Genomic DNA, 211,611 nt, shown 5'->3' with positions numbered 1-211,611 from the left:
TCACTAGCAATGGGCAGAGAATGAAAATCAGCCCTGTTGATGTGAAAAGTCCTTAATCCATCTTTGCAGAATCAGTTACCCATTTTCAGCCAGTTCTGTCTAATACAGTTTGTAGCCTGGGAGTAAGTTCAAAGGTTACAGTAGAGGGAAAATCCCAATACATGCACAATTTGATCTTCATTTATTAACAAAAATTAATGAAGAGAAAACTTGGTACACAGTTTATTGCCTGTAATATATTTCTTAAGGAATGTGCATTCTTTTCTTGCAGAAGTACAGACTTGAGGATCTGCAGAAACCTAGTTTTACATTGCTAGAACAATTCTAAACAAAGTATAGATTTAACTTGTTTGAATGGCACCTTTCATACAAACCCAACAGTCCAAGCTCAATTGAGATTGCAGAGTGCTAACTTTCTGATCAAACCATCAGTGAAGTATACTACTTTCCTATTTTCCCTAAATATCATCACTGGGGCAAGGAAGTTTTCCTGTTTACAGTAGTAAATGATAAAATTTTCTTCTTATCTGACTCATGTGCCCTAGAACAGTGCTATTATTGCATTTTGCCATGCTTGACCCCTTTATTCTGATTATTCTTCCTGGTTTGAGTGAATGATGTAGCTGTTTTCAGTCAGCAACTAATCTAGAAATTCAGATATTAGAAGCTTGGGACTGTTCTTCTTTTTGCATGTCAAGGTATTCAATGGTGGTGAATTGGGCATAATTTCATGACAAGAATAGTAAAAGGCATTTGTCAGCTTTTAAATATGTAAAAGTTGCAATCTTTTCAATAAAACTCTAAGATGGATTTTTTAAATCCCAGAATATAGAAGAATAATTTTGTGATAAAGACACTTTCTTCTTATTGTAAGTCCTCTCATGAACAAAGATCATTGAAATTAATTCATAATACTTCATTGAAGTTTTGGGAGACACATCAAATGCTTGATAGGATTACATGTGCCTCACTCCTGTAACAACAGAGTAGAACTCTGAGGAACAAATACCAAACCCTAATTAACCTTCTGATTCAGAAAGTCCTAACACAGTGTGTGCCATTAAAACAGTCAGAAGTCCTGTGATCTGAGTCACTGATCTTTGCTTGCACTTGTCTTGGCTCAGGATTTATTGCTGCTGCCCGTGGTGTAGTGGACAGGGTAGAGCTAGCAGCCTGAAACAGAGAACTCTTGCCCAAGTTCTGTCTCGCTTTCCCCTTGGCAGATGGAGGCAGAAGGGACACGAGAAAGGATAGCCTAATTTCTATTTTCTGTTCAAACTAGTGATATAACTGAAGCTAAACTGAGGCAGAAACTGGTTAACTGATACAAAGCTTACTCACTTCTCACTCTTCAGCCTGGAACATCAAGAAAGTAAATTTGAAATGAAAAGCATTCCACAAAAAAAAAAAAAACAAAAAACCAAAAAACAACCAAACAAAAAACCCCCACCAAAACAAAAAAACAAACAAACAAACAAAAACCCTCAAAAAAACAAAAACCCACCAAAAACAAAAACAAAAGCTCCACATAAGTGAGTTTACTTAGGAAAAAGCACTTTAATGCATATGATTTTGAGCAATCGTTTCAGAAAGAAGAAAAGGTAGTTTCAGAGTAGAGGCAGATTTCTGAAAAACACGCTCTTCTGCAGCCGGCTCTGAGGGCAGCTGGGCGAGGAAGCGGCTTCCAGGAAGCTGCGCTGTGCTGAGGAGGAGCCCACGGGCCGAGCGGTGACTCAGCCCGCAGCTCAGTAAACACCAGCGTGTCCCTCGCACACTCACCACGTCCGCGTCACCGTGCGCTCACCGCACCGACGCGCAGCGGCCGGAGCTGGCCTGCCGGGGAGGAAACCTCTCAGCCAGCTCCTGCTGCGGGCTGCGTCAGAGCCACCCCGCAAACACTGCCCGCAAACACAGCCCGCAAACACACCCCGCAAACACAGCCCGCAAACACAGCCCGCAAACACAGCCTGCAAACACAGCCTGCAAACACACCTCACAAACACAGCCCGCAAACACACCTCACAAACACACCTCACAAACACACCCTGCAAACACACCTCGCAAACACACCCCACAAACACACCCTGCAAACACACCTCACAAACACACCTCACAAACACACCTCACAAACACACCCCACAAACACACCTCGCAAACACAGCCCACAAACACACCTCACAAACACACCTCACAAACACACCCCGCAAACACAGCCTGCAAACACAGCCTGCAAACACAGCCTACAAACACACCTCACAAACACACCTCACAAACACAGCCTGCAAACACAGCCTGCAAACACACCTCACAAACACATCCCGCAAACACACCTCACAAACACAGCCCACAAACACACCTCACAAACACACCTCACAAACACACACCTCACAAACACAGCCCACAAACACACCTCACAAACACACCTCACAAACACTCCTCTCGCTGGGCAGCAGCACGGGATTGCTCGCCAAGTGCCAGGGCTGCAAAGGCTGGCACACACTTCTGGAAAGTCAAGACGCTGACACCGTGTTTGTGCTCCCCAGGCTTGTGCAATAGTGGAGTGGCTAAGAAAAGACTGTGGTAATGTAGGAGGATTTAAATCCAAAAAGCTTTTCACAACTGCTTTTTGTTTATTAAAAAAAATCTGTAAGAAAATCTTAACAATGTACTTAAATAGCCACATTCTATAAAACTAAAACTTACTTGATATAGCAAGAAAGCTTCTGTAATATGTGACCTTATTGCTTTGAAATGTGTAGTAAACATTTAGTCACTTTTTCTTTGGAACTATAATATTCATCCAAAAAATGAAATGTATGGAATTATTAAACTTTTGGATTTGGAGGAGTAGGTACTTTCAGTGTTTTCAACTATGTTATGGTGTGGATGGCAGAGAAAAGAGTGTTAAAGCAAAACAATAAATAATCCATAAATAACCTAACAGTTTTATTTCACTGGGCACAGCCCTGGTCTTCAGCATAAACTACTCCCTTAAATTGATGGAGGTGTTCAGGGTGTCTGCTTATATCACCTTCTGATTTATTTACTACAGAGGAGTGATATTTTTGGAAACATCAGCTTGGCATGTACACTGAAGTAGGCAGAGAGCTAACAAAAACATCAGTTATCCTGGCTTCTAGTTGCTGTATCAATTAAAAAAAAAAAGAGGGAATCTGAGTCTTCTTGTTTTGTTTGAATTGTAGGTGTATTTCAGCTTGATTACAGGTCAGTTTTATATTTTCTGTAACAAGAGCCTAATCATTCCAGTCTGAAGCATTCACTCCTTACTATCACATAGTAACATTAAAAGTGCCCAGGACATTCCTTCTGCTACCAGCTAAAACCATATAGAAAACACCAGCCTTAATATGATATAAAACCAGTAATAAATGTTATTCTTCTTGGAGCTATAAGTGAAAAATCACTTTGGTTTTTTCTCATCATGAGATTTTGCAGAATCCTAGCCAGAAGTGACTTATTTTCAAGGAGAATGAAATCCTTTTGAGAACACCTGCAATGTTGAGAAGCTGTTTCAAGTGGGGTGTCCTTTACAACATGTCTCAGAATCTCTTGTGTCTGGAACCCCATCCTTGATCCTTGCTACTTGCCCTCATGGCATATTTTACTGTTCATGTGTCCCTGACATTATTCTTGTAATTGTGCTGACATTTTCTCTTTTAAAGCCAGGTTTTAATTTTCAGGTAAATACTCAGCAAAAATGACGGTAATTGCTCAATATAACACTCTACAAAGATCAATCTATGTTGACCCTATGTGGCCTAATTTCCAAAGGCATTGTCAGTCACACGTGTGGTCTGCTCAAGTGTAGTCATAAATATATGGCATTGTTTAAGGCTTAATATAGTAACATGCCTCAGCAACTCACAGTTCCATAAGTGCTAAGACATTTCTGACTCCAGCATTACTATCTCCTTATTTTGTAAAGGAGGAGACAGAGACACACAGTGATTAAGGGATTAGGCCAAGGTCATACACCAAGTGCGTGCCAGCTGGAGTTAGCATTTGGGTCATACTCTGACTGAATAAAAACTACGTACCTTGCACAAGCATGGGGAATGGGAGTTGTTTTTGCAAGATTCACACAATGCTCAGTGTGTGAAAGCAATTTCTTCAAGCAGCTACCACAGTCAAGCTCCATTACTTGTCACTTCAATATATTCCATCACTTGTCTTCCCCCTCTGGCTGCACTAATCCACAGAAAGTTCTCCTCCTTCAGAAGGCCTAGGCCTGGCATTAATGGAGTGATGGACATGGGCTGGAAACTTGGGGGTCTGAACAAACCTTGCTGTGTGAAAACACAAATGAATGTGAGTAATTCCACACAAATGCGATTCTGATGTCTTTCTTATGTGCTAAGTGCACCCCTACTTGGCAGTGATTTCCTTCTTAGTAAGTATTAAAGAACAGCCACTTTTGAAGAGGCAGCTCTAGTCTGGATCAGTGCTGCACACAGAGGGAGTCTGAAACAGTAACTTCAGGGGTACCACTTGCTGTGTTGTATTTCAGTGGAGTACTCCCTGACAAAGAGAATGTCAAAAAAAAAGCGAATGCCCATCAGCACAGGAAGTGGAAAGAAGTATTAATCAGTCAATGAACATACAGATATTGTAAGCAGAAATTATCTAGTCAGCATTATTTTTCAGATTTGTTCTGGTGAGAAGAAATCACATAATGAGGAACAAAAATCACTAGCAAACTCCTAAATATTGTATCAGATTGAAAAAAGATCCCGATTCCTGATTGAAGCTCTAATACATTACTCAAAGTACTTCTTTGAGTGAAAAAAAAATAAATTGATATTTGTAATTGCGCAATTCATGCAACAGGACATAGGAGTATTTATGTTTCTCCTTTCAGAAATAACTATGTATCTGAAAGATATATCCGGTATTTAAGGTTTTTACTCCTGCTTAATAGTACTTTAAATCCATGATTCATATTCAAGTACAATTTTAAAAATTTTGATTTTGTTCTAAATTTATCTGTATTTTTATATCCTCATATTGTCCACAAATAACTATGTATCTGTCCAGACACCTGAACCAGAAACTGCATTCCGTGTAAAAAGAGTGAAATGTTTGTTTGATTTCAGTTTTCGGTCTTCAGAATAAAATAATAATATTTATCTGAAACTTTTCTTCATGAAAAAAAGTAAAGGCAACTGTTCTAGCCTCATGCAACAGGAGCAAGGTCACTTAGCAGATGCAGGTCTCACAGGCCTGGCCTAATTCTGCTGCTTCTGCTCTGGTGAAGAGTTAAAGAAGACCAAGTTTCTAAATTAAAAACTGTACACTCAGTCCTTCTACTGCCTTGTGTCTGATCTTTAAGCATATCAGAATCTTCCTGACCTCTGAAGGACAAGCACAGGCTAAGGATAAACATGTAAGTCTCATCTGAGCTGGAACAAGTCGCAGCACCAGAGATGTAATATGGTAAGACAGAAAGGCCCTTAGAGATCAGAAACAGAGACAAAAGAACTATTCTTGTGTTCTGAATAAAACCTGCACCAATAAAGATAACGCTTTCTAGATGTGTTACTACAACATTGACCAATAAAAATGTCAGCATTCAGCAAATTTTAACCAAGCATGACTGCTATTGCCTTTTTGTTCAGTGTGTAGTTTTAGTCTCCTAATTACAGGAAATATCGATGATGCAGGTAGGAGTAACATTCAAATGTACAATAATCTTATTTACTGTACTTATATTAATAGGCTTAAATTCCTTTGCAAAACATGTCATACTACAGAGAATGAAATTATTTTGAAAGTCCCTCATTTAAAATTTTTAGCAGTTTACTTCCTTTGTCTTTTAATCATGTGCAAAGTGGTTGCACAGCATTTTGCAGCACGTATGGCAGCGGACCACTCTACTGGCAAAGGTGTCTCAAGCTACAGGGCGTAATTGCAGCACTTCAAACTCACTGCTCGGTAAGAGCAAACTAAAACCTTCGCTCTCTAAGACCCAGCCCTGCGACGCTCAAATCCGCTCACCAGATCCATTTTAATGGAGGTTCGGGAGGGGGATCAAAGTATTTTCTAGAGCGGCCCCTGAAAGTATAAGCCCCGCCGTAAATGTACAGAATATTATATCGAAGTAAATAACCAGAATACGGGAAGAAATAAAATGACCTGTAAAGGATAAAAAAAAAGAAAAATCCCCACGCAGTCATGTGAAGGCCACCCGGGCCGGGGAGGGCCCTTGGCCGGGCAGGCCGCGCCTGGGGCAGCCCGGGCCCCGGCTCTCAGTTCCGCAGGGCGGCGCGGGGCGGAGCGGGCCCGCGGGAGCGGCCCCTTCTCCGCCGAGGCTCCGCCAGCGCCCCCAGCGGCCGCTCGGCCGCCTCAGCTCCTCCCCGAGCGCGGCTCCTGCCGCGCCCGCCCACCCCGCAGCGGGCGGAGCGCCATGGATGCCGCTGGCCGCCGCCTGCCGCGGGGCTCGGGCTGCCGCCGCCGCCGCGCCGCCGCTCCCGTCTCGGCGTGGCGCTGAGGAGGGCTCGGCTCCGGCGAGGAGGCTGCGGGAGGCTGAGGTGAGCGGCGGGGGTGGCGCGGGGCCTCTCCGGCCTGCGCTGGGGGACGGCGCCTTTCCCGAGCAGCCAGGCCGGGTCACCCTGCGCGGCCTGCGGCTCGCCGGGAACTCGAGCGTCGCTGCCCGGGCCTGTCGGGCCGGGAGGGAGCGGGCCGGAGCTGCGGGCGGGGAGAGGCGGCGGCTGCCGGAAAGTCTGTGCGAGGGGCCGGGGGCAGAGCGGGGCGGCGCTGCCGGGGAGCCCCTCACGCCGCCGGGTGCCCCGTGCGGGGGCGGCGAGGAGGCGGAGGCGGTGCCTGCCGTGCCCCGGGCGGCGCCGTGTGGGGAAGGGGCCCAAAGCCCCGAGCGCCGCGCGGGCCCGGGGCCCGCCTGGCTGGTGCGAGCAGGCCCGGGCGGCGCGGGGGGAGCTGCGCTGCGGCCTGGCCCCTGCTCCGGGCTCAGCCCGGCCGCTCCGCGCTCCGGGTCTGCGCGCTGCCTCCTGTACGGCCCGGCTGGGCTGCGAGAACAGCAGGTGCCTGGGCTGAACTTACCCCACTTTCGCCGTCTCTTAATTTTCTTGTTTCTCTCGCTATCACTCATCTCTCCGCTCCCGGAAATAACGATTTAGTGGTGTTAAGGCGAGGTAGAACACTTATAATGCGATCCCACTTTTTTTGTCTGAAAGTAGTTTTATGTAGGATTCGAGCCGGAAATGCAGTCTGTAAACATCTTGGAGAATCATAGGCAGTGTTTAAAACACAGAAAACCAGTTTACTAATATTAAATTAGTTTTTAGAGTAAGATAATATCAAATATATAACTGGTAAGCAATAGCTGAGGGGCCTGTAATGTTATGGTCCTAAATTTTAGAAAAATCCTATCTGTTGTGCTTCTGTAACATCTCTGAGTTTTAAGCTGTTGTGAAAGAGCTGATTCAGTGTGTGTTTCTTCATGTAATACTAATTTCTGATTCCCTTTTGTATACATGCCCTTGATGGGGTTATTTTTTAACTATTAACTCATTAGCAGCAAGTAAACAAGTAGGCAGACTTTGTCCAGATCAAGCTTCTTCCTCCCACATCACCTCCCCCCTGTTTGTGGTGATACTGTCCGGCATTTCATATTTACCTAGGAGTTTGATGAACTACTTCTTCTTCTCTAAGATGTGTTTTGAAAGAGTATTATTTTTCTTGTGTGTCTAATTTGGAGAGATTGGTTTGTAACTCATTAGGTTTTATATGAAAATAGTCATGTGTGCTGTGTTTTTAGGCAAGGGAGGTGAATTTGACTGTTTGTTAAACACAAAGTTTAGGCAAGGGGACTTTTTTGGTCTTCAGCTTGCATGTACAGCTCTGGCACTGGGCCAGCAAATAATGTTGTTTTCCTTATATGTATGTGAATTATTTGAATCATTCACTGGATTTTTTGAAAGGTGTGAATTAAATATTTTTTTCAAAAAAGTCTCCCAATAACCGAACAAACCCCTAACTCTTGAAAACTGAAGTGATTTTTAAGTTGTCTTTTTATATCCTTTGACATAAAAAGCCTCTTTTCCTTATGTTTGAATGTTGTTTTAAAAGATGAAGGATTTGAACTTTTAAAAGGTTTCTGAAGATTTTGAAAGTCTGGAATTATACATTTTGGTTTTTTATTTTATGGATTTCTGTTTGAAATGTGAAATTCATTATCTTTCTACATTTGAATATTTTCATGAGGAGGTAATGCATCTCATAAAGCTGACCACTTTCTAATAAAGTGATATTAAAGGAGAGGATGGTCAGGACATCACTTTCTCTTAGCTTTAAGAATACACAAAAGGGTTGAGCACAATTTTTCTAGCTGTAATTTTGAGTTCTCCTCAAAACAGAGCAAACTCTTTAGTATTTACCTGCTTAGAAAAAACCCCATTTGCTGGTAAAATATGTGGAAACTTCCTTAATTTCATCCCAAACAGATGCTATACATTTTAGAGAGAAGCAGATACAGAAAATTCAACGACAAGGTTGTGGTGATGATTACTTTTTTTACTTTTTCTTGCCAGGTGAAAACTGCAAAAGCGCGAGGCTGACTGAAGAAAGAAAATAATTGTGCTGAAGTTAGTCTGGCTTCTACAATTAAAGGATATTTTTGGTACTTTTTAATTGAAGTGGAGGCGGCTTTTTTTTTTGTAAAAAACCATGGCAGATGTGGATCCAGACACGTTGCTGGAATGGCTGCAGATGGGGCAGGGGGATGAGAGGGATATGCAGCTGATAGCACTGGAACAGCTCTGCATGCTGCTTCTGATGTCAGACAACGTGGATCGCTGCTTTGAAACGTAAGTGCATCTGCCTTTCCTTTTTGGAATGCTATTTTCCCCTTTCTGTGGCTGAATGTCATATTTAACATTCCTAGAAACTTTCAGCCTCAAAAATGTTTTTGCAAACTGAACTTCAGTTTAGATCACTGAAATCAAGAGTTTCCGTTAATGTCACGTTAAGTACTGTTGTCTGATTAAAAATGTAGTGTTTTTTGGGTGATACACAGTGCCTGTTCTGACCCAGGAGCTGGTTGCAACTCTGAATACATTTCTTTCAATTAAATAATGTGCATTTGTATGTGTATATGTGTGGGATGTTGGTTTTTCTTTTGTTTCTTTGTTTCTTTTTTACTTTTGGAGGTGGTTGTATTTTTGGTTTTTTGTGTGTGTTTTGGTTTGGTTTTGCTTTGTTTTGTTAGAGAAAAACTTTTTTTGCACTAGGATTATGATCACCTAGATATATTTAAGCATCCATACTCTCACAGTACTTTTAGCAAGGGATATAGTAGCTTTTTTTTTTTGAGTTGTGCAAGTCCAAGCAAAAATCACAACAACCACAAATATTTTGCCCCTTGTTTGGGGCACGTTGCTGTTCATGCCACCCTCCTTCTCAGCTGCATTTGTACACTTTATATAGCACAGTCCCTGCACTCAATCCTTTTTACATTTCTCACAGCACAAAATGCTGATTTAATCACTGCTGTTACTGGAGTGTTTCTGGGCTTGTGTTACGCTACTTCCTATGAGAGCCCACCACTAGTCTGGAAAAGGTGGCAAAAGTGTAAGCAATCACAACTTTGACTTTTTTGGTTGGTTTCTTCAGTTCTGATTTTCATGCTCTTCCCTCTCTTCCTTCCCATGGTTTTGTTCATTGCTCTCACTTTCTTTTCATAATAAAATATGGCCAGTGTTTTTGAGATACCTGCTGCTTTTTAGGAGTGTGGGTTTAGAAGCACTTGAGAAGGTAGCTGTCTGTTACACTGTTCAGTTTTGTAGCTCTGATGGAAACAGTTTTCAGACTTACCTCTTAGAAGTTCTTCTCATGACTGTATTTATTACAGGAAATGTAAAATTCATACACCTCTAATATTTGGATTTGTAGTAGTTGCAGAGCACTGAGCACAATTTTGTACAGTGCTTTAGAAATTGAAGCTGCCTGTTCTTTGCCTTGGTGAGCTTATGGGTAAAATTTTGACTTGAAGAGCCTTACTGTAGTGAGATCCATTCAACTTCCCTGTCTATCCTCATACTGCTGATGGAGGGGAGCCTGAGAATTCACCATTGTAGAACAACACTTGGTAGTTAAGAATGAATTTTTCTGATTAATCTGGGTGAACTGCCTGCTTCAGGATATTCTGTTCTGTACTGGTGCAGAACTAGGCATAAGCATTTTGAAGGTTATCTCCTGGGTATTTGAGAGTCAGGAATGAAATATCCAGTTTAAAAAACCAGTTGTGGGTTTTATGCATCTTGTTTAGAACAGGCTTTTATTTCAATAAAAGTGAATTAAGTAGTCCAAGTGCTTCTTTTTTTCTTAAAGTGTATATAATGAATGCTCTGTTATTGCACTGTTGTGGTTTTAAAATTATTTATGTCTGAAAGAAGAAATATTTAAAATGCCATTTGGCATTTTAATTTTTCTTTTGAGCATTGGTATAGTGTAATTTTACTGGTCTTCTAAGTTCTCTGTTTCTTTTGTCTTGTAAGTTTTCCCTAAAAAGAAGAGAGTGAAATGTAGGTAGGGGAAGAAGTTACCAAAGTTCTCTGCCTGTTGAAGTGATTTTGCAATAATGTTGAAACTGCTACTGCTACTTTTTATTGGCTCTGTGACCATACTGAAGTATGTGCTCTGGTACCATGGCATCTGGTGAGCTGACATGGTGCATCATTGCCTTCTTCCCATTTCTCACCCACCCTTTTTATTCCTCCCAACCATACTGTTCTTCCTGCCACTCTCAGGGCTTACTGGACTCCTAATTCTTGCATGTGCGAGCTGCTCATTGAACCTACTGAAGGAGGCTGTAAGTTTTCTGCTGTTACAGTGAGTTACAGCATACAGGGAGGTGTCAGATGAGCACTGGGGATGGAACTGCACAACTGGAGGTATGGGAGAAGCAGAGAAGGGTGTGCAGTCTTCAGTGGAGAGCTCAATGATTGTCTCGTGTGCTTATGTGTGCCTGCATTTCAAAGTGACTTTATTTTGGAACTTTGTAAGGAGCAGATATCTTGGAAAGTGTATTTAAAATCTTTCCAAATGACAGTTAAAGTATTGTCATGTGCTGAGAGGGTATAAATAAAATAATAATGGATAGTATTTTACAGTTCCTTTTCAGCTTGTTTTTTAAAGGAATTGCTGCTTGCTGAAACAGGAGATTTACTGTGTGACAGAGGGGCTGCTAAACTCTTTTTTCAGGAACTAATCTTGAAAATATTTTCAGCATGCCTGATCTAGAATATGGATGTATTTTTCTGTTGGTTAGAAAACTAGTCTCTAGACTTCACAAATTTTTTTCTTCTACTAAATAAGAACAGCATTTCCAAGTTTTTGGATGCTGTGCACATGTTATTTGAAGATCCTGGAATTGTTCATTTGTATTAGTTGTACGTAGAGAAAACATTAAAGAAAATTTTTAATCTCAGCAACTTTGAGATGGACTTTTAAAACAATTTCTTGGAGAATTAAATGGGATGTTTTTCACATCTTATTTAGAGTAACTTTAAATATTAAGTATTACTCCACTTTTACGTAAGATATTATTTGCTTTTGTGGTGTAAGCTAAGAAAAAGCCCATCATTTTAGTGAAGTACATCTGGTGATTGAAGCTGGGTATGCTGAGGACTGGCAAAAGTGAAACAAGACCACATCAGAGTATTGACATGAATGCTATACATCTCTAAAACCACAACACAGTTTCCATACTGCTTTCTTAAGGAGCTTAGCATAATACACAATCTCACTAAGCCAAGAAAGCACAAAGTTGAATAAAAAAAAGGTATTGAAATGTTGGATTCAGAATCTTGCGCTTCATTTTTGCAAGAGTTACTTGCAGACATGTTCTGAAGGAAATGATATAGCTAATAACAAAAGTAATAATTTGCTTTTGTACAAAAGTAATGGATAGTGAAACTAGTGTTTCAGGTCAGCTCCAAACTGGAAGCAGGCACACGTGCAGGATGGTGTATTTATTTCATAATGTTCTTGCAGAGTTCTAGCAGCATCACAGCAGATTTCAGGGTATGCAGCTGATGAACAGGTAGTGCTGCCAAATAATTGATGTTTCTTTTCTCCTTCCCAGATTTACATATTACATCCAATTAAAAGATTTTGGAAGTTACTCATATGTTAACATTACAAAAATCAGTGGCATATTCATCTTCTGGTGATAATGAGTCACAGACTCTGCTAGTCAATTGTCATGAAGAATGGCTAACATTTTACCAGCAACAAAAGCCACTAACTTGAACTACAGAAACTTAATGAATGAGGAGAAATGCTTTTGTTAAGTAGTTTAGTTGGAGTAAAACAGCATAACTGTTGTGATTATAAGTGTTAGTCCCAAATTGTAGTTAAACTATGTGCTATTAAATCCACTTGAATAGGAGTTTAAGGAATGCATTTAATATGAACTTAATTGAAATTTTGGGGTTTTTTTTGTCTTTTAAATTACCTGTAACAGTTTAAATGTATGTAGAGGGTCTTAGTTGCAATTTCACATTATTAATGTAGCTTTTTTCTGAGTAGGTGTTTCAATTTATTCTTTTTTCACCTCGTGCAATTGTTTCACTTTTTTGGTGAAATAAAATTAGAGCTCTTCTGGATGGGCTTTCTGTTGCTGTCAAAGTACCTAGCAATTAATTACAATGAAAATTTGTAGATTAAGGCACTGCTATAACAAAGTAAGACCTGCTCAAAACCTTTTTACAGCAGATGAAATAGGCCTTATTAATGCTCAGAAGGAGAAAACATCTTCCTGTTTGGCTGTTCTGTAAGTTACCTCTGTATATTTGGCACTAACAGATTGTAAGCAATAAATTATCAGGAGTTATCAGCTCATTTGACAAATACAAACAAATTGTACAAAGGGTCATATGTTAGGGTTCTAATGTGTAAAATAGAAATCCTTTCAGTTTATTTTTTAGATCAAATATGTTTACTTTATTCACACTGAACTTTTTTCTTTTCAGAGTATCTGTTCACTAGGGAAGAAGTGCATATCTTTATATTGTATTTGCTAGCAATTATAAGAAGAAATTCTAGTGGACCAAAAACTGTTCTTGTGAGCCAGTGAGACTGTTAGAGTAATGTGGAACAGTTTAGCTTTACTTCCACCTGCTTAAAACTACATTCTCCTGTCTTTATCAGGATTGCAAAACTCCAGTAAATCAAAATTAGATACATGGACAAAAAAAAAAATCCTTTAGAGATAGGGATAGAAATCCAAAGTGCTGGTTTTCAGGAATATATTTACAATCTGGGCTGCCTTTACAAAACATCTTTGTAACTCAGACAGTAAAGTGCCCTTTAATAGGTCTGATAATTATGGAAAAACTAACAGGCTGAGAGAGCAGCTCTGTTGGTATCAAGGTGCTTTCATGCTTTGTGTCTTATAGATTTGCTTGTTTTCTTATTCTAAGGAAAAAATAAAATCAGATCATTGTTACACTTTTGTGCTGGAGTGCAGCAGTGAGTAAATTAGATTAAGTATTGCTGTCAAAAATAGACTACAGTTTTCATTATTTTTAACCATGCAAAGCACATGTTCTTAGTGAATTATTGGCTTTTGTTGCTGGTTTGCACTAATGCAGACATCTCTCCCAAATGAAATTTTGTAACCTTTGCAGTGGCAAGTCTCATGTGATTCCTACTAAGCTTTTTTTCTTTTAATGAAGGCAGAGGGTATGGCAGCAGTGGAATACCAGTAATTTACTGTGTGGCCTCCAATATAGGGGGATCTTCATCATCCTATAGAGTGGTTTTCTGAGATGGAAGTAGGGGTGTGCTGTGTATTTTTCCAGTCTTGTTACAACCTAATGTTTAGAATCATTGCTGATTTTAGGGCTGTTTTTTTGTTGTTGTTTTTGGTTTTCTCTCTCTTTCAGTTACAAGAATTTTAAAATACTTATGTCTTTCTGGTTGCTCTTTGTAAAATGGGAATTGTGGCCTCATTGTCACTGGTATTGTGGAGATTAATTAACCTTGTCTAGTTATTTTGAGAATCTTAATGGTTGCAAAGGTCAGAAGGGAAGATTAAGTCTAAATTGACACCTTCTTTTCTGTCATGGCCATTATATTTTATATGGTTATTACTGGATTGAGCATCTTGTTTGATACAAGCATAGTGTGTAGCTAATGCTTTTGAGAGGGCATCCTACCTAATTTTACCCTCTCTTTTGCTATTAAATCTGCAGCCTAAGTTGTCCTTGTTGAAATTGACTTGCTCTTTTCCATAAGAATTGGCCAGTCTGATGAATTCTGTAGACAGCAGTCAGTTCACCTTGTCCTGTGCAGATTAAAAGCCTGCTCTTACTGTAAATGTACCTGCACACAAAGGCTTCATCAGCTCTTGATCTTCCTCCCCTTCTCTAGTTCTTCAGTTTACAAGTTCTTCAGAAATGATTTCCAGTGTTGCCTTCATCCATGCTGTTTATAGTAGTGCCTCTGACTTGCTGTTACCAGTTAAACATGCCAAGTTGTGTTAGATGTTTCCAAAACTTTGTACAGGAAGTGTGGTTTTAGTTATCTGTCTTCAGAATTGCTTTCAAGGATATGAGTGCTTGCTGCTTAGGTATGGCTTGATGTATTACCTAGACTAAAATCTGTAACTTGGCATTTGTGTGTGTCAAAACACATTTTGTTTAAATGAGCCCATGCCTCTGGATGTTCCAGACAAATCATCACATTGTCACTATTTACTAGTCTGGCATTTAAATTTCTTTTTCTAGTGATATCTTCAAATATTATTTGTTTTGCTCAGAATTTTGTGTGTGAAATTAAGCTGAAGTGATTCCTGCGAGTACTGTGCAAAAGTTGGGTGCAGGATGTTAAGGCATCAGGTTAATGACTTTTGAAAGTGTCAGCTCCTAAGAGATTGGAGACCAATAAAAGATGTTACAGGAATTTCAAATTGCAGGGTTCCTTTCTTGCATGACTAGTGGTCAAGTGATTTTTAATATTGGCCCTTAAGAAGAGGTGTAGATAGCACAGATGTTAACTAGATTGCTAATAGGGAAGTGGAAGTTTTCTTGTGTAAGTCAGTTATTTTTTTGAGCACCTGGGAATCCAAAAGTAGCTAGTGGTTATATGTGCATATTTAGGCATGCACAAAAAATGATACTTTTTGTTTAAATTGCTTATTTCCTTTTGAAATGTTGACAGATGCAATCTGTACGCAAAGCATTCTCCGTTTGCACAATTGAGGTTGCTACTAGTGGAAGTCATAGGCAGAAAGACCTGTAGTTTCACATTCTTTAATTTATTCAGCTATTGTGGACTAAGAGTCTGTAAAATATTTACAAAATGCTGGAGATTGGAGAACAAACATGTGGAGTTATTACCCTGAGGTATGGCATAGCTTTTATGAGATGCTGAAAAATGATAAAGGCAGCCTAACATGTCCTTTATAAATTCAGGAATAAGGCAAATGGTAATTTATTTAGAAATTCAGAAATTACCTATCCTGTGGAAACTGTTTCCTCATATGGATTTTTCTTATGTTTCATTTTACACAGCTGATATTTATTGAATGTGTAGTCGAATACTAAATGTCCAATACTAATTGTCTTCCTGCCTAGTAATGAACTCTCAGAAGAGGGTTCAGCTCCATTATTTATTTAGCTAAAAGAAAGTTTGAAAGTTTTTTTTAAATGTCAAATTCTAATTCTAAATTAATTTCTTCTAATTTTTAATAAAGTGGAGCCTGTACTGGAATGAATACAGGATGGAATTGTTAATTCTTCAGTTTAATTTTATTGGCCTGGGCTGTGGTGGCAATTAAGAGTAGGGATTCAGAGTTGTGCAAGTTTTAATGTTTTGTAATTCTGGAAAAAGTTCCTAAATTGTCAGTTAATTTTTTGCCTTTTCTGTGCACATTTAAAATACAGTATGGTGTGTCTGATGTCTTATACATAGTGGTGTTTTCTGGACTTAATTTGTATTGTAACAGTGTTATATGGAAACAGTGCAAAACATGTTTTGGTAATGGATCCAGAAGAATACATACAGGCAGTGCAGGTGCGTGGGCTCTCTTGTGGATGGTCTGGATTACTCTGCTGTTGGTTTTGGTTCATATGTGAAAACAAAACAGTCTTCCAGTGAAAGAACAGTGAAGGCAAAGGCTGAGATCTCTTCCCATAGAAAGAATTACACATAGGAAAAACAAATTAATCAAAAATGAGTTGAAATGACTTTTGCTTTAAGAAAAATCAGTTGTGCAGGATGTTCTTAAAAGTTTCAGAGTTGTGTGACGTGTTGCTGTAAAAGCTTATCTGATAAATTTTTCTTCAAAAACTGTTACTAAAGGGAGTTAACTTCAGTATTTTAGTTTTTATTTAAAATTAATATATACTAAGTAGTGTAGACATATAATTCCTTGTTTTCCCACTTCTAACTGGTTTCAGCAGATGGTATGCATTAAAGATCCAGCTATTGCTGGCAGGCAGCTGAGCTTGGTTTTCTGCCAGAAGTCACATGTCTTGGACCAGGCAGCTTTGCTGAAGGCTTCGTCACATGCCAGGGGCTCCACATCGACTGAATCCAGCGGTTACTTTGGAATTGAGTAACACACCCTAATGCTAGCAGCACTTGTTAACTGTTTTGGGGATGAACTGAACTGGTCTTTTTTCCTTCCTCAAGTTCCTGAAGTTGATTTTTTTTCAAGCATGGCAGTAGTGTAGTCTTCACTATTACCGTTTCTGTTTTAGCTAAGGATTTAAAGTGCATTAAAATATGAAATGTAATTACAGAAATGAGTTTACAGTGCCTATTTTTACTTCCTTGGTATCTTTTTACATTGGCAAGCTGTAAAATCAGCTGAGTCACTTCATTAGAGTTTAAGGGATTAGCACTGGCAGGAGCTTACTGCTGTAGCTATTTAAGAACTTTGTATCCGTATGGATATTTCTGTTCCTAAAGAGGTGGGTGTGTGTGTAAATGTTCAGAAGTGTGTCAGCATATGGAGTTATGCTGATTATAGTGCTGTAAATTCTGTAGTAATTTAATTATTCTGACAAATTTTCTTAGTCTTTCTTGACATCAAGATGATTATGATATTTGAAAAATATTTTTAGGTCATGTATATTTTTCGCAGAGAAAGAGTGCATATTAAAGGATTAGTGTTTTATGGTTTTTACAACCTAATAACTCACTTTAACAGTGAAAGTATGACTATATTTGTTTAAATATAAATTATACTGAATCAGCACTTTTCAATGTGGTTTACTTCTTGATGTCAGTACAGAATGCTCTAGTACCCTAATCTTAATGGATCATAATATAGATGGGAAATATTGATGAGGAATATTACCTATTTTGGACAAACCTATCTTTCAGCAAGATCTTTGAAACATGGTGGGTGGAAAACTTGGAAGACAGTAACTAACAGCAGCTCTTCTCCTGGAAGTACAGGAATAGAGTTGAGTGGACATTGAGAGCTGCAAGACTTAAAGTAATTAGCAAGAGCTCTAGTGTGGGTTGTAGAGTAACCTCATTAACTTGAAGTCGGTCTTTCACTAAGGAGTAACACTGAGTGACCTCATTAATTCACTAAGTAGTCCCTAATCACTCTTCTAAAATACACATTTGAAGCACTTTAGGAAGTGCCTAATGTGGTATTAATACAGCCCCCTAGAAATAAAAATCTAAAAATATTTTCCTTTCATTTTCATGTTTATTAAAAGAAGGGCCTAAATAGAAACCTGAACTTCAGAGGTACCTTTTTGCCATTATTTTCTGATTTGAAAGAATAAATACAAATAAAGAATTTTTCTGTAGTAAAGAAAACTCATAATCTTTTTGCTAGTTTCACTGCAAATAGGTAATTGTGAACAGTGATTCTTCGCCTACAGCTTTAGGAATTTTTCTGTCATAGTTTCATTTTTTTCTGAGATACTACTTTTAGTTAATATGTGGTCTGGATAAAAGCAGCATGTGAACCCAGTTTTGATACTGGAATGGTTTAGAAATTATGCACTTAGCCTTTTTTTTTCCTTGGTGGGTGTTGATCCTTGCAGTAATGGCAGGTTTATTGGTGTATTTTTCTCTTGGAAATCACAAGCATCATTTGTCCGTAGATGGAAGTGTACTAAAAGCTGACCATTGGTTTCTATCCTGTCACATCAGTTCATTCAGTGCTGTAGCTTTGATCTCAGTTTCCCTTATGTCCCAGGAAGTTTTGACAGTCTTGTTTTTCTCATGTAGACTGTTTTCTAAAGGTGAGTCCAATGTTCAGCCTGTGTCTGTGTTATGGACACTCCTGGAATGTTTTGTTTTACTGCCTGTCAAAATACATTTTAGTTCTGAGCATAGCCTTAGTTAGAACAGAAATAAGGTCTATATTACTATAGGGTCCTAGTATTCCTCAGCCAATATTTGAAGCAGTTTTAGGTCCTTTTGATTTGTTTTGGACTACCTAAGAAAGCCAGTAAGGATTTACCTTGGAATTGTGGTGTAATAGTGATGCATACATAACATGATTTGTCTGATTCACCCTTTGGCTCCTGCTGATGTTGACGGTATTTGCTTACTTGGTGCTTCATTAAAAAGAGGGGCTGGTCCTGAGAAGGTGCTTGGCCTGTTTGCTAGTATTGCTTCCAGGTAAGCTGGAGATTTCTCTTCCCTCTGCTGCCTTTACTTATGCTTTAGTGCCTTTGCTTGGGATTGGATTGAGTGAAGTCTTAAGGGCTACTCTGAAAACCCATTTTCACAGTTTTGAGGTATGAAGACCATCCACTGAATAAAAGCAGCACTTTCCCTCTCTTTTTATTGGTTAAATGCCTGCACAGATAAAAACCCAGTGGAGCTGCCTCAACAGTAGGGAGTGGCATACTTTGGGCATTTCCTATGCGGCTCTGATGATGTTGTACCTCATCTGTCATTGTGGGGCTGGTGTTCCCACCTAGCCCTGTTAGTTCTTTCTCTGGCACTACTCACACAGGCACCTTCTTCTCCCTGAGACAATGCAGAGCTGATGCTTATGGTTTCAGCCACAGGAGACCCATGTCATCACTTAGAGCAGATTTGGGGATTAAAGGGGGATCACTGTAAAGCTGACCCGTGTGCTTTTGTTTGTATGCAGTTATTGATAGAGAAGTTAACTACAGCATCAAGATTGAAGTCCCTCAAAATGGCAGCTAGGCAATTTTATACTGTAATTTTTTAGCCACCTGTTTGAGAAGATCATGGCTGGAGCACCAGGGATGTGTTCATATATCCTTCTTGCCTGCTATTACAGGCTGAACCATGGATCAATGTGCGAATGACACAACTGGTACTTGTAGTCTCTTGTTTTCAGGAACTTTACACCCTGGTAAGGCCTGAGGGAACTTCAGCAGGCCAAAAGAATCTGAACTTATCTTTATGGGCTGTGTGTGCTTATGAGTGTAATCTGTAAATCTCCAGAGGAGACTCCACAACCTTTCTGTTTGTAATTGCCAAGTCACTCTCCAGGAGGAGTCATTGCAGTTCCAAGTTACTAGAAAAAGAAAATTTTGTAAATGAAATATTGTACCTATTTGTAAAGGTGGAAAGGAGGACCCTGGGAAGTACTGCCCAGTCAGCCTCACCTCTGTGCCTGGGGAGGTCATTGAACAGATCCTCCTAGAAGCTGTGCTAAGGCACATGGAGGATAGGGAGGTGGTTTGGGACAGCCAGCATGGCTTCAGCCAGGGCAAGCCCTGCCTGACCAACCCTGTGGCCTTCTGTGATGGGGTGACAGTGGACAGGAGAAAAGCAACAGATATCATTTATCTGGACTTCTGTAAAGCCTCTGACAGGCTTCCTCCTAACAACATTCTTTCTAAATTGGAGAGAGAAGGGTTTGCTGTGTGGACTGTTAGATAGATTAGAAATTGGTTGAATGGTCACATCCAGAAGGTAGAGGTCAATAGCTCAGAGTCCTGACGGACATCAGTGACAAGTGGTGTCCCTCAGTGATCTGTTTTGGGACCAGTGTTATTTAATATCTCTGTTAATGCCATGGACAAAGAGATTGAGTGCAGCCTCAGCAGGTTTGCAGATGACACCAAGCTGACTGGTGTGGATGACAAACCTGAGGGGTTGGATACCCTTCAGGGGAATGAACAAAGTTGAGATGTGTGCACATGGGATTCTCAGGAGTTTTAACAAGAGCAGGTGCTGGTGCTGCTCCTGGGTTGGGGCACGGCCCAGTCTCAGCACAGGCTGGGCATGAGCAGCCCCAGGGCAGCCCTGCCCAGAGGGACTTGGGGGTGCTGCTGGCTGAGAGGCTGCACATGAGGCACCATGGGCACTGCCAGCCCAGAGAGCCAAACGTGTCCTGGGCTGCAGCCAGAGCAGCGTGGGCAGCAGGGCCAGGGAGGGGATTCTGCCCCTCTGCTCTGCTCTGCTGAGAGCCACTGCAGGGCTGCACCAGCTCTGCGTGCCAGCACAGGAGGGACAGGGAGTGAGTCCAAAGGAGGGCTATGAATGGAGGGATGGAGCATCTCTCCTATGAGGAGAGGCTGAGAAAATTGAGATTGTTCAGCATGGAGAAGAGAAGGCTCTGGGCTGACCTAATTATGGCCTTCCAGTAGCTGAATTGAGCCTACAAGAAAGCTGGAGAAGGAACTCTTACAAGAGCATGTGGTGACAGGACAAGGTTACTGCCAGGCACCGATCAAAGCCACTCTTGTTCCCCCCTGCAGTTGGACAGGAGATAGAGAATATGATGAAGGGTTCATGGTTGAGATAAGGTGTGGGAGAGAGATCACTCAGTAAATACTGTCATAGGAAAACCAAAGTTTAATTTGGGATATTAACTGAATTTATTGCTAACAAAATCAAAGTAGAATAATGAGATGTAAAGTAAATCTTAAAAACACCTTCTCCCCTACCCTTTATTCCTTCCCAATCTCTACTTCATCCCCCACCAGCAGTGAAGGGAGATGGGGAATGGGGGTTACAGTCAGTTTATCACTGATTGTTCCTGCTGCTGCTCAGGAAGAGGAGTCCTTCCCCTGCTCCAGTGTGGGGTTCCTCTCTGGAACATTCCTCCAGGAACTTCTCCATCCTATGGGCAACAGTTCCCCCCAAACTGCCATGTGGGTCACTCTTCCATGGGGTGCAGTCCTTCAGGCACAGCTTGCTTGAGTGTGAGTCTCCTGGATTGACAACCATCAACCCAGGGGATGGGCTGGGCATCCATCTGCTCCAGTTTGGGTCTCCTCCGTGGGCTGCAGGTGGATCTCTGTGTCCCTGTGGTTCTCCATGGGCTGCAGGGGAATCTCAGCTCCAGCACTTCCTGCCCCTTCTCCACCTTGGTGTCTGCAGAGCTGTTCCTCTCACGTATTCTCACCCTGTTCTCCTCTGGCCACAATTACATCTGTGCAATGACTTTTTTTTTTTCTTAAATATGTTATCACAGAGGTGTTGCCACCATTCCGGATTAACTCAGGCTTGGTGAGCAGCAGGTCCATCCTGGAGCCTCCTGGCACTGGCTCTCCAGGACATGGGGGAAGCTTCTGGCAGCTTCTCACAGAAGTCACCCTTGTAGCTCCCTCTGCTACCAAAAGCTGGTCACACAAACCCAATATAGTGTTCCAGAGAAGCTGTGGATGCCCCATGCTTGGAAGTGTTCAAGGCAAGTTTGGGTGGAGCTCTGAGCAACCTGGTCCAGTGAGAGGTGCCCCTGCCCATGAGGTCCCTCTCAACTCAGGCCATTCTATGATTCTGTGACGAAGCCTGGTTTTCTTATGGGGAGGCTGGAAATCATTCCTCTAAGTCAGAAAACAAAGGTACTGACAGCTAGTGGAGATTGTTCTGTACCCACTGATTGAAAAAGTGGTCTCTGATTAGTGTAGCTAGAGGTTCTGGCAAAAGGATCATTTTAAAACACCCTTAATCCTTAAATTTGTGCTAGAGAGCTGTGCTTTTATATGGACAGCACTGCTGATAGAGTGCACTGGCATCTGTGTGCTGACAAAGAATTCAGTATAAGGGATATGCTCTTAGTAACTTAGTATTTTACTGTGTCTGCTGGGTAATTAGTGGATAGGTGATGGAATTTTAATTCTTTAATTTTATTTAAAAAATACAGCTGAGTTTCTTTTGTGTTGTGCTTTGTAAGCTGTTAAATCATAGGAAAAATGTAGGTTTTAGATTTGCTAAGTATGGCTTTTAACTTTCTGCAACTGTGTGGCCATCTAAGAAAAATGCTCTTACTAGTATTAAAATAGACAGTGGAGCTCACTGCCTTCCACTTGGTAATATATCTGTGGGTTTGGTTTGTTTGGGACTTTTTAAGATTTGTGTTTATTGGATTTTTTTTCTTGTAATATAGTTTGAAGAACCTTGTTCAATAGCAATGTTTTAGTGATCTGCCTGGTGTTGCATAAAATTCAGTGTAAAAGATCCAACACCAAAACCCTTGAATACATTGTCCACTTGTAATTTTATGTACTGAAATGCTTCTTGTGTCATCATATGGTGGTCATCTAATAAGGAGTACAAATTCAGAATTGCAAAGTTACTGTTTAAACCCTCCTTAAAGATGTAGAGTTAAATAACAAATTTCTTAAGAACAACAGACAGTATAGGCTGGATAGGCCAATATAAGTTTTACATTTGTGTATGGGCTGTGTTGAAGCTTCACTTATTGATTTGTCATTAAATATTGTTGGGTAATGTATTTAATTGTCAGACAGCATTATTAGTTACTTCACAAAGCATGGTAAGATCTTGAAGGAAACTATTAGCATTTTGCTGTCCCAGGATTTGGTGTCTTTGTGTGAGTCACTGCATACCAGATGGGATACTGAATGACCTCTGAGTCTTCAGAATGATTCATCAACAAGTACTTCACCTGTCTTCCAGACTAAAAAATATGTTGTTATTCTTTATTTTTTGGATTTAGATAGGTTTTAGGGCATCTTTTTCAAAACCAAAGCCCTACTTGAAGGAAAAGTTCAATATTTGCTTCCTGTGGATTTAGTCTGTTCTCCTTCCTACATCTAGGGTTGAGGTATCCAGCTATTTTGACTACTGTTACAGCATCTATCCCCTTCACTTAATTCCCCATCACCTTGGAAGTGCTTTACCACTGTGGTGAACCATCATAATGCTAAGTTTTGCTAAATATGCTACTGGAAGATAAATTGATGTGAAATATAGCTCAATGACTTAGAACTTCTGATCCAAATCAGTCTTAGCCACAGTAGTTCTAATAATGAAAAGTATTATTTCAGTTTATAATCTGTAATGTTAAGAGGAATAGAAGGAGGACCATTACAGCTTGCTTTTTTTGTATTGAAGTTTTGGGGATATTCTTCACCATTCTTGCATATGGAAATGAGGCTAACAATAAAAAGGAGAGCCAGAGACTACTGAGACATGGATATGGAGAGAAAATGCAGTGGATGCAAGCTACATTAATTAAATACGTTTGCAGTGTGATTAAGGGGAAATAATGAGGCAGGGGAGGAGACTGAGATAGGATAAAAAGACAAGGGAAATAACATAGGGAAGAAGGACCACTCAAAATCAAATTATGTATTAAACCCAAAACCTTTGTATATAAAATTTCATTATTAAGTAGCTATTAATCATCATGAACCTTGAAGCACTTTTAAAGAAACATGCATTCTGTTTGGTGACATGAGGTTAATTCCCAGAAAAAAATCCCAACAGGATAAATTTTTCCCCTGTATGACTGTAAAATTTCAAGAGTATCTTTTTCTTCTGGATTCTTAAAGCAACATCTTTTCAGATTACCTATTTGAATTTTCATGTGTGTATGAGATGTAGGGTTCTAAATGAATGTTTTGAACCAACTCTCAACTAGTTGAGCAGATTGTGTATGTGGAAAGTGTTAATGTGGGAGTGTATTAAATTGCTTAATGTAGAGAAGTGTGCACAACATAGTAATAATGTCTTGTGTTTTTTTTCCTGCAGATGCCCTCCTCGAACTTTTTTGCCAGCACTGTGCAAAATTTTTCTTGATGAAAGTGCTCCAGACAATGTACTGGAAGTAACAGCTCGTGCCATAACTTATTACCTGGATGTGTCGGCTGAGTGCACCCGTAGGATTGTGGGAGTGGATGGAGCTATCAAAGCACTTTGTAATCGTTTAGTAGTTGTTGAACTTAACAACAGAACCAGCAGAGATTTGGCTGAGCAATGTGTGAAAGTAAGTATACTTAAGAACCTCTTGTTTTTAAGGAGATGGATAATTTGCTATTTCCAAAGAGCATCCTCTTATTCCAATCCTTTTTTTTTATTAAAATGTGATAAAAAAATATGGACTATGACAAAAGTGTACATGCTGATACTGCTGCTTATGCTTACTGTCAGTCTGGTGCTCTTCACAGCTCAATTTTTTTTCAAGAAATGTATAGAAAAGGAAACAAAAAATATTAGAAGGAATTTCTTGTTTGTCTTCTGTGACTAGAATGCTAATGGAATGCCAAGGGCTATTTTTATGCTACCAAAGAAATGAAGAATTGCACCAGATACTGATAGATTATCTGGTGTAAAATAATTGTCTGCTACCTCTTCAATAGCACTAGATACAGCTCCCCAGCACCCTTGTGAAGTTTTTAGAGAAATTTAGAAGACCTTAAATCTCTCATTTAAAGCATAACTCATGGCCATGTGGTAGCATATAGTTGGAGTTCTTGATTACCATGGCATCAGAATTTATGCAAGTATTTCCTATTTACTGTATCCAGTCAACTCAGAAATGCATCACTGGGGTAATGGTGCTCTTAAAAGTTTCAAAACTTTCAGTTGTGTGTTTCTCCCAGGATGAGAATTTATTATCTACTTTCATGAACACTTGTTATGACCATCCCTTTGGGGAATGTTCTTGTATTGGCTCCCATATTTTTGAAGAAAGCTGTAACTACTAACTACTAGAGTAGTTTTGCCTCTTTTGGATGTTGAGGAAGAGAGTTGTGATTTTTTTTTTCCTTATTGTTTAATTTTCTTAACCAGTTCTGTAGATGGGTATAAGTATCTGACTATGGATATAAATAACTGACTTTTTGTGTGTAGTTTATTAAAATTAAATTTCTTTTTGGCATAGGTGTTAGAATTAATCTGTACCCGCGAGTCAGGAGCTGTGTTTGAAGCTGGAGGGCTGAACTGTGTTCTGACATTCATTCGTGACAGTGGACACCTGGTTCATAAAGATACTTTGCATTCAGCTATGGCTGTAGTATCCAGACTCTGTGGCAAAATGGAGCCTCAGGATTCTTCATTAGAGATCTGTGTGGAATCACTGTCTAGTTTATTAAAACATGAAGACCATCAGGTAATGTAATAGCTTGCTCAATGTGCTGTGAATTTAGCTTTCGGTATGTTTAATAAAGGAATGACTAGGTAACTTTATACAGCTTCCCTAATGGTGTGTTTACATAGGAGTTGTTATATTTGGGTATTATGGGTAGTTTCCTTTATAGTTGTAATCATAAGAGAATAAAAAGCACGCCTTAGTGTTTGGCTCCAAGTGCTGATGTTTGAATATAATCTTATTTAACCTCTGAAAACTGTATTGAAAAATATCTTGTAACTTTTTTTCAATTCATTTGAGACAGTTTCTGAACTAATTATTGTTCTTTGACTGTACCTCAGTCATTATGAAATTGAGCATAAGTAAGAGGCAATAATTAATTTAGTTTGTGTTTCTTTTGCCAAACTAAGAGAAGCAATAAGAACATCCATGGTCAGTGCTGGAAGCCAGCTTAAATGATAGGAGTAGAAATACTGGTCCACTTCGGTATTACAGTTATAACTTATTTCATCTCAAGCTTCTAACTTGAGCTGAAGTAGTCCTTGTAAAAATCTAGAAAATGAATCCCAGAGGAATTATCTTTCTACTGGTAGAATCCTTTTGTGTATGTCATATTATTGCTCTGGAATAGCCATTTAGCCAAATTCTTGCTGTAGCCTGGCCAGGCTTCTTGTCCAGACTCAGAACTGAGTCCCCATTTTACTCTGACCTCTGTCCTCATTCCTTTCTCTACATGCACAGATCCAGCCTCCAGTCTGGCTTATTAAGCACAGCATATTTGGGAAACTAAATCTCTCTGCCTGTGAGATAATTTTTTAAAATATATTTTTAGATCTTGAAAATTTTCAGGGGGCTGTCATACACTAGACATTTCAGAACAAGCTATGATGTTTTTAGCCATTAAATAATTTTATTAGTACTCTAATCATCTGAGGCAAGCTAAGCTTGAAATTCAGACCATTAAGTCTGTACTATCTTAACTGTTCCCCAATTTATAAGGTGTTAGAGAAAAGCACTTGCTGGGGCTGTTGGAGATCTGAATGAGAGTTCAAATTAACTTAATTGTTCAGCAGTTAAGCTTAGAGATAAGCATGCTTATGATGGGACCCAGATGATAGAAAATATATCTGTACTGGTATCCTTGAGAAATAGGTTACTCATGGAACAAGCCTCAGGATTACAGTGGATATTGGATGTGTATTATGGATTTGTCCAGTAATGTCCCTATTCAAGTTTGTTGCTCCCTACCTTGTCCTTTTACACTGCTGGGTTTGGTCACTTTTTGTGCAGGCTGCCAGTTAGTAACACCACTTGATGGATAAGTTCAGGCCAGATGAATGTAGCCCCAAGAGCAGCTTATCTATAATTTTGGGTTTTTAGACTTTGTGTTACACTTGCAGTTTGGGAGAAGAAATGTAAATACTTTCCAAGTACTCATTTGCTTTGTAAGTACATTCCAAGTACTCTTTTACTAATGCCACTAATGCAGTGTGTTAAATAAGTGATCTTTTTTGTGTATTTCTGGCAGCTGTTAAGATACAGATCTATTGAGTACTTGCAATTTACATTAAGATTGGCAGAGTTGTTTATCTGTGTTGTCAAAGAACTGGAGCAAGATGCCAGAGGACGACAGCAGTGGCCGTTGCACATGAAAGAAAAAATGCAGTGCAAAAAAGTACTGATAATGCAGAATGTTTGGCATGTACAGACCATACCAGAAGTCAAGAAACTTAATGGAGAGTTAAGATTTTTGTCTTCCTGAAGTCTGGCTAATACTCTAATCTTGTTCTGTGTATCGATGAGTAACTGCCTTGAAGTCCTTGGTCTGTGATAGCAGACAGTTGTTTTGAAAATGGACTATGAGTTGACATTTTGGGGAGTAAGAACTGTAGTGATTCAGAGTTGGGTTTGAGAATAGGTATTGTGGGGCTTTTTCTACTATTTCTTGACATCAGTCTGGTTTGCTACTGCACATCTTTAAAGCCAAATGTGCCTGAAGCAAGTTATCTCGATAGGCCGGTGCAAACCTCTTGATCTGAAACACTGAGACACTTCTAGTGTATAGATAGATGTTGAAGGCAAAACCTTCCTTTATTTTTAGTATTGACATGAAAAGATGTTGGGTCCTTTCCTGGGCAGTTGGCCAGCAGTATTTTTTGCTGAATTGTTAAGAGGATCACCAGTAAGCCGTGTTTCCACAGTGTCACTGGAGTTTTTAGTGTGCAGTTGGTTGGTTGGTATTTTTTTCGTTCCTTTAGTAACATTCCTAAATTTGGAAGTTTGTATTTTATTATCACAAAAATTCTTGCATGTCCCTGTGTCAGGTGCACAGTGGATAATCTGCCTTATCCAAGAGCAAAATTTCCTTTTCCCACTTTGTCCTATTTTTAGGCTTGTTCCAATTGAAAACTTTATTGTGCTTAAGAGAAATATGTAGACCTTTAAATATAACTTGAATGATCAAGCTTCATGGTAAAATCAAGTTCCTGTATGTGGTCTGTATTCTTGTGGATATCCTCTTAGCACCTTCTCACCTTAAGTAAAAGATATTTCATTGGTTTTTCTTGCACATCTTTCTTAGGTTTCAGATGGAGCTTTGAGATGCTTTGCTTCATTAGCTGACAGATTCACAAGGCGTGGAGTTGACCCAGCCCCATTAGCTAAACATGGATTAACTGAGGAGTTGTTATCTCGCATGGCAGCTGCTGGTGGGACAGCCTCAGGACCATCTTCAGCTTGCAAACCTGGACGGAGTAGCACTGGAGCACCATCTACAGCTGCAGACTCTAAATTAAGTAATCAGGTGTCAACTATTGTAAGCCTGTTGTCAACCCTGTGTAGAGGCTCTCCAGTAGTAACACATGTAAGAAATCCTTTTATGCTACAGCTTTTTGTTTTCATGGGGCTTTTCCCTTTGTATACTTCAATATATGCAAGATCTATGTTGCTATTTTATAGATAGATATACACATAAATATTTATAGATCATATTTTTTAATAGATATACATATATTTATACATACACACACATGTGTACACATATGTACATGTAAGTTGCTTTTAAAGAGGGGTAAAAAGGAAACATTTCATATGGAAATGAAACCCAATTCTGATAGTATTTTCTAAAGCCCTGTATATTTTTTATTGTTCAGACTTTTAATTATTTCCAGGATCTCCTAAGATCTGAACTTCCAGATTCTATAGAAAGCGCGTTGCAGGGTGACGAGCGATGTGTGCTGGATACCATGCGGTTAGTAGATCTTCTTTTGGTGCTACTGTTCGAAGGCAGAAAAGCCCTGCCAAAATCCAGTGCTGGATCTACAGGCAGAATCCCAGGATTGAGGAGACTTGATAGTTCTGGGGAACGTTCTCATCGGCAACTGATAGATTGCATCCGCAGTAAGGATACTGATGCACTGATAGATGCAATTGACACAGGAGGTAAGCAAAAATACTCCAAAAAAGAAATTATATGCTTGCTTTAGCTTTAATTTTTGTAGTCTGAGTTGTCAGAACAAATGCTGAGGTAGTTAATTGAAAATCATTATATACAAGTTGGCTTACTTTGTTAAATACTCAACAATGTTGTTAGTAATCACACCTATGCCACCTTTTTATTGCAATTCAGAGCATAAATGCTTCTCCAGAATTACTGAGGATGCTTAATTTTTTAAGACCTTCTTTTTATTTAAAGAATACTGTTGAACTTTGTGGTTGTGGGAACTTTAACTATTTCATTTAATTTTATCTTTCAGCTTTTGAAGTAAATTTTATGGATGATGTAGGACAAACTCTTTTAAACTGGGCCTCAGCTTTTGGAACTCAGGAAATGGTAAATTAGATTTATAGACCCTTAAGAAGTTGCATTATTTATGTAAAGGAAGATAAAAAAGACTGGTTTCCTTTTTCTGATCTAACAGGTAGAATTCCTCTGTGAAAGGGGTGCTGATGTTAACAGAGGTCAGAGGTCATCCTCATTACATTATGCAGCATGTTTTGGAAGACCTCAGGTAGCAAAGGTATGATTTAAGCTGACTCTTATAAACCATTACCTGCTAACTTTTCATCTTGCTCTATTCAAAGTGTCTTCAATGCAATATGCTGGACACATGGACTATTAAATATTTATGTGTTCTTTATAGTATTTATCAAAACACAGATTTGTCATTATAGGGCAGTAGGGCAGTAATGAATAAAAGTAGTTTATATTAGCTCTACAGATATAAAAAGCACAGAATACTTACAAACATGAGAACACTGTAGGAGTGATGTATGAAAAGCCCATTTGCTACTTTGGAAGAAGAAATGCAATTTTTTTTCATACATAAAAATATTTATTCTTAGACTCTCTTACGACATGGTGCAAATCCTGATTTGAGAGATGAAGATGGGAAAACTCCTCTGGACAAAGCTCGGGAAAGGGGGCATAGTGAAGTAGTAGCTATTCTTCAGTCTCCAGGTGAGTGCAATATTTAAGTCTGTAACACTTGCTATAGTAGAAATGCTGATATGTGTTAAGTTATGCAATTATGATAATTTTGCTCTATTAAGGTTATTTAAAGAAAATAAATTGTGACTTACCTTCCTTAACCCATAAAGTATGCACAAAAACATTAGTATTTTAAGATGATGTTAAGTGAGGAGAATTACCAAAGAAATAACTGAGCAGGCATGAACAGTGCCTGCTCTTCAGCTGTGGGATCAGGCTAGGCTGGGATTTTGTTGTGGATTCAGAGCTTGTCAGCCTTGGTAGCTTCTCTGGTATCCTTTCTGTGTGGGAACTGCACTTTCCCTGTTCCTGAGAATTCTGGTGCCACAGGTGATACTTGCTATTAAATACTTTTATTCAAGAAGTTATGCACATGTGAATTTTATATTTTTAGGAATGCATGTTCATGTTCAGGTACTTGAATATTAGTAAAGAAAACTCGGATGTTTACATGGTGGTTTTGTTTGGTTTGTTGACTTTTGCAATTGAATGTGTTGGGGAAAAAATTTTTCCAGGGGATTGGATGTGTCCTGTCAACAAAGGGGATGAGAAGAAAAAGAAAGATGCAAACAAGGACGAGGAAGAATGCAATGAACCCAAAGGAGATCCAGAAATGGCACCCATATACTTGAAAAGACTATTGCCTGTGTTTGCACAAACATTTCAACAAACTATGTTGCCTTCAATAAGGTAATATTATCATGAGGGACAGTTTGTTAATATGTGCTTAGAAAAGCCAAAGTAAATCTAAAAGTTCAAGTAATGCTGGTGACAATATGTATTTGAATAGAAGTGATTGTTTGGGAAGTGTTGCAAAAGTGATTTTTACTTAGCACTTTAAGCAAAATTTTTTCCTTTCTGGTGAAGTGATGTGTTGGAAAGAGCCTGGTTAGTCATGGGAGAGCAGAGCATACTCTTGACTGTAGCATCAGGATGGAAGGATGCTATGTTCATACAGTATGCTGTATACACTGTGCATCAGGATTTGGTTACAGTTGTTTGTAGCCACTGTAACGAAAGCTGTAATTTAGTAGAGGAAAATTAATAAAATCATGTCAAGATGCATTAATTGGAAAATCAGCAAGACTAGAAAAAGCTATTTTAGAAGGTTTTAGGAGCCTTAACAGTGTATTAACTGGACAAGATGCTGCTTCTAATTCTGTTGAATTGCAGAAATGTAATCTAATTTATTACTTAAAAGGGAATACTGTGCATGGCATAATGCTTGTGATAAGTTGCATCTGATCATAACCATTTAGCCTTTTATATTACAATATGACATTTATTCCAATCTCTTATGTTCCCAGTGTTTACAGGTACTTTGAGTGAAAATGCAAGATAAATAGGCCTCTAGTAGAGACAGACTCCACTTGAGCTGATGATAGAAAGCTTAAACTAGGTGATTTTAAATAAAAGAAATAAGAAACTATATTAACAATCTCTGTGTGATTAATTGTTGTTGCAGATTGTGCAAAGTAGTTGGCTCTCTACTTGAAAGTTATATTAATGAATCAGACTTTTGGAACTTGGTCAAATAAATTCATCTTTAACCCTACAGGAGTGATTTCCTTTCATATTAGTTATAGTTCTTAGTGGGGAAAACTGCCTAATCTAATAGCATGTTTAGAGTTAAAAGATAAAGGGATCTCAAAATATGGGAAATACACGAAAGGCTGAATACTCTGAGGGTGACAAAGTGTGCAGAAGTGAATTGCCAGCACTAAAAGTGGGTAAAGACAGGACGTAGAGTAGGTTTACTTAATAAAACGTTGAGGAGAAAAGTGTATGTCAGACTGATAGTGCTATAAAATCAAAAAATACCAGAGGTGCATTATTCTTGAAGATAATCCAGAACTTAGTAAGAGTAATACAAGAACTGAAACAGGTTAAATTTTTTGTGTTTTGAAAACATGCATAAATAGTGTACAAAAGAAGTCTTATCTTGAACCTTTTTGCTTGCTTTATCACTGTAAGAACCTTTTTTTTCTATGATCTTTTACAGGAAAGCAAGTCTTGCACTCATTAGAAAAATGATACATTTTTGTTCTGAGGCGCTCCTGAAAGAGGTTTGTGACTCTGATGCTGGCCACAACCTGCCCACAATACTGGTTGAGATAACAGCTACAGTGCTTGATCAAGAGGTAGGAAGAATGAAGATGTTATCCTTTGTGAAACTAGTACAGAAAAAGGATTTACACTAATTGATTCCAAGTATTTGTTAATAACTAACCCTAAAAACTTTACAGTGTTCATCTGTGACCACATGTGCAGTTCAGTGTGTAAAGTAACAAGATCTCCTTTCTTATTTTCTTTTCATCCCAATGTTTTGTAGGATGATGATGATGGCCATTTGTTAGCCTTGCAGATCATAAGGGATTTAGTGGATAAAGGTGGTGATCTTTTTCTAGACCAACTGGCTAGACTTGGCGTAATAAGTAAAGTGTCAACTTTGGCGGGGCCATCATCTGATGATGAAAATGAAGAGGAGTCCAAACCTGAGAAGGTAAGTGTGTGGAATTGATTTATTTGCTTTATTTGTTACTGTAAAACTGACACTTCTAGTGAAATGTTTATTGTTACAAAAATGGCCAGGGCTAGGGAATTAGGATATTAAATTAATGCTTATTTTACACCACTTGTTTTAATAATTTTATTCTCTACCTTCATTTTCTGTTAGCATATTATTATCTGCTGAGTTTTCCTATTCATACTTCCCTGTGATTGTTATTTGGTGCTTGATTTTACCTAGTGTTTGGAAAGTGACTGGTAAACAAAATGCCGACTTCCTAAAGTACTTATGTCAGAAGTGTATCTCTGTTGATGTCCATGCATTAAATAGTTTGAGATGTTTTAAATGGTGTTATCAAATATGTTAAAAATATAAAAAAGAAAATAATTTTCTGCTTAATGAAAGCCGGGTGTATTGAAGTTATTTATCAGTTTCCAAGTCTTATTACCAGTCAGATGAACTGAATGGATAACAGACTTTTTCTGTTACCACTTCAATTAAATTTATAGCTAAATCTTAAGTGCGTAGTTCAACTTTTTTACTGTGGGGTTTGGGTTCTCTGGGGTTTCTTGGGGGGGTGCTGGTTTTGTATTTTAGTGGTTAGATATTAAAAGTCATATGGACATGGTCCTAGATAACCAGTCATATGTGGCCCTGCCTGAGCAGGGGTTTGGACTAGATGGCCTCAAGAGATTTCTTCCAACCACAATCATTTTGTGCTTCTTTTCTCACAATTCAAGTTTTGAACAGAGGCGGATATTGCAGGCAGTAGGCCATTGCTATTGTTGAGTAGATAAAGCTGTGTGTGAAAGGAAACTTCTAAGAAGTATCTTATTCTATTAAAGAATACTTTTAAGGATATGTTTTATGGGCAGAAGTAGTATAGTTCCTACACTTTTGGTTTGAGTAAGTCTTCTCTCCTAAAGAGAGAGAATCTCCTCCTTTAAAAATGTCTGTGGTGGTTTTTTATGTTTGTTTGGGGTTTTTTTGGTTTTTTTTTTGTTTGTTTGTTTTGGGGGTTTTTTTTGGGTTTTTTTGGGTTTTTTTTGTTTTTTTTTTTTTTGTTTTTTTGGGGGGTTTTTTTTTTCCTCTTCTTTAAATGGATTGGAGATTTTTTTGGTTCTTGTTATTGCTTAATACAATGTTATTGCAGGAGGATGAGCCACAGGAGGATGCTAAAGAACTGCAGCAGGGTAAACCATACCACTGGAGAGACTGGTCAATCATTAGGGGAAGGGACTGCCTGTATATCTGGAGTGATGCTGCAGCCCTGGAGCTATCTAATGGTAGTAATGGATGGTTCAGATTTATCTTGGATGGAAAGCTGGCCACAATGTATTCCAGTGGGAGCCCTGAAGGAGGATCTGACAGCTCAGGTAGACTTTTTGTAATTCAAGTCCAGGTTAAGTTTTGAGACTGTTACATTTGTTTATATAATTTGATTTGAGCTATTTTGTTTTGCAGGAATTGGCTTACTAAATAGTAAAGGATGTAAACAGGTGGAAGGTGGTCAGTTAATTGTGATGCATTTTATCAGATAGCATGTGTCCATAACTTGACTTTCTTGGTGAATTGTGTTAAGTAAACATCTTGCCAGCAAAAGCGTATTAACTTTTTGTTTTGATTCTTCTTCACGCATACTTAATTTTTTCACCCCAGTCATTAAAAGCACTTTGTAGTGGCCATCCCAGGAAAAGCAGGTTGAAATGGTGATTTGTTGTTTGCTTCTAGCTAGCAGAATGAATTTGCATGTGTTTGAAGACAAAGTAATGGAAAGTTTCTCATCGAGATTGGGAAACAAATTACAGTGTCTTAATTGTTTGTTGGAGAGAGGATAAGGGAACAGACCTTATGCACTGGCAATGCACAGCTAGTTCTGATTTTCTGTACAGAATACACAACTTGTTCTGGATGCAGAAACAACCCTCCTTTTATTGTTTCATCTTTTTTTTGCAGCAGTTCATGCATTTATGAACCTGCAGGCATAAAATGCTTTGCAATATTATGATGTTTTCAATGAGCCATTGACTGAAATAACAGAACATATTATGATTCAGGATGGAAATGAAGTGCTAATGACTTCATGCATCAAGTTTGGGGCAAGAAGACAAAATGCAATATGTTTCTGATCATAATGCAGCTGGAAACCACTTATAGATTTATTGGGTTTTTTGGTCAGAACATGTGACTTTGCATTCTTTTTAATAAGGTTAATGCCTTTAAAGGTAAATAAGTCCTGTATTGCGATACTTGTTTATCATACAGTACAGCTTTAAGAAAATTAATGAAGACAATTTCTTAAATTCTCATACAATTCTTAAAGTCTCATTTGGCATTCCCTGGATGCTGAATTTTTTGGTTTTCACTTCCCAATGGTCAAGGCAAGGGGATGAGACTATTTCTGTATAAGATGAGTGGAATGGTGACAGCTCAGATGAATTTGGAGTGAAGAGAACTTAGAGGAAGTCAGTTTGAGCATTTAAGATGTTACTTCAAATCAGTCTTTCAAAACAGATTGCATAAATCCAAAGTTTTTTAACGAGATACCTAGTCTGAATATAATGAGGGAAAGGAGCTAAATGTAGGATTAAATGAGGCTTCTTAAAATATGTACTCAAATAGACATCTACTAAGATTGCTGATGTTGCAGTGTAATTTGCCTGAACTTTAACCATGAGCTCTAAGCATGTGCAGCAGCCTTTTTTACTTAAAAAATTAATACTTGTTAACTAAAATGACTACAGTACAGTATAGGCTAGAATGGTATCAAGTCCTGAACTGTACTATATGTTCTGCTGTCCTAAATCATTAATGATCAATCTTGTGGTATACTTTTTAGTAACTTCACAACTGGCAAAAGTATAGAGGGTTGAGTAGTGACATCTGTTAGTGTGTATTGCATGATGACAGTTGGGGTGGATGGTCAAATATATATACTGTGAACATTTTGGAAGGTCTGTACTCACCCCTCTCCACATTAACTCTGTACTTGTTTTGTTTGAATTTGTAGAAAAAAAAATTCAATGCAAAAATTGAAATTTAATGGTAATTCTGAAGCTTTTAGTAAGTCTCAAAATTTTGTCCAAGGGAACCTGAATTTATTCCCAACCACGCAGAAATACAGTACTTTCAGTGCAATGTGCTATATAAATGTATTAAAATGTAATTATGGAAATCTGAAAACAATTAACAGAATTTTCATCTTGCGTATCATATCTCAAATATTTTTATAAGCCTTTTCTGTATATGCTATGAAATTTAAACAGTAAGGAATGTTGTGCCTCGAGGGCATATTTATTTTTGCATAATTTTGTGTTATAACAAAAGGGCATATTAAAAAAGCCTAGAGCTTGTCATTGCAGCAAAAGGCAAACAGAAATAATCTTTAATGAGGAGCTTCCGTTTTTACTTTAAATGGAAATTTTGAAGTTATGTACTTAGCATTTAAATGATTAAAATACAAATATATAATTTAATGAAAATTTTCATTAATGATATTATGATATTTTAAAAATTTCTTATTTCTGAAAACCCACTTTTGAGAATAGTTTGTGCTCACCATTCTGAGACCCATATTTCAAGGACTAAAAATTTATTCTGAATTTCTTTGATCTTCCTATTATAATTGTAACAATGAATTAATACATCTCAATTGCATCTCTCAGAAAGAGTTGCATTGTTGCATTGCAGCTTTGATGTGATCGTAGAATAAATCACTGTTGAAGTACAGAAACATACTACACAGAAATTTAGGACACTTTAAGACCCTTAATTTCAAAGTTAATTTTGCATTGAATGTACTCAGTTGTTTTACTCTTGAAAAAAATCTGCATAATGATGGGAGCAATTGTTGGAAAAAACCAAATTTGTTTCTTTTTAAATAGAAAGTAGGAGTGAGTTCCTTGAGAAGTTGCAGAGGGCTCGAAGCCAAGTAAAACCATCTACCACAAGCCAGCCAATTTTATCAACACCAGGGCCAACTAAACTTACTGTAGGAAACTGGTCACTGACCTGTTTAAAAGAAGGAGAAATTGCTATTCACAATTCTGATGGTCAGCAAGCTACAATACTGAAAGAAGACCTGCCAGGCTTTGTGTTTGAATCCAACAGAGGAACAAAACATTCGTTTACAGCTGAAACTTCCTTGGGTAAGTATGTAGGTATGTGTTATGTGCAGGTAGGAACAAGTGTATGTGAGAGTTTTATTTGTTGCTTTTCATAGCTATAAGAAAATGCAACTTTTCTAAAATATATGTTGCAGGGTCAGAATTTGTGACTGGCTGGACAGGTAAAAGAGGAAGAAAACTGAAATCTAAACTGGAGAAGACAAAACAAAAGGTTGGTGATCTGTAAATTTTATATTTAGAATTTAATTGAGCTTGTTTTATATTATAATATTCTTAGGGAGGTTTAGTTTCCTCTTAGAAGATTAAAATCTCTGATTTCAATGAGATACAATTTTATGTGAGACTTGAAGGGGAAAACATCAACAAGAACAAAACACTTCTTTGGGTGATTTTATCCAAAAGTCTTGGTAAACTATGTGCTCCTTTAGAGGAAAATGAATTTTTAAAAAATGTAGGAAAATCCAGGCTTCCTGACTTGCATTAATTCTTTAGGTTTTGTGGTTTGCTTTTTATGTCCTTATGCTACAAGAAAAGATGTTAAAATCGATAATACGGTTGTGCCAGAGGCATATAATACTTCTCTTCATCTAGGTACTAATTTTAGACTGGATTCAGTGACAGGCTGCTGGAAGTAACAGTCTACATTGTTAAAGTCTACATTGTTAAGAGTTTGGTAGTGAAGCAAAATGAGTAAACGCCCTCATTTTAGTTATCTTTGAAATTCTTCTTTCCTCTCAAAATGAAGGGGGAAAAGGAGGAACTAAGAAATCAAGTATTAAGCTCTTTACAAAAAAACCATAAAATAACAGTGCATTTTGTGATCTGCTTATGCCAAGGGCTCAGGCTGATCTTTAGTCTTTATCTGTCTTACAGTGCAGCCAATATATCCTGTGCCTTATATCTGCAGCATTTTAGGACATATATCTTAGGAAATGTGGCACTAAATTGAAAGCTGAAGTACTGTGTGTGAATGATAATATGTGGGATGATAAAAGAAAGACAGTGCTCTCTTATGCCTGAAATTGTACCGTGCAGTTCTAAAGCTTATGTAATGTATTATTGTAGCACATAGAATGGTAATAAAAAGGAAAGATTTTGGGGGAAATTTCTTACAAAAGAAAGATGTTGTTTAATCAGAACTTACTTAATCTGTATCTTGTGTGAGCCAGACTTTGTAGAAAGAGTAATTCTTACTAAAAGAGGTTGTATAGGGACTTAGTGTGAATTGGTTTAAGGAATGTTGATAGAGCATTCAGAAACTGTATTAAAGGTGCTTACGTGTACATTTAAAAATATTACCTGAGCCATGATACAGTTCTAAAAGAAAGATTGACAGACTGAGAATCATACCTTTTCATACTACCCTTTATGCTGTAATCTAATACATGATGGTAAGTTCCATTTCTGTCAATAAGATTTTGTGTATTTCCATTTATTTCTCCTGTACCTTTTTCTTTTCACAACCTTAGCATTTTGTGATGCACATGGGTTTTTATGCTTCCCTATTTGTCTGCCTGTTGGGACATAAAAATAATGACCAAGGTTGTGGTATCTGGGAGTGTAGTAATGATCTCATGACAGTAAGGTCTGACTTCTGATTATCAAAATCCATTTGTAGGTGCGCACTATGGCAAGAGATTTGTATGATGATCATTTTAAAGCTGTTGAAAGTATGCCTCGAGGAGTAGTTGTAACACTGAGGAACATAGCAACACAGTTAGAGTCTGCATGGGAACTTCATGCAAACAGGCAGGTAAGCGTATCTCCTTTATTTTTAATGGGTGACATCAGTGGAAATCAGATGATGTTCAGACTCGTCTGTCATGATGTGATGCAGAGTCATGAAGCAGAGGTAGCATGTCTGAGATGTGGGGAGTTTTAATGCATGTATTAGCTAGTTAGGTACTTTCCTGGGTAAGGAATGATTTTTCAACTGAAGCTAGTGGACAGATTACTTTGTTTCATTATAATGATCTTTTTGTCTTTCAGTGCATTGAGGGAGAAAATACATGGAGAGATTTAATGAAGACTGCTCTGGAAAACTTAATTGTACTGTTGAAGGATGAGAATACTATTTCTCCATATGAAATGTGCAGTAGTGGCTTAGTTCAATCGCTTCTGACAGTTTTAAACAACGTAAGTTTATAGACATAAATGTTTAAAGGAAAACTTCCTAACAAAATGAAGTTAAGATGTGCACAGTGTAAAAGATCTGTTATAAATTTGTCTTTTTCTGGTCTTGGTGAAAATTTGGCAGACTTGCTCCAGTTACTGGTCTACCTATTGAAAATAAGATATTAGAGTAGATGACTAGTTTGAGTGAAAATAAATCAGCTCTGTTCAGGTCTAATGGCTGATGATTAGCTTTGGGATTGGGATTTCAGTGAGACTACATAGATGTCTTTGCCTGTCTGTAACTTGGTTTTTTTCCTCCTAGAATGTTGATTTGGATGTGAAACAAGACTGTAGTCAACTGGTAGAGAGGATAAATGTTTTCAAAACAGCATTCAGTGAAAATGAGGATGATGAAAGGTAAAAATAATACCAAACCAGGAAAATCCTCTTTGAAATTTTGAAGCAGTATGGTATGTTTAAAATAATTTAAAGAAAAAGTATCTGTTCTTTCCATTTCAATGGAATAGAAAATTGATCTTGAAAGACAGCATCTAATATTGAAGTAGCAATTGAAAGTTTTTATCTCTAAGAGTTAACGTATAGAACATCTATTGACAAAATAAAGGTGACTTGTTCATCGCTGTGCAGATTAGTATCTTTCTTACTGTGCTGTAACCATGTGACTAGAACAGATACCATCAGTATAAATAGCATGCTGAGATAGTTTCCTCAGGTGGATCCTGTTTTCTGAGATACTGTAACATTTTTTCTTTGTTTTGTGGTAACATAGTACCTGTTCTCTTCCACAGTCGTCCAGCAGTTGCATTAATTCGGAAATTGATAGCAGTGTTAGAATCCATTGAACGGCTACCTCTCCACTTGTATGATACACCAGGATCTACATACAATCTTCAGGTAAATGCACAGTGATAACAGCATATCACACTCAGTGGTGCTCAGCTGAAGGTTATGTGTTGCACACCTTGTCTGCAAGAATCACATTCTTGTAGAAGTGGGTAGAATTAGGTAAACACCAAGCAAATTTTGGCATCTGTTTCCTCTAGTGCTGAAATGCATGGCTGTTCCTCTACTGTCATTTAAACACTGTGAGGTAAATTTTGATTGAAGAGATAATGTGTTCTTTGTTTTGTCTTCAAGTATTGTCTTTATAAAGGAACATGCCCTCTAGTTAAAGGGCATGTTACTGAGATTACGAGACAATTAGTAAGAACGGGGATAGGCTTTAGAGGGTCATGTCTATGGCTCTGTGTTCAGTTGGTAATGCAAGATGCCTCCAGGCTCAGCAGCTTGTTCTACAGGAAACTTGGCAGTTTGGCTAAAAATATTACTTTTTTTTTCCCAGTTTGTGTGGAGTCTTATTTTTTTCTGTTTGAAAGCACAGTTCAGAGTTTTGCAACATGGGTAGGGAAGTATAAATATTTCTGGTTTGATATTAAATGTCTAGGAAATAGTTGAAAAAAGTTGCGAAACCACTCTTGCTGTTCAGTATTTTTGAAAATAGTTTTCAGTTTCTATATTATTGTATTTGCTAGTCAACAAATAAAAGCTATGAAGACATAGGAAAAGTGAGAAAATGTTACTTGAGTGTGTAATTGACTTGCACATTGTCATAGTAAAGAATTGTTTGGATAATTGAAGAGAGGTAGTACTAGGAGATGACTTTTTAAAGCATTTCATTAGAATATAGTGCTGAAGTAAAAGCAACAATGATACATGATAGGCCATTAAACAGTTGTAGTGAGGTACACTGTTTTTATTAAAATCCCAAACCTAAACAGGAAAGCCTAGATGAATGTTTAGCTGTTCTTTCAGATCCTGACAAGGCGCTTGAGGTTTCGTTTGGAACGTGCCTCGGGGGAGACGTCTTTGATAGATCGAACTGGTAGAATGCTCAAGATGGAGCCACTGGCAACTGTTGAATCTCTAGAACAGTATCTGCTGAAAATGGTGAGCTGCGTAGCACACACAGAGTTCACAGGGAATACTTATATTCTGCTTCTTTAATATTTGACTTTTTTTCTTTCATATGTAGGTAGCAAAGCAGTGGTACGACTTTGATAGGGCTTCATTTGTTTTTGTACGAAAACTACGAGAAGGTCAGACATTTGTGTTCAGGCATCAACATGATTTTGATGAAAATGGAATTATTTACTGGATTGGAACAAATGCAAAGTGAGTTTTTCAAAGCTAGATGTTTTAAAGCCAGACACAAGAAACTCTAATCCATGAGGCAGGGTGGGGACAAGGAATTCATAATGAAATGAAATCTGTTATTTCTTAGAAGTGGAAGATATATTTTAATCAATAGAATTAAATTTCTTTTGGATCTGCTTAAATAATAGAAAACTATTAATCACTTGTGTTCAGAATTTGTTTTATGCTTCTGTAAGAAGATGGAGTGGGGAAGTTTGGGTCTTTGTTTTTGGTTGCCATGGTTCTATTTGATTTTGTTGGTTTGGTTTTTTTTTTTCCTTTGCTACAGTGTTTTAAAAAACACAAAGTGATGTTTGAAACAAATCTAAAATTATATTGATAATTTTGGTGTGAGAAACTCAGCTGTTATATGCAATTTACAGTAAATGTCAAATATCGCTCAAACTAGGTTTTTTTTTATTTAAGTAATAATTGAACAATATATTTCTCTTTTTAAATACAGAACTGCATATGAATGGGTAAATCCAGCAGCCTATGGATTAGTAGTGGTTACATCCTCAGAAGGAAGAAATCTGCCTTATGGTCGTTTAGAAGACATCCTGAGCCGTGACAGTTCAGCTCTCAATTGTCACACAAATGATGATAAGAATGCCTGGTTTGCCATAGACCTTGGCCTTTGGGTCATTCCATCAGCCTACACATTACGCCATGCTCGAGGTTACGGACGATCTGCTCTCAGAAATTGGGTTTTCCAGGTATCTAAGGATGGACAGAACTGGACTACTTTGTATACTCATGTTGATGACTGTAGTCTCAATGAACCAGGGTATGTCAGTGTATTTTATTACTTTTCATAAGACTGAATGCTGTTAAAAATGTACTTGACTGTAGACTAATTTAGTGTGTACTGTGTTTGTAATAATGTATCTATCTAAAGAAGTGGTAAGTGATACATATTATCAAGGATGGGCTGGAGATTAAGTGATTCACAGGTTTTCTGTGTGGTTCACATAATGATGTTTGTGCTTTTTCATCACTGTAAATTTTGCATTTTGTTTTTTAACAAAATCATAATGCCTACACTCATCTGAAGTTTGCCCTGGTGTTAATAGGTTTATATATCTTGTAGTGTGCATACTTGATCTGTGTTAGGGTTTTGTTTGCTTGGGTATTAAGGTTTTTTGGTTTTGCTTTTTTCTTTATTCCTGTTACCTACCAACACCCCTTTCTAATAAACTTAAAGGTCTACAGCAACATGGCCTTTAGATCCTCCAAAAGATGAGAAACAAGGTTGGAGACATGTTAGAATAAAACAGATGGGAAAGAATGCCAGTGGGCAAACACACTATCTCTCCCTGTCTGGATTTGAACTTTATGGCACTGTGAATGGAGTATGTGAAGATCAGCTGGGTAAGAAAAAGAAATATATCTCCTACTTGCTCTTTTAAAATGCTAATGAGCATACCATATAAAAAAAGCAGTGTGAAAAAGGAAGTTAACTTTTGCAGTTGAACTTGCTTAGAAATAAGCTCAAAATTATTCCCTGTCCAATACTTCCAAGTGTTTTCAATTTACATGTCTTGTAGGAAAAGCTGCCAAAGAAGCTGAAGCAAATCTGAGAAGGCAGCGACGTCTGGTCCGTTCTCAGGTGTTAAAATACATGGTTCCAGGAGCTCGTGTAATCAGAGGAATTGATTGGAAATGGAGAGATCAGGATGGAAGCCCACAGGGGGAAGGCACTGTTACAGGAGAACTGCATAATGGTGAGCATGAATTGCTTGAATTTATGTTGTTGAATCACATCTGTCACATGATTACATCATGCAGAATGGGTAGCATTAAAGTACTTCCTTTGTAATGCCTTGATAAAGTTGATAAAAGTTCAAATACTTTGGAGGGAAGAAGCTTAAAATACTACAGCTGTTGGGGTCCATTTGTGAAATTCCATTTAAGTGCATGAAAAAAATTTTTGCTGTAAATGAAACTTTTATACAGTTTTGTTTAATAAAATATTAAACTGTTATTCAAATATAAAACTGTTATTTAGACATCTATTACAAACTATATGAAGGTGAGTGATGCAAAGTGATAAGTTAAGCTTTGGGCCTGCAAAATCTATAATTACCTTCTTCATTTCTTCTAGCTGAGCATTTGCAATATTTTTCTTGACTTTTGTTATATCCTGTACCTTTCCTACCTTGCAAGCTTCTTTGGGATCAAGTTTTTGTTTTTGAGTTAAAGCATGAAAATTTATTAACTTAAGGAGCAAAATAAAAACCTGCAACAGCCAGGGAAGTCAGTACTGAGAAAGTTATTCAGGAGGCTCCAGGAGAGGTGGTGATCTTGTCAGCTGAACATGCTTTCCACCATTTCCCTGCTCTTCCCTCTATTTTGAGGTATATAAGGCTTGTCTTATTTCTGAAGCACCTTCAGCTACTTTTAGGTTAATTTTTAGCTAGACTTGAGAGTTTCTTCTAGTTAGTTGAGTTGTCAGCTCTCAAACATGGAAAAATATCCCAAGTACAAATCCTTAAAATTATTTGAAACTGAACTTTATTTAAGCTGTTCAGTACAGCTTGTGGGGAAGTTTTCCATCATCCATATATTTTTCTTATCAGATGCAACAGTACCCTTAGCTACATGATAACTTTGAAGACTTTAGGTATTATTGGGAAGTAGTATTCTACCAAAGCAGTGATTTTATTACTGTGTTCCAGTAAAACTTCCCCATTTAACCATAGGTAAAATTGAGGTTCGTTTATCAAATGGTGATGCCAAACTCATCTCATTCCTGTGACAGCTTTTTTTCATGTAGAATTTTGAAAATAGGGTCTAATTTACTTTCTTGGTTGTTGTTCACAAGTATAGACAAATGTTGCTTTATGGCTGTAATAGTGGAGCAGTACAACTTTGAGTACATAATATGTACTGAAAACTTGTTCAGATTTAAAACTGCTTGTAATTAATATTTTAGGGAAATAAACTATACAGAACAGAACCAGTTATTTAGTAATGCTTTGAAAAAAATACCTAGTTCAGATATTCACAAAGGGGAAAAATTATACTGTTGAGCTCCAGTATTGAGCTTTTTGTGTTTGATAAAAAAGGCAAATCATGGAAGAAAAAAAATTCAGATTAGCTTCACAAGTTTACCCTTCAAAGGTTTAGTGGCATGAAGCTACTCAACTATAGCTTGTGAAGAAGGAATAAAATCATACAAGAATAACGTGATCTAAACCTGCTCATTTGGGGATGAGATGTCTACTTACCATATCTGAAAACTTTATCCTTTTTTAGCTACTTTTCCTCCAGAGTGATATTTGTAAATAGCAAATTGCCTGTGATCATCTGTTTCAGTCTAGGACTGGTGATTTTTGAATAGTTAAAAGCTGAAGGTGTACGTGACAGTAATAAAAATAATATTTTACTTGATATTAGCTCTTTCCTGTTTTAATAAAGAAAAATATGTGTTTATCTGGACCTGATATTTGTTTTGACTTTGTCTGAGATTGGAGAAGATAACTAAGCTTTAGAAGTTTCATTTTTGGATGAAATGGGTTTCAAATAAAGTAGTTACACCAATATGTGCTGCAGTTAAGATACAGTGAGAAATATTAGAAGGAATTTTATAGGTGACTCATAGATTGTGGTACATATTTAGACAAGTAAAAATTAAAACTTTTTGTCCCCATTTTTGTCCTAGTTAGCTAAATTTTGTATGTTACCCTCATTATTGCAGATTTATTATAGTTAGCTGTGAAAAAATTTTGCTACTCAAAATAATAATTTAATAAAGGAACTTAAGAGTAGCATCTCTTTGGAGTGTTGTTCTCGTCCCAGGATAGTTTTTTTTTGTGAAACATATTCTCTTTGCAACCCTTGCAAAGAGTTTATGTAGCCCTTACCTGATTGTCATAAGATTTTTTTATGATTAAGGAATGTTTGAGTATTTGGAACATACTGTGAACTAAAAAGCTGGGTATCTATAAATTAGTTCTTTCAATCTAAGAATAAGAAATCTCAAACTAAGCAGTTTCATGACATGTCATCTGTTGGGTAAATATGCTTATCCACAAGCATCCAACAAAGAAAAATATTATTGAATGTCCATGTAATAATTATAGCTTCTTGACAGATGCTAGTAAAGTTATGATACGTTTTAATGTACATTTTTGTTACTAGAGATTTCAATTTTGATAGATATGAATAAAATTTTGAGAGATTCTAGTACATCAGGTCCCTTCCTGAAGGAAACTTTATTTTTGGCTGGATTCTGTGGCCCTGAAGATTAAGGTGGCAAGAATGAGCAGCCTCTAAATTGACGACATTACAAAATCCTAAATTGTTTAGATTTAAGCACTTCCTTTTTAATTGGCGTTAAGGGTTACTTAGTGGTTTCATTGATTCAGACATACAGCCCTTATGAGAAGCTGATCCCACATTGTGGAGCTGCTGTCTGACACGCCTCCTGTCTGCTTTCTGCTGGATCTCACAAACTCCTGTCCCTTTCCAGGCTGGATTGATGTCACCTGGGATGCTGGTGGCTCTAACTCTTACCGTATGGGCGCAGAAGGAAAGTTTGACCTCAAGCTTGCACCAGGGTACGACCCTGATTCAGCGGCATCACCCAAACCTGTTTCATCCACTGTTTCAGGCACAACGCAGTCATGGAGCAGCTTGGTGAAAAACAACTGTCCAGACAAGACGACTGCTGCTGCAGGCTCCTCAAGTAGAAAAGGAAGCAGCAGTTCTGTGTGTAGCGTGGCAAGTAGCAGCGACATCAGCTTGGGTTCGACCAAAATGGAGCGGAGATCAGAAAGTGTATTGGAACAAAATATAGTTTCAGGCCCTGACGTCCATGAACCAATTGTTGTTCTGTCTTCTGCTGACAGTGTGCCTCAGGCTGACATAGGGTCATCTTCCAGTGCGAGCACCAGCACCTTAACAGCGGACATGGGAAACGAAAATGCAGAGAGGAAGTTAGGTCCTGATAACTCAATACGTGCTCCTGGGGAGTCCAGTGCTATATCCATGGGAATTGTTAGTGTAAGCTCTCCTGATGTGAGTTCAGTCTCTGAACTGACTAATAAAGAAGCAGCTTCCCAACGACCCCTGAGCTCTTCAGCGAGTAACAGACTCTCAGTCAGTTCTTTGTTGGCTGCTGGGGCACCCATGAGCTCCAGTGCAAGTGTTCCGAACTTATCATCTCGAGAAACTTCCAGCCTGGAGTCCTTTGTACGCAGAGTGGCAAACATAGCACGTACCAATGCCACAAACAACATGAACTTAAGCCGGAGTAGCAGTGATAACAATACTAATACTTTGGGAAGAAATGTTGTGAGTACTGCAAGTAAGTAAGCTGTTTTTATTTTTAGGTGATGATTTTGTTGTCTCTTTGGCTTTTGTTACAATTGAGTTTGGATTATGTTGGCTTAATTGAGAAATGTACTTAGAGCCAGCCTTGACCTTGTGTAGGCCTGTAGAACTTATGAAGGACTCAGAGTTCCTGTCAGCTGAAAAGTGGTACATTGCCCTGTAATGTCAGATCACAGGTACCCATCAAACAGAAGGGAATTTGAAATTGATGATTGAAATTGATGTTGATTATATGTTTAAGGAGAGAGTATGGATTAGACCAAGCGATGGAAGTCTAGCCACAGTAGCTAATGTCAGGTACTTAGGCTTTCTGACCTGTGTAGATTTTGCATATTTCTGTTATTTTTCCATTTTCTCAGGAAGGGCAGTTTGTGCATATTGTGAAGTGTCTGAGCATATGAGCTAAGAACAAAGCACAAAGGAAAAAGAATGGCAGTATAATGAAATGTTAGCAGATTGCTGATTTTGTCAAACTGTATAACATAATGTACTCTAATACTGAGTGTGTTTTCTAGAGATTGTTATTAAGGCTTAGATTTGGTGAACTGTTCAGGAATATTAAATGTAGGGAAGTTTGTAGTTAACAGTGTTTTAAATGACATTATATACATCCTTTAAGCATTTGAATGCTCTTAGATTATATGTAGGAGCAAGGTATTAGCAAGATAAGTTGTAAACCTGCTTGTTGTGAGTTCACGCTTTTTTTGAGCATGCTCCCATCAAAGTTGTTGCTTGTTGGGTATTTTGTTCTCTGATGGTGGTAGTACTTTAAACAGAGAACTGCATTTCATGGGCTAGGCAAGTTAGAAAAAGTGAAATTACCCAAGCTAGAAAAAAGCATAAATTTCTTGTAAAGGTTTCATTCTTGTAATGATTGTCAGTGAAGCTGGTGAAGGGTCTGGAGCAGCTATGGGGTGTTTAGTCTGGAGAAAAGGAGCCTCAGGAGAGATGCAGTTGCTCTCTGCAGCTACCTGAAAGGCGATGTAGTGTGGTGGGGGCAGCCTCTTTTCACAGGTAGGGAGTTACAGGGCAGGTTTAGATTAGATAATAGGGAGAATTTCTTCATTGAAAGGGTGGTCAGTCACTGGAATGGGTGGCTCAGGGAAGTTGATTTGCCATCCCTCAAAGTGTTCAGAGGTTGTGTGGAAGTGGCACCTGGGAACATGGTTTAGCAGTGAACATGGCAGTGCTGGCCTAACATCTGGACTCAGTCTTTGAGGTCTCTTCCAAACTTAACAATTCTATGACTCTGTGCTTCCTTATTTAGAAATGTGGTGCTTGCTTTTAGTATTTTAAAAGATTTTTAAATACTGAATGTTTTCTTTTTTGATGGGGAGATTTTTTTTAATGTATCCTTATATTTATGTTGTGATACTGGGGATGGGGCCGAAGTCTAACTTGCAATAAAAATGTAAGTAAGATACTCAAAGAAAGCTTTCCAGGAATTGATCCTCTTATAGACAGATAGTGGCTCTGGTTCTGAACTAGTTTTATATTGAGAGGAGAAAAAAAGAGACCACCTTTAAAAAACATGGTAAAATACTTCAACAGCTTATTTAAAATTTCATGAATGTTTGATACTATACACTGCAAAAGTTAAAAATAAGAATGAGGCATCTTAAAAATTTAATTCTGTGATGAAAATAGTCATACTTTATATTATCTGTTGTGTAGGAGTTATTTTGGTTTATGCTTTTTATATGATTAGAAACTGTAAATGGTAACTCACATTCCTAAAAGAGATCAGAGATTAAATTTGAGCAATCTCACCACTTAGAGCTCAATTAGAGCATTGTAAAACATTTGATTTATTAAAAAAAATATTTTTTAAAATTTTTTGGGTTTTTTAGCCAGTTCAGGTTAAAAAAACCCAACCAACCAAACTAAAGACCAACCAAACCAAACAAAAACCCCCATCACCAAACAAACCCACAGCAACCCAACACCCCAAAAGTCAAGACTGAAATCATGGTTAGTGAGATAAGTCTCTCTGGACTTTCTGTACTGGTTGCATTGAAAACATCAGTATTTGCCAGAAGCTAAGTGGTGTCTAGAGTAGCCAATTTCCATTTGCTCTTGAATTCAGACCAAACATAATGCTGATGCTTAATGGCTTTTGTTTACTGTAACAGCAAAGAGTTTGCTGTTATTAATTAGCAGAAGGTAAAAGATGTGAATACTGAGCAACTTATTTTCAAGCTCTTGAGCAACAAAAGAAAAACTCTTTGGTTTTTCACTTCCATGCTTTCATAAGGAAGAACATAAGTTTATTAACAACCCTAAATTTAAAATTTGCACTTTCCCTCATCATTATGCTATGATTTCACACCCCCCTGCATTGTTATATTTTTATTTGCAATATGTTAGCTATGTTCCTAAGGGGCAGGGATGTATGTAGTAACTGTATGTAACGGAGGAGGAAAGCAGAGATAGTAACTTCCCCCCCCCCCCCCCCCAATAATGAAACTTCTTCTTTTAAAACTGAAAAACTTGCATTTGATTAAGTTCAGAAAAAGTAGATTGAAAAGCCTAAGACTTAAATTCTTAGTATAGATGGCCCTTCAACTTTTTTTCTCCAAACAGTGAATTTAGGGTTTTGACTGAATTTAGTGAGTCTAGGTTTTTTATTGAATTTAGTGAGTCTACAGTGAATTCAGGTTTTTTTCAGTTGTTCACTAAATGCATTTGATGTTTTATTTGAATGTACATTAAGGTAACTTTTTAGTTGTTACTGGCTTATTCTAAAAATTATAAATCATCTAACAAATGATTTATGTTTCACAGTAGTGTCAGTTCAGGCGTGTTGACTGTGATGAACATATATCTTAGTACTTGTTTGAAAAATAACTAGTTAGAGCTAATTTAAGAACCTTAGAAAAATGCACAGAAATCACAAGTTTCACATTTGTTTTAATATGTTCTGTTCCCAATTCCCTTATATAAAATTGTTTGCACTATATAATATTGTTATTTAGATGTTAAATTTCATTTTAGGCTTAAAGACAGATCACAATGTTGGAGTAACAGATTTCAGAAATTCTTTATATATATTGAAAATGAAATTAAGTCATTTCAGGTTTATAGGGGGATTTTGGGGATTTATTTGATAAAATTATTTATTTTAAATGTTTGCAAGGGAATAAGCTCAGAAGTGGGTGTACATGTTGTAAAGTGCACTTTTGCATTGGGAAACCCTTCCCCTTTATAGTCTGTTGTTCTTTATTATAAAATAACACACTGATAATTTTTCAACCCCAAATATATTTTTCAACACAGGAGTCATGCATGTAAGTTGTACTCTTCAAGTCATCAAATCATTTATTTTATCTTACCATATCTTTATCTATAGCTTCTCCTCTTATGGGTGCCCAAAGTTTTCCTAATCTGACTACAACTGGTACCACATCAACAGTGACCATGTCTACATCCAGTGTTACTAGCAGCAGCAATGTAGCTACAGCAACTACAGTTTTATCTGTTGGTCAGTCGCTTAGTAATACTCTAACTACTAGCCTAACATCAACATCTAGTGAGAGCGATACAGGGCAGGAGGCAGAATATTCTTTATATGGTAAGTTTCATTTTTAAATGAACATAAGCATTAGACTTCCCATTAATGACTTTCCCTTTGATCCCCTTGTTATGATTTTCTCATATAGTAGCTTATTTACTGAAAAGCATTTGAAAGTTGAGCTGTTTGTATGTTACTTGTTCTGTAAGGCAGTAAGTAAAATAATGTTAATGTAGTAGTATTTCCTTGTGTTTTCAAATCTTTATTTTCAGCACTTTCTATCCCATATTACTATTATTTATGGTATAATTTGTCTAAGCACTTGAATATTTTCCCTCATCAAGTTTAGTTCCTAATGTAGTTTGCATATGTACTTCTAATTACAATCAAAATGTTTGGGTTTTTTTGTTGTGTGGTATAGGCATGCTACATGCAAAGTCTCATGTACCTTGTACTACTCTGATTGAAAAGCATCTACCATTAGGCACATTGTACCCTTAAAACAGCTTCCAGGTATCTCAATACCATAATAGTAATTTCAAAAAATTGGAAAAAACACAAAAATTGTCAGGAGGAAAGAAATTACGTGATTTGACAAACAGATCCAGAGTTGTGTGCACACTATAACCTAGAAACAGACTTAGGACAGAGGGTACTTGAGACATATGAATACAGGGAAAGAAGATTTAGATCATTCGGTCAGTAATACACAGGAATCAAGCTGATAAAATGAAGTCAAGAAAAACCTGGGTTGTATATTGGAAAATACTTCCTAATGTAAAGTTTATTCATTTGTGAGATATTCTTGGAAGATACTTGATTTATTTAATTATTGTTACATTAAGATTGTGTTATATTTTGTTGCCTATTGAAATTGCTTGAAAAATTTCTGGTCATTTCAATGGGTATTGGAATTGAACTGCTTGGAGGCAGTTGATTAATATATCTGCATATACCATTTCTCTTTACTCTTTATTTAAGTCTAATTTGATACTTTGATTGAGTGACATGTTTAAGATATATCACCAACAACTGAGCAAGTAGAGTGCATTCTCGTATCACTAGGGGTGATAGCAACAATAGGAAAGGTGTTTGGGCAGTACAGATGGTTTCCATGTGCATAGAAAAATGTAAAAGTTCAAAGCTTCATCCCAGTCCACTTAGATTGCTGTGAACTTCGTTTCTGGTTTTGGGAGGTTGTTTTTTAAATCTTAGTGCTAAGTGAGTAAAATGGAACTTTGCCTTCAACTTCTTATTACAGTAATTAATTAGCAATTGAATCTTTAAGATATTACTCTTAAATTTTTATCTTATATGTCCTTTACATTGTAAGTTAAGGTCTAAACTACATGTTTTTAGTGGAAATTACATCACTCACCTGTTTTTAAATTATTGAGACACAGAAACACACATGCATTTGTACACCCTTTTCTGGTGATCTTTTGTAATCTCCAGTAAGTATAATTATAAAATTTTATAATCAAATGAGGAGCAGATCACTCTTGCTGATCACTATCAATTGTACCAATAGTAAGTGCTTCTGTAGTTAGGCTGTTGACTAGATCCATGGACTTTTTACCAGGTGTATACTTTTGTCACAGATTTTATTTCTGTTCTGCAGTAAGTAATGTTTTCTTTTTCTGGTTTAAGTTTGAGATTTGTTTTTGCACTCTTCCCAGTGCTTCTGTTCTCTATTTAAAAAATTCTGCTTTAAAAGTTACTCTTGTTGTTTGTTCTGTATGTAAATATATATATGTGTGTTATAGATTTTCTTGATAGCTGCCGAGCTAGTACTCTGTTGGCAGAGTTAGATGATGATGAGGATCTACCTGAGCCAGACGAAGAAGATGATGAAAATGAAGATGATAACCAAGAAGATCAAGAATATGAAGAAGTTATGGTATGATATAGTTAGCATTGATGGTATCTTAATTGACTAGCAGGTGCTTTAAAAGTCCACAGATTTTATTTGGCAATAGGAAGTCCTAGCTACAATATTTCCATTAGTTAAAACAAGTTTATTTAGATTCATTTAGTTTCTTGCATATGGTCAAAACCACAAGTGTTTTTATACACTAGCATACCCAAGAAACTTACAGGTCAGAGTTCATGTCTTAAACCAGGCTAGGAACAAGTTGACAGATGTTAGAAATGATGGATCACTAGTTCACAGGCTGATGAAATGGTATAACTGTGGATATATAATGCATGCTGCTGCATTTGTAGTTGATTCAGTTTGGGGTGTGTTTAACTGTAGGCCTGTGTGAAGCGAAAGTTTGCCAGAGGAAATATCTCTCTTCTAAAAAATACTCCAGCAGAAAAATCAATGGGGTGGGGGTGGGGGGGAGGTGCTGGACAAACCCAGCATGGTAGTTCACATGGTTCTTGCTTAGACTATCAGGAGTTCTGGCTTTTCATTTGGTTGTTGTTAACTGGTATGAATAGTGCTTGGTCTTATACTATCACTGAAGTGATCAGAATGAATATTGCAAAACCTAAGAGGAAAAATAGAAGGCTTCACTAATGCTAATTTAATATTTTCCAGAATAAATAGAATATTGTTTTATGGAATTATAGAAGCTTTGTCTTGTAATTAATATGCAAATATTTTTTTCATTTGAACCAATATATATAGCATTTTAACTTACTGTGTTTATGGTTTTAATAGAAACTCAGGCACATGACTAAACGTCTTGTTGTTTCACCTTCTGCACAAAGATACAAAGTTGGGAAAAAATCAAGCCAGTACAACTTAAGTGGATCTACAATGCAGACAGTAACTTTAGTTTGTAGAATGTTGATCCGTTTAAAAAAATGGTTTAATGGCATTACTATTATTTAAAAGTATAATATATTATATTTATAAATTCATAAATTATATTTATAAAAATATAATAATATTATTTTAAAATTATTAAATGGAGTTACCACAGTGTGTCATATGGTCCAGCCTCCTTGTTCAATTGGGGTCATCCTGGAGCACATGGCACAGGATTGTGTCTTGATGGTTCTTGAATATCTTCAGATTGGCACACAACCTGTCTCAGTGTGTGTTTGCTCACACAGCAAAGTTCTTCCTCGTGTTCAGGTGGAACTTGTGTGTGTCAGATTCTGTTTCTTGTCCTGTTGCTTGGCACCACTGAGAAGAGCCAGGATCCATCTTTTTGACACTGTGTCATCAGATACTGGCAGACATTGATGAGGTCCCTTCTCATTTTTCTCATTTGCCTCTTCAGGAGGCCTCTCCAGGAGCTTCACATCTTCCTGACTGAGGAGCCCCAAACTAGATATAGCACTCCAGATGCAGCCTTACCAGAGCTAAGTAGAGTTGCAGTTTAGTGTGTGGCTGTTGTATTCATGAACTCTCAATTTTTTAATCAAATTATTCTCTTTAGCAGAATCAGAAAAACAGCTAGGATTTGTGTTTTTTTTTTTTTTTATTTGCCTTTTTTTTTTTTTTTTTATTAGGAGGAAGAGGAGTATGAAACCAAAGGAGGCCGTAGGAGAACATGGGATGATGATTATGTGTTGAAACGACAGTTTTCTGCATTGGTTCCTGCTTTTGACCCAAGACCTGGTCGTACTAATGTGCAACAGACAACTGACCTAGAAATCCCTCCCCCAGGTATGCTGACAAAGTATGTGATGCTTAATCTGGCTTTAGGATGGAGATTTACTGTTAAGTGCCCACTGGATCTGGGGATGCTGTCACTATTAATCAGTACAACATGCTCTTGTGGCTGTGTGGCTTTTCTCTGTTTGAATGAGAGTTTCATCTACCCCTGCAGATCTAAGCATTATTGAGGGAAGAGTAAATTAAGTGCTGTGTAAAATGAGCATATTTAGGAATTTAACTAGGATCGTCTCTTACCATGATAAATAATAAAATTTCTTGATACATTAAAGATGTGCTAAAGATGCCTGGTTTGACCTGCAGGGACTTAACTGTGTTAATGCTACCCAGAATAGTTTTGATTGGAGAGACTGTGCTGAAACAGTGCAAAGCTGAGGCAGGAACGAGGTAATGCAGTGATGGAGAAGTGTGTACAGTCAACAGCACAGCACCTGATCTTGCTCCTTAGTTCATTCTTGTTCAAGCACGGTGGATGTACTCAAGAGTTCATTGCAGAGAGGAATAAATAGGTTTTAGCATAGATGGAAATAAGCCACTGCTTATTCTGAAGAACTGAAAGGCAGGTACTGTGTAGGAAAAGAATGCATGTGCTGTGATAATATATAAGATGTTACCAAGATACAGGCATCAGAAGGGATTTCAGAAATTTCTGTTAGTTTTGTTCCCATAAAGAAATACTTCAGTCATAATTTAGTTGATAGTTAGAACTCTGTCTCATCTCTGGCATGTGTGCAGTAAGTCATTACACTTCCTTCTTGAACCATGTTATTGACATTTAGGCCACCTTGTCATGCATTATGAATTTTTTGGTAAGGGTTCTCAAATGATTTTTGCAGGTACACCTCATTCAGAACTCTTGGAAGAGGTGGAGTGCATGCCTTCACCACGTTTAGCGCTTACCTTGAAAGTTTCGGGTCTTGGAACAACTCGAGAAGTAGAACTGCCCCTAACGAACTTTCGATCCACCATCTTTTACTATGTACAGAAATTGTTACAGCTTTCCTGTAATGGCAGTGTGAAATCAGACAAACTTAGACGGATTTGGGAGCCAACATACACGTAAGCTCACCACTTCATTATTCTGTGTAGAGACTGCTGTGGCTGATTAGCAAATGGATGTTAATTCTTTAACTCCTCCTCTGTAATAAGCAATGCTAGAATTAGATTTTTTTTTGTATTTATGTCAGGATGTTATTACTGGTTTTCAAACTACTGCTGTGCCTGCAAAACCAGGGGGAAAAATCATAACCTTTAGGGATCTGCTTGGGAAAATCCCATGACGTTATAGTCCTAGCAAAAAATCAGCCAGGAGAGTTGGTTGATTTTTTTTCCAGGATCACTTTCTCCAGACTTAAGAATAAGTCTATCCCAATATGTAGGAAGTCAGAGTCAGTAGGAGACCTCCATGGATTAACAAAAAAGCATGAAAGGGAAGCATGCAAGGAGTGGAAGAAGGGTCAGGTGATCTAGGAGGAATCCTAGTTGTCCCAGCTTGAATACAGAGCATTAGGAAAGCCAGAGCACATCTGGAATTGAATCTGGTGATATGTGAATGGCAAAAGATTAGTGAACACTTTTATACAAGTCCATGGGACCCAATGGAATGTACCCATAGGAGCTGGCCATTCTCTGTTATCTTTGGAAGGTCATGAGGGTTGGGAGATACTTCTGAGGACCGGAGAAAAGGAAGTGTCATTCCTGCCTCCCTCAAAGACAGGAAAGATCTAGGGAACTACAAACTGGTCAGTCTTTCATCCCTGGAAAGGTGATGGAGATAGTCCTGGAAACCATTTTCAAATGATGAAGGATAAGGAGGTGATTGGAAGTAGGTGGAATGGATTTATGAAGAGAAAATCATGCTTAACCAGCCTTATAGCCTTCTACTATATGCCTAGCTCAGTGGATGAGAAGAAAGCAGCAGATATTATTTTTCTCAACTTTGGGAAGGCCTTTATTGCTTTCTCTCTCAGTGACAAACTTAGAAAGTATGGACTAGATAGTGTCTCAGAAATGTCTGAACTGTTGGGCTCAGATGGTTGTGTCCTTGGTGTAAAGGCCAGCTGGTGTACCCCAAGGGTTGATGTGAGTCCAGGACCTTTTAAACATCTACATTAGTGGACTGTATGATGGGACAGAGCAGACCCTTAGCTTCCAGACAAAACAAAACTGGGGAGGAGTCACTGTTGGACCAGATGGTTGTGCTGCCATTCTAAGAGACTTCATCATGATGGAGAAATGGGGAGACAGGAGCTTTGTGACATTCCACAAAGGGAGATGTAAAGTTTGTCAGCTGGGGAAAACAGCTCTGTGTGTTACCGCTCAGGCTGGGAGACAGCCTGGAAAGGAGGTTGGTGAAAAAGGCCTTGTGGATCCAGGTGGGCATAAAGTTAAACATGAGCTAGCAGTGGAGCCCAGTAGCAAGGAAGATCAGCAGCACCCTGGGCTGCATGAGGAAAGTTGAGTGAGGTGATCATCCCCATCTGCTCAGCATTGGTGAGTTACACCTGCAGTGCTCTGTCACAGTTCAGGGCTCCTCAGTACCAGAGGGACAGGAACACTGGGGTGAGTCTAGCAAGGGGCTGCTAGGATGATTAAAAGGCGCATTGCTTCTGTCATACAAAGAGTCTGAGAGATCTGTATCTGTCTAGCCTGGAGGAAAAAGGACTTGTGGGCTCTTACTGATGTGTATCAATACCTGGTGGAGGACATAGGGAAGCCAGACTGTGGACTTTTCTTTGTTGTGACATTTGAGAGGGCAAGAGTTAAAAAGGGCTCAAACTGAAATACAGGAAATTCTATTTACATGTGATATTTGAGGGCCCTTCCTGCCTCAGTTATTTTTTCAGTGTTAATTTGACCTTAATAGCTTTATAGTAATAGACAGAAATTGTATGGCTTGTGGTGGGGATTAGGGTAGTAAATGGGCTCCATTTACTACCCTAATCAATGTAACTTCTGTCATATTAGAAGAGTGATGTATATAGGAGTGACAACTGCAGTAAGGAGGGGTACAGTATTTTTAACTGTAGTTCAGATTTTGTCGGTGCTTTTCTGTGTGCCTATTTTCTGAGTTGTCTTCTGTCAAAAATTGCATGCTGTAACAAACTGGTTTTTTGTTAGAAATAGTTGAGAAACATGAGAAATAGTTGTAAATGTGCATGTCTTCTAAGTTAATGCACAGCAAGCTTCTCTAGGACTTCAAAATTTTAAAGAGTTGGTGCATGTGTAGTGAAAAATCTAAAGTTGATTTGGCAAATTGGCACAATGAAGGTTGTTTGATTACTCCAGTCTCACTTAAAGAAACATGAATACTTTGCATGATTTATCATGAAAATAGAGCTTGAGAAATTTGCTACTTCAGGGTATCTCAGACGTTTAGTGCAACAAAGAACAGCTGCTGTTGCTGTTTTACATCACAGTATCTAAATGTCACTGATACCTAACAAGTTGATGTATAACCTCAGAATTTAGAGGATGTGCTATGAGTATGAAATATTAATTTATTGTTTTGATGTCTAGAATCATGTACAGAGAAATGAAGGATTCTGATAAAGAGAAAGAAAGTGGGAAAATGGTAAGATCTACTTGTGTCTTTGTTTTATGGCTGTTTAATAAAAGCAAAAGAATATTGTTGCAGTTTTTGAAATGCTACATTAAAAAAAACTAACAGTTTTCAATTACTTAAAGAATATTAGTGAGTGTATTTGTAAATGCATGCTCACTTAAAAAAAGACATTACATGTTGCATGTGAAATCTTAAAGACTTTACAATCAGGAAAAACCAACATTTGGTGGTTCCTGTTGTAGGGTTGCTGGTCAGTAGAGCATGTGGAGCAGTACCTTGGCACTGATGAATTACCAAAGAATGACTTGATAACCTACCTGCAGAAGAATGCAGACTCAGCTTTCCTGCGCCACTGGAAATTAACCGGCACTAATAAAAGTATTAGGAAAAACAGAAATTGTTCCCAGCTCATAGCTGCATACAAGGTATATGTCTGCATCCAAACTTTTTTTATTATGAATGGCTATGTGCTTTGTTTTGCAGCTTTAAAGATTCTTGTTGAGGGAGAGCCATGATATTTATAGGGAAGTTGAATGTTCAAAAGCCAGTTTCAAGTTTAGGTTTTGCTGCTCTTGCCTTTTCATTTTAATGTCTTCTGTTAAACATAGTTGTGTTAAAATGCATTTGGATCATGATTTGCACCATGCACAGTTTGATTAAGTGTTAAGTTTGAACACAGTAACTGTTTTGATTTTTTTTCAAATCAGTTTGGAGTACAGTCCTAGAGACAGCAACACACAGAGTTTTCATTCTTAACCATTCTCTTTTTACAGGACTTTTGTGAACATGGATCAAAATCTGGATTGAGTCAAGGGGCCATTTCTACTCTTCAAAATTCTGATATCCTTAGTTTGGCCAAGGAGCAACCCCAGGCCAAAGCTGGCAGTGGACAGAACTCCTGTGGAGTAGAAGATGTTCTGCAGTTACTTAGAATTTTGTATATAGTTGCCAGTGACCCTTACACAACACGGACTTCTCAAGAAGGTAACTTAGTTAATTGGCAGAGCTTCTGAAATACTTTAATGAAAAGAAATAAAGGAAAACTTTTCTCTTGATTATTTTCAGAAGGAGATGAGCATCCTCAGTTTAACTTTCCACCAGATGAATTCACAAGTAAAAAAATTACTACAAAGATTCTGCAACAGATTGAGGTATTACACTAATAAATTATATGCAGTGTATATCTGTAGTATTGTTTTATGACCCTGTTATTGTCTTCCTTACCTTGACTGTTGGAAATTATTGGGGTTTTTGCCATTTTTGATTTTTGAATTGTTTCATAAATGTTTTATTCCTTGCATTAAACTACAGGAACCATTGGCACTAGCAAGTGGAGCTTTGCCAGACTGGTGTGAGCAACTAACAAGCAAGTGTCCTTTCTTAATTCCATTTGAAACGAGACAGTTGTACTTCACATGTACAGCATTTGGAGCATCAAGGTAAAAAAAAATAAAATACAAGAAGTATGATTGCTTCCTTTTTATTTTTTATGTATGACAGTTTGTAAATGCTGATTTCCAGAAGGACCTTAATCCTAATGAGACAAATTTTTCTTGCCAAATGTGAATAATTTTGGGTGATGGAAGCAAGAAGATGGAAAAACTCAGAATGACAAGGAATTTAATTTTTTAACTTCAGCTGAAGACTTGCTTGTGTACTTATATAAGCCAGGTTTTCTTATTGGCCAATTTGTCTGAGTTACAGTTCATTGCATAAAGAACTACAAAATATAAAACATTTGGAGAATCATATGAACTGGAAGTTTTTTGGAAACATGTACATTTTTATTGTTCCAGCAACTTGTGATTGTTTTGGTTCATTTATTTTTAATTCATTAATGTTTTAACAAAACAGAAAAAAACTAAGAAGAATAGGCTATTTTGAAAGTTACTATAAGTTGCATAATGAAATTGGAACAAAATCAGACTTTAAAACATACAAGGGTATTCTCTATAGTTCTTTGTTACCTCAGAATCATTAATATCTTTATTGCAGCAGTCATAAATTTTAGAGTATGTAGACAGTGTACACCTTTTTGCTGGTATACTTTTTTTTGTAACAAGAAGGAAGAAGTAGGTTTTCTTGACTGTTGCTACACTTGATTTTCCAAATCAGAGGGTAGAGAGAGAGTTGCCAAAATGACAGTTTTGTCTTACATGCAGTAGAGGTGCATTATGAGGAATGTAAAATGAGGTATTTAGAAAGAAAGAAAAAGGAAGAGAAGAAAAGGTATTAACTTGCAAGACATCAGTTTAAATCTTTTTATTGTGTAAAAATTTTAACTTCTGCAGAAGGATGGTCCATATGTTGTGATCTTTTTTGTTTTGTAAGAAGGTTGTTTTTAGAGAAGCTGCATTTTTAAGAGATGCCTCAGGAAAGATTGCATGTTAGTTACTTCATAAGTAAAAAGCTTTCTTAAGCTCTTAAAATACTGAAGTAGTTCTTGAAACTCATATATTCTGTATGAACTCTGTGTACACTCTCTGTGTCTGTCATGACATTTGACTATTTTTTCAAAACAATCAGCAGATGGTAGCTTGGAAGGTAGCTTATTGCTGCATAAATGATAATACATACAAAAATTTGGAAATTTGACTTTGTGTAAGTACTGCTATTAAATGTAGCTGTTCTTCACTGATATGGGTCAGTTTGTCTATGATTGCACTTGAACTTTGGTTCTGTGTTGCTCTAAGGAGTGTGTAAGTAAATAACTGCAAGACTTGGTCAGTATCAAGGGGGTGATGTGCAACTGCCTTACTGTATATAATGAAAAGTGTCATATGTGTCTATAACAGTTTTGAGCATCTGTGATTAAAAGCTCAACAGTAAATGCTACCTTTTGTTCTTTCCACTGTAGTGTAAAAGCTACAGAAATTCAGATCAAGAATTGTATGTTTTCATTGGTGCCATCATCAGAATCTGGCACTTAGAAATTATTTTGTTTTCTGACTTCATAAAATATGAAGCAGCCCGTATTTTGGGGCATTTCTGGCTGATAAATAGTTTAGTTTGGTTTATACCTAAAAGAAGTTGGGAGGCAATTAGTACTTAAACAAGTCACTTTTTATTGGTGACTACTTTCAAGTTTTCATGCATGGAAGACATGGAAGTTTTAAACGGCTGGTGTTTGGTTTTTCTCCAGAGCAATTGTGTGGCTGCAGAACAGACGTGAAGCCACTGTGGAACGGACAAGGACCACGAGCACAGTGCGCCGGGATGATCCGGGGGAATTCAGAGTTGGACGCCTCAAACATGAAAGAGTGAAAGTTCCGCGAGGTGAATCCTTGATGGAGTGGGCAGAAAATGTCATGCAGATTCATGCAGACAGAAAATCTGTTCTAGAGGTAAAGCATATCTGCCTAGCAGAGCGAGGTTAGATAGCTGTTTCCAATGTACTGGACAGGATATTGAATATCCTGCTCCATTACCAACACCGAACATTTCACTAGGATTTTCATTTACTATTAACTTTCCTTATGTTTTTCTAGGTTGAGTTTTTAGGGGAGGAAGGAACAGGCCTGGGTCCTACCTTGGAATTTTATGCATTGGTGGCAGCAGAATTTCAGAGGACAGATTTGGGAGCTTGGCTTTGTGATGATGATTTTCCAGATGATGAGTCCAGACAGGTACATTTTAATTTGTATTTTAAACTGAGTACTTGTGTAAAAAAAATGGAAAATGAGCTAGACATCCAGGTAGGAAGAATACATGTTCATACAGCAGCTAATAATCATGGTCAAGAATGATCACTGGTCCGCAGCTTGTTTTTTTAATTCTTCCCTTTTTAACAGAGCAGTAGGGTATAAGAAGTTAGTGCAGCTATCTAATGAAATCCACCTTTAATCATGTCTGCTTTTTTTGTCTCTCTCTTAAATCAGGTTGATATCGGTGGTGGACTGAAACCACCTGGCTACTATGTACAGAGATCATGTGGACTGTTTACAGCACCATTCCCACAAGATAGTGATGAACTTGAAAGAATAACCAAACTCTTTCATTTCCTTGGAATTTTCTTGGCTAAATGCATTCAGGACAATAGACTTGTGGATTTACCCATTTCTAAGCCTTTTTTTAAACTCATGTGTATGGGGGACATTAAAAGTAACATGAGTAAGTTGATATATGAATCACGGGGTGACAGAGACTTGCACTGTACTGAGAGTCAGTCAGAGGCTTCCACAGAAGAAGGACATGATTCCTTGTCAGTAGGAAGTCTGGAGGAAGACTCCAAATCAGAATTTATTCTTGATCCACCAAAACCTAAGCCTCCTGCCTGGTTTAATGGAATTTTGACATGGGAAGACTTTGAATTAGTAAACCCACATAGAGCTAGGTTTCTAAAAGAAATTAAGGACCTTGCAATTAAAAGACGTCAAATTCTAAGCAACAAAAATCTGTCAGAAGATGAAAAGAACACAAAACTACAGGAATTAATGCTGAAGAATCCATCAGGTTCAGGGCCTCCTCTTAGCATAGAGGACTTGGGGTAAGTTTTCATATTTATTTATACATAGGCAAATAATCTTGTGTTAGAGAAAGAAGCCAACACATAATTACAAATGAATTAGTAATAAAGCTTAGTTTTTAAATAGCATCTTTGCAAGGGGGAATCCATGGAGATGCAGCCATATTCTATTTCTTTGGTTTGAGGATTTTTTCTTCTCACTTGCTCAGTTTCCTAATCTTAAATTTGGCTATGTTGCAATGATGTATGACTCTGGAGACATAAATACTTGTAAAAACAACTGCTTGTAAAATTACAGCTTTAAAAAAAGGGTGATTCAGTAATTTCTTTGCTCTGATAACTTGAAATGTATCAAGTGTTTTGGAGAGCTTTTAAAGAGGACAGATTGACATCTCTGTTTGTGTTCCTAGTACAATGTATAAATCCATGTTAAACAGAGCATGTATTGAGTTCTAGCAACTGTAAAAGACAAACTACTCATACCTGTGTAAACCCATGTTAGGATGTCATCTTCCCTAGTTTTAAATACTTCCTGTGAAACAATAATTTTTCTACCATTATATTTTAATCATATTGTGCCACAAAAATTATGTAGTGTCAGAATTCAGTAATTACTTAAGGCTTTGGAATCATAGACTGTCCTGAGCTGGAAGGAACCTCCAAAGATCAACCTGCACAGCACCATCCCCAAGGGTCACACCCTGTGCCTGAGAGCATTGTCCAAACACTTCTTGAACTCCCCCAGGCCGATGCTGTGATCCCTTCCCTGAGGAGCCTGTTCCAGTGCCCAACCCCCTCTGGGGGAAGAACATTTTTCTAATACTCAGCCTAAACCAACCCTGACACAGCTTGAGGCCATTCCCTCATGTCCTGTCACTGTCACCACAGAGAAGAGATCAGTGCCTGCCTCTCCTCTTCACTGTAACTGCAGTGAGGTCTCTCCTCAGTCTCTTCTCCAGGCTGAATAGACCAAGTGACCTCAGCCACTTGTATGCCTTCCTCTCTGGACCCTTCCCCATCTTTTTAGCCCTTCTGTCAGCGATCTCTAATAGAGATCACTAATCTCTAATTATATCCTCAAAGAGCTTGTGGAATTTAGCCTGCCTTGTTATAGAGAGAAGGCAAGTAGCACTGTTGAAGAGCCTAAATGCCTTATAGTTCAAATGGCTCTGTAATTGTTATTGCTGGAATTTAATGGAAATAGTTTTTCTGAATTTATGAACTAAATTAAATTATTTGAGTAGTTTTGAAGCTGATAGCTCTAAAATTTCAATTTATGATATTTTCAGTGCGTATCAAATCCAGGTAAATAGAGAGTAAGAATGTGTTTGCATACCATATGTTTGAAACACATATTATCTGTGCAGTCCATTAATGTTTGTAGTTCTGTACTTTTGTATATACATGAACAGTGGTTCAAAGTGATCCACTCACAATGATTTGAAATCCAGTGAGGTGCTTTTGGGTGTGACAGGTTGTAAATCTGGTGTCTTTACAAAAGCAGTAGCAGACTTGTTTTCAGTTATTAACTACTTTGTATTTTGAAGTTTAAATTTTCAGTTTTGCCCTTCGTCCAAAGTATATGGGTTTACAGCTGTGGATCTCAAACCAGGTGGTGAAGATGAGGTGAGAAAAGAACCTACCTTTACAATTTAACCATCAGTTCAATTTTTATGGTCTCAATAATAATTTTAATGAACAGTGAATTCTTAGAGTATCTATCTACTGTCTTTGCAGACTGTAACAATGGATAATGCAGAGGAGTATGTAGATCTCATGTTTGACTTCTGCATGCATACTGGTATACAGAAACAAATGGAGGCCTTCAGAGGTAATTGTAAATATAACAATGTATATGAAGTTAGGTGGAATAATGGGTGTTTAGGGGATGCTGGTTGAAAGTGGTGGCATAGAATGGCTTTCAAAAATAAACTTTTTACTTACGAATGCAATAGGTAAGATACTAATTTCAGAATACCTTTGCATTAGTTATGCTGTTTTTAATTGTGAAGATGTTCCACTTACCTTAATTAAGAAACTATTGATTGATTCTGGTTTGACTAAAATACAACTTAAATGCTGAGATTATTTTATAAACATTATTTGGACTCATGTTTATGACTGTGTCTTGTGTAAATTAAAGATGGCTTCAATAGAGTCTTTCCAATGGAGAAGCTGAGTTCCTTCAGCCATGAAGAGGTTCAGATGATTCTGTGTGGAAATCAGTCACCTTCTTGGGCAGCTGAGGATATCATCAATTACACCGAACCCAAACTGGGATATACAAGAGATAGGTACTTTTATTCTGAGTGATTTTTAAATAGTAACTAAAGGAAAGTGTTAAGTGATAGAATGTCCGGGATGTTCATTAGATGAAGTTGCCAAATTAGATTAAACCGGTGGTTACTGAGGAGCAGGTGATTGTCTAAAATTGCATGAAACAATGTGTTACAACAGATAGGTTAGAAAGTACTTGGTAGTTTTTTGATGAGGGAAGATTAAAAAATTATTCAAAGACAAGTAACTAATGAAAACATAATGGCAGCTAATGCAGATTACTAAAATTAGATTTTAGAGTTTTTATTCTCATATTTGAGAGTAGTTATACTTTTTTATGATCGTGCACATTTGTTACTTTGCTCATATTTCTTATTCCTTTCTCTTGAGGTGTAGTTAAAAAAAGAAAGTGTACTATGTAGGGGACAAATATACTTACTGGTGGTTGGTTATCAGAAGGTGGTCTTGATGTTTTTGGGTTTGTTGGGTTTGGGTTTCACTGCTTGTCATGTTTGGTAGTAATAACATAAAAATCACTTCTGGAGCTGTGTTAGAATAAGCCTGCTGAAATGTTTGAGCTCTACTTCTCTACCCAGTAATATGCATTCAAATGCAAGATACCCAAATAACACCCCAAGATAAGTATGTACCTATAGATTTTGTCTAAGGAGATTAAAGACTATTTTTTTTTATTTAAGGATGTTTTATTCTTAATACTCAACAGGCCCTAGAATCTTACAATGTCTGCTTAAACATGACTAAAGATTTTAACTCTACTGTGTCAAGTTAAGAGAAATTTTAAAACTCCCCACGCTCTCTTCTAGTGTTATCAGAACTAATTGCTTTACTTTATTTTCAGCCCTGGATTCCTTCGATTTGTGAGAGTCTTGTGTGGAATGTCCTCAGATGAGAGGAAGGCGTTCCTGCAGTTCACCACGGGTTGTTCGACGCTCCCACCTGGGGGGCTGGCAAACCTCCACCCCCGGCTCACTGTTGTGCGCAAGGTACGGCTCTCACCCTTGGAGCTGCTTGGGCTGGCACTGCAGGGCTTTCTAATTAACAGTGATGGCGTTTGTTTTGGTTATTCAATTTATGGCAGTATGCTATGGTTTTAGTGCTAACCTCTTGTTTCAGGTCTGCTCTCTGATACCATATATATATTTTTCACGTATAATTAATATATTTAAATATCAAAGTATTAGTCTACATGTAAAGCAAGTATATTTATAAATTGGCCTGTAGCTTTGCTGATGCTATTGTTTCTTGACAACTGGTGTTAGCTACGCAGCAAGTGCCATGACTTAGAGGCACTTTTAAATTCCATACTGAGTGCTGTTAACAACTGCTGTAAAATTCTCTTTTTTCCTCAGGTTGATGCTACAGATGCAAGTTACCCATCTGTGAATACATGTGTGCATTACCTAAAGTTGCCTGAGTATTCTTCTGAGGAGATTATGAGGGAGCGTCTGCTAGCTGCTACCATGGAGAAAGGCTTCCATCTCAACTGAGCCGCTGAGCGCAGCCCGCGACATGGAAGTGTTTTTGATCCTAGCGAAGCCTCTTGTGTTTGTGTGCAAAAATACGATCTCCACGCTGTGCTCTGACGAGACTTGCCTTTTTTCACCTGTGAGGCTTTAGGAAAATGTGGAATGTTTGTTAGCTGCTAATGACAAAATAAATCCTTGTAACTACACAGCCAGCAAGAAATTGGCACAGAACACTGTGTGATGCTTCAAGGGCTTGCACAACTGGAAATTAAGGTGTTTCTGTTTGACTGTTCCAAAGAACAGATCATCAGATTTTCAGTGTTCACTGATACAAATTTCTAACAGTGTATTGTGTAAAGTTTGTCTTTTAATACCCTGTACACTACGGTTGCCATCACTGATCCCTGTTTTGCTGGCTTTAAGCTAACTGGTCAGAAACTTGCTTCCTTTAAAATTTAGACTTAATGGGCATCTCCAGCCTTTTCTTTTTTAATGGTGCCTGCACTATTGGAGTATTTTAGTGGGTTTTTGCGTATAATCATGCACAACAATTTTTTTTCTTCTTTTTCTTTCAAGTGGGAATATATTTTGATTTCTCAAATGCCCTGCTATAAAGATCAAATCCTTAAGTGTGTTTGTGCAGCTCAACAATAAAGCTAATAAAAAACACTGGTTCCTAGTGCAAGGCACACTTAAAGCAAGTTTTACTTTCGGTTGTATTTTCTTTGTATATTATAAACATTTATTTAACTTGTTGCAGTTTGAAGTTTAAAAAAAAAGCACCCAATGTGTAAGCTCAAAAGTAATCATTAAAATGTTTGCAACATATAAAAATGTCTCTTCTGAATACTTCATTAGTACTTGCTAAATCTCCGGACACGTTCTGAACAATGTGCCATGCTTTTTTAAAGGTTTCAAAGAACTACATAAGAGAACTACTGATCTCACAAATTCATCTCCGTGTTCAAATCTTTTCAGAGTAAGTGGAAATTCTTAAGAGTGATCTGGCAGTGATCACCTGCATGTGGTAGGTTTTGGTGCTCTTCAGTGAGCCCATGTGATTTGAGACTATAGTTCTTTATTGCACTGGAATAAAATCTGGGTCAGATGATACAGCTGATTCAGCTTTACTTGAGCTGGACTGGCTTTCTTGGTGTTAGCACGTGATGTTTATTGAAAGAAGAGTAGCTTACAGTAAGATAAAGCAATATATGGTTTTGAAGATTTTAAAGTAGTTGATACAAAAAAAAAAAATAATCTATTGTGGTTGAATCTATGTAATAAGTTTTGCTTTGTTGTCTTTGGTAACAACTTCTTCTCAGGCCACTGCTGAGAGGTGCTTGCCGAAAGATTCTGCCTTGCCCACACGCATCAGGCTGGTGCCAGATTTCTTTCCATGGCATTGTTTGTAGGACTTTACAGCATTGTTTTTTAGATTTTCCCTAATGCAGAATTGGAGGGGGAATATCCACCGTCCTGCCCACTCCTGTGCCTGACGTGCTTCAGACAAACACCTGTGTCTAGGTTCATGCAACTCTGCTCCAGTCCCAACATCATGTTGTTTTCATAAACATGTTGCTGTGTGAAAGCCCTGTGGATTATTCTCAGACACAACACTCTTTGCTCCTTAGACCCTGGTTTCTGAGTGGTGTTTATGTGACCAGTGTGTGCTTTCACACAGAATACGCTTGTTCTGTACCAGGCTGTATGTAGGGTTGGGCTGGAGGTTAAGAAGGAGGAGGCAGATAACAGTTCTACAAAGGTAAGTGTGGAAGTAAGCTGAGATTGCCAACTGCCCCCAACTGACGGAGTAGTGTGCAGTGTGAATCAGCATGCTGGATGCCTGGGAATGCAACTGAGCGTGGCTGCAGCTTCCTGCTCAAGAAAGGAGACTTCATTTGGTACCTACCTGGTCCTGAGAACTTACATGTCTTGTATTACTCATCTTCTGTAAGAGTTTTAATCTTGATGCATGGATAGCATATACAAGAGGAAAAAAAAAGTACACTGGTGTGCCAAAATGGACAAGATTTTGTGTAATTTATGAAGCCAACATGACAGAAGAGCATTAAACTTCTGATTTTAATTCTCTTTTATTAATATTATAATATTTAAGTGCTAAATAAGTTACAACTTGCAGAGTATGCAGAAATACTTAATACATCTGTACTTTTCTTTCTGTGTCCATGACTTGAATGGCAAAGGGAGGGAAACCAGCTTTTTGATGAAGGATGGATATAGTCCAAAAGTAGGCATAAAAGTCACAGAACTATTATTAACAGTAAATTTGTATGAAAATAAATCAAGTTGGTGATTAGGGAAGGACTGAAGCTCAGTGTGAGTTTGTATTTCTATGTATTTTGTCTTCTAGGTCTGGCATGATACTACATAATTCAAAGGGATACCTAGTCAGTCATGGTAAGTTGCCATTTTTTCATCCTCAAAATGTTTAATAATTACTGACCATTCTAGGAAGATTTCTGCTGGGTCAGTGAAGCTGCATCTCAATGCATCCACGTGTTTAGCTGTATCTTTCCCATAGGGTACACAGAGTATAAAAGAAATGGAAAATATTTTCCAATTAATTTCAATGTTGCATGAGTCAGTCTTGCAACAGCAGAAAACTGCTGTGGGCACATTCTTGATGCTTTTGCCATCTTTTGTAAAACTGAGTCACTGTTGCATCTTCCTACCCTTCTGCCACTTTGTCAAGCACAAACAGAGGGGCGAGAATTCTGTTCCGGTTTGTTTCCACAATGCAACCATTTAGCACCATTTCATCCAAAATGATGTGCACTCTGTCCAAATTGAACATGATCTGGAAACATTTCAAGTTAAGTGTATTTTGAACAACGTGAAGATAATTCAGAAAAAAATCTCAGGCTCCTAAGTCTTCAATGAAAATTAACAAAAATCAGTATTTCTTAATTTATTCTAGTTTATTTAACATTATTTTAATAAAGCTAAGGAAACAGTTCAACTGATGCTTTTTTCTGATCACAGAGTGGTCAGAATCAGAGAAGTTGAAGCCCCAGCAGTATCCTGTCCTGGAATATAGCACTAATACATAGTGGCAAAAACCAGGTCAACTTACACTTAGATGTAGGTGGTTAATTTTACTGTCTGCCTGACACGTGTTGTCTAGATATGAAATGTTATCAAGGGGTCACAACCTTCTACGTGAAGATGCAAAAATTCTACATTCCTCCAAGGAAGGTAATTAGCAAGTTCTTAAGCACTAGATTCTCAAAATTTCCTTGCCCTGAATAACTAACAGTATTTGATCTGCTTGGACATAGCTTAATAGGAGTATGCTGATTCATAAAGTTGACTCATTGATCTAGCAGTAAATCTCATAAAGAAGAGGAAAAGTAAATAAATAAGCACATCGGTCCATAAGCACATCTGCCTTTCCCTAACTTTATCTAACAGCATCTGTGTCAAAAAAAACCAAACTATGACAGGCCTTCCAGGGGTATGAAGTGGGCAGTCATGACACATGAGTGTCCAGCACATCCACTGAACAACTGCCAAGGGTTATGCTGTGAAAAAAATATTGGGATGTTGCCATTTATCACCAGAACCTGAAATGGAAATGGGCACAGCAAAGCAGCCTGCTGGCTGCATCTGTTATGCCTCACTGACATACATGCACAGAGCATGAATAACCCTTTATCTGGCTTGCTCTCCACCTGTTGCTACTCTTTACATGTGTTCTATGCTGAGCACAACAGCTCTGCATTGCCTTCATTTTGTACCTTCTAAACCTTGCCATGTACTGAGGACTGCTGCAGTGGAGCCAGCAAGACTTTGTACAGTAACTGCTAAATACATCTCTCAACACTTCCCCCTCCTTTGAAGAGTCTCTTGAGTGTCTTCTCTCCCATTCTGCTACTTATGACACTGTGAATTGAACTCAAAAAGACAGCCTGGTTTTGTTCTAGTATTTCTATTTATGTTAGTGGTTTTCCCTGCTAATCAGTGGAGTAGCGAGAATCACGTTTTTGAAATCATGAAGAATTTCCTCTGCTCTCTGTGGTAAATATCAGTCTTATTTTTTGAACACAACTCAGGCATTGAAGAAGACTGCTGTCTCCTGGTTGCCAGTGGCTCAGACAGTGGCAGTCAGCTGTACTGCTCTGCTGAAGAGCTGGAGCAGTGTGAGTACTGAACTGCAAATGACAACAGCTCAGGAGCCAGGTATCTATGTATTTGTTCCTCCTTGCTGTGGATGCTCTGGGCTGAACTTGGTGCTACTACTTGGTGTGTTTGTGCAGAAGGGGAAGCAATTGCAGCACTGCTCCAGCAGCAAGTGCTCTGCTGACCAAGAGCACAGCATGTCTAAGTATGTGTAGCAGCACAATTCAGGTCTCCAGATAACTCTTCTACTAATTACTGTTAGGTGAGAAACTACAGCTCTCAGCAGGGTCTTGGGGATGGCCATGGTTCATCAGCTTCCAATCTGCTGACCTAAACTTAACTACCTAATTTAATTCTAAATAATTTTTTAAATAGCAGACTTCTTCCTGAATCTGACCATAGGCCTGCATTGTTTCTAAAAATCGTGTCTTTTGATACTGAGGAGCAGTGCTGTCCTTACAACTTCAAACAGTCATGATTTTTGTGGCACCAAAGACAGGTGGTAACTTTACTTGGCTTGGCAGTTTAAAGATTGAACCAAATTTCTTGCTGTGATAAACTTATTGAGTAAATCAGCCTTTACAGAAATATTTTAATCTGAGAAATTAGGATTTCTTTATTACAGTAATGTGAGAATTTTTAGAAAGACAGCTGTTTTGCTGCTTAGTTGACCTCTAGCACTGCTCTGCACTGGGCTACAGGATCTGTTAAGGAAATTAGATAACATTCCATTCAGTTTCTGTTAGTGAGAAAGCCAACTCCTCCTGGCTTTTAATATTTACACTTTACCACTGATTCACACTGCCCCAGTTCCCATGGCAGAGCCCAGATATTCCTCTTCCTCTAACAGTTCCAAAAATCTAAAACCCAAACAACTTGATCAACCAAGATCAGTGACGATGCAGCAACCTGCCACCCCCATCTTATTATTTTGCTTTATCCCATTTAAGAAAGCATTTAAATCACATTTTAAATGACATTTTGTCATCACTGTTTATTCCCCTGCTGTATTTCCAGAAGAGCCAATACCACGTCAAAGGAAAACTGTACCCATGCAAAGAATCTTGGAGCTGGTTCACTCAGACCCAAAGTGGTTCAATGAGATGACAATTTCCCTGCAGGCCTTTCCAGGTTATTTCCAAATGGGCTTACTCCATTGCAGAAAAGTGGCATGACTTCTGTCCATCTCTAATATGGTAGTCTCACAGTCATCATTCCAGAAATAGTAATTTCATCTGCTGTTTGAATGGGGATACTAATACTATTCTGGAAAGATCTATCAACTTGATTTTGGAAGGTCCCAAAGCATTTAACCTTTACCCTCAACCTAACATTCCACCTCCCTTCACCACAGTGTTCTTGGCAAACAACTGAATTGCACAGGGAGCAACTCTGTCTTTTCCCCTTCCTGTGAGTTTCACCTATGCTTTATAGTTACATCTTGCCCAACACAGCTCAGCCATTCATGTCTGTATGCCCTGCCCAGGGAGGGATATGTATTTGATCCTTAGCAAGGCTCATCCTCCCCACCTGTTAACTTGTTTGGCAAGTGACCCCAAATTTCAGGGTTTAAAGCCCTGAAGTCATAATCCACACCCAACTGAAAGCAGCCAAGCAAACCAGTTTGAGCAGCTGGCAACAGGAAAAAGCTGTATTTGGGGTTTGCACTGCCATGTGCTCCACCCAGAGCTGTCATTTAAGGTGCTGCTTCCAGTAAGAATCCTGGCTGCCCACAAATGGAGCACTAAGGGACTTTCACTAGATCCAGGCAGAGGAGAACAGGACTTTTTAAAACAAGAATGCAGAGGAAAACATGTTAATCTCTACATGCCAGCCTGGGCCAAGGTGAGTCCCCCCTGGCTCTGGCTTCCCAGTTTCTGGCAATGCTGCAGCAAGCTGCATACCAAGCAGTAGAAGTAAATGGTACCTACACAACTGGCATTTTAAATGTTACACTGGCTTTTGGTAACTTAGAGTTCCCCTTCTCAAAGACATTAATGTACTTTCTATTATCCCTTTTACGGCAAATGCATACTAAGAGGAAGTACCTGTGACACAAGTATTGTGTATATTGACAGCTGAACAGGGAAGAGGGGAATGAAAGAAGGGGAAAAGGCACAGCTAGGACTTGCATGTAATAAATAACTTCTTCCTAGGGAGGCATTTTAAGAGACCTCAGGGTTTTACAGACAAGTAATTGAAGGGTGTGTCCACACTTTAAGGGATGATGAAGTGCACCTTGTGATCACAGACCACACCCAGGAGCACAAACAAAGCTTTCTAGATAACAGTACAGGTACATATGGGGCAGAGGGTTTGCTACTGAATATACAGCACTACAAACCCTTGATTTCCATAATGTACATTCATCTTCAACTAGAGATTAGTTGGAGTTGCTTCTTTATTTAGTCTAGACTCACACATTCTGACTTATTTTTGCCAATGTTCACCTTCAATAACTTTTAGCCTTTCTAATGGGGAGGCATGTTTAAGGCACTGAAACTCATTAAATGCTTTCTTGACTATTTCTTCCTCAAATGACTACACTGATATTAAATAGGAGACAAAGGTGCCTTCAATTCTGTGAAATTCTAGAACAACTAAGCTATTTTTAAGCGAGTCTTATAGGCTTCCATTTTACCCACTTATGTTACAGTGCAAACTGATGTGCATCCTTATAAATTCAGAGAATGAATTCATCATTCAATTTTCACACTCCTTAAGTGCACTGTATTCTCAGTGTTATCCCACGGGGAACTGAAGAATAGTTGATTCACATGAAGTGTTCCCTGTATCAAAGCTTCTTATCTATCCTAGGAGGAGCAGCAGCAGCTAGTTGCAATAGAATGTAATGGCTTTTTTGGATCAAAACAACATTCTTCAGATGCTTAGTCCTAGAGCACTCTGTCACCCCCTCCCTTCCCACAAGGGGAGCATAAGTATATGTTTCTCTAGAAGTTAATAATGTCTTCAACTGCTTTCACCAGTTCAGGCAATAGAAAAGTTACCTTTAGTAATTTTAGAAACTGTCATACTTACCAGTGTTTTGTTCCTTATAAAGCTGCTGTCCTAACACGTGTTTTTATGGTCTCTTTTGTCGTCATCATAGCAAGAAAGTAGTTCCTACCCCACCCAAGCTGGAGTTTTAGTACTTCAGAAAACCCTGCCCACTTATTTTATAGACAAAGTGAGGCTTATCCAGTGCTATTAACACATTAGGGCATAACACCCCAAGGACAATTTCAGTACTTGTTCATTCAGCTGGCCCAACAATGCTGCTTACTGGTATTTTAAAAACAATCCAATGTCATTCCAGCCTAGGTACTTGTAAGTGTGCAACTGACTCTCAAAATGAAAAGAGACATCATAAAATGGCTAAGTGGTTCACAATTCACACATGAAAGCTTCTATAAAAAGCTGTCTGTTCTCAAGTACTTAGCCAATAGATAATCTGTGTTCATTTTTGCAGAATACAGGAGAGAACTGTGCAATTGTTCATGCATTGTTTAGCATCATACCTGCCTATGTCACACACACCAACATGATGTGTAAATCTTGTTGGGAAGGATTCAGATCTGCCCCAGTCCCTGCCTTGTGCCCAAGGCACCCTTCCTGACATCTGGCTCCAGACAGACCATGACATGAGTTATAGTGTGGATGCCCTGGATGAATTCAGGTGTGGACCTAAATGAAAGCTGGAGTTCTGCCCCTGCTGGAGCTGCATTGCCAGGAATACTGGGGTAATGCACTATGTCTGGGAGCTGCAAGAAGCAGTGCACGGGCTGCAGGCTTGGTGTGGGCTCCAGGGACATCTCAATTGTGTGATAGGCTCAGTCTTTGGATTTAACTGGGCTTTTCTCTGTGCATGGCTGAATAGCCTTAGTAATTATGGTCTATTTTAAATGGGTTTTGAGTTCATGTAATTTCCTGCTATTTTTTTCATGTTAGTAAACACTACTGGCAATATAAAATAGTCACTATCACATTTAAAATAAACTTCCTATGGATCTGTACACAAAAATAATAGCAGGGAGTCAGGAAATTATGAGTCTCCTGCAAGATACTCTGTAAACAAAGACTCTGTAAATAGTACTTGGTGTTCACTGTTGCAGACCTCAGAGGACACCTTCTCCAGCAGATATTTTGCATCCAAGCTAACTGCACTGAGCACAAGAGTTAGTGTGAGACCATTTGGCAAAGGCAATGGTTTAATCGCAGGTGAGAACATTTTCTTTCACATTATGAAAGGCAGGTTGATGGTTTATTTCTTGCACTGCAATAATAGCTAAAGGCACTTGCCCACATTGTTCTTCTGGGTCAGCTATTCAAGCTGTTGTCAAAAATAAATAGTCCTGAACAATCCACTTCATCTTAGTTACACCTCTGCTTTACATTTAATAAGGGAGGGTATCTCATTTGGACTATTTTAGGTAGCTTTTTAACTTAAGAATTAAGCTCTTCCTAAGTGGGAGGATTATTTTGTACATATATAAAAGTAAGATGTTTTATTGTAAAGTTGTTCCTGAAATGTATATCAAAAAAGTGCACTTCTGAATGCTAAAGCTACATACTTTGTGCATATGTCATATGTGTTAAGGAGAGATGTATCAGACATGAGCTTTTCAAGTATTTTTCCACTATGACCAAGTAAGTTAGAAATACACACTCCTATTTTCTAAAGATTTATATTCAGATCATCATGCAGATGAGACCCATGTAGATCAATTTCTGCAGGAATCATTTAGACATGGTATTGCACCCATTTCCAACATTAGTGTTGGCATATAATGCAACAGCTTCTCCAAACAGTGCAGACTAAGGACAGGGTGCCATCCACAGGGATCTGGACAAGCTCCAGGAGTGGGACCATGGGAACCTCATGAGGTTTAACAAGGCCCAGTGTTGGTGCTGCAACCCTGCCCAGAGGGACTTGGGGGTGCTGCTGGCTGAGAGGCTGCACATGAGGCACCATGGGCACTGCCAGCCCAGAGAGCCAAACGTGTCCTGGGCTGCAGCCAGAGCAGCGTGGGCAGCAGGGCCAGGGAGGGGATTCTGCCCCTCTGCTCTGCTCTGCTGAGAGCCACTGCAGGGCTGCACCAGCTCTGCGTGCCAGCACAGGAGGGACAGGGAGCTGCTGCAGTGACTCCAGAGGAGGGACACCAAGATGATTAGAAGGGTGGAACATCTCTCCTATGAGGAAAGACTGAGAGAATTTGGATTATTCAGCCTAGAAACAAGACTTAGGAGTGACTTAATTGGGGCATTCCAGTATCTGAAGAGGAGCCTTATAAGAAAGCTGGAGAGGGATGTTTTACCAGGATGTTTACCAGGGATGTTTACTAATGATAGGACAAGGGGGAAATGGCTCTGAGCTGAAAGAGAGCAGATGTAGATTAGATATTAAGAGAAAAATCTTTACTGTGAAGGTGGTGAGGGACTACCCCAGGTTTCCTAGAGAAGTTGCAGATGTCTCATCCCTGGAGGTGTTCAAGACCCAGGGTGGACGGAACTCTGAGCAACCTGGTCTAATGGAAAGTGTCCCTTCCCTTGGCAAAGGGGTTGGAACTAGATGACATTTCAAGTCTCTTGCAGCCCAAACCATTCCATGATATGCAGCAGCATTTTTCAGCTATTAAATGGGCTAGTGGGAGTAGCTCAAAAGTGTAGAGCTGTTGGTAGGAAATTGCTGAGCAGAGGCAGCAGCAGAATTCAGAATAGTCAGTAGACCAAATGACTCAGATAATCAGGCAACTGCATAATCAAAGTACACTACATGGAAACAGTGGATTCTTTTTATGTGTAATTACTAAATAGGTCAGATCAGTCTCTAATTTGGCAAAGCTCATATACATGAACACATAGCTCAGGATTAGAACTAACTGAATACAAAAATTGTATTTCTACAATCGCTCACACACCTTAAATGTCCCTTCACACTGGAATATCATTACTGTTCTTTCATAGTATCAGTGAATTTAAGGGGATTTTACTAACACCACAGCATTTTCTAAATTTCAGGAAGGAAACCTGAATAATATGTGTGAATGTATGTACAAACATACATACATACACACATATATATGTATGTGTGTGTGTATATATATAGTCAGCAAATGAGGCAGAGTTACAGCATGTAGCAAGCTTTAAAATATTTTCAAAAGTGAAATTAATTCTTTCCTGTTGTTTTTTGTTTTGTTTTTTCCTTTTTCAGTAAAGAAGTAAGAACAAGAAAAATTACAGACTTTTTCTATGTTCTTCATAAGTGGTAATTCATAAATAAACTAAATAACTTGACAGTACTTAATTGCAAGATGGCAACTGTATTTCAGGTGTGTAACTGAAACTCCTTCTACCAGCAGATCTGCATTTAACCAGCAACAAATATAAGCATAAGAACTGCTGGAGTAGAGTCATCACACAGTGCAATTGGAAGGACTGAGAAGGAAGACTGTGCTACATTCTCCTGGTTTAATTTTTCCAGTATTGTGTTTTATTTACTTGTTATTTGTGTTTAATTGTTCAGGACTGTATTTTAGTATTTGTATTTGGGTGAGTTTTAAATCATATTTTAATTAATACCCTGCAAAACGTAAGCATGAAAATATAGCAGTGTAAGGGTAGGAGTGGGAAAAGAAGTTAACACCTGGTTTCCTGAATATTCTCCTCCCACGTTTTTCCCTCCTTCCAAACATACAGACAGTAAAACTCACTTCTTGCTTTCATGAAGTAAGATCAAACTGCAAACATAATCTTACAAATAGTGCTGCTATTTGGCCCAAGACACAGCTGTGACATTCAGTTATTACAGTAATTTCAATATCTATTTTATTGTAACTCAAAGTGAAACCTTAAACTACTGAAGCCTCAAAGTTCCCCATGAATTTAACTTTTCATGTATTTAGCTCTCTCAAAGCAAGCTCTCTGTGTCTTACTTTAAATGGAACCAGGCTTATTTTAATGATGGAGGATTTAAATAGGTGAACATCACCTATGCTTTCCGAAAGGTGCCAAAATGGTGCTACTTACTCCAAGTGCAGAACTGGTGAACATCTGTATTGACTTGAGTGACAGTCAGTGCTATGAAGACAGTATGAACTGGAACATACACCAAAAAGTGATAACAAATGGATTTCTGATACTGAAAAGGATACATCTAATTCACTCTGCAAGGAAAAGAGACAGCCATTGGTTATGTTTTGATCTCTTATCTCAGATGATCTCATCTCATAATCATTAAACATAACACATCCCTTCAAAGGATAAAGAAAGTCTTCAAAACAATGACAGAAAATTTTATAGTGATTCAGATTTCTGTTCTGGACTGGACAATGACAAGGTCTTTCCTGCATCACTGCTTTGCTTTACATGTGTTATCTGTCTCTGTAATCAAAGCTAATGTTTTACTTTAAAAAACTCACTGAGGTCACCTACAAGTAACAATTTGAATATAGGCAGTGCCATCTGAGTGAGTGGGTGGAAAACCAGCAGCTCTAATCATGGCAGTTCCAGCCCTATATTCTCTCTTCCTCCTTCTGCAAAACCAGGACATTAATGCCAAGTTTACACATTTAAAGTAGTTACTGCACCTCATTTCAACAGCAAAATCTAGACACTGTATATTCCCATGGCTGTGGTAGTGGCTGCATATATTAGGAAAGGCAAGACAACTCCAAGCTTTGGACCCTTAGCACTTCTAAGTATTCTCCAGCCCCAGCAACACAATTCTTCATATAGTCATAATTTCCCTTTTATTTTTGGATTCACCCCAAGCAGTATTACTCACTTAACCAAAATGTCTGAGTTAGAAGCCCTCATGGTCTCTGTGCAGTCAGCAGCAGAGATGGGGACCTTCCCCAGTTGACTCGGCACACTTGAGGCATGACTCACCTTCTCGAGATACTCATCGGTCTCCACTGCCAGTAAAGGGAGCTCAGGATGACCAGAGTTCTAACTTAGGTGCCTCAGTGAAATAGCTAAACTTAGAAAGAATTAATCACAGCCTTAGCACTTAAGATCTTGCTGAGTTGGGTGGAGATTCCCCAGTCTCTAAAAGAGGGAATCTTTACCTACTACTGAGAGAATTGAGTTTGACAATGTGGTTTTCATTCATGGTATAAACCTGGTTTTAAGGCAGAGTAAAGCTGGTAAGGTTTTACTGGTAAAATTGCTATTACTTCTGTGGTCTAAAGATGATCTAAACTGGACTAGTTCTAGTCTACAGGCCTCTGCTGAATAACTCTGCCATTCTTCAATCAGAAGTTTTTAATGCATCACAGAAATTGCATTTTAAGGGCCTGATCAGTTTAAGTTTTCGCAGCAGTAAAAAGTAGTTGGAGACATTGAAATTCTGACCAGTATGCAGAAATTTTCTTGGGTAGCCATATAAAAGTGAAGGGGACTCAGAATTACATCTCACAAGCCACTTTGAAAGCTTTCCCCCTAATTCCATTAATGTTTGTTCTCATATCTGAATTCAAGCTCTGTAAACTCCATTAGATAGAGTACATGAGAATGTTTAAAGCTCTCAAGTCTAAAAATAATAGATGACAAAATGTCCTTCTAGAGTGGGACACGTTCTCTCCTTTCCCAGAGTTCTGTCTCCATTGCCATCATCATAATTTGGGATTCTGCTAAAATTCTGCAAATCCTAAACAGTAATTTGTAAAAGTACAGATTTATCCTTTCCTGCTCTGTGGTTACTGCGAGAAACCCCACCTAGAATTACAGCCCTTGTCTTTGTGCTCTGCCATTTATTGTGTTACATGATATTAAAACCAGAACCATCAAATGGCATGAGATTTCTTTTAGCACTCCCCTTTTAGGTTCCTCTGTGTCAAACCCAAAAGGATATGGAAAATTAAAAAAAACCCCTCTGGTATGATGAACTCAGCACACTTCCAGCAGCTATCAGTGGTTGGGTTATATGTGTGTTCAAAGGATTATATATATACTACATTTGTATGTATAAGAACTACATCTATTTTTGCTCTGCTTTAATTGATAACATTTGAGAGGTGGTTGGCAACTATTAACTCAATCAGACAAATAAGACTAAATTTTATTGTGCATTCCTGTGCTGCTGAGATCTAATCCCATTCCTAGTCACCACTGCTTAGTCTGGGACTACAGTCAGCAATTTTAAGAGAAATTCTGAGCTCAGTGCAGTCAGAGAGGGATGTAATATACTTAGTGCCAGCAGTCTCCATGGCTGGGGCAACGTCGGTTGAGATAACAGCCTAAAGCATCTAAAGAGTGAAGGGAGCAGATGACTTTGTCAAGCACGTCCTTGAATTCACAGAGGGAGCTCTGCCATGCCTGCTACAGTACTAGAACTGGGAAAGCAGCTATAGAACCTGCATACTGATATTTTGTATGTACAGTTACCAGTATAGTACCCTCAAGTACATGGACTACAGAGGAAACTATCCAGTCCTCTTGTCTGAGAGGGATATCCAACACATTTCAGCAGAGGATAACTGAAACTGTGCCAAGTATGATTCCAGTCATTTTTTTTTGGTAACAAGATTATTACAAACCCTATATTAAATAGAAAATGTTCCAACCAGAATTACAATGCTGCATTTTCAGACTTTGTAAAACAAGCAAGCAAAAAAATCTCACCACCAAAAGGAAGAGTGTCATTTTAAATGGAGCCATGTCTGATGTTGAATCCTTAACAAAATTACTATCTCTATAATAGTTGTTTTATCAGATATCCACTGTTGCCTGACAACAATATGGGGAGTACAAGTACAGACTGGTTTTTGAGGTTTCTTTTGCTCCATTCCTCTGATCTTATTCAGTGAGAGTGATGTCAGTTCCCTGCTTCATGCTTACACCATCTTAATAATGAATGAAGTTCATTTGGGGAATATAATGCTATAAAGTGCATAAGAACTGCAAAGTATACTCACTTTATTTCTTTAAAACTTATAAAATGCCCATGGCTAACTTAAGAGTATATGACCCAAAGAAACCCCATAAAACCCATAAACCCTTTTCTAACAGAAATATTTCTGGTATTCCTTATCTGATAATTTATAACCCATGTATACTTTCACTTCTCTGAAAAATCAGCTCATACTGCCTTTCCCTACAGTGATAATATTTATCAAAATTCTAAAATATTAAATATTTTTCTCCTTTGATTTATTCTCTGAAATTACACTTCCACCAAGTTTTGAAAGAGAAAAAATGTTTCGTAACAGATTCAGTGTCTCACTCACCACTCTGCTGAAGTATTTGTCCAAAACTTCCACAAAATTATGAATTAGTTCATATACTGCCATCTCATTCTGAAATTAAAACCAATAGAATATTAAATCAACATCTACAAAATGTACTAGTATTCTTTGTGTTAATTCAGTTTGTGGTGAATGAAAAGCCATTAGGCAATAGAGCAAGCTCAGGCCATGTAGTCAGCCAGCTGAGGTGCTGAGAGCTGGGCACCCCTGGGCAGTGCTCAGGGCAGGAGCTCTGGGCTGGCCACACAGAGCAGCTCTGAACAGCCAATGGATTCTCCCACTGGGTGCTGCCACCCCCTGCAGCCCTTGTCCCACCCTCTCCCAGCTCAGCTCTATGGACACACACTGCTAACTAGGTTAAGCTTACCCATGCTGAAGTCACACCAGCCAGCTGCAGCACAGAGCCAGCCTCTGCTGGGCAATTTCTGTAGCAAAGCCCAAATAATTTGTCCCAAATTGCCTGCCATGATAACCCTGACTTGAAGATACTGTGGTAGGCAGCAGCTACCTTCCACACCACCCTGTTAAGGTTTCCAACGTTAAGTGCTGAATTAATTTCTGAATTAATTTTTGAGTCATCAATGCAAACACTAAGACTCCCAGGTGCAACCTGAACATATGAAATAGCAGTACTTGTCAGGTTTCAGATACCTTTTTTTTTAATTTCCCTTTTTGAAAAGTAAAATAAATCAACATCTTTATATCTGACAGTACAGGAACTTTTTCTTTAGGACATTAAAAGAGAGAATTTTTTACATTGACTCTTTGAAATTCTCTAATTGCAATTGAAAAATTCCATACTGGATGAAGACTTGAGTTCTAGGCTGTGATAATCACTATGAATGTTAAGTGCAAGAGAGTATATAATTTCTTACCTCTGTCTGGTCGATGCCAACAACTATGAAAAGGGCTGCATACTGTCGGTACACCAGCTTGAAGTCCTTATACTCAACAAAAGAGCACTAGGCAGAAGCAAAATCAGTCAAATACAGCAGCTGCCATTTAAGCATACAACAGTATAAAGCACATTGCTCAAAGGACCTGAGCTTTAGGTTCGTAAGACCCACAGTGAACATGGATTTGCCAAGATTCATCGATTTTAACTTGAAAGAAATTTAGCACGGTAACTGTTACACCACACTTTTCATCTGCTGACAGAAAGCATGCCACCACTTTTTAAATGGAGAAACTGAAACATGAAGAACTTAAGTGACTTGTTTGGTGGTATAAAGGCATCCAGTACTTTCCCACAATTTTCATTTGCAAGCCCTTTCAAAAAGAGACCTAAAGGTAATTTTCCTATTTAAAAAAGTATCGATATTTTAATGTAAAAATTAAAAATACTAGACTTCCAGACCCAGCGGGGAATGAACATGTTTCCCCGCGGGAGGGAGCCAGGAGATGGCGCCGTTTCCCGCCGCTGGAGGAGCTGCCGCCGCCTTTTCTCTCCGTGTCGTTTCGCTCGGGGCCCGAAATGGCAGCGGCAGCGCCGGCAGCTCCTCCTGCGCTGCAGCTGCGCTCGGAAATGCCCCGGCGGGAGCAGCACGAAGATATTCCTTTCTTTAGCCACTATCAAAGCTGCCAACTAAGCGGCTTGTAAGAACTGCTATTTTGATTGAGGTTTGCTAGAATGAAGTATGTGAGGAGTGCTGTGCAAGGACACACAACATTAAGGAAAAGTAAAGAAGCTGACTTCAGAACTGAAACCAATAAACTTCATTCACTGTCCAAGTCCCATACTTCTTCTCTAATTAAAGTCAATGTGCCAAAGTTTGGTGCTTTTCTTAAAGAACCACTGATTTAATTAAAGAGAGCACTGAAAATCTCAACTTTCATCCAAAAAAATTTTCAACTTCTATGTTTTCTTTCTTACAGAACACGTAAACACTTCTTTTGAATAAAGAAGTCTAATACAGAGGCCTAAAAATTTGTGTTTCCAAACTCTCCTGTGCTTTAGATAATGTTTTCATAATTTGGGATCCTCTCCCCTAAATTTAAACTCGGAGCTGTCAGTACTCTGCCCTCCACCTCCAGGCAAAACTGTAATATCTCAGTAAAACCAGCAATAATACTAATAAAAATGAGTTTGTCATGACTTCTGAGCTTCTTCAAACAAAGAAGAGGAATCTTCATGACAGTGATACACACGACTCCAAAATCTCTGAAAGCTCAGAAAAACATATTTATTCAATACAGAATAACAGTTCAACTGACTGAACCCACAATCTAGAAACTCAATCTTTTATATTGTGGGTACAAATGAGATAATGACCTGTGATAGACACTGATAGGTTTCAGAATTATCAATAGGAAAGGTGTGAGATGTGGATAAAATAAAACCTACAAAACCTACCTCATCCTTTGAACGAGAGAGACAGTTTTTGATTACTTCAGCTTCCAGCACTGTCCGTTTATTAACTTCTACATGCTCATAATACCTGGACAGTCTTGTTTGACCTTGTTTGTTAACCATAAGAAAAAATTTTATCATTTCTTTTTTGTTGATTTTAGTGGTAGATTTCAATTTTGGGTGCAGGAATCAGGAGAAGTATTTCTGGGAGTAGAAAAAAAAAAAAGTAGTAATACATAGGAATAAAGACTTTCTAAAAGCTATCCACCCCAGGTATGCATATACTTATGACCGAGTTTCTTGCCAAAATACACAACATTGAAAAAAAAAATCTCAAATCTTTGCACACATGGAAAAACTCCCTTTCTTCCCACACAACTATTCACAAACTATCTAAAAAATAACAGCTTTCACATTAGAAATTTGCACATTTCAATCAAATTAATTTTTTATAGGATTTGGGAAATTGGAGGAGCAAACAATTACTTCTACTGATCATTTTCTTCTTGCATGCTAACTGGTTTGCAAATATCAGAAATTTGCTCAGTACCAAACCAGACTAATGCACTTCCTAAGAGCAAAATTTGCCCATAAGCACTTTTTCCCCTCCCCAACTTGTATTTAACAATTACATTCTTCCCATTGACACATCAAATTGAATGGAGAGATGACAAAGGGAAATGCATGGGCAACAACATATGGTCATTTCTTTAATGCAGAATGAGAATATTTGGGTATCTGCAGTATCAATATATATCTTGAGCTATTATATCGCTCCTGGATATATATAACTATATATATCCAGGAACTATTGAAATCCATCTTCTCTTGTCGGATTTCTCACCCTGATGCAAAAGGTAAATTCTGCACTTAATGAAAACTAAGTGTGGATCTTCAATAGCTGAAGAGAAATTGGTTCACATTAATTACTCAAAAGAGCTTTATCTCAATATAAATAAATATTGATCCACCCAACACCACTGAAATATAGCTTTAAAATATACCACATGCAACATACAATGAAAAAGAGCATTAAAAAGAGCACAGCATATGTCAGAATCTGCTTGCTAAACAGCTGACATCTCTGATGTTTTGAAAAGCATGAAAATAGAGTAAGCTGCAGATGTAATTTTTTGAAATAGAAGATCTGGGTTATTTTCTTTAATGCCTGAGAACAATCACTGTAATGTTTTCCATCTGACTTTCTATTTGCATCCCAGATTTATTGGCCCAAATAATCTTGAGGTTTGTGCACTGGAAATAAAACAACTACTGCAATAATTATTCCTTTTTTTCCCGTTCTGAAGAGTTGGTCCTTACCTGGTGCACCTTAGGTCTCACAGCTTCTGTGACAAAGTTTAAACAGAAAAAAACTATCAGGAATCCACAATCTATATACAGTGTAGCTCTTTCAGTAAAAACAGTGTATCTTAATGCAGATAAACAATAGGAGAAAAAATACAAGGCAAGCTCCATAGGAGCTGCATCATATTACCAGCAACTTGAATAAACTGGCTATACACCATCCATGGGTGACAAATCTTTCATGACAGTGATGCAACAAGTCCCAATGTATTGTGTTGACATTAATTAGTGCTTACTTGTGATTCACAGTGGTCACTGTTTTCTGAAAAAGCCACCTCTTTTGCCATCACTTGGATCTCAGGAAAGTGACCTTTTTTTTTCTCAGTGTACTGTGGTTTACTCTATTTACAAAGAAGTTTAGATTTCCACATGTAATTTCAAATGTATTTTTACTAATTCAAGTTGATACTGAGAATTCATTCTTGAGTGACACATAGCTCAGGATCAGTCCTCAAGATAGCACAGTCTATTTGGAGTCATGACAGTCTCAGAACTTTCTCACCTCCTCCAGGCACGTGAAGCCTCCCAGGATCACACTCCTGCTCTGTCACTCCCCCAGCAGAGTTGTGGATGCTGGTCACTGCTGCTGCTGTGGCACACGGGGCTTGTGCACTGCACCCAGGGCTTCTGAATCAGCACAGTTTGGCTCTGAGAAACAATGAACCAGGTCATTGAGATAAAAAATGGCCCAGACAGAAATATATGATGGGACCTTCACTGTTGGAGGCAAGCAGACTGACATTGATGACTAAATGGGAGACTACCATCTACTATCTTTGCTGTGTTTAGTATATGGCTCTTTTTCCCCCCACATTCTATTTTGAAGTTAGAGTTGCAATAAGATGTATTACTATTTTAAAGCATAAAGTTAAAATACTAAGATAATGTAGTCAGTTTTTGATAAAAACCTTCCAAGAAGGACAAGAATGAACAACTCCTTCCAGCTCAGAACGAAGCCCCCTAGCAAGAACCAACCTCATGACAGAAGGAACCCAAAACTTTAAAGCTGCTTAAAAAGGGGCATGAAAGAGAAACAATCTCAGAAATGCTGCTCCTTGTTTTAAGCAAGCTCAGACACAGGAGACCAACTGAAAAAGACGTCTGTCCATGCTAAACAGATAACAACAGGGGCGTAGACAGCTTTTCTTTTTTCATCTGAGTTTTACACTTCATCTCTGTGTTCGGCGCTGCTGAAACAGGAATTAGTGGTTCTCTGTTTCAATCCAAACTATTTTAATAATTTAGTCATAAATGGTACCAAGGGCTTGAGAAAAGGAGGACAGGGAGAACAGTACAACTACTCCAGGAGCACTGATTGTACTTTGAGTTACTGTTAAGCAATACATAACAGCAAAACATATGACAAATTCATATGTATGATCCTACTGCAGGATTGGCCCCTAATCCTAATTATTCCTTTATTAACCTAATCTTTGTACATGCTTAATCCCTTCCTGATGTTATGACTATTTTATCTGCATGTATCCTTATGAATGGCCAGGATTGTTTTACAGATGAAAATATTAAGACCAGACTGTTGTTTTTAGAATCTGCACAAATGCTCTTATCCAGAATAGATTAAAAAAAAGAAAAAAACTAATAAGGTTGAAGCAGAGGTAGAACCATAGTAGCCCTCAAAAGTGTTAACTGTAATATTCATAGGATTGGAAAACATAATCAACAACTTTTGAATCTGTAGCAAAGAGGTCCACTCTTTGTGTAGCCATTTCTTTATCTTCCTACCAGTCTCAAAGATAGGCTTCAAGATTTCAACCAGAAATTTTGTTCATATAAATGGCAGCACAATCACACAGTTTTGTGCAGAAAAAGAGGAACAAATTAACAAGTTCAAATAATAACTTTATAAAAATTTACAAAAAAAGTATGCAAGCATAGCTGACTTTGAGAATAATGCTAGTGTTAAGAACATCTTAAGGGGTTTCTTTATTTCCTTTAGAACTAATTCTGAAAAAAACCCACTTGTAGTAGTAAAAGCATCTGCTTGTACAATTTAGGCAAAAGGGAAATAACTGAGTTTTGTTTCTAACAAACAAAATTTATTTCTTCTCTTTTCATCTTGGTTTCAAATACAGAAAACACATTAAAATTAATTTTGCTTATATAGGATGTACAGAAACCAGTGAAGTAAACAAACAAAAAGCATATCTGTGTATGTTGATGGGTAAAGAAACCCCATTCCACCAACTTCTTTGTATTTGAGAAGCTACCTTTTATGATCAAAAATCAGTAGTCTGCTTAAAAAGCCAGCCACCTTTCCTCTGGTAGAAGTCTTACACGCTTTTCTGAGCATTCTCACGCACATGTCTGCGTGTACCCACGCACACACACACAGATTACCATGCTTTTATGCATGCAGAATCATATGGTTCAGGGGAATTGGTGACAAGATGCAAGCCTTTCATATCTCTGCCATTATTTTGCTCATTTTAGTAATGAAAAGACATTACTATCTGAAGGCTGTTTGTCAGAAATGAATAGGCTCTCTCATTCCAGGTCACTGGACAACTATCTGCATCACAAATGTGCTTAGGAACCAAAGAGTGGAAGAGACTACCGAGGTCCTGATGGACTGTCAAGTCCAACTCTCTCCATCCCAGTCAGCCATGCATTAGAAACTTTGTTCAGAACAGCCAGTGGGATATGCTGCCTTGCATGTCCTGCATACCCAATCTACAAAACACCTATGGAACTCTAGCACAGAATGAAGATTCCCTATAAACAAAAACCTCAGAAGGTATGGCTTGGGGAAGATGTAACAAGTCTGGAAACTGCAAACTTTCCTTCAAAAGAAATTACTTTCTGGAGTGACTATGTAGCACTCTCCTTTACTTCCCCTACGAAATATCCTGTCAAGATAATTTGGCATGCATGCAGATGACATACAGTTTTTCTACTGAGATTCAAATATGAGCTGTTACAGTGTGTTAGATCTCACCCTCATTAAAGCATCTCTTGCAGATAAGTATCGATGAGAGAAAATTCATATCATGATTGGCCTGTGTGATTCACACTGCCAGGCTGACATGGTTCAGGAGCTGCTTCCAGGACGTGTCAGCTCTGCAGGCTGCACAACCACATCAGACACCTCCAAGTAACTTGTCCCTGTTTGAGTGACACTCCTTTTCAGATAACAGCTGAGACCTCACAGAGAGGCAAAGCCTGCAATACCTGTTCTGCAGATAAAAAGATATTAAGTCTCCCAGGAGGCCATCCCAGCTGATTCTACATGCAGTAATAGAAAGTATATTTTAAATACAATTTTAATTATTCCTCTGGTATAGATACAAGCACTGAATTTAGTTTGTCACAGATTTCGCCAATATTTATACATAATCTGACACATAAATTATAAAAAAAGAAACACAACCTAAGTTTGAATTGTACTTGCAGTACAGCTGCAATTCAAATTAAGACGTGTCTCTCAAACAAAAACCACTCCAGTCAACGTCCACAGATTTAGAAGTATTTTAGTTATTTCAGTCTAAGAAAGGTTTGCAACATTCTAGGGCTCTTAGCTAGAATGTAAGAGATAAAATCTCACAAAGAAGAAATGGCATGACTACATATTTTCAGAACTGCTTCACCAAGAATTAAAAATAAATGTTAGATAGAACTATAGGCAAATAATGTACTTCTCTGTCCAACTCCAAGCAAGCTGATTTTCCGGATGCAGAAATCTAGTGGCACTTTATGTGTGTATGAAAGTAGAATCATAGGATATTCTGAGTTAGAAGGGACTGGCAAAGATCACTGAGTCCAGCTCCTGGCCCTGCACAGAAAGTCCCGAGTCACATCCTGTGCCCAAGGGTATTGTCCAAAAGCTTCCTGAACTCTGTCACTCACCCAGCTTAGTGCTGTGACCACTGCCCTGGGGAGCCTGTTCTGGTGCCCAACCACCCTCTGGGTGAAGAACCTTTTCCTGATATCCCACCTAAGCCTCCCCTGGCTTCAGGCCACCCTCTCAGGTCCCTCAGGACCTGTCACTGGGCCCCACAGAGCAGAGCTCAGTGCCTGCTGCTCCTCTTCCCCTCACAAGGAAGCTGTAACTGCAGTGAGGTGCCCCTCAGTCTCATCCAGGCTGAACAGACCAAGTGACCTCAGCTGCTCCCCATATGCCTTCCCCTCCATGCCCTTCACCAAGTGTAGAATAAAATCAGTTAAACTGGTATTAAAGCATTAATGAAAATTTAAAAGTGGCTAAATGATACAGGCATGAAGCACAAGGAGGTGTAGCAAAAGTAACAAGTATTTTTTATATTTTTCGTTATTGACCTTCCTATAGATTTATTGCACAAAGCCATGTAGCAAATGAAGACCACATACAGAATCAGAACCCTTGGTCTTTCTACTTTTGTTCTGTCAGTGAACAAGGCTTTAATAAAACTACCTATTATTTTAAATTTACCAGTAAGAGTAATTTTTGTAGTCTAGTTTATTACTCTGCCCATAACAATTCATCAAAAAGATGAAACAAGTATGTCTGCATGGCTTTAAAATAAAATACTGTGTTCAGTTTCAGGACAGGGATTTTTTAAAAAAGCAACCTTAATTATCTAGGGAAGTCAAGAGAGGAAGGAAAGAACAAAAATGTTTTCCTTTGCTGTTGTCAAAATGCTGGCTGAATATAGTAACAAAATTAAACTGCAATAATTCCTGTATACTCAGGAATGAGCAATGTCCTGAACAACCGCAGCTAAACAAAATGTTAAACTAGTTATGAGTTAAGTCTCAGTTTTTAGTAATGACTAGGTAACTGTCAGTAGACAATAAAAAGAAAGCTGAGGTGGAAAGGAGCTGGACTTAGATTGCCTAATCAGTATGGAATCAGGAAAAATGGACAATGACATTTTAGTAGGAAATGATTTAATGGAGAAGAAAGGAAGGACGGGATGAACTAACTGAACCATCAATACACACCTAAAGAGAGATTGGTAATGAAAGGAAACACCAGTACTAAGACAAACAGTGCTTTTTTCCAGTAATTAACAGAATTCCAGGTCTGTCAAGAATCGACCTTTTTTAGGAAACTACCCATGTAGTGAATGAGTACAGCATGTAAAAATTTTGAAGCGAGGCAAAACCAAAGACCTACTTTATTAAAATGGATGACCTATGGATCATTTGAAATGGGATGTGATGATAATTTTAAGTATTACATTTCAGAGTGGTATTTTGCAATCAAGGCAGTTTCACCATATTCAAACTACAGCCTCCAATACTGCATTGCTATCACTGATAAAACTGAGCCAGGTAAAATAGACCAGCAATTTCTTGCAAAAGCATCCTCACGTGGAGGAGTTTTGAATAGCGACCATGGTGCACTCCTCCTCCTCAAGGGGGGAATGCATCATACACACACGAAGATGACCAGAGATTAGCCAGCTTCCAGAAACATAGCATAAATTTAATGTATCTATTCTAAACCACCTCCTTGTAGGGCAAACTCAGCGCACCATTAAACCGCGCAGAGTCTCAAACACTGAAGTGCTGGGCCCGCGCTGCGCTGCCTGCGCGTCTCTTTAGGCCGCAGGCCCCGGCCTGGCCGCATTCCCGCCGGCTCTTCCAGGCGTTGGGCACTCCCGAGCGGCGGGGCGAACCGAGCCTCGCCGCCATTTCCGACTGCCACCCGGGGCACAGAGGAACCCGCGGGCCGGGTCCCGCGCCCCAGCCCCGACACCGACCGGCCCGCGGCCGGCGCAGGAGGAGCCGGGGCCGCCCCGCCGCAGGAAGCTCCGGGCGCCGCCGCCTCCCCGGGCCCGTCCCGCTCCCCCCGCGCGCGGCGCTCACCTCCCTCCCGCGCAGGCGCGTGGGGCGGCGCAGGCGGCGGCGGAGGCCAGGCCGCGGTTTCCCGGCAGGCGCCGCTCGCTCCCCGCCCGGCCGGGTGGGAGGGTGGGAGGGCCGCGGGGCTGTAATGGCGGCTGGCGGCGGCTCCGCGCTGCGCTGACACCCGGACCCGCTCGGCGCAGCCCCCCCGCCCGGCCCGCCCCCTCCTCCCCGCCCCAGCCAGCGCCGCTCGCCCCCTCCCCGGCCCCTGCTCCTGGCCCCCGCCGCGGGACGAGGAGGAGGGCTCCCCGCAGACAATGGACGAGCACCCAGGAGCCGGAGGAGGCGGTGGGATGGCGGCCGCCCCGAGACCGCAGCAGCCGCCGCCGCAGGCGGGTGGGAACATGAACCTGCAGTCGGGTGGGGGCTGCGTGGGGGTCGGAGCCGGCGGAGGAGGAGGGCAGCAGCCGCAGCCCCAGGGCCCCGCGGCCCCGGCCGGTCAGGAGGCGGCGGGCCCCGCCGAGCTGTCCCGGCCCCAGCACTACACCATCCCGGGGATCCTGCACTACATCCAGCACGAGTGGGCTCGCTTCGAGATGGAGAGGGCGCACTGGGAGGTGGAGCGGGCCGAGCTCCAGGTACGGGGGGCCGGGGCGATCTGGGACTGGCCCGGCCGGCTCCGGGGGCCGGGCCGCGCGCGGCGTGCGGGGGCAGCGCTGCCTGGGCGAGCGGGGTCCGCGGGGGCCGAGCCGCTCGCCGTGGCCCGGGGCCGGTACCTGGGCGAGGTCCGGCGGGCGGAGCGGCGGTACCGGCGGAGGCCCGAGCCGGGCTCCCGAGCCGGGGCAGCCATTTTGGTTTGTAGCATGGCGCCCGCCCGGCTCCGGAGCGGCCCCGGCCCCGCAGGCCGCTCGCCCGGAGCCGCGGAGCGGGGCCCGCAGCGCGGCCCGGGAAGGGCGGGCGGGCGGCGCTGGGCTGTGACCCTCCTCCCCTCCTCCCCGCCCGTAGGCCGAGCTGCGCTGCGCCTTGACAGCTGCGGCCGGCTCCCGCAGCACAATGACTCCGGGGCTCCTCGGGCCCGTGCGGGTTACCGGCAGCCAGAGCCTCCGGGCCTGGGAGGAGGCGCTGACGCCTCCCTGCAGCCCAGCGAGCTCTGGCTTTGGAGGGAAAAGAGGGAGTTAGGAGGCGGCCCTGCCTCCCGAGCTAGGGCAGGACGAGGAAAAGGAGTTCAGGAAAATCCTAAGTGAAAGACTTAGCTGGGCATGCAATTAGACACGGGTCGAATTTGTTCTCTCTTTCTTTTGGACTCGCTTCTTTGGAGATTTCATATCGGAGAAGAGCGAGGAATCGATAAGTCTGCGGTGCGGTCATTTCAGTATACACGAAAATAACCAGCTTCGTCTCGGGAACGGAAATTGGCTAACTTTTCAGGATAGAGAGCAAGTGTTGGAGTTGCAATATGCATTTCTTGCCACTAACGTTTGCTTTTAGTAATAGGATAATTTTGCTAATTATTTTTGCAAGTAAAAAAAAAATCATGCATAGACTATTACCAGTTTATGAACAGATTGCGAAATCCACTGAATGTGAGGTATCCACAGAGGAGCTATTATCTTTTTATAGGACAGAAATGTACATAATAAAAATGTAAAAATATATTAGCAGACTTCATTGCTTCCAGAAATTTTTTGTGAGTTTTGTACTGAGTGAATGTCTATGGTCTTGAAGTAGCATTCCATCAAATTGCACTGCAACAGCAGCTGGTGTTTGCAAGGCATATACTTTCAGATTTCAGAACTAAGAAGTAGGCCTGAGCCTGGGCAATTCTTTAGGAACTTCTTGGCTCTATAATAAGCATGTATTTTGCATTGTTTTTGTTATGGCTATAATTAAGAAAGAATTAAAACCCAAAGAGGTTTTACTGTTTGTTTCACTTACTGTAAGTCTTACCATTTTAAACCTTGTGAAATGGCTGAATTTAAAATCCATGGTAAACATTGGTGGGTGTTTTTAGTGAAGAGCAATTGGCTGTTTCCCGTTTTCTCTAGCATCTTAGTGATATGTTTGATAGCATGTTATAAATAAGTTACTTAGTGTTATTCATTACCAGATAAAACCACCTTGAAATATTTGTTTTAGGTATGGGCTTGTTACTTAAAAACGAGGTACTGGTGTACCCTAACATGAAGAGTACTCTGGAGACTTGAAAAGTTGTCTCTGATTAAGTGCTTCTCCGAACTCAAGTGGCCTCTGGACTCCCTGATGCACTCTCAGCCAGCTCTGCTGCTTTTTGTTTGTGCTTGCTGTTTGTTGTCCATGGCCGTACCATTTCTTTGGCGTGTCTGTGGAGGTACAGCAGCAGTTCTGACCCTGATTATGTACGTGTTGATTGACATACATGTGCAAATGTCATGGCACTGAGGCAGCAGAGTTGCTGCACAGTGCCTGTGCACAAGGGTGTTTTGGTTGGTTCTTTTGTAACTTTGGAAGCCAAGGGTAGAAGGGGAGGAGGACATCACTCTTGCATTTAGGTCTTACACTATACAATAGTGAAGACTGATACGGGAATGTGTTGTGAATATTTTTTGAAGATAGGTGTTTACTAGGTCTGTGGGTTTTTTATTTGCTCTGCAACTTAATTTGTGAGGTAACAGCATATTTTGTGGCCAGTAAAACTAATAGTTTGGATCCCAAACAGCAGTTTTGTCCCTTGAAGCTAATGAGAATGTTAATCTTATGTCAAGCGTGAGTTTTTTGATGATTGAGGCCTTCTGGGTTGGAAGGAAAACAGGAATTCCATAGCTTGGCAATGGATAATTTATGTGGAAGTGAGTATTGGATGATTTAGCTGCAACTCACCTGATGCAGGTAATTTAATTCTTATTTCTTCATTCTCTCAAGATGACAGTAAACTCTATAAACAGTGCTTCTCAGTGCTGGCCATTGCAAGTTCTTTACAACTTTTCACATACTTTTTATAAAGCATGTTTAGCAAAATCAAATGACTTAGCAATGTGTGTGATTTTATTTATGTGTTCTGAATAGAAGAATTTATTATTCCAAAGAAGAAGATGCTTTCTTATCTGTGTGTGAATTAATGAGCCTCCTGTGTGGTTTATTGACCCACCCCCTTTCTTTACCTGTGTAGTTCAAGTGACTGGGGGAATTGGCACCTCTAGTAGGAGCACTCTTTGCATAGAGAGATGATGGTGAAGGGAGATAGAATAAACTGTTACTGCAGAACCTGTCTGGATTCTTGTAATGACTTCTTTTGGTTGTTGTTGTTCCACCTATGGAACACAATTTTAAAATAAAGCACTTGTTACTTCGTTGGGTTGGGGTTTATGCCATGGCTGTGATGGCTGACAGAGGGTCTCAAACCTTTTGGACCTGAAGTCTTGTACTGGTAGACTGAGATCTACATTTACATCAGACTTTGAATCTAAAATGTTAATGGTTTTATGCTGTCTTTCCAGCTGCTCATGCTGTTCTGCCTGTGTGCAAAAGTGAAGCAGCATAATCATTAGACAAATCTGTGTGTGCAAACCAGTATCAGGCACAGAGATGTCAAATATCAGGAGTGCAGTATTTGAAACATAGTACACTTCTTTCCTTTCCCTTGTAATACTGGCTGCTGCAGTGACTTCTCAGGCTTTCACTGGTTGCTGTGTTGAAAATAAGCTGCCTGGCCTTGCATAGTGTCTTGTTCACTGCAAGTAATGGATGTGATCTGTTCACTAGTGAACTAAAAGATTTTCACTGTAGCAATGTAACTTTGATCTGCCAGTCTTATGACCTTGATGTTGGTCAATAATGACCAGCTGTTAAGCTGAGATAAATGGTCTTTTCTAAGACATGTATGCACTTCAGAGGAGTTATAGCAAGTCCATATTTAGTGTTACATATTTGTTAGAAATAACCAGTTGCTTAAGGTGGTGAGTGGCTCCATAGTATCCTAAAAGAAAAAGAAACTTGGATGGGAAAACACTGGAGAGATGCATAGAAACTCTTAAGGAAGGTAAAGTTGTGTCAGAAAAGGAGTAGCGTAGAAAAGCTTGTAACTTTGGGAGATCCACAGTCGAGAGATCCACTTTCTTATGGGGCTTGCAGACTGATAGTGCTTGTCTGGAATAGAAGTCTCAATTGTGCAGTTTATTCAGGTTCTCTGAACTACATGAAAACCATATTGAATATTCTCTGATACTTCAGAATCACACAAGAATATGTTGGGAGAGAATTGCCAATAGATGCTGCTTCCAAGTCTTTAATTAATAGGAAGAATAATTAAGAAACATAAACACTCAGAACAAAATATATACAATTTTGGTTTACACATTATACAGCCTCTCAAGTAACTTAGGTATGTATAAAGATTACTAGGACTGTTAATACCTTTTCTGTCCTATAAAATGACATCTTTGGCACCACTGAAGTTCCTAGTTTATCCTGTTTTACAAATGCTTTTCCCCCAAAATATTTAGAGACATTATGGAGCATATTTTCTAGTATTCTTTATTTAGATGTTTAAAAATCCCAAACCACCAAAACCTATGGATTTCAGATTTTACTTGCATGCCTCCCCACTTCCCTTTCTGCTGGGTATGACAAAGCAGACTCATTGAAGGAATTTTATACAGCATCTTCTTTAAAAGAGAAATGGATCTTCAGATAACATATGTAAAAGTGTTGATATCATGAACAAAATGAGATAATGTTCAGAGTGTATATACAGTCATGCTGTACTTCAGTATTTCCAAAATGTAGCTGGAATCAATAGTTGAAATACTTTCCTGCATGTTCCTTGTTTTAGTTTGTTACAGGTTTGAAGGAGGGACAGGGATACTGTTGGGAATGTTTCTCTCTTAAACTTGGAAGAGCAATTAATTCTTTTCGTAACAGACTTTGGCTTGCAAATAATTTGTTTTGATGATAGATTGCAAGTAGAAGTGGTTATGAGGGTTATAGAATGGTCGTTAGTTTGTTGGCCACAATCTGTTTCTCAGCAACTAGGGGGCATACAGTAAAAAAAAAGTATTAAAAAAACTCCTGGCTTTTCAGGAATTAGTGGCATTTTGTTCAGGGGACTATTGTAAATGCTAACATTTTCTTGGGTCAGAAAGTGTTTGGATAAGTTCATTGACGCAAATTCCTCTGGATGTCTGAAAGATACTGTCTTTTTGATTTACACCTGTTCTGGGATTTGAAATGTTTTGTAAGGCTTATTCTTTAGTTTTGATGCTGGTTCTGTGGAACTGCCTGTTAGCCCATGGTCACAAGTTGCATACTGAGCTTGGGGGTCTATTGGTCTCACCAGGCAAACTATTCTTATATTCTCTTGGCCAATAAGGTAGCTTTGAAATGGACTCATATAACAGTTTGAGCTTGAAGGAACATTAAAAATCATATGGTTCTAACTTCTCTGCCATGGGCAGGAAAATGCTTTGATTTGATTGTTTGACAATATATTTAGTGCTGTTTTGATTCTATTTCAGTACTGTTTTTCTTAAAAAGCAAACCCTGATTGATATCAGGGTCATTCATTGTGATATAACAAGCAAAGTTAAGGCAGGAAATTCAGATGCTGCTGTTGTGAAATGCAGTCTCTTAACCACATGATTGTTTATGAATTGCTTTCTAGATAGTTGGAATATGATAAATTAATAAACTGCTATTTCATTGGATCTTACAGGTGAATCTCCATATTTATTATGAAATTAGCTTAACTAAATCTGAAGCAATCCTTAAAAAAACCCCAAGGGATACTTGATCAACACTGACTAAAAATAAAATGAAGTAGGTAGTAAGAAGTTGGCCAGCATTCTTACTTGTGATAGTTGTAAATGCCACAAAGGGTGTGAGTAATGCATGCATCAAAACTGTCTGACTTCTGTTTGTGCAAACTGTTCAGGTGCTTGCTGTAGCGGGTTGCAGAAGTACATCGTGGTCCAAATAACTAATGTTTATTCACATGATAAAACATTTGAGTATTTAATACCTTATTTTATAATGACAGTTTTTTTCTGTATAAAATAGCGTACATATAAGACGTTAAACCCCAGAAATTTCTGTTCATTAATCATTTTTCTAAGGTAATGGTGAAAACAGCTGCATATTTTATGGAGTTAAGCTCCTTTTAAGTTTAAAGCACTGAATTGAGAGTTCTGTGTATTTTGGTTTGAGGACAATTAGACATAATCAAGGGTTTCCCTACTGTGGCTTCCATAGCTGTTTAGCCAGCTGCATTAACAGGCACACAGTTTCTTGGTAAAACTTCAGGTGCCTGTTCCCAGGAGGTTGGAAGGCTGTTCTTCTGTGTTTCTGGGTAAATACTGTCTTTCTCCATAGGCTTCTTGGCAAGACTTCCAAATTAAAGCATGCAAAGATGCTTCCTTTTTTATATGGATAACCCTGTTCTTCCAATTTTATTTTTGATTTAGATCTTTAACATTTACATTTCTGTAAAATTTTCTTGCAGTATTCACCTCATGGAGGCAAAACAATAAAGGAGTGCAGGACATGGAATTACATTAAGCTCCATGTAAAAACAGGAACAGGAAATACCTGGATAGCTCTGAGCTTTATGTACGGGATACTGGTCAGTGTAGTAGTTGTGTAGCTTTTTCTGGAATATTGTTTCTAAATAATTCCCTTCTAGCAACACTTGGTATAAAAGTGTTTTTTACTGTGTAATAATTGCCTTTTCATAAATGATTATTTGCAATAATAATACTCTTAGAATCAGTGCACAGAACTGTCATTTTATAACAGTTACTCTGGTGAGGTTTTCTTTTAGGCACAGTGTAGAAATGTGTGGCAGATAAGTTATATAACACTTCCTGGTGAAGAATTACTTCTTTTTTTAAACATTGGGCATGCATTTTACTTCTTAGTTTCATTGCAATTATACCTATGCATATTTAATAGCACTTTGGGAAATCTCATTTCAGAGGACTTTTAGTGAGGATTGAAGTATCTGTGGGTATAATTATTTGTTTCATGCTGAAAGTAGGTTTTGAGGTAGTGGTGGGTGTTCTTGATCCTTCTTGTCATTTAAGAAATTAGGAGAAAATTATAATGGATTTATTTTTTCCTAACTGTTGAAGAGAGTGGCTAGGGAAGTTGGCTTCTCCAGGGATTTGATGTATCTTCAGGACAAATGTATGACTTGCAAGAGCTTTGTTTGTTTATCGGATGGTGGTTACTTTTTGTCACTCGGACTGTTCTTGAATTATCCTAAGCCGTGCTCAGCAGGATACTTAGTTTAGTGATACCTTCTTCCTTTATCAGTGCAACTCCTACAGGTATTAAGAGCCAGTTAAGAAGCTGGCTGTTCTTCAGGACCAGTCCTGAAGGTACAGCATAAATTTAAGCAGTCTGTAGGTTTTTCTACACTATCCACTATAGTATCTTCATAAAAATGCCTGATTAGAGGTAGCCTGCTGTTGGCAATTAAAGGTAAAAGTACATTTTTATGATTCCAGAACAAATTCCACTTGATGAGAGGTGAAGTGCATTCCTGGCTTTATTTTAAGTAACTGTATATGCAAAAATCCTGTGTGTGTTGGCTGTAATGTTCTGAAAAAAATGTGCTTTTCTGAATGCTAATTGAAATGATCCTGAAATAGAGAATGACCTTCAGTAAGTCCAGATGCCTGAAGGTCTTTCTGATTATATATATATATATTTAAATGGGTTGGTTGCTCTAAAATTTCTTCCAGTTGTTCACCATGTTTTCTTTTCACCCAAAATACAGTCACTCCTTACCTGCTACCAAATTTGAGGTTGATGATCCTATAGTACTCCTCCTGGAAGAAGAAAAACCAAAGAAAGTCCCTTGACTTTATGCCAGTGACCACTATAAGAAGCTGGAGAATGCTTGACTCCAGTATTTAACTTGAAACTGTGCTGGTTTGCATTCCTGGAGGATGAGACCCCAGGGTGCCAGAACAGAATTCTGCTATATGCCTTGAGACCCTGGGAAAAGAAAAGATCCTGCTTTGGCAAGCAGGAGTCCCAGAAGAAAGTTTAAGCAGAGCATTTAAACAGGTTTACAAATTTTATAACACATATTCTGTTTCATATCTTCAGCAAGGTTAGTACAGTTGTATTGGTAGAAGGCAGGACTACTGTCTCTGTTAACTCCCTGGTGAAGTGGTGTAAATTAGACAGTGCTGGTGATGTTCTGTGCCAGGAAGCCAGATTAACATTTAGGAGGTGCAAAATACCTGCTCCTTGTCAACTTTCTCTCATGCCTCACTGAAAATACTGCCTTACACACTTTTATTTTAACTGCCTTACTCTTCCATAACTTTAATTCCATTAACTTGATTATATTAAATTTTGTTGTTGGTGGTGTTGCCATTGCCTTAATGCAAAGCTCTGTACATTCTGTAAGATTCTATTCTTTTATTATTCTTTTTTATATATATATATGTATGTATGTATATATATATATATGTATGTATATATATTTTTATATGTATGACTTCTTACATTAAAGACTTTATTAGTTCTTGGTCCCTTAGGAGTGTGTGCTGCTGAGCTGCAGCTGATGAACACTGGCATGAGTGTTCATCACTAGAACAGCCTAAGTCAGTTAGATCACTGTGTTCCCAGTCTGCTGTAGATTATGCTTTTGTCTTTATTTATTCCTAAATAAGAAATAGGTGTTCCTAATTTTGGAGAGGAAGGGTACATTCTTGAGGATGTTTGCCACACTGCAATTCCTCCCTTTCCTTTCCAACTCTGTAGTGACTGTAAGAACCTGCCACACTACAAAGTGTTCAACTTCACTCTTATTTATGTACTCTTGTACTATGAATACTCATAATAGTAAAGAGACCTAGCTTAATATTCTAATTTCTATTTAGTATTAACTGTCTAACAAAGCTCCAAATGTGGCACTTTGTCAAAAGTAGCTTTGTGTTAATGGAATACTATACCAATATAGTGGTGTTAACAGTGAAGATACCTTTAATTTAACTAAATTGAAATACTGTCTTTTGGTGTGTATATATAATTAGTCTTATTGGTTGTAGCTGTCACATTATTGGAAAGAAATTTCTTTTACTAGCAAAATGTATTGCCAAAAATGTCAAGCAATTTAGAAGACTGTGTGTGAATCCTTTTAGGTGGTGATGGTCCAAGGTGTGTAACTACTTTTGGGTTTTGTTTCAAAGATGTTATTTGCAAGATTCCTGCATTTAGGAGAAATACAGAAAACAGAGGTTATGATGACAGAATGAGCAACTGCAACTGAAGATGAACTTGTGCTGATGTCATGCTGATTTGTTGTCTTCCATGACTCCTGTGAATTTCCTGCTAAAAGAAATTAATAAAACCTCTGAATGATCCTTGGCTTTGCAAGTGCTATAAGGGAGTTACAAATACTGAAATTGGGAAGTGATTTCTGTCTTGTGATCTATGCAGATCTGGCAGAATCAACATTGTAATATAATGTCTCATTGCTTAGTAACAGTTTTAAAAAGAATGCTGAAAATTTGATATAAAACCATTTTGAGGTCTGGAAATAACATCTTGAAGACTGATCCATTTAGAATTCAGTCTTCTCACTATATCAGAAAGCAGTCTGTGAAGTAGCCTTATTAGGTGCCTCACTGGGTTTTAGACTTATTCAGAGGTTTTTTAGTTTACAGTAGAAAATAGTTTCATTTAAGGGGTATTACACAGCAGACTGGAACTTCACCTTAAAAGAAAAAATCCCAGTGAGAGTGTGATAGATATATGTGTGAAGCTGGGTAACTGCTTTTTGTTTTTGTTTCTTGTGTTCTTTGTGCGGGTGTTTTTTGGGGTGGTTTTGTTTTGTTTTGATCTTTTGTATTTTGTTTTGGTAGAACAGCCAGAGAAATAATCAGGCAACAAGTGTAAAACATACTGACATAATTTTTATACAATGAAAATTTATGAATCCTTTCTGCATGGAGACACAGGAAGGAAATTGAAATGGATTCACAAGAAGCTATCTATTGCTCTGTAGTCTAATCTACTGCTATTGAGTTTGTATGTTCTTCCCATGCTTTTTCTTAAGGCATTAGACTTAAATGAAGATCTGGACCCTTGGAACTGAGGGAACTAAGGGATTTCTTGGTTAAATGAGAAGGAAGCCAGTGCTATCTCTACTGTAACAGGTGGAATGTAGCTAACATAGCTAGTGTCTGCTAAGGCAGGCAATGACCTTTTTGTTTGATAACTAAAGCAGAGACCTCAACAGGTTATGGATAGCAAGTATCAAAGTACAAGTAGTTTGATAGCTTGTTGCTGGATTGTTGAATATGCGTGTCCAGGGCAGAAAGCTGTTCTGGAAAATTAAAGGTAGAAGAAAATGTGCAAGAACCCTTGTGGTGTGAATTCTAAGACTCAACAATTGCCAAGTAATCTTGACCTTTCTTTAAGAATTTTCCTTACTGTTGTTCTGGTTTCATTGCACTTCAGTGTGTTTTTTGCAATCAGTTTGTGCTGTAAGTTGGGATAATTCCACAGCATTATGTGAAAGTTGCAGACCTATTTTCAGCACCCTTATTATTTGTATTTCAGTAATATAGAGGGAAGATAAAAGCATATTCAACAGTTTCTTTTGAATCTCTGATTATTGTTGCATGGTTAAATATGAGTTTGGGTCTGGACAGACAACTACTTTGGAGACTTCAAAGTAAAGTGAAATTTCCTTAGGCATCCAGTCATCGACTGGACTTGATGATCTTATAGGTCTCTTCCAGTCTTGAACTTCTGTGATTCTGTGATTATTTTAGCATTGCTTTATGTAGAACTTGTCATGAATAAATGACATCAATGATGATGCTAAATGTTTTCAGAATACATGCTGCACTGTGGTGACATGGCTTGTGATAGCCAAGAGTATTTCTCAAGTGTTTGAAACACTGTGCAATCTGTGGTTAAAGGGCATTTTGCCACTGGTTGTTGAACCTGGTGACTGGACTCATACTTGTCCACAAGCTTGTCTGTGTCTGTTTTCATTAGTTTTTCTGCAGAGAAGGTACTGCTCACAAGCTTTGCATCTCTTAAGCAGTTCATACTGGAATAATGTAGAGAATATTTTAAAATAGAAAATTTACATAGGAAATGCTGTATACAGTCTTGTTAATTGACTGAGGGAATACTTAGAGTTGATAGCTGATATTTTAACAAGAATCAGCTTTTGTCATTGGTGTTGAAGCTGTGTTGTGGGCTTTTTCCAGCACAGACATTTGGAAAATACCATGACTTAATGGATTTTAAAAGTGCAAACCTGCAATAATTTCTTGCCACATGATAGTCCAGTAAGAATTCCTTTTCATTTGTGAAAAAATGCTAATTTTTGGCTGACATCTGGAGATGTGCCAATTGACTGTAAGCTGACTAACATCCCAGTTTTCAAGAAGGGTGACTCTGGTCACAACATGCCTTTCAGTTCCTCTTCAGTGACTGGTGAAATCATAGAGAAGCTTATTCTGGGAGCTATTGAAGAACACCTGAAAGACAACGCAGTCCCTGGTCACAGGCAGCATGGCTTCATGAGGGGAAAGTCCTGCTTATCACACCTAATTTCCTGTGACTGTGTAACCCTTCTTGTTGATCAAGTAAAGCCAGCTGATGTAATCCTTCTGGATTTCATTTAAGTTTTTTGATTCTTTCTCTCAGAGGATCGTTCTGGACAAAATATCCAATGCACAGCTGGATAAACACATCATGCAATGGGTGATCACCTAACATCTTGTATAAACTTTGTTTCTGTAAAAGGCATATGAACACCTTAAATTTTTATTTTATTTATTGGAAAAACTGATGTGAAACAAATTAAAATTCCATAGAAAGTCTGTTAAGAAAATAGATTGAGTTTTAATAGTTTTACTTTGTGACTCGAACTTCAGGAAGTTCTTTGGGGGAGGATACTTATATTGTCAGTCTGAATTGTAAAGAGAATTAGTTTAATTTGTGTTTGTTTGCAGAGCTTTCTTAAATTATTATTAGAAACATGACTACCTTACATCTTTGGAGCTTGCTTTGAAACATGTTTCATGGATTACTTAACCTGCTTAAGAAATGCAGTTGAAATACTGAAAGCAGTGTCTGCTGCTCAGACACTTCACAGAATAGTAAGTGCTTATAACTAATAAGAATTACTTTTGCTGCCTGCGTTTTATTTGGCTGTTTGATTATCTTGTGTGATGACATTTGATATTTGAATGGAATTGTTGTAATTCCTCAGTAGAATTATATTGATACTGGTGAAAAAAACTTGGAGATAAAAATGAATGGGTTTGTTTGAAGTCAAAATGATCATTTGTGTCTGCTTAGATTATGTAGTGACTCCAAGCATTCCTGTTAGCTGTCAGTTGAATAAAGAAATAATGCCTGTTTAATGGCTTTCAGATAAAATCTGCTGGATCTCAGGTCTGATGTCTGATTTTGGGGAGATCTAGTATGTAGGGACAGTGACTGTTATTCTGACATTGTGGCATAGAGCATTTTGGTAGTTCTTTTAGAGTCTGTTAATGATAATGACCAGGTTATTTTCACTTTCCTGAAGTTAATATTATAATTGAGTGTTACAGAGTAGAATGTGCTTTCAGGAAGATGAAAGTTGTTTTACACATTCCTAGGCAGGAGCTTACTTTTCTGAAGGAGTATCTCTGGGACTGAAATTGAAAATAAAGACTAATTTATAAATTAAATGTGCTCATTGTTTGGTAAGTTTTAAACTGAAACAAAATATTATAAGCCTGTTCTTGCATGAAGAACACTACTACAAGAGTGGTCAATGAATGATAAACTCCCAAGGCACTTGCATTTGTTATTAAAAAAAAAGTTGTATAATTTCGAGTTTTTAGAGTTGTACATTTTAGTCAACTCTAGTCAACATTGAGGAGAATGCTACCAGAGTGTGAATTCATTGTTTTTAGGCCTTCTGCTTCTTTTGGACATGTGGTCTCTCTTTTTTTTCCCCTCACATCCACTGGTTTCTCTGTACTGGATAAAAGTTTAGGGACAGAGAGTTGGTTTGCTTTGTTTACAGACCAAGATGTTTAGAGGGTTGTTAGACTTTGAAAACACAATTATGAATTGTATGAGTTTTGTTACTGTACTGTTCTTAATACCACTTTGGTTAAGAGAGTGGTTGTAAAAATCCTAAGAAAGAAATTATTCAGTGAAAAAATTCTCAGGAAGAGTGACAGAATGAAGGCAGTCATATGCTGAATGTAAGCTGTAACTCAGAAGTTTGACCCTAACACAGAAGAGGATTTTCTCTGAGTTGGTTGAAGAAGCTGATTGAACTTGGCAGTAGTGAAGAGGCAGACCTTTGAGTGTGACTGGTGTGGTGAGAGTTGGAAAGAGGAAGGACAGGTTAAGGAAAGGAGAAAGTTTTGTGAGCCTGGTCTTTCCCATACCCACTGCAGCCTGATGGGGGCATAGGAATGCATAAATCCTCCTGTATGTCAGCCGTGTCATTAACCTCCTTAGACCTAGCTGGGATTCTTGTTTCTGCTGCTCTTGTCCAAAAGTTGCTCCACTTTTTTACGTCACTCTTCTAGTGGTTAGGATTTGCTTTTAACAAGCTGTCAGAAACTGATCACTGGAGTTTTTCAAAAAAGTATAAATTGGGGAGCAAGAGATGATCATCAGCTCAAATGGAAAAGATCTGTAAAAGTGTAACCTTCAGGAAACATTTTAGCTTTGCTGCTCTTAAGTGTAGTAGTTTGCTATCCCCATATTTAACTGACCCTTCATAAGGTTGTGCAGAAAATTACTTTATTTAGTTGCAAATGTTGTTCAGATGTACACTGCTGTTAACCAGTTGTTAAAATCTTTTTACCCCCACATCTTTTACCTGAGCTTATTTTATGAAGCAAATATCTTCTGTTAATATATGAGGTGTTGTTTCTCGATTTTTTTTGTCTTCCAGTTATTTTTTAGTCTACAGGGTCTTTAAGAGTATTATGTCTTTAAAACACATATGGTCCTGATGTTGCCATTGACATGTATTGTACTGTGCAACTTACTAGAGAGAGTATCTCAAGACTTTAATTTACAAAATATTTATTTATTTATTTATTTATTTATAGTAGTCAAGGTCTCTTCTTTTAGTCCTGAATTGACAGTTTTAAGGATTAATTGGATTCACAATAAATACGTAAACGTAAGCAGATCAGCAAGAATGCACTAAAACTCATGCTTTTAGTTGTTCTGAAGGAATTGAAGTTTTAAACTGTGTTTGTTGAAAAATGAAGGTGAAGGCTTCTCTTATATTCAGTTTCCCTTTTGTGAATGGGAACTGGAACTTTGATACATGCACAGATGTGTTCACTCTTAAATGAGAGTGAACTACTTCACTTTCAGGATAATAAACATCTAAAAAACATGATTAGATTAGTATTATTGTGTGATAAAATGTTCCTGTTGTTTTGAGGTTTGTGACCTGCCCTATTAGGATAAGCACACGCTTAATGTGTGCACTGAGTAGTTTCAGTGTATTGCACTTCTTTCAAAATTTACTGGCAGGCTTTTCCTACCTTCCTCCTGGAAGTCTGAATGGACTTTAGAAAAGCAAAATAACAAGCAGTGCCTAGCTGGCATTACTTCACATACAGTTGAGTTTTTTCAAAATAAATTTACAGATATTAAGAGTTAACAATATTTAGAACTGAAATTGAAAGAAAGTATTTCTGAGTGTAGTCCTGTATTGGTAAACTTATTGGAATTTGATTGTTTGAATTGTATGGGAAAGTGGTAGTGCTTCAACAGCAGAAGAGAAGGCTTTTAATCAGTCTTCCATGCTTTACCATCCAGGTTTCTTTTATGCCTGTTTTTCCCTTTAATACGTTTCACTAGATTTGAGATGCTCAACAAGTATTTTAAATATGGCATGTCAGAATTTATTAAGAAAATAAGACTATCAAATCCTATATGGATATCCTAACTACTATATAACCTTTAGGTTACATATGTAATTTTACCTTCCGAAAATGTTGTAATAACTTCCCTCTGTTTTCCTCAATGGTTTAGAGAAATACATTTGATCAACAAGAAGTTTGTCCAGCTTTTCTGGGCTGTTAAAGGAATAAAGTGCAATTTTAATGTGAATGCTACTATGCTTGGTGCTGTATGACGTGTAGAAAATAATTCTAAAGTTTTAGGAGCTTCTTTCAAAATAAAGGGGGGGGAATCCTAATTTTCTTTTCCTTTAAATTTTCATATATGAGTTTCCAAATGATATACAATATTTTTAATAATTTAAATTTATGTACAAGTAACTTAGTAAACTACTTTAAGTCTTCTGTTACACTTTCATCAAACAGTGTAATTGCATACTAGGGATGTGGAGTACCAGTGAAATGTGATTTTAACATGTTAGATTTTTTATTTGTTCCTTTCTTTATGTGCATTTTGTAGTTTTTTAACACAAGATAATTCTTTGTCCTGAGATCCATACTGTTCAAGCAGCTATTCAGTAATTCTTTATATCCTTGAATTCTATCTTGCCTAGTTTCAGACATTATTTAATGCATCCTTGCACAAATACAAAGTATGTGTCACTCTAACTACTTCTCAAAGCTCCCTGAATTCTCTTTCCTAATAAAGCTGAGCAAGTTGGTGTGGTGGTACTCTTACTTGGAGCTGAGGGCCAAGGTGTAGAGGGAGCCCAGAGTTGTTTAAATGTCAGTTTTGCAGAAACATAGTAGATCTCAGGGCTTTGTGAAAATACTGAAAATACAAAAATTTACAGGCTGGTAGAAGAGAAGGAACCTCCTCTGAAAATTAAAGCCTTGGTTAAGCTTTGAAGAATTGAAAATACAGTCCTTACCCGGATTGAAAACTGTTCTAACAGAATCTGTGCACAGCTAAATCCGGCTGGATTTTTGTAAGCCATGAGTGGCCATGTTTTTACTTACAGAACTATTACATGCTTTATAAAAGAATGTGGTTTTCTCCCCCTTAAGAAATGTTCTTGCTAATACATTTTTAAAAATGCATTTTAATTGAATTTTCAATTCAGAAGAGTTAAGACTCGTATTTGACTTTCATAGTCTGTCTGCTCATGTTTTTTAAACCCTAGAATGCAGGTTATGATATCACGGTCAGTTTAGGCTGAACGAGGACAATGTTGCCACTGAAAGGGGTTGTTACTTCAGTATTCCATTTGCATGCCTTATGCCAGGCTGAGTTACTCCCGTGGCTTTGCAGACAGAGTAGGATCAGGAAACTGATGTAAGTCAGAACCAAGTAAAAAATAAACAGAATGATTTTCTCAGTAGACTTGATGTGTGTCCACACTAGCAGCTAAGTCAGCACAGTGGAAGGAACAGAAATAGGAGGTGGAGGAGGATTGGTCCTCTTGGTGTCAGCCTGAGGACTTGCAGATCATTTGAAGGCAGTGGAAGGAATTCTGTTGTAACTGGGGAGGGTGGAGTGTGGGGTGGAAAGGTGAATACAAATTTGTTGCGTGCCATTTTGTTTCCCATTTTTTTGCTTCAGTCTTTAGTCATCAGTATATTTACAAATGGTATCAAATCTATCTCTCTTGAGAACTGTTTCAAAGGAAATGAGTATGTAAGGATTGTGAAAGTTGTGTTATGTAGATACAATTTTTTGAGTATTTGTCTTGTGTGTGGAACCTAAGTTCATCGTCCCTGAGGGCAATTTGTTTGCTTTGTGCTTTTATCGACCCTGAGATTTACTGCTTTTTAAAAAAGGAGGTGTGTTAATTCATAAGGCTCATAGTCATGCAGTGTATCAGGTTTGACACTTGTCCTTTCTCAGTTCAAGACTGAAGGAAGCAAGTTGATTAATTTCTAGAGCAGAGTTTTGGTGATCTGATTCTTGGTTTTGTATTGAAGGTCTTGATGACTAAGTATACCTCAAGTCTAAATTGATTTTCTGTGTTTCTAAAGAGTGAGCTCATAACTTCTGCATAGCTAACTTCTGCTATGTTTTAGCCATGTGATGGTTACAGTGAGAAAGAATAATAAATCCCAAAATCAGTCAAACATGTGTACAAACAATTACAGAAAGAAATTCTGATAAAAGAAGTCAGATAATATTGACAAAAATGTCGGAGCCTTAACTGCATAATGTGTTCTTGTGTGGTAACCTTTCTGCTCAACCTATTGGACTCTGTAAAGATTGTTATAAACACTGTTGTATAGAAAAGTGGTTTTTGGGCTCTTTTTGTAAAGCAAATCTTTAGGGGTTTATTAATTTTTTTTAGGTTTTATTTTTATATCATTATTCTGTACTAGATTAATTCTCAAGATCATGTAGCTCATTAAGTTGTCTGATTGAAAAGTGTGAGGTCTGGGCAGTACTGTCAAGTATGGAGACTTGATTCTGTGTGGCCAGGTACTCCAGAAACGTTTCCAAAAGGAAAAAGTTGGGCTGTCAGCATTTAGGAAGCAGATGCCTCCCTCTGTGTAGGTTACAATTACATTATTTTCCTCTCTGAGGTTGCAATAAGGGTCAACAATTGCAGCTAAGATTTGTCAAACAGTTACAAAAGGGTGCTGGCCAGTGGAAGATAAGTAAAGAGGAGAAGCCCAACACTTAAAGACCTTAGTTTTGGAAAGAGTTGAGAATTGCATTCAAGTCAAAGGGCATAGGAGCTTTCATAACTCTCATTGGAGAACTACCAGAGTAGTTCTGAGTTTATTTTTGTAGATGGAGTCTGTAGGCAGCCAGTAACTCCCAAGTGTTTGTAGTATGCTGTTGTGCAAATGTGCAGGTAACATTTTTTAAAAAAAAACCCACATTTGTAACTCTGTGTGCTGTGGAACAACTGTGCATTGACTAGTGAAAATTGGGATAGTATCTTAGACTTGTGAAATTGATCAGTTGCTGCCCTAGGTACTAGAGGAGTGGAAATTATGGAAAATTATTGTAGTTTTCTGTAGAAGGCTGTTAACTTTCTTTTTGATTAGAATAATTTTTGGAGTATGTTTTGGAATCTAGCATAGTTGCAGTTGAGTATAGTTGGGTTTATAGTTGCTGATTCTGGATCTTGTTCTCTACCTTTTATCTTTACATATCTGTGCAAACAGTACAGTCTGTTTGGGTGTATTTGTGGTTTTTTGGTGTTGAGTTGGTGTTGTTTCCTCCCAAATCCCTCCTCTCTTGCAATACACTTTGGTTCCTTGCTTCTTCTCACCAAGTGCCCGTGGTTAGTTGAGTGCTTTCATGACAGACTTTTAATTGCAATACTCTTAACTGCCTTGTTCTCACTAGGATTTTAATTGATTAAATCAGGAGTTAACTTACGCAAAGTAAAGAAACATGTTTGAATTTGGTTCACCGTTGAGCACAAGGCCAGAGTGGCTAAGATCAGGGCTGATCTGTGAAGCCTTACAGGCGATATCACTTGGGCTCAGAAAAGGAGCCATGCAGAATGCATCAATGCTATCACCCTGGTTAGCCTGTTTCAGGCTGTAACCACTGAGGAATGGAAATGTGCAACCACGCCCTTTACAAAAATCTTCTCAGATAGATTGGGTGCCAATTGTAGCACTTCCTCCCTCCTCCCCATGCCTCGTGTGGTAATGAAATGGTGGTGTTCTTGAGCTCAGTAGAGCAGTGTGGTCTCTACTCCTTAGTCTGAATCCCTTTTCCAAGAAATTTTATGTTGGATCTAGCACTCAATTAGCTATTCAATGACTTCAGTCAATTTAAAGTCATAGAGAGGACAAATGAGTTTGTAATGATGTTTCTGTGATGATGGCAAATCCACTAATGTCATTAACTGTTTAAATCTTGTATTTCCATCTGCTAATTCACTTGTCTTCCCTAGGATTTTGGCTTGCAAAAATCAAAACACAAGTCCTTTCACTTTGTAGTGAAGAGACTACTTTTTTCCTCGACAAACTTATTATGTTTATTTTTCAACTATAATTTTTTGCGCTAGTTGAGATGGCTTATATGTTCTGCTGAATTTATTATCTTCTACTAGGTTAGCAGGCAAGTAGGAGTTTTCCCTTGCTTCTTTTTATGTTAGGTGGGAAGTATGACTGATGCTTTGGAAAAAAGAAATCATTATTTTTCTTCATATAGACCAGGACACTAAACCCAATTGTCCCTTGATAGTCTAAAATTCAGCTGTTCTCAGTATTAAATAAAATGTGAATCCATAAAATAGTTGTTTCCTGTATAATGGATTTATAAATTCTGTATTTGAATTTAGGTCATCATTTTTTAATCTGTTCAGTATGGTGGCATTAAAAGGTGAATTGCTAATTGCAGTGTAGCTAATTTAATATGGCTTTTGGTTTGGAAGAAAATGTATAATAGAACTTAAGCTGAAAATGCTTCAAGGACACAAGTGTTGTATATATCAAAATGTTTCATATGATTGCCATTTGTGCCTTCTTGTGGAGTTACTACACAGGCTGTAATACCAGTTCATCTTGAAAAGAAAATAATTCTCAGTCTAGGGTAGAAATACTTCTGTTGTTATTGACTTGCTGAAATAATTAATAAAATACAGTTTTTTCTTTTTCTTTCTTCCATCTTATATTCTTCCTTGTGTGACAGACTTTGTTGCTTTATTTTGGGTACCAAAGGGAATAAAATATGTTTTTGCTTTTTTTGTGTGTTTTCAGGCTCGGATAGCGTTTTTACAAGGGGAAAGAAAGGGCCAAGAAAATTTGAAGAAAGATTTAGTGAGAAGAATAAAAATGTTGGAATATGCATTAAAACAAGAAAGGTAAGTATACAAACGGTTTAGTTTTTTTCTGACCTGAAATACTTAGTAGACTAAGATGAATTCCCTTCCATTAAGTGAAATGCCTTATTAGTTTATTGTGATTTACTTTATGTAAACTTATCTTTAAGTTGAATGTCTTCACCTTGTGTTTTCTAACAACTTACTGTCTTTTAAAATAAAAAGACATAAAGAATAATTTGCAAAATGTTTGGACTTCTGTCTTAAATAGACAAACGGGACAGTTTCTCTTCTCTAGGTTCAAGTTATGGTATACTGAGTAAGAGTGAACATACCCAAAGGGTTCATACCTTATTACTGTACCTTCATCTGTGCTTCAGTTGTATTAAATTGGAAAGGGTGAAAAATACTGCTCTCTTGTTCCTTTTCAACTATGTTGTATGTGTTGCATGATGAAAACTATTTTGTGAAGGACCAAAATCCTTTAAAAAATTGATTTTTCATTTTGTAGTTGGTTTGTTTTTTTTTTTTTTTAATGTGGTAGATGCTTGCATATTTAGCCTCACCAGGTGTGTTTTCTGTAGCACTAATTTCCTGCTTAAAAAAATTAAAATTTCATTCAGTCTGTACAGGCTAATGTCCTTCAAACCTACCTTCTTTTGTTGCCTGGTTATTTCATTTAACCAAAACTGGTAGTTAATTTTGTGAAATCACTTGGGAAATAATCTTGTCAAGTGCCTATACTTTCACTAGAGGACTCAGGTCTTATTTTTAATTTTAACTTGCTTCTAAAAAGTAGCTGAGTCCAATGTGAAACATCTTGACAATCAGGCAACAAAAATATGTAGTTTTTATTTGTGTACTTTGGTTTGGAGAGAACATTCCTGTCAGACTAAACTTCAAATTTTGTAGCAAAATGTAGTGAGATTTCACCTGGATATTTTTAAGTTAGTTGTCCAAGCGTAAGTATGTCGAAATATATTTTACATTATGGATCAGTGTTATCAGTAAGGGACTAGTACAGAAATAAGTTTCAGTTGTTTTCCCATTAAAACCTAATGTTTTGGCAAGATAGCTTTGTTCTTCTGTGTGAAGTGTCCAGTATAGAGGTGTTTCAGAAAACATTGTATATTCATACAGAAAGCCACATCAGCAAATCATATATTTTCTGGTGAAGTAATGGGCATAAAGGATCTATTACTTCATTCAGCCCTGTCCGTTTAATGAAAAGTAACTCAAGGTTTCCAGCCAGTGTATGGCTAAAAGTTGCATTGTCATATCAATATCTTCAGGTAATGTGCAAGTCACTCTGGGTTCAAGGCAGATGAAAGGTATGCAGGGTCTTGGGGTGTAACTAACACCCCATATCAAAGAAACAATATGCTGTTATGGCAGATGCTGGTGTCTTGCATGTAAGTAACTTTCTGAAGTTGAAGGAAAAGGTTTTGCGTATTTTGGCAGGAATGAACTGTGTGCTCTGTAGGGACTTTCTGCAAATGTACACCATAAAGCAGTGAGAATTGCCCACTTATTGAGATAAATCAGAGGCACTTAATATCACCTGCAGTGTGAAGGCATCCTGTAACAGGATGCACAATTTCAAGTTGAATGGCATTGGTGAAACCTCATTCCTTTCCTGAAATGAAGCTGCCCTTATAGTCTTCCCACAAAATTCTGAAATTCATCTGATGGCTAAGAAACAGAAGAATACGAGCAGGAATGTACTATTTGCTTTAGTTCTTGTGGGTATTGGGTGCAATCCTCCACTGTAGCAGGTTTCAAGAGGAAGATCCTGGCATAAGTTTCAGCCGTAATTCTCATGAAGATTGCTAGAAGTGGGAATTGAAACTTGAGTTGACTGGTGAATGTGTGGGAGGCAACGAGGAAGCTACAAATGCTCAGTAGTTTGAAGGGATCTAACTGTGAAAGTATGATGGATTGAGTAATTGAAAGCAAGCAGGTACTGACTTGCCAGTAAATCATCCAAGAATTACGTTATGTTGGTTTCTGGCTTGTTGCACTCAGTATTCAGGATAATGGAAGTTATTTTTTTTGTCATTGTTCCCCTGAAGAATCACAACTAAAGAAAATACTCCAGCTCTGAAGCAAAATAAATTCTGAGAATTTCAGACCTGAAGATTGTTGATAGCAAATCTCAGTGCTGCACCTGATTCCCCCGACCCTTTTTCTTCTTTTCTTGTTGCTCATTCCCTGATGCCATCAGAAAGTTTCATGCAGTGAAATACCAGTTATGAGTCAGGAACAAATTCATTCAGACAACTGTTGTGATTTCTCAGAAAAAGCTTGTGAGGCAGAACATCAGTGTGTAAGATTAAGTAAAATGCAGTAGTTGTTACAAAGTAGTTTGATATTTCTAGTATTTATCTCTAAGTATGTGTACTACTGTTTTAGACAAGCAAAATGTTATTATTTTAGTGTCCTTAAATGCTTTGATAGTGTATAATTTTTTAGTAATAAAATCAGGTCCTATGCAGTTACATGCATGGGGTTCCTTGGTGTGTATCTAGTGTGTATTTTATGGTGCTTTGCAGACCCAGGCAGATGTTGTCTGTTGTGTGCTCTGAGCCACTCTGAGCTTTGTTAGCATAGTGTTGTGCTTAAATTAATGAGACTTGCTGAAATCATGAAGCTGTGGCTCTGTTTTGGCTTTGTGGGCTTTGGACTGGAGCTAACTTACACCCTTCCAACTGAGTGGTGTGATTCAACAGTTAAATAGCAAGAAGCAGTTAAATCAAGTTAGATGTTGTTTCTTCTGCTCTTTTTTACTCATAGAAACCCAGCCTTAGATAAGTCAATACTCCAAAGATTGAAACATTGCCCCTTGTAGAATTCAGTTACTCTGTGGTGTGGAGGAGTATTGTCAGTGACTCGTCAATGACATTGTAGCTTGTTAGTGTTTTTTAAGATATTTAGTAATACCCCCATCAGGGAAAGGAATAGATATGCAAATACATAGTTGATTGGAATTTAATAAGGTTAAATTTTCGCTGTGAAATTGAAGTTGTGATTTGAAAGACAACTGGTCTCATTGCATGCAGCAATATTTTCTCTTATTTGTAGTGGCTAGTCATTGGTATAATTCTAGATCAGATACATCGTTATCTGTGCTAATGAACAGTTAAAGTAGAATTTTAATTAATGTTTTGAAATTGTAACTCCAAAATGGAACAACTGCTCCTAAATATTATGTCACAGCTCTAAATTGAAGAAATTTAGGTTGGATTTTCAATTATCGTGCTTTATTGGCTTCACTTATGAATTGAGTTAAAATTATTTTGTCAACTATATTTGACTTCAATTATTTTCATTTTAGTTACTTAGGGTTGCTGGGGTTTTTTACCCCCCAAATGGACAGTACTTTATAGGGCATATAAATTGTAGTATGTACTTGTAAAGCCCCAGACTAGCTTGACAAGTTTCTTAAAGGGGTTTAGGTTTTTAAAATATCCCGAGGCAGGTGCATGAGAAATTGTGACAAAGTTCTCAGGAGATTGAACAGCAAAGTTTAGAAAATAAGGGCAAATTTTAAACCAAACATTCGATCATGAAAAAACATTTCACAAGGGATTGACTTAGCAAACTGTAGCCCATCCAACTTCAAGTTAACCAGACATGCTTCAGCTGTCTTGAGCCAATAAGCATTTTCTACGATCTCTCACTGTACGTCTCATATTTGGGAAGCTTGGTGGAACATTGCCCTATTACAATGGGGCACAAAGTTTTGTCTCTCAGTTTAAAGAGAGCACCTGAGGTAGACAGTCTAACTAGTGCAGGGAGGAGCTATGAACATATTCATAAGTAGTTGAAAAATATGCTTCTGTTTAGTTGGCAGTTGGATTCAGGTCACAAAAAGTCTTCAGGAGCTTTACAATTTTTCAGTTAAAGTGTGATTGCCATGAAACGAGGGATTTTATCTTACTGAAAAGGGTCAGTAGTGCCATCTACTGACAGTTTGTTACTGAGACTGCCTAATTGCAATTTGAGCAGAAATTTGTGTAATCTTTAAGAAAATCCTTGCCATCAAATAAATAAGGCACCATTTGAGTACCAGCTTATACTTTCAGTTTGAAAACACTTGCAGTAGTGGCTCAGGCATTGCAGAAGGGTATTTGGAAATCCTTGATTTTGTCCAGCATGTGTTCCATTTTGTCCAGCATGATTTTGTCCAGCATGTGTCTTTGCTTGAGAAGTGTCATATTCAAGAATAGTTTTTATGAGTGATGGAAGCTAAGTGTTGTTCAGTTATTCTTAAAGCTTTGGTCAAATGTTTCATTTGGAGTGATAACAACTATATTGCTTAGAGGGCTTCATCAAAATAAGGCTGCTAATGTTTTTATGGATATTTTTCACTTTGGCTCTAGTGCAGAACACCTAGAGCTCTGTACCATGAGATTTTGAGTATTTTTGCAAAGGATCTAGGAGGTAAAAGTCAAACTGTCAAAGATCAGTGAGGAAGTTTGAGAATTCCAGTATATAGGTGTAGGTAGTTTGGACGAGATTCCTGGTTGTAAAGGGAGCTGAAGACATTGTGATAGGCAACTTGGGTAGAGGATAAGATTTTGAAGGCTTATGTATACTTTCATGGAAATACTACCACCAAGACCAGTATTTTACAAAGTGATGGTGTTTGGCCAATTCATGGGGGTGGTGGGATGGACACAGACACCTGTGGAAAGAATGGTCTTAATTAAAGTTGAGGCAGATGTAAGGGGATACATTTGATAAAACAATAAGCATATTACTCATTTGGCTTTAGCAACAAGCAAAAATAAGCAAGGTAATATATCTAATCATTGCTATATGAGAGAGAAAGACTAGTGATTGAGCAGGATACATCCCCAATTGCCCAAACACTTCACTGTTATCCAAAGTCACAGTCCTTGTGCAGTGAGGACCTGGAGAAGCCTTCCCAGGAATTGGGAAGATCCTATGTGGTATGTGTCTGCTTATAGGTGAGGTCTCAGGTTTGCCCAAAAACAGGTCCAGCTTTTATAGGCCCAAATCAACAAGTCCAAGTGACTTGTTAGCCTTTATTGCAGAAATAATCTGGTTCTGATGGCATGCTTCCTGACTAGCCAGGGCCAGAGCCCAGGCCATGGCTGGGAGGCTTTTTGCCTAAAATATTCCACTAACAAGTCTCTAGGGATAGTCTGGGAGGATTTCTCCTGCTAACAAGCCCTTAGGGACATTAGTTAGGAGAATTTCTTAATATATCTTACACAAGGTTATACAGATGTCTCTACAGCAGCCAGTTTGGCATTAAGAACAACTAATACAAATATTTTGATCATCTATTTTTAACTAAAGAATCTTGATGGTATTAATTGCATCATGTTCAGGATTCATCTTATAAATCAGCTCAGGCCTAGGCCTGCTGTTCAGGCCTTGGCATATCAGATGGAGAAGGAGAGATGAGGGTTAGTGAATCAGAGATCAGAAGATGGGAAGGACTGAGGTGCTTTTGCATATGAGGACTAAGAAGAAATCAGAAGCTAAGCCTCCTGTCAATGAGGAGGAGAAAATCCAGAAGAGAATACAGGTGGTGAGAGAAACAATCACTCTAACATGGCTCTTCTCAGGGATAGGTATCGTAACCTAAAACGGAGCAGGAGACAAATTGAAGCGGAAATCAAAAGTAGCAGATAGGCAGGAACCCCAAATCAGTTCATTCATTGTAGTGTGACTGGCTACCTATGACAGTGGTACAACTGGAAAAATTATTTCTTCTAAGTTCTTGAACCTGCTGGTTCTCTTATTGAAAAATACACAGGAAAGGTTCTTTTATTAGATGATACAAAGGAAAAACCCCACATTCTTGGAGAACACACTAAACTCTTGTCTATAAGTTACTTGATAATTGTGAGTAATTGCCAAAATACTGTCTCAAAACTGTGTTCTTGAAAGACTAGAAATAATTGCTTGATGCAAGAATTATCACAACAGTTCTAGCTGGATTAATTGTACTATGTTGGTATGGTTGCTTTAAATGGGAACAGTAGAATGTTTTGAGTTGTTCAAAGTCTTGTCGACTAATTGGATAAACATCTGCATACTTTTTCAGGGCAAAATATCATAAATTAAAATATGGCACAGAATTGAACCAAGGTGACTTGAAAATGCCAACTTTTGAATCAGGTAACTTTTTTACAATAAATTTTTGTCTGTTTAATTTATTGCAGCTTTCTTCTCTGCACCCCTCTCATAGGTCTGTTATAGGGAATATGCCTGGGGAAGTTATGAAGTAAATGGCGTAAATATTTTTTTAATCTGAAAATCAAAATTAATTGACCGTTTTTTTTCGTAGACGCTGTGAATGTTTTTATCTTAAATCAAGGGAAAGACTCCAAAGAAGAAAAAAATAGGCTATCCTAACTGCTTTTCTGGAGTGCATCTGATTTTGCAGTTGTAAATATCAAGTTGATAATACCAGTTTTGCTCTTCAGAGTATTGCAGATGGAAGAAAGCATTTCTCCTAATAATGCTGGGCTCTTTAATAAGTTGAATTGTGTTTGACTTCTTTTGAAATGTTGGTCTTTGGGCCTGTATTTGTATAGTGTGCCTTAAAATTGTGGTCTACAGATTTAAATGCCACCCGCTCCCTTTTTCCCTTCCCATTCTGATTTCCGAGTACCACATTTTGGGTACATTTATACCCAGTTGAAACTAGAGATCATGATGCATATTTCTGACTTGATGGGAGTTTTTGTTTGTGTCTAAAAGCAGTATAAATTAGATGTTAACTATGATGCTGTGTTTTTCAGAAGATACCAAAGATACAGAGGTTCCTGCAGTACCTCAGAATAGCCAATTGACCTGGAAGCAAGGCAGACAGTTACTGCGACAGTAAGTAGCCTTGTTGGATATTGGTGTATTCATACTTTTTCTTGCAGTTTGAGGAGCTCTATGAAACATAACTGAGATGGGCAAATAGTAGTTTGCTCTTCTGGACCTCAGAGTCCTGAGCTTTAAGCAGTACAGAGTAAGGTTTTCCATGTGAGAGGGATTGCGAAGCTTATATTTCCTTAAATGATACAACAGTGACATTCATTTTTAGCAGTGAATACTGAGTTTCCTTTTTCATCAAATCTGCTTTCCTCTTTCTTTCTTTCTTTCTTCTCTTAACATAACTAGGTATCTTCAGGAAGTAGGTTATACAGACACAATATTGGATGTACGTTCCCAGCGGGTAAGGTCTTTGCTTGGGCTCTCCAATTCAGAACCAAATGGTTCAGTAGAGACAAAGAACTTAGAACAGATCCTGAATGGGGGTGAATCTCCTTCGTCAAAACAAAAGGGACAGGAAATCAAAAGGTAAGTGAAGAGATAAGAGATGCTTAAAGCTTGATTTGGTTAGTCATTGATACGTGCTGGTCAGTTCACATTGAACTTTTGTCTAGGGAGCCTGTGAGCACCTGTGAGTGTAGCTGACCACTAACAATTATGAACTTAACTGAAATTGATTGTACATATTACATACATACATGAATGTTATACTAACATGATATACAGGAAAATTGTGTGTTGATGTTAAATTATGTAATGTAATCACTTTGGAGTCATTTTAAGGAAGGAATCTGTTGAATGGTGCTTTTGTAATAAGGGCTTAATCAGATGTAGCAACTTCTTCATTCAGCGATTTCTTGTTTTGCTGGTTTTTAAGATATTAAGCTCTCAGGTAGCAATTTTTTTTAATCTGGTTAAGCTTCTAAATCTCTTCAGCAAATAAAATGGATTCTCTCTTAATGTTTTTATTTTTATAGGAATTCTGGTGATGTTCTTGAAACATTCAATTTCTTAGAAAATGCAGATGATAGTGATGAAGAAGAGGAGAATGACATGATAGAAGATATTGCAGAAGGAAAAGAAAAGCATCGGATAAATAAGAAACACAAAGTAAATTTTTTTTTCTTTTTATAATAGATCTGAAATTCCCTTTCAAAAGGATTTTTTTCTCTAGAGATGTTAGAAATATATAATGTCAAAGTATTTGTTGCACTATTGTTATCAGAGTGGATTATATGCAGATCCATTACTAATAGATGTGGTGGTTTACTTAATATATTACATTGCAAACTTCAAAGTAACTAACCAGGCTGTTTGCAAATATGAATGCTGCGTTGGATTTTCCTGAATAGTTGGCAGTGTGAGTTTGGCTTGATGCAAGTCTTAAATCTCCTAAATTGATTTGTCAGGAACGGGTTTTCACCATACCTTGGACTTCTGGTAAAGAGATTATTCAAGCATTAAGTTAAATCCCTTTTTTCTATTAAAAGTCTGGTAATAAGATTATCAAGTAAATCTCTAAGCATATATTAAGATCTTACACTCACTTTTTGACTTTTGACAAAGCTTTTTTTAATAGAAAACAAAAGAATCATTTATAGTTATTTTTATAAAAATGGTCTCTTTCTGCAAAAGTAAAAACGTTGTGCAAATAACCTCATGTGGAAAATTTCTTGAACTGAACAATAAAATAAGACTTTTCACTGATGCCTTAGCTTCAGCAGAGAGTTTTTTTTGTTTAAGGTGAAGATATGGTTAGAAATATTAAAAAGACAGTTTTCTTAAACTATATTCCAAGCTTATGCTTAACACCGAAATAGAACTGGAAAGCAAAAAGAAGGAAAGGCTTCGGACCATAGTTTGTAAGCTCTCTCTGCAGAGCTGTTGATAGGGCAAGAAAATCAACAAAGTTTTCTAATTCTTGTGTTAAAGAAAAAAAGTGAAGGCTGGGGTGTGTGGGATTTTTGTTGCTAAAGCTAGTGTCAGTGTTCTTTTTATTTCCTAACATTCAGCAGACGGCGCTGTTCTCTTTTTTGTTCTGATAGGCCAACTGAGATCAGTTTCTTCTGCATTTTAAATTGGAAAATGTTTTCACCTGCAATAAATTACTCAGTGAGAATAGCCTATATATCTTCTAACCTAAATGACTAGAAAATCTGTTTATGATTCAAATGCAGGAAAATATTTATCTTCTTGCAGATTGGTAATGAAGGTTTAGCTGCTGACCTTACAGATGACCCTGATACTGAAGAAGCTTTGAAAGAATTTGACTTTTTAGTGACAGCTGAAGATGGTGAGGGAGCTGGAGAAGCTCGAAGTTCAGGAGATGGAACAGAGTGGGGTAAGACACTAACAAAAGCATTTAAATATAAAGGAAAACTTGTCCATGATGCTTAAGAGTTTTGTAAAACTTACTAAATGGTGTGGATGTGTGGATGAATGTGATGATAAAACATTGATTAGAAAATGATATATTGTAGGTGAAACTTTCATATATATGTTGTTGTAGGTACAAGTACAATTGTAGTCACATTACTTTCAGGTTTTGTTTCTGATTTCAAAACTAAGAGAATATTTTCTTTGTTAGGTAAGAAAAGCTAGGATTCTGAATGTTTTTATACCTGGATTAAATTTGCTTTCAAATACAGTTTTGTTTTCTTTTTTTGTATTTGTTTCTTATCAGGACCTTCAAACTTCTGTACCTAAGTTAAATTAATTTCTTGGGTGTACTTAAAAATGGACTATTCTTTTATTTTTCTAACTGAGATTTTTAGATGTTATTGCTAATATGGCTTGTATTAGTAAAATTAAAAAAACAAAACCAAAACCTTTTCTAATAGCCCAACTTTTTATTAGTAACTTGGTGGGAAACAAAATATGTTAAGTCAGTAATTTCTGCAACCTACATGCTTCAAAAGAGGAGCTTGAAAGGAGAAAATTTGTATAGGAAAAAGAATAGTGATCCAAGTAATGGATATCTGCCTTTAAATGGTAAATTGCCTATGAGTGAAAAAAGCCCCAAACTGCCATTAGATTGTGTTGTTTGAGCATTTTATATGACAATGAACTCATGCTTCAATAAACATCCCAATGAGCAAAAAAAATAATAAAGATTTACAAAAATTAAGTAATGGCCCATCTTCCAGGAAAATAATACAATCTTGATTTTGAAGGTAACAAGGATTTGAAAGCATTCTTTCCTAAAAACTAGTATCAAAGGATTAGTCACCTTTATTTTTAAAACTCAGTCTTATTTCTAGTTGGAAGATGAAGCTGAGCAGGCTGTTACCTTTAGTTTTGGTAATAACTGTCTATTTTTAGTATCATTTTAGTTGCTTGCTGTTGTTCCCTTTTGAAGTTGATGTTATTTAAACAGTTTCTTGATGATCTTTTCATTTAGGCATACAGGCAGATCTCTTGGTAAAAGATATCTCATAGCACCTGAAGCAAGAGTTTTTCACTTTGCTTGCAACATTCCTTCAGATATATAGTGATGTAGAAAGTTGTGGTTCTAGTATCAGTCTTACTATTGTATGTAAAAGGCAAGTTAGTTTGATACTGTAATTCATGCAGTCAAAGATTTATCCAGACTGTGAAACCTACTGTTTGAACTAGCTTGTCCATTGAAATTCCAAGTCACTGTTTCCAAGGATTACTTTCCAGTGTGTTCTATGTCTGGCATTTTCTCAAGTAGTTACCCAGTTTTAAGGTCTGTTTTAAAATTGACCCACCATGCTTTTCATACAGCTGTTAGAATGTTTATTACATTTTCAATGAAGCCATAGCACAGTAAGGCAGAGCAGTTTAGGAGTTTGTACACACTTGTGACAGCTGATTTAACTGCAGCAATCCCATTGCTACCAAAAAACTTCTATCTGAGACAACAAAGTGGGAAGGAGGAAATAAAACATAAACTTAGTTTCATCTTTCAAAGTATGTTCTCAGTTTTGTTGTATGAAGACAATTTTCATTAGTTTTTTTATATTTTGTAACTTAATATTTAAATCAGTCAAAGACATGCCTACAAATGTAATAGTAATATTTTTTTCACAGTATGTGACTGATTTTAGTACAGGTGTTCTTTCCTTAAATGGGCATTTAAGGATACAGTCCATCAGATCTTGGGATTGTGTTACTTTTTAACGATCAGTGTAAATATGACAAGACTTCTCTGTTAACGATCACAAATAGCATTTTAAATATTATCCCACTTAAATGCTTTCTAAAATGAAATAATGCAGTGCCTAAACCAATTTATTTTAGTTATTTTAAACTCTATGAAACTGTTACTTCAAATATCAGGTCCGTCCAGTTAGTTATTTATGTTGAGGGGAAACTTAATTTAAATGAATATGTACTGTTACTTCCTAAACAATTGCATCAATCATGAACTTAAATATTTCAGTTTAAATCCATATTTTTCTTCATAATGTAGGAGTTGCTCTGTTCTGTTTTCATAGTTTTTTCTTCCTGTTTTTGTTTTCCTGTCATTAGCCTCCTTCTGTCTCTTCTTACCTTTGCAAACATTTAAGCATTCTGAAAAAAAGGTTAATATTTACTTCTCTAATTAGTTTTGTTTTGTATCTGGAAAGCATCTGATGTTTAGGCTCTAAATATATTGCCTAGTTTTGCTTTAGTAATATTTACATTACTTAATTGGAGAGTATTATCTGAAGGTCCAACTTTCAATATCCTAAAATATTTCAGCACCAAATTTGATAGTTACATTTTTGCTGTTGATGACTTCTTCAAACCTGTCAGAGTGTTTGGAAGTCTGGATTGCTTTTATTTTCTGCTGTATTACAGCTTTTTATGAACACATTAAATTTTATGTAAGTGCCTTAACGTACTTTGAGTGTTAAATTAATTCCAAACATTGTGATTTAAAGTGTTCTGTCATGGAGCATGTTTTACTTAGGAACAGCTTTTCTTCAAAATAGTGAAAGATGAGGAAGTTCAAGCAGTGTTAAATGAAGAGTGAAAGTGATGTGACAAACTTAAAAAATATGTACACTTTTAAATGAAAAAAAAATCCTTGTGATTTTAGTATGAAGAAAAAAAAGCATTTATAACTGCAGTTTGCTTAAGCAAACAGCAATTTGTACATATTGTTATATATTGTGCTACATATTGCAGATGTCACTTATTACGAAGTCTCTTTGTTCTTCTTATGGTTTCACGTGTTCATCGCTGGATTTCTCTTCCCCATGAAACACAAAAGTTCTCTTTACAGATGGACCATAAGTCAGAGAATGACTGTGCCCAGAATTCTGGGTGGCAGTGTGAGACTGAAATTCAGTCTCTTGGGCCATCTTCAAAAAACTTCTGAAAAATAGAAAATTTAAAGCCAGCCTTTCTCTACTCAGTTATATAGATCAATGGACATCCAGGGTCCTCTGTGCTGTCCTGTATCACTTTAGTGCAAGGAAGGGAACTCTTGGGGGCAATGGCAGAGGTCTTCTAGGTACATGGCTCTGTTCTGAAATAGCCTAATATATCTAGGCATGCTGGAGAGAAGCACTGCTGGGTTTTCCTAAAAATCTTGTTTGAAATTCATTTCACAGCCTACCCAGTTAATCCGAGTTTGTGTTTTATCTAGTTTTCTAAGTGCAGCCTACATTTTTGCAGCCAACAGTGTTGGTTTTGAATATTTATGTCTGCAGGCTTGTGCTTCTTCTGTTGACTGAATGAGCCCAGTTCCTTCAAATTCTTTGTCTTTATATTCAGTGCCCTATTTGTTTTGCACTCTACAGACATTTTCTAAACTTCCAGTGTAGAACACAGACTGAACATGTTACATTAATTTTGTCATTACCTGCACTGTCCCAGTTTAATGCACTGCACCTTTTAAAATGTACCAAAATGGGATTTTTTAGAATAGCACTACATTGATGTTAGATGTGATCATCTTCTGGTTCTGTTTATTTCCCTAATCCTTCTCTGCAATGCTGCAACCTAGCTGATTATTTTCATTTTATTAATGGTGCTTTGGGATTTTATTGATTAGTTTTAAATAGATTTTAATGGAATTTTCTTTTAATTGAGTTTTTAGCGGTTTCAGTTTTTTTTCCTCTTTGACTGGGCATGTTCTCTGACTTACCTTTCTGTGCTTCTTGTGTTTCCTGAGTAATCACTCTTCCTCTCTGTCAGTGCTTAGGCCCAGTGATCAGAAAGACTGAGGTCTTTGTGTTTGCAGTTTGGTAGATGTAGCTGTAGTTTGGTGTAGGATGTCATCGTTCCCTTCTCATCGCCAGGGCAGCTCAGGGGACTCTGCCATTATGCTCCTGTTTCATGTTTCACTGCCCTTGCCATCTCTGTATTCCACCCCTTTGATCAAGATTGTCATCGAATGATGACAGATGCATCAGTATCCTAGGGTATCTGTCTGCTCATTCATTGTCATGTTTTGTCATGAAACATGTGCTTGGAACAACTCCTGTTTTTTTTATTTTAAATGCATGTTACTTCATTTCTGCTGTGTATGACTCCTCTTGTGTACTTTCATGATTATAATGGTTATAACTTCAAAAATGGGTACAATCATATTGTAAATATGATTGGAAGTTGGGAACTGAGGAACTAAGTCTTGTGATTTCATGCCTAAAGAGTTTGTGAGTATAAAGTTAAACTGGCACACAAACCAAGTTTGTTTGCTGCCTGATTGTCTACTAGCAAAAGTGCTTCTGCAAATGTTGTATTTGCCTTGTCATAGAAACAGGTTTATCTTTTTAGTAATTCTAAGTTTCCAGAAATTACTGAGATGGATAATTTAGAAAAGTAGAGAACTGACTTTTCATAAAGAATAATTAACTCTGAAATATTTGTCAAAAAGAAAAATATATGTCTTCTGAAACTACTGTGGAATGTTGTATTTCTCCTAATTATGATTTAATTTCTGGAATGCAGTGGGATGTCCACCTGTACAAATTACTCTTCTTCATCTTTGTGTGAAAAACTGTATTTATAGACTTGTTTCTCTGGTTATATGTAGGAGTAAGGTTTCTTTCTTGTGCATGTGGAATGAATGCGAAAGGATGCATGGTGGTCTTCATGAATAAACTGGCACTGACTTACTCAGCTTGCATTTTCATAAGAGATATAGCATGAATGCTTTTATTTGCTTATTCAACACTGGCTGAATAATTTCTTAACACTGTCTTTCTAAAGATGCAGTAATTGTTTCTAAATACCAATGATTTTTTTGTGTATTTTGAAGTATCTAACACAAACAGTTACTTATGAAGTTTAATTTGTTTGCTCCTTGGTAACAAATTACCGTACAATTTTCAAATATGTAACTGATAATATACAGTGCCTTGGAAAACTGTATTAAATGAAACTTGGTCTTTTATAAACTTAAAACGGAGACTGCACCTTTAAAATAAAGATTAATTAATAACTCTTATTAATGCTCTTATACAGCTATGACAGTAAATCACCAAGAGCTTGCATTGCCAATTGCTGATTTTTTTTCTTTTAATAATATGCTGCATGTAGACAAAGATGACCTGTCCCCAACTGCTGAGGTTTGGGATGTAGACCAGGGACTAATAAGTAAACTGAAGGAACAGTACAAGAAGGAACGAAAGGGGAAGAAAGGGGTAAAGAGTAAGTGCAGATTCTGAATCTTGTAATGCAACACTTTTTTGCCTATTTATATAGAAGACATTTTTTCTCATGAGTTCTGTTTGTTGTTTTGTGTTGTTTTTTTTTTTTGTTAAGCATCGTTTTCTGTAATGGGGGCAACCAACTTTAACTTTCTACCTGCTGAATGTGAATATATCAAAACTTTTGACAGGCATTTCATAAATGAGAAATGTTGAAAAGGCAAAAATTCAAGGTTAAAGAGGTGAAGAAAACTAAATGCATAGAAATGTTAGTGTAAAAATAATTAACTTGCATTTTGAGAACATTGCTACTCTAAGAAGTTTTCTGCAAGTTTTTGACTTCATCTGCTCCTTAAAGTATAATACTGTGATTCTGTGGTGGGACTGGTGATTGTTGGGCTTTTTCTGGGGTAGTGGTTTGGGGTTTTTTATTTAGTTTTTGGGGGTTTTTCTTTTTTTTTTTAATATGAACTTGAATCAAGTTCATATTAAAATCAGTTGCTATTTATGGTCTTGTAATTGTTTTTACAGCCCCAGGCATGGAGAATTAGGAAATGCTTGTAATATAAATACAAACTTTTTGGTGGCTTTATTTAGGAGATAATCTTTATTTTATAATGCCCTTCACTTTTCTGTGCATTTACCAACATCTTATTTGATGTCTCTCTATTCTGCTCAATTTTCTGACCAGTTGACCTATTTTAACTATGTAGTTTAAACCAAACTTCAGGGTTGAACTATCTGATAAAAATGCTTTTGGAAATTTATGTTATCAACTGTAACTATGAAGTTCTTAGTGCATAAAGTGGTATTAAATCTGTCATCATAGATTGGTTTGGTTTGAGAGGGATATTAAAGATCCCCTAGCTCCAACCCCCCTGCTATGGGTGAGGATAACCACCAAACCAGGTTGCTCAGAGGGCCATCCAACCTGTCCTTGAACACTTCAGGGATGGAGCACCCATAACTTTTCAGGACTCCTATTCCACTGCCTCACTACTCTTACAGTATAGAATTCCTACCTAAACTTCCAATCTAAACTTACACTTTTAGTTTAAATCCATTCCATACATCTGGAGTCACTGCAGCAGCTCCCTGTCCCTCCTGTGCTGGCACGCAGAGCTGGTGCAGCCCTGCAGTGGCTCTCAGCAGAGCAGAGCAGAGGGGCAGAATCCCCTCCCTGGCCCTGCTGCCCACGCTGCTCTGGCTGCAGCCCAGGACACGTTTGGCTCTCTGGGCTGGCAGTGCCCATGGTGCCTCATGTGCAGCCTCTCAGCCAGCAGCACCCCCAGGTCCCTCTGGGCAGGGCTGCCCTGGGGCTGCTCATGCCCAGCCTGTGCTGAGACTGGGCCGTGCCCCAACCCAGGAGCAACACCAGCACCTGCTCTTGTTAAACCTCAGGAGATTCCCATGGACCCTCTCCTGGAGCTTGTCCAGGACCCTTTGGATGGGATCCCATGTCACTTTACAGGAGCTCCCATGGTTGCTGTGCTTTTATTTTGGAAGTATTTTTTAACAATTTCTGGAGATAACTAGTAAAAAAAGTTTTTACTAGTTTGTATTGTATGGGTATACACTAACTAAATTACATGATAATTAAAATACAACTCTGACAACTTCTGTAATTATTAAGATTTCAATTTACTTTGTAACACCTAATGGTTACTGGTCAGTTAGTGCATGTTAGGTTTTTTCAGCATTTTTGCATGACTTGTACACACACATAAAAGTTTTGACAAAGCAAAGATTTTTAGTCTTTGCTTTAATGAGAACCTACAGTAGTCATCTGCATGCTAATCTGTATCACCATGTAACATGTAAATCGGCAGTTGACATCAAATTTGCATAATATATATGGTAGCATTAGAAATTTATTTTTAATACCAAAATAAACTTCTTTTATTTGACATTTTCTTACTAAATTCTTTACCTTTTAGACATTTTGAACCATAGTAGCTGCAAAGTAACAAAATTTTCTTCATCTAAAGGAATTTTGAAATCTTTGGTTCACAGAAGACAGTATTTAGGAGACAACTGTGTAACAGTGCTGAGAAATGACGTAAGTCATTGTTTAGCATTTTAAGTTTGAATTCTCCTTTGGGAAACTTTGAACACATATAGTCTTCAAAGGTGGTTTGTGAGATTCTTGGCTTGTCACATTCATGATAGTTTCTGGTTGAAAATTAGCATCTACATCGCTGAGCTAATTGGATGAGTGAACTCCGTACACAGAATAAAAGCATTCAAGGTTGGGCAGATTGATTTAAATATGATTTTGAGACTTTTTCCCTCAGCTTTTTAACATTCTGAAACTGAAAATAATGTTGAAGGGCTTTTTAATTCCTGCTGCTCATATCTGGTCATTTGGGGACTTCATCCTGAATACATACCTCTTCCTTTGCCCTTCATTGTTTTGACTTCTAACAGAATTTGAGTCCCATCAGAGCTTATCTGCATGGTAATATATATCATCATAAATGTCAAACAAATGTGCATTAAATGTCATCTTTTGCAATACTTTGAAGACAGCATAATAAGACAGACATTCTGATGGGTTCTTTTTTTGGATATGCATCTGTAACTGCCATAATCTGTATTTACACTGTAACATAATGGGGCAGAGACAGCCCTGGTCTCAGGTATGGAAACTTTCATTCCACATGTACACATAAATAAGTGAACAGAAGTACATCTGATTCTATATTTTGATACTTCTCTGTATCAAGAGATACTAGTCTGTATCCTCATGTTTTCTTTTGGGTGGAACATCTTAATTAAGGTCATCTTCTGTTAGCACATACATTTTCATTGAGTAATCTTGTTTGCTGGGGAAAAAGAGGGTGTCTGTCCAGGTAGTCACCATGTTATGTGGAGCTACTACCTCTTTATAAAAGGATCTTTAAAAATACCTACAAAAACAAAAATCCACCACCTCACAACTTTAATTTCCTTCACAATGCAAGCTGTAAAATAATGCAAAATCTGTTTATTGAAGAGTTCTTGTGTTAAAAAACCCCAGAAGCAGAGAAACAAACCGCACCGATCCAGGACTTACCGTGATACATAGATAAAGAGTTAGGTTTGATGTCTACAAAAGCAGATGTCTACTTCTCTTTTCAGTAATGTGCTGAATTTAAGGCCTCTTTCTTGCCCAAATTTGATAAGATCAATTTTGGCAGGTAAGTCAGGGGATGGCTATTTTTCAGATATAGCCTGCTGCCTTTGCAGAGTATGATAGTGGAGGTGTTGCATATCTCATTTCATTCTATGAAGTCAGCATAATGTGTTCTCAGTTTGAAAGTTTTCACAGCTTTTGCATATATGTATATATCACTGTAGAAATGAAGATACTTTTACTGTTTTTCTTTAGCTTTTTTGTGTTTTTTAAAAAACTTTCCTGCTCTTTTCCTTCAGTTTAATTGTTCTGTACTTACAAAACAGTATCCGTACTGTTCACTTTCCTACCCTTGATTTCTGGAAATCATATAATAGTTGATAGGACTGAAAAGAGATCTGAATTTCACCATCTTCATTATCATCACCTCTTCTTGACATATAAGAATCTCTGTGTTATATTCAGACTTGACTAATACATCTTCCACCTAATAAAACTCTGCTTAAGGCTTCTCAGACTAAAACTTTTCATCACTGAATATTCAGTTATCTTTTTCACTTTTGATCTCTGAAGAACAGTACACCGAGATGGTACTGTTAACTTTTGCTTCTGTTCATACCAGGTCACGTTTTTTTTTTGTCCTTGGCTTTTTTTGAGGGTAAAAGGATCATCCCGTTTTGTTCCATGACCATAGTTTCTTATGTGGAGGTGACACATTCTTTTCTTTAAAAATCTCCTTGTAACATTTACTATACTTGAACATGAAGGTACACTTGCACTTACATGTAAGCAGAAACTTGGGCAGTCTTCTGTAGTGGTGGCACAGTCTGGAATGCTGACATATGTTTCAGCATGAAATGCACAGAAGTTATTCAGAGCAGCAGCTGCTCTTTGTAAACTTCTGTCTGTATTGTATGATGTTTGAGGACTGTTCTGAGGTTATGCCTGAAGGACAAGAAGTGCCCAAACATACTGAAAAACACTAAAAGGCAAGGATATCAGCCCCCCAATTAGCGACAAACTAAATGAATGGCTGCTTAAAGATAGCAGAGCAGAGGGGCTACTTTTAGTTTCTTCTGAGTATGCCTCGAGACAAACTTGTCATGCTCATATGTTTGGCATGAAAGCACCTGGAGAAGATGCTTTCAGTTCAGATAGAGGAAGCGTTGATTTGTGGCATTCTGCCTCAATGTGTAGAACCATTCATGCATAGCAACATGGAGAAAACACGCTTTTACTTCTGGAAAGCAAAGGGTTCATGAAAGTAAACAGTTTAGTGTCCCAGTCATGACTTTTATCCTGTCATTTTATTGATTGCTCTGTAATATCTTCAAGAATATATTTACTCTGTCACTGTAGGTGCCTGGCTGATGGCTGACTAATAAAGATGAAGGCAAGCTTTGTAGTCTGTGTGGTGTAGAGATCTGTCCATTCTAAGAGTGACTTTTCTCATGTGAGATCTCACCTGCTGGCTGCAGTATTGAGTACTATACTTCAGAAATGAAATCCTTTCAGCATAGAGCTTGTTAAAAAAGAGTGTTTCATTCTCATTATTATTTTACATTCACTTCATCAGCTGGGATCACAGGTTTCTAGACATTCTTCTACAGGAGAATGAAATGAAACTTAACTGCTCAAGTCATCTGTTTTATGAGGAAAGCTTTTGGAAGCCAGTTTTATTCTCAGATTGCTTCTGGGTAGCAGTCTTTGTATATTTAACTAGAATACTAAGTGTTCTGTGAAGGAAAGAAAAAATTACCCAAAGCAGAAAAAACGTAAATATAGGGAGTTTTATTACTTGGCAAAATGATAATGTACTGCAAATATTAATGAGAATAGTCATACAGCATCCTTTTAGGGGTTTGTGAGGTATACTTCCTGTAATTCTTCTTCAATAAATACTTTTTGTTGTCTTCCCTCACTGCAGGGAATTCTCCCATTATCTTTAGAGAATTCTGTTATTCATGGACACTTATTTTTGAACACATTGATTTAAACCAGTAACATCTGAAATGATCAGATACTTTGTGAAAGAGTACATTTTAGTGTTTAACTGTTTGAATAACAGTTCTGAGTTTGTTAAGTCATCTGTAATCATAGTATTTGCATTTAACTTTTTTGGCAATAAAGGCTTTGGTTTAGTTTCAGTTTCCTCTTTAATAAATGTGAGACATGTCGCTTCAATATAAGAACTTGTTCACTAATGCTTCCTTTACTAAATGGCCTACAATATCTCTGCTTGCAGTCCCAGGAAGGGCTGTTTTATTGGTTTAAATTTGGTTATGTCTTTCATCATTATGGATTGTTTTCTTTAAAGAGGTTCTCTCACTGAAATACACTTTATAATTGAAGCTTGACTTTTTGATGTGGAAGCTATAAAGGTGAAAGCAGGGGTGGATTTAGTAATTTAAAGATATTCTAAATTATACTTTTTGTTTCCTAATGTCTACATATTAATTAAATGTACATATAATTCAGAATGCTTTGTTTCTAGAAGCTTGCTTTTATAATAATTTTAATATAATATACATCTGCAGTTTCATACAGTGGTGGAAGCATTCTTCTGCTGTGTTCAACAAACATTTCATACAATTTAAATACCATTCAAAGCAGGGAAAGTTAATTGTTTGTTGCACCCCCATTATGAGTTGTCTGTACTTTTGCTCTCATTTTTAAGCTTATTTTTAATTAGCACTCTGTTTTTTAATGTTAAATTGTTTAGTATAGTTAAAGTTGTGTAATATTATTAGAAAATGTTTAAATCATACATTTTTTTGTTTAATAGCGAATGTTCTTTTAGTATTTGGCTTGACTTTCCAGTAGGGCTGTAAGATGATTTTTTTTCTGTCTCCTACAGGAAATTGTAGAATAGCTCTACAGAACACAAAGGAGTTATTCTTTGATTTAGTGAATTTCAATTGTTTGCATGTAGTTTTCAGATTTGGTGTATTAACTCCTGCTTTTGATTTCCAAACTCTTACTAAACAAAAGCAAAGCACTATTTATTTTAAGGAGGTCCCATCAGTAATTATTCTTATTTAATGGATTTTTAGACTTCAGTCAAGTCAAGCGGTAGCAATCAAATGAATTTTTGCTGCTGACATTAATTTACAGGAGTCAACAGGACAAAACTTCACGACATGATAGCTGATCTGGGCGATGATGAGATACCCCACATCCCTTCAGGAATCATTAATCAATCTAGGTCACCCTCTTCTAGAATGACTGATCATGAAGGTGCAAGAGCAGAGGAAGGTACAAAAAATTCAGCTACTTACTATATTTCAGGAGATTTCTTTTAGAAAGCACACGCTGTCATTTATTATCCCCTCTGTAAAGCTGAATGCAGTTGCAGATTGCCACATTATTTTACTTGCAGTTCTTCCCAAATGGTTTTATGAGAATATGGCTGTAGTTTTTGTGGCTTTTTATAACTCAGCATTGTTTAATACGTTTTTTTAGATAACTTCATGTACAGCAGTGTGTTCTGACAATATTCACTATTAAATCCCTGTTTGGAAACACACTCCCATTAGCAAAACCTTTCACAAATAGGTTATTTATTGAGGGGAAAAAAGGTGAGTATAAACATTTAATGCACAGTTTGGATTTTGAAATGAAAAGTGGTGATTTAAGTTACGGGACTAATTAGTCTCTTTTCCTCAAATTTAATGTTCTCTTTTATAAAATTCCCTTGATCTATGTACACAAGTTTACAAATACACTATTTCTTTCTTTACAGAGTATTTATTTAAGTTTCAGGATTATCTTTGGCAATGAAAATTAGTGGCAAGCTATTATATATAAAGTTGAAAATCTTGTATTTAGCTTTTCAATTTTTTGTTTTAAAGGAATGATTTTCCTGTATTAGCTTTGAAATTAGAATACCATTATGTAAATTGTCCTCTGCTTAGAGCATATTAATTCAGAATACTCAGGTGTATTCAGATTTGGCTCTTTTAGGATGATCTTTGACCCATATGCCCTGGCTTGGTGTCAGCTATGGCAGAAATAGATATTGCATTACTGCTGATTCCAATAATCAATTGGTTCTCCTGTTCTTTTTCATCCTTGGCCTCACAAATACCTGTCAACAGACAAGCAGAAAACAACCCCAAACCACACTTCAAGGAGGTTTTTTTGTTGTTCTCCAAAACTCTCATTTTACAACAGTCAGCTTATTTACTGCCTTCCTTTTCATCTTTGTTTTTATTTCCATATTCAAGATGAAGCAGTATCAAATTTACCTGTGGAGTGCAATTGAAAAATGTACAGATGAAAATCCACATGCTGAAACTTGTAGACATATATTTAGGTTGTTTTTAGATTCAGTGTTTACATGCTTTAGGTTGCCTTTCAGCCATGTTTAGGTATTTAGGCCATAGATGTTGTGCAAAGAAACACAGACACAAACCTTGTTACGGAGAAGGTTGCTGTCTCAGGTAGAGGCCTTACATCTAAAATTATACTGGACAAAACCAGTATGTATTTTTGAAGAAATAGATGCTAGATTTGAATTTGATAGGGACTGACTTTTATTTCCTGGTTCTTGTAGCACAAACATTGTGTTAGCCTTCAAGTAAAGATTGTTCACACTGTTCAAATAAACTGCTTTCATGTTTATATTTTCATGCTGTTTAATGTGTCACTGTCTTTTTAACTTGTCAGTGTAGTTTGCTCTTTATTAAGTGCAATAATATTAATATCTCTGTCATCTTATTTGCTCATTTTGGTTTCTGCTTAGTTTTTAAACTTGAATATTAGATTGTAAGTTCTGCTATTTCTATCCTGAATGCTATGTGGCTTCTGTACCATATGGTGCAAAACTGCAAATAAACAGGCAGTGTTTTATTTGAATTCCTTCTAGATGTATTACAAGGCCAAATACTTCATTATCATAAAATACAGATTTTACTCAATTATTTATTCAGCTGTGTTCTAAAAGCTAAGATTTTGCAGATAACTTCAGGCTTTCTTCCTAGGATACACTAGCCTATGCTGAGGAATTTTGTCAAGCTATAGTTGTCTTTTGACAGTATGGAAGTTTTATGCCATACTTTGAATATTACAGTTCTGACATAGTGGTTGATAATTTTTTCTTGAAGGGGGTTCAGAGAGGAACTAGCTCTAAATGGCTTGGAATATCTCTTCCATACCTCTAAAGGTGTGAGAGTTTGGGTTTGGGTTTTTCATTGTTGTTTGTTTTTCATTTGTTTGTTTATTTTTCACTCTGAACTGCCTGGTTAATTATAATGTTATGCCATAATCACACTTGATAATTTTGGTCATGAGAAATTGGAGTTTCCATTTCAACATATTCTGTTATTTCAGAAATGGTATCAACATGATATTCCATCCAGTGTAGAGAAAATTACTTTCTTCACTGATTGTTTTTCAGTTTTAATATCTATAGATTGCAGAGGTGTCAATCTACAGATTGACAGAAAAAAAGCAGTAACAGCTAATTACTTCGGTATGAACAGCTGCTTTTGATGTACCACATATTAGCTTTGTGACAAACAAGATGTTGTACAGTAGACAACATCAGCCTATATGAGTTTACATATGTGATCAGAGATTAAAGCAGTTTGTACAATCACTGCTTGATTTTGACTTAATTGTGTATGATGTGAAGAACTTGAAGGTAAGAAGTGCTCGTTAAGATTGGCTAAGCAAATATTTAATTATACAATTTTATATTTCAATATTTATTTCACCTAGTTTCACCTACAAACGAACTTGTACTCTCACATTTTAACTTTAGATTTATTGATTGCAAACTCAGTTAAGCATTTATATTATACTATGAGAATAATATTGTACTGGGTGTTAGAAAATTTTTTTTTTTCTAGATTAAAAGCATTAAAACGTCATTTATTGAACTATCATTTGCATGTACCTATTGATGCATTGTTTTGGTATCTGACGATGTGGGTCTTTATTTTTAGTAGCTGTAACATCATGCATTTTTCATTGTGTTACTATTCTGCCATTTCTATTTTTGCAAAAGCAGTTTGCTGCCATTTTTTAAACTTCTCAAATATGCCTCACTTTAAGATATAAAATTCACAAATAAATTATAGAACACATGTACATACATACTGGCAGCTTTACTATTCTGAATTAGTCTTCTGAATTTTGAGTAGCATGAATTTTGAAGCTTTAAGTAAAGAAATAGTCACTCATGCAAACAAAACTTGACAAATTTGTGGTATAGGTTCTTGATGTGGTAGTCCTTTTTTTTTATTATAAAGCATAGGGAGGTTGATCTGTTAAGGTCAGGAGATGTTAGTTTCACAAAAAATTAGTATGACAGGTTACAGGGCTTACCTAAACTTTGTGGGCCTGTCCTAAAGATCAAATAGGAGTAAGGGGAAAGTAAATAGGTGTTTTGTAGGAATATATCTTTTTTGTAATACAAGTGGTTTGTAGTAGATCTTCAGATGTAGAGTTTTAGTAAATTACTGATGGAAATAAAAAGCTTATTCATATAAGGCCAAGGGAAGCTGTTTTGGGCTGTTAATGTAATGTAGCATTCTTATGAGTCAAACTAGTATGGATTGTGAATGTTTTTACAAGAGGTGATTGTGCGTAGTTAGAATATTGTTTGTTCTTTTTATGCAATTGTAGGAACAGCAGTCTGTATTCTTAGATTATGTTCTTGGATTCTCAGAAATAGTTGTATTGACTATGCTAATTAAGTTACATTTCTTAATAGTACAATAGTTCTGAAGCATTAAAACCTGTTTTATTCTTGGGAAGTGATGTCTTTTGATCTAGCTGGACTAGCTCCTGTTTGCCTAGCCCTAGCAGTGGTGCCAGACATCTGTAACTCTACACCTGGGGTCAGTCATTTTCATTCCATGGGAGTGGATCAGACCTAGGTTACCATTCAGAGAGTGGCCATATGGAATAATGGACATGTGTGTTCTAAACAGGAATGTGTTAATTATTAGTCCTCTTCTTTGGACCTGCTTCTAGAAGACAAAATCCCAGGAAACTGGAAACTGTTTTCGCTAAGATTGAAGAGTTTTCTAGGATTGGATAAGAAATAAGGAGTGGCATTAAAGTGAGGCCATAATTCTCTCTGCCAGATCAGTGACATTCAAAAGTCAAGCAAGTTTAAGTTTTCAAGATGTCACTTATAATTTAACATATTTTGCAGATGCTTATACTTAGCTGAAGTTCACACAGACCTTAATTTCACATACTCTACTTAAGAAGTGTTGCTATTTCTAAGTGGAAAAGAAAACTGAAAAATAAAAGTAGCTTCTAAAGTGTGCTGAAGCATTACGATGTTTAAGACTTCATTCCTGTTCCTTATTTTAAAATTGGTATTTGTGGGTCAGCAGAGATTTACAAAATCATTGAAGAGGGTAAAAAATATGGGTGAATATTTTAAACTTTATTATTCAGATGCAAATTCATGGTGAATGGTTATATATAACTTCTATTCATTCTAAATGATAATTAACAGAAATGTTAAATTTTAATTGAAGTAGGCGCAGCTAGACAACATGAGTATCAGTTGAGTGTTCTTTAAAATTAGAATCCAAAATCATGCTGAGAAACTAAGAGAGGAAATGAATAAATAATGGATGCTTTCATTTTTTCAGTTGCCTGAGAAAACTCAAAGCGGAAGAGATGTTTTGCAGGAGTGATTAAAAATATTTAGTGTACAAGTAGAAATATTTAACTAGTATAAAACACAAAGACATATTTGCAAGTGGATAGAAGGCAGGAAGCATGGTGTATTGAATGAAAAACTCAGCTGAGAATTTGGAAACCTGGGATGTACATTTGGTATTGCAGTGTAAAGTAATGTCAGTCAAGTCACTTGTCAGTATCAACAACTCTGTAAAGTAAGTTTGATCATTTGATTATGAAGCATGGTACAAGAGTTGTGTATATAATGTGTGTGTGTTTGCACATGTGTGTGTGTCCTCATGCTCTTGGTTTTTGTTTTTTTTAGTTGGGGCTGTATGTAGTACATACAAGTTCAGTTTGAACTCTGCTTTGCTGTTAAGTGATGAATAATGCAGCTTTTCATCAGTTTGAATTACTCTGTTGAGACTTAAAGAAACTGTTTTGTTCTTTGTAGCTGAGCCAATAACGTTTCCACCTGGAGGAGGCAAGTCATTTATTATGGGTTCTGATGATGTGTTGTTAAGTGTACTGGGCCTTGGAGACCTTGCAGACTTGACAGTAACAAATGATGCAGACTATAGTTACGATGTAAGTGCAATTTTATTTTAAAATTCTTTATACAGTTTAACCAATAGTGGTTGGGTCCCTTCTCCTCAATCCTGAACATTACTGTTGCACTTCTTTAGTAAAAGCTGTTACTTGGAACGGAAGAGCACCTTGCAAATGAGCTAAGTAATTTGGGTTACCAGAATTAAGTGAGATGACTTGGGTTTTTTCTACATTAATAATTTAATTCAGATTTTGTCACTGGAGGGGGAATGTGTTATGACCTAAAATACATATTAATGTCTTAACATGACCAAAATTACAGTTATACATTGAAATGGAGTGTTGAGTAGGCATGGCATAAAACACAAATGTTGATATTAACTCATTTATTTGCTGTTCTTCTGATGGGTAAGTAGTGTTAACAGCATAGACTATATCTAGTAGTATATTTCAGATGTAAGCTATTAGGGGGTATTTCTGTTGTAATCCAGAGTGTTCTGACATTCCTTTGACCATATTGATTAAGCATCTACCAATAGTGTTAAACAAATTTTTTCTTGGCCTGTAACATAGGATGGCTGGTTAGGGAAGTGTTCAGGTAAGTTTTGCATGAAGTATTGTATTTAAAAAATCTTGTATTGGCTTGACTGCAGATTGCAGCTTTGTATTGCTGTCTTTTGTGAACTACAAATTCTTCATAAAACAGTGTGTAGGCATTTTGCTTATTCTGAGATGGAGGGATATTTAGTGGCAAGCCAGGACTAAGGTCAGCAAGCATTGCAATTAATATACCAACTAACAGAACTGTTACATGAGACTCTGCTAATTCTGACAAACAAACCTGTCTTTGTGGTGTGGAGAGTGAGGCAGAATAGAGGTTACCTTTGCTCTTGGGGAACTTAAAGGAGAGAATAGCTGATAAATACACAAATATGAAGTGCTGCCTGAGCTAATAAGAAATTTGCAGCAAAAGCACACATTTGTTGAAGGTTGGAAGGTGTTAATCATCCTGTAGATGAAGTTGATCTTACTTTTTCAATGTAGTTGAATTTTCAAAATTTTTTTCACTGAAACACTTAAACCCCCAAGGCTCTTTATTTTCACCTATTTTGTGCTCCAATATCTGGTGTATACAGGAGACAAAAGATAGAAGTAGAGTTTTTCTTACTAGGCCATTCACTGAAAATGAGTTGTGATTGACCATGATTATCACTTGGTTTCCCTGCTTCTTGTCCAGTCCTCTCTTCCCAGTACTCATAGGATATTTTCTTCCTTTTAAAGCATAGCTGAAAAATGCACAGTGGCTTCTGACTTCATGTGTCAGAAAAAACAAGGTATAAAATAACACAGATGGCAACAATTTTTTTAATATTTAAGATGACACTGACCTGTCACGACTTTGAATAGACTGAAATTCAAATGCTGTTAGTTTTTCATCACAATGTTTCTTTAGGTTAAAAATTCCATGATAGTTTTTAATTGCTGAAGTTATTCCCTCATAGCTATGGATTTGCAGCACAGTAAGACCATCTCTTACCTTGTACCTGTAATGCAGTACTTGTAAGGCATTGTAGTCCAATGCCCCTGTAATCTTAGGTAAAGTCACTTCCTTTTCCAGTATATCTCCAGACAAGGAGGTGTGACACTAAGTTAATGTGTAAGTAAAACAGAAACAATGAAAAAACCTCAAACCAGAACACTTAATGCATTTGCTCCCAATAGGTGCATGCTCTTCAGATAGCTTTTGTGAGCTATTAGAATGCATTAATAAATAAATCCACAACAGGCTTCCATTAGCTTTCATGTGTCACTCCTTGAGGAGTGTTGTATTTTGAAAAGGAGAGGATATGAATACAGGATAAGGGTTAAGTATAAATCTTAAGAACAACTTAAAAGATTTCTGTATGTTTGATTAAATTCACAGGTTGTCTCCAAGACTAGTCATCTGGTAAACAGTAGTCAGCTCAATTCATGTCTTTTTTTATCATCTAGTTACTTAAATTGACCTCAGTGCATGTAGTTGTTTGCATGCTGAGGGAATAATGTTGCCAAATCAGATGCCTCCATTTGTATATTTTTTGATTCCATAGCACCAGAGAATGGGGTTTTTCTGCAGTACGACTGACAAAGAAACTGTTCCATTTTTCAATCAGATCATGTAAACTTGGAAATCTCCAATAAGTTACAGAATTATCAAGAAAAAAGTAACATTAAAACACAAAAAGACACCACAGCTACTAATTATTGTTCTATAAAATTTTTGTTTGCTGTTGGGGAGTACTTGTTCGACATAGGGAAATGCATGTCTCTTTACAATTTGTTAGGATTCTCTTGACTGCAGGGGCAAGGAAGATCTTCATTCCCTGATGCCTTTTTTTGGTGGGAGGGAATTGTTGTTTATTTGTGTTGGTTTAGTTCAGGTGTAGTTTCAGTCCAGTTTGCCTGTGCTTTACAAGAAAGAATGAACGGGTTGTTTGATCCTTCTTGGTCTTTAGTAAAACCCGCTAAAGTCCACAGAAAAAGGGAGGAGCAGCTAGTGAAGTAGTCTGTGCTGTATGACTTCGATTATCTTGACTCTGTGTGTATGTATAAATACACACTTAGAGCATCCAGACTCAGTGGGCAGTGTTTCCATCTGCACCTTATGTTTTGAGAAGCTTTGAGGATGTCACACTTTTGAACATTACTATATACTGTCCCATTTCACCACTTTTCCATTATTCCTCTGGCCTGTTTTGTGAAAGAAATCTCACAGTTATCCTTTGTAATCATCAAATCCCTTTTCCAAATCTTTGACGGTGTTTTTCTGAGGTGGGATTGGGTTTTTTGCTTGTTTTTTGGAAATACATTACTGGTTAACTTTTTTCTTAGAGATTGCAAGGACCTCTTTGAAAATTTATCAGTTGTTCTCTTACTCTTGCAGTAAGGATATCAAGATCTATTAGAAACATGAATAGGGAAAAGAATTCTAAAAAACTGGTTTATGTATAGCTAAATTTCTAATAAAGTGTATGTGGTGTCTTCTAAAACAACCATGATGTTCCAGTCCATTTTAAAAAAATTTAAACTTCAAAGCTATGCTTAAAATAGGAAATGTACCTTACTTTTCATAACTTGTGTAAATTATATACCTTGCATTTTAGCAGATTTCTCTGTACTGCTGAAAACAAAATTACCCTTGCAACAATCCTTTTAAGAAAAAATTTTAAAAAAATAGAATCAACTCTTTTCATATTTTGAAAAATAAGGATCACTGTATCCAGTTCTATTTTCTTGAATGACTTTTCATCACAACTGTGGTGGATATTGTTGTTTGGCTGCACATTGTACCCAAAAAAATTGCTAGTCACCTGCATAATCTGGGATATTTCATGTGCTAAAATGAAGGATTGCTATTTCAAGTTTTTGACTCTCATTTCCGTAAGCCCCAGATCACTGCTAATACATGAGGGAGCATAAGTTAGCTAAGTGGGTGAATATGTTACGTAATGACGATTTAAAATATCAAGGGACTCTATTTTTTAGGAAGATACCTTCTTTTTTTCTTTTCTCCCCTTGTCTTGTCCATTTGGGGAGGGAAATAAATCAATGGTTTGGTCCAAATTATGTTTATTGCAGAACTCCAGAATTCCACTCTGTTCTGTTTCCTAAAATGAAAGGTTATTCTTTTTATGAAGCTTGCATATAATATGCAGTGTAGGGCTAAATAACTTAAATCTCAGTAAAAATATTGCAGTATTCAGTGTACTCTGAAGTAGGAAGATTGCAAGCAAAATGCTTTGTTATTATATGTATTTCTTGGTTGGCATTTAAAAAACCCTAAAAATTCAGGTTACATGTCTGGTATAACAAGTTTCTGTGACTTGATTGGAATTAGGTAAAGTTTGCACTTAAGACAGAAATTTACAGTAATATAATGGAAAAGCAAATGTCTGCACTTCTGTAGCTCAGAACACTAAATTTTATTGTCTAGACCTCTTTGTTTTGTTGATTGGATTTGAATTTGGTTTGAGTGAGTAGTGATAATTCAATCCAGATTATAGACTTGGTCCAAAAATAGTTATTACGGTATATGCTACACTATTATCTGAATATTTTCAGTCCTGACAGATAAAAGGTAGTAAGATTTGATTAGCTATGGGAGATTTTAATTTCTTATTAGTGTTGCTGAAATTAGTTTGAGATGTCAAGCTATTCTGGCCTACAGTCAAGAAACATACTTTACAATTACACGCTGAAATAGTGTGTAAGATGAAGGATACAATTAGCTTCCTTTTGTGTAAGACAGAGGATACAATTGGGTTCCATTTATTCTTAGTTTGCTTATTTTGTTCATCTAGTTCAAGTCAGTTTTCTAAACTACCTTTAGGGGAAAAGAGAAATACCTGGATAAGTTGTTTCTTTATGATGGAGGCTTAGGATGGGATGTAGTCTGCTTGCTGCATAAATATAAATTGTATTCAAAGCTGTAAATTAGTCTCTTGGAATCGCTAGAAAGGCTTGTATTTTTCTTGTAACTCTTCTTGGTTACCTATAATGAGTATGAAGCAGCTGTAATTATTGTATTCCAGCCTAACAGTCTGCAAGTTTAAAGTATGAATTGGATGTTCACAGTGTATAAATACGGAGTTTGCATATATTTTTTCATAAAGCAGCTAAGTTAATGTCTCACAGATACATTTGAAATTCATTAAAGACTTAAAAAATATTTGTGTAATGTTATGTTTAAAATCATGACAAATGTCTATTGAAATTTTGATTACTGTGTACTTGACTTCACCTGTAGAAGTATTCAAGAACTATGTATGTTTCTTGTCAACCTTAGTCAAGTTACTCATCAAAGGGAGATCGCTCACCAAGCACCTCAAGTTCATTTTTATTGTGTTTAAGTGATAAATGAGCTTTAGACAGCTGTAATCTCTTCCTTGGGTGCAGACAACATAATACACAATGAAACATTTCTCTTTCTACATGGAAGAGGAGTTAGTGTCATTGCACAAAAGGATTAAAATCTGTTCTGAAAATCAAGTCTTCTTTTCTGTGTGTTTAATATTATATATCATTCCAGCCTGTGTCAAAGGAAACTGTTACAACAGAAAAATTTGCAGACTGTCTAGCTGGCCAGATAAGGTTGTAGATGGATATAGATAAATCAATAGATAAATACAAACTCAAGGTTGAATATATATTAACTGAATCAAGCATAGGAGGTTTTCCAGAAATACGAGGGGATATATATAAAATCCATATTTTAAAACCCAAGATAAAATGACTTCTTTCCTTTCTCTTTCAAGTTGCCAGCTAATAAAGATGCCTTCCGAAAGACATGGAACCCTAAGTATACGCTACGCAGTCATTTTGATGGAGTGCGGGCATTAGCTTTTCATCCTGTAGAGCCTGTGCTGGTTACAGCCTCTGAGGACCATACTCTAAAACTCTGGAATTTGCAGAAAACGGTTCCTGCCAAAAAGCAAGTATATGGGTTTTATAAAACATCAGTTGTGTTTTAAATGCCTTTGAAATGGATTAAGCTCTTACAGTTTCAAGTTTTTCAGTAGAGATTTCACGTGGCATAGTAACTCTTCTTTTTCTTTCAGGAGTGCCTCTTTAGATGTAGAACCCATCTACACATTTAGGGCCCACATGTGAGTGTTTGATATTATTCATGGCTAATAAATAAATTGTCATTCATAACGATGTATTCTATCCTGTAGGCAGTTACCAATCAGCTTTTTTCTGTCTCTCAATAGTGGACCGGTATTGTCATTGGCAATTAGTTCCAATGGAGAACAGTGTTTCAGTGGCGGTATTGATGCAACCATCCAGTGGTGGAACATGCCTAGCCCTAGTGTGGATCCATATGATACCTATGGTAAGTTCCTTTTAAAAGATAAACAATTTCTGACCATTGTCTTCAACATTATTTATCTACTTGATGTTAATCTGCATTCTGGAGCTTTTGTGAAATATTACTGCCATTTCTCAACTATGCTGTATGTTTTCAAGTACTTATGTGTGGCAAACATTAGTTATTTATTCCTGCTTGCACTGATGATATACTTTGTGTAGAACAGTAATAGGGAGACTTAACAATTCCTAAGATTTATGCAGTAAAGAGAAAAATAATAATAATTTATATTTTTGAGAAGCCTAATATTTTGAACCAGAATTACAACTTCTCAATAATTATGCATTTCTTCTGATGGAAATTTGCCAGAAAACCAAGATAAGTATGCTCAGATTCCATGTCCCATGTTTCTGACTTGCATCTCAGGTCCCTAATTTTAGATATCTTTAATTTTAGATCTCTCTAAAATTAAATAGCTTGTAACTGCTTGGAAAACTCTGCATAGATTTAAAAACCCTCTAGAAAAGGCAACTGTAAAGTATCAGGGAGACGAAAATAAGATTGCTAGCTCCACAAGAAAAAATTAGTCCTGTTTTTATCATTAGTGCGATTGGGAGTTTTAGACCATACCTGTGTATCAGCAGAGTAAAAACTGCATCAAGTAAGCATCCAGTGTTAAAGTGGAAAGCTGATTTTGTGCACCTTGTACAAAAGAAGGGCTATGATCAAGCATCCTTAAGATGTTGAATTTGAAAGGAAGAAATAAGAGAGGAGGTGGTAACAAGAGTGAATAATTTGGGGAAAAGGGATGTAGTTGAGTTGTTTGTGGGGTTTTTTTTTTTGTTGACTGGTTTGGTTTGGTAGGGTTTTTTGGTTTGAGTTTGTTTTCCTGGTTGGTTGGTTAGTTGGCTGGCTTTTTTTGGAGAAAGATGGCAATGGTTGTGCAAAATGACTTGTGCAATATTCTAGCTGTTGCTTAAAGAGAAAGGGCAGGGGGAATATTCAGCTGGTTTATGTGGAATTTAATATATGTTGAGGTACAAGAAATAATGAATGCTTCTTCACTAAAATGGTTTCCTTTCTCAACTTTTTTTTTCCAGAGCCAAACGTTCTAGCTGGCACATTAATTGCTCACACAGATGCAGTCTGGGGTCTTGCTTACAGTGGTGTAAAGAATCACTTACTCTCTTGTTCAGCAGATGGCACTATTAGGTTATGGAACCCACCGGAAAAAAATCCCTGTATTTGCACTTACAATGGAGAGAAAGGTAACTTTCTGCAGTGGTTTTGAAAATCTGTTATGAGGCAGCTGATGATGCATCCAGACTCATTGTCTGCATTTATCCAAACTAGGTAACATAGCTAAAAGAATAACTTGTAAAATAATCATGGTGCTGTAGCATTATTTTAAAGAAAAGAGCAAATATCTTCTTTAAATACGACCTTAAATGCTTAAATTGTCAGGAATTTTTGAAGCGTTTTGTTCTTTCTAAAGATATTTTTTGCTCTTTCTAGAGCATGGAATACCCACATCAGTCGACTTTATAGGTTGTGACCCTGCTCATATGGTGGCATCTTTTAACACTGGCAGCACAGTCATCTATGATTTAGAAACATCCCAGTCAGTGGTAATGTTTTCATCACAAGTAGAATCTGGTAAGTAGAGCTCTTCTGTAATAAATACACATCTTGAATGAGGTACCTGTTGCATCATTGTGGTACCTCATTGTATGGTGTAGTAAATGAAAAAATTTTACTCCCCTGCTGCATCATTCAGTTTGAAAGATGGTTAGATGCTTGGAACAAACACTGTGGAAAGGTGTTGTAACTCCTCTACTCTGCTTTTGTGAAACCCTGCCTGGAGTGCTCCCTCCATCTCTGGGGCCCCAGCATAAGGACACAGCCCTGTTAGACTGTGAGTCCAGAGCAAGGCCATGAAGATGATCCCAGAGCTGGAGCACCTCTCCTATGAAGACAGGCTGAAAGGGTTGGGGTTGTTCAGTCTGGAGAGGGTTCTTGGGAGATATTACTGTGATCTTCCTGTACCTAAAGGAGCCAGAAACTTGTAGAGGATCTTGTTTGTACAAGGCCATGTGGTGACAAGACAAGGGGGAATGGCGTCAAACTGAAAGAGGGTAGGTTTAGATTAGATATTAGGAAGAAGTTCTTTACTGTGAGAGTGGTGAGACACTGGCACAGGTAGCTCAGAGAAATTTGGGATCCTTCATTCCTGGGAAATCTTCTAGGCGAGGCTGAATGTGGCTTAAAACAACCAGATTTGGTGGATGGTGGACCTGCTTGTGGCAGGAGGGATTGGAACTAGGTTATGTTAAAGGTCCCTTCCACTCAAGTCATTTTATGATTCTGTTAGCAGGATTTGAAAGTAGTTAGAGAACAGTAACTGTTGCTTTCACTACCTCTAAGATTTCTTAAGATTCAGTTTTCTGATTTGTATATGAAACCACAGTTTTCATTATATAGGCTTGACATGGAGGATATTAAGTGGGTGAATAATAGGTGAATTAAACAGAATATTTAATTCAGTGTAGAATTCTGCACAGGTTGGGATTAAACACACTTTCTGGTAGAACTTTGTAGAAATCCTGTTGCTGCAAATAAAGTGTTACAGAGAGGTAGCTCATCAAGAATTAATTGCATGTATTTGATGAAACTCCTTATGGAGGACTCTTTTTGTGACGCTCCTCATGTGATTCATAAGGAAAACCTCCAGTTTCTGCTCATTCCTTTCTAGAAAATGTGATTTAAAAGAATAGTGCAAGGGGAGAATCTGCTTCTCCCCTCTAAGTAGTGTAGTTTACTTTAATTATTAAACTTACACACTTCAACACAGGTTATAAAACTGTGTGAAAGCTATCTTATAAATACCTTTTGCAAAGCCTGACATTGAAGTGAGAAGGAACATCATGATTTGGAGAACTACCTTTTCTAGTTTGAAGAGAGACTTTTAAATGGTTTTAAGAAAAATTAAGCACAGAAATTAAGATACCAAGATAGTTTTTTAAAAAGAGTATCCTGTAGACTTCTAAAGAGATTTTAGCCATTCATTGTTTAAGTTGAAGTCACAAATGTATCTGACAGAATCTAAGAGTGTTAGGTTGACTTCAGTTTCTTGGATTCTCTCGTCTAGTAGGTGTCCCTTCCAACCCAAACCACTCTGTGCTTCTGTCTTCACCCCCAGACTAAATGTTTTTTGATGCAGAGGTGTAAGAGCTGTGTGCTAAACATACATTACTCATGCTACAGTTTGTTTCCACTTGGCTAGTGCTGCCCTGCAGTACTTGCTGGGTTTTATGTCTCAATAATCTTTCATGGGTGAAAACTACTTGTAAGCTTTAACCTTACAGTACCATGGCTAGAGTCTACCTCACTTTGCCCCATCCTGTGAAGCAAGAAGCTTTATTTCTTAGGAGATCCATTGGTCCTAAGATAATACTTACATAATGTTAAATAATATGCTAATCTTAAGTGTAATGCTAAAATACTGTCGTTTTAACTTTAACATTTTCTTTAAGGCAGATGAATATTCTTTTATTTTCAGGTGTACAATCAAATAATCATATTAACAAGGTAGTAAGTCATCCCACACTTCCTGTAACTATTACAGCACATGAAGATAGACACATCAAATTTTTTGACAACAAAACGGGTAAGGATAAAGAAAACCTAATTTGTCTGTATGAATATGTTTTAAAAAATCTGGATGATGTAGGGAGAAGAATCTGTTTGTAGAAAACTTACTACTGATTTAGTCTTACGTAAAACAGAACTTTTGATATTTCTAAGATTAAACCTTTTCAGCACATTCTCTGTGAAATAGTGATACCTGTTGCAATTGTGACTTCAGAAGTCAGAAAACACTCTCAAAACAAGCAGAGATAGTTATGAGGGACAAGAAAGTGGTCTTTAATTTAAAGCTTTCCTGATTTATAGAATATGTCTGCTTTCATTTCCATGCTTTTAACTCTAAGCATGTGTCAGTTATGTTTTTCAATTCTTAGTAGTTAAAAAGATCACTTAGTACCTATTAGGGCAAGAAATATCCCTAAATTCATTGTGGTAATGAAATCCTGTGTTATACTTAAGTTGTTGATAAGGTTTATAAAATAGAAAAGGATCTGGAAGAAAGAGGGTAAGGAAGGCTATAGGAGAAAGCTGCACTGTCTGTTGTGACAAAAACATTAAAATAATTGTAAGGACAAACTTCTTATTTGTGAAATTACCTGTCACTTCCTACATGTTGCCTATCAAATTGGAAGGAAAAAAAAAATCAAACTCACTTTAAGTAAGCATGTGCAAAACACCTGTTTGAAGTGTGTTTGGTTTGGTCCCAGTAGGAGATGGCAAACCCCAGTAGATTCCTGGGGTTTTTGTTTTCTAAAGCAAAAAGCTGGACATTTTTTCTACTTTGCACCTGCCATGAATGTATGTATTTGAATTGTGGTCATTAAATGCATTACACTGGTGTTGCTGAAATTAAGATTTATTACTTCAAAGAAACAAAGAATAAGGAAAAAAAAAATCTGCATGAAGAAATAATTGGGTCAATGACAGGAATCAGAGGGTAGAAGTAAATGGTCTGTTTGTGGAATAAAGTATCTGTGGATCTGGAGTGATGAGCAATATTTCAGCATAGTGAGTCATCTGAACAGGGAGCAGTATATTGACAGTTAACTGACATTCTGTAATTCAGGTTATTAAATATGAAGGCTGACAAAGAACTGGAGATCTTAAAAGACATAACAGCAGGCAAATTAAATTCCATGTGGATAAATGTGAAATTATACATGTAAGGAAAAATAAACATTGTAGTATAAAATAATAATCACTAGGCCAACTGTTCTTATTTAAAGTAAAACCTCAGAGTTATAATAAGAGGTTAGATAAAAATACTGCTTTGTTTCTTAGCAGTCAGAATAGCAAAATGCCTATTAGGAGGGAAAGGAATACAAGGCAAAAGTGAACATTTTTAATACCTTTGCATGAATACTTTGAATGAAGTCTCCCTTACCTCAAAGGGGATATAGCCAAGTTAATATGTTTCAGAGATGATCAAAGATCTTCAGTAGCTATAAGCTTCTTCAGGAAGAATCTTAGAAACTGAATAGTCTGAGATTCTTCAGGAAGAAGAGCAACTGAACAAAGCTGATTTATGTTCTTCGTGTTGGTCATGGTCTTACAGGGATTTATTTGCCCTCTTTTTCAACACACGAACTGAGGTTCAGTTGATAATCCCCAACAGGTGGCAGACTCAAAACAGGAGAGAGGCAGTGATTCTTCTGTGCAGTTAAACATTCTGGAACTCTTTCCAAAAAGCATCATGAGGTGCTAAAAGATGTTATTAGGAGTCCAGGAACAGAAGTCAACTTAAAGAAATTAGGAGTACTTGCATTAAGAGTACTTGAATGCAGAGTTAACTGTTCTGGACATAACCAAACAGTTAATTGTTAGAAGCTGGAGAGTATTTTGGGCAAGTATCACCTATAGTTGCCTTATTTTTCTCTCCTAGCAATGACAGAGATAGATGGACCGTTGATATGGCTCAGTAAATCTCATTTTATAAAGCTTCATCAAGACTCTCCTACTGGGGCAGTTATTAGGACATTTAAGAGATAAAGGTTCTCATTTAGTCATTTTAGGTCTTCACTGTTGTTGCTGCCAAGAAAGATGCCAAGTGGATAACCATTGTTTACAATGGGAATACCTTTTTGAGAGTTGTGTGTCATTTGCCCTTATGTTTATATAAGAGTTCGCAGTTGAAACCTTGTAATTTCTAATGGAATAGAATTATTCAAATATTACTGGACTCTAAATAAGCATGTTGTCTTATATTGTGTTTAAGGGGGATGGATTGATGATTTTTAAATGAACAATACTTCACAGGAAATTCACTGTTTATTTTTCTTTTAGGTAAAATGATCCATTCTATGGTTGCTCACTTGGATGCTGTCACAAGCCTAGCTGTAGATCCTAATGGAATCTATTTAATGTCTGGAAGTAAGGGGTTTTTTTTTTTTCACATTCCATATGTTTTAATATAAATTATGCATTTATGATGCACTACATTTCTGACAAATATAATCTTTTATTTTTCCTTTTTTTCTTTCCTAAACAGGCCATGATTGTTCCATTAGGTTGTGGAATTTGGACAGCAAGACATGTGTGCAAGAAATAACAGCTCATAGGAAAAAGCTGGATGAATCAATTTATGATGTAGCATTTCATCCATCAAAAGCATATATTGCCAGTGCAGGAGCTGATGCCCTTGCCAAAGTATTTGTGTGACATAGCAGAACAAACCTGCATCATAACAGCAGGTCTGTTTGGACAAAAAAGAGGGAATGCGTCACTGCCATCAATTATAAGGTTACCAATAAGACACTACATCTGATCTGCCTGGGTGAAGGCTCTTAAGTGGGGCAGGTAGAAGTTGGTGAAAAGTCACCACATCCTGAACAATGTCAGGCTCATTCATTTAACTGTAATTACTGTATTTGGGGGGGTGGGGACAAATACAAAAAAGAAAACCAGTATTTGTAGCCTTGACTGGATATGAACTGAGCGTATGTCTGTTCTTTAGGTGTCTTTAAGCAAACGTGGAGTCTGATCTTACAAAAGACTTTTATTTTGGACTCTGTGTGCTGCCTTAGGGTTAGGAATGTGGTGCTCTTGTGGGGGGAAGTGAGCTCCAAGAGTAGCTTTCTTTTCATCTCTTAGTAATCTTCTGTTTATCAGTTGAATGCCACAGATTCCCCTTTTAAACTTTTATTTTGCTTTAAAGAAAAGGAAATTTAACTTAAAATATTTTAGCATTAGTTGCACAAAATGTTTGGATAAAATTCTAGTTTTTATAAGTCTTTTTATATATTTAGCCTGTCACAACAGTGCTCAAGATTGTATTGATAATGTTTTTCTGCATTATAGAACCCTAAAACACAGAGATCTCACTGACCCGCTGCCGTGTAACCACAATCTTCCCTTCTTTTGCCTAATACAGCTCAGCTAAGTCCTTGCTTAAGGATGCTAATTCATCATCATCGCATAACTGTCTTCATAAATAAAGGACTGTAAAATGTGTTCAAATGAAACACAGAGGGGTTAACACCCCTAAATGAACTCTTAAAAAAATTAATCTTGGCATCCTATCACTATGTGATATTTTGTACATCTTACTGTATTTACGAATTTATTTATCAAGGATTACCCATCTTGCTAATGGCCTATTGTTATTTATTTCACTTTTTGTTGGTCTTTATATCCTTTTATGTAGTGTGTTAAAGGGCCCTGTATATCTGTTATGGCACTCTTTGAACAGTCTAAAATAGATGAGAAAATGGGACATTTGATAATTCTAAAGTTGCAAACCAAGAAATTCTTTTTCCTCTGGTTACAAGTACCTGGAGTGGAGTTGATTCCAAAAAAACAATCTTGTTTCAGAACCTTTGGAGTGAAAATTATTTTTATTTGCATTTCAAATAGAATACAAAAGTAGTTAATTCAAGATTCATAAATCTGCTGTGTTTTGACTAGTTACTCCCTGCTTTTATTTTATTTTTCAGAAGTGCTTCAGTTTATGGTGTAACTAAAAATTTTGTTTGTGTAATGCATGATTAATACAAAAAAGTATTTTTTCTAGTCTTCCACAAAACTTTTCTGATCAGTTTGCGAGTTTTGATGAGTTTTGTAAGGTTTCTGTTTTACAAACTATGAATCAGCAAATTTTTAAGATTGTACCGCATAGCAAAAGTACAGCTGTTGAAAAATAATGTATATAAAATGCATATAATAAATATTAAATGGTGTACCTGTATGTTACTGTTGGCTACATTATTTTGTGTTGCACAGTTTGAAAGAGTCATTCTACAAATTACTAAATTAGGTCTCAATTTTAGCAAAATGACCATTTGTTTATTATGCTTATAACCTGCTTTGCTTTTGCAAGATTGTAATAGTTGTCTGGATGTTGAGCAACTGTTCAGTTTCAAGCAGCAGTACCCACATATAAGAACATGTTTCCACGGTGTTTAAAAAAATTTTACAAGAACAAATCGAAAATTGCTGGTGTGTTCTTACAGCCCTTCTAAGATGATAATCTCAGTGTTTTTTCATTATCTTTGCATATGAAGTGAATCTGAAGTGATTAGGAGCCAGAAAGGTACTCTGTTTTTATTTCAAACTGCCACTGAATAGTTGTGTTGAATTAAAAAAAAAAAACAACTAATTTCAAAATGCCTGACATTTGCCCATATATTTTACCTCTGTCCATTTCTTTCCAAGTCCTCCTGTAAAGTTGATGAACAAAAAACTAAACTGAAGGTCAACATTTACCTATTCTGTGATGAGTCACTTTGCTCAAAGCTATCAGCAGAAACAGAATACCACAATATTAATATTTTTGTGTAAAATAGTATGTTTAGATATAAGTTAACTAAAGCTAGAACATGTTCCTATAAGTGGTTTAACTGCATTGTTCCATGTAAGTTTCCAGTTTTCCAGTAAGAATGTATTTCATGCCATCTCATGTCAAGCAAATTAGAACCAAAAAAAAAAAAAAAAAGGAAAGAAGTGCTCATGATAGGCAGTTATATTTTGGAATTAATTTTGTTTTAGTAATAATGTTGCATTGCTTGAAATGTTACAGTAAATTATAATTGTGTAGGAATTGGAGAATTTTGTCCTTTATCATGAAGATTGAGGTGAGGCCTTCCAGTAATTGCTTGTAGGACACTAAGACTTTACTTTTGAAAGTAACATTCAGCTGATTTGCACTTTTTGTTCTTTCCAGTCTAAAGCATTCAACTAATCAACAGACAAGAGAGTATTTGAATTTTATTGGAAGTAATTTAATAATCGCCTTTTCTGAAGCCAAACATTGTTTCTGGCAGCTTTTCCAGACTGCTGCATTTTAATGCTTAAATAAAATGTGATTGTTTAATAAACATTACCATGCATAACATTTACCTTTTTTTAATTGTATTAAAATTGAAATGATAAAAACCAAAATATTTGCTTATTTTCCTTAATTGAAATCTTAACGATCATCTTAGTTCACTAATGCACAGTGGATCAAGTGCTGTAGTGAGGCATCAGTTACTGAATATTACCAATAATTTCTAATACTTCTTAGTTTATTTATTGTGGGGTGTACCATGCTGAAACCTTTATTTGTTGGGTTTGAGTTTTTGAAAATGGAAGAGCTATAGTACTGGTGATGGGGAAGATGAAAGATGATAGTGCTCAAAGAAATGGTTTTATTTAGCAAAACCACCTCAGCTTATGAAAGGATTTACTTCTCTTTTGTGAGACCCAAAGGACTGGTGCTCAGAACCCGAATGGAAAGATATCTGAATGTGTTTATTAATACCTGTAGCATTTAGGGTGTGATTGATAAGTCTGTGTTAACAGACTTAGTCTCCATCTTGCTTTTTATTGTGGGAACTGTTTTAAGCAGATCAGTGGTGACTGTAGCTCACTCCAGCATAAACAGTAGTATGCTGTCCACATAAATAGTGAATACACATGAAAAATAATGTAACAAGCCCTGGTTAAGAATCTTCCATAATTTAGAAATACTAAGGACAAATTTATTTGCCAGGAGAAAATTGGTAGGTTTTCCAAGTGGAAAAACTAGACTTGAAGTTGCACTATCAGTGGCCATGTGTTTCACATATTGTATGCTAATTTATTTTGAAACTGATAGCATGCTCTGTCCAGGCATGCTCTGTCCAGGCATGCTCTTCTTATTATGTGCTTTAATTTACTTTGGAACTGATTACACTCTGCTCCAGCACTTCCCAGCTCACATCAGTGGAAAGCCCCTTGCTCACACAGCGCTGATTCCTTGCATTTTTGTTCTGTTTGGTGTCATAGACTCGTAGAAAGGCCTGGGATGGAAGGGACATTGAAAGTCATCTAGTTCAAGCCTGTGCCCCCAACATGGACATGGGCAGCTTCCATGAAAAAGGTTTTTAATGGCCCCATCCAGCCTGGCTCTCAATGCTTCCAGGGATGGGGCATCCACACCTCTGGACAGCCTATGTGCCAGTCAGTCACCACCCTCACAGTAAAGAATTATTTTCTAGTATCCAATTTAACTTGTTCTCTTTGAAGTTTGAAGCAGTTTTCCCTTGTCCTGTCACCACATGCTCTTATAGAAAGTCCCTGTCTGGCTTTCTTACAAGCTCCCTTCAGCTACGGGAAGGCCACCATTAGGTTAGCCCAAAGCCTGCTCTTTTCCAGGTTGGCCAGTCCCAACACTCTTGAGACTCTTGAGACTCTCCATCCCTTTCATCATCTTGTGGCCCTCCTCTGGAGTCACTGCAGCAGCTCCCTGTCCCTCCTGTGCTGGCACCCAGAGCCGGTGCAGCCCTGCAGTGGCTCTCAGCAGAGCAGAGCAGAGGGGCAGAATCCCCTCCCTGGCCCTGCTGCCCACGCTGCTCTGGCTGCAGCCCAGGACACGTTTGGCTCTCTGGGCTGGCAGTGCCCATGGTGCCTCATGTGCAGCCTCTCAGCCAGCAGCACCCCCAAGTCCCTCTGGGCAGGGCTGCCCTGGGGCTGCTCATGCCCAGCCTGTGCTGAGACTGGGCCGTGCCCCAACCCAGGAGCAGCACCAGCACCTGCTCTTGTTAAAAACCAGGAGGTTCCCATGGGCCCACTTCTCCAGCTTGTCCAGGTCCCTCTGGCTGGTATCCCATCCCTCAGGTGTGCTGAGCACATCACTCAGTTTGTCACAGCAGTGCCTGAGTGAGTGTGTGTATACATACATATATATATATACACACACACACACACACACATATACACGTACTTATGTTCTGCCTCTAAGAAGATTTAAAAAAAGAAATAACAAAAGCAGATACCTTCAGAATTGTTTTGAAATGCTACTTCTGAGATGAGCAAGAGTGTTTAAGAGTGTTCCATTTTCAAACTTGCTCTGTTGGTACTTTGAGAATGTACACCCTTGAGTCTTATGCAGATTAAATTAGTAACAGATTTTTAAAAATAAGTAGTTCTAGCTACAACAACTTTAAAATGTCATAAAAGTGCATTGGTTTGTTTTTAATTTTTAATATAGAAATGAACTTTGAGTTGATAATATAAAACAACAGCCTTTCTTTTTAGTCCTCCCTGTTATCTCCTTCTCCTGGGAGATCATGTCGTGTTCCAGGTGACTGGAGTTGAGTCATAAGCTGAGAGATGACTTCATAAGCTCGGTGCAGTCTTGTTGCCCACCTGCAGTGGGTGGAGGGAGCTGCTGGGGCCAGCCAGGCTGTGATGGCCACTTCTGGCTGGGCACAGAGCAGGGCTGCAGGAGCCCCTCAGCAAGCTGTGGAGAGGCAGGGCAGGAGAGGTTTTGCCCTCTGTGCCTTCAGACACCATGGTGTTGGCAGAGGGAGAGCTGCTCGTTTGTCCACTGTTGGTCACATATCCTTGAGGTGTTCCCTGAGGCTTGTCTCCATCTCACCTTGGCTTGCCATGTGGCTGTTGGGAAGCTGTCATTGATCTTGGTGTGCCTGGAGTGACCATCTGGGCACTTCCCAGACCTTGCCTGATGGCTGCTGGGGTTTTGCTCATGCACAGCAGCTGGCCAAGGAGATGTGGTTTTCCTTCATGAAAGGAGGGCTGCCCAAGGTGATGATATTCTTCAGTGACTTTGTGGTGACTGGCCTCATTGCCTTTGCTAAGCACCTTTTTTTCTATTGTTTCAGGTGTCTTTCTAGTTACTCTTTTGTACCTTGAAATGGATGGGTATCTGTTTTTTTCATTTGTGGGCAGCTGGGGGCAGGGGCTTAAAAGCAGAAGCTCTTGGAAGGGCCTGCAGGTGCTCTGCATGCACTGGTGCTGTGTTGGAGTCTGAATCACGGCTCTGTCTTACATGCCCTGTACTTTTGGTGGACTGGCTGGTAGCCTGAGGTTTTTCCCTCTGCTGGAGTTTTCTGGTGTTAGAAATACTATTGCACCTTAACAATAGCAAGTCTTTTTAAAATACTGATACGTCCTCATTACTAGGGTAGATGTTGGCAAAACCAGGAGCTGTGTGTTGGCTTCCTGAATTACTGGTGTGTCTCTCTTGCCTGAGGTAACCCAGGTGACCGACTCTGCTAGTCTTAATCAACAGTTTTCTGTAAAGATTTATCTGACAGCTATACAGAAGAATTTCTTAGCAGCGAGAAATATTTTCCCCAGTTTGACTGACCTAACACCTGACAGTTTCCATGGTACAAATGCATTATATTCTGACAGAAGCCTTCTTTTGGCAGATATTTGGGTTTAACAGAAGCAACTGATTTTGGTCACTTCTCCTAATTGTTTGTGTTAGTCTGGTCTCTGTTCTCTTTTGAGCAAATCTGACCATCAGGGAGTAAATTCCTTGTTGATATATTTGCTACCAACATGCTGTGCCAGACAGGTCTGGGTTTTTTCCTAAACTGGCTCCTAGTCCTCACCAGAATTAGTTCAACAAGTTTATGTATCTCAGCTAATTTAGAGTGTTTGGATGAGAGAAAGCTGTTTTTGTATCTGCCTTTTCTGAACAAGTATTCTTAAAATACCCAAGGGTGTCAGCGGAATTTCAGAAACTACATAATAGTGAATTTGCTTTTCATTTGAAAAAAACACTATTTTGATTATATAGTTTGTTTGATTTGGAACTTATCAAAGCTTTCAAAGTGGTGCTAAGTTAGTAATTTTTGTAATTTTCCCATCTAATTTAAAGTATTTTCCTAAATCTTGCCAGTTTTTTTCTCAATCTTTTGACTTTTTGTTGTCTCTAACTTGTATTATTTGGCAGATAATTGTTTATCATACTTGTAATCTGATCACATCCACCAGGGCAGAAAAACAGTTTTATATCCCTTTGCTTACGTTCTGCCATACTCCAATTGCTGTTAAGTAGTAAAGGCCATATCTGACCTCAGCAAAGGTTGGAAAAGTTTAGTTAACATTTGCTAGCAAAAACAGCAGTGCAGGATTCCCATACTGGTGCCCCAGGAACTGGTCCAGTGTGAAGTTCAGCTGTAGGTTCAGTTCTAGCCTGGGGCTGAGGGTCTGTTTGGGCTCCCAGGAGCTGCTTGGCAGTGGGGAGTGATGCTACCTGCTCCTTGTGCCTGTGGCAAACCCTAACCCTGCCCTTCACCCTCCTGACCCTGCTGCTGTTCACAGGCAACTGCTCTGGGCGTGGAATGCAGAGACAAATAGGACATAATATTTGCTTGTGTATAGATGCAGGTGAATGTAAACAAATCAGTCAGTAACCAAACAATAAATACCCTTAATTTCATGAAAGCGGATTATGATCAAGGACACTTCACTAACTAGACTTGATTGATTGAAAGGAAAGGAAATTTTGATCCTAATGAGATTAAATTTAATATGGTCATTTGTTTCAAAGCAGAGATTAAATCCTGGGATTTAATCATAGGCAGCAAATTTTCAGAACCTATTCTTCATTCAGCTGAAGCTAGAGGCAAAATTTTTGAGGCCAATGAGGGCAGAAGAATGCCCGCTCCAGTTAGTAGACTTATATGACAGAGAAGTGGCTCACACTTCAGTTCTAAACTGTTTGCTGGAAGTTTCCATGTGTTTTGTGTCTCTGTTTGGATGACAGGTGATCACAAGATAGTCAGCCACGTTCTGCTTCCACTTCCCAAAAATACCACTTTTGTTTACTGTCCTAGGGCCAAACCAGAACCACTGATTTTATTAGGCTGTGGATTTAAGTCCCAGTTTCCAGGCAGTTTACTTAAGAATAAAGTTGATTGCCTTTGACAGTGCTCAGGCCTTCTGTGACACTTGCATGGAACAGAGAAATTTTCTGTCATTTTTGTGGCTTTGATACTTTCTGGACCTGACTTACCCTTCAAGCTAATGAAAGGAAGGAAACTCTTGACAAAATTGGTGGAGCTATGTAGTGATATTGAGAATTGCCCCATAAGGAAAAAGCAAGGCATAAGCAGTTGTTCCTGCTTTTCTTCAGAACAGGGAAGGTAAAAATTCTGTATTTTATGGGGCCATGCCTGACAGAAGGGAAAGCTCACGTGACAACACTAATATGAAAGGCAAATGGAAGTAATTAAAATATTTATCTGAGAATCTACTGTTCTGATGAGACTATACTAATGTGCCAAAAAATCCAACCCTGTTCTTTCTCTCTTCCCACTTGAAAATTGCTTTGTAAGTTGTAGAGAATTGTAATTGTTGACTTTTGATGCAAATGATTTTGGCTCGTTTCTGCATAGCTCTTTATTGGCATTGATTTTAAAAGGCATAGTACTTTTAAAGTGACTATTTTCTCCTAAGAATGTTAGGATGGTCTTTCTTTTGGGTTTTTCTTGTTCCTGGCCAATGCAATATTAATAATTTTGCAGTGATAATATAAGTTGGTTGACTTCTGAGACCCATTTTGCATTCTGCTTAAGGATATAAAGTAGAAGGCTTTTACTACAAGTTTGCAGGTCTGGCTGCAGTTTACTGGCCTTCGGTCCTAGACTGTATACCTGCCTTTCATGTACTGTACTTGCCAGAGCTAGAAATAGCCGTGCTGTCAAGAGATGAATACACATAGTAATTCATCGTAAAGAGAGGACCTAAATGCCTAAGATTTATGCATGGTGCAAAATTTGAGGTGCAGAAAATTTGTAAACAGAGACAGAGACACTGGCCTGAGTTTCCTTGTAAGACTGAGACATATTGCTACTGACAAAGGAAGTCATGCTCCTTTCTGTTATAAAATAGCCTGTGAATGGAGAGTTTACCCAGGAAAGATCTTGTGGCAGGGAATGCTCAGGCATGTGTCCTAACCAAAGCATGGCTGTAGGTTGTAGCTCTTCCTGGAAGTTATCATGTACAAAAAGGGATTTCACTTTATTTAGGACAGCAGTTTAATGAAACTAAATAAAACTAAGTGGGAAGGATGAGTTTTGAATGGTGTTAACTACTATTTCATGTAAAATTCCAAACACCTGCATGGGAATTACAGTTAAGCACCTAAATTCCTAACCTTTTCTAAATGAAGGAATCCTGATTTTTTTTTTTTTTTTTTTTTTTTTTAATATGTTGATGTGATATGTCATCAGGACTGGGATTGCACATCTGAGGCCCCCTGAATCTGAGTACTGCTTCGGAAGATACAGCATAGAAAATCACAAAGTGTTTAAGTTGGAAGGGACCTTTTAAAGATCATATAGTCCAGCCCCTTCACAATGGTTTTCATTAGTCTCACAAGAGAACAGAATTGATCTCCTGCAGGCCAAAATCTTGACTGACAGCCCTAGATCTGCAGCAGTTTTTCCCACTGGAGTTTGGATAGCTGATGGTAGCTGCAGCTCTCTTCACATTCTTTGTACTGCTTGGTCCAGCAGCATAAAACTGAATCCTTGTGCGTGGCTTCACTTACCTTGTTTAACAAACCAGAGCTTCAGCCCTGCCCTGCCCTCTGCCATGCTGTTCCTCCTCCAAATTTGCCTTCTACTTACAGCACAGTCCACATCCTTTCCACCCTGCCTTTGGATCTCACCAGGTCTCAATCCTTTTCTGTATCCCACCAATGTTTTTCCCAGAGTGAAACTGCTCACAAATTCTTGCTGGCACATAAACATTGTATCTTTAAAAAGTATTTTCTATACTCCCCATCAGAGTGTAATAAGAGTGTATGAAGGGTGCAAGTAACATGGCATCACCACTCCTGAGAAATGGAAATATGTGAAGAGTTAGCTCTGCAGTTTTCAGTGTCCCAGAGATGCAAACCTGCTTTTTGTCTAATGAATGATGTGAGATAAAGCTGCCTATTTCTTTGCAACAGCAAAAGCAAAGTAGAAGAGAAAATGTGATTCTATCAGCCAGCGCACTATTTATATTCAGATGATTTAACTAGCATCACACCTAATGTGAACAAAACTAAAACTTCAATATTGACTAATTAAAATGAAAATATTTGTAGAAATAATACCCTTATTATTTGAAAATTATTTGGAATTAAAGATCATACAGTTAGGAAGTAACACATAGAACTTACTTAAACTATATGAGGTTCATCATAAAAAGACTTCTGTGTTATGAGATATCAAAACAGACAGCAGCACTCCCAGTTTTCTTGCAATATATATTTCTATAAAAAGTTTATAAACTAAATTAATTGAATTTTTGCACAAAGTTGATATAGCATATGAATTTATACAGCAAAGGCTTAATACTCTTACCTATAAACACATAACAAAATTAGGGATAACAATTGCTAGAAAAATACAAGGAATCTTTGCCATTTATGTTTAGAGTAATATATAGTCAGTTATAAGTTATTAAAAAGCACAGCAAAAGCCCAATGAATACAATCCTTTCTGTGCCACTCCATAACTACTAGAAATTTTACAATCAATAGTGGGGTAGAGGAAAAAAGGGAAACCCCAGATTGATAGGAAAAGTGCTGTTTTGTTTTCTACTATATATTTTATTTGCAAACCCCCTTCATTTATTCAGAATATTTGGAGTATGTTATTCACACCAGGACACTGGAATAACTTAGAGAATATCACATCATTTTAGCCATATATGTGTCCATATAAATATATCAACATTACTAGGTATGTAATCAAATGAAAGCCTTTTCCAAGAAAACTGTTATTTTCAGAAAACCTCACGCATCTATAGAGGTGTTTTTACTACCATTATGAAGTTGTTATTCTCTGAACTACTAAATCCAACTTAATGTGTCTGCCTACTCTCTTCTTTTCTGACCATGTAATCTGATATAAATCCATTAGGTTTAAAGGTTTGAGATACCTCTGGACTTGAATTTGAATGTTGTCAGTTCCCACTGTGTGGTCTTATTTAATCTCTTGGCCCAAGATTCCTGTCTCTAACTGTCTGGCCAATAACAACTTTGTCAAATCAAGACAATACAAGGCAGCAGACAGGAAATATCCGGTTGTCAGTTTTATTTGGAATATCACTGTTGACTTCAGTGGTGCAGAAAGCAGCAGTAGTAGCTAATATATTAGGATCCAGATTCTCTACTGTGCCTTAAATGCCTTTAAAATTCTGTGCTAAAAGAACCAACCAAATAGATCCACAGAAATCTGTGGGTAGAAGTTAAATGACTTTTGATATAAAATTTGCCAACCAGATCCAACAAAACCCCAACTAGTAAAAATAGACTCTTTCAGCTACAATCTGTCATATCTTTTCTCAAGCTGCCTGGCAATAATGGATGTTGCACATCAGGAGCACTGAAAGTACTGTGTTATCAGCAGAACTCTTTCCAAAGATACAGAATTGTAAGCTACAGAAAGCTTATAGAAGGTAGTACCTTATATTTAAAGATTTTTTTAACTCCTAAGAAGGTGTTTAGCAAGTGTCAGGAAAAAATGTCAGAGCTGTATTATTTCCTCTCAGTATCTGCTATTCTTAAGTGCACAATATGCAAAGCTTTGAACTTCAGGATGCTATATGCATGTCAAAAATATTAACTGTTGGCCAAATCCTGCACTTCAGGATCAAGTACAAGCTCACAGAAATCTTTGACTGACTACAGAAATAAAAAGTAGCCCTTCATCTTCCTCTGTATTGTGATAGCATATATAAGAATAAAACATCTGTGCTTTAGAGGGACCATTTCAATTTCATGACTTTTAGTTTCAAATAGTAATAGTGAACTGCAGATTTTTTTATTGTTTAGAGTCCAAAAAGTCTTTACAGATGCCTCTAATAATATCAGGAACCATCTGCTCCAATCCTGTGAACTCCCTGGTGAAGAAGGTATGAGATTCTCTTGGTTCAGAAGCCATGTCTTTCAGATCATCCAAAGGTGCCCAGGCAACACCAACAGAGAAGACTGTTATTCCTACAAAAAGGAAATAAATAAAAAAGACCATTTTGCCTGCAGATACAAAAAAACCCCAGCCATTTCTACATTAATGAATCAATGTGGATTTGTAAAGCATGTTTCAACACCTGCAATCTGTCAAAGATAATTAGATTTTGCCACTAAATACCAGGAATTAGATTTGACTCAGGAAAAATCCTGAAGGAAATATGAGGCGTCATAAGAGCTAATGTCCGAGTTGTTCTTGTAGTAACACATAGGATTGTAGCAGTTACAATGTCAGTCTTGAAACATAAGTAACGCTGTGTAAAATAGTTTTGAAAGTAAGTTTGGTTCCTTTGTGTATGCTTAGTGCCTTTATATACTCATACTTCAAGCATCACCAGCCCAATGAGCTTTTTGGCCACAACTGCTTATTCCCTTCCTAGATGATGGTGGAGCTACTTGGCTCATTATTCTTACTCTGCTGTTTGGGGAAATGAGACTGGGTGTATGTTGATCCCTAAGCTGCCATGAGTGAGTCTAGTCATACCTGGCTCTGTATTACTGGTTGCTGGGGTATTTTTCACCCTAATGGAAAATAGTTCCTAGGGGGTGCATTACATTTTGCTGAATTCCAAGTATGATACTTTGCAAACTTTAAAATCTTAACATTTGCAGCACAGCAGAAATAGGAGGGATCAACTTCCACCGCTTTTCAAAACGCATACTTTACCTGCTTTTTGTGCAGCTGCAGCAGGTCCTCTAACATCATCGTAAGACTGACCATCGGTGAGAACGATGAGGAAATTCTTGTTAGGCCCATCTTTCACTGGCCCAAACACATTCCTGGTGGTGAAGGAGATGGCATCGCCGGTGGCCGTGCCCCCGCTCATGTAGTGGATGCCGCGGATGGCCGACAGGACCTTGTCCTTGGTGACAAAGTCGGTGAAGCCGAACTCGGTCCTCTGGTCGTAGGTGAACTGCACAGCTGCCACCTTGGAGCCGATGTCAGAGATCTCAAAAGCTTTGGCCACGTTGCTCACGAACTCCAGCACGAGGCGGAAGTTGCTCTCTCCGATGCTGCTGGAGCCGTCTATCAGGAAACCGATGTTGACGGAGTTGTAGCAGGTCTTGCTACACAACATCTGCTCGTGTGAGCACAGCTTCTGGACAAGAGGTTTGACATATTTGGTAGTACCAAACCAGGTGGGCATTTGGTAAGAGAAGAAGCCATTGTTTCGACAGACAGCCTGTTTGAAAACATAAAGGGAATGGGTGAATGCCAGCTGAGCAGTTCGGTGGATAATACTCAGACACCTATGATTTTACTTTCAAAAGCAGGTTAGAAATGAAGCCTCGTGGCTGGAACTTAGGATGGGTTTTTGTGTGCTTGTCTTTAAAGAAATTGAAACAGCTGTACTTGAAGTCAATGTAAGCCATAGAGCAGCTTATTTTATCCAGTAATAAAGCCAACCCTGCCACCCAAGCTCTGAAAGTTTTCAAATAATTTACCTTTTTTCACAAGAAGTGCAACAACTGAAAATTGTAATTTTGTTTTGTGTATGTGAAAAAGTCATGATACTAAATAGCCAAAGGATTGAAATTTCTGTATTTTTGCTTATACACTGAAAATTATCCTCTGTGTTTTCCCTTTGAACTTGGTGATACCTTTGGATTTTTAATCTATAATGTCACAAACACAGACAGAGTTGAGCAGAAATACAGCTCCTGATCATTCAGAGGAAAATTAATTTTCCCCTAGCTTCCATCAGATGCATGAAAAAATGGGTTAAATTCAAAATCAGCTCTCCAACTAATCCAGCTAAGATCAAAATGCAGAAGGAGAGCAGAGGCCTCAGCCACTTAAGGTCATGTCTTTCTGTGTCTGTACAGGGACAGACAGCGATAGTACAAGGCGAAAAGATCTCCTGAAGTAGGAGAGATCTAGAGTAGATACTGGGAGAGAATTCTTTACTGTGAGGATGGTGAGGCACTGGGACAGTTTACTCAGAGTAGTGGATGCCTCTTCCCCAGAATGGTTCAAGACCAAGCCTGAGCTACCTGCTCTACTGTGTGGTGTCCCTGTCCGTGGCAAGGGGGTGGGAAATACATAACCTTTAAGGCCCTTTCCAAATCAAACCACTCTATGGTGCTTCTGTAAGTGCCTAAGGGTTGGACCAGCCTTCAAAACCTCTGGGGTCAGCAGCTAGGTATCTTATCCCTAGAGCTTCATTCTGTTCATGCCATTTCTGCTGAAATTAGACATCTGCAACCTCCCTGTGGAAAATGACTGATTTTCTCACTGCAGAGTAAGTAAAGACGGACTGAGCAGAAAGCTCATGTAAGAGTAGGTGTTTGAATTCCTGCTCTAACTCAAAAGTAACAAGATCCAAAACTCTGCTTACAAGATCAAAGTCTTGTACACAGGCTTGCTGGGATGTGTTTTTCCATAATTTCTGTTCTCTTGGTAGTGAAAGTAAGTAAATAATTATCCACAGAGCTGGTAAGAAATAAGCACCTCCCTGTCTGCCCTTTTGTGAGAGAGAATGTATCACATCAGTATGTCATTGCTTTGGCGCATTCAGCCATACCTGAGATAGGGGAATTTCCTACCCTGAGAGTCTTCATGCAATTACAAATTCCAGGAGCTGCAACTTGGCCAAGCTTCCGAACTGGGAGTACAATGATACCTTTGTGTGGCCCCTTTAGCAAGGAAAAATCTCCAGTGTTTCTTTAACCTTCCCTCTGCTCATCTTTTAAATCACTTATGAGCAGGGATAATTTAATGAGCTGGTTTGAGAGAATATTTTTATGTCTATACATCTATGTGAGTTATTGTATATATATGTATTAGTTCATTAGAATTTTACTGTAAATTCTCCAGAATTATATTCATGACTGTAAACCAAATAATGACATTCTTCCTTACTTTGTCCACAAAGCCAATGTCTTGTACCATTCCCAGCTCCTCTGTTGTGGGTTTTGCTACAGACACAATGAACACATTGACTCCAAATTCTCTGGCCACTATGCCAGCTTCTTCTAGATCATCTGAGGGCCAGCCATCCAGGAACACTACAATGATCTTGGGAATTCCCTTCCGTGCTCCATTTTCCAAAGAGAAGAATTTCTGAGCTGTGTACTTCAAAGCTTTGCCTTGGTTTGAACAGGAAAAGAACAAGAAGAAATAATGCATACAGTGATGGTACATTCTGGGATCAGCTTTCCATCTGAAATTGTGCAGGATTTATGTTATAACTACAGGACTAAGCCAGTGTAGCATTGAATGGGTGCCCCAGGAAATTTGATAATAATGAAGCTTGGGCAACCTCCAAGTTAAAAACTAATGACATCAAATCAACACCCCTCCCCTCACCAAAAAACCCCACAGATAAAGCTGAGGTGGAATTCCCTGAGATTATTTTTGCTCATGGGTCTAGTTTCCTACTAGGAAGTAGGTATATTAGTACCTGCCAAATGGATTGGAAGGAAGAAAGTACCTAAATTTAGCTTGTGAAATGCAACATAATTAGATGCTTAGTTTCAATATCTGGCTGGTTTTGTCTGTGATAATTATTTTTTTTTTCAGATTAGCTGGTAGGGACTGAGTTTTGGATTTGTGTGGAGAACTGTGTTGACAGTAGGGGGATATTTTGTTATTGGTGACAGCTCCTGCACAGTGCCAAGGCCTTTCCTGCCTCCTGTGCCACCCTGCCAGTGAGAAGGCTGGGGGTGCAGAGCCCGGAGAGCTGGCCCCAAGCTGGCCACGGGGATATTCCACACCACGTACGTCATGGGCAGCATGTGAAGGTGTGGGAAGGAGAACAAAGGAGAGGGGACATTTGGAGTGTTGGCATGAGCTGCTAGGTGAGCTGGAGCCCTGCTTTCCTGGGGATGGCTGAACACCTACTTTCCCATGGGACATGGTGAATGGTTTCCTTGTTTTGCTGTGCTTATGTGAGTGGTTTTTGGTTTCCCTAATAAATTGTCTATCAATCTCCAAATTTTCTCATTTTCTTCTTCCCAATTCTCCCCCCATCCCACTAGGGGAAAGTGAGCCAGCAGCTGCACGGGGCTTGGTTGCTGGCTGGGGCTAAACCATGATGTCTTCTCACCACCACTCACTCCTTACTCCTAGTATAACTCTTTCATTAGCCACCCAACAAGAAAGAAACACTAACCCTTTTATGAGTTTGTCCCAAGATATCATTCTGTTTCTAGTGAAAAGTCAATTACTGTTTAAATGCAGGAAGATTTATACAAGTATAAACAGTTGTACTCTAATTAAATGTGTAATAAGCATGCCTAACTTCTAGAAATTAAATGTGAGATGTGAAAATGTTCTAGTGGAACATCACTGAACCTGATTAAGGTAAGAGTGGCATCTAAAACACTTCCTGGCCTATGTGAATTCTAGGAACTTCAACATTTACACACATACATATACATACATATATTAAAAATACATAAAGAAGTAATTTCTGTTTTAGGGGGAATATGAGCTCACCTGTATTGGAATTGCCTCCTCTGAAGCCTAATTCTTTTATGGCAAACAAAACTTCTTTTGTAGCAGTAAAGTTTTTCAGATAGAATTCAATTTTTGGATGTTCACTGTGGAAAAACAAAACAGAGTAATAAGGTTCACTTTTCATACTGATATTAGCAAACTAAAACACACTTGAAATAGTTTTGCTCATGATAATATATATTCTTCTCTGGATTTCAATTCTAAAATGTAAGTGTGCTTCTTGCTTAGTAAGTCTTGCAATCCTTAGGAAGAGGAATTATCTGCCTGAATGGATAAATTAAGGACAGCCTGATCCTCATGCTTATCAAACAGATGATAGCATTAGGTTGAAAATACATAAAGAAAAAAATTGAACATGCCAGACATTAAACTAAAGGAATCTGTGTAACTAAAGATTGGCAGGTTTTCTACTTATTATAAGGATTTGCATGACAAATACCTTCCTTATAAAAAGTCCTGCAAAGTGCAGTTTGAGTGTTTTGATTTGAGAAGTTCAAGGTATGCTAGCTACTGACAAAGAGGTTAAAGACTTTAAGTATTCTGTCTCTGGATTTCATTTTTAATTTACAGTAGAAAGCAAAAACAAGTGACCAGTTACAAATTGAAAAAATATCAGCTGTAATATTTTATCAGTTAAAGAGAAAATATTTATTAAATATTAAAATATAGATCAGGTAAGAGCAGGTTTTTGTTTTGTACATGCACATAGCCATTAGGGACTATTCTCTCTACAATTTTTAGAAACTGGCATCTCTCCTTTTCAGGGTGTTTCCTGCTGTTCTACTAAGATGAGATGCAAAGCTACAGCAGAGGAGCTGTGAATCATCCAGCTTCTCTCTATTCAAATATCGAGTATCAGAGAACAGAAGATGTTCAAATTTGTCATGTCCTGTCACATGCACATCTCAGTATAGCACAGAGCAAACAGTGCTATGGCTCAAGGGATTCTTTCCCTTGCCATTCATCAGCCATTATTGAGTGATTTTGTTCTGCAAAAGGAGAAGTGACACATTAATTTTCTCTTATCGATTACTCCATTATATTTTATGCAGGTCTGTTCTTACCTGGCTTGTACGACCCCAACATGAGGCCCTTCTGTTCCAATTCCCAACATTACAGCTACTTTTCCAACAAAGTTTTTCTGCAAGTTAAACCTGCGTTGGCCAATGTTGTAGCTTCCATCAATGAGAAAGGCAATATCAGCTTTACAGTCTGTGAACATCCAAAATAATTATACTTGTTAACATCAAATAAATGTTAGGATTCTGCTTTGCGAAAGTTAAATCTGTGTGTTCTTACCTTTGTTTCCAGCCTTTTTATCAAGAGTCTTCTTAGGTCTTTTACCTTCAGTGAAAAAAACCAGCATGGATCATTTAAGAACAAGAGGATGAATGGACTGAGGTAAACCAGAAAGAGCTCTGAGTAAAGAAATTACAGTGCAATCTATCTGCAGTAGGAATTGTCAACCATTTTAATAATTGAAATTGGGCTACTACTGCTTTGCTCCTTGGAGAATATTCTTTTTCAAAGGAAACAGCTTAACCTTCCTTTCTACACCTGACTGACTGATTACTGAGTTGTACAAAGCCAGGAAGATTTCTCTACCTCACCTTCCCAAGTGCTACTGTTTCTCAGTTAGCAACCCTGCTGTACAATGGATTTTTAATGGTTTGGAAGCAAACCGTGGTTTAAACTGTAAACCAGGTCGTCTATTCACGAACAACATCAAAGTCCAGTATTTATACAGCACTAACTTTCACAAAAAGGGTTTAATGCAGCATTTTCTGTGGTGAAAAACAACTAAATTTCTGCTATGCATGTCCTGACAGCACTCAGCTGTTCAGCAGTTCTGTAAGAAGGAATGCATTAATTCTGTCTTCTCCATGGCTTAGAAAGAATGAACATCACATGAGCTCATGAACTCTTACCTTCCTCTGTGTTATCTCTATTACTTTTCAAAAACCATTCAATTTTTTTTTAAATTTGCATGAAATCATTTGCATAATTTCTTAATTCCAATCTTGTTAGTGAGATCAGAATCAGTCTCCAAGATTACATACAATTCCTATTTTTTTTCCAGTGAAAGAGACACTGCAAAACCAGACACTGCAGCTGTTTCCTTCTTCAAAAACAAATGGGTCTCATGAGCACGTTGTCCTGGCCAGGTCCTGCCCAGTGCAGTGCCTCCCTCTGGGGGATGCTCTCCCCTGGCTGCGGGATCACGCACCTGTGGAAGGACGCGCTGTGGACACCGATCGTCCCACGGCTTCCAGGGCTGTGCTCCTGGTACCTGCTGAAATGAGAGCACTTTTACTGCATTTCAGTGTACTCAGATGAAGTTACAAGTGCTTGAAGAATTACTGTACTTGCAATAACCTTTTTTTGCCATCTGCCATTAGCTACTCTGGGAGTAGGACACGAGCCTAGACAAACCTTTGGTGTAATCCAGTCCTTGTTTTACAGGTAATTAATTTCTGCATTTTAAACAACAGCAGCTGATGAGTAACTACAGCATATATATCTGATGAGAGGTTTTGAGCTGTATTAGCCATTATTTCCAGCAGATAAAGAGAGGACTTCATCTGGAGAACTGGATTTCACCTTCACCCTCACCAAAAGCACCTCTAATTTTAAGTGCTTAGCTAGCAACTTGCAGTGAGCACAAGGAATACAAGTATCTTAGAGACAGTAGGCTGAATTTTAGCTGTGTAAACATAAGAACACATTACAGAGATCTGCTTCACAAATTTTCTATACTAGCAAACACCCACTTCAATATTTTTGAAACCACAACAACGCACACAACCAATATGTTTCTGCATATGATTTTATGAGGGCAGTTTATCTTCACTGAGTGGCAAGGCATGGCAACAGGCTTGCAATTAGTCAATTACTAATTAACAACTACCTCAACAATGGGGACAGAAACTTCTGGACTAAACCACAACATTGCACTGTAGCTTAATGACCACATCACATGTTAAGTTGATGTTATTACTATTTCTGGAGGGTCAGTTTTCTCTTTGCATGGAATGTTGCACAAGGTAATTGAAGGGCCCGACAAAGTGCTGTTCCCTGCACAAATGCAGGCAGAGGGAGAGAAAGGATAAAACTGAATGGCTGGAAGTGGCAGGAGGACTGGACTGCAGTGGCAGGATCAAAGCACTGACTTTGATCAGCTTAAACTGTGGTGGAGCTGTCCACTGCCTGCTATCATGTCATTATATTCCAAATAACTGACCCATCTTTGCATCAGCTTCTGTTACAGACTAGCTACTCTAGCTGGAATAGATTTTCTTTAGGTAATTGAGGAAAAAGTTAAAATAATGAATTAGAAGTGAAACCTTCTGTTGCTAAACAATCGCTCTCTCAATGCATACAAAAGCACTGAGGAAGTGTCCCATGGTTCTGCCAGAGCTTCAAATATAGTTTGCAAAACAGTGAAACAGTGAGTGTGATCCACCTACCAGTCACTGAGAAAGATGAAGCCCATCTAGAGAGCACCTGAGACTGGATGCCATTAGCATTTACAGCAGGGTAGTTTTCCTGTCCTGGGAGAGTCTGCACCCTTACAGCTCCTCCTGTGTTGGTAATCACCCCACTAAGGTTGAAAAAGAGTTGGTATAAATCAGACATTTTAGTCACAAGAAAATGCAATACAGGTAACGCCATCATTAGAATTTTTGTCACCAGCCTTCTCAATAAGATCTAATAGAGGCAGGCAGTTGTGTTCAGGCTAGAACAATCTTGCCTGAACACTCTATAGAATAGTTTCCCCTAAAAGTCTTTAGGAGAAACTATTCTATAGAGTACCACACAGATTTATTTTTAAAAGTCAGGAAAGCCTAAAATTATGGCACTTAAACTAATGCAGAAGAGGGATGCTTCAGGCCATATCAATTCCTAAGTGACAATAAGAAGATCAGAACTGTCAGATCTCTTATTATTTTTAGAGGTCAAAAGTCAAAGTTGTACTTCTCTAAGAGGGAGAAAAACTTGGTGCCTTGTAGTGTGTGGGCAGGTATAGCTCTGTGGGAGACAAGCAATCATTTCATGAGTATTTAAACACAGCAATGTGTGCCTTGGTGTTTGCTTTTTGGTTCTGTTTGGCTTCCTGGCTGAAAACACAACCTGATTTAACACATTGTGAAAGTAGAATAATCAAGACCAGAGTTCAGAAAGCTTTACATATATTTCTGATAATATGAGATCTGGATATCTATGGTAAAGGCAACTTCCACATGAAATTCTATTTGGAACAGTGTTAAAAGATATTAATTCTTCATGGATGTGACTTGCATTTCTAAATTGAACTATGATTATATACATTTATACATGTGTCTGACTTGCATGCCATGGCTGCTTTGGTTAAACTGAGCTCAGCAGATTTTCCAGGAGCAGCTTTCACTTCCCTACTTATTATGTTATATGCTACTGCCAGTGCTGCTTAACAGGGGCTTTATGTAAAAGCTGCTAGTCCATTCTCTTGCCTAGCTTGTTAATAACAACCTGTAATTTATACCTAAATGGTATTTTTCACTCAAAAATGGACACAAACAGAAAAGCAGATACACACAAGGCAGTAATCCTGTACCTCACTGCACAACAGCTTGTGAAGGAAAGTGTACCAGTCAAGAGTAGCAGAAAGATCTTATAAAATACAGGACTAAAACACACTTAAAAATCAGCTAAAACATACTTAAAAATCTGAACTGAATTGAGATAAATCACACATTAACTGCAAAGTTTTTAAGATCCCCATGCAAGAAGCATTTCTTTGCACTATTGGAGAAAGAGATACAGGGTGTTGCTGAGTTTTGAATGAATTTTTCAAGGAGTCTAGACTTCAAAACTGATGCTTAGACCACAAAGAGTCTTCTGGCCATGGGAGGTGATCCTTATAGATGTAACTGCAGTCAGTTTATCCTAAGGGACTTTAGGCAAATGGCTGAATTGCCTGAATTCCCATCTTTCCTTCCTACTATCACCATCTGCAACCTCCTTCCAAATAATCAGCCTTTCTCCATCACCCCAAGAATTATCCTCCTCATCTCCAAACTGGTGTCCTGCTGCTGCCTGATTGCCATCAATCACAGATATGGAGCCACTCAGGATTTCACGCCAGCATCCTCTGGACCCCTAAGCTGTGTTCCTTCTTTCTTTCTTCCTTCCTTTCTTTCTCTGCACTCCTATTGCTTTTAGCAGGAAAGAAGTTCAGCAGCAGAGGCAGGCATGATACCAAAATTTCCCGGGGACCTACAGCAGCTCAGAAATCCCTTTGACCAGATAACATTTTTGTCAACATTCTTGTAGCAAACACTGGGGCAGCTCAGTGCCACTTGTGTTTATGGGCACATTGTGGACAGCTGGGTAATACCATGACATGCTTTTGTTAGACTGGAGTTCTGCGAGCCCAGTGCTTAATGAGGACTGGTCTCACCCTTTGACAAGTTAGGAAGGTTGTGAAAAAATTTACATGCCTATTGAACATCTAAATGCTACCACATTGGGCTAGGTCTCCATTTAGTGGAATTGGCGCTGGAACAGAACTGCACAAGCTGAGAACCGAGTCCTTCATTTGACCTTTTGATTATTAATCCAATTAATCACTCAGTGGTAGATTTAACTCGGTTCTTCATGCCTACATAGTGTCAGCCTGGTAGGAGGTTCTCTATTCTTCCCTCAACAAATATATCTTTTATCCTTCTGCCCAGAAAAAGAATAATATTAAATAAATATTTTGTTTCCTGAGAGTAATTACACACAAAATGAGACAAAAAGCCAAATATAACAAGCTAAAACAGGCAGAAAGATTATTCATCTGTAGAACACAGAATTTTTTGTAGCTGAATTCTGCTAAATTATTTTCATGTATTACATAGCATTTTCTTGCATTAATAACTGCCTCAAAGTAATGGAACTACTCACAGGACTAAGCACTATTTGATTTATATAAAATTAAGGAATCCAGCCTCAATGTAGACCAAGGATGCAAACTGAAGTGTATGTACAAAATTTTCAAAGCATAGATCTACTTACATCACAATAATGGCAAACTCCAATCACCTATTGGGAATGGCTTCTTGAAGTTTCCTTCATGCCAATATGGATTTTAGACATTGCAACACAGGGCAAGAAGGAGCAAGTATCTTCTATGTTTTTGTTGGATTTTGCAGCCAGCACTGAATTTAGCTGAGAACTAAGCAGCTATTGTCTCTTCTCCATGCATCAATCCTTTTTTGCCAGGACTAGTTATAGCTGTTAACAGTTGCAGTAAAGGCACCAAAACATTCTCATGTAGCAAATTCTGTTCTGACATTGAAAGGCCAGCAGAACTAAAAGCCCCCAACTTAAAGGCAGTCTTCAGAAACAGCAGTTCTCCTAAACAGATAATTTTTCACCTTTAGCCTGCTTTTTCAAAACCTTTGAAAAGAAAAAAGAGCTTTTTTCTCTTTAAAGACATCTTTGGCAAGAAATAGAATGTTAAAATAAATGGCTGCATCACTAAATATGAACATTGTCTCAGGAAAAATAAAAAAGACAATGGAAAGAAATCTCTGTTTTCCTCAGTTCAAAAGAAAAGCAATAAAAAAAGCAAATCCAAAGTCACTACCTGCATTCAATCTAGACATTCTTCACAAAATTTTTTTATATTCCTCAGCTAGGAAGAGTGAAGAATAGAAGAGTAATTTTTTTAAACCTCCATGAAGACTCTTAGAACACACTAAATGGAGATCTTAATTCTTTTTACAGAAGCATCAGAAGGAAGCCTGTCTAATAATAAAATACACATGGAGACATGTGAATTTGAGACAAACTCTTCAGCTTTAAAAACAAACAGAAACATATCCCCATGACACCTCCCAAGCTCCTTCTAAGTCCTTCTATAGTACCTTAGCCCCTAGATTCTTTTACAGCATTTGAGAAGTTCCAGAGTTTCTACTCAAAACCCCTCCTTAAGTCAATTTTTCTTTTTAAAAAACAGTTAATTTTAGTTTACCTAGGAGTTTAATTACTGTACAATAAGCCCAAGTTTTGGAAATCTTGTTAAAAGTTATAAAATTTTAATTGACACTTGAAATAAGATTCCAGATAGTAATGACAGCTTCCTAAATATTACTTAAAATGCTTGGCGTGGGTTTTTTAATGGCATTTAAAGTGTCCAGCAAGGAATGTTAACTCAAGAAGGTTTTATTTTCCTCATTTTTCTTCTAGCAATTTAAATTTCCATAAAATTTTAAGTTTATAGTTGTGGGTGTTTTAACATAAAAAATACTGTGATAGCTGCAGTATCACATCAATATGTTCTGATAGAGCTTTCTTCTGTTGCTTGATGCTAAAAAAAATGCAACCACTTTTCCTCCACTTCTTTTAAACAGTTTGTTTGACACAATATTTTAAGAAAGTCAGAAAGTGAATCTGCTTTTATTCTTCAATTATTTACTATTTATACTGTGTCCTTCCATATCTACTAGTGATACAAGTGATTTCACAGTGAAAGGCCACCTGTGGACAATGCTGGGCCCTGTCAGAGAAAGTTGACAAAGCAGTTTGGAGGAACACTCAAGCACAACTCAGGTAACTTGCAAGCTGCACAGATATAATTTTTATTTTTCCTTGCTTTCTCTTCTCCCAGTGACATTCCAATTGAGTTAATAGGACCCAAAGTCCAGAGAGATTTCTGCTATGATGGCACCAAAAGGCCAGGACTTGTAAGTGTGGCAGAGACTTTATAAACTCACTTAGCACATGGATTAGCAATGATCTGACTTACCTGTGTATGGCAGCTCCGCAGACGCTCGAAAGAGAGGCATAAACTCCATCCCCAAAGACATAAAACTGCCACAGAGGACAGTTTGCTGGGCAAAGGACATCTTCTGTCCCCTTTCTAAGGTCAAGTCCTCTTGTAAAGCACGTGATAGCAGTAGAAGCTAAAGAGAAAAGAAGAACTTTTGACCTGAAAATCTTAAGAGTTTGTTGTTGGGTTTTTTTTTTTTTTTTAATGTCTCTACAGTTTCCAAGTTTAAAGCAATATCTGAGTTTGAAACTAAATACAATGTCTGTAAAGATGTCGTCGGAGCTTGCAAATGTACAGTTATGACAAGGAAACACACACTTCAAAATTACTTATGGGAAAAAAGTGGCAGGAAAAAAACTCCCATGAACAAACAACATTAAAATAACATCAAGGAACATTACACAAGGAAAAGCAATCCATTTCTGTAAATTTGCTGCAGAGACAGAAAGGCAAAGGAAAAACTTTTGAGGGCTGACAGACCACAGATACAGGTGGCAATTTCCAAGGAAGAAACTAAATCACTCTGACAACCCCACAAAAAACTCCAGCCATAAGATATCTATGAGTCACTTGGGGAATTCTGAATCTTCTCTCCAGTGGCATTCATGGAGCAAGCTGACAGCAGCATTTCCCTTAGCCTCTTGCAATAAATCCTACTGAGGCCAGTGTTAAAAAAAAAAAAAAAAAAAAAGGAACACACATCTCGTTTCTCCAGTAATACAGTAACATCTAGAACATTGGTATCAAGTCATTACAGTGAAGTTTACATCATTATGTGCAGAGGACTGTCAGATTCATACAGTGATACAAAAGTTATCTATTCAGCTGAGGCACACGCATTTTTTGTGTAGAACTCTGCCTTTTTTCAGAAGTTGCTCTCCAGGTTCCCATCATTAAGCTTTCACTGTGCTTGCCTGTGTGCAGTGAAGGTATGCAGACACAGATTAACATCAGTAATTTCACTTGGCAATCTGGTGCTTTTTCTTTTGAAAACATTGAGGTCTTTATCTTGCCTGGTCACTACCATCCTTCTACTACACAAGATAGCACAGTCCCCTGCTCCGTTGCACAGCAAATTAGAGATTTGGCTTAGATCATTATCAACTCAGCAGCACAAGGGCAACCCATGCCTGCCTGTTTACTCTGAAGTTCCCAAGGCATCTAGAAGGTGCAAGAACCTTTTCTAAATGCACCTGGAATACTACCTGTGCACAGATGAAAGCTGGCAGAGGCTGGCCAAGGCACCAGGGCATGCACCACAGCATCATATGCCAAGGACTGTATGTTTCAGGGATCAGTGATCTGTCTCTTGCCTACTTTTCTGCCCACTATTTTCATTCTCGTTGACTGAATGTGTTTTTTGACCCCAACATATGCTGCTTATAAATGAAAGCCCTTGGAGCATATGCTGTTCTTCATCAGGGGATGGAAAAGGTGATACCTCCAGCTGATCTCACTGACTTTAGAGCTGAAAAGCAGAAGAGTTGCAGCCAGAAATGCAAAGTGAAACAGGTCTGTTCATTCTGACTTTGTGAATTGAACACACATCATCAGCTATGCATGCAATTTTACTCTTAATTATATACAATAGTCATTAATGCTATGCTGAAACAATGTTAAACTACGTTATCACATCTTCCTGAAAAATCATTGCTGCTATTTGTTAGCACAAACATGGGACTTGTACATGCTGAATCTGCCTATATAGTTCAGACTAAGAAGAAAAGAAAGCAGTAAGCACTTTTTTACTTTTCCCTTTTCAAGATAATAAAAACTGTCTACCTAGCAAGAACTAAAGTGATTCAATCTGATTCTCAAGTATTCTAATAAATAAAAAAAAGTTTCTTTTAGGACTTAGTCTTACCTACTCACATCCTAGCCATGCTTAGTCTTATTTAACTGCCTTAAAGACAAAAGATGGAAAAATCAAGCAGAATTGGTGCTTATACCTAGATGCTCCATGATTTCAAGGTCAAAAATGCAATATTATTGGTATAGATTGGTAAAAAACTCTGATTTGCTTTCCACTTTGAGTCCCCTAATCCTTTCGTGGAAGTTCTACAAGTGTGTTTGCCAATTAATGGGCACTGAACAAGTGGTATCCACCAAATGACACCCAGCAAGACCATCAAAATCAAACAGCAGCTGCAAGGCTGGAAATCCTTGGAGGAGCAATTGCAACAAGCACCACTGGCAATCTCTGCTCTCACAGCACTGCTTGTGCCTCTCACCCTGAAACATTTTTCCAGCCTCTACAAGTGCAAGACACCACAGGAAGTTTTAACTCCTGTCGTTTCTAATGTAATGTACTTGACTGAGTTCCCTGGCTGGCTGTGCACACAAGGACAGCAATTAGATGTGTCTAGCTAACAGACCCTGCATTGCTTGGAGATCTCTATTTCCCTCATCACCAGGTACTTACTAATTACTGTCATGTGGCAGGCTTTTGCATAGCACAGAAGATGGGGGGAAAAGTAATCTTTCTGTGTTTTCCCTGGCAATCAAAACACAGAAATCCATTGTAGCCCAGCCACAGGATTTTTCTGTACTGGCAGCCTGAAGACTGTCATCATCCTTGTCTCAGGCTTCCCAGGGAAGGCTGCACGTAGCTGCTGTGTGAACTGAAGAGCTGACATGCTGGAGCTAGGAGATTTAGCAGTTCATACCTCAGCTGGATCAGCACTGAGGTAGAAAGACACACTTTGAGGAAAATAATGCTCTTAATTAAAAGCAAAAATTTCATTTTCGTATTTTCTGTAGGTAGACTCGGTTTTCTCTAAGCCATAACTCTAAAATAGAGACTACACATTAGAACACATTAGAAGTGTTTGGTGAAATATCAAAATGAAAGCAAATCTTTTTGTTGACTACCAAAATTAAGACTTAAGATATCAGCTCTGCAGTGGTTTTTGTTCTTCCCTGTTTGTTAATGCATCATCAGCTATCCAACCCACAAAACTTCAATGATTTTGTTGCAAACATTAAAATGTATTAATGAGGTCAGAATACTAGAATATATAAAATTGTTTTTTGGCAACTTACATACTCATAATTCTCACAAACTTAATATATGACATTACTATCAAAATTGAAGAAGCGCTTGTTTTTGTTAGTCTATCCAAGATACTTCAACATGGCAAAAAATGCCAAAGAGCTGTATCTATATATAAAGTAACTGAGATAAAACCTCTGTGTTTTAATCACTACAATTGAAGAATGCAAGAGCAGTAGCAGTGGAAGCATTTCTTTCAATACTTATGTGGTGCAATACTCTAAATCCAAGTATTTTTGCAAGAAATAAATAAGTTTACAATACACTGGAAAGGATTCAGTTCTAGACTCCAACCATTCTGGACTCTGGTGAAGATGTGAGACCTATGCCCTGTTACATTCAGTTAGGCTTTTAGAACCACAATAAAACAACTATCACCCCATCCTGTCAAGACACAAATCCTTCAAGCTTCACAGAAACACACTACATCAGAATACCATACAAAAGCAAGGTAAAAAGAAAATAAACTGTAATTCTTCCTGATTTAGGCCATATTTAAGGGTAGGGATGAATGTCTTCCATCATTGTTGATCGTTGACCTAAAAAAAGCAAAAAAAAGCAAAGACTCACTTATCTCTTAAAACAACCATGTTTTCAATCATTCCATCAATTTCTATCTTTTTGGTGCCTCTTGCCATGTAGTCTGATTTTGCCATGAGTAGCTGCCTCTTATATCAATCTATAAAAGTTGTGGCTTAATTTTCAGCAGGAGCCACTGCTTTAAGTTATTCTAGAGGAATAAAACCCATAGGCAAAATCTGATCTTTTCTGATCTTGAAGCTTTCATGCATTGCTTTGTGAAAACAGTTTGTTTATGCAAAGGAAAAAAGGAATCCTATGTACATTATTACAAAATTAAAAATAGAGGTTCCTACATGAAAACCAGCCTTATGAGTTGTAATATAGAGAAGTACATCCCTATTATGCTTTCTATTATTTTAGTATTTAGTATTTTTTTTTTATAGAAAGATTTTAAGTCCTTTTTTACTTTGAGGCTTCAAACAAGCCTGTTTTTTTCTATCTTATGCAAGGAGTATCAACAGTTGGAAAAAAAAGGACATACTAGTAAACCTACGTTTCATATTTTGGAAGACAGGTGCACAGATTGCATACTAATTGATGTAAATTTCTAGTACACATCCTGACCTGGACAGGGGCAATGGGATTTAGAGTAACCTAGTCAGGGCAATTGAATTCATTTCAATCTGAGCCCTCTGCCCTTTTCTCACCCATGTAAGGCCACTGGCCATCACATGGCAGCGTCCACCCACCCACACAGCCTCATGTGTGCACTTGGCAGCATCTGTGTCCATTCCAGTGGGAGCATAAAGAAAGTTTTGGGATGCTCCAAGATCTTCACACACACTATGAGCCTAAATACAGTAGATTCTTGAGGGAATTAATGCTCTTTCATTACTTTGTGCAACAGAACTGAGGCACTTTTATGTATGCAAATTTCTAGTTCAACAACCAAATGCTGCTGAATTTAGGCTCAGAATAGCGGTAAGAGGGAATATCTTACAAAAATTGTTCACATTAATGATATTTTAGCTGGTTCCAGATACCTTCAGGTTACAGTGTCTTCTCTGGCCCTGAATGAAGCATTCCAGAAAATATTCATTTGCTTTCTGCCAGACTGTCAGCACTTCATGTATAATGCACCTGCAAAGTAAAAAAGGGAAAGGAACTGGGGCATTAGAGTAGGTTTTCCATTGCTGTGCATTTTTTCCCTTTTTTAGCCATAGCAATTCTGTAACAGATAGCTTTTATCAGATTAGCACAAAAGAATTTTCCAAATCTTTGATTCACCACAAAATGAGCAGCAAATCCTGATTCCTAATAACTGTGAAATCGTTAACAGCCATTCAGAAAAGCTTGGGGTCACTCACCTCCTGCAGGCCAGGCCTGCATCTGGAAACATGTTCTTCTGGAGGTTCCTGTCCTCCTTTGGTGGAAAGTTCCACTGAAAGGGGCAGACAAACTGCTCGCGTCCTTCGGTCACACATTTCTCCAACTGCTTCCCGCGGCTCCTGGTTCCCATGGAATTATTCTGGTTCTGGGAGAGCCTGCTCTCCAGCAGCAATGATGCAGTCCAACACAGGATGGCACAAGAGGCAGTCCCTGCCATAGCCTGCTAGGCATCCTAAGCGTGTTCCTTTGCTTTCCAGGTCGAAGTAATGGCAGGGCAACTTTAAAATTTTTTTAATCAATTCCATGGTCTAAAATATGCCAGAGATCCTCAAATTGCCAAGCACCGTACGAGTGCCTTTATAACACACGCAAACACACTCCCCCTCACTCTTGCCACCGGCACTCCCCTCGATGGGGCACTTGTCACCACGGCGCTGCTTCAGCCCGTGCCAGGGAGGAGATTTCCCCCCGTCTGGAAGCGTTCCCAGACACGCTCCGTGCCCCTCTGCAGGTTCCCACCGGCCGGCTCCGCAAACCCTTCCCGGCCCGGGCTGGGCTCCCGCGCATCGCGGCCAGGGAGCCGGGACAGGGCCGGGCCGGGCACGGACGCTCCGAGGGGGAAATTCCCGCGGGATGCGGAGGGGGAACAGCGGCCAACTCACCCGAGCCGTCGCTGCCGCGCACCGGGCCGGAGAGCAGGAAGGCGCCTGCGAACAGACAGGGAGAGGGTCGGGGGCTGCTCCGCGCCCGCCCCGCCGGCCCCGCCGCCGCCCGCGGTACCCACCGAGGAGCAGGGCCGAGAGCCACATGGCGGAGCCGGGCCGAGCCCGCACCGGGGGCAGCGCACAGCTGAGCCCAGGAGAGCGGCGTGTCGGCCGGGTCACTGCACTGCGCCGTGCCGTGCCGTGCCGTGCCGTGCCGTGCCGTGCCCGCACCTCCGCCGAGCCGAACAGCCCTGACAGCCGCCGCTCCCGCTTTAAACCTCGGGCGGGCGGAGGGAAGGAGGGCCGGGGCTGGGCAGCTCCGCCGCCGCGGGGCCCGCAGGTGCTGCCGGCCCTCCCCCGCCGCGCCCCCCGCGGCTCTTCCGCTGGGAGCGGCGGCCCGGAGCCGCCGGCTGCGGCAGTGCGCCTCCCCGCTCGCTGACTCGCCCCTCCGGACCGTGTGCGGACGCTCCCGTGCCCGGGGAAGCGCCTTTGCGGTTTGCATTCCCGCCCCTGCCCGCGCACCCCTGGATATCCCCTGCACCCGCGGGGCTCCAGCACCTGATGGCAGGTGTCTGTACTCCAGATGCCTCGGGAAATGCGGGCGGGGTGTTAGCGACTTCGCCGCAGCCTGTGCCCCTCGCTTGAAGCTGAGGCAGGGCCGGAGCTGTCCTGAGCGCTGCGAGGTGCGGCGAGAGGTGCCGGGCCCGTCCCGCCCGCCCCGGGCCCGATGCCGCAGCCGCTTCGTGCGAGGGCCGCACCCGGTCCCGCCGGGCGCTGCCCCGGGGAGAAGCGGCGCGTTTGAACCTCACTGAATCATTCGGAGAGATGGAAATGCCCGAACAGGCGTTCCGGGTATCCCGTTTGGTACAAAGGGTTAGCGCAAATACTGCAGGTGCCTGCCTTTAATTTAACTTAAATTATTAAATTAAATTAAAGGAGGGAAAAAAAGCAGCAAAACCAAAACAACCACCCCGCTATAAACCAACCAACCAACCAACCAACCAACCAACCAACCAACCGAAAACCAAACCGATCAAACCAAGCCCCCAGTTTACAGCCCGACCCGTTTCCACAGCCCAGTGCACGCACGCCCGTGTGCTGTGAAGCCCCGGCTGGCGCTGATGTGCATTGGGGACAGGTCACTTGGGAATCTTGGGCAGAGGGCAGAAGTGCGTGAATTTTAACGAATGCCTAAAAATCGCATTTTGTGGTGGCTGTCAGCATACACTGCTTGATTTTTGCTTAGGATAGCTGCTCCCGAAATGAACTTTTAAATATAGCTAAGCCTTCAGACTTCATAGGAATTAGGATTTGCTGAGGCAGAAAATTAAGCGCGGGCGGGTGTTGCAGCCAGCCCTGAGAGCGACAGGCTTTGGGAGGCAGCTGCTCAGGGCAACTCGCTTTAGGGCTTTTTAAAAAAATATTATTTTTTCTTCTTAAGGTCGCATAAAAATGCTCTTTGTGAAATATCTCTTCGTATGATTGAAAAGAAATATATTTGAGGTCTCTGCGATCCGTTCAGAGATATGTGGCCTTTAAAAGCAAAATAGGAAGCATGACCGGGTAAGTTATTAGTAATTTATTGCTTTTCCGGAGTTTAATTCAAGAAAAGCGTAGAACTGGTGAGAACACGATACCCCTTTCCCCCACAGCTTTGATCATCCCAGTAACACATTTTCGCGCTTCCCACACAGGATAAAGGTGGTGATGCTTTCCTCATGACAGGGTCCTCTCCTACGGGTGCATCTCAAATGCAAAATTATGCAAGGCGGATGGTGCAGATGTCAGGAACTTCTACTGGCGTTTCTCTCAGCTTCTCAGGACCCTGAGATCTTGTCGAGAAGTTCCTGCTCGTCAGCAGGCTCTCTCCACAGCAAGAGGTGCCCTCGAGGAGTGGGTCGGTCACATTTCGCCTCCGTGACAGAGGCCGCCGAAAGGTGTGTGTGTGCGTCCCTGAGCTCTCCTGCCGTGCGGGGTCTCCCGCAGGTGCGGTCTGCTCGGCACAATTTCTGTGGCAACCCTCGTTCCCATTTCCTTAGAGGTGAGGTATTGAAGAGAGAAGGGACATTCGCTCAGTGTTTTGTTTTTGAAGAAAAGCTCTGTGCAGCCGGAGGGCGCGCAGGGGGCGATGGCAGCCGAGGGGCGCTCCCCGCTCCCGCCGGTGCCGCTCCCGCCGCTCCCCCGCCAGCCCCGCTCCGGCCCGGCCACGACAGCGGAGCTCAAGCCCGGCCCGGGCGGGGGAGATGGTGTTGGCTGGTCCTGGGCTAATGTTTCAACTTGTCGGGGGGCGAGAGCAAATTGCTCCGCTGAAACTTTTGTCACACCGGCCGGCGCGTTTGCCGCAGTGAAATGTCCCGGGAATACCTTCCTCCGGAGGTCGAGGGACAGGCAGGAAGGACAGGGAGAGGCATCCCATTTATGCCGGGAAATACGGGAAATGCCTGAACCGAGGGAGACTGGCTGCCCTGCCACACAGCCCCACAGAAACCTCTCTGTCCTTTGTGTGAAGAAAGGCTTTGTGCAAAGATCAAAAAGGACAGAAGAAAGCGCTAATTAAATTTTAAGCCCTATATTCCACTTGGGTAGGAAGGACCCTTCCTGTGCCTTTCAGTTTACTTGCTGGGGAAATACATTCACCCATCCTTATTGTAGTCCTCCGTTACATCCTTTCTACATTTTTATTTCCTGGAGTTTTATTTTATTTAATATATTTATTTATTTATTTATTTATTTAGAGAAATTTTATTTCATTTTCTGGAGTTTTGTGTTTCTGGCTTCTCCCTGCATTCCTTTCAGACCTACAATGCTTTCCTTTACACCTTCTTCACAAAGGCTACTTAAATCAAAACTCTTTGGCATTGACTTGTGCACATCACCTTCAATTTTATGTTCAAAAGGTTCTGGGCTGTGCTTGAATTTTTTTGTTTGAAGCCATGCTGTCTTGGGAAAGGCACTCAGGAGTTGCCAGGAATGCTGGTATGAGCCAGGCAAGCTGATGCCAGGCTGATGTAGCACACACATGTGCGTGGTGCTGGGCAGCCATCTGTAGCAAGGCTGTTTGGTGCCTTAGAGACAGATGGTTTGAAGGGACTTTAGAGGGGTACCTGCAAGTGTTACATTGACTGTGGACACAAATTGAGCCCTTATCCTGACATGGGGCTCAATTTGTCTTAGTTAGGCTCCTTTATGAAACATTAGTTTTTGTTTTGTTCCCAACTTACTGTCTTGCAAGTAAAACAAACAGAATCATATCCCCTTAGGAAAAACAGGTCGAATAAATAAAAACATTCAAGCCAGAAGAAGGAAGCATATGATTGTGCAAGCAGCACCTAAAGTAAGGACTGTCACTGGATTTTTTGATACCCTCTGTGCTGGGTGGCAAGGGAAGCACTTGTTTATGTAAATATAATGCATGCATTCAGATATATAGCATTAAGCAGCACCAGGGCGCAGGCTGGAGCTCTGGAGCTCTGCCACTGTTCCTGTCCCACTGCTGAAATGCTCCCTGGCAGCCCTTTGTTCCCCAGCACCTGCTGGGCTCCCAGCACAGGGGCTGCTCCGTCCTGGAACCAGTGCTGCCTTCTTCCTGCGGAGGCAGAGAGCGCTCCCACGCACGGACAGGCACCAGAGCATGGCAGAGGGCCAAGGCCTGTGGGGACACCTCAGCAGGGGCTACAGGGACAGCAGCCACCTTGTCTGGCACTGCACAGCCTGGAGTGCTGTCCAGGATGGCTTTTCTGCAGTGGGCTCTCTACTACAGCCAGGAGCAGTGTGGAACCACCCTCCAAGGCACCAGCCTGGCACCCTGAGCCATGAGGAAGGCAGGTGCCCCTTTCAAGAGTTCAAGCATGACTGCTAGCAACAAATTCCTGGTGGGCAGCACACCCTCATCTACCTGCAGTTGACACCTTTGAGATCAGCAATTTGTTTCATACAGTGACTGCAGGGATCTGCGAGGAGGGACTGGATGTGAGTCTGTCTCCCCTCCTCCCAGAGTGGAGGGAGAAGGGAGAATACCATGCATCTCTCACCTATGATCAGTACTGATCTCACCTCTGTCCTGCCCTGTTGTGTGCTCTCCAGGCTAACCTGAAGGCTGGTCCTTACTATGATGTCTGAGGAGATTTTATTTTTCAAGAAAAAAATTTAACTATGTTTATTACTATGGGTTCTATTACTGTATTGATTCAAATAATTGTCTTAAATATTTCACTGATATGAGGATAAAAAAGAGGCCTGGAGACAAAATAACAGGTAAGGGCAAACAGATTAAATTTACTTCACATATGAATTTTAAAAGCACACGTGAAATTGTAATGATTATTCCAGAAGTAGTTATCTGGAATTAATAGTTAACCTGGGTTAATCCTTGGATTCTTAACTTGGGATATTTTGAAGATGTTTGTTAGCTTGGAGGTGTATTTCTATTACATTTCGAAAACTTCTTTGTGTTAAAACATTGAGGACTCTTAAATAATCAATAAAGACAAGGATGGAGCCCTGCTTCCATTTGCTGCTCATTGACTCTCCTGTTTCACTGTGTGCAGGAGTAAACTGCCAGTCAGAAAATCTCTTTTGTACACTGAGAACTGGGGATGCTGGTATCTGTGGCGAAACACAGAGAAAGGTGTGTTCTTTCTGGAAACAGAATTTCAAATCCTGTTCCTGTAGCCAGCACCTGTAGTCTGAGGGTTCATCCATCTGTTCAGCCAAGAGGCTGCAGGTACTGCTTCCTGTTCCTTGGGCACACATTTCTTGGAGAAATACGCATCTTTCTGTAAGCAAGGCCCATTTTTCTGTTCCATATAAACATTATGTTAACCCTGAATGGAAGAGCCTGATGAGAGCCTGCCTGTAGTCATATGGCTGTTGTTGAATGTGTGGCTTCTGTTATTCCTGGCTCTGTAGTTGGTGAACATGCTGTTCCTTCCACTTCCTTTGGTAGCGGTCATCTGCACATTCTGAGGGTAATCCAGGGCACCGCACACACACACTGCAGCCATTCTTAAAAACACAAATTCTTTGTCTTTCCTTCATGCGCACTTACATTTGCACACAGTACTTGCAAGTCTTCATCGTGAAAAATACATTTTTTTACTAACTGTAAATTCAGCTTACCCACCTTAATCTCATATAATTGACATCTAAAGACCCTCTGTAATGTGCCTTTATTGCTAGTCCAGAAAAGTACATATTGCCAAAACGAGCCATTACTTTGCCATTTTGACAAGCAGAAGTATGTCCCTGGTGAATCGTCCAAAATCAGAAACATGCAAACCTGTTTGTAACTCTTTTATTTCACTGGGCTTTTGAATATAATGAACTAACGGAGAAGAAACCTAGCTGTGTTTCACTAATTGAATGAGAAAACCCATGGTTTTGCTGAGCATGAGTTAATCATCTACACAGATAGTTGAAAAGAGCCACTTTTCAGTTTCTAGAAAGAACAGACATTATAATGTATTATTATATTAATTAATTATATTATTATCATAATGTCTGATCTCTGTATTATTCTAATTTTTTGTTTAAAATATTTTTTGCAGAATTCTAATGACAGCAAAGTAAACAGATTTATGATATCTATTTAGGTACCATTATACCTTTATTTAATACTGAGATTCTGATAACACTCCGAGATTTCAGAAATAATTGTGTTTCTGTCATGTTCAGTGCAAGATAGGCTTGGAGGAGAATAACTGTTGATCCAGGGCAGTTTTGTAGTCTCTAGAGATGAAATGTGTCTTTTTTAATAGCAGTGGCAGTGTCATCCATTACTTACAGGGATGACAGTTCAGATTTCACTTTGGCATGTATTGTAAGCATTTATGTGAGTTTTAAATATCTTTATAGTTTCTATTTTGCCCATTTAAAAAAAAATCTGACACTTGTAAAACCACTATTTTTTACACTTGGAGCTTGATTTATTCTTCAGAATTCAGCTCCTTTAGCTAGAACTCATATCAGTCTACCAAGTGGTAGATTTGGCTTCTGAATTTTTTGCAGTTAAATTACTACCCATCTCCGGCAACAGATGGAGCTGTAAGTATTTTTCTCTCTATTAGTCCTTCATTTTTCTTTTATTCTCCCTTCAGTTATTTGAATATATTTTCTTAAAAGGGAAATTATTTACTACAACACTAATTTACCTCTAACTCCAAGTTATGTATTACCAGAAACACAACTTCTCCAGTAACTTCATCCAAGATATGGAAAGGCCAAGTTACAGAGCTGAAAGCAAATTGCTTGCACTTTTCTCTCTCTGAAGGCAGTGGCAAGTGTCAGCCTTTTTTCTGCTTGCAAAAGTAAAGAGAATGTGGCATCAGAGAATGGTGGCTAAGGATGGCTGGGTTTGTCTGGTGGCTGGTTTTGTGTGAGGGTGAAGATCAGTAAAGATTGTTTAACTCTTCTTGAGTCAGGCAAAAAGAAGACTCCACCCTGTGCACTTCCTTTGCTGCAAAAATGATGGTTTGATACTAGAAGTATTCTGAAACCCATCTGAACTTAGCCAGGTCCATCACTCATCTCTACTTGGGCATATACCTGGAGGGCAGCAATGGATGAGAGAGCAAAGATGCCATCCACACAGGGATGGCTTCCTTGCAGTGTGGCGCTCTCAGTCTGGCTGGCTGAGAAGCACAGCCCCAGGCTGCCTCTGGGGGTGAAACACCTCAGGGGTGAAACCCTTCATTGCAGGGGGATGCCCAGCACAGCCCCAGGCTGCCTCTGGGGGTGAAGCACCTCAGGGGTGAAACCCTTCATTGCAGGGGGATGCCCAGCACAGCCCCAGGCTGCCTCTGGGGGTGAAGCACCTCAGGGGTGAAACCCTTCATTGCAGGGGGATGCCCAGCACAGCCCCAGGCTGCCTCTGGGGGTGAAGCACCTCAGGGGTGAAACCCTTCATTGCAGGCGGATGCCCAGCACTGAGGGTAGATGGTTTTAAGGTGCCCTAAGGATGTACTGAAGGCTTTGCATGCTTTAGGCTCTGTAAGCATGTATGTTTGGCCTTTTGTGAGGCTGCTTTTTGAGCCATTTCAGTGTCTGCACTGGTATGGGAAGAGACAAGCCTGGTTCCTCTCGAAAGAACACAAGTTTGAGGGGAGAAAGCAAACAGTATATTGGCCTTTAGCTCTGCCAGTTCCAGTCAATTCAGAGAGATGATTCATTGTACAAAGAGTATTCAGCACAGTGTCGGAGTGAATAATTAATTTCTTTAAAACTTTTTCAAGTGAATGGTACTTTTGAGCTACCAGAGATTTCTGGATTAATTCTTTTGGGTTTTATTGATTTTTATTTCTTTCTTTTAAAACTGTATTCTGTCTTGTTAAATGTGTCTTAAAAACTTATTCAAATAATGAAATCAAAGAGAGGAAATATTTTCCCCTGCAAAACAGCAGAGACTAAAAGACAGAAAAAAACAATGCTTCTTTTGTTTTAAAAAGTCATGCTGAATGATGAATATAGATTTTCATTTTGGTGCAAAACTTTTTTTTCCCCTGTCAGCTATTGCCAGTTTGAAAGAGATATAAAATATTTTGAAATAAAGAAGCAGTTCAGAAATTATTGGCCATTCAAATTTTTTTCCCATGGAGAGAATTTTTAAAAACAAGTGCTGCTGTAACCCTCTGTGATAGAAATTCAAGGTATTTTATTCCCATATAGCTAGTGTAGTTTTGTAGGACCAGGGTCTCTCTGAGCCCCTAAGTTCAACACTTACATTGAGAATATTACACAAACATTGAGAATAACATGGGTTATGGTGGAATTGCTGGAAGTGTCTGGGATGACAATGTTTACTTTGATGTCTCTGAGACTCACACCCTGTAAGGGATTGAAAGGCCATAAACTCGTACGCTTTGTTCTCAGATTTTTGTTTTAATTCCTTCTGGTTTTACTGGTATTTATTTCCTTTCTTTTGACACTGCTGTCTGTATTGGCTCTTAAAATCTTACTCAGATCATGATATCAAAAGAGAGGAAGTATGTTCTTCTATCGTCCAGCTTGGCAGGGGGATTGGTTAATTCTGAAAATGGGAGTGTGGCAAAGGATTTGAAGCTCCTAATTTCTTACCTCAAGGATCATCACCATTCACTATCTCTGAATTGCACATTTATTTCTATATACCATCACTTTTGCTACTGTGATACAAGTAATTTCTTTTTGTAGTAACAATTGTGATACACTTTGATTGTTAGAAGAGAAAATAATAGATTTTAAAATTTATACCTGAACCTTAAATTAAAGCATTTAATTTCAATTTGATAATGAACTAATTATTGGTGTTTTATTTTACATTAGGGTTACAATTAATGGAATTTTGATTGAAAATATGAGCAATTTTATTTTTAAAACATTGAAAATCCCCTGCTTTTCTGAAATGAAACATCTGATTTTGAAAAATTCGAATATTCTAATGTTACTAGTAGTTAAAGATAAAAATATCAGATTTTTTCACCAGATTTAATTTCACTTTCTAGAATATCTGTCTGCAGTTCTGTTTCCTGAATAATTCACTCTTCATAAAAAATATAGCTCTTTAGGGTTTTTCCCAGTTTTATGCATTTGCTTGTGTGTGTGAAACGAGTACTGTAAGAAATATTTACATCTATCATATAATATTTGCATCTATCAATTATATAATTAATGGTCAGTACAAATAGCTTAATCCATAGTTAACCCTTGTGGGACTCAAGTGTCCACAAAGCCAAGTACTTTTTGTAACTTTCTTGCCAGCAGCAAATGTGGCAGTCTCACTTTTCCCCCCCCATGGAGATGTCTCTCCAAGACATCTGCTTTTATTAGCAGCATTTGATCTCTCTCTAATGAGGTGACCACATTACAGCTTTTGTCAAATTCCTTCCCAAGAATGGTACTTCATGTTCAGATGTTTTGTTTATGTCACGCAGTGTCACAAAAAGGGCTGCTGCAACCCTCAGATGTTGATTTATTGCAAGTACTCCTTGCTGGGAAAGATTGTTTTTATTTTTTGGTAGTGTACGTATTTTTAACATTTACAGGGAAATATTAAACTCTCAATTTGTTTGTTTGCTTTTACTGCACCCATTTAATTAACATTAATTGGTTACATTACAATTAAGAATGTTTTTCACGAAGATATGCTAAAGGAATGCCTGAATACACTTTTTTAATGTTTCTGATCCAAATACGGGCAATTTCTTAAAAGAACACTAGTAGGAGGTCCATTCTTCAGTTTTATAAACAAGTCTGTGCCTCACTAAGGCCCACAAGAGCTGGGACAAGGCCAATGTAGACCAAATACAAGTTGGCTGATACATGTGCAGGACTTAAGGCCAATATAAATGCATCCATAAAACGTGTGTGTATGAAAAATCTGGGGAAAAGAGTTTGAAGAAGACCACCAACAAATAGATCACACATGAATATTTCTTTCATGTGCCTGAAAGAGAATCATTATAAATATGTTTCGACAGTTTTATTTGTAGATTGTAATTTACCATAGGGCAGGAGAGAAAACGGTGCTTTACAACTATGTCCAATCCAAGAGATGGAAAAAGTAACCTATTGTGTCCCATTGTGGAAGAACATATCAATTTTTTAAAGAAGTTTGTGGAAGTGAGGCAGCTGATAGTATGGAAGAAATAAATGTCTAAATTTATGATGCTGCTTTGTAATATGTGTCTGAAGGAATGTTTAGTCATTTAGGAAATGCTACACACAAATGCTAAGCTGAACTGATAAAATATGTGCAAGTTACCACTACGAATGCTGCAGATTTGCACTGTTTATTAGGATTAATTCTGTATTTTAACTTTCAAAGGGAAATGTCACACTAATGCCAGCATTTATTGGTATCCAGAAAAATTTAGAGACAATGAACCCTTGATCTTTCAAAATCAAACACTCCATGAAGCAATTCTTTCCCCAGAAAGGGATTTGAACTCATTGTCACATCTGGCATATGCAAAGCCACATCTAACTGTTTTGGGTTTTTTCTTTGCTTCCAGGAAAAAAAATGCAAAAAAACCCAAACAAACCACCTCGCTTCATAACTCTAGCTACAAGAAATATATTGTGCTGCAGCTGTCCCTCCCTTCCTGAGTTTCCCCATTCTGTCCTTTGTTTTTGGAGATAATGCTTTCTTTTCATTGTGAACAATTATTAGATTCATACTTTATGCATTTTTATAGTGCAAATCTCTTATTTGAAAATCTCTACATGTTTAATGACATTTAAGTTTTTAATTTTTAACTTTGTGATTCTACTGTCAGTAAAATTTCAAAATACAAATGGTATAATTTCATGGGGGCAATATGTAGTACTGAATTAAGTAAGTTAATTTCGTCATTGGGAAACACACTGGTAAGATATACTTGTTCAGATATTTGAATAAAATTTTGAAGAAAATAGAATATATAGAATGTATTTTATAAGTTTTGTCACATACTTCAAATACAAGATGACGCTCTAATGATGTCAAGCTATGTTAAATGGGATGCACATGCACGCTGTTGGTAAGTAGAAACTGTAATGGCAATATTGGATATTACTGTCTGGGAAATATTCATTACTCCCTTATTTTGGACTACAAGCTCATCTGATAATTTAGAAGTTAATTTCCTTTGCCTTTTTCTGCAGATACTCCAAAAGGTAAAGGAATAATTTCATTCAGATGTGCTTCATTGAAAAGGGAAGGGAACAAATGGAGCCTATGTTCCTTTTAATGTGGGGACCCCTCTCTAGCGTGACTGCTATCTGGCAGAGAGGTACAGTGTGAATAGTATCAGGCTGAACAGGCCAAGTGCTGAATCCTGTCCCTGGTCACAGCACGCCCAGGCAGCACTGCAGGCTGGGGGCAGAGTGGCTGGAAACCTGCCAGGTGGAAAAGGACCTGGGAATGCTGGTCAAGGGCAGCAGGACATGAGCCAGGGTGTGCCCAGGTGGCAAGGAAGGCCATGGCATCTGGGCCTGTATCAGCAATGGTGTGGCCAGCAGGAGCAGGGCAGGGATTGTCCCCTGTGCTCAGCACTGCTGAGGCCACACCTCAAATCCTGTTCAGTGCTGGGCTCCTCACTGCGAGACACTGCAGTGCTGGCTGTGTCCAGAGAAGGACACAGAGCTGGGGAAGGGTCTGGAGCACAAGTCTTATGAGGAGCAGCTGAGGGAGCTGGGGGTGTTCGGCCTGGAGAAAAGGAGGCTCAGGGATGACCTTATCCCTCTCTACAAGTGCCTGAAGGGAGACTGTAGCCAGATGGGGATCAGCCTCTTCTCCTGGGACCAGGACCAGAGGAAATGTCCTCAAGTTCTGCCATGGGACGTTCAGGCTGGACAGCCTGAAGAATTTCTTCATTGAAAGGGTGGTCGGGCATTGGAACAGGCTGTCCAGGGAAGTGGTGGGGTCACCATCCCTGGCCATAACACTTGGTGCTGTGGTTTGGTTGACATGGTGGTATTGGGTCAAAGGTTGGACTCAGTAACCTTGGAGGTCTTTTCCAACCTTAATGGTTCTATTCTACGATTCTCCTCTGTGATTCAGGAGATGACAGTCCTCTCTCCCATAAGTAACTGCCTTTAGTGGTCTTGTGCCTGGGACCCCAGTTGCTGTTTTCTGCCATGCCATGGAGACCCAGGGACTCTGGCTACTCCTGGATATCCTGTCTCACAACTGATAGTAAGTAAATCATGGATTTGCTTTGCACTCTGTGTAAAACTGAGTCCCACATATCAGTGCTGATGAAAGTTGTGGAAAAGGCTGTTAAATGTGTGAGATGATTTTGCATTGAAGGTTGAAGTCAGGATGGTGCAGCAGCAGCAGCCAGATGACAATTTTCATACACTGGGGGTAGGTTGGGTGTTGATGGGTAGAGGAGCAGTCAGGAAAACCAGAGATGAGTCTACAGGTGTCACACAGTAACAGAGGGCTGGAGGAAGTAGTCTGTACATGTCAGTATATATACTTGGGTTGGCTCTTTTGGGGGGTGTTTAAAACACTGGTATTTGTAGTACTCATATAAACGTGTATCTACACATATTATACGGACATTCATTTATAAAGTAACATTTATTTATAAAGTGTGGTAACTGCAAGGGTAAATAGGATGGGTTAGCAGAAGGCTTTAGCATGTTGACAATAACAGAGAGAAAATAGCATGCAGTGTACATGTTAGCACTGAAAATTTTAGGGGCAAATTCACAAGTATGAGCATTGTAAATGAGCTGTATTGCTACAATCTTCTGCTGGAACAGCAGTTGGTTGCAGAAGTGATTTTTTGTCTGATATTGCTGTGGCAACAAGATGTCAGCTGGAGTTCAGTAAAAGAAGCAACAAACTCTTGAAAATGAGGGTGAGACCCAGTGAAAAAAGCCCAGAAAAAGGAAGAGGCAGGGAATGAGGTGTTGAAAAAAGATGACAGGTAGGATACAGAATGAGAAAAAAGACAGGAAAAAGAGATCTGACTGCTCTATTTCATGTTCTTTTTCCCTGCTTACCACTTGAAACACTGATTTTATTGAACTTTCCTCATGTGCTTTGACACTTTTGTCCAACCAGGAGTTACAAGAAGGAGGCAGACACGGTGAATATTTATTTAGTTAACTGAAGTATAATATTGATAACAAAGCAAAAGCCTTTTAGCTACATGGCAAAGAAACAGGGTTAAATAAAACCCCAAATCCTCTTTGGCTGCAATATCAATCCCTGATCAGTCTCAGAGTGCAAGAGTTGTGAAAGTATCAAAAATAACCTTAAATTAAAGACTAAAATAACTAATATTGATGTCCTGTTTGGGTACAGAAGGGCCAATTGAATCAACTGAAAAATAGTTTGTTTATACAGCCAGTCCTTCAAATAGGCATCTAGGAGCAAAATTACTGTTAAAGCACACATGGAAGTGCTGAGAGAAAAGACAGTCTAGGGAGTGGGTTTTTCCTTTGCTGCTGCTTTGTGAGCTAGGAAATGTCCTCCTTATTAAAAAAATTCTTCCTAGTTCCCAAAAGCCTGGAGAAGAGAGCTGCTACTGAGAATGAAGGGCAGGACTCATCCAGCAAAAAATAAAGGAGAGAGAACTTAGGAAGAAGATTTCCTCCTTCTAGTGTTTATTCAGTGCTTATAAGTGTAAATACATGAACACCTTCTTGGCCTCTGTGGATGGGAAAGCACTGACAAGTCTCAAGTACAGCTCTACTCTCCCATTTTTTCAGAGCTGTGCCCCTCTTCATTCCTGATTGAAAATGCCATATTTTTATCAGTGTGCACAGATTTTTACTTTTATCAGAAAGGTAGTGCTCTTTCCTCTCTGTGACACCATCAGTAGAAAAGTGGTCTGGAAGGTGCTGGAATTAAGTGCTTCTGCTGAGAATCATGGCCATCGAGTTTATTAACAGAGATTTCTCTTATGAATGTCTCTGACTTCTCAGGACTCAGATTTCATAGTCCTTTAGAACAGGCAGTTAATTAATTGCACTGAGAGGATAAAAAAAGTGAGGAAATAGTTATTTAATCCTGTAAGATTCCTCTCGCTGTATTTTTAGCTATGGGGACAGAAAAAGAAAGGAAAAATATTCTGATGACTTAAGCATCTTGGAAAGTCATGGTTCTCTCATGGCTATGACAGAGAGAGTATTTTTCCTGCTCTGTGTATTGAACATGCAATTGTTAACCCTGGCTGTGGTTTCATAGTTCCCTCCTTCAGGTGGAAAGGCAGACTGAAAGCTCCTCTCCATCCTCCACCCCAGCTGTGCTCTCTGACTCATTATCCTGCCCCTCTTCAGCCACCCGTGTGCACAATGGCTTGTGAGCCACCCTGCAGAATGGAAGGGATCCGGGTTAAAGTTAGCTCTGCTGGAGCCATGAGCTGGTGGTTATGTTTATTTTCAGCAATCCGGCTGCCCCGTGCCCTGTGAGCAGGTGCTGTGCCGGCTGTGGGAGCGGCGGCGGAAGAGCAGGACCACGCAGCCGGGGAGGGCAGGAGGAGCGGGAGCCAAGCTCTGGGGCAGGATGGGCTCTGTGCCATGGACACCTCCGGAGATACCGCGCCATCCTGCTCCTGCTGAGAGCAGTGGGACGTGGAGGAGGTGGTCTTCTCATCTCATCTCATCTCATCTCACCTCATCTCATCTCATCTCATCTCATCTCATCTCATCTCATCTCATCGCATCTCATCGCATCTCATCTCATCTCATCTCATCTCATCTCATCTCATCTCATCGCATCTCATCTCATCTCATCTCATCTCATCTCATCTCATCTCATCTCTCATCTCAACTCCCTACAGCTGCAAAAGCTCCAGGCTTTGGAGTGGCCTTTTCTCTCTGAGAACCCTTCGCTGTATTAATAGTTCTACAACTAGGTAATTAACACTTATTAATAGTTCTACCACTGCCTTACATGAACCATCCTTTCCTGTGTCTGTGTATTGGATTGCTTGTGTCCATTGCATATCTGCATGTAAAATTAGAAATCTGCAGCCAAAAATTAGCAACTGAGAATATTCCAACACCAATATTTAATATTCCATAAACCAACACAAATTTAACTTCTGATCTGGGTACATATCAAAAGGATATGTGGTTAAAACTTAGTAGGTGATTTTGGATGTCTCAAAGATATTTTAAACAGTTGAATGGGTTTTCTATATCAACAATTTTCTCCTGTTTCTGAATCTTAAAATCAAATAGATAAAAATAATTTATAAAATTATTTTTAAATAGTTTTTAATATACAATTTTTAATTTTCAAATTTTAAAAATAGAGCTTTGAGTCATATGCACTGGGCCACTTATTAAATTAACTGGAGAGTCTTTATTCTCTTAAAGCTTTTTCTCTTAAACTGTGGCTTGGATGTTGCTTAGGTACCACAGGACAGTTTATTTTTATAATATTAAATTTGGGAATATTTATAGACAGTCCACTTGGCCGGGAATAGGAGGCTTGTGAAGATGTGCAAGAACAAGAAACATAAATTCACCCAGTTTGAGTGGGCTTTTAGTGAGCAGTGCCTGCTCTTCAATCTGCCCTGCAGAGCACACTTAGAAGCTCCTGCACAAATCAGAAGATTTGGGCCCAAAGGAAAACCAGCAGAGGGAGATGCATTTCATTTCAATATGAGCAGAAAAACTATGTAGTCCTTTAATTCTCCCTTCTCAGTTATTTAGAATTAGAATAAGTTATTAGAATAAAAATACTGCTTTAATTAGTCTCGTTATAAATTAAGAGCTGCCATAATTTCCAAGTCTTCCCAGTCTCACAGTCTTGTGGTTACAAGGTCTGGTTACACTTTCTCTTCTGAACCCCAACTGTATTAAATAATGAGCTTCAACTCATAAAACTCTTCTGCATAATTTTGATATCCTCAAACCCCTTCCTCTGCCCTCTGCCCTTTGTCTGCTGTGGCGGAGGCTGGTTGTTCACAGGCTCATCCAGAACTTGGATCCATGGCGATAAAATTTCCTCCTAGTGGCTGCATCAGCTGTCTCCTCCATATTGACCTGGTTCACATCTTTTGCACAGCAGCCTCTTTTCTACAGAAAGACAAATTCCCTTGTGTCCCTGTCTTGGCACCAGGTTGAACATGTCTGCTCTTTCAGATCTGCAGCAGCTGTATCCTGATGATATGGACAGGGCAATCAGAAACTGATCCTGGGGATTAAAAACAGTGGGTCTTGTGTTTAATAGGTGATGAATTTCCAGCCCTCTGACCACCTGACTCTCCCACCAAGTGCCATGGGAGTTAACAAACTCTATGGGATTTGGCCCAGGAATAAGGAGAGCAATTTGCAAAATGAGTTGTCAGGTGTGAATTCCCCATGCACAAGGAATGTTGTGTGCAGAGAGGTTGAGATGCTGATAGAGAACTGATCCTTAGGCTACAAAACTGACTGGATATTGCTTTGGGTATTAAAATAATTTCTGTGGTTCTCCCCTTTCTCTTCAGTAATACTTAATGAGAAAATTAAAATGTAATTTTAAAATGTAAGCTATACTAAAGGCAAATTCAAACAAAAAATTGCTGATAAATTTATGAAGCTGTGGTTGACGTATTTCTTATATCTAGAAAAATTACTGACATTCCAGTGAAAACAGAGTTAATTTTGCTGTTTTGTCATTATTGGTACAAGGATAGATACAGCTTCAGCAGTGGGACAGCTTGCAATCTCTCTTAGTGCAGGTGCTTATTCATGGGGGGAGCAGAGATACAGGAATCTGCATTTCCATAGGTTTTAAGTACATATTACTAGAAGCATTGAGTGTTTTTTAAGGGAGGATAGCTGGCCAACAGAGGAAAGTTAAGTGTCTTAACAGTACTGTTGAAACAAGAGATCTATGATGTTGCCATTTTAATGAGTGCCAGTAATCACTGCAAAAATAATCTGTTGACAGACACTCACAAAAATGAACAGAAAGAAGCCAATAATCATTTATAAAATACTGTTTTTAAAACCACATTTCTAACACTGAGTTTTCCATCCAAAACAGCAGAAGATGCTAGCCTGTCTGAGATTTTTTCTGATATTGAGAATTACTTGGAAGAAACTTTGAATTTAACTTTTCAAAGTAAGAAAACTTCACCAATGGGATGCTAGCAATTGGGAATTCTGAGAATTGTCTGCAATGGTAGGAGATGATACTGAAGTTTAAGTTGAAGTTAAGATAAGTTTAAAATACATTGGGGTTTTTATAAAAAAATATGCTCCTGATGTCTGAGAGCATCTCATAAGGAAGCACTGCTGTAATGTAGGGATGATTCAGCAGAGTTTTGGACTTTCTCTTCACATAAGGCAAACTGACTTTAATGCAGCACAGCTGTAGTATCATCAAGAGTAATTATACTCCAAATTTTAATGTTACATTTCACCTTACTTTGCTAAAACCTGTCACCCATCTTCATTAGTTGCATATGCCTCTCTTGGTCTAGTTTCCTGCCTGGAAAGTGATGATTAAGTGTAAAAATAGATGACTATAGGTGTATCTAAATTCTTGTAGCCAAATACCACCACCCACTACATGCAAGCTGATTTGCAGCCTGTAGCAAGCCAGCTGGATCAATAAGCAGTGAAAATTCATCAGGGGCAAAGGAAGAAGGGAAACAGAATGGGTCGAGTTTAAACTGCACAGTGTACACGCACATGGCTGTGTTCCTGTCCACAGAAACAATCTGAACAACCATGCGAACAAAAGTCATTAAAAATATGGATGTAGTCTATACACCTAGAAACCTAACTCAAACCATTCAGAGTCTTGAAATGTAAGAGAAAGAAGTTCAATTTTCTCAACTTACATGAAGATTTTCATCCTCTGTTTTCAAAAGTAAAATCCAATGACATTTCTCTTCTTAGTCTTCATAAATAGAGACAGATTTATATGCAAATTTCCTCTTGTAACTAATCCTAACTAGAGCATCATGTCTGCCAAACTGCCAGAATTCTGTCCAACAGTTACAAGTCTTGGCAAAAAAGACATATGTACACACATACATATAGGTTTACAGAACATTCTGCCATCATGTTACTCTGTGGCCTGGGAAAAAGTGGTACTTGGGAGTTTATGAAATTTTACTAAGAAAGTCTTGACTTATGGTGTAGACAGATTATACCACAGAAACTAGAGCTCTTTCATGAAATTTTAGGGCATGAATAGGTCAACAGTTTACTTTGCATGCATTGTGAGAGGTACAAAGTGAGAGATGAAATTCATTTGTGAGAATACAGAAAATTACTAGTTTCTGTGGTTTTCATGATCCTTAGGATATAGTAGGATTTCTGAGGGAGCCAGATGAAGCTGGAGTCTGGACTGGCAGCATAGATCCTTGTTAGCACTGTAGAAACCTTTACTCTTTCTGGCCTTGCTCTCTTGCTCCTTGATCTCAAAGCTTGCATTAGTTCTCCCTGCTGAACCACTCAGTCTGCTCTGAGGAGACCAAAGCTTTGGTAGGATACTAGCTTTGGTAGTTTTGGAAAAAAAGACAGCTACTATCTCCCCATACCCCATACTCTCACATCTAAAACAGGGTTAATAGGTCCTTGTTTGGTGAGGTTGATGTAAGACAGCAGCACATGCACATGTGGCTGCTGTTGTTATTTGTGAGTTGGGACCAGCATGATGGGAATACTCAGTGTGACCTACAAACCAGGCAAAACCCCAAATCTTCAAACATTCACTTATCCTCAGATAATAGGCAATTTTTTCTATTATCTACTAAACCCTAGACATGAATCCATTTACTAGTCAGTCCTTATTATACAATGATGTAAGCCTGATGCCCCATCAGTGGTTCTGAGGGTTTTGGTGATTCTTCCCTCTGAGACTGAGAGAAGTTTTAGCCTCAAAAACTTTTCTCCAGGGAAAGCTTTAAGCTTTCCCAAGCTCCTCAGTTTATCACTGACCTGTGGGTCAAGATCTGCCTGGTCCAAAGGATTGTTTTCTCCTGTCAAGGATCAGCCTCTGTTCTGGCTTTGCCAAGGGATTTGTTATCAGCTGGATGCCATCACTTGTGTGTCAGCCTATTCTAGCTTGCTCAGAGCAGAGCACCTGCTGGCAGGTGGTGTGCCAGCTCTCTGATTCCTTTCATTGCTGTAGAGTGGCTACTGTTAACTTCATTTGCACAATTTTTATGCACTAATGCTGAACAAAAGATATAGTTTGCCTCCTACAATCATAGTTGCAAGTCACGGTAAGTCTGGGTGTGAGAAATTGTATCCCCCCTCACCTCTGCCTCTGTGCAGCTTGGAGGGTCCCTTGTTCCTTTCTTCAGTGCAAGCCCACCGCTGTACCAACACCACAGCTGCTCCTCGCCCAGGTCAGTCGTGCTGAGGGCAGGATTCAGGGAACACAGCTCCTCAAAGATGACATAAATGCAGCAATTTACTCCAGCCAAGGAGCCCCTTTGTCTGCTAGCTTGTTCCATCACCCCTTCTGTATTTTGGCTAATTAGTTACATTTTCTTTTCAGATGAATGAAAATCTCTAGCCTTAAACGAAAGCTTTGTGTCTCAAATGACTTTTTGTTTTTTCTTTTTTTTTTTTTCCCCACTAAATCTCTGTTGAAACAATTTCTGTGTCTAAGGACATTCTGAAGATTTGGATATAAACACCCAGAGCAAGTAGATGTCTGTTTTACTTGTGTTGTATCACATTGCACTACGTCTGTTGACATTTAGTCATTCCAAATACACTTTTTTATGCAAGCAGATGTAAAACACGTAGTTAAGTAAGAGAACATGTTGTATATTTTGTTGTATTTCAATGAAACTCTATACCTAGAATAAATAAATGTAAGTGATACTTGTTGATTTTTTTTCCTGTTGGGCCACAGACTGAAAAGCTGTAGTATTCCTTAATGCCATTTCTATTTTAATTATGTAACATTCCTAGGGAAATGGGCAGCTAATTTTGGCAGATAAAGATAGATATTGTAGATAAAAAAGGTAGGTATTGTAGAAAAAAAGAGTATTTTTTTTGTGGTGGTTTTGCAGCATTCATAAGCTTGGGTAAAAAACCAAATATTACAACTGGGAAAACTGATATTCATGACTGACAGAACCGTTTATCTGAGCGTTCAGGTCTTCTGGTACTTAAAAATTTCCATAGCTAATCTGATTCATCCAAAAGGCTTCAGTCCACTGAAGGCAGAAATCGTGGGCTTAGGAAAAACACACTAAAGCCTTTTAGAAAAAGGGTTGAGAAGAAATAACCTGGCAGGATAATAAGGATGACTGGAAGAAAAGAGTAGTGGGAAAAGTTATGAGATCAAAGCTTAACTTTGTTTTAGTCACTTGTTTTGCTGCTTTCATTTGGCAAATTGCTAGTGTAGTTTCCTGGGAAATATTCTCTTACATAAAGCTTTATTTCTAGTGACAATTTAGCATGTCAGTTAAATAGTGGCTGGAATTATTGGCTACAGTCTTCTCTATGTGAAGAAAACATCTGGGCTGTGATACCTGGGAAGACAGGAATAAATAAATAACACTGTCTGCTTGTAAATAAGGACAGAGTGTAACTGTTGTGCTGTTTTGGTTTTGTTTTAGATATTTGGGAAGGATACAAGAAATATTTTGGACTATTTCGAAGATTAAAGGATGAAAAGAATTTTATTAGAACTGCACCAGTTTTGGAACATAGCAGTTAATCTTCAACTATTTTTTATTATGTTCCTAGGCTGGTAAAATAAATAAGAATTTCACCAACACATTTACAAGTGTGAGAGAAGAGTTAGTGAAGAATAAGAAGTAGTGAGTGTGTGAGCTGTCTTTAAACCAGCTACAGGCAGGAGTGAGTGTTAGTAAAGGGAATTTATTGTAAAGGCATTAAAGGTGTGTCATCATAAGCCAGGAAAAATGATCAATCTGTGCTCTATATCCTGGTGTGAGAACACATCCATTGCTCTTCAAATCCTTGCAGAAGTGTTGCTATAAACCCATGAGAAGCACATTCCTGACTTCTCAGGATGACTGCTGCACTGACTGTAATGCACCTCTGGTGATCCCCACCTGCAGAGAGCTCAGGTGGGAGCTGGCCAGGCATTGGCACAGATGGCACAGCAGAGTTTGCTAGGATGGACTGGAGATGAGCAGGAGAGGGATGCAGGAGTAAGTCTTTACTAAGTAGAAACATGTCATCTGCATCACAAATACACAACCCAGCTGTGATCAATCAGCTTTACCTTTGACCTACCAGCTCCTTTTCAACAAGTGTCATCCTCACCAGATTTCATGGTGTCAGCCAAAACACTGCTGAGCCACTCTTCCAAAGAGCTTCCTATTTGAAAGTTATTATATTGAAATAAAAATAAAAAGGTTACAAAGACCATACTGTAACAGGTTTCGTTGTTTGTGCAAGCCAATCCAAGGCACGTTTGTTTGAGTTTTCATGAGATTAGTCCGAGATATGCTATGATATTGTCAGTTATTTTTTGCATTTTACTGCAATTACGTCCTTCATCAAACTATTTACATAATATATTTAATAGAGTTAATAGTTCTTTTTGAGAATGAAAGATAAGGATGTAATATCAATCCAAGACCAGCGGGACAGAGGGAGAGGAAAAATTAAAATTACAGAGTTCCAAGCCAAAGTCCTTTCTGATCTTCAGCTCTGAGATTTTCCTCTGGCGGGCTCTCCAGAGTACTCTGTCACCAGATTACTCTCGTTACCGAGGAGGTAGCCCTGAAGTCTGCTGGGTCTGGGTATGTGCTCTGAAGAGTGTGCCAGGTTTTGAGGAAAGTGATTTGGATTAGGTTATACCCTTCTTGGAAAGCCTTTTAGTGCTGATGGAAGTGCTCTGCACTGCACAAGCGGTCCCACAACTCCTCATTTTAGCAACAAAGCCTTGTTTGACACTGCCTTTCCTGCCTCCTTTGTGGCCTCTGACCACAGCACTGAGGCTTAAGGGACTGACTCCGAGTTTTCCAGACACCCCTTTGTATCTGCTGCATTCTGATATTGCTGCAGCTGGTTACCATGGTGTGAATAGCATCCCTCGGGGCTGCTGACACCCTGGAGAGCAAAGGGCTCCAAGTGATCCATGGACTGGAGTGCAGGATCATCAGCCTCTCCTTAACCCTTGACATTGAATGCAGATATTCCCTTTTTTCCTGCCTTTTTTTCCAGAAAGATTGATTTGCAGGGTCTAAGTCCTGGTTGCCACCAGCCATTTTCTGAGTGGCTGTCAGCTGTAGCAGAGGAATGGATGTAGAATGTAGCAAAGGACAAATCCTTGGCAATGCCTGGATGTGCATATGACCAAAGGTTTTGGTGTTAAATCAGACAGAAGGAAAACTGCAGACTTGAAGAAAAAAGACAGCGCTTTGTGGGGTGTGTTCAGTAACATCAGCAATAGGGTTTATCTGGAAACTGAGGCAGAGTGGAAAGATTGGATTTTCCTGTGTGTTAATGTGTATATGCACACCAGCACTACCCCCTGACAGCACTGGAAGGGTTGCAAATGAAAATCCCCTTTTCTTCTCATATCTTCCCAGTGGGTTTATCAACCACATAACCAGCTCACAGAAGCAATTTAGGATCAAAGACAATAAATTTGTGTAAGTTAAGTGCCTTTTTTTTATAGCCTGGCTTTAATATCTCTCATGATGCCAAGTAGCTTCACTGACAGTGGCTGCAATGTTCATGTGTTATTAAAATTCACTGTTACGCTAATTAGGCCTTAACAGAAAATACAGCATTTTTAGGATGTTGTTGGGATGAAAGAGGAGGAGAAGGGAGTAGTTTCCCTCAAAGTGACCTTGATGCTGGGAATGCTAAAAATGCAGGTGTGGGAAAACTCTATTTCTTATGCCCAGTGTTGCTCATGCCCTGGCTGCTGTGGGAGGTGGAGCCCCTGTGGAGGGAACCCACTCTGACAGACAGGCTGGGGGCTGAGCTGAGCCCCTGTCCCGGGGCAGCCTGGCTTCCTTAGGGAGGCAAGGAAACCAACCTACTCATCACATTTCACCTGTGCCTTAAGGGTTGCTCTTGCTTACTGATATGTGTTGATTCACACAGATGTGGGTAATTCAAAATTCATGAGCAGCCAGAAAAAAAAAAAGAAAAAAGAAGAAAAAAAAAAAAAAAAGGACATTTTAAAACCATCATCTTTCAGGAAAACTTTAGGTAGCCCTCTATCCTTATTTCACTGAGCTGTTTTACTTATTGATTTCTGTCTTATCTCTGAGTGACTGATTTTATTTTTTAATTACACTGATCCAAGATTATTATTATTAGATTATTAATAAACTTGATAATTTTCAGGCAAGTTTTGAAGAATACTTCTCGCTTGACAGTCTCAATAATAACTGTTCCCCCAGCAAATGGTGAGCAAGATTCCTTTCTTTATTGTAATAAATACTACTTGCTATTTTCAAATGAAATTTAGGAATGCTACCTGGTTTGTCCAACATCTAGTAGCTAATTTTTTTTCCCCTTAGTCCCCAAAAAACTTGTGCTTTATTTTAAGCATGATTTAAATTTAACATCTCTTTGTCAGGTGTTATGGAGAGGATCTTTCCTGATACCCATTAGTTAAACAATTTCTTTTTCTTTAGTGCCCAGATCTTTTTTTTTCTTTCTTCTCTGTATGAATTTCTTCCCAAGTTTGTTCTGCCTACCTTTTACCTTTCCTATTTTTGTCATCTCTGTGATTATTTGTTCTGTACTTTGGGCTTAATCTTCCTTGGCAATGGGAGAAGGGGTGGAGGGGCAAAAATGTCAGAAGCCTCTGGAAGAGAAGAGATCAATTTCCTCATCTGAAACTTAAGGTCATGTTATTTCTCCCTTTTCCCCAGTCTGAATTTTCAGTAAACTCAAGGTCTTGGCTAATAAGGGGAAAAGCCTATTCTATTTGCTTACCTGCTAAGAATTTAGTCTTATTTTCTCTCTCCTGTGGTTTGGGGTAGTAGGTATGGAAAATTTCTGTGAATAAATAAATATTCTTTTGTTTTTATTCCACATTCACTTTTCAGGGACTGACTTTACTTCCATGTTTAAAAATATCTTTTCACTTGTCAAATTCACTGACTTCACTGTCACCAAAACAATTAATCTGGTACATCTGTAAACTTTCACTACAGGTCATTTTATTTTATGAATATTGAGATAAATTAGAAAAGGCATTTGGGAAATTTTCCTACTTCAGAAAAATAAGATTAACTCACTGCTTGAACACTTTCTGTTTTGGCTCATTATATCTCCAAAATAGCTCAATATAGGACTTCCAGATGAGTACATTGGCCTAATCTGTTAGCTTTGGCACCTGCTAGCAGTGTAGAGTGGACTCTCCTTTCACTGATAATGGTTAAGCAGTTGTGGTTAAAATTACTTTGTTGATAGACCAGTTTCCACATACGTAAAAGGCTCTGAAATGCTCGTGACCAAAGCCATGGGTAGTGCAGGGTTTAGAAATTCTGGAAATTTGTAGAAATGTCAAATAATTTGTTTCCATGTGTTGTTTTTGATTATTAGTTTTCAGTCTAGGCTGTGAACCTTTATCTTCTGATTTAGAATTTGTGAGTGTTATCCTAACTTTAAATTAAGGGCAGGATTGCTGGAGGGTCAGGAAGAAACAAAACAGTTTTTACCACTAGAATTTTACCTTCTAATACTGAATGTTTTAAAGTGTAACTTCAAAGTGAATCACTTATCCTTTTCAGTATTTAAGTGGTTTTGAGAAGGAAAAAAATTCAAAGTGCTCCTTTGACCTTTCCTTCTCTATGGCCTCATTATGTTACTGATTCTCAGGCTTTGGAAATTAAAAAAATTCTTTCCCTCTTGGCATGTAACACTTTTCAAACTTTAGAGTCTCCAACCATTTGTGCTTTAACTGCAGTGAAATTGAATTGAAACCATTGTGGCATGGACTAGTCCCCTTGCCTGGCATAGGTGGGCATCTCTATGGGTGGCTGTGCATAGAAAAGGGGCAGAAAAATGCATCCCTCTCTTGCCTGACAGAGGGGTTTGGAGGCAGAGGATGTATTTTAACATTGCTATGTCTGATGGCTCTTTATTTAAGTTGATTGGATTAAGATACTATTAGAGATCTAAATAAAAATAAATATTCCCATACAAGGATGCTGATTTTTTAAAATTATTATAGTGAATGCCAAGTGGCATTCATTGTCACAAGTGAGTGAGAAAGAAAATAAATGTGTGAAAAGTGTCTGGTGAGTAAGCAGAGAAAAGAGAGAAGAGAACTTGGTAGAGTGAATTGTCTGGAGAAAATTAACAAGTCAGCAATGGGTGATACCATTAGCATTAATAGGGAAATAATTTTAGTACTTCTTCTTAGGACATGGGCCTGCTGGAGTGGGTCCAGAGGGCCACAAGATGACAAAAGAGAGGGAGCACCTCTCCTGTAAGGAAATGCCAAGGGGTTGGGGCTGTTCAGCCTCGGAGGAGGCCTTGGGGTAATCTAATTGTTGCCTTCTTGTACCTGAAAGGGCCCACAAGAGTTCTGGAAAAGGACTTTTTACAAGAGCAGGTAGTGACAGGGGACAGGACAAGGGCACACTGAGAGAGGGCAGGCTTACGTTGGATATTTGGGAAAAGTTCTGCAATATGAGAGTGATGAGGCACTGAAATGGGCTGCCCAGGGAAGCTGTGAATGTCCCATTCCTGGAAGTCCTCAAGGTTCTGAGCAATCTGGTCTGGGGAAGGATGTTCCTGCCCATGGCAGGGGCTTTGGAACTAGATCATTTTTAAGCTCTCCTCCAGTCCAAAACATTCTATGGTTTAATTTCCTAGAAGCAGCATCATAAGAGCCAAAATAACACAAGTCACATTTAAGATTATTAGCACATACAATTCAAACTTTCAAGGAAATAAAGACACTAATAGTTTCCTTAAAATATGCATTTAAATTGCGTATTTTTTCTGACTGTTATGGTTGTGAACATTACCTAAGTGACCCATTAATAGAGGCAGCATCCTTTTAAATTTTGGGTTTGTTTCCCACTGCTGCCAATGTATTTGATTTTTAGAAGACTCATATTAAACTGTGAGGAAGTAAGAGAGGAGATTGGGATATTGTAGTTGATCTTGCTCTACCTTGTCTCATGGGCAGAGATTTTTGCTGAGCTGCCCTCAGTGTTTGCAAATGCATAGCTCTGAACTTGCAATTGGTGATGTAGTTTTCCTTGGCAAAAATGACTGTATGTTTTATGCATGTATATTACAAATTTTCAAGAAGGACTTGAGCTGGGCTGTAGTTCAACTGCTACCATCAAACCTGTGATTAAAAAAAAATAAATTCAAGCAAGCTAGGACACAGCTGCCCTCTCTGCAAAATATCAGTGAGATCAAATGTTCAGACAGGGTAATCATAATGACAAGATTTTTTGGCTATGAAGCATAGAATCACCAAGGCTGAAAAAGGCCCTCAAGATCATTGAGTATGAAGAGAATATGATGCCTTATGTCTTATGAAATACAGGTAGCTTGGACTAATTTATTGCCACCACCCAACAGTGGGTGTGAACCTGCATTAGAACTGAGTTCTGGGCTGCAGAAATGTTTTATCTCTGAAACTGCTGGTTCTGACCCAGCTGGAGGTGCAGGACTGGATGGATCTCTGTAATATGGCTGTTGCTGTTTCCCGTGGTTTTCTGACTTCACTTGCAGTAGAATTAAGATAAAAATGAGCTGTTTTGAAAAATCTGATTCTATATAAAGCATACGCATGTTTTAGTAAAATCAAAGTAACTTGCAAATGCCTCTCAACTCACAAGCCTTTGGAAAACATGATACCTGGGGACAATGAACACAAATGTGCCACAGACTTGGCTGAAAACAGTTTTAAGTGCGCTTTGTTATAGCCAAGCTTTTAAAGTTGTTAAAATTTTCTTAGTGAACTCTTTGCATAGATACCAATAGTTTGGAGTTTTGTTTGGTAGTGGTGGTGTCTGTAATTTCTTTGTTATTGATGGCAATAATTAGGCTGACCATCAGAGGTTTTAATAGGTGCAGTAATTTAAGTATTTGTGTAGTTTCTAACTGACTTCATGGCAGAATATGGTGGCTGTGTGTGTGTGAGCTCGTTGCAGTGCATGCTGGTGCTTACCAAAGAGGCTGCTGGAAGTGGAGCTGCCTCAGGAGCACGGACACTGCATGGACAGCTGGACAATGTCCTGTTTGTGTCAGGACTGCTTCACCCCTCAGAGAGCAACTATGGAAAACTGTCTGTCTCCCGTGATTTGCATTGTGGTTGCAGTTTCTGGGATTTTAAATATATTCAGCTCAGCTGATTATTCTCAAATGTCTGGACTTCTTACTAGAAACATGATGCATTCAAAAGCTCATGGCATTAAGTCAGGACTTTGGATAAACTGAATGTCTTCAGAGGCAGCTCTACAGCTCCTGGATAGGCATCTTTTCATAAAGGCTTGAACATTAAACATCTTTGAATGTTTAACCTCAAAAAGAAAGTGCTCATTTCTAAGTGGTTGCTGTAGACAGAAGTAAGAGTACAACAGTAAACACTGCTGGCCATAATAATTTTTTTCCATAAACACATATATAATTTATATATCTTCACTATAAATTATAGCATATGTATTTGAATATTTTACTGCTGCTGGTGCTGTAGATAAATTTGAAGTTATGTTATTTTAACCTTTTCCTATAAAATATTGATGGTGGAACAGCATTAAGATATGGTTTTTGGGCAAGGATTTTTCAGGCAGTGATGGGCAAGAGCAGCTCTGAAAATAGTTCAATCAAATTGATGTGAAAGTTGCCAGTCAAGAACAGAGGCTTGTCAGCAATACATTTATGGTGGGCTCTGAAGAGTCAAATAAAGTGCTTTTTTGCCCACAGACCTGCAGAAGCTCTGGGTAGGACTTGGACACCAACTGCCCACAGTCTGAGCAGTGTGCAGACACCTGCAGATTGGCCCTGCAATCACTCCCAGGACTCTGTCACAGAGGAAGAACTAATGAGGTGGGGGAATTTCTCAGATTTCTTTCTACTTAGATAGCAGTTCATTTATTCAAATTTCTGGAAGGTAAGTTTGTGCTGAGCAACCTTACTTAATTTTTTTCATTGTGAATAATGCCATTGCTTCAGTGAAGGCCTGTTTCAAAATGAGAGCTGTTTAAAGGTCAGGCATAGTTTATAGCATCATTATTCTCTTCATGTGCTCATTCTTTGGGAAGTACATTCAGACACCTGATTGTTGAAAAAATATTTTTGCAAGGCAAAGGCTCTTTTTCTATGTGCTAGAAGTGTTAGTTTTGAATTGGAGCAAAATGTGCTATTTTACTAAGCCTGCAGAGTGATGTGTCAAAAACCAGATAAGATTAGAATTTTTTGTGCACTCTGGTTTGATAAAGCCCATTTTCCTTTTGGAGGTACCTTTCTTGGCCTCCTGCCCCTAATCCTCAAACAAAAGTCTTTAGCTACCCATAGCTTACTAGCTTAAGTGCACTTTCAAAATGGTAATTTAAGAGCCCTCTATAGCCAAAATAGCTCTGTTCCGGAACGACTCACAGCATGGTCTTTAAAACAGAACACCCAGCCACTAAACTGTTCTGTGTCACCTCAAAACATCTGCTGGAAAACAAGGCTATAATAGATACATTGTTCTCAGATCCTTTTTTCTTTTTTTTTTGTTAAGTCCTATTAAGTAGCCAGTATTTCATTTCAGTAAAATAGGGCCCTTTTCTCTTGAAGGAGGAAAAACTTTCCTTCTACAAGGATAATTCTGCATGCGTGCGTGCCAGTTCTTTCTTTTACATCTTTTCCTTTAGAGTTCCCAGTTAAGAGCTATTCTCTCTCAAACAGGAGCTTTTTACTCCTCTTGGGTGTTTCTTTCCCACCGTGCCCATGGCTCCCTCCTTCGCTCCCACTCCCTGCCGTCCCAGTGCTGCCTCGCTGCCTGAGAAAGGGCAGCGTTCACACGGGGGCTGTGGCGCACTTTCCCTTTGCTCTTTGCACCCTCACGCACAATGTTTGCTGCTCCTTGGGTTCTGCTCTGCACCCGCAGCTCTCCAAACAAGGGACATGCATTCTTCCTACAAACATAACCTCCATTGTGGTCCGTGGGACAGCACTGTCCTATGGGGAGATGTCCAGATGAAGTGGGTACTTACGCTACAGCATTGGCTTTCCTGCTTGGTGCCCCTTCCCTCTTCCTCAAAGGCAGCGTGTGAAACAAGATGAAGTATGCTTAATCTACAAGAAAGATTGGTAGTTGCTTTTAGGTTTACAGGTCTAGAAATTTAGAAGATAAAAATAGAAACTATAGGTAGCTTTGAGATTCAGAGAGCTCATGACCTGAGAGGAGCCTTTGGAGGTAGTTGGCTGAGGAGGAGTCTCCTGAGGCCTTTCTTTTTATTCATCCTTTGATCAAGAGTGCTTGCCTCTGAAATGGCAAAGTTTAAAGACTGCCTACAAAAGCATCTGCTATGAGCCTAGTATGGCTGTATCTGTGGGCAAACTGGAAACAACATTTCCTCTGCTAGATGAACTTTCAGACAGTTATATTTTGATCATGGTGGGGAAAGAAAAAAGGAACACTGAGTTATGAAAAACACCTTTATTAAAATAATTAAAAAAAATTTCAAGTTAACTACATTCCATTTAAAGTATAGCCCATAATACCAACCTGCCAGTCAGGTTTAAAATAAATAGCAAGCAAAATAACTTGATGTAATTTGATGAGTAATGATTTTACTTTAATTCACATAATCATGTAAACTCTTCCTGTTTCAAAACAAGTGACTACTGACTTCTTAAATTTAGATGTGGGGATCTTTCAAACATGTAATGAAATAAAAGCATTTCATAAGGAAGGCAACACATTCATCTAATTATAACTTATATGGAAAATGTTAAGATTCTTAAAATCATATTTTTTATTTAATAATGAAATTTGTGTGTGGAAATATATATTGCAGATCTGCCAATAGCACATAAAGTATTGACGTTTTTTATGAGTTCTGATGAATTTGGGGAGGAACAACAAACACACAAAGCTGCATAAGATGCTGCAGTTAAATATTTTTTGCCTTTTGGTCTTTCATTATTTTACAAGAATTAAAACCTCACAGAGTTGTGTATCCTTGTAGGAGAACCAGTCTCTTCAAAAGACTTGAACCTGATTGTGTGCATTGCAAGGCAGTCCAATGGCATAAATTGATGTTTTCATATGCTTTCTTTCAAAATAGCTGTAGTGGTATTTGTAGCAAAAGATGACTTTAGTTTAGTTTATATCCTACTTTTGTCTGATATGTGGACATGTGGCTGAGATTTTCTTTCCTTTTCAATCTGGGATTTCCAATAAAATGACTGTAGGATCAACCTCATGATTTTTGTCTCCACCTTTATTTTTATACCGACCAAGTTTTATAGGGTGGAAGTGGAGCTGTGGCACCAAACAATGTGCAAGATTTCAGAGGCACCTGTAGTCACTTGAACTGCATTTTCTTTGTGCATTTATCTTGACAACAAATTCTCTTTGCATAGGTGGCATTCTTTTCCTGGTATCTGCTCCTGTGCCTAAATATGTGAATTTATTCACTTGTTCCTTGGGAAATGGTTCCTCTGGTGAAGAATGCCAGCATGGATCCACTCTCACACCTGGCTCAGCAGGGTGTCATTTTAGATGCTGGAGTTTCCCTCCTGGCTCTGTTTAGTGACTGATGTTACCAACCATATGTGGTCATTGAGGTTCATGACTTAGTGCTTCGCTCTTCCCCTGGCCATGCTGAGAAGGAAGGGAGAGAGCAGGTTTCTGTCCTGGGATAGAGACCCGCTGGGTTGGAGCCCACTGTTATTTCATGGTTCCCTGCTCATGGTTGTTGTGGGAAGGGCCTGGGAGCCTGTGTAGTGTCTCTGTATGCTTGCTGACCAGTAGGATTAATCTCTCTTCTTTACTGTCATTTTAGGGGAGAATCTCCCCCTTGGACTTGTGCTGGAGTTTTTTACGATCCCTCCCCCTTCACATGCTGCTGCCTGTGTGATCTCTACACCTTGATGCCTTGGGAATGGCCTCTTTCTCCACTTTCCTTCTATATGACAGACTGAAACTCCTCAGTTACCAATCCTTATCACTGGACAATGAAAATTGCCTTTAAGTGAATACACTTAAAGGTCCCTTAGATTTTTCTATTGCCACTGTAGGAAAAGTAAATATATATATAGATGAACAGCTTCAAAATGTGGCATATTAACTAAATTATAGAGACATTTGTCCATAATATCTTGCTGTGAAAATTTCCAAAGAATGCAGTCCAGATCTCATCCTTTCTGTAGCCAGAGTTGCACTTATTTTCTTAGCACTGTTTTTGTTCCCAAAATGTGTGTTTATTAGAAATAGGTAACAGAAAGCAAGGTCATGTTGTGCCAAAGGATTCTTCTAAATGTGATGTGTTTTTGCTTCAGGAACTTTAGCTGTACAAATATTTCTGTGGGTTTGGGAAGGGAACTAGTTGTTTCCTCTGAGGTATCACTACAAGTATTTTGAGGCTAAATCCTTGTCTCTGCTGGGACACTGGAGCCTGGCTGGGGTACAGGTGAGCTTGGCACTTGAAGCCCAGATCCTGACCAGGCAGAGAGACTGCACATAGCGAGGCCAGGCCAGGACAAGAGCAGAACAAATTACTAATGACACCTAAAGCAAGAAAAGCAATCTGGAAAGCATCACTGTTTGTTCATGATTTGACTGCCATGATTACAAAACATCAGATTTCATGAAGTTTTCACTGACTGTTTGACAAAGCAGGATCCAACCCGACAGTATAGGGACTGTTCTTTTGATCATTGATATTGCAGTGAACTGAGAGGGAGAGATAAGAAAAAGACAGAAAATTAATTCTAACTAATAAGTGAGAGGTATTATCATTAAAAAACCTCTTAAACTGGCTCTGCAGAAGAGTGACCTCTTTTAGGTTCCCCTGTTTTCACACTGGGCCCTGAGCATGCACAAATGGAACTTTTCCAGTGAGGAGAGAGCAGGGCACCATTCTCCTCCCTGAGAGCCCTGGGCTGTTCCTGGTCCTGGGCAAGGCTAGGCTGACAGACCGATGCCCCCCTGGGGAGAAGTGTGATCTGCAGAAACATCAGAAAGGTGGTGATCTGGTCAGTGAAGACCTGCACAATTTCCCTGTAAGAAATTCAGAACAGTCCCACAGCATAATGTGGGGGTTTTCCTCCCTGCTCCCCTTCAAGCTACCACTTATCTCTCATATGATAAAGGTGATTTCTAGCCTGACAGAGGTATAAAGCCCACAGAAGGTAGATTTATACAGTTACCTTTCCTGTGTTGCAGTGTTTATATTCACATTGTTTGCTTTCAAAGAGCTCATCAAAGCATGATCCCAGTGAGGGAAAGCCAAAGCTTTTCTCCGTGGGAAGACAAAAAATATCCTCAGTACTGCAGCAGACTACGACATTTAGGAGTAGGTATCTTTCCTTGTGAGTTAAAAATGTGGGATATTATCTAAATTACAGAGACATTTCTCCGTAATATCTTGCTGTGAAAATTTCCAAAGAATGCAGTCCAGATCTCATCCTTTCTGTAGCCAGTTGCACTTATTTTTCTTAGCACAAACAATACCTGAATGAATGGGGCCCATGGCTGATCTATGGGAATGGATCATGTTCCAGTTCAAGGGCAGATTCACATCCCAGCTGGAGCTCAGCAGTTTAGCTGCCAACAATCCCAGGAAAATGAAGCAAAAGACATCCTCTGAGATGACTGGAAGATACTGGTAAGGGAATCTAAAGAAAAAATGGCACCACCTGTGTTTCACTTCTTTGACATATAAAAAGAGGGGGTTTATTTCAGTGCTAGCAAAACTGGCAATACAATTAGCTTTGCTATTACACTAGCTCTACATGAAAAAAGTGTGCTTGCCTGTGAAACATTTTGTGTCATAATCCATCATCTCTCCCTCATTAGTTTTTGGTTTTGTGACCTGATCTGAGAGTCTTTGTTATGGATACAGAGAACTTGCTGCACAAAAGAATGGACAAACCAAGGAGGAAGACACTGATCCCAAGAGATTTGTACATGGAAGAAAATGTTGACCTCATTCAATCTATTTCATACGATGAATATTGTAGTATAGAAAAAGGGAACAAACACAGATATTTGCACTTGGAACAGATAAAATATATATGTGTTGATTTATGGTTTAAAAAGTCTTTTGAGAACATGTATCAGATTGAATGCAATAAACACTTCAGAACAGAATTTCCATTGTCATTTGGCAACTTATACAACATATTGCAATTATTCCCCTGGTTTAGAGATGCAGAAAGAGCCCAGGAAGCTTTGCCATTGTAGCTAAATGTACAAATGGTCATAGATTATTTCAGGGAGTAAACTAAACAGCTCAATTAAGTCTAACTCACAATAAATTATTGACCTGTGTAAGTTTACTCTGCAAAATGAAATAGGAACAATCCTATTATTTGTTAAAACTGTATCTTCGGTATGATTTGAAAGCCTTGGAAAGTCTATATGTAGAGAGAAGATAAAAATTTATTTGGGGAAGGAGAAAAGGTGGGGGAATGGTTTTAACTGTAGGAAACACTATGGAGAACTCTATTCCTGTCAGAAAATACTGATTCCACACCAATTATTGTTAAGGAAAGCTACATACCCCTTCTAGGACTTAATTTTCATCCATTGATTTTCATGCTACCTACATAATACAAGTAAGAATTCAGAGCAGTAAATGAGTTGTATTACCTGTCTATGCTGAGGTGCTAAAACCAATTTTCTGTAAAAGCAGTATGCCTTTGATCTATGCCTTTTGTACTGCCAGAAACAGGAATGCACATATGAGATGGGGAGACTGAAATAGGACCTGGAATGGGTAGTTCTGAGGCTTTTGAGTACAGGATAAAGACCACTCTTCCATTACTAAATCAAACAAATCAACCTACACAACTATGAGAAGGAGCTGGAATAACATTTTAGGAAAATAAAATCTAGTGCTGCTTGATTTACATAAGGGGAAAGACACGAGTAGATAAAGCAAAAGATACAAATTTATCATTAGAATTTAAAATTCCAGTGGCAACTGAGCTACCTAACGGTTTATAATTGTAGAAAAAAATATGATGCATTGATGGATTCAACCTGCAGGTTTTTGTGTGCTGGTGAAGGATGGTGTGTGTTGTAGTGACATGTGACCATATTAAAGAGCAGAATGTATCTGAATGTTGCTGAAAACAACTGCAACTGCTGCACAGAACAGGGTTACTAAGCCACTTCCAAATAAAACAGAAGTGGGCCAATTAATCTACTGATTCACAGTAAGAAATATTAGCATCTTCTCTGGTCTCTGAAGCTACACAGAATTCACTGACACCGTGGCTCACTTTTCTGTACCACTAGAACACTGGGCAGGCTTGGCTTTCTCTGAGCCAGAGCCATCTGTGAGCCACAAGTCACAACTAAGGAATGATCCAAACAAAGAGAGGGAGTGGGTGCCTCCACTGTCAGTAAATAAGGGATACAACGCTCCAGCCCAACACCTTTTATTTCAGATCTCAACAATGCAGTTGTGGTAGTTTTGAAGTAAGTTCCCATGTACCCTCTTATAAACCTTCTACCTCCTAAATCTCATAGGACTGCTCTGGCCAGCACACTGAACTAGCCATTAAGCAATTCCATTTTGGAATATATAATTTAAGTGAAAAGAGAAATGCTGCCCTTTGTTCAGCTTTAGTCCTGAAGCCATGCAAGCACAGCTGGGTTGGCTCTGTTACTGTGACTGATAGCAGTGTTCCTGTTCTCTGCAGAACCTCTGGGTTTTGTGAAAAACCTCCTATTTTACATTCTGTTCAGATTGATGGGAGCACCATCAATCAATAGCAAAATTTACTTCAAGCCTAAGAAAGATTTCCATCTGATTTGCATCAGAGAGTATCATACAAATAAGGCCATTTGAATTAAGTGCTGGTCTCCAGAAGCTTCTTTCCTTCATTCTGATTAATTTTTTTATTGTTACTTCTTTAGAGTGTCTAATTCTGAAAAAACAGAATTTTCACTGAATTCACCATTAAGTCACAAAATATCCATCTAAATATTCTAAAATCTTCAAATTAAATCAGGAAAGGAAGCAAAGGGCTTTAATTTCAAAATGTGCACGTATTCTGAAGTATGTGCAACTGTTTATAAGAATGGTGCATAGTTCCTGAAAGATCAACTGAATTTTCCACAAGACCAGACTGCTACTTTGCTAATTTTCTTCCTGAGAAGAGGTACAGCACTTGACACTCATCATTGTGCTGTCTTTACTTACTTAAATGAAAAGTAGATACCAATGAAAAATTGCCTGTCTTGAGATGAGGAAGCTGGAGCTGCTGTGCCAGAAGCTGGCCCTGCTGTTGATGCTGCCTCACCAGCTGGCCCTGTCAGAGCTTTAGCTACAGAGAAGGGGCTAAAAATGTTCCACACCTCACTGGTCTTCCATGCAGCACCTAAAATATTTATTAACAACATGAATGCTGCAATTTTACTTAAAAGACTCACTGAGCCAGGCATAACCTTTCCTTTAAGCACAGGCCTTTTGAGGGACCTTTGAAGAGATGAAGGGCACTGTGACAGCTGTACATTGAAGCAGCTTACAAAGAGAGAGCTCATTTTGAACATTGTTTGCCTCTAAATAACCAGAGACTTTTTGTACCACTTTCCACATTCCCAGATCCAGAGGTGCTTGGGCAAAAGTGCCATGTAACAAAAACCTGCATGCCATAACTCGGGTTATGTTAGCAAGGAAGAAGCATGAGGCATGCATGCTGTTACAGGGACAGAGCAGTAGTGCACAGCTTAAAGTAACAGAGAGCTTCAGGACTACTACTACAACTCAACCAGAAAACTGTTTTGGAGACGAAGGAGAAGAAGGTTTGAAGTACAAAAAATGTATTTATTTTTTAAAACCTGAACCCCAAACTGACCAGAGCCTGCTGACACAGCAAACCCAAAGATCCAGTTATAAAGCTGGGCACGAATGAAACCTGTCTCCAGAGTCACTAAAGATGGAAAACAGATTTTTGAACATAGCCAACAAAGTTCTTCTATCTTTACACAGTTTACTGCAAAAGCAAATTCTGTAAGCTGGGATTTAGGAGTGCTTCTCGTTCAAGTGAGCAGCGCCAAGATCTGGACAAAAACCAAGTGGCAGATTTCTCCTAAGCTGGTTGTCAGCTGCAAGGTTAAAACCCTCTGCACAGGAAGCACAGTTGAGGAGGGATCATTT

The 211,611-nt window shown here is 38.4% G+C and overlaps 4 protein-coding genes across 13 annotated transcripts; 2 read left to right on the top strand and 2 right to left on the bottom strand.

The window, feature by feature from the left end:
- Positions 1 to 6,423: 6,423 nt before the first annotated feature.
- Positions 6,424 to 65,831, top strand: HECTD1 (HECT domain E3 ubiquitin protein ligase 1). Of its 6 annotated transcripts, XM_058806166.1 has the most exons (43): positions 6,424 to 6,548; positions 8,565 to 8,840; positions 23,944 to 24,178; positions 25,076 to 25,303; positions 27,864 to 28,145; positions 28,453 to 28,723; positions 29,038 to 29,114; positions 29,203 to 29,301; positions 29,627 to 29,741; positions 30,287 to 30,461; positions 31,774 to 31,912; positions 32,104 to 32,274; positions 33,434 to 33,656; positions 33,745 to 33,786; positions 36,165 to 36,440; positions 36,542 to 36,618; positions 38,026 to 38,160; positions 38,397 to 38,543; positions 38,845 to 38,939; positions 39,332 to 39,437; positions 40,356 to 40,490; positions 40,576 to 40,715; positions 41,200 to 41,523; positions 41,941 to 42,107; positions 42,284 to 42,460; positions 45,211 to 46,047; positions 49,423 to 49,644; positions 51,351 to 51,484; positions 53,053 to 53,209; positions 54,055 to 54,277; positions 56,738 to 56,792; positions 57,026 to 57,208; positions 57,557 to 57,767; positions 57,849 to 57,934; positions 58,095 to 58,222; positions 59,926 to 60,127; positions 60,272 to 60,409; positions 60,662 to 61,269; positions 62,796 to 62,874; positions 62,986 to 63,079; positions 63,392 to 63,542; positions 64,385 to 64,529; positions 64,896 to 65,831. In XM_058806166.1, the coding sequence occupies exons 2-43, from the start codon at positions 8,701 to 8,703 to the stop codon at positions 65,031 to 65,033; spliced, it is 7,767 nt and encodes a 2,588-aa protein (XP_058662149.1). In that variant the 5' UTR covers positions 6,424 to 6,548; positions 8,565 to 8,700; the 3' UTR covers positions 65,034 to 65,831. The 6 variants fall into 6 exon arrangements, with proteins under 6 accessions (XP_058662149.1, XP_058662154.1, XP_058662152.1 ...); XM_058806171.1 differs by lacking the exon at positions 33,745 to 33,786 and having other exon boundaries at positions 36,165 to 36,428; positions 45,352 to 46,047; XM_058806169.1 differs by lacking the exon at positions 33,745 to 33,786 and having other exon boundaries at positions 36,165 to 36,428.
- A 1,279-nt stretch (positions 65,832 to 67,110) lies between these two features.
- Positions 67,111 to 88,976, bottom strand: AP4S1 (adaptor related protein complex 4 subunit sigma 1). The gene is made up of 7 exons (XM_058807782.1): positions 88,920 to 88,976; positions 83,614 to 83,759; positions 81,750 to 81,950; positions 80,272 to 80,358; positions 79,379 to 79,447; positions 76,304 to 76,315; positions 67,111 to 67,830 (listed from the first exon to the last, which is right to left on the bottom strand). The coding sequence occupies exons 3-7, from the start codon at positions 81,885 to 81,887 to the stop codon at positions 67,702 to 67,704; spliced, it is 435 nt and encodes a 144-aa protein (XP_058663765.1). The 5' UTR covers positions 81,888 to 81,950; positions 83,614 to 83,759; positions 88,920 to 88,976; the 3' UTR covers positions 67,111 to 67,701.
- A 50-nt stretch (positions 88,977 to 89,026) lies between these two features.
- On the top strand, positions 89,027 to 149,146 carry STRN3 (striatin 3). Of its 4 annotated transcripts, none has more exons than XM_058807779.1 (18): positions 89,027 to 89,533; positions 108,494 to 108,597; positions 114,638 to 114,711; positions 115,341 to 115,419; positions 115,708 to 115,887; positions 116,337 to 116,469; positions 117,559 to 117,700; positions 122,857 to 122,967; positions 129,196 to 129,336; positions 134,183 to 134,316; positions 139,572 to 139,747; positions 139,875 to 139,922; positions 140,028 to 140,149; positions 141,226 to 141,393; positions 141,641 to 141,781; positions 143,685 to 143,792; positions 146,054 to 146,140; positions 146,259 to 149,146. In XM_058807779.1, exons 1-18 carry the CDS (start codon positions 89,213 to 89,215, stop codon positions 146,426 to 146,428), a joined length of 2,439 nt encoding a protein of 812 aa, XP_058663762.1. In that variant the 5' UTR covers positions 89,027 to 89,212; the 3' UTR covers positions 146,429 to 149,146. The 4 variants fall into 4 exon arrangements, with proteins under 4 accessions (XP_058663762.1, XP_058663761.1, XP_058663763.1 ...); XM_058807778.1 differs by having other exon boundaries at positions 115,338 to 115,419; XM_058807780.1 differs by lacking the exon at positions 129,196 to 129,336 and having other exon boundaries at positions 115,338 to 115,419.
- Positions 149,147 to 156,230: 7,084 nt separating this feature from the next.
- On the bottom strand, positions 156,231 to 176,141 carry COCH (cochlin). Of its 2 annotated transcripts, none has more exons than XM_058806662.1 (11): positions 176,017 to 176,141; positions 175,895 to 175,939; positions 170,246 to 170,402; positions 165,939 to 166,072; positions 164,699 to 164,764; positions 163,771 to 163,815; positions 163,536 to 163,683; positions 162,451 to 162,554; positions 160,873 to 161,099; positions 158,677 to 159,193; positions 156,231 to 157,979 (listed from the first exon to the last, which is right to left on the bottom strand). In XM_058806662.1, exons 1-11 carry the CDS (start codon positions 176,039 to 176,041, stop codon positions 157,804 to 157,806), a joined length of 1,644 nt encoding a protein of 547 aa, XP_058662645.1. In that variant the 5' UTR covers positions 176,042 to 176,141; the 3' UTR covers positions 156,231 to 157,803. The 2 variants fall into 2 exon arrangements, with proteins under 2 accessions (XP_058662645.1, XP_058662646.1); XM_058806663.1 differs by having other exon boundaries at positions 164,699 to 164,761.
- Positions 176,142 to 211,611: the final 35,470 nt, after the last annotated feature.

The sequence above is a fragment of the Ammospiza caudacuta genome, chromosome 6 (genome assembly GCF_027887145.1).
Source record: "Ammospiza caudacuta isolate bAmmCau1 chromosome 6, bAmmCau1.pri, whole genome shotgun sequence".
Lineage (NCBI taxonomy): Eukaryota > Metazoa > Chordata > Aves > Passeriformes > Passerellidae > Ammospiza > Ammospiza caudacuta.
The sequence above is the reverse complement of the archived record's forward strand: the minus strand, read 5'-3'. Positions and strand labels throughout refer to the sequence as shown.

Coding starts and splice junctions, on each gene's coding strand:
- HECTD1 (XM_058806166.1), top strand. CDS start 8,701: ATGGCAGATGTGGATCCAGACACGTTGCTGGAATGGCTGCAGATGGGG. Junction 41,524..41,940: donor TGTAGTCTCAATGAACCAGG/GTATGTCAGTGT, acceptor ATAAACTTAAAG/GTCTACAGCAACATGGCCTT. Junction 58,223..59,925: donor ACAGCATTTGGAGCATCAAG/GTAAAAAAAAAT, acceptor GTTTTTCTCCAG/AGCAATTGTGTGGCTGCAGA.
- AP4S1 (XM_058807782.1), bottom strand. CDS start 81,887: ATGATAAAATTTTTTCTTATGGTTAACAAACAAGGTCAAACAAGACTG. Junction 80,359..81,749: donor TCTCTCGTTCAAAGGATGAG/GTAGGTTTTGTA, acceptor GCTTCTGCCTAG/TGCTCTTTTGTTGAGTATAA. Junction 79,448..80,271: donor TTGGCATCGACCAGACAGAG/GTAAGAAATTAT, acceptor TTTTAATTTCAG/AATGAGATGGCAGTATATGA.
- STRN3 (XM_058807778.1), top strand. CDS start 89,213: ATGGACGAGCACCCAGGAGCCGGAGGAGGCGGTGGGATGGCGGCCGCC. Junction 115,888..116,336: donor AAGGGACAGGAAATCAAAAG/GTAAGTGAAGAG, acceptor TTATTTTTATAG/GAATTCTGGTGATGTTCTTG. Junction 141,782..143,684: donor TTCATCACAAGTAGAATCTG/GTAAGTAGAGCT, acceptor TTTTATTTTCAG/GTGTACAATCAAATAATCAT.
- COCH (XM_058806662.1), bottom strand. CDS start 176,041: ATGTGGCTCTCGGCCCTGCTCCTCG. Junction 162,555..163,535: donor GTTGGGGTCGTACAAGCCAG/GTAAGAACAGAC, acceptor GTTTTTCCACAG/TGAACATCCAAAAATTGAAT. Junction 161,100..162,450: donor AGGAGGCAATTCCAATACAG/GTGAGCTCATAT, acceptor GTTCAAACCAAG/GCAAAGCTTTGAAGTACACA.